The sequence below is a fragment of the Callospermophilus lateralis genome, unplaced genomic scaffold (assembly GCF_048772815.1).
Source record: "Callospermophilus lateralis isolate mCalLat2 unplaced genomic scaffold, mCalLat2.hap1 Scaffold_1199, whole genome shotgun sequence".
Taxonomy (NCBI): domain Eukaryota; kingdom Metazoa; phylum Chordata; class Mammalia; order Rodentia; family Sciuridae; genus Callospermophilus; species Callospermophilus lateralis.
In genome coordinates, this window is record NW_027512309.1 from 129766 (window position 1) to 418123 (window position 288358).

At 38.8% G+C, this 288358-nt stretch overlaps 1 pseudogene; it reads right to left on the reverse strand.

Annotated features, from left to right (window-relative positions):
- Positions 1 to 265092: 265092 nt before the first annotated feature.
- LOC143389879 (putative ribosome biogenesis protein RLP24 pseudogene) lies at positions 265093 to 266487 on the reverse strand (annotated as a pseudogene).
- Positions 266488 to 288358: the final 21871 nt, after the last annotated feature.

A 288358-nucleotide genomic window follows, 5' to 3' on the forward strand; every position in this document is an offset into this window, starting at 1 on the left:
AGGTTCTCAAGATATTCATCCTGGCCCCAGCAACTCAGGAAACTCAGGACAAGGCAACTCTGGGAACTCTGGACACACAGGCAACTCTGGACACATTGAAGAGCCATTTCCTCCTGGCACCCCACTGGAGCCCAAAAGCCAGGTGGATAGCTGACAAGAAGAGGCACCTGGGGTGCAATTGCTGTCACTGCTGTGGCTGCTGTTCCTGCTGATTCTGATTTCATTACTACAGGGGCTTGTAGAGATGTTTAGTATGGGAATCCAACTGGGATTGGCACTGAATGGGGCACAGACATTTTCACATGGGGTTGCAGTGCCTGGAGCTAAGGACCTGGGTGTCCTGGCACATAAAGCAAAGGTGCTGGGGCTGGCATCTGGGCCTCCAAATGTGTTATGCCCTGTGTTCCAGGTGCTACCACCTCTGCCTGATCCTCTCCGTCCAGGGACCATGCCACAGCACCATGCTGTTGGGCTCCCATAACAGGTACAACCTTTGGGGGCAATGGATCTGCGAAGGCTGACCTCTCAGCCTGAGGTAGCCTCTCACGTAGCACTTCACGCTCATCCATTGCCTGTTGAAAGACATTCTAAGTGAAGTGCAGCTGAGTAGTAGCATCATCACTGTCCTCACACAGCCACTGCAGCTCAGAGGCCAAAGCCCAGCAAGCCGCCTCACCCTCCTCCAGTTGGTCCTGCAGCAGACAGGCACGATGCCCCTGCTGCTCCCGCTGCCTTGCCACCACTCGCATGCCCAGGGCAAGGGCACTTCAGGTGCATTCCCTCTTGAGGTCTCGAGGCACCTGAAAGTCCACCACCACAGTGCGAATCCACTCCTCTACCTTGTTCCAGGGACAAGAGTGAAAGCCCATGTAGAACTCGGGGCCACCACTGTTCAGGAGAGCTTCATTATTAATGAATCGGACCACCTCCTTGTGGAGAAAGCCACTGGCATGCTCGCCAAATTCCACTCTCATGGCTCTTGCGGCCTTTATTTCTTAATTTCATGAAAACAAGGTGGATGTCCTCCCCTTGTTTACTTATTCACTTTTCTATTAAAATATTTATTTATTTTAATTTGTTATATGTGATGGCAGAATGCAATTCATTTCATATTAGATGTAGAGAGAACCATTTTTCAAGTCTCTGGTTGTACAAAAAGTATTTTTACACCATTCGTGTCTTCATTTATGTACTTAGGGTAATGATGTCTAACTCATTCCACCATCATTTGTACCCCCATGCCCTCTCCATTCCCCTCCTTTCCCTTTGCCCTATCTAAAGTTCTTCCATTTCTCCCATGCCCTGCTATCATCATTATGAATTAGCATCCTCATGTCAAATAAAGCATTTGGCCTTTGATATTTTTCGATTGGCTTACTTCACTTAGAATTATATTCTCCTACTCCAACCATTTACTTGTAAATGCTATTATTTTATTCTCTTTTAGTTCTGAGTAATATTCCATTGTGCATTTATATAAAAGTTTCACTGTGTATTCATCTACTGAAGGGCATCTGGTTTTGTTCCACAATTTAGCTGTTATAAATTGTGCTGCAATAAACATTGATGTGTCTGTGTTCCTTTCTTAAGCTGTTTTTCAGTCCTTTACATCTAAGCCAAGGAGTGGGATATCATGGTCAAATGGTGGTTATGTTGTAAGTTTCCATGAACTCTCCATACTGACTTCTAGATTGGCTACACCAAATTACAGTCCCACAAGCAATGTGTGAGTGTGCCTTTTCCCCTACATCCTGGACAACTCTTAGTGTTGTTTGTAATCTTGATGGCTGCCATTCTGATGGGAGTGAGAATCTTAGAGTACTTTTGATTAGCATTATATCTCTACCAATGAATGATAGTCTTCGTATAACTAGAAAAAGAAACCACAAATTTCATTTGTAAAAATAAGAGGCCTAGAATAGACAAAGCAATCCTCAGCAAGAAGAATGAAGCAGAAAGCAACACAATACCAGAATTTAAACTATACTATGGATCAATAGTAACAAAAACAGCATTGTGTTGGTACCAAAGGACACATGTGGAACAATAACAAAAAAATACAAGACACAAAAATGAACCCACATCTAGATGATCATATGGTCCTCATCTTTAAGTTTATTGAGGTGAAAGATTTATACGATGAAAACTACAAAACCCTAAAGAGAGAAATAGAAGAAGATCTTAGAAGGTGGAAAAATATACTCTCTTCATGGATAGGCAGAACTAACATCATTAAAATGGCGATATTACCCAAAGTTCTCTATAGGTTCAATGCAATGCCAATCAAAATCCCAACGGCATTTTTTCTAGAAATAGATAAAGCAATCATGAAATTCATATGGAAAAATAAAAGACCCAGAATAGCAAAAGAAACTCTAAGCAGGAAGTGTGAATCAGGCGGTACAGCGATACCAGATTTCAAACTATACTACAGAGCAATAGTAACAAAAACAGCATCGTACCGGTACCAAAACAGGCGGGTGGACCAATGGTACAGAATAGAGGACACAGAGACTAATCCACAAAGTTACAACTATCTTATATTTGATTAAGGGGCTAAAAGCATGCAGTGGAGGAAGGATAGCATCTTCAACAAATGGTGCTGGGAAAACTGGAAATCCATATGCAACAAAATGAAACTGAATCTCCTTCTCTCGCCATGCACAAAAGTTAACTCAAAATGGATCCAGGAGCTTGATATCAAATCAAAGACTCTGTGTCTGATAGAAGAAAATGTTGGCTCTGATCTACATATTGTGGGATCGGTCTCCAAATTTCTTAAGAGGACACCCATAGCACAAGAGTAAATAACAAGAATCAACAAATGGGACTTACTTAAACTAAAAAGATTTTTCTCAGCAAGAGAAACAATAAGAGAGGTAAATAGAAAACCTACATCCTGCGAACTAATTTTCACTCCTCTCACTTCAGATAGAGCCCTAATATCCAGAGTATACAAAGAACTCAAAAAATTAAGCAATAAGATAACAAATAACCCAATCAACAAATGGGCCAAGGACCTGAACAAACACTTCTCAGAGGAGGACATACAATCAATCAACAAGTACATGAAAAAATGCTCACCATCTCTAGCAGTCAGAGAAATGCAAATCAAAACCACCCTAAGATACCATCTCACTCCAGTAAGATTGGCAGCTATTATGAAGTCAAACAACAACAAGTGCTGGCGAGGATGTGGGGAAAAGGGTACACTTGTACATTGCTGGTGGGACTGCAAATTTGTGCAGCCAATTTGGAAAGCAGTATGGAGATTCCTGGGAAAGCTGGGAATGGAACCACCATTTGATCCAGCTATTCCCCTTCTTGGACAATTCCCTAAGACCTTAAAAGAGCGTACTATAGGGACACTGTTACAACAATGTTCATAGCAGCACAATTCACATTAGCTAGACTGTGGAACCAACCCAGATGCCCTTCAATAGATGAATGGATAAAAACATGTGGCATTTATACACAATGGAGTATACTCTGCACTGAATAATGACATGGAATTTGCAGGGAAATGGATAGCACTAGGGCAGATTATGCTAAGTGAAGCTAGCCAATCCCTTCAAATTAAATGCCAAATGTCTTCATTGATATTAGGAGAGCAACTAAGAACAGAATAGAGAGGAAGAGCATGAGAAGAAGATCACAACTAAACATAAACGAGTGGGGGGAGGGAAAGAGAGAGAGAAGGGAAATTGCATGATAAAGGAAGAAGATCCTCATTGTTATACAAAACTACATATATGAGGAAGTGAGGGGAAAAGGGACAAATAAACAAGAGAGAGAAATGAATTACAGTAGATGGGGTAGGGAGAGAAGAAGAGAAGGGAGGGGAGGGGAGAGGAGGGAAGGGGAGGGGAGGGGGGATAGTAGAGGATAGGGAAGGCAGCAGAATATAACATACACTAGTATGGCAGTAGGTGAAAAATGGTTGAGTAACCGGTGTGAATCTGCAATAATATGTATATAGGGTTAAAATGGGAGTTCATAATCGGCTTGAATCAAATGTGTGAAATATGATATATCAAGAGCTTTGTAATGTTTTGAACAACTAATAAAAAAGTAGATTAAATAAAAGAACATGTATTACATGGAACTGTTTTTCATAAGCACTTAAGTGAGTGAATGCACCACAAGGAAGCTATCACAGGTGTGGTGAGCCACTTCTGCAGATTATGGTCGCCATTACAAGATGGCGCTGGCTCCTCTGTGGTCTGTGACAAACAACTCCTTATTTGGGAGAGATGGCGCATGGTTTTTCAACACCCTATGAGAAAGTTCCACGTGGCAGCTTCGCATTGGGGCTTGAGATGCTTTATTAAGGCTGGGAGGGGCATCCGGGGTGAGAAGAAGAAATATCAAGGGCCTGAATAAACTTCTGAAAAAAGATTCCTGAGTTGCGTCTTCCTTGCGGGCAAGGGGTCGCGACAAATGGTGCCGAGACCCGGGAACCAGAACTTTCAGTAGTCAGGGGTGGTGCAACGGTTAGTCCCAGGTAAGTGGGATCCGCGATCAAAGCGGGGATTAGTCCCAGGTAAGTGGGATCCGCGATCAAAGCAGGGCAGCTCCTCTGTAAAGCAAGAGAGAGCGTTACATTTTATTGCAGCTGCACTGTGTACTTTAACTTTTGTTTTTTGTGCGTCTTTTGTTGTGTCATGGGTGTCACATCTTCCAGTTCGCTTCTCCTGTCCTTAGATGGCCTGTTACGTTCCAAGGGCCTAGAAGTGAAACATAGTACTTTACAGAGATTTTTACAGAAGACAGATATTGCTGCACCATGGTTTGCGTTTTCGGGCAGCCTTACTATACCTAGCTGGAATAAGTTAGGCAAAGATCTTGACTTTGCTTATGAGCAAGGCATATTAGAGGGTGGGGTGATACCCCTTTGGAAGAGGGTCCATAGTTGCCTCACAGATGGCAGATGTCAGGAAGCACTTACTAAAGGACAGGAAGTTCTAGAGCAATTACATGAGGAAAAATCGGAGACGGCAGGAAGTGAGGTATTTCAGGAGGATGGAAGTGTGCGAAGTGTGAAACAGGGGAGGAGACAATTGTATCCATATCTCAGTACACTGCGCACAACCCCATATGAAAGTGGGTCAGAGAAAGAGGAGGATGAGGAGGAAGAGCTCGGGAGGGTGTCTCGTCAGCTAGGGAGTTTAGCTATAGGAGAAGGGAACAAAAATAAACAGGGGCTCAAGAAAAATGATCCTCCGGATCCACCGCCGTACAGTGGGGGTCTTTCGGGGAGAGCTTTCCATGCCCAAACATGGAGGGCTGTTAACGCTGAGATGGGTCTTGCTTATCCAGTTTTCCAGGATGACAATAGGGGAAGATTCCATGAGCCCTTAGATTTCAAAATTGTGAAGACCCTGCGGAGTCTGTGCGCACTTATGGGGTGGATGCCGCCTTCACAATAACTCAGGTGGAGAGTCTGTCTAGATACTGTATGACTCCCTCTGATTGGGCTAGCCTAGTTTGGCTTGTGTTTCTCCAGGTAAATATTTGGACTGGAGAGCCTTTGTGCTAGAGAGTGCGGTAGAGCAGGCCGCCCAAAACCATGTGGCGGGACACCCCCATTGGGACAAGGATATGCTTTTGGGACAAGGTAGATTTGCTAATCAATAGACAGGATTCCCTCTTGAGGCATATGATCAAATTAAAAACATTTGCATTCGGGCATGGAAATCACTTCCAAATAGAGGAGAGGTGTCTGGTAATTTGACCAAGATTCTACAAGGCCCTACAGAACCTTTTTCAGATTTTGTAGCAAGGATGGTGGATGCCGCTGGAAAGATTTTTGGGGATCCTTATAGAGCCATGCCCCTTATCAAGCAATTGGTCTTTGAGCAATGCACCAAGGAATGTAAAGCACCAATCACTCCTTACAAAAACAAGGGCATAGAAGCATGGATGAAGTGTGAAGAGAGCTCTTAAGAACCATGGTAGGACCTGGGAATGTGGCTCAAGCTGAAGTGTGCTTGCCTGGCATGCGTGTGGTGCTGGGTTCGATCTCCAGCAACAAATACAAACAAAGATGTTGTGTCTTCTGAAAATTAAAATGAATAAATAAATATTAAAATTCTCTCTTTCTCTCTCTCTCTCTCTCTCTCTCTCTCTCTTTAAAAAAAGAACCATGTTAGTTTTTTCAAAACTATCTTTATTAACTTTATATTTTAACCAAAATTTTTATCTATACATACACACATATACTCTGGAGTCCCTACTGTCTTTCAGATATTTGTTTGGTTTGGTGTGCTTTGGTGCTCGGGGGGTTCTTTCCACTGAGTTATGTCCCCAGTCCTTCTTTTTCTTTTTGAGACAGGTGATATATCACTAATATCTCACTAAGTTGCTTATAGCCTTGCTATGTTGTTAAGGCTGTCTTTCAAATCACAATCCTCCTGATTTGCCTGTCTAGCCTCCAGCGTATTTGCCACCACACCTAGCTCCTTCAGATTATTACAATAACCTTTTCAACAAAGGTTGCCCAGGCTACAGAAAATCTCTTTGACTGATGCATTTTATCCCTGTGGAAAGTTTGTATGAAGTAGCCAATTTAGAACTATTATGTAAAGATTTATTGGAATAATCAGGAATCATTGTTTTTTAAACTCCTTTCTGAACTACTATTTGGTATCATATTTCATAAAAGCACTGGGAAAAGAACGTAAATTCATTTGTTTGAAATCTACAGAGATTTACATAAGCTCAGTCACCTTTCGTTCTGGAGATTGGTACTTCAGGACATAGTAACATAAATAAAATATGTTAAAGTTGAGACATTCAGTACACACATCCACACACACAGACATCCAAACACACACAAAAAAACTTTCTAGGAGCAATTGTTAGTTCTGGGATTATTACTAGTGTATCAGGGACATAGTAACATAAACAAAATATGTTAAATTTGAAACATTCAATACACATATACACACACCCACCAAAAAAAACCCAAAAACTTTTTCTAGGAGGAATTGGTAGTTCTGGCCTTATTACTAGTGTATCAGGGTTGGGGCAGGATTCAGAAAGTGCTAAAATCTCACTCAAGCTAAGAGTAGTTTACTGGATTCCTGCTTATTTCACCTACAATTAAAGCTAGAGTGAACTTCATCTGTCAGCAACAGTAATTGGGAAAATATGCTGGCAGATGTTGTTTTGAGATAAATTGACAGCTTTGATATTTGGGTATTTTTGTGTCTTGGTCACAGCTGATGAAACACTTGTGAAGGCGTTTATGGCTCCTAGATATCACCATTTTTTGTATCATTTCTTTCATACTTCCTTCTTTCTTTTTCTTTTCTTTTTTTTTTTGGTAGGGGAGTTGCTAGAGATTAAACCCAGGGCCTTGTGCATTCAAGGCAAGCCCTCTGAAAACTGAGCTACATCCTCAGCCCCTCTCTCACATTTCTGTTCACTAGAGCTGATGATGGTATTTGGGGATTTTGTCCCAAATGTGGTACATTTCTTAAGACTGGACTAATATCTAGTGTATCTAAATCTCTCTACTCACTCATGATTTTGCCAAAGAGACACTCACAGTAGTTTTTTCCTTAAATGTATCTATAGATGGAGGGAGAGTGTCTCATTTAATATTCTGCTTTATTTTCAACATCATTCCCTCTTAATATTTGCTTTTTATAGTGTTGCTAAGATTGGAACTGACTATCTTGCACATTCTGCACACACACTCTAACAGTGAACTTTGCCACTATGTCCCATTTCTAACTTTTGGTTGGATAGATTCATTCATTAATGTTTAATGTTAGTTTTCATATGGTTAGTTTTACATACACCTTTCTATTGCTCTTAACAATACTATTGATCTACATATAGTTTCAGATTTGATTAATATTATGATTTATTGGTCTGTATTATTGCAATATAGTTTCATAATATACATTAAGAATGTCTCAGTACAATAACTATATTATTTGGTTTTTTAAAAAGGTTTTGGGGTATTTTACATATATATTTTTTTTCTACGATAAATTTATTTTTTTTTTGGTCCCTTCTTTTCTTTAATTTGGTACTTCGAATTAAACTCAGGAAAATTTTTCCACATCCCCAAGCCTATTTTGTATGACATTTAGAAACGGTGTCTCACTGAGTTGCTTAGGGCCTCACTTTTGCTGATGCTGGCTTTGAGCTCACAATACACCTGTCTTAGCCTACCAAGGTACTGGGATTACAACTGTGCACCAACAGGTCCAGCTGTCTTCTTGTATTTAGAGAAAAACATGCTAAAATTTTGATAGTAAAATATTATATATTAAATTGAGTTAAAATAGTTGTCTTTGTAATGATTAGTTTTATTTATGCACATGCTATTTTATGGGCTTTTGTAAATTTTTATTTCGTTTGTGATAAGTTCCACGTATTTTCCTTGAAATTCATTATACGCGTGATGTATTTAACAGATGTAACTTCAATATAATACTTATGTGGTATTTTGTACTCTAATTAAACCAAAAATGTTTCTGGGCTCCAGAAACCATTTTTTCTCAAACTGTATTATTTTTTTTTATTTTTCTGAATCACCTCCTCTTTCCTCCTAGGCCCCAAATTTCCACTGCATTAACAAGTAGAGGTCTAGTCTTATGCTATCACATACTTGTAAACTGTAATGGTACACACATACTATAATTTCCACAGGTCTAAGCAGCTTGGTGAGGAGTATTTCATATGTGTGTGTGTGTGTGTGTGTGTGTGTGTGTGTGTATATATATGTATATAGTTTTCATGATGAAATAACAGCAATTTTTACTCCATCTTTAGTTCATGAGAATTTGTTTTGTGTTCTCATCAATACTGTGTATTCTTTTTGTTGTTGTTGTTTCTTACTGGAAATTTAAATTAGGGGCACACAGAGACTGAGTCACACATAGTTGCTTGGGGCCTTGCTAAGTTTCTGAGGCTGGCCTTAAACTCAGGATTATTTTGCCTTAGACTCACAATCCAATGGGATTAGAGGTATGTGCCATGAGACCTGGTTCTATTTTACTATTATATTGAAATATAAATTACTTCTGAAAATAATATATTCTTGATATTAAGAAAGCATAGAATACCATTTTCCCCACAAATAAACCCCCCCTTTTTTGGAAAAGATGTCAATTTTTTTTTTGGAAAAGATGTCAGTAGTGCCAAATGTATAATTTATTAATGTCTAAATGGCAAGTTCATTATTATTATTATTTTTATTATTATTCTATGTATTAGTTACAAAACTTTATCTCTTCATATTATTATAAGTTATATAGTCTTTTCTATAACTTCATAGCATACATCAGTGTGTATCAAAATAAACTTTGGGGGGGGTTGGGAGGTGAGGGGAGTGATCATAGGGTTAGAAATGATGGTGGAATATGATGTATTTTGTTATATAAAGTACATGTACAAGGAAGTGAATTCATGTAAATATATTTTGTATAAAACCAGAGAAATAAAAAAATTTGCTCTATATGTGTAATAAAAAGTGTAATGCATTCTGTTGTCATAAATAATTTTAAAAGTATTTAAAATTTAAAGATAAATGATGGCATATGTTCTACCTGGAAATAAATACTACTCCTTTTAAAAATTGAACTAAAGGGTCTGTTGGTCAGTTGTAAACTTTAGAAAGTACAAAATGTATCCTGAACATTTGGTAATACATAAACCTAGATATAGCTATTTATAGTGTTTTCAGCAAAATTAAAAAAAAAAACTGTAGAGTTCATTTTTTGCAATGTATACTCATAATTATATGAGATGCATTTTGTACATACACATATATACTACCATTATATATAATTAACAAATGATTACTACATCTCACATTAACTACATTTATTTCAAATTAATTTGTCTTTTGAAAGCACCAATATATGACACTCTTTGATATATACACTTGGTGTGTCTTCAAATTTGTCACTTTTATGTATTATGTTCTTTTCTTTATTCTCCTTTTTATAGAATTTCTTTTTCCAATTATTGAGATTAATGAATTTTAAACAATTCAGTTTAACAGTGCAGTCTGTAGATTTTCTTTTTTAACCTAAGACAGAATGCATCCCAAATAATAGGCTTATTGTTATGTAAATGACTTGAAAAACCTGCATATATAACACCCTGGCCTGACCTTACTCTGGACTATTGATATCTGGGTGGTGGGGATCTGAAAGTGATCCATGGAAAATCAGAACAGGGATGGGACAGGATGTGAAATTGGTGGATATTTAGTATGTAGTAGGGAGTATTCATGAAAAAGTATTGGTGGAACAGGTACGGGTAGAGAAAAAAAGTGCTCTGAAGGAAAGAGGGAAAGATTGACCAGCTCAAGAGTTCAGATTTAAAAATTCTAATGGTGGATCAATGGTAGTATGAGGGTAAAGGGTAGTTTCTTTGGAGGCAGAAATAAGGTAGAAATAAAAGAAGAAGGTAACTCTGGCACGCACCCCAAGAGAAAGAGTCAAATGAACACTACCCTCTATATTCACTATATATATATCAAACTTCTATAACATTAAAGTCAGCCAGCCTCAGCAACTTAGTGAGGCTCTAAGAAAAACAGCAAAACCCTTTTTCTTTATAGAATAATTTATTAAAGGCTGAGAGTGTTTCTTTGTGAAAAAGCATATCTGATTTCAATTTGTCATATGAGAGAGACAGAGAGAGAGAGAGAGAGAGAGAGAGAGAGAGAGAGAGAATCTTGCAAAAATTAAAAAAAAACGTAATCAGTGACACTCTTAGTGTCAAGGATGTAAATAATTTAAAAGTAATAATGAGCTAGTTGAAAATCTCACCTAGGTTATTAACTACTGCTTAGGAAGTTAGTCTACTCTCCAAAATATAAAAGTGAGAGAGGAATTCTTTATTAAACTGTATATAAGAAAATAGAGGACTTTTTACACAGTTCTTAGTTGACAAAGACTGCGTCAATTTTAGTGGGTGATTAGGGTTCTGCCAAGATGATAAATCCTTGAGTTATTTGGAATAATGTGATTTTATCTACTCTTCATAAATGAAGATTGACGTGTAATATAAATCAGGCTTGGCAAAGAAAAAACATTTCAATGAAAATTAAATGTATGAATAAAAACATAAAACAATATTTAACAAAACTTCAACATTCAGAATATTTATGTAATTATGTAATCACGAGTAATGTAAAAACAATGACAACTAAAGAATAAGTGAATTAATAAAAAAACAAATAAATAATGTAATGAATGAATTAATCACATTTAATGAAATTGAAGTTGTCAAAGCCAGCTTGTAGCCATGAAAAAGTGTACAGCTACATAGAAATGCTGTTTTACTACATACTGAGACATACCCTATGAACTATAAATTCCACTCCTAGGTGGGAAGAGTTGAACAAAGAACCATTCACCTGGCTCTCTCACTTGGGAACTGTGCAAAAAATTACCTTTTTCTTTCTCTCAAATTTTATTGCTGCTTCCAAGAACACTACCCTCTATATTCACACTGTCATTGTAGACTTGGAATCTGTGAACCCCTCTACTGTTCAAGATTTTCTTTTTTTTTTTCATTGCTCTTTTTCTCCCTACCCCATATCATCCACCAATACTTATTTTGTATTGCAAAATCTACATACTCACGAATCACCAGTCTTATATCTTTCTATATCCATTTCCTACCTTGTGCATGACCACTTTGAGATCCCCTCCATCAAAACATCAATTGTCCAAAGTGATCAGAATGGGGGTAAAATTTGAAGAATATTAAAAGTCAGTTATACAACAAGATAGCTATAAAAAGTGGGCTTCATTTAAAGGTAAAAATAAAAAGAAAATCTTTAGACTTCACTAGTTCAAATAAAGGATCAAAAATTTATGAGTCTCAATAATTTGAATTATACTTGTGAGTCACTTTTTTGGAGGAAGGAATATAAGGACATTGCTAATGAGTTTAAAGCTCAAACTTTGTTTTTATTAGACAAAGAATAGAAAGATTTAAAAAATATTAAAATAATTGTGATATCATTTTCATAAAAAAAGATATACATATTTATTCACAAATTGCTTTAACATTATAAACAGTTATAAGTGTCAATACATTTCTCTCTGGGTTAGGTCCTATTATTGGAAGAAAATTTTGCCTTAAAATAACCCCATACAGAGGCATTTAATGCAATTAACAGGCCTCTAATAATAATAATAATAATAATAATAATAATAATAATAAGAAGAAGAAGAAGAAGAAGAAGAAGAAGAAGAAGAAGAAGAAGAAGAAGAAGAAGAAGAAGAAGAAGAAGAAGAAGAAGAAGAAGAAGAAGAAGAAGAAGAAGAAGAAGAAGAAGAAGAATTGAGTTGGGGAGGATTTCAGGGTTGTGAAGCATACCTATAATATAAGTAACTTGAAAAAAATCACTGGAGAATTTTAAACACTGTCTGAAGACATATATGTACATATTATTTCTAAAATGTGTTTTTGAGTTATGTAGTGAGGGTGCACAAGTCCAATACACAGTCTTTTTATTTTCTTGAATATTTTTTGTTGTAGATGGACACAGTACCATTAGTAGTTTGTTGGCTTTTTAAAAATATTTTTAGTTTTGGGCGGACACAACATCTTTGTTTGTATGTGGTACTGAGGATCCAACCTGGGCTGCCCACATGCCAGGCGAGTGCACTACCGCTTGAGCCACATCCCCTCTAGGTTGGCTTTTTAATGCGGTGCTGGGTGTTCAACCCAGTACCTCACACATGCTAGGGAAGTTCTCTACCACTGATCCATAACCTTAGTTCCAAAGTCCTTTACTCAATTTTTTTTTTGGGGGGGAGAGTATGCGTGTAGTACAAGGGATTGAATCCATGGCCTTATATCAGAAAAAAAAAGCACTCTACTGACTAAGCTATATTCTCAGCCCTGATCTGTAGTTGGTTAACAATGACAATGGAGCAGCCTGTCATTCAGACTTTGATTTTGTGCCCACTTGGCTCAGGTTGGAGGCAGTGCCTGAAGCCTTGACCAATCAGTCTCTTAGGTGAGAACTGTCCAATCCTCACGCAGCCGGTGATGAGGGGAAGGGCTTCCACAATCTTCTGTTCCCTTGGTGTCTGGAGCTCGCCATTTTTTCAATCTTTTTGTAGGCTACTTCTGTCCTGGATCTGAAGCCCAGGTGTCTGTTCTATGCAGAATCTGAAAACAAACCACAGGGAGAACGATGAGGACCCTGAAAGCCAGGAAATGGTAAGTGTGCCTTGCTACCTTGAGACTGGCTAGGAAGGTGGCTTAAAGCTGACAGGAGTGGCAATGGTGGAAACTGGGAGTTGTGGCTAGTGACTCCTCATGGTCCTCTCCAGAGTCTTGTGACCACAGGGTCACTCTGTGGAAGCTTAGCCTTCACCTCCCTCTGACTAGTCTAGTGAGGCTCAGATTGGCAGTTGAAAACCTTGGCATTTTTTTCCATCATTGTATGGTGTTTTCAGCTACTTTCTGAAGCCCTTTGTGAGCATCCATGTGCCATGAGTCCAGCATGTCCCAGATTGTGTGGAGAAGACTGGAATAATTATCAGGAGAGAACCCCAAATCCATTAGTTGTACTCCTGAATGAGAGAGGCTGCTGATTTAGGGCTTGTTGCTCACGAGGGTTTGTTTGTTTATTTAATTTATTTTTGTGTGTGTAAGTGAGTGTGTGTGTTTTTTTTTGTGTGTGTGTGTGTGTTGATTACTTTTTGGTACCAGAAATTCAACCCGGAGGCATTCATCCACTGATTCCCACCCCCACCCATTTTTTTATATTTTTATTTAGAGACAGGGCCCCTTTGAGTTTCTTAGGGTCTCATTAATTTGATGATGCTGGCTTTTAACTCATTCTCTTCATGAGTCCTAAGATTTTTAAATGTAGTGGAAGCAGTATCTCAAATCCAGAACAACATTCTGAAATGCAGAACTTCAGCTGAGCTCTCCATAGGACTCAGAATAAACCCCTAGTTTTCTAGCTCTCTGTTCACATATCCAAATCTAGGATTCTCTGTTCACAGTGAATAAGTATAAAATAGAATAGATATTATAATGACCATGTAATCAGGATAATGGGCCTCACTCAACAACACCTGGAGTCTAACTGGAAGATATATTAATTGGCACCATCAAGGCCTATTTCAAATGTAAAAGACCTTGAAACCCACTTGTGGGAACACCTTCAACAAATTCCTTTTTGAAGAAAAAAGGATGGGTCACTGAAAGGATGAAAGTGAAACCATATGGTAGTCAGGATGCCTTTTCCAAAGCCTATTGTAAATGCATTTTGCTCCATGTTGTGCCCAAAACCATCAGGAAACTTCTAAGTTGGCACACTAAAATGAGTTTTTTTTTTCTGGTATCATTACTCATACCAAATGATGGGAGTTCTATTTCTTCTTCCTTAAACAGATTTTTGTCTTCAAAATTTATGAGACAAGCACACAGATGCAATCAGCAAACTGAGAAACTTTGGTTCATCTCAAAACTCCATTTTCAGCATTATCAATCATTATTTTCTCATGTTTTATTTCAGATGTATGCATGATTTATAATGTTTTTCTTCAAGAACTGGAGGGAATTTTTTAAAAGATTTTAATTTATCATTCTGAGATTTTCACATGAGAAGAAAGCAAAATAAAATTAGGTGATATTGAAAAGAATGAATATCTCCTAAGTAAGGTTTATGTGTCCCAAATAAAGATTTTTTAAAACTGTAATGGGTCTTCAATTGAGGGTTTATTTATTTATTTGTTAACTTGATAAGACTGTGGATTTGAATAACCAATTACTTTACCAAAGCAATCTTCAAAGAATCCATATTTGTGTCCACTTTTAGTATTGTTAAGAGCAACAGAAAGGACTACCTAAATTCAACCATGGGAAAAATAACATTGGACATGAAGGCATAAAACTGATCAATCTAAAGTTAAAATATTGGACTGGTGGTACAATTCAAGGGTAAAGCATGTGTGCATAGTGTGCACGGTACTGGGTTACAACCTTAGCAACACACACAAAAAAATGCAGATGTTAAGGGGGGAAATGATATTAAAAATAAAGCAAAATGTTAAAATTATGTATCATTCTTCTACCTATATACACAGTTAATAAAAACTAATTATCCCAACCAATTGGGATAATTGCATATTTTTTAACCCAGACCCTGAAAGCTACAAGATGCTGGAATAACATATATCAAGCTATGTAAGATAATTGGTGCCAATCAAGAATCTTGTATCCAGCAAAATTAAGCTTTAGATTTGAAAATGAAATAGAAACCTTCCATGATAAACAAAAGTTGAAAGTATTTATAACTAGACAACTGGTGCTACAAAACATCCTTGGCAAAATATTTCATGAACAGGAAAAGAAAAACAGCAATGAAAATCAACAGAGGGAGGTATGCAGTAAAGGAAAAAACTAATCAAAAAGGAAAATCAAGTCAAGTTAAATAACAAAAATAAGCAATTATGGCTGGAAATACAAACCATGTCTCAATAGTAACCCTAAATGTTAATGGCTCATACTCAACAGCAACAACAACAACAAAAATGTTATGGGTTGCAGATTTGATAAAATAAAAGACCCAACAATATGCTGCCTAAAGGTAACTCATCTGATATGAAAAGACATATACAAACTGAAAGTAATAGGTTTGGAAAAACCATACCACTCACATGGACTGTGTAAGGAAGCAGGGGTTTCAATACTCATATCAAATAAAGTAGACTTCAAGTCAAAGTTAATCAAAATGGATAAAGATTGACATTACATACTGCTCAAAAAATCCTACACCAATATTCCATAGCAATCATAAATATATATGCCCCAAAACTTGGTGCAGCTATAATCATCGAACAAACTCTTTTCAAGTTCAAGAGTCAAATTGACCACAACACAATAATCTTGGTTGACTTTAACAGACCTCTCTCATCACTGGATAGATCTTCCAAACATAAGTTGAATAAAGAAACTATAGAACTCAATCACACAATCAATAACTTAGACTTATCTGACATATACAGAATATTTCAACCTGCCCCAAGTGCATACACTTTCCTCTAGCAGCACATGGATCCTTCTCTAAAATAGACCATACAATGTGCCACAAAGCAACTCTTAGCAAATACAAAATGTTAGAGATACTAGCATGCATTTTATTGGATCATAAAGGTGTGAAATTGGAAATCAACTTCAAAATAAAAAACAAAATTTTCTCCATCACTTGGAGCCTAAACAATATGCTACTTCCAGAAGAAATCAAGGAGGAGATTAAAAAATTCTTAGAAGTAAATGAGAACATAGACACAACATATCAAAATCTCTGGGACACTATGAAAGCAATACTAAAAGGAAAGTTTATTGCATGGACTTTATTTCTTAAAAAAAAAAAAGTCAAAATATATATGACCTCACCCTACATCTCAAAGCCCTAGGAAAAGAAGAACAAATCAGTAGCAAAAGCAAAAGAAGACAAGAAATAATTAAAATTAGAGCTGGAATCAATGAAATCAAAATTAAAGGAACAATTGAAAAATTGACAAAACAAAAAGTTGGTTCTTTGAAAAAATAAATAAAATTGATAGACCCTTAGCCACGCTAATGAAGAGAAGAGAGAGCTCAAATTACCAGCATAAGTGATGAAAAAGGTAATATCACAACTGACACTACAGAAATACAGAGGAATATTAGAAATTATTTTGAAATCTTAAACTCCAATAAAATCGAAGGCATTGAAGGCATTAACAGATTTCTTAAGTCATATGATCTGCCCAGATTGATTCAGGAAGATATAAACAATTTAAACAGACCAATATCAACTGAGAAAATAAAAGACGCCATCAGAGGCTTACAAACCACGAAAAGCCCAGGACCGGATGTTTACACAGGTGAGTTCTACAAGTCCTTTAAAGAAGAACTAATACCAACACTCTTCAATGTATTTCAGGATATAGTAAAATAGGCAGTCATTCCAAACTCATTTTATGACGCCAATATCACCCTGATCCCCAAACCGGGCAAAGACACTTCAAAAAAGAAAACTTTAGACCAATATGTCTAATGAACATAGATGCAGATTTCTCAATAAAATTCTGCCAAATCTAATGAAAAAACATATCAAAAAATTTGTGCACCATGATCATGTGGGATTCATCCCAGGGATGCACGTTTGGTTCAACATACAGAAATCAAAAAGATATAACTCACCACATCAATAGACTTAAAGGTAAAAATCATATGGTCACTTCAATAGACACAGAAAAAGCATTTGACAAAATGCAAGATCCAGTTAAGTTCAAAACACTAGAAAAACTAGGGATAACAGGAACATATCTCAACGTTTTAAAGGCTATCTATGCTAAACTTCAGGCCAACATCATTCTAAACAGACAAAAATTGAATGCATTCCCTCTAAAATCTGGAACAAGACAGGAATGCCCTCTCTCACCATTTCTATTCAACATAGTTCTTGAAACATTGGCCAGAGCAATTAGACAGATGAAAGAAATTAAAGGAATACACATAGAAAAAGAAGAACTTGAATTAGCACTATTTGCTGACAATATGATTCTATACCTAGAAGACCCCCAAACCTCCACCAGAAAATTTCTAGAACTAGTAATTGAATTCCTCAAATAGCAGTATATAAAATCAAAACCCATAAATCAAAGGCATTTCTGTATATCAGTGACAAATCCTCTGAGAAAGAAATGAGGAAAACTACCCCATTCACAATAACTTAAAAAATAAGATAATTGGGAATCAACTTAACAAAAGAGGTGAAAGATCTGTATAATAAAAACTACAGAAGCCTAAAGAGAGAAATCAAAGAAGATCTTAGAAGATGGAAAGATCTACCTTGTTCTTGGTTAGGCAGAATTAATATTATCAAAATGACTATACTACCCAAAGCACTGTACATGTTTAATTCATTTTTCATCAAAATTCCAATGGCATTCCTCATAGAAATAGAAAAAGCAATCATGAAATTCATATGGAAAAATAAGAGACTCAGAATAGCTAAAGTAATCCTTAGCAGGATAAGTGAAGCAGGTGGCATCACTATACCAGACCTTAAACAATACTACAGAGCAATAGTATCAAAAACAGCATGCTATTCACACCAAATCAGACTTGTAGACCAATGATAGAGAATAGAGGACACAGAGAGTAACCCCCCAAATTACAATTATCTTATATTAAAAAAGGTTCCAATAACATGCACTGGAGAAAAGAGAGCATCTTCTAAAATGGTACTAGGAAAACTGGAAACCCATATGCAAAAATATGAAATTAAACCCTTATCTTTTACCTGCACAAGACTAAACTCAAAATGGATCAAGAACCTAGGAATGAAACCTGAAACTCTGTGCCTAATAGAATAAAAAGGTAGGCCCTAACCTTCATCATGTGGGATTAGGCCCAATTTCCTTAACAAGACTCCTATAGCACAAAAATTAAAAGCAAGAATCAATATATAGGATAGAATCAAACCAAAAAGTTTCTTGAAGCAAAAGAAACAATCTGTGAGGTGAACAGAGAGTTTACATCCTGGGACCAAATTATTACCCCTCACACATCAGATGGAGCACTAATCTCTAGGATATATAAAGAACTCAAAAACCTAAGTACAAAAAACAAAACAACAACAACAAAAAACCTCAAAAAACTCAATCCACACATGGGCCAAGGAATTGAAAAAACACTTCTCAGAAGAGGATATACAATCAATTAACAAATATGTTTTAAAAATGCTCATCATCTATAGCAATTAGAGAAATGCAAATCAAAACTACTTTAAGTTTGGGCTGGGGATGTGGCTCAAGCGGTAGCACGCTCGCCTGGCATGCGTGCTGCCTGGATTCGATCCTCAGCACCACAAACAAAAAAAGATGTTGTGTCCACTGAAAACTAATATATATATATATATATATATATATATATATATATATATATATATATATATATATACTCATTCTGTCTCTCTCTCTCTCTCTCTCTCTCTCTCTCTCTCTCTCTCTCTTTCTCCCTCTCTCTAAAAAAAACAAATCTAAGTTATTATCTCACTCCAGTCAGAATGACAGCTATTATGAAGACAAACAACAAAAATGTTGGCGAGGATGTGGAGAAAAATCTACACTCGTACATACCTGGTTGGACTGCAAATTGGTGCAGCCAATATGGAAAGCAGTATGGAGATTATTTGGAAATCTGGGAATGGAACCACCATTTGACTCAGGTATCCCTTCTCCTTGGACTATACCCAAAGGAATTAAAAACAGCATACAACAGGGACACAGCCACATCAATGTTTATAGCAACACAATTCACAATAGCTAAACAGTGGAGCCAACCTAGATGCCCTTCAGTGGATGAAAGGATTTAAAAATGTGGCACATATACACAATAGAATTTTATTCAGCAATAAGAGAGAATAAAATCATGGCATTTGCAGGTAAATGAATGGCGTTGGAGAAGATAATGCTAAGTGAAATTAGCCAATCCACACACACACACAAAAATGCCAAATGTTTTCTCTGATACAAGGAGGCTGACTCATAGTGGGGTAGGGAGGGGGAGCATGGGATGATTAGATGAATTCTACATAGGAAAGAGGAGTGGGAGGTAAAGGGAGGGACAGGGGATTAGAAACGATGGTGGAATGTGATGGACATCATTATTCAAAGTACATGTATGAAGACTTGAATTGGGGGTCAACATACTTTATATGCAACCTGAGATATGAAAAAAATGTGGTATATATGTGGGATAAGAATTGTAATGCAAAAAAACCCCAGAAAGTATTTGTGTTAAGGCATGAATTAGTGTGAACATACTTAATATACAAAGGTATGAAAAATTGTGCTCTATATGTGTAATAAGAATTGGAATACATTCCACTGTTGTATACGTAAATATATAAAATCAATAAAAATTCATATGCCATTCAGTCACTACAGAGCCCTTCCAGGGGCAGAAGTTGCAATTTTTTAAAAAAATTCCTCTCATATATGAAGTATTAGAAGATTGTGCCATGAGAGAGAAACTTAAAAAGTTTTAAAAGTAATGCAAACACAATGCTGCAACACTATTTTTTAAAAGATGGATACTTGATTTTAAATTATTGAACCTGTATTTTATACCTCCTTATTAAAATTTGAGAAGAAGATACAATCATTGAAGAAGATACAATACATTACTAGGCAAACTGTTGAAGTACTGTTTTAAATCTCCCTGTATATAAAATTATCATGAAGGATGTAAAAACCCATAATTTCCTGTTTGTTGTATACATGTAATGAAATTGTAGATAGAAGTGTATTGCATTAAAAAATGAACAAAAACTAGACACTTTTACTATACAAGACTGCTGATGAAGAAATGTGTGTGTGTGTGTGTGTGTGTGTGTGTGTGTGTGTGTGTGTGTGTGTGTGAAGAAGATATCACGGGGACAAATGAGTTGTGTCTTTGAATTAAATGATGTGGGCCACATGACCTCAATGAAAATTTGACAAATTTGATATTCTAAAAAAATTGATAACTGTTCTAATATCTGAGTAGTAAGTTTTTAAAAAGTTATTAACAACATGAAATCATGGACTAATTTTGGTTGTTACAGTCATCATTGTCAACCCAAAAAAATCAGAGGTAAAAATTATGTGTGATCAAAACATCAGTTGACAGACAAACTTAGAGCTTTATTCTATTCAGAGAAGGCAGATGCATTGGAAATCTTTACTTTTTAATTCTGGAGATAATTGTATACCTATCAAAGTTTTTAAAAATATGATTTTTTAATTTCCATTCTGGACAACAGTGGTCAGCAGAATCATCGGTTGTCACCTTCATTTTGACCTCTCCATCACCTTGTCTCACTTGAACCGTTTTAATTTTATGCTCTGCAGTAGTCAATTTTTTGTATTCAGCTAGTTCTCCTTTAATGTGCCAATGCTCTGTCTTTGTGTTCCACATTCTTTTGTTTTGATTTATTTACAATACATGCTGTGCCATTATGATTTTAACTTTGTTGTGTTGGTTGAATAACTTGTAATACTTAAATACTTGAGGTGACAGTGAAAAACCATACCAGTATTTCTTTCAGCTCCATTTCAAATATATTTATTTGATACCAGTATTTCTTTCAGCTCCATTTCAAATATAATTAACCTAAATATTTTGGATGTTTATCAAAGGTCTTTCATGAGGAAAGTAAATTTATGAAATAATAGATGTGTAACATATATGAGTAATGTTGGCTTAGATCAAATTTTGAAAACTTAGTTGGCAAAATATCGAATCACCTGAAAAGAAGCATGAATTTTGAAATCTGAATGCCTTGGTTCTCAGTATTATCATTCTTTTTTCTATATATATATATATATATATATATATATATATATATATATATATATATATTAATTATCAATAGACCTTTATTTATTTATATGAGGTGCTGAGAATCAAACCCAGTGCCTCACATATGCGAGGCGAGTGCTCTACCATTGAGCTACAACCCAACACCATCATTTTTTTTTTTTTTAAATACTTTTAATTGTAAATGGACTCAATGCCTTTATATATTTGGTTTATTGTGTGTGGTGCTTAGAATCAAACCCAGGGCCTCACATGTGTGAGGTAAGTACTCTACTACTTAGCCACATCCCCAGTCCCTGTATTATCATTCTTTATTGAATTTATTTCTTATTAAAGTATATAGATTTTAAGACATTTTTTACAGTATTATGTAACTTTTAGCATGGTTAGATTAGAGTGATGCTCATATGTTACCATAGAGAAGACAATTATATTTTGTCTAGACTTTATTATATCAGTAGTTTTCATGCACTATATATATACAGCAAGCAACCTATTTCCAATGAGAAACATGTCAGTTAATGTATTTAAAGCCATTGTTACAAGTTTGTAATGTATGTTTTCCAACTTATTTTATATGTATGTGATACATTACAAAAAATATTGTTCTTAATTGAAAAAAGGATATAAAATGTAAAACCACAATTTTTCATAAATGAATATTGCCAATTGTTTCCCAGCCCTTTCTTATGTTGGGTGTTTTGACTTGAGATTCAGTTAGCTAATTAATGGATAAATTAATTAAACACTTATGAAATTTAGTTGGGATTTAATTTAGCTTGTAATTTAATTATTTGATTCTTTATTGCATCCATTCACCCACATCAATAATTTTGTGAATGTTATAATACCAATCTAAAAAAACAACCAAAAAAGCAAACTGAGGAGTATGGGAGGAGAGGAGTAATGGTGATAGAAGTTACCAGGTAAAATCTTTGTAATTCATCAAGATCTGCCTCAGGAAGATATTCCTCTTTTAGTGTGTGTGTTGTTAAAATTTGTTTTAACTAGTTAAATATGACAGTAAAATGATATTGACATATCATATTTTTGAATAAGATGGGGTATAATTTCTCATTTTTCTGAGTGTACAGGTTGCAGAATCACATTGGTCATACAGTCATGAATATGCATACAGCTATACTAATGTCTCTTTTATTCAGCTGACCTTCCTTTCCCTCCTTACCTTCCCTTCCCCTCCCATCAGTTCTCTCTTCCCAATCTAATGTGACACACTTCTTTTTTTTCCCTCACATCATCATACATGTATTCTGTATCACGATGAGGGTCTCCTTCCATCTTCCGTGCAATTCCACTTCTCCCTCACTTTCCCCCCCATCTCTCTTCCCAAGTGTGTTTTATTATACATAATGAATTTTAAAAGCAACTGTTACCATTAAATATAATTTAATAGAAAAATTTGACATGAAATACTAATATTAAAATTATTAAACAAAGAACATATAAGTCTGAAAATTCCATATAATATAAACAGTTATGTCATTGGAAATGAAAAACAAGCTCCTGCTCCGAGTCTTACAGGTTAATTTCAGCTGCTCTGCACTGCAGGTATCATCTCTCCTGTGTTCCAGGGCCAAAGTCTCTGCTCTGCCTGGTATCTTATGGCGTCTATAAAACAGAACAAGGTAAAAAAATCACTTGGGATGAGTTGCTGACCACAGAGAGTGGCCAGGACCACAATTGTCCTCAGGAAATGCAAGATGAACTTGGACCCTGATCTCTCCTGGGGTCTGGGCAGGGAGCACTGAGACTGGTATGCTGACTTTAGCTGAGGGTGTTGTCTGTGGGAAGAGTGTCTATGAATGTCCTCAGAAGGAAATTCTCATGGATATTCACCTTCAGATCCTTCAGACGCTGCTTTCCTAAAGAGTGAACATGAGGAAATGGGAAGAGTTCTCTAAGACATCTGGGTGTAAAGGCTGAGTAGCATACATCTGGAATCCTGAAGAGCAGCATCTGTGATGACACAGGGTGGAGCAAGTTCCCTGGCTCCTCCAGCCCTACCCTCTGTAATGCCATTCCTCAGAGAGCTTCCTGCACTGATTTTTACCAAATTGTACCTTCTCTTGCATGGCCATGGTCCCATGCAACTATAGAATCTTCAGTGCTCTAATTGATTCTGATGGATTGCAAAAAAGTGCAACAAAGAAACTTGAGAAAGCAAAGGAGAATATGTGGACTGATATGACCTCTGCTCTCCTTCCCATTCTTTCCAGACTCACATTTCCTCTTCCTAAACTGCTTTATCACCTTTGCTGCATTAAGCCCATATATTGAATCAGGAGAGGGCCCCTGGAAACAATTCATGTTAAGGGACCTACATTCCAATTGCATAATCTTGACCTAGGAAAGGAAGGATACATTCATGCATGCCCAGAGCCAGCAAAGTCAGAACCCAGCTATTCAGTGGTCAGTAAACCAGAACCAGATTGTTTGTGTCTCATGTATCAGGCAACAACTCAGTGTTTCTGATGCTCCCTACAACTCAAACTCAGTATATGGGTATGCAGTATTACTCAGCATGATTCAGTGGTGTTGCTTGTGGTAAAAAAAATGCAGATAAAGACTAAGAATATTAGTGCAGAGAGATTTAACAAACATTGAAGGTCCAAGGACCTCAAAGATCTGGATGAGGAAAGCACCTTTAGAAAAGTCATAAAATGTGGGAAAGATGAAACATGGAAAATCTACAGAGTTTTTACATAAGAAAGAATAATTAAGAGAAACCAATAGAAAATCAATTACTTACACATTTCTTGTCCTTTTGTCCTCCTCCTCATCCTCTGAATCGCTTTCTATGTTTTCTTTGTGGACTATTGCCGTGATGGTCATGATGTGGCCTTAAAAAAAGGAAAGGCAGAGTTAAATTCAAGGTGAGAACTTAAGTTGCTCCTGCTCCTGGTGTTCTAGAATGCACAGTCAAAGCTCTCCATTCTTCCTCTTGTCTGCATTCCTGTCTCCTGGTCTCCATCACCTCACCTCTGCAATGAGAAATAGATCTAGCATCCCAAGAGCTCTTTTCCACCAGTTCACATTCTGCCATTGTAATTGGTAGGGATTCTGTGTCATCCTGTTTTTCCAAGAGACAGCCACAGTCTTCCTGATTTTCTGGACTTAGGCCTCTTAAATACAAGCAAATTCAGATTTTCCCTAGTCCAAGTGCTTGGGAATTAGACAAAGACTGGAGGTTAGAAACATGTTCACGGAGGAACTTCTCCAAACTCTTTTACAGGAGAACACAGTGGCCTGTCCAGGGTGCACAGAAACAATTTTCTTTAAGTTGCCCCCATTTGGGAGTTCATTTTCGACCAGAAATAGACAAAACACAGAAGAGAAAGTGCTGCTCTAAAAAGATAACATTCAGAGGGGAATTGTGACTTCTTACTCACTACTTATCACTAGTGAGAGCTTCAATTACAGGTTTGCAAAGTGCTCTAAGAAAGTATGTCCCACTAGATTCTTTCCCTTGTGGGTCAAACCTAAAGTGCAGATCTTATTTCTTTCATGCACAATGCCAAAAAATAATCAATAAAGAAAGCCAGGCTACTTGATGTTTATTAGAGGCAAATTTAGGACAGAATGGGACTTAACATGGAAGATTGTGTTTACCTTTAAAAGCAAAAGTTGTCTTCTTATGAACAGGATGTCAGAAGGTCTACTAACCCTACTTTTTATGAAAATAATACATATTTCTGTTTTCTCAATTTTATTCCCATTCCTTATTTCCCACGTGAGTAGGTGAACACAAATCTTACCATGAAACCTTTCCCATTTTGTCATACCCCAAGTGCTGTTCCTACCTGCAGGCTCTCCCTCGTCACAGCTTGAATCATAATCTTTGCTCCATGTCCAACCTTTAGAGACACAGACATCATCAACTGAGTTACTTAAGATTGACTCATTCTTTCTTCTACACAACTAAGCTTATGATGGTTGCTAGGGTTGGATGTTTTTTATCCCACACTGGATTGTGTGATTGAGGCTTGGTGCTCAGTATGGCCACATTGAGATTTGTGAAATCTGTGTGAGGAAGGGTCTGCTTGGAGGTGGTGAGGACATTTGACGGTATGAGAGTCAGAAGTAAGAATACAGATTTCTCAAATCCTTGTTAGATCCTGTTATATAAGAAGAGCAAATGAATCAACTGATCCCTGCTGGCTTCGTGTCTTGCCATGTGGTGTCTCTCTACTGCACCTGCATCCCTGCAGACAACACCAATCACGCTATGCAGCTAAGAGGGTATTCACTAAAGAAAAGTGTTTGCTAGTGCCATGCTCTTGTACCTGCAGAACTGTAAGCTAAACACACCGACCTGTATAATTTATTCAGTTTCTAGGTTTCGTTATTGGAAAGAAAAATATAGTGATACTAATATTAATAGTCAGGATCATCTACATCTCTGTTCTGGGTTCTCAGACCCTCTCTGGGTTCTGGGGATTCAGAGGCCTCAAACAGGATGCTGCAAACAATTGCAAACATTCTAATGAGAGTGGAGCTGTAAGGAGTCAAATTTTAACTACTTTCTTCCATCGGGACATTATCCCTTTCTCGTTTAAAAAGACCAAGCTGACATGCAAACTGTGATGCCAACAGTTTCAGGAATATAAACTCAGAGAACATACACTGTGCCATCATCAGAGCAGCGGTCCAGAAGAGAATGGGAATGTCCTCTGCTTTATTCACATGGGTCTACTGGCCACTTTGAAAGTTTCGTATAAAAATTAAAATTAAATTAAAAATACTGTTATTTTGGATGGCCAAGACCAGGAGTTCAAAGATGAAGCAGACAAGAATTTCCTTCCCCCGGGTTTCCGTGGACAGCAGTTTGCTAGCATGTTCTCACTCCTCATACACCTCATTTATAAGTAGACTGTGGAGTCAGTTTGCTAGAATGTTATCACTCCTCATACTCCTCATTTATAAGTAGACTGTGGAGTCAGTTTTCTAGCATGTTCTCACTACTCATACTCCTCATTTATAAGTAGACTGCAGTGTCATGCAAAAGTGAAAAGTGCCAGGAACTATCTGAGGGCCTGAGGAATCGACATAAACAAAGTCAACATTAAGTTCCAGATGGCTCCCCTCAAATTCAAGCACATCCCAACTAGAGCTCATAAGAAATGTGTGTGAAAAGCTTGGACACAATGCTATCTTAACTTCCCTACTGATTCTGGCTGGTCCTGGTGAGATCTCTGGTGGATACCTGGTTCATTGTAGAGCCCCACATGCTGAACAAGTGGGATCTTAGCACAGAGTTGCATTTATCAAATGATGTCGTGGACTAAGATTAAGACACTCTGCACAGGGAGAAGTTCTAGGATGAGAAGGAATGATGACCACAGTGGTTCTACCCTCACAGTGACCAGTCAGTGTCAGTATCCATGTATGTATGAATAGAAGGACATAGACAGTACTTGAGACTGACAGTATGAAGACGTTTCATATATACTGTCATTGTGATATTCTGCAGGCCACACATGGGGCAGCACAGACCCAAACAAGGGATCAGACACCACTGCTGTGCTGAGCTGGACCTTCAATAGAGCCCACCTTTTGCTCTGTAACTAGATGAGCTGCAATTGTGCTGATCAGGCCCCATGAAAACCCATCCAGTTAAAACATGTTTCTACAAAGTAGTGTCTACAAAAAGACACAATAAGGTATTTTTCAGTGTCAGTTGGCACATGCAAAGTAAGCCCTTCCTTAGATAAAGTAATCTCTGGTCTTTGAATCTCCTCTGTCTCAGATGTCCACCATAAGTAAGCATAGTGCATTGGTGGACCTGAGAGTCACTGTTAAGGATTGGCCCTGTCCAGAAACTTGTGCCTAGAATGGGGATTGGAAGATGAATTCTGACACCAAGCACAAAAAAATGTATATGAACTTGAAAATTTTTTATGAGTGAAGTGTTCTGAACAATTACATGCACTGATTAAATCTAGGACCTACTGACACGTGATGTTTGCTATTAAATGAAGTTGCTACTGTTGCAGTGACAGAAATGAAGTGGAGCTTTTTCTTTATAGAGTGTCGTGAAAATTTTCTGGGTTTTGATGGGATATGTTTTGCATGTTAATTGAGCTATTGGTGTGAAATGAACTGCACACATGGAAAGTTTACAGTTTGATCTATTTACACATATACAAAATCATGATCTAATGGAGATGGCTTTTTTTGTTTAAACATGTGGACATTGGCATCTTGGCATGTATATATCTAAAGAAACAGACAAATATGCAAAAACGAACAAAAAGTCACACTCAGAATCATGTTGCAAGAATGCACACAGAGATACATGTAGAAAACTCTCATTGACCTAACCACGTTGCTCAACTCACACAGGTGCTTCAAGGAAATATGCAGAATGGCCATAGATTTATTTTAATCAATTTAGACCACAAACCCCTCAATTCTCATTCTCAAGGAGGTAGTGGAATCACTGAGTCTCTGCACTCAAAAGGAAGGAAGACTCTCTGACCCTTGGCGTCATCTACATTTTGCAACAGGAAGAGAGTGAGGCCAGGATACATACCAATTATGGATCCTCTTGAATCCTCCTGTGAATACAGAAAAAGAGTCACTATGAAGATCAAGCCATGCTCTGACCTGTGTGCACAAGTCTTTTGTTTACTTGGTGACATTCGAATATCCAATGATAATGTGGGCAAATCAAGGGAACAGATAGCAAATGTACTCTCACCAAATGACACAAGCTTTTCTAGGGGATTTGTGTCACAGGTCTATATTAGGTGATAATTAAGGAATTCGATGGCCAGGAGGGAAAACCATAGCCAGGCACAAAGCTTGTTATCATACAGTGTGTAGTTTATACTGTTTCTTGTTAATGTTGCTTTCAGTGAGGTCTCATTTGGCAACAGACACCCCCAATGAGAATCTGCACAGTCAGGAAATTTTGTATGTCATCTCTTGTAATATCATATTACAAGAGAAAGAGAAACTAAAGAGCAACACTAGATTTCAGAGGAAGATGAGCAACCTTACCATGGCTTTTGATGGGGTCTCTCGACTCATGCTTTCTCCAGGAATAAACTCCACCATGTCACCTGGGTGAACTAGGAGGATGCAGAATAATGATTAGTATACTGATTTAAGGCTTATGAATAGTTCAGTACATTTCTTGATATGGACATCAGTGAAAATATACAGCAAAGATAAGAACAAGAATGAGAGATGCCTGCAAATAGAGTGTATCACACCCAGTGTACCGTATCACTGCACAGATGAATATAGGGTTAGAACGACAAAAAGCTATCTTGTTAGAAATTTCTAGCAAAATTGGGGTGCACCGAAACTTAGGGGAAGGATTCTATCATCGAGGACCGGTTACTGAGTCTCAAACGTGAGCCAACAGTGCGACCAGAGATCCAGGCTGACTGATCCGCCGCCCGCCCTGCGGCCTGCCCCGCGGCTACAGACAGTGGGGTGCTGCCGAGAAGCGACCAGCAAGCAGAGAGAAACGGCGCTACGGATTCTGTGGAGTCCTCCCGGCTGTGCCCTCACTGAGCTCTGGGCTGAGTTTGGGGTTTGAGATTGGGGAAGGAAGCAGTCCAGTTCTATCCCCAACAATGGAAAATCCACCAAGGAAGCCAGCGGACACCATCTTGATCAGCTGACTTCACCATCGCCAGGTTCCGACAGATTGCAACAATAAAACAGCATGAACAACCAGACTACATATAACTTATCAAATGCAAATAGATGAATTCTACGAACAGGTCTATATTCCACCTAAGCCCTTAACTACCCCCAAGTACTCCTGTCTATTCTCTTGGTAATATCCGCGTGCATTTGCGTAACACCCCAAAGTAGCTAACATATACTAACCTCCATACAAGCAAATCACCCGACCTTAACATAAAATTCTAAGTCCAAACCTCAGTTCTCTATACGCCATCAAAATCTGAAGGATTTAATAAAACCAATGAATTTACCTTTAATCACAATTAAATCCAACATCTCTAAACATCATCTCCTAACACAAAGGAGAGATAGTGGAACTATAAAAACCAAAACAAATTTAAAGGAGAAAACAGAAACACAGCAGTCAAAGAGAGTTGGAAAGTAACATGAGCACCATGAAAAAACAAGGGAAAAAAAAGAGTACAAACAATGCAGGACAACTTAAATACAATAGAGAAGCTGGAGGCACCAGAAAATTGGATGGAGAAGGAAGTCAAGGCATACCTAATTAAGATGGAATGGAATCTCAGAGAAGAGTTTATACAGCAAGTTCAAACAATGAACGTATATTTTGAAAATGAATTAAATAAGCAAATTCAAATGTCAAAGAACGAGCTCTATCACGAAATAGAGATTTCAAAAAAAAAAAAAAAACAGTAATCCTAGAAATGCAGGAAACGATAAAGCAAATTAAAAATTCAAACGAGAATATTACAAATAGACTAGATCAAGCAGAAGCCAGAACATCAGATAATGAAGACAAAGTTTATCAACTTGAAAAGAATATAGTCAACACAGAAATGATGCTTAAAAGACATGAGCAATCTATCCAAGAGAAATGGGATGTCATAAAAAAACCAAATGTGAGAGTCATTGGGATAGAAGAAGGCATAGAGGTTCAAACCAAAGGAATGAACAATCTATTGAATGAAATAATCCTAGAAAATTAACCAGATGTGAACGATGAAATGGATTGCCAAATCTGGGAAGCCTACAGGACCCCAAACCTTCAAAACCGTAATAGACCAACTCCAAGACACATAATTATGAAGATATTCAACATACAGAAGAAGGAGAGAATATTAAAAGCTACGAGAGAAAGGAGGCATATTACATTCAGGGGTAAACAAATTAGGTTAACGGCTGATATTTCATCACAGACGTCGAAAGCGAGAAGATCCTGGAGCAACGTATTTCAACTGCTAAAAAATAATGGATTCCAACCAAGAATACTGTATCCAGCAAAATTTAGCTTCAGATTTGACAATGAAACTAAAATATTTCATGATAAAAAAAACATGAAAGAGTTCACAGCCATAAAACCAGTACAGCATGGCATCCTTAGCAAAACACTAAAAGAAGAGGAATTGAAAAACAGCACCCCAAACTAACAGTGGGAGGTAACTCAGTAAAGGGAAGGGAAAAAATAAACAAAAAGGAAAAACTAGCCATATTAAAATAAATAAATAAACAAGCATGAGGTTAGTACTAAGCATATGTCAATAGTAACCTTAAACGTTAATGGCTTAAATTCCCCAATTAAGAGACATAGGCTAATAACCTGGATGAAAAAAAAAAACAAATCCAAAAATACGCTGCCTTCAGGAGACTCATCTGATAGGAAAAGACATACACAGACAGAAGGTGAAAGGTTGGGAAAAATCATACCACTCACATGGTGCCCCGAAGCAAGCAGGAGTGGCCATAGTCAAATCGAATAAAATCAAATTCAAACCTAAGTTAATCAAAAAGGTAAAGAAGGAAACTACATACTATTAAAAGGAACCACCCACATACAACATAACAATTATCAATATGTATGCATCAAACAATGGTGCTGTATCATTCATAAATCAAACTCTCCTCAAATTCAATAGTCAAATAGACCACAACAGAATAATTATGGGTGACTTAAACACAAGGCTCTCTCCATTGGACAGATCCTCCAGACAAAAGCTGAATAGAAACTATAGAACTCAATAACCCAATCAATAACATAGACTTAACCAACATATATAGAATATATCAACCATCATCAAGTGGTTACACGTTCTTCTCAGCAGCACAAAAATCCTTCTCAAAGATAGACCATATATTATGCCATAGGACAACATTTAGAAAATATAAAGTTGCGGAGATAATACCATGCATCTTATCTGATTACAGTGGAATGAAACTGGATATCAATGATAAAAGAAGGAAGGAAAAACCATACATCTCATGGAAAATGAACAATAGGTTACTGAATGATAAATGGGTTACAAAAGACATAAAGGAGGAAATCAAAAAATTCTTGGAGATGAATGGAAATACAGACACAACATATTGAAATCTATGGGACACAATGAAAGCAGTTCTAAGAGGGAAATTCATTTCCTGGAGGTCATTTCTCAAAAAATGAAAAAATTAACAAATAATTGAGCTCAAACTTCATCTCAAAGCCCTAGAAAAGGAAGAGCAAAACAACAGCAAATATAGTAGAAGGCAAGAAATAATTAAAATTGGAGCGGAAGTCAACCAAATTGAAACAAACAAAAAAAAACCATTAAAAATTGATAAAACAAAAAGTTGGTTCTTTAAAAAAATAAATATGATTGACAGACCCTTAGCCATTCTAATGAAGAGAAGAAGAGAGAGAGCTCAAATTACTAACATACGAGATGAAAAAGGCAATGTCACAACAGACACGAAGAAAATACAGAAGATAATTAGAAATTATTTTGAAACCCTATATTCCAATAAAATAGAAGACAGCGAAGTTACTGATAAATTTCAAAAGTTTATGATTTGCCCAGATTGAGTCAGGAAGATACACACAATATAAATAGACTAATAACAAAGGAGGAAATTGAAGAAGCCATCACAAGACTACCAACCAAGAAAAGCCCTGGATCAGATGGATATAGAGCAGAGGTTTACAAAACCTTCAAAAAAAAAATAATACCAATACTTTTCAAGTTATTTCCAGAAATAGAAAAAGAAGGAGCTCTTCCAAATTCATTTTATGAGGCCAACATCACCCTGATCCCAAAACCAGACAAAGACACATCAAAGAAAGAAATCTACAGATCAATATCTCTAATGAACTTACATGCAAAAATCCTCAAAAAATTTCTGGCGAATCAAATACAAAAGCATATCAAAAAAATTGTGCACCATAATCAAGTAGAATTGATCCCCGGGATGCAAAGCTGGATCAATAAATAGAAATCAATAAATGTTATTCACCACATCAATAGATTTAACCATTAGAACCACATGATCATATCTATAGATGCAGAAAAAGCATTCAACAAAGTTCAGCATCCCTTTATGTTCAAAACACTAGAAAAACTAGGAATAACAGGAAGTTACATCAACATTGTAAAAGCTGTATATGCTAAGCCTCAGGCTAGCATCATTCTGAATGGAGGAAAACTGAAGGCATTCCCTCTAAAATTTGGAACATGACAGGGATGCCCTCTTTCAACACTTCTATTCAATTTAGTCCTCGAAATACTAACCAGAGAAATTAGACAGACAAAAGAAATTAACGGCACAAAAATAGAAAGAGAAGAACTTAAATTATCACCATATGTGGATGATATGATAACATATCTAACAGACCAAAAAGGTTGTACAAAGAAACTACTAGAGCTAATAAGTGAATTGAGCAAAATGGCAGAATATAAAATCAACACGCATTAATAAAAGGCATTCCTTTATATCAGTGACAAATCTTCTGAAATGGAAATGAGGACAACCACCCCATTCACAATTTTTTCAAAAAATAAAATAAAATACTTGAGAATCAACGTAACAAAAGAGGTGAAAGATTTATACGATGAAAACTACAGAACCCTAAAGAGAGAAATAGAAGAAGACCTTAGAAGGTGGAAAAATATACCCTGTTCATGGAAAGGAAGAACTAACATCATCAAAATGGCGATATTACCCAAAAGTTCTCTATAGGTTTAAAACAATGCCAATCAAACTCCCAATGGCATTTCTTGTAGAAACAGATAAAGTAATCATGAAATTCATATGGAAAAACAAAAGACCCAGAATAGCAAAAGCAATTCTGAGCAGGAAGTGTGAATCAGGAGGTATAGTGATACAAGATTCCAAAGTGTACCACAGAGCAATAGTAACAAAAACAGCATGGTACTGGTTTCAAATCAGGCGGGTGGACCAATAGCCAGATTACAGGACACAGAGACAAATCCACAAAATTATAACTATCTTATATTTGATAAAGGGGACAAAAGCATGCAATGGAGGAAGGATAGCATCTTCAACAAATGGTGGTGGGAAAACTGGAAATACATATGCAACAAAATGAAATTGAATACCTTCCTCTCGCCATGCACAAAAATTAACTCAATGTGGATCAAGAAGCTAGATATCAAATCAGAGACTCTGCGTCTGTTAGAAAAAAAATTGGCTCCCATCTACATATTGTGGGGTCGGGCTCCAAATTCCTTAATAGGACACCCATAGCACAAAAGTTATTAACAAGAATCAACAAATTGAACTTACTTAAAATGAAAAGTTTTTTCTCAGCAAGAGACACAATAAGAGTGGTAAATAGTGAGCCTACATCATGGGAACAAATTTTTACTCCTCACACTTCAGATTGAGCCCTAATATACAGAGTATACAAAGAACTCAAAAAATTAAACAACAAGAAAACAAATTACCCAATCAACAAATGGGCCAAAGACCTGAACAGACACTTCTCAGAGGAGGACATACAATCAATCAACAAGTACATGAAAAATTGCTCATCATCTCTAACATTCAGAGAAATTCAGATCAAAACCACCCTAAGATATGATCTCACTCCTGTAAGATTGGCAGCCATTCTGAAGTCAAACAACAACAAGTGCTGGAGAGGATGTGGGGAAAAGGGTACTCTTGAAAATTGCTGGTGGCATTGCAATCTGGTGCGGCCAATTTGGAAAGCAGTATGGAGATTCCTGGGAAAGCCGGGAATGGAACCACCATTTGACCCAACTATTGCCCTTCTCCGACAATTCCCTGAAGACCTTAAAAGAGCGTACTACAGGGATACTACAACATCGATGTTCATAGCAGCACAATTCAGAATTGCTAGACTGTAGAACCAACCCAGATGCCCTTCAATAGATGAATGGACAAAAAAATGTGCCATTTATACAACATGGAGTATTACACAGCACAAAAAAATGACAATATCATGGAATTTGCAGGGAAATGGATGGCACTAGAGCAGTTTAGGCTTAGTGAAGCTACCCAATCCCTTAAAAACCAATACCAAATGTCTTCTTTGAAATAATGAGAGCAACTAGAAATACAGCAGGGAGGAAGAGCAGGAAGTAAAGAAGAATATTAAACATATACCTGAGTGGGAGGGAAAGGGAGAGAAAAGAGTAATTGCAGGTAATGGAGGAAGACCCTCCTTGTTATTCAAAATTACATATAAGAGGTTGTGAGGGTAATGGAAAAATAAACAAGGAGAGAAATGAATTATAGTAGATGGGGTAGAGAGCGAAGATGGGAGGAGAGGGGAGGGAGGATAGTAGAAGATAAGAAAGGTTGCAGAATACAACAGTTACTAATAGGGCATTATGTAAAAATGTGGATGTGTAACTGATGTGATTCTGCAATCTGTATTTGGGGTAAAATTGGGAGTTCATAACCAACTTGAATCTAATGTATGAAATAGGATATGTCAAGATCTTTGTAATATTTTGAACAACCAATAAAAAAAAAAGATCCTGATGGCTCCCCTCAAAGTCAAGCACTTCCCACATAGAGCTCATGAGAAATGTGTGTGAAAAGCTTGGACACAATGCTATCTTCTTAACGTCCCAACTGATTCTGACTGGTCCTGGTCAGATCCCAGGTGATACCTGGTTCATTGTAGAGCCCCACATGCTGAACAAGTGAGATCTTAGCACATAGTTGTATTTACCAAATGATGTGGTGGACTAAGATGAAGACACTCTGCTCAGAGAGGAGTTCAGGGATGAGAAGGAATGATGACCACAGTTCTTCTACCCTCACAGTGACCAGTGAGTGTCATTATCCATGTATGTATGAACAGAGGGACCCAAACAGCATATGAGACTGACAGTATAAAGACCTATCATATATACTGTCAATGTGATATCCTGCAGACCACAAAAGGACCAGCACAGACCTAAACTAGGGATCAGATACCACTGCTGTGCTGAGCTGGATCTTCACTAGAGCCCAACTTTTGCTCTGTAACTGGATGAATTGAAATTGTGCTGATCTGGCCCCATGAAAACCCATCCAGTTAAAACATGTTTCTACAAAGTAGTGTCTACAAAAAAACACAAAAAAGTAGCTTTCAGGGTCAGTTGGAACATGCAAAGTAAGACCTTCCTTAGTTACAGTAATATCTGGCCTGTGCATCTCCTCTGACACAGATGCCCACCATAAGTGAGCATAGTGCATTGGTGAACCTGAGGGTCACTGTTAAGGATTGGCCCTGTCCAGAAACTTTTGCCTAGAATGGGGATTGGAAGATGAATTCTGACACCTCTCACAAAAAAATGTATATGAAAGTGAAAATTTTTCATGAGTGAAGTGTTGTGAATAATCACATGCACTGATTAAATATAGGACCTACTGACAGGTGAGGTTTGCTATTAAATGAAGTTACTACTGGTGCAGTGACAGGAATGAAGTGGAGCTTTTTCTTTATAGAGTGCCGTGAAATTTTTCTGGGTTTTGATGGGATATGTTTTGCATGTTAATTGAGCTATTGGTGTGAAATGAACTGCACACATGGAAAGTTTACAGTTTGATCTATTTACACATATACAAAATCATGATCTAACGGAGATGGCTTTTTTGTTTAAACATGTGGACATTGGCATCTTGGCATGTATATATCTAAAGAAACAAACAAATGCGCAAAAATGAACAAAAAGTCACACTCAGAATCATGTTGCATGAATGCACACAGAGACACATGTATAAAACTTTCATTGACCTAACCACGTTGCTCAACTCACACAGGTGCTTCAAGGAAATATGCAGAATGACCATAGATATTTTTAAATCAATTTAGACAACAAACCCCTCACTTCTCATTCTCAAAGAAGTAGTGGAATCACTGAGACTCTGCACTCAAAAGGAAGGAAGACTCTCTGACCCTGGGCATCATCTACATTTTCACAGGAAAAGAGTGAGCCCAGGATACATACCAATTATGGATCCTTTTGAATCATCCTGTGAATAGAGAAAAGGAGTCACTATGAAGATCAAGCCATGCTCTGACCTGTGTGCACAAGTCTTTTGTTTACTTGGTGACATTCGAATATCCAATGAGAATGTGGGCAAATCAAGGAAACAGATAGCAAATGTACTCTCACCAAATGACACAAGCTTTTTCTAGGGGATTTGTGTCACAGGTCTATATTAAGTGATAATTAAGGAATTCAATGGCCAGGAGGGAAAACCATAGCCAGGCACAAAGCTTGTTATCATACAGTGTGTAGTTTATAATGTTTCTTGTTAATGTTGCCTTCAGTGAGGTCTCATTTGGCAACAGACACCCCAATGAGAATCTGCACAGTCAGAAATTGTGTATGTCATCTTTTTTAATATCATATTACAAGAGAAAGAGAAACTAAAGAGCAACACTGGATTTCAGAGGAAGATAAGCAACCTTACCATGGATTTTGATGGGGTCCTTCGACTCATGCTTTCTCCAGGAATGAACTCCACCATGTCATTTGGGTGAACTAGGATGATGCAGAATAATGATTAGTATACTAATTTAAGGCTTATGAATAGTTCAGGGCATTTCTTGATATGAACATCAGTGAAAATATACAGCAAAGACAAGAACAAGAATGAGAGATGGCTGCGAATAGAGTGTATCACACCCAGTGTACCGCATCACTGCACAGGTGAATAAAGGGTTAGAACGACAAAAAGCTCTCTTGTTAGGAATTTCCAGCAAAATTGCGGTGCACCGACCTAGGGAAAGGATTCCATCACCGAGGACCGGTTACTGAGTCTCAAACGCAAGCCAACTGTGCCACCAGAGATTCAGGCTGACTGATCCAACACCGGCCCTGCGGCCCGCGCAGCATCTATAGATGGTGGGGTGCCGCCGAGAAGCTACCAGCAAGCAGAGGAAAATGGCGCTACGGATTCTGTGGAGTCCTGCTGGCTGTGCCCTCACTGAGATCTGGGATGAGTTCGGGGTTTGAGATGGGTTAAGGAAGCGGTCAAGTTGTATCCCCCACAACAAAAAGTCCACCAAGGAAGCCAGAGGCCAACATCTTGGAAAGCTGACGTCACCATCGCCAGGTTCCGACAGATTGCAAAAATAAAACAGCATGAACAACCAGACTACCTACAACTTACTACATGCAAATAGATGAATAATACGAATAGGTCTATAGTCCACCTAAGCCCTTTACTACCCCCAAGTACGCCTGTCTATTTTCTTGTTAATATCTGGCTGCATTTGAGTTACCCCCCCCCCAAAGAAGCTAACGTATCCTAACCTCCAAACAATCAAATCACCGGACCTTAACATAAAATTCTAAGTCCAAACCTCTGTTCTCTATATGCCATCAAAATCTGATGGCCTCTAATGAAACCAATGAATTTACATTAAATCACAATTAAATCCAAAATCTCGAAACAGTTTCTCCTAACACAAAGGAGAGATAGTGGAAGTATAAAAACCAGAAAAAAAAAATTAAAGGAGAAAACAGAAACACAGCAGTGAAGCAGAGTTGGAAAGTACCTTGAGCACCATGAAAAAACAAGTGGAAAAAGGAACACAAACAATGCAGGACAACTTAAATACAAAGGAGAACCTAAAGGCACCAGAAAAATGGATGGAGAAAGAAGTCAAGGCACACCTAATTCAGATGGAATGTAATCTTAGAGAAGACATTAGACAGCAAGTTCAAACAATGAACGTATATTTTGAAAACCAATTAATTAAGAAAATTCAAATGTCAAAGAACGCGCTCTATCACGAAATAGAGATTTAGAAAAAAACAAACAGTAATCCTAAAAATGCAAGAAACCCTAAACCAAATTAAAAACTCAAACGAGAATATTACAAATAGACTAGATCAAGTAGAAGCCAAAACATCAGATAATGAAGGCAAAGTTTATCAACTTGAAAAGAATATAGTCAACACAGAAAGGATGCCTAAAAGACATGAGCAATATATCCAAGATATATATGATGTCATAAAAAAACCAAACCTGAGAGTCATTGGAATAGAAGAAGGCATAAAGCATAAAACCAATGGAATGAACAATTTATTGAATGAAATAATCCAAGAAAAATTCCCAGATATTAAAGGTGGAATGGATTGCCAAATCCTGGAAGCCTACAGGACCCCGGACATTCAAAACCATAATAGACCAACTCCAAGACACATAATTATGAAGATATCCAACATAGAGAACAAGGAGAGAATATTAAAAGCTATGAGAGAAAGGAGGCAGATTACATTCAGGGGTAAACCAATTAGGTTAATGGCTGATTTTTCATCACAGATGTTGAAAGCAAGAAGATCCTGGAACAACGTATTTCCAACGATAAAAAATAATGGATTCCAACCAAGAATACTGTATCCAGTATTGATAATGAAATTAAAATATTTCATGATAAATAAAAGTTGAAAGAATTCGCAGACAGAAAACCAGCACTGCACGGCATCTTGAGCAAAACACTACAAGAAGAGGAATTGAAAAACAGCTAGCCAAACTAACAGTGGGAAATAACTCAGTAAAAGAAAGGAAAAAAAATAACCAAAAGAAAATACTACCCATATAAAAATAAATAAATAAACAAGCACGGCGGGTAGTACTAACCATATTTCAATAGTAACCTTAAATGTTAATGGCTTAAATTCCCCAATTAAGAGACATAGGCTAATAACCGGGATTAAAAAACCAAATCCAACAATATGCTGCCTTCAGGAGACTCATCTAATAGGAAAAGACATACACAGACTGAAGGTGAAAGATTGGGAAAAATCATACTACTCACATAGTCCCCCGAAGCAAGCAGGAGTGGCCATACTCAAATCGAATAAAATCAACTTCAAACCTAAGTTAATCAAAAGAGATAAAGGAGGACACTACATACTATTAAAAGGAACCATCCATCAACCAGACATAACAATTATCAATATATATGCACCAAACAATGGTGCTGCAACATTCATAAAACAAACTCTCCTCAAGTTCAAGAGTCAAATAGACCACAACACAATAATTATGGGTGACTTCAACACACCGCTTTCTCCATTTGACAGATCCTCCAGACAAAAGCTGAATAAAGAAACTATAGAACTCAATAAGACAATCAATACCTTAGACTTAAGCTACATATTTAGAATATATCAACCATCACCAAGTGGATACACATTCTTCTCAGCAGCATATGGGTCCTTCTCAAAGATAGACCATATATTATGCCATAGGACAACTAATAGTAAATATAAAGGTGTGGAGATAATACCATGAAACTTATCTGATTACAATGGAATTAAACAGGGTATCAATTATAAAAGAAAGATGGAAAAATCATACATCTTATGGAAAGTGAACAATATGTTACTGAATGATCAATGGGTTACAAAAGACATAAAGGAGTAAATCAAAAAATTTTTGGAGATGAATGGAAATACAGACACAGCATATTGGAATCTATGGGACAAAATGAAAGCAGTTTTAAGAGGGAAATTCATTTCCTGGAGGTCATTCCTCAAAAAATGAAAAAAAAAAAAACAACAAATAAATGAGCTCACACTTCATCTCAAAGCCCTAGAAAAGGAAGAGCAAAACAAAAGCAAATGTAGTAGAAGGCAAGAAATATTTAAAGTCAGAGCAGAAATCAACGAAATTGATAGAAAAAAAACATTAAAAATTGATAAAACAAAAAGTTATTTCTCTGAAAAAATAAATAAGTTCCACAGACCCTTAGCCATGCTAATGAAGAGAAGATGAGAGGGATCTCAAATTACTAACACACGGGATGAATAAGGCAATATCACAATGGACACTACAGAAATACAGAGGATAATTCAAAATTATTTTGAAACCCTATATTCCAATAAAATAGAAGATAGCAAAGATATCGATAAATTTCTTAAGTCATATGATTTGCCCAGATTGAGTCAGGAAGATACACACAATTTAAAAAGACCAATAACAAAGCAGAAAATTGAAGAAGCCATGAAAATACTGCCAACCACGAAATGCCCTGCACGACATGGATATACAGCAGAGTTTTACAAAACGTTCAAAAAAGAATTAATACCAATACTTTTCCAGTTATTTTAAGAAATAGAAAAAGAAGGAGCTCTTCCAAATTCATTGCATGAGGCCAACATCACCTTGATCCCAAAACTAGATAAAGACACTTCAAAGAAAGAAAACTACAGACCAATATCTCTAAAGAACTTAGATGAAAAAATCCTCAAAAAAATTCTTTTGAATCGAATACAAAAGCATATCAAAAAAATTGTGCACCATGATCAAGTAGGATTCCTCCCCGGGATGCAAGGCTGGTTCAATATACAGAAATCAGTAAATGTTATTCACCACATCAATAGATTTAACCATAAGAACCACATGATCATCTCGATAGATGCAGAAAAAGCATTCGACAAAGTTCAGCATCCGTTTATATTCAAAACAATAGAAAAACTAGGGATAACAGGAACTTACCTCAACATTGTAAAAGCTATATATGCTAAGCCTCAGTCTAGCATCATTCTGAATGGAGAAAAACTGAAGGCATTCCCACTAAAATCAGGAACAAGACAGGGATGCCCTCCCTCACCACTTCAATTCAATTTAGTCCGCGAAATACTAGCCAGAGCAATTAGACAAACAAAAGAACTTAAGGGCATAAAAATAGGAAAAGAAGAACTTAAATTATCACCATATGTGGATGATATGATAATATATCTAACAGACCAAAAAGGGTCTACAAAGAAACAACTAGAGCTTATAAGTGAATATAGCAAAGTGGAAGGATATAAAATCAACACGCATAAATCAAAGGCATTCCTGTATAACAGCGACAAATATTCTGAAATGGAAATGAGGACAACAACCCCATTCACAATATCCTCAAAAAAAAAAGTAAATTACTTGGGAACCAATCTAATAAAAGAGGTGAAAGATTAATACAATGAAAACTACAGAACCCTAAAGAGAGAAATAGAAGAAGACCTTAGAAGATGGGAAAATATACCCTATTGATGGATAGGAAGAACTAACATCATCAAAATGGCAATATTACCCCAAGTTCTCTGTAGGTTTAATGCAATGCCAATCAAAATCCCAACAGCATTTCTAGGAGAAATAGATAAAACAATCATGAAATTCATATGGACAAATAAAAGACCCAGAATAGCAAAAGCAATTCTAAGCAGGAAGTGTGAATCAGGAGGCATAGTGATACCAGATTTCAAAGTGTACTACAGAGCAATAGTAACAAAAACAGCATGGTACTGGTACCAAAACAGGCAGGTGGACCAATGGTACAACTTAGAGGACACAGAGACAAATCCACAAAATTACAACTTTCTTATATTTGATAAATGGGATAAAAGCATGCAATGGAGGAAGGATAGCATCTTCAACAAATGGTGCTGGGAAAATTGAAAATCCATATGCAAACAAATAAAAGTTAATCCCTTTCTCTCACCATGCACAAAAGTTAACTCAAAATCGATCCAAGAGCTTCATATCAAATCAGAGACTCTGCGCCTGATAGAAGAAAAAGTTGGTTACAATCTACATATTGTGGGATCGGGCTCCAAATTCCTTAATAGGACACCCATAGCACAGAGTTAATAACTAGGATCAACAAATGGGACTTACTTAAACTAAAAAGTTTTTTCTCAGCAAGAGAAACAATAAGAGAGGTAAATAGGGAGCCTACATCCTGGTAACAAATTTTTACTCCTCACACTTCAGATAGAGCCCTAATATCCAGAGTATACAAAGAACTCAAAAAATTAAACAATAAGATAACAAATAACCCAATCAACCAATGGTCCAAAGACCTGAACAGACACTTCTCAGAGGAGGACTTACAATCAATCAACAAGTATATGAAAAAAATGCTCACCATTTCTAGCAGTCAGAGAAATGCAAATGAAAACCACCCTTAGATACCATCTCACTCCAGTAAGATTAGCAGCCATTATGAAGGCAAACAACAACAAGTGCTGGAGAGGTTGTGGGGAAAAGGGTACTCTTGTACATTGCTGGTGGGACTGCAAATTGGTGCGGCCAATTTGGAAAGCAGTATGGAGATTCTTGGGAAAGCTGGGAATGGAACCACCATTTGACCCAGCTATTGCCCTTCTCGGACTGTTCCCTGAAGACCTTAAAAGAGCATACTACAGGGATACTGCCACAACGATGTTCATAGCAGCACAATTCACAATAGCTAGACTGTGGAACCAACCCAGATGTCCTTCAATAGATGAATGGATACAAAAGTTGCATTTATACACCATGGAGTATTACGCAGCACTAAAAAATGACAAATTCATGGAATTGGCAGGGAAATTGATGGCACTAGAACAGATTATGCTTAGTGAAGCTAGCCAATCCCTTAAGAAAATACCAAATGTCTTCTTTGATATAATGAGAGCAACTAAGAACAGAGCAGGAAGGAAGAGCAGGAAGAAAAGATTAACATTAAACAGATACATGAGGTGTGAGGTAAAGGGAGAGTAAAGAGAAATTGCATGGTCTTTGAGGGAGACCCTCATTGTTATACAAAATTACATATAACAGGTTGTGAGGGGAATGGGAAAATAAACAAGGAGAGAAATGAATTGCAGGAGATGGGTAGAGAGCGAATATGGGAGGGGAGGGGAGGGGGGATAGTAGAGGATAGGAAAGGTTGCAGAATACAACAGTTACTAATAAGGCATTATGTAAAAATGTGGATGTGAAACCAATGTGATTCTGCAATCTGTATTTAGGGTAAAATTGGGAGTTTATAACCAACTTGAATCTAATGTATGAAATAGGATATGTCAAGAGCATTTTAATGTTTTGAACAACCAATAAAAAAAAGGATCCTGATGGCTCTCCTCAAAGTCAAGCACATCCCACCCAGAGCTCATAAGAAATGTGTGTGAAAAGCTTGGACACAATGCTATCTTATTCACTTCCCTACTGATTCTGGCTGGTCCTGTTCAGATCCCAAGTGGATACCTGGTTCATTGTAGAGCCCCACATGCTGAACAAGTGAGATCTTAGCACACAGTTGCAATTATCAAAAGATGTCATGGACTAAGATGAAGACACTCTGCCCAGGAAGGAGTTCAGGGATGAGAAGGAATGATGACGACAGTGGTTTTACCCTCACAGTGACTAGTCAGTGTCAGTATCCATGTATGTATAAATAGAAGGAACCAGAGAGCATTTGGGACTGACATTATGAAGACCTATCATATATAATGTCAATGTGATATCCTGCAGGCCACACAGGGGGCAGCACAGACCTAAACTAGGGATCGGACAACACTGCTGTGCTGAGCTGGATCTACACTACAGCCCACCTTTTGCTGTGTAACTAGATGAGCTGCAATTGTGCTGATCAGGCCCCATGAAAATCCGTCCAGTGAAAACATGTTTCTACAAAGTAGTGTCTACAAAAAAACCCAATAAGGTAGCTTTCAGTGTCAGTTGGAACATGCAAAGTAAGACCTTCCTTAGCTACAGTAATGTCTGGCCTGTGCATCTCCTCTGTCTCAGATGCCCACCACAAGTGAGCATAGTGCATTGGTGGACCTGAGGGCCATTGTTAAGGATTGACCCTGTCCAGAAACCTGAGGCTAGAATGGGGATTGGAAGATGAATTCTGACACCTCTCACAAAAAATGTATATGAACGTGAAAATTTTTCATGAGTAAAGTGTTGTGAACTATCACATGCACTGATTAAATATAGGACATACTGAAAGGTAAAGTTTGCTATTAAATGAAGTTGCTACTGGTGCAGTGACAGGATTGAAATGGAGTTTTTCCTTTATAGAGTGTCATGAAAATTTTCTGGGTTTTCATGGGATAAGTTTTGCATGTTAATTGAGGTATTGGTGTGGAATAAACTGCACATATGGAAGGTTTACAGTTTGATCTATTTACACATATACAAAATCATGATCTAATGGAGATGGCTTTTTTTGTTTAAACATATGGACGTTGGCCTCATGGCATGTATATATCTAGAGAAACAAACAAATGTGCAAAAACGAACACAAATTCACACTCAGAATCATGTTGCGTGAATGCACACAAAGACACATGTATAAAACTCTCATTGACCTAGCAACTTTGCTCCACTCACATAGGTGCTTCAAGGAAATATGCAGAATGGCCATAGATATTTTTTAAATCAATTTAGACCACAAACCCCTCACTTCTCATTCTCAAGGAGGTAGTGGAATCACTGAGACTCTGCACTCAAAATGAAGGAAGACTCTCTGACCCTTGGCATTATCTACATTTTCAAACAGGAAGAGAGTGAGCCCAGGATACATACCAATTATGGATCCTTTTGATTCCTCCTGTGAATACAGAAAAGGAGTCACTATGAACATCAAGCCATGATTTGAGCTGTGTGCACAAGTCTTTTGTTTATTGGTGACATTCAAATATTCAATGAGAATGTGTGCAAATCAAGGGAAGAGATAGCAAATATACACTCACCAAATGACACAAGCTTTTCTAGGGTATTTGTGTCACAGGTCTATATTAGGTGATAATTAAGGAATTTGATGACCAGGATGGAAAATCATATCCAGGCACAAAGCTTGTTATTATACGGTGTGTAGTTTATACTGTTTCTTGTTATATTGCCTTCAGTGAGGTCTCATTTGGCAACAGACACCTTAATGAGAATCTGCACACTCAGGAAATTGTGTATGTCATCTCCAGGAAACCAAATCATATTACAAGAGAAAGAGATACTAAAGATCAACACTTGAATTTCAGAGGAAGATAAGCAACCTTACCATGGCTTCTGATGGGGCCTCTTGATCCATGCTTTCTCCAGGAATGAACTCCACCATGTCATTTGGGTGAGCTAGGAGGATGCAGAATAATGATTAGTATACTGATTTAAGGCTTATGAATAGTTCAGAGCATTTCTTGATATGGACATCAGTGAAAATATACAGCAAATATAAGAACAAGAATGAGTGATGGCCGCAAATAGAGTGCATCACACCCTGTGTAACACATCACTGCACAGGTGAATACAGGGTTAGAACAACAGAAAGCTATCTTGTTAGGAATTTCCAGCTGAATTAGGGTGCACCGAAACCTAGAGGAAGGATTTCCATCACCGAGGACCGGTTACTGAGTCTCAAATGCAAGCCAACGGTGCGACCAGAGATCCAGGCTGACTGATCCGCCGCCTGCCCCGCGGCCCACCCCGTGGCTACAGACGGCGAGGTGCCGCCGAGAAGCGACCAGCAAGCAGAGAGAAACGGCACTACAGATTCTGTGGAGTCCTGCTGGCTGTGCACTCTCTGAGCTCTGGGATGAGTTTGGGGTTTGAGATGAAGGAAGGAAGCGGTCCAGTTCTATCCCGCACAACTTAAAGTCCACCAATGAAGCCAGCGGGCAACATCTTGTAAAACTGACGTCACCATCGCCAGGTTATGACAGATTGCTACAATAAAACAGCATGAACAACCAGACTACATATAACTTACTAAATGCAAGTAGATGAATACTACAAATAGGTGTATAGTCCACCCAAGCCCTTAACTACCCCCAAGTATTCCTGTCTATTCTCTTGTTAATATCCGACTGCATTTGAGTAATCCCCCAAAGAAGCTAACGTATCCGAACCTCCATACAATCAAATCAACCGATCTTTACATAAAATCTTAAGTCCAAACCTTAGTTCTCTATATGCCATCAAAATCTGAAGGCCTTTAATGAAACCAATGAATTTACCTTATATCACAATTAAATCCAACATCTCGAAACATTGTCTCCTAACACAAAGGAGAGATAGTGGAAATATAAAAACCAAAACAAATTTAAAGGAGAAAACAGAAACACAGCAGTCAAACAGAGTTGGGAAGTAACTTGAGCACCATGAAAAAAACAAAGGGAAAAAGGAGCACAAACAATGCAGGACAACTTAAATACAAAGGAGAACCTACAGGCACCAGAAAAATGGACAGAGAAAGAAGTCAAGGCATACCTAACTCAGATGGAATGGAATCTTAGAGAAGACTTTAGACAGCAAGTTCAAACAATGAACGTATATTTTGAAAACGAAGTAAATAAGCAAATTCAAATGTAAAAGAACAAGCTCTATCACGAAATAGAGATTTAGAAAATAAAACAAACAGTAATTTTAGAAATTCAGAAAACCATAAACCAAATTAAAAACCGAAACGAGAATATTAAAAGACAAAAGATTTATATGATCTAAAGAGAAACCAGAGTATAACAAATGAGAATATTACAAATAGACTAGATCAAGTAGAAGCCAGAACATCAGATAATGAAGACAAAGTTTATCAACTTGAAAAGAATATTGTCAACACAGAAAAGATGCTTAGAAGGCATGAGCAATCTATTCAAGAGACATGGGATGTCATAAAAAAACCAACCCTGAGAGTCATTGGAATAAAAGAAGGCATAGAGCATCAAACCAAAGAAATGAACAATTTATTGAATGAAATAATCTTAGGAAACTTCCCAAATATGAAAGGTGGAATGGATTGCCAAGTCCTGGAAGCCTACAGGACCCCAAACATTCAAAGCCATACTAGACCAACTCCAAGACATATAATTATGAAGACATCCAACATACAGAACAAAAAGGGAATATTAAAAGCTACGAGAGAAAGGAGGAAGATTTCTCTCAGGGGTAAACCAATTAGGTTAACGGCTGATTTTTCATCACAGACGTTGAAAGCGAGAAGATCCTGGAACAACGTATTTCCAACGATAAAAAATATTGGATTTCAACCAAGAATACTGTATCCAGCAATATTAAGCTTCAGATTTGACAATGAAATTAAAATATTTCATGATAAATAAATGTTAAAAGAATTCACATCCAGAAAACCAGCACTGCATGGCATCTTGAGCAAAACACTACAAGAAGAGGAATTAAAAAACAGCACCCCAAACTAACAGTGGGAGGTAACTCAGTAAAGGCAAGGAAAAAAAAATAACCAAAAAGGAAAAACTATCCATATTAAAATAAATAAATAAACAAGCATGACCGGTAGTACTAACCATATTTCAATAGTAACCTTAAACGTTAATGGCTTAAATTCCCAAATTAAGAGACATAGGCTAATAACCTGGATTAAAAAAACAAATCCAACAATATGCTGCCTTCAGAAGACTCATCTGATAGGAAAAGACATACACAGAATGAAGGTGAAAGGTTGGGAAAAATCATACCACTCACATGGTCCCCCGAAGCAAGCAGGAGTGGCCATAGTCATATCGAATGAAATCAACTTCAAACCTAAGTTAATCAAAAGGGAAAAAGAAGGACACTACATACTATTAAAAGGTAGCATCCACCAACAAGACATAACAATTATCAATATATATGCACCAAACAATGATGCTGAAACATTCATAAAACAAACTCACCTCAAGTTCAAGAGACAAATAGACCACAACACAATAATTGTGGGTGACTTCAACACACCGCTCTCTCCATTGGACAGATCCTCCAGACAAAAGCTGAATAAAGAAACTACAGAACTTAATAACACAATCAATAACCTAGACTTAACCGACATATATAGAATATATCAACCATCACCAAGTGGATACACGTTCTTCTCAACAGCACATGGATCCTTCTCAAAGATAGACCATATATTATGCCATAGGACAACTATTAGTAAATATAAAGGTGTGAAGATTATACCATGTAACTCATCTGATTGCAGTGGAATGAAACTGGATATCAATGATAAAAGAAGGATGGAAAAATCATACATCTTATGAAAAATGAACAATATGTTACTGAATGATCAATGGGTTACAAAAGACATAAAGGAGTAAATCAAAAAATTCTTGAAGATGTATGGAAATACAGACACAACATATTGGAATCTATGGGACAAAATGAAAGCAGTTTAAAGAGGGAAATTCATTTCCTGGAGGTAATTCCTCAAAAAATGAAAAAACCAACAAATAAATGAGCTCACACTTCATCTCAAAGCCCTAGAAAAGGAAGAGCATAACAACAGCAAATGTAGTAGAAGGCAAGAAATAATTAAAATCAGAGCAGAAATCAATAAAATTGAAACAAAAGAACATTAAAAAATTGATAAAACAAAAAGTTTGTTCTTTGAAAAAATAAATAAGATCGACAGACCCTTAGCCAAGCTAACGAAGAGAAGAACAGAGAGAGCTCAAATTACTAACATACGGGATGAAAAAGGTAATATCACAATGGACACTACAGAAATACAGAAGATAATTAGAAATTATTTTGAAACCTTATATTCCAATAAAATAGAAGATAGCAAAGATATTGATAAATTTCTTAAGTCATATGATTTGCCCAGATTGTCAGGAAGATACACACAATTTAAACAGACCAATAACAAAAGAGGAAATTGAAGAAGCCATCAAAAGACTACCAACCACGAAAAGCCCTGGACGACATGGATATACAGCAGAGTTTTACAAAACCTTCAAAGAAGAATTAATACCAATACTATTCAAGTTTTTTCAAGAAATAGAAAAAGAAGGAGCTCTTCCAAATTCATTCTATGAGGCCAACATCACCCTGATCCCGAAAAAATACAAAGACACTTCAAAAAAAGAAAACTACAAACCAATATCTCTAATGAACTCAGATGCAAAAATCCTCAAAAAAAATTTTGTGAATCGAATACAAAAGCATATCAAAAAAATTTTGCACCATGATCAAGTAGGATTCATCTCCGGGATGCAAGGCTGATTCAATATACAGAAATCAATAAATGTTATTCACCACATCAATAGATTTAACCATAAGAACCACATGATCATCTCAATAGATGCAGAAAAAGCATTCGACAAAGTTCAGCATCCCTTTATGTTGAAAACACTAGAAAAACTAGGGATAACAGGAACTTACCTCAACATTGTAAAAGCTATATATGCTAAGCCTCAGTCTAGCATCATTCTGAATGGAGAAAAACTGAAGGCATTCCCACTAAAATCTGGAACAAGACAGGGATGCCCTCCCTCACCACTTCTCTTCAATTTAGTTCTCGAAATACTAGCCAGAGCAATTAGACAGACAAAAGAAATTAATGGCTAAAAAATAGGAAAAGAAGAACTTAAATTATCACATATTCAGATGATATGATAATATATCTAACAGACCAAAAAGGTTGTACAAAGAAACTACTAGAGCTAATAAGTGAATTTAGCAATTTGGAAGGATATAAAATGAACACTCATAAATCAAAGGCATTCCTGTATATCAGTGACAAATCTTCTGCAATGGAAATGAGGACAACCACTGCATTCACAATATCCTCAATAAAAATAAAATACTTGGGAATCAATCTAACAAAAGAGGTGAAAGATTTATACAATGAATACTACAGAAACCTAAAGAGAGAAATAGAAGAAGACATTAAAAAATGGAAAAACATACCCTGTTCATGGATAGGAAGAACTAACATCATCAAAATGGCGATACTACAAAAAGTTCTCTATACGTTTAATGCAATGCCAATCAAAATCCCAACAGCGTTTCTTGTAAAAATAGATAAAGCAATCATAAAATTCATATGGAAAAATAAAAGACCCAGAATAGCAAAAACAATTCTAAGCAGGAAGTGTGAATCAGGAGGTATAGTGATACCAGATTTCAAACTGTACTGCAGAGCAATAGTAACAAAACCAGAATGTTACTGGTACCATAACAGGCAGGTGGACCAATGGTACAGATTAGAGGACACAGAGACGAATCCACAAAATTACAACTATCTTATATTTGATAAATGGGATAAAAGCATGCAAAGGAGGAGGGATAGCATCTTCAACAAATGGTGCTGGGAAAACTGGAAATCCATATGCAAAAAAATGAAACTGAATCCCTATCTCTCGCCATGCATAAAAGTTAACTCAAAATGGATCAAAGACCTTGATATCAAATCAGAGACTCTGCGCCTTAACGTGAAAAAGTTGGTTACAATCTACATATTGTGGGATTGGGCTCCAAGTTTTTTAATAGGACACCCATAGCACAGAGTTAATAACTAGGATCAACAAATGGGACTTACTTAAACTAAAAAGTTTTTTTTCTCAGCAAGAGAAACAATAAGAGAGGTAAATAGGGAGCCTACATCCTGGTAACAGATTTTTACTCCTCACACTTCAGATAGAGCCCTAATATCCAGAGTATACAAAGAACTCAAAAAATTAAACAATAAGATAACAAATACCCAATCAACAAATGGGTCAAAGACCTGAACAGACACTTCTCAGAGGAGGACAAACAATCAATCAACATGTACATGAAAAAATGCTCACCATTTCTAGCAGTCAGAGAAATGCAAATCAAAACCACCCTAAGATACCATCTCACTCCAGTAAGATTAGCAGCCACGCTGAAAGAAAACAATAACAAGTGCTGGAGAGGTTGTGGGGAAAAGGGTACTCTTGTACATTGCTGGTGGGACTGCAAATTGGTGCGGCCAATTTGGAAAGCAGTATGGAGATTCCTGAGAAAGCTGGGAATGGAACCACCATTTGACCCAGCTATTGCCCTTCTCGGACTGTTCCCTGAGGACCTTAAAAGAGCATACTACAGGGATACTGCCACAACGATACTCATAGCAGCACAATTCACAATAGCTAGACTGTGGAACCAACCCAGATGCCCTTCAATAGATGAAGGGATTAAAAAAAGTGGAATTTATACACAATGGAGTATTATGCAGCACTAAAAATGACAAATTCATGGAATTGGCCGGGAAATGGATGGCATTAGAGCAGATTATGCTAAGTGAAGCTAGCCAATCCCTAAAAAATCAAAGGCCAAATGTCTTCTTTGTTATAATGAGAACAACTATGAACAGAGCAGGGAGGAAGAGCAGGAGGAAAAGATCAACTTTATAGAGAGACATGAGGTAGGAGGGAAAGGGAGAGAAAAGGGAAATTGCATGGAAATGGAAAGAGACCTTCATTGATATACAAAATTACATATAAGATAATTTAAGTTATGAACTCCCATTTTTACCCTGTATACACATTGCAGAATCACATCAGTTACACTTCCGTTGATTTATATATTGCCATACTGGTGTCTGTTGTATTCTGCTGCCTTTCCTATCCTTACTATCCCACTTGAATCAAAGTGTGGAATATGATATATCAAGAACTATGTTATGTTTTGAACAACCAACAATAAAAAAAAAGATAATTTTAGGGGGAAGGGAATAAAATCCAGAGAAATAATTAGATTACAACAGATGGGGTAGAGAGCGAAGATGAGAGGGGAGGGGAGGGAGTATAGTAGAGGATAGGAAAGGTAGCAGAATACAACAGTTACTAATATGGCATTATGTAAAAATGTGGATGTGTAACTGATGTGATTCTGCAATCTGTATTTGGGGTTAAAATGGGAGTTCATAACCCACTTGAATCTAACGCATGAAATAGGATATGTCAAGAGCTTTGTAATATTTTGAATAACCAATAAAAAAGAACAAGAATGAATGGGAAGCACAGCCTTTGGGTTTCCAGTAGATTGGAACCAGGTGTGATATATTTTTTTTGTATTTTTTACCTTTAGGAGTATGTTTTTCTCTAGAGATGACCACTGAGGCCACTTTAAAATATGCAAAATATTTCACATCTCTGTAGGAGATTAGTTATTACTAATATATTGTAATAACCTGGACTGTGTTATATCACTAAGTGATGTACACAGTTCCCTAACCCAAAGCATCACCACCAGGATAATTTCCTGAACTCTTAATGCTTCTTTCACTTACAGAGTGAATAACCTGGATCTTTTGGCTCAGCAACATCTCTGTCTACAGAGAGGGCCTACTAACCAAAACTACATTTGGGTGTCATGAAGTGGGAAAAAATTATATCAAGCAAATCATGCATTAGTGTGGGTTTTTATTTTTAGAAAATTAATGCTTGTTCTGGGCATGTTAGAAGAGAATTTCTGAAGAAGCTCCCATAGCCTCACAAACACATACACAATTATTACACATGGACATGCTCAGAGATACCACCCCATGCTCATTCACATAAATACACACCACACAAAAGACAGCTATTTCAGGATCATGGTAGTGGGCCACAATTCTTCACTGGATTATCACTTTGTCACCATATGCCTATCCTCATTTCCAAACAAAATCTAAATCCAGGATAACTTTTTATATAGAAACCGGAAGGAATGTGTGACCTATCTAAGTACAGAGGTTTTGCTCAGCATGTTAGGGAGTTGAGAATACTTACTTTGCTCATTTGTTGCAGAGGCTACCTGTAGTTACAGAAAAGAAGACAGCGTGAGCAGGAGATCATTTGCACAAGTCTACTGTTGGCTGTGGTGACATTAGATAACTAGATGGGAAACAGCAGTTGGGGCAAAGATCACAAAGTAAGGCAGAGAAGGCACTTGTGAAAATACATGAGCTTTGCATGAGGGATTTCTCAGGTACAATTTGATGACATGCATAAAATTCTTTTTCTCTCAAGGAAAAGTGCCACTGAAGAAAATGCTCACTACAATTATTTGACAATGGTTGTTCTCATATGTGAATGTCATCTTGAATCATTCTCACAGGGAATAGATGTGCAGTTGTAATTCCATCACCTATGAGTCACCTATAATGAACACTGTCATATTTTCATGAAGGAATTTGAATTAAAAGGAAGAAAACAACACTTATATCTAAGAGAAAGAAGGGTCACATTACCTTAACAATGTAATTTTTTTGGTCTTCTGCCACAACGGGTACCACCTCTATTATGACTTGATAGCAATCTAGGGAAATATAGAGTAACTGTCAGTATATTGGTTTGCTGAAGAAACACTCCAGGGGCTTCCTAACTGTGGACATGGGTCTAGAGTGTATGCAGATGGTTGTTTAACACACACAGGCTCAATTAGTGCTGGAACATGATTGTTTCTGAATGGCAAGAGAAGGAGCAGATCAGGAAACAAAAATTCAAAATAGACAAAAAAATGGAAGGAACTACAATAAGAAATTAAATATTCTACTGTTACACTAGAAGGTTTCAGCATTCCTTTATAACACTTGACAGATCCATCAGGAAGTAAAGAAAAAGTATACTTTTGAATCAATCATTTCTGTTATGGGTCAAATTACTTCCACACAAATACATGTTTAAATTCTAAACATGGTTAAGTTAGAACTTAAACCATACCTCCAAATTTTACTGGGTTTTAAATGAGAGTCATTGTGATCTTAGCAATTAAAAGTATCCTCTTTGAACAGGGTGGACCCATTCTCCAAATAGGGCATCTGTTCTCATGAAGATGGGGCACATTCATGAGAGACTAATGCCATGTGATGATGCAAGCAGAGAGGAAAGTGCTGCAGTTGAAAACCAAGCAGATCAAGGATGGCCACCAAACCAGTAACAGTTAAGGATGGGCAAGAAAAATCCTTCCTTAAAGTTTTCAGAAGTAACATGTTTCTGCTAACAGGTCAATGTGGGATTCCTAGGAAATAGAGCTCCAAGATAGTACACTTACATTACTTCAACCCAAGAAAGCTGGTACTTAGTTATGGCAACCCTAGGAATTTACCAAAACCATTATCAATCACATAGATCTATTTGGCATTTGTACAAATACTTCATACGACAGTGAGAGAATAAAATTTGTTTTCAAGTTAACATGAGGTATTCATCAAGATAAGATATATTTTGGCCCAAAACGTTCCTTGGCATGTTGAGAAATTGTTCAAATTTGCTGTCAGGAGAAGAGAAGTTGGCAAATGGAGGAAGGATGCACCCACGACAGTTCTTCAGTGCCAGACTTAGAAGGCAAGAAGACTGCTTCTCAGTGAGAGGGGAACTAAAGGAAGTCACCCAAACTTAATAGTGAATGGAAAAAATTATAGAGGAATATAAAGTCAAAAACTCAAGCAAAAGAAATGATACAAGACAGAAGTAAATTTAAGATAGAGAGAACCTTTATTTCTTGCAGCTCCACAACCTGTAATGCAAACAGTGCGAATAGTCCTTCCTCTCAGGTGTGCAAATAGGGGTTTCACGAAAACTCAATAGTGGACACTCAGGGAGTCTTAGAGAATCAGAAACTTGGCTACATTAAACAAAGACAAAAATGAAAGTACATTAGATCCAAGCTGATGGTGGCAGAAGCAGCAGTAGCAGCAGCAGGATTAGTGGCACTGCTAGATCACCTAAAGAAGGAAATGGACAGAAACAAAATAGAAAGATTCAGTGTGAGAATCCTGAGATCAGAGAGGCAACGTTTTCTTGGCTGAAAAGAGGCTTCTTTGCACTGCACACTGTACATGAAGAAAGATCTGTGATTCATGCTGTCCCCAGAGAGCAAGGCAGGAGCCACCTTGACACAGCCAAGCTGATGCTGCCACTGCAGGAGCCAGGAGCTGGGAGATCTGAGCAGGTAGGCACACATGGACCTGAAAGGCACCTGCCACAGCACCTAGGCTTTGCCTGGCTGAGCTAGAGCAAAAGGCATGGAGAGAATTCTCCCCAGGGGAACTCAAGTCAGAGATGTGCAGGCAAGCTCTGGTCCTTTCCTCCTTGAGTCTGGTGCCTCCCAGGACCAGCTGAAAGGGATTGAGAATTTGAAGGAGCAGGTGTAAAAATGGGCTGCTGGGAATAGATGCCCAGACCATAAGCCCAGGAAACATGTAAAGGTCGCTCCACAGGCAGCAGAGTGGGTGGGGAGAAGCTGACTAGCACACCCATAGTTGGAATTAAGGACAAGATTCAGAAAATCACCTCAATAGATGTAGAAAAGCTCTTGATTAAAAAGGAGAAACAATTCATTTCCAAAATAAAGGAGAAACCTGGAAAAAAAGGAACTTAGTTTCAATATTATAAAAGCCATATATGAGAAATTCAAAGCCAACATCACACTGAACAGAGATAAAAATGAACTGTCTTCTTCAAATATCAAGAACAAGAAAAGAATGTCTACTTTTGCCAATTTTATTCAATATATTTTTCTGAAAAAATGTCAGAACAATCAGGCAAAAGTAGGAAATTAAAAGGATACCATAAGAAAAATTCAAATTGTCCACATTACCTGGTGACATGATTCTATATTTAGAAGGCCCAAAAATTTTCACCAGAAGAATTCTAGAAGTAATAAATTTAGCAATGTAGCAGGATAAAAGATCAACACAAATAAATCAATATTGTCACTATACTCCAACATTGATGGCACTGATTTATAATTCAAGAAAATAATTTTTTTATAATAATGTAAAAAAGCCCCTGAGGATAAATCTACCAAATAGGATGTAAGATCTCTACAACAAAAACTATAGAACACTGAAAAAGAAATGGAAGAAGACCTCAGAAGAGGCAAAATAGTTCTGTGTTCTTGGATAGGCAGAATTAATATTGTCAAAGTGGCCATAACATCGACAATATCCAGGTTCAATGAATTCAATACAATCCCCTTCAAACTACAAATGATATTTCTTACAGTATTGAAAAACTAACCCTGAAATTCATTTGAGATGATGATGATGATAATAATAGTAATAATAATAATTATTATAATATAATATTATATTAATTATTATATTTATTAAATAATAATAATAATAATAATAATTATTATTATTATTATTATTATTATTATTTGGCAAAGCAATTCTGAGCAAGAAAAAGTAAGGTGAAAGCCAGCACAATGACCAATTTTATATTTTACTACAGAGATGAGTAGCAAAAACAGTATCTTATTGAACTGAAAATAGATATGAGGATTCTTGAATTGAATATACCACACAGAGACAACCCACCTGATACTTACATTCACCTGATACTGGACAACAGCACCAAAATACATGTTAAAGAGGACATTATGGTTTAAACAAATGGTGCTGGGGAAACAGGATAAGCATAGAAATACCAGGAAGGATGAGAGAAAGAAGGTACACTGACACAATGTTGGTGGGTTTGTAAATTATTATGACAACTCTGGAAAGCAATGTGCAGATTCCTGACAAGCCCAAGAGTGGAACTCATAGGACTCAGCTATTACGTTCCTCCCTGCTTATTCTATAAAACTACAAGTCAGCCTACTATAGTGATACAATCACTTCAATGTTTCTAGCATTCACCATAAATACATTGTATGATCAACCCAGATGTCCACCAGCAGTTGAAATAATCAAGTGCACAGAATTAAAAGGTAACTGGATCTTTACTTCTGGAGCTATAGCACTGCTGAATGACTCAAAGCACGTAAATTTGTACATGTTAAATAAAAGAAGAATTGGAAATCTGAATCAACTAGAATCCTTATTGCAGAATGGACACAATGACAGGATTTCCACAGTACCTTCGTTGGAATTCTCATTTGGAACAGCACTGTTTGATGGCCAGAGGTCTCCTCTGGACCAAGGCCAGAGGCAACAGCCTGGGAAATGTGATAAAACAGAGTTAGCTGTTGACAATGTGCTGGCAAGAAAACATAGGGTCATCAATAGTAATTCAAATAACAGTTCAACCAGTTTTAATTGATAAGTGATCATTGTAAATATCTGGGGGTATAATTTGAGCTTTGAATTCAAGTATGTATTTATACCCTAATAGCATGCCCAGAAACTTAAATATTTCTTGTATGTTTTTTTTCTGTCATTTTCAACAACAAGAGGTGATAAATAGGTCTGGGACACAAAGATAAATGCTGCATAATATCACTCTTTCGTGGAAACTGAAAAATTGATCATAGAAGGTGAGAGTAGAGTATTAGTTAGCAGAGCAGGGGAGACAATGTTACAATTGAATATTAGAAAAAAAGTTCTGATGTATTTTTGCAGTCAGTTAACAGAGTTAAAAACAGTAAAATCTGTGTCTCGGGATGTGGCTCATTTGGAGAATGCTTGCCTTGCATGTCTGAGGCATGGGGTTTGATTCCCAGCACCACATTTATATAAATAAATAAATAAAGGTCCATGAATAACTAATAAAAAATTTTAAAATAAATGTGTTTAATAAATTTTGAAGGAGGGATGTGAATGTTCTTAGATTTCACACTACTGAGTTTATTTTTCACCTTTGGGGCAGCAAAGCACCTGAGTCAGATTGATCTTTAGGATAACAATGCAATGTGTGTGGTCTACAACCCAACACAATATTGTGTGGTCAAAAAGAATTACTGAGGCGGAATCATAGAAATCAGAGAAAACAGTGACCATAAGCAGAGGCTGTGGTTAAGGGGCTTTTGTTCAAATCCTACCTCAAAAATTAAATACCTGTTCAGTTAAATAAACCCCTTCTCAATTGTTGCAAAAAGTGTGGCATCTGATCCATGTAATGGTATAAGGCTGACAATGATCACATCCATGCATTCTTAAGCGGACTGGTGCTTCATATGGGTGCTAATGTGTCCTGACATTAAATAGTACACTTCATTAAATGTGTGGAAAAATAAGCTCAATCGTTGACAGTGTTTGAACAGAGAGGTGTCAAACAGAGGTCATCCTCCAGAGCAATGGGTAAAGAAAGTCTATTCCTCATTCTTTACAGATGGATATTTGTAAAGCTCATGGAGAATATCTGTGACCTCCTATGACTTCATATCAGCCTAAAGGGATGGGTGGAGCAGAGTCTGTCCACCACAATTTAGAGTTTAGGTGTTTGTAATTTGGAGATTTTATGTTTCTTGCCCAGATTCACAAGAATGATGAGCGGTGGATATGGGACAGGAATGTAGCTATTTACCTGGGACCAGAAATCCCTGAGCACTTGAGTCCTCTAGTGGATATCCTAGAACCAGGAAACCAGAACTCTTCTAAGTTCTTTTTGAATACTCCTTCCTTCAGGCCTCTTTGGCATGAGGTTTCAGTAGCAGACACCATGAGAAATGTTCAAGTTATAACCCCGGGCTCCTGTCTCTTTATTGCAATTACTGACTTAAAAATGATCATTTCATGTAAATGAAGCCTATCTGAAGGTCAAGGTGAAAAGGTTAAGAATGTAAAAATTAAGTTCTGTTTTCCTGGAACCTGAAACTCATTTAGAAGTCGAAAACAACTCCCGGAAATGCCCACTAAATGTATGTTGAAATCTCCCCTGATCATCTGGTTGCTCTACGAAAACAACCCCCCTCCCAGAATCCATGCAATGATTGGCTATGCTGTATGTGAAGTCCCTGCCCTCTCCAAGGAATGTATATAAGCTCTGCTTAAGCTGTTTCCGGGGATCTCTGCTCTAATCAAGTGAGCTCTGAGCCCCAGCATGCTGGACCCCCCAATAAACCCTTTGCTGTTGCATGAGACAGTCTCTTGGTGGTCTCTTCCTGTGACGCTCGCCCGACCTTTACAAAGGGTAGAGTCCACACTTGGAGCCATCCTCCCCCAGGGTCTTCTCACTTCCAGCTGTCTCCAAGTGATCCTTCCTGACGAGCATTTGACCATCTAAATCATCAGAGTTCTCTGGGGCTCACCAACTGTTTCAGAACTTGGGACATTCTAAACCAACTGCCACTTGATGGCTGTGCCAAGAATGAAGTTTCCTTGAGCTTTTCCCTCCTGGATGGCCTGTTAGTGGGGATTAATCAGGGAAACAGATACTCTGGGCTGATGGTTTGATGTTTCCATGTCAGAAGCTGGCCTGCCCCATGTCTGCAGTCTAATATTCTGAGCCATAATCTGAGCAGTCAGACAAGGCCTGGTTGAAATATCATTTCTCCATATGCACCAGCTCTGATCAGGCATATTCCTGCTTTTGGCTTTCCAAGCCTCTTCCTAGACCCTGCATGGCCAGGAGCCAGAGACTTACCTGCCTAGATGGAATCACCACTAACTATAACCTGTGAACCTCAACGAATGAATCCTCCCTGAAACCACTGAGGCCCTCATTTCCTCCATTATCAGACATCCACTCCACTGACCTCAAGGCACTGTCCTTTTTGCCTTCTTCCCAGTAGCCCCCAAACACCTGGGATCCTGTAGTTATCAACCAATTGGAAACGTTTTCTGAAATTTCAGTCCTCTTTTCTTTTACAAAAGTCTTGATTTATACTTCTCTAACATTATTTTTAAATATTCATATACATTGAGATGGGTTTGGTTTCTAATTGCCCTTTCATGGTATATATATCGCCTTACTTAGCATCCATATACTATGTCTCACTTTATTTCTTCATCTCATGAAAGCAAGGTGGGTGTCCTGCTCCTGTAATTCACTTTAAAGGCACACATGTTATTGGCATTAGGAATGGTTCATTAATCTAAATTTAGAAAAACATTTTCAGTAACCAGGTCAATAGAACAAGCAAATATATGAATTGAGTGATAAAACAATATCACCAAATATTTAAATCTCAGGAGAGAAGATTCAGTGTTGAAGTTGAAAAAATCAAGAGGAAAATATATTCAGTAAAAATTAACTGCCCTTTGAAGAAACACACTTAAAAATATCACTGAAAACATACCTTTCCCACAGCAGTTAAGATTTCCCATGGCCAACCAGGAACTCAAAACCTCCCTACTCTTCTCCAACTTTAACTTACACCAACTCACTCACCACACCAACTGAGTGGAAATGGAAGGTAAGATGTGCATTCCACATTACCATGGTGACTGCTCAACATGGAACTTTCATTGTGAGCACATGCCACATTCTGAGCTGCTACTATTAGAAAGTGTATTTTAATGTCCAAGTGTGTTGTTGAATAGTTTGTGTATTGCTTCAAAAACTGAAACCTAGAACTATATATTAATATTTGTTGTTAATAAAAATAAGTTAAATTAGAAAAAAAGGATTTACTCCCAAAATTATTTCATTGATCAAAAAATCATGGGATGAAAGGGATGCATAGCTATAGTTTTGAGAATCAAAGAAGATTCCATTTCTGGTTTGTAATTCTAAACCAACACATGTCTCAATCTTTCTGAACCTCCAAATATTTGTAGATAGAGAAAATTAAAATGTCTTTTTGATTCAGAATGAAAATGTATACAAAGTATTATCTTTTAAGAGTTGAGGAAATTTTCAGGAAGGAGAAATTTTAAGATCAAATCCCCCTTATTTTAAATTTGAAAGCAAAACTATTTTCTATTTAGTAGGATTTAATCCAATCATTTGAATTAATCTTCCTCTTCCATGACTCCTGCTGTGGAATCCATTCTTTTGCTTCTCATCCCAACCTGTCATTTCATACCACAAACACTCATGGTTGAACATGCACATGGTGAGGTCTGTACAAACAATGTATGCAAAGTCTTCACATTGTAAAAGCTATCTATGCTAAACCCAAGGCCAACATTATTACTAAATGAGAAAAGGAGAAAGCATTACCTCTAAGGACAGAAACAAGACAGGGATGCCCTCTTTGAAACTTTAGTCAGAGTAATCAGACAGATGAATGAAATTAAAGTGATTTGCATAGAATAAGAACTCAAATTATCACCCCTTGCTGAGGACATAGTTCTATATTTAGAAGATCCAAAAAATTCCTCCAGAAAGCTTCTAGAACCAATAAATAGATTCAGCAAATTAAGATATAAAATCAATACCCATGAATCAAATGCATTTCTATATATAAGCGATGAATCCACAGCAAGAGAAAGTAGGAAAACCTCCCCATTGACTCTAGCCTCAAATAAATAGAACACTCGGGAATCAATCTAAAAAAAGAGGTGCAAGACCTCTACAATGAAAACTATAGAACACTAAGAAAAAAATTGAAAAAGATCTTAGAAGATGGAAAGATTTCTCATGCTCTTGGATAGGCAGAATTAATATAGCCAAAAATGGCCATACTACCAAAACTTTTACAAAGATTTAATGCAATTCCTATTAAAATCTCAATGACCTTCTTGTTTTTTAATTAAAAACACCAGGCAAAGGCTAATGCTCTCCCACATGGGGTCTTTCCCTTTGGGTCTCTCCTGACCCTCTTTTTGGCTTTGGCTTATGCTTTCCCTCAGGGAAGTCATTCCGTGTGGACCTTCAGGACCTTCTTTTTGCTTGGGGCTTTTTCTATCTCCCAGGTTGCATCTGCATGTAAGGTTCTCAGGATATTCATCCTGGCCCCAGCAACTCAGGCAACACAGGACAAGGCAACTCTGGGAACGCTGGACACACAGGTAACTCTGGACACATTGAAGAGCCATTTCCTCCTGGCACCCCACTGGAGCCCACAAGCCAGGTGGATAGCTGACAAGAGGAGGCACCTGGGGTGCAATTGCTGTCACTGCTGTGGCTGTTGTTCCTGCTGATTCTGATTTCATTACTACAGGGGCTTGTAGAGATGTTTAGTATGGGAATCCGACTGGGACTGGCACTTAATGGGGCACAGACATTTTCACATGGGGTTGCATTGGCTGGAGCCAAGGACCTGGGTGTCCTGGCACATAAAGCAAAGGTGCTGGGGCTGGCATCTGGGCCTCCAAATGTGGTATGCCCTGTGTTCCAGGTGCTACCACTTCTGCCTGCTCCTCTCCTTCCAGGGACCATGCCACAGCACCATGCTGTTGGGCTCCCATAACAGGTACAACCTTTGGGGGCAATGGATCTGCGAAGGCTGACCTCTCAGCCTGAGGTAGCCTCTCACGTAGCACTTCACGCTCATCCATTGCCTGTTGAAAGACAATCTAAGTGAAGTGTAGCTGAGTAGTAGCATCATCACGATTCTCACACAGCCACTGCAGCTCAGAGGCCAAAGCCCAGCAAGCTGCCTCACCCTCCTCCAGTTGGTCCTGCAGCAGACAGGCACGATGCCCCTGCCGCTCCCGCTGCCTTGCCACCACTCGCATGCCCAGGGCAAGGGCACTTCAGGTGCATTCCCTCTTGAGGTCTCGAGGCACCTGAAAGTCCACCACCACAGTGCGAATCCACTCCTCTACCTTGTTCCAGGGACAAGAGCGAAAGGCCATGTAGAACTCGGGGCCACCACTGTTCAGGAGAGCTTCATTATTAATGAATTGGACCACCTCCTTGTGGAGAAAGCCACTGGCATGCTCGCCAAATTCCACTCTGATGGCTCTGGCGGCCTTTATTTCTTAATTTCATGAAAACAAGGTGTATGTCCTCCCCTTGTTTATTTATTCACTTTTTTATTTAAATATTTATTTATTTTAATTTGTTATATGTGATGGCAGAATGCAATTCATTTCATATTAGATGTAGAGAGCACCATTTTTCAAGTCTCTGGTTGTACAAAAAGTATTTTCACACCATTCGTGTCTTCATATATGTACTTAGGGTAATGATGTCTAACTCATTCCACCATCATTTGTACCCCCATGCCCTCTCCATTCCCCTCCTTTCCCTTTGCCCTATCTAAAGTTTTTCCATTTCTCCCATGCCCTGCTATCATCATTATGAATCAGCATCCTCATATCAAATAAAGCATTTGGCCTTTGATATTTTTCGATTGGCTTACTTCACTTAGAATTATATTCTCCTACTCCAACCATTTACTTGTAAATGCTATTATTTTATTCTCTTTTAGTTCTGAGGAATATTCCATTGTGTATATATATAAAAGTTTCTCTGTGTATTCATCTACTGAAGGGCATCTGGTTTTGTTCCACAATTTAGCTATTATAAATTGTGCTGCAATAAACATTAATGTGTCTGTGTTCCTGTAGTAAGCTGTTTTTCAGTCCTTTACATCTAAGCCAAGGAGTGGGATAGCATGGTCAAATGGTGGTTATGTTGTAAGTTTCCATGAACTCTCCATACTGACTTCTAGATTGGCTACACCAAATTACAGTCCCACAAGCAATGTGTGAGTGTGCCTTTTCCCCTACATCCTGGACAACTCTTAGTGTTGTTTGTAATCTTGATGGCTGCCATTCTGATGGGAGTGAGAATCTTAGAGTACTTTTGATTAGCATTATATCTCTACCAATGAATGATAGTCTTCATATAACTAGAAAAAGAAACCACAAATTTCATTTGTAAAAATAAGAGGCCTAGAATAGACAAAGCAATCCTCAGCAAGAAGAATGAAGCAGAAGGCAACACAATACCAGAATTTAAACTATACTATGGATCAATAGTAACAAAAACAGCATGGTGTTGGTACCAAAGGACACATGTGGAACAATAACACAAAAATACAAGACACAAAGATGAACCCACATCTAGATGATCATATGGTCCTCATCTTTAAGTTTATTGAGGTGAAAGATTTATACAATGAAAACTACAAAACCCTAAAGAGAGAAATAGAAGAAGATCTTAGAAGGTGGAAATATATACCCTCTTCATGGATAGGCAGAACTAACATCATAAAAATGGTGATAGTACCCAAATTTCTCTATAGGTTCAATGCAATGCCAATAAAAATCCCAACGATATTTTTTCTAGAAATAGATAAAGCAATCATAAAATTCATATGGAAAAATAAAAGACCCAGAATAGCAAAAGAAACTCTAAGCAGGAAGTGTGAATCAGGCGGTATAGCGATACCAGATTTCAAACTATACTACAGAGCAATAGTAACAAAAACAGCATGGCACTGGTACCAAAACAGGCAGGTGGACCAATGGTACCGAATAGAGGACACAGAGACTAATCCACAAAGTTACAACTATCTTAAATTTGATTAAGGGGCTAAAAGCATGCAGTGGAGGAATGATAGCATCTTCAACAAATGGTACTGGGAAAACTGGAAATCCATATGCAACAAAATGAAACTGAATCTCCTTCTCTCGCCATGTACAAAAGTTAACTCAAAATGGATCAAGGAGCTTGATATCAAATCAGAGACTCTGTGTCTGATAGAAGAAAATGTTGGCTCTGATCTACATATTGTGGGGTCGGTCTCCAAATTTCTTAAGAGAACACCCATAGCACAAAAGTTAATAACAAGAATCAACAAATGGGACTTACTTAAACTAAAAAGATTTTTCTCAGCAAGAGAAACAATAAGAGAGGTAAATAGGAAACCTACATCCTGGGAACTAATTTTCACTCCTCTCACTTCAGATAGAGCCCTAATATCCAGAGTATACAAAGAACTCAAAAAATTAAGCAATAATATAACAAATAACCCAATCAACAAATGGGCCAAGGTCCTGAACAAACACTTCTCAGAGGAGGACATACAATCAATCAACAAGTACATGAAAAAATGCTCACCATCTCTAGCAGTCAGAGAAATGCAAATCAAAACCACCCTAAGATACCATCTCACTCCAGTAAGATTGGCAGCTATTATGAAGTCAAACAACAACAAGTGCTGGCGAGGATGTGGGGAAAAGGGTACACTTGTACATTGCTCGTGGGACTGCAAATTTGTGCAGCCAATTTGGAAAGCAGTATGGAGATTCCTGGGAAAGCTGGGAATGGAACCACCATTTGATCCAGATATTCCCCTTCTTGGACAATCCCCTAAAGACCTTAAAAGAGCGTACTATAGGGACACTGTTACAACAATGTTCATAGCAGCACAATTCACATTAGCTAGACTGTGGAACCAACCCAGATGCCCTTCGATAGATGAATGGATAAAAACATGTGGCATTTATACACAATGGAGTATACTCTGCACTGAATAATGACATGGAATTTGCAGGGAAATGGATGGCACTAGGGCAGATTATGCTAAGTGAAGCTAGCCAATCCCTTCAAAATAAATGCCAAATGTCTTCATTGATATTAGGAGAGCAACTAAGAACAGAATAGATAGGAAGAGCATGAGAAGAAGATCACCACTAAACAGGGACGAGAGGGGGGAGGGAAAGAGAGACAGAAGGGAAATTGCATGATAAAGGAAGGAGACCCTAATTGCTATACAAAACTACATATAAGAGGAAGTGAGGGGAAAAGGGAAAAATAAACAAGAGAGAGAAATGAATTACAGTAGATTGGGTAGGGAGAGAAGAAAGGAAGGGAGGGGAGGGGAGAGGAGGGAAGGGAGGGGATGGGGATAGTAGAGGATACGGAAGGCAGCAGAATATAACATATACTAGTATGGCAGTAGGTAAAAAATGGTTGTGTAACCGGTGTGAATCTGCAATAATATGTATATAGGGTTAAAATGGGAGTTCATAATCGGCTTGAATCAAATGTGTGAAATATGATATGTCAAGAGCTTTGTAATGTTTTGAACAACTAATAAAAAAAGTAAATTAAATAAAAGAACATGTATTACATGGAACTTTTTTTCTCATAAGCACTTAAGTGAATGAATGCACCACAAGGAAGCTATCACAGGCACATTGAGATACTCAGGACTGCAGCTTAAACCAGCTGATGCTCACTGTGGGTGGGGGTCTGCACTTGGGTACAGAATTTGGTTTCTGTTTATACCCAGGGGTGCAGGAGTTGTACAAGACTCACATCCACATTAGAATACCAACAATATCCTCTGGCGAAAAGGTAGACTCTGCCTCACAGCTGAATAAGAATTGCAGAACATGGGGTGACTGGAGGACATCAGTGGCCAGCATACCTTTTCCCTCAGCGACCATGGATAACTTAGTACCACCGGGCAGAAGGTAAGAAAACCAAGGCAGCAACACCTGGCCTTGACTCAGGGGACCAGAGGCCATGGCCTACAATCAGCACCCTTCTGACCCAGGAGGTGGGTGGCAGGAGGCATTAACAGCAGTGGCTCTGTCAATATTCAGAGCCCTGACTGGGCTGCAGCTCCTGGATGGCAGATATGTAGGTATGCAAGGCTTGTCCCCAGCACTGAGCTCTGGCAAATTTGTCTATGGAGCAAACCACCTAATTGCTGTTCTTATTTACTTGTGTGCACAAATCAAGAAAAGCACAGTTAAAATGCACATGCGGTGTGATCTCTTAGCATAATGATCAAAAGAGGAGAACAGCAGGTCTCCTACAAAAAGAGGTTTTTGTAGATGTTAGAATCACCTAGTAATTGCAGGAGACAGGACACAGAAGGACTAGGCTGCAGAGAGAGCCACTGTCTCAATGGGGTCTCAAGAGGCACACACTGGCTGGTCAGTTTGCTTCCTAGTCACTGTGCTTAGAAACATTTGACTAATCCAAGGCTGTGATTACAATTTTAAGAGGAACTGCTCTGGCTGTTAGGGACCATTGTGTCTTTTATTAAAAGCATTGTTCTGGGAGCTTCTGACAGACACTAGGACATTTTAGTGCTTCCCAGAAGGCGGCCACTGCCTCCTCAGACTTGAGCATCTGAACTACCAACTGACCAGAGTTCCAGCCAGGTTGACCCTCACCGTGAAGGTAAGAATCAAACTGCATGTCCAGCAATGGCTCCTGAGTGGACCACAGAAAGACGCAGTTAGGAACACCCTCCAAAAACAAAAGACAACATTTTTCAAAAATATTTTTTACAGCAGAATAACTAATTTACGAAAAGCTACAAAAATCATATTTACCAGGACGCATCTGTTAAATAAAAACATCATGTTAGTGTGCATTTAAGCAGGGCTATGTACAAGGATTCTGGTTCTTGCTCTCCTTAGAACAATAGCCCATGCCCAATGGGGCTCACCCTGGCAGGGCTGCAGGGAGGATAGCAGAGGCAAAACAGACCCTCCACACAGTGGCACCCTGCCCACCCTGTTTCCCCTAAAACTTACCCCAGCATCATGCAATGTTCCTGGCAGCCCCTGGAGGCCGGTGGGAAACAGGGCTCAGACTTCCCAGTCAAGGTGAGCAGCGATGACTCCTTTGAGTAGAGCATCCAAGCAGAAATAGAACTATTTCTGAATGAGAAAAGACAACATGAAAACCAAAAGTGTGACAGGTCTGTGGATACGAAAACAATGTCAAATGAAAATTCTCCCCAATCCACACTGAAACCCACCCAGGAGCCCCCTGTCATGGTGCTGCTAGCCACAATCTGATGGAGCCTGTTAGGAGTTTTTCTTTCATGAACTTTCAGATCAGAAAAGATTAGCACAGCACCCAGTAGCCTCAGGCCTAAGGTTACCACAGAGCTGAGAACCTGGGCGGCACAAGGTCTGCTGTCCCCAAGCCCCAGGCAGCACAGAGTAGGGGCGTGGGCAATAGGAACTGCAGGGCTGAAGGGAGGGGCAGCAGCTCCAGGTCCCTGGAGCCCCAGCACAACGTCTTGACTCCAGCAGCAATGATGGCATCCAAGAGGCCATCCAGCTGTGTCAGTTGGAGAAAACCAGGAAGAAGTCCAGCAACAAGAGCCCAGCTCATCAAGAAGGGGCTGAAAGTTGCCAGCAGCCTGGGTAGCTCACTGAAAAGTGTCTTCCCTGAAGCCCCCAGGAGAACGCCCAGCAAGAGGAACTCAGCAGTCCCCAGTGACAAAGACCTCATCCCAAGGGGCTTGGACTCTTACCACCTCTCCAAGCCACCAAAGGATTCCACAGCTGCTGCACCTCCAGGAAACACCACCACCAGGATCGAGCCTATGGAAGTGACCTTGGCAGGGCAGACACTTCTGCTGAGTTGATGTGCACTGAAGCAATCCGGGGTGTTTCCAAGACCACCCTGGAAGGCAGCAATGGTCCTGCATCTGTGAGCACACGCTTCTGCTCCTCCAGTGTGCCTTCCCACTCTAATGGGAACAGCAGCTCTTTGGATAATTATGACAGCATAGAACAGAAGATCCAGGTGTTTTTGGCTCTGAAGACACAGTCAGGAAGCCTGCTGCTGAACTTGCAGAGATGCCTTCCCACTCCTCCCTGGCCTCTCCTTCCATGTCCACTCACATCATCCCTTAAGGCTCTTTGATCATGTTCAGTAACAGGTGGGGGAGGGGATACTTGGCCCCTTCCCTGGATGAGCATGCACAGCCTCCTTGAGGAGACTCTGCAGAGTGCTCTACAATCTAACTTGCCTCAGAGCCTAAGGTATGATCATGGGCCTGAACTTGCTTAAGTGAAAGGATCCTCTTTGCTTAAGGTATATTTATACACCTACCTTCCAGAGATCACTTCAAAGGTACTTGCACCTCAGCTTTGTTTCTTGTGTGATTTTCAGCCCTACAAAATCTACTCAGGCTGATACCTGAGGCCAGGTTCCTCCAGGACCTTTCTTAGGTGAGTCTTGTTCTATGTCCTGGGCTTCTTTGAATGTCCTGGAGAGACCCAAAGATTCAGCCCTCAGACTCAGGTTACAGTCCAGGGCATAGGATGAACTGTTCTGACTTCCAGTTCAATGCCTGACTCTTAATCTTCTGTCCTGAAGCCCCACCCGAGCCTCTTCTTTGTCTTTTCTGGGCAACTCTATCCTCTGACCTGGAGTAGTACCTCTGCTGCTATTTGTTGATAGAGGAGGCCAAGAGCTTGCCATTTCTTCTAGATGACACCAAAAGCCTCTGTCACCTGAAATAATGTGGACAGGAGTACTGCCTCGCTGTGCCAGCTGCACAGCACAGAGAGGCAGCTTTTGTCCCATGCATGGAGGGACACTGGTGTATTTCCTGTAACTGAGTCTTCGTATGAAAATCTGTCTCTAAGCCTTGTGTTTTAATAGAAAGTGGAGCCTATTGAATAAACTATAGCTATTCTTTAATGTGTCCAGGCTACAGAAACTTTTGTGACACATTTTGGTGCGTTTACCACCTTCACATTTTATGCTGGAATCAAGACTGATGCTTTCCTCTGCTCCAATAAAAATAGTGGAAATGTCATCAGAACAGCTGTTGCTCTGGCACAGCAGTTCAACTGTGTGTATATCACCATCACCATCACCATCACCATCTTCTTCCTCCTCCTCATTATAACCTCTGCTACAACTATTTTACTCCACTGTACACATTTGCAGTGCCTAGAGGAGAATTTCCCCATCATCTCAGTGTGTACTTTTTTCAAATTGGGAACTTCCTTCCCATATCTGAGGGGGAAGTGTTCTCCCACCACACATAAAAGCAACCATTTGTTGATCCAATTTTCCACATTTCTCCAGAGGAAGGTCAAGACTCCAAGAATCATCTCACTCACTGAGATCTAGGTGAGCCTTTTTTCAATTAATGAGGCCCTTTCTGTTATTATATCATTTAATTTGAAAACAAAATTAGAAAGCCATACATGTAGATATAGTTGAGGCCCAAGGATACCCTATTGACAGGATAACTGAGAACATTTCTTTCAAACTAAGAAAATTATGCTAAACATAGGTATTGCTTTTGTTGTAGCAGGATTTGTAAAGGTCATCTAGGGTCGGGGGAGAGCATGAGGCCACGATGGGAGGCACAGCTGGGCACACACTTTATAACGGTGCACACATATACATATATGCACACACTCAGATGAACAGTGATGTTTTTATTATATGCATAGGCTAGAAGAGGGTCCCTATGTCATGAGTAGATGGTTTTATGTTACAGGGACCTGGTCCTAGTTCTAGAGCCATCCCCAGGATGTGTACAAGAAGACCTATAGCCAACTTCTTTGTCTTGTCCACTCTGTGATGAGTGTGTAATTTCTCTAGTTGCCTCACTAGACTTGAGGCTGGTGTGACATCCAGATTCTGGGAGGAGAAACTTACCTATGCAGTAAGTATAAACATGGTTAACACAGCCTTAATAAGTTATGTCCTCTGACCTATTCACTTGGGCCAAGGGGTGGAGAATCACCACCCTTAGAATCCAGGATTTTTGATGAAAAGAACCTTTTTAATTTAGATCCATAGTATTTATTGTTGCTTAATATAAATCATAGTGCTCTGAAGTCTTATTAAGAAAATCAGGCACTAACCAGATAGATTTGGGCCTATTTTTCTGTTAATATACACAGTGTCTCTGGTTCAATTTTTAGGTCCTTGATTCAATTTGGGTTGAGTTTTTTGCATGGTGAGAGAGAGGGGTTTAATTTTATTTTATTGTATATAAATTTCCAATTTTCCCATCATTATTTTTTGAAGAGGATATCGTTTTCTCCAATGTACATTTTTTATGCTTTTTGACAATTATAAGAGAGCTCTAATTATGGGCATTGGTCTCTGTGTTATCTATTCTATACCATTAGTCTACAAGTCTATTTTGTTGCCAATACCATACTGTTTTTTGTTATTATTTATCTGTAGCATAGTTTAAGGTCTAGTATAGAGATGCCACCTAATTCACTCTTCTTGCTAAAAATTGCTTTAGCTATCCTGGGTCTCTTATTTTGTCAGATAAATTTCATGACTGCTTTTTCTATTTCTCTGAGGAATGTCATTGGGATTTTGATTGAGATTACATTAAATCTGTATAGTGCTTCTCGTAGTGTGGTCATTTTGACAATATTAATTCTGCCTATTTAAGAAAAAAATACATCTTTCCATATTCTCATGTCATCTTTTATCTTTTTTCCATAGGGTTCTGTTGATTTCACCGGAGAGATCTTTCAGCTATTGTTAGGTTGATTCCCCAGGATTTTATAATTTTTATACTATTCAAAGTTAGTAGTTTTTCTCATTTCCTTTGCAGAGGATTTTTTATTGATATTCAGAAATGCCTTTGATTTATGGGTGTTGATTTTGTATCCTGCTACTTTACTGACTTCATTTACTAGTTCTAGTATTTTCCTGATGGAATATGTCGAGTCTTTTAGATATAGAATTATATTGTCTGCAAATAGTGCTAATTTGAGTTCTTCCTTACTTATCCATATCCCTTTAATTTATTTTATTTGTCTAATTGGTCTGGCCAGTGTTTCAAGAAATATGTTAAATAGAAGTTGTGGAAACGGGCATCCCTGTCTTTTTCCAGTTTTTAGAGGAAATGCTTCCATTTTCTGCCTTGGTGTCCTAGAATGGTGCTCCCCAATCTTGTGGCTATTGGCCATGTAATTCATCAAATTGACAAACTCAGCTTTTTCTGTCACAGGATCTATATGCCAAAATATCATGTGCTTGAAGCTACTGAATTAGGCAGGATAGACATGGAACATTTCCATAATCGCAAAAATTATTGAATGATGATGCTCTATAAACCACCAGGAGCAAATATTATGGAGAATATGACCTATTTGGAGTTCAAATCTAGTACCTTTCAACAAATACCTTGCTAACTGTGTTCCAATATAAATTTTTTGTTAAAAAGAATAAATAAATAAATAAAATAGAATGGTGTGGATACAGCTATCAGGAGCTACATTTATGAATTCTGTTCTAGAGCATCCAACAGGTTTTACCTGGTCTCTTCCAATCATAGGATTTCAAGCACCTCTCTTGAAGGCCCCCTCCCATTCTGGTAAAGGTCATTGACTCTTATGGTGTCCTTTGTCAGAATCCCTCTTAACTTCTAGGCTAATGAGGAAACTAGCCTATCAATAAACCACTACCCCTGCCACTCCAGATAATTCTTGTGCATGGGAATTCATAGCCATCCTAGGAGTATGAAGCTGCTGTCATTGGTACCACACTTAGAAAGTTAGTAATTTTCTGTTTTTATTACAGGTCCTAGTTTTTATAACAGGTCCTAGTAGAACATGACTCAAGCCCACTTAGTTATAAGCTGGGAATGCTGCTGAAATAAGACAAAAACCACCACCAACAACAACAATAACAATAACATAAAGCCCTCTACATTTATGTGGGGATTTTTCTCTAAAAAAGACCTTGAATTTTTAAAAATTATCACATCTCCATATGGCTTCTGCCCAATAAACCCCTCAATGATAAACAGTGTTATAAAAGAATATTTTCTGAAATATTTTTGAGGAAGTAAAGAGCAACCCACTTGGAAACAGTACAGAATGTGAGCAATTTTTTGCTAGATTATAACATAAAATTATAATGAAGCTGTGGTGAAGACCCTTCACAGACTTCAAGAACAGACAGGAGATTTCCTCCTGCTGACATGGTCTCAAGTCAGAGCTGCACCCAACTTGGAATCTCTTGAGGCAAAGAAGGCCCACAAGGTCATTGAACTAGCTGTTCTGTCACAATGGGGGAATATATATCATAAACTACCTAATAATACATCTAATAAAACTAATAATTACAAAATGCTATCTTTGACATAGTTTAATTAAATTTAATTTTGAATGAAAGTGTTTAATCTTTAATACAACATATTTATCTTATTGCTGATAGATGATATTTTACTACCAGAAAGTGATAACTTAATGATCTCTGTTAAAGAATGCAAGTCCAAGGAGACTTCAAGCATCAATTATTTATAAGCAGACTTGCTGCTGTGTCCCCATGTAAAGGTAGCAAAACTCCTGTCATGAGGTTGATGCACCCCTGCCTCACCTGACCACAATGATCTCATCTGAAAGAGACCAGAAGTATGGCACAACCTTGAACCTAAAGAAATCTTAGAGAGGTAAGGCCACAATAATGTCTTAGAGTCAAGTTCATGGAATACTGCCTTCATAGCATACATTAAGAGTGCCTGAGTGGCAACACACTATCCCATGCTAGGTTGTGTGAACAGCAAACTACTTATCTCTTAGGCAAAACCCTGGGCATGAGGCTATGTGTTAAATTCCCTGCTCTTACTCCATTGCTCACTCCTTGATTGGTCACTGCAGAAATTGCATTGGTTGCTACCTGTAATCTGATAAGCTACTGCCTGAGTATATATACATGGTAACTTCACAATAAAATGAGACCTGCTTCCTGCTTGATGTCCAGAGGTCTTGATTAGTGACTTCACAGACACAGCCTCTTCTACAATTTTTCGTGAAACCCCTTGCTGGACCAGAAAGAGCCCACATAAACATCAGTACATAGCATTTGTCTTTTTTTGTTGTTGTTTTGAAGGTTCAAAAAAAAATTCTTGTAATGTGACTCTCCTGACCTCTAATGAATGTCAGTATGTTTAGCATTTCCATCACCACATGTTCGATATTTGGATATTTACTCACTTTCTCTTTGTACCAGAGAAGGTTATTCTTCCATTAGAAATGACTGGGTGATTTTTGCTTTTCTTTAAGCATTTATTAGGGTGGTGATAATGAAAAGAACTTTTTGTATCCTGCCATTTTCTAAGAATGACAGTTCCTTCATACTATTTTAAGCAGGATTCAGCTTGTCCATGAGTTCCTTTTTTTCTTTTAATCTATGCAGAAGGTTTTACTTTTCTTCACACTGCTTTTCACATCATACCTACAAGTCAACTGATGGAGCTATGCTGAGTAAGAAAAAAAATACCAATAAATTGATGATAGGTAGGCCTACTTACATCTTCTATGGAGGTGTAACAACTGAGTTGTTGCCTCAGATTATTGGGAGAAAATAAATTCAGTGTAAACTCACTAAGCTTGTAATATTTTAGCCTAAATTCACTCTCCACAGAGAATTTTAGGTCCTCCAAGGCATCTATTCACAACAGAATTCTGCAAAGTAACCATGGATCCACTAGCTACAACATAAACCAGGGGATCATCCCAAAATTTATCTGGGACCAAATAAAACCAGTAACTGTTCCTCTTCTGCAGGATTCAACACCCTCACCATGAGAGTCATATTCACTAATGAAAAAAAAATCTAGTACAATTTTCAACTGCATTGACCATATGCAACTTTGCTTTGATTTTGATCAAAGTATTAATATAATCACTAATGAAACATTTTAGCTAAAAAAAATCATGATATACACTTTTAAAAATATTTATTTTCTAAATGTTTATTTTCTAGATGTAGGTGGACACAATATCTCTATTTAATTTATATGTGACACTGAGGTTTTACCCAGTGCCTCACATGTGCTAGTTGATCACTCTACCTCTGAGGAAAAATCCCAGTCTCTCATGATATTCACTTTGATGTCTACGTTTTTGTTTAAAAGAGTGTTTTGATTCTTCCATGTTTTTCTGTGGATAAGCAGTTTACTTATTTTATTTATTCTATTTATTTATTTTCTTTGCACCTGCAATGAAACCCAGGGGCACTTAAACACTGAGCCATATCCCTAGCCCTTTTATCTTTTTTTTTTTTTATTATTTTGAGACAGAATCTCCCTAAATTTCTTAGGACATTTCTGAGTGGCTGAGGCTGGATTTGAATTGTGATCCTCCTGCCTCGGCTTCCCAAGCTTATGGGATTACAGGCATCATTTTCACTATGTTTAAATAATTTGACATTTTATGAATGTTTAAAAAAACGTGCTGAACATTTGGAGTCTTTAGTTGTAGGCAAATTTTTAAATGGGCACAAACACCGGTAGGATTAATTTGTTCTTGTGTTCTGTTCTATATATACAACAATATATGAAATGATTCAAAATTACTAGAAGAAAGTAAATGTGATAAACAAACTGAGAAATGATAAGTATTTGAGGAGGCAAAATGATAATTACACCATTATTATCAATATATGTGTCAAATTACTATATTGTCTGATAAAGATATACTTGTGTCAGACTGGAGTGGTGGCTCAGTGATAAGCACTTTCCTTGCATGTGTAAGGCACTGTGTGCAATCCTCAACACGGCATAAAATAAATAAGGATATAACAATTTTCTACAACTAAACAAAGAAATTAAAAAAGATATATGTGTAAATTAAATTATAAAGTTATGAATAGTTGCACATATATATCAAAGTATTTTCCCCAAGATATGTAGTAATTCAAAAGAAAAATATAGTAACTTTATAGTGGATAGACCCTTTAGACATCAACTTAACTAAGTGATCAAGGTCATCACCACCAGTAATCAAACATGTTGAAGACATGAGCCTCTTGATATGGTGAGCTGAGAAGGAGCCACCACCATTTCTGTGGTATTGCCAAAACTGCAGAGCCTCCCTCTGATCTAGAGAAAACACAAGGAAACCCACAGTTCTACAAAACACTTGTTCCTCAGTGCTGTCAAGATCATGAAAGATGAGTATAGACTGAGGGAATGTCACCAATGTTAAGGTCTGTAAACAAGTCAGGATGGCGCCTGGCATTTTGCCAGAGGGAGTGGTTTGTGAGGTGGCGCCAGCGAGCCATTAAGTGTGGAGATTTCTTATTGGTTGACTGCTGTATCTAGTTTATGTTAATTAAGATAAGCTGTGTGGAATGTATATATACCCCTCCTGTCCTACAATAAATGGCTCCGACTCCTGCTGTATCAATCTACACAAATTGTTGGTCACCCCCTGGTTATTTTGCTGCAGCCAGAATGTGGCAACCAATTGATCAGGGACACAAAAGAGAAATAACAACTAAATGCAGTGTGGGGTCCAGAATGGGGTGATGGAATAAGGAAAGGATCTTGGTAGAAAAATGGGAAATTCCAATAAGAGCTATTTTGTTTTGTTTTAGGTACTGGGGGTCTAACTCAGGACTGCTTTACCATTGAGCTACATCCCCAGCCCTTTTTTATTTTCATTTTTTTTTTTAATTTTGAGACTGTGTCTCATTAAATTGCTTAGGGCCTTGTTAATTTGCTGAGGCAGGCCTCGAATTCTCTATCCTCCTGTCTCAGCCTCCTGAGCTGCTGGGATTACAGACATGCACCACTGTACCCAGCATCCAATAAGATGTGAAGTTCAGGTGATAGTACTGAACTAAGGATAAGTTCTCAGGCTTGATCATTTACTAGGGTTATGTAAGATGTGAATATTAGGGAAGGCTAGGTGAGGGGTGTACTGAAGCTATCTGTTCTATTTTTGGCAACTTTTCTGTAAATCTAAAATTAGGTCAAAATTAAAGTTTAAAAAAGTTGCCACATTGAAAATTTAGGGCAGATGCCTGGAAGGCCTCATGGGAAATTTCACTGCTCTGCCTGTCTTTGGATTTGAGATTGGGAGACTTCCTGTCCTCAGAGCATTAAAGCACCCACAAAGATTTATTCAGTCATTCTGGCCTATGGTTGGCCAAATGGCTTATACCTTTCTAACAGACAGGCCCCCCTCCTCCTCTGCAGTATGGAGCCCTGAGCCCCCCACCCCACCTTGGGATTCTCATCCTGGCTGGCGGAGGCTGCGAGGTGAGGCTGCAGCAGTCTGGGGAAGGCTTGGCAGGTGAGTGAGAGGGTGCTCCAGAGGGAGGGAGGCTCAGACAGTGGTTAGCTGCAGAGTGGGGCTATGCAGAGGCGAGGGGGAAAGGGAGGGGGGCTCTCCTTCTCAAGGGGCCCTTTCATGTTGAAATTAGCCGTCATGAATGCTAGGGGACCAGGAGCCCAGGCGTGGGAAATGTGAGAGCCCCCTTATGTCCCCTCAGGTGACAGTGCCGTCTGTGGCTCCCAGCCGGCCAGCCAGGATGCATTAGGAGAAGTGTCGGTGTGCACCTGGGGCGGGGGAGGGTCCCATCAAGACATTGACCCACTCAGGGAATGGAGATTTGACGAAGGGAGTTCTAGACTCTCCTGGTGCTGGAGGGGAGGGTGGACTGGGCACCCTGTGGGCTTCAGGATTAAGGGTTGGGCAATTGGCAAGAATCCAAGAGAAAGCTCTGGTCCCAACCCTCTCCAATGCCCTGAGTAGCCTGCTTCTCACCAGCTCTGAAGGTGCAGACCCTGCTGACAAACCTCCAGGGACAAGGAGCTCACTCTATCCTGGGAGAGCGTAGGGTCCAGGCATTGGTTCCACCTCTGGATTCAGTTTTCATTCCCAGCCAGGAAATCTGAGACATTGGACAGGGGAGGCTGTGGCCCCATCTTCCCTGGTACACTCTCACCCCAAAAGTGACCCCTGCTGTCCGGACAACCCTGGAGGCAGAGGACCATGCTGGCTAGCTGTGCATGGATTGTGCTGGGTGGCCTACCAGCCCCCTCCCCACCCCGCATTCTGTGTTGCTCTCCGCTGGACCCCAAAGTCCTCTTCAAATGTACTGCCACAGGAGGGAGGTGGGTGAGGCCAACATCTGGACCAAGGGGACATCGTTGGCCCTCACAGCTGGAGCTATCAGCAGCCAATGTTTACCCAGACATTATTTGCCTTTGTAAGTGCCTGGCCCCCAACATGCCCCCCCCCCTAGGAGAGGGTCCTGAGCCTCCTCCCCACGACTGGGCAGGGACGGACCCGAGAGTGCCGTGGCTGGCTGGAGTTCAGATCCTCCCAGCAGCTTCAGCTGCCTGAGAGAGGAAAGGGCTAGCCAGCTGGGCTGTCCGTGCCGAGGTGTGGGCACGAGTCGGACAAGGCCATGGAGAAAGTGTGAGTGGACCCTGGACACAGCGTGGTGCAGAGAGAAGGGGCAGACCCCTGGAATGTTCCAGAACCTTGCTGGCTGATCTTGGGTCAGTCTGTTCCTCTGTATCCTGTGACACCATATGGGAAGATTTTCTTGCCACCTGATTGAAAATAGTCTCTGTTTTAGTCAGCTTTTTTGCTGCACGATGGAAGGAACCAACCAGAACAATTGTAGAGAGGAAAAAGTTGCCTTGGGGGCTCAGGGTTTTAGAGGTCTCAATGCACAGACAGCAGGCTCCATTCCTCAACGTTTGAGGTGAGCTGAACCTTATGGCGGAAGAGTGTGGTGGAGGGAAGGGGCTCACATGATGATCAGGAAGCAGAGGGAGGCTCCACTTGCCAAATACAAATATATATCCCAAATAATTGGCCCATGACCCTGCTCCCCAGCCACACCCCACCAATTCAGTCACCACTCAGTCAATCACTATCAGGGGATTAATTAACTGAGGGGTTAAGACTCTCACAACCCCATCATTTGTCCTCTGAACCCTCTTGCATTGTCTCACAGCTAAGTTTTTGGGGACCCCTCACATCCAAACCAGAACAGCCTCCTGCCACACCTATCCCCTCCCGTGCCTGTTTGCCCTTTGTAGCATATGTTTCAACATGCACCCCTCTGCCGGAGCACGACCACCAGGAGGGCAGGCAGGACCTCACTTTACTGTCACTTCTCCCTGGCATCCAACCAAGCTTCCACAGCTCTTCCCTAGCTTGCCCCTCTCATTCCATCTGCTTCAAGTGACATTGTGGATTGGGGTCAGAGAAGGACAGACCATGTTCTGTGGTGGCAGGCTCTGGCCAGAGGAGTTTTCTCCTGGAGCACAGCGAGTCCCAGGTGGGCACTAGGGTGGGAAAGACTATTATGCCTTCATAATAATAGAGTATGCATTCACATGAGGAACCAGATTCAGAGATGTTCACTAACTTACCTAAGGTCACACAGCCCCAAAGTTACAGAACCAAGATATGAGCGCTGGTTCAAGGTTTCCTCTTTACTCTGCTGCCTTCTGTAAAAGGTGTTCAAAGTTCTCATTTAATTTCCCAGGACACTTGTGTCCCACACTCCATTGTATCTATACATTCTTTCTATATCATTGCATCCTCAACCCCAACCTTGTTGATGAGCACAGAAGACAACATGAGCCTGATTTCACAGATAGAGAGGAGCCTGTAGTCACACAGCCAGTAAATGGCAACATCTGATCTAAGCTCAGGTCAGCCTCATGTTGGCACATTGTCCTTAACCTTCTACCAGGCTGGGACTAAGCTTTCAGGTCTCATTGGTTGGCATGGGGCTCCTGACCTCCCAGCCTGCATTAACACACCATGCTAGAAGCTTCCCAGGGACCTCACCCTGGACAGAACCTGCTCCATTTACCCCATCCACAGGGTCATTTCAAAAACCCCTGTTGGCCCTCCAGTGAAGAGGCAAAGGGTGTCCAGGCTGCCAGGGCCCAGGAAACAAGGTAAACCTTAGGCTACTACAGAGCACCTACAAAATACTCAGACTCAAGGCAGCTGCAACTTGACTCTTGCTGAAAGCCAAGCATCAACCCTAAGAATATTTACTGCATCTGTGCAATATTCCTGACATTCCATGAAATCATTTTCTTTTTTTATTTTGTGGAATTGGGGATCAAACCCACAGGTGCCTTTATCACTGAGCCTTATAACCCTGGCCCTTTTTACTTTTTTATTTTTATTTTTTATTTTGAGGATCTCACTAAGTTGCCCAACCTCACCTGAAGGTTTTGACCCTCCTACCTCAGCCTCTTGATTCACTGGGATTACCAGGAATGTGTTTTTTTGAATCTGAAATACGTTTATGAAAAAATATGAATTAGTCCAGTGCTTGCTATGTGGGATATAGTCACTGCATACAATCTATGGGAATCTTTATAGAGTCTTGAAAGAGGGGCTACAGATATCACCCCCATTTTGCAAATAGGTAGAGTGAGACTCAGAAGAGCCAAGCCACATGTCCAGGATCTCCAAGGTAGCAAGTGGCAGGGCAGGGAATAGAACCCAGGTTTTCCCAACAAAAAGTCTATGTCCTTCAGGACTATAATCCCAGCAGCTTTGGAGGCTAAGGCAGCACGATTGCAAGTTCAAAGCCAGACTCAGCAACTTAGCAAGATGCTAATCAACTTAGCAAGACCCTATCTCTAAATAAAATATAAGAAGAGCTAGGAATGTGGCTCAATGATTGAGTGCCCCTGAGTCTAATCCCCAGTTCTTAAGCCATGTGCTGTCTGTCCCTTCCTATGAGCAGAGGGCCCTGCACTTCAGCCTCACCTCCTCAGACATGCTTTTAGGAGCACATCCTACTTCCCCATGTCTTTACATCCTCACTTGACAAGTGGGAGGAACCCTGGGGAGGCTCCTAAGCAGGCCTCCGTCTATGGGGGTGGACCCAGGATGTCCACCCTTGTCACACCAAGTTCAACCAACAGGTCCCACTCACTGTCCTCCAAAGCAAAGGCAGTCTGTGTAGAAAGGAGTCCCCTTCATGATGGTCCCTCAGAGCTCCCAGGGGCTGCCTGGTGGCACCTAGGAGGGGGCTGGGGGGCTGTCCCTCCCTCTGGGTATTTGGGAGCCGGTGCCCAGGAAGCCTCCAGAGGATGATGATGTGGAACTGGAGCCACTGGCCCTTCCCTGTACATGATGAGCAGGGAGTGTGTTGATGGATATGCTGACTTCACTATCGCGCAACCATTACCATCTAGAATTTGGCAGCCTTCTGGGTGAGGAGGGGAGGGGAGGAAATTTACTAACTTCCTCATGTGTGTAGTGGCATCCTTTACTCTTGAATAAAGCCCAGGGACCTGATTCACTCCTGGAGCCCTGAGGATAGAGGCACCGCACTCCCTGGGTCTCTCCCTCCCGTCCACCCTCCTCCTGCAGAGGTCTTGCCCTTGGCCAGGGCTGCCCCCCCACTTCTGTGGGTGCCAGGATGATGGGAAACCAGCTGTCTACCTTCCCCACGACTCCACACTTCCCCATCTCATGGTCATGTTCAGGGAGCAAGAAATGGACATCTTGGTGTGGTAGGGGTGAGGTGCAGGCGCCTCTAGGCCATGAGGGAAGAGAACCCAGAGGGCTTCCTGGAGAGGGAGGCTAGGGGTCCTTGCTAAGGGGCGAGTTGGGGGCGGGGAACAGCCTGGACAAAGGCTGAGAGGTGGGGCCACCAGCAGATGTGAGGGGCTGGGCGGGTGGAGAGGAAGGGGAGGGACGGGTGGATGCTTCTAGAACAGGCCTCCCCGAGTGGCAGCCCCTGTCCTCTCTACCCACGCCCACTGATAAGGCCTGGGTAAGGGCGACGGGGCGAGGAGAAATGCCCAAGGCTCACTCATTGCCCAGGGCCCTGGCAGGGAAACCAGCTAGGAGGGCAGGACAGCAGGTTCCCCCCGAGCACTGGGGGCAGGAGGGGCTGGAGAGGGTGACATTCTCCCTCGAGGCCGCCCATGGCCTGCTCCCCCAGCGCTCAGGGGACAAAGGACAGCTGTTCAAACACTTATCAGGGAGTGGGGCTCCATGAGGTGGGGTTCTGGGAGGTGGGGAGGCCACCGTCACTGGGTGCGCTACGCCCCGTGGGTTTGGCCTGTGCTGGACGGGCACCTGCTGGGAGTGTGGGACGTGGGGCAGAACGAGGGTCTGTCCACCTGTGTGCACGTAAGTGGGCTCCTGAGTAAGACAGAACGGGTGTGGGGGGTGGCGGTGCATGCATCATGGGGTGGGTGCACATGGTCTGCGCATGTGCAGGTGAACTGACCCTGCCAGTCCCTTCTGCTCGGGCAGTGATGCTGGTGCAGGGGTGTGACATCCACGCTAGTGAGCGTGCGCTGGCCCACACACATGCATGTGTGTGTGCGTGCTGCACTAGGAGGACAGTGTGAGAGGCCGATAAGGTGGAGGCCCGAGGCTGGCTTCAGTCCTGGAGCCCACGAATCCCCAGGGCATTGTCGCTTTCAGTGCCCAGCGAGTCCCCAGGCCCAGCACCTTTTCCCCTCACCTTGGAGAGGGTGTAGAGGTGGCTCCAGGTCCTCCCTAGAATGGTCTCCGTGGACATCCGTCACATGCCTCTGCACCCCACCCCGGGCTGCGCTCACTCCAGAGGTGCAGGTGATGGTGGGGGCAGGTGGCAGTGGTGCCGGCACGAGGCAGGTCCGTGTGTGTCCCTGAGCCACAGCTTGGCTGGAAAGTTGAGGAGACCTGGTCCCTGGTCTCCTTTGGCCAGATCCCCTGCCTGCCCTCCCAGGACAGTCCCCCAGAGCCACCAGAGCCCGGCCAGTGGGGAACCTGATTTAGGAGTCAGGGCACTCCAGGCTCAAGGCCCTGCCCCCCACTCGCCCCTTCCCACCTCGACCTCCTGTTTGGTGAAGGGGACACCGAGCTGCAGCCCTTGGGCGACAGAGGAGCCTGAGCCCTCCAGGTTGAGCGGAGATTTAAGGGACTGGTGTGGCTTCTCTCTCCTCCTCTCTCTGGGTCTCTCCAGCCAGTCGTGCCCCCACTGCTCACACACTTTTTAAAATGTCAATAGACTGTCACTCACTTTTCTTGTTATACTTCTTAAAATGAGCGTTTCCTCTAGTCGATGGAGGGAGGTGACACTGGAGTCACGGGCTTGGCTTTATTCCTGTCGAGAGGAGATGGACTGTGGAGAGCTCAGCTTTCAAAGGAACTATTTTATTTATAAGGATTTTCCTAATGTCATGAATGTGCCAGGCCTGGCTTCTTTGTGCCCACTCTGGAGAGAAGGGGGGACTGAGCATGGCCCAGGTGGGGTGGCATTCTTTACCCCGAAGCCCAGAATCCTAGAGGAAGTGACCTTCAGCAGTGTAATGCAACAGTTTCTTTTTTTTAAATTAATTTTTATTGTTGGGTGTTCAAAACATTACATAGTTCTTGATATATCATATTTCACAGTTTGATTCAAGTAGGTTATGAACTCCCATTTTTACCCCGTATACAGATTGCAGAATCACATCAGTTGCACATCCATTGATTTACATATTGCCATACTAGTGTTTGTTTTGTTCTGCTGCCTTTCCTATCCTCTACTATCCCCCCTCCCCCCTCCCCTGCCCTCTTCTCTCTCTACCCCCTCTAGTGTAATTCATTTCTCCCCCTTATATTTTTGTCCCCTTTCCCCTCACTTCCTCTTGTATGTAATTTTGTATAACCCTGAGGGTCTTCTTCCATTTCCATGCAATTACCTTTCTCTCTCCCTTTCCCTCTCACCTCTCATCCCTGTTTAATGTTAATCTTCTTCTCATGCTCTTCGTTTCTACTCTGTTCTTAGTTACTCTCATTATATCAAAGAAGACATTTGGCATTTGTTTTTAAGGGATTGGCTAGCTTCACTTAGCATAATCTGCTCTAATGCCATCCATTTCCCTGCAAATTCTATGATTTTTGTCATTTTTTAATGCAGAGTAATACTCCATTGTGTATAAATGCCACATTTTTTTTTATCCATTCGTCTATTGAAGGACATATATGTTGGTTCCACAGTCTTTCTATTGTGAATTGTGCTGCTATGAACATGGATGTAGCAGTGTTCCTATAGTATGCTCTTTTTAGGTCTTTAGGGAATAGACCGAGTAGGGGAATAGCTGGGTCAAATGGTGGTTCCATTCTGAGCTTTCCTAGAAATCTCCATACTGCTTTCCAAATTGGCCGCACCAATTTTCAGTCCAAGTGCAGTACAAGTGAACCCTTTCCCCCACATCCTCGCCAGCACTTGTTGTTGTTTGACTTCCTAATGGCTGCCAATCTTACTGGAGTGAGATGGTATCTTAGGGTGGTTTTGATTCGCATTTCTCTGACTGCTAGAGATGGTGAGCATTTTTTCATGTACTTGTTGATTGATTGTATGTCCTCATCTGAGAAATGTCTGTTCAGGTCCTTGGCTCATTTGTTGATTGGGGTATTTGTTATCTTATAGTCTAATTTTTTAAGTTATTTGTATATTCTAGATATTAGGTCTCTGTCTGAAGTGTGAGGAGTAAAAATGTGTTACCAGGACGTAGTCTCCCTATTTAACTCTCTTATTGTTTCTTTTGCTTAGAAAAAAACTTTTTAGTTTGAGTAAGTCCCATTTGTTGATTCTACTTATTAACTCTTGTGCTATGGGTGTCCTATTGAGGAATTTGGAGCCGGACCCCATAGTATGTAGATGATAGCCAACTTTTTCTTCTTTCAGACGCCATGTCTCTGATTTGATATCAAGTTCCTTGATCCACATTAAGTTAACTTTTGCGCATGGTGAGAGAAAGGGATTCAATTTCATTTTGTTGTATATGGATTTCCAGTTTTCCCAGCACCATTTGTTGAAGATGCTATCCTTCCTCCATTGCATGCTTTTAGCGCCTTTATCAAATATAAGATAGTTGTAATTTTGTGGATTGGTTTCTGTGTCCTCTATTCTGTACCATTGGTCCACCCGCCTGTTTTGGTACCAGTACCATGCTGTTTTTGTTACTATTGCTCTGTAGTATACTTTGAAGTCTGGTATAGCTATACTGCCTGATTCACACTTCCTGCTTAGCATTGTTTTTGCTATTCTGGGTGTTTTATTTTTCCATATGAGTTTCATGATTGCTTTCTCTATTTCTACCAGAAATGCCGTTGGGATTTTGATTGGCATTGCATTAAACCTATAGAGAACTTTTGGTAATATAACCATTTTGATGATGTTAGTTTTACCTATCCATGAACAGGGTATATCTTTCCATCTTCTACGATCTTCTTCTATTTCTCTCTTTAGGGTTCTGTAGTTTTCATTGTATAAGTCTTTCACCTCTTTTGTTAGGTTGATTCCCAAGTAGTTTATTTTTTTTTTTTGAGGATATTCTGAATTGAGTGGTTGTCCTCATTTCCATTTCAGATGATTTGTCATTGATATACAGGAATGCCTTTGATTTATGCGTATTGATTTTATATCCTGCCACTTTGTTGAATTCATTGATTAGCTCTAATAGTTTCTTTGTCGGCCCTTTTGGGTCTGCTAGGTATAGAATCATGTCATCTGCAAATAGTGATAATTTAAGTTCTTCTTTTCCTATTTTTATGCCTTTAATTTCTTTCGTCTAATTGCTATGGCCGGTGATTCAAGAAATATGTTGAACACAAGTGGTGAGATAGGGCATCCCTGTCTTGTTCCAGATTTTAGAGGGAATGCCTTCAGTTTTTCTCCATTCAGAATGATGCTAGCCTGAGGCTTAGCATATATTTCTTTTACAATATTGAGGTATGTTCCTGTTATCCCTAGTTTTTCTAGAGTTTTGAACATAAAGGAATGCTGTACTTTGTCGAATGCTTTTTCCGCATCTATCGAGATGATCATATGGTTCTTATTTTTAAGCCTATTGATGTGGTGAATAACATTTATTGATTTCCATATATTGAACCAACCTTGCATCCCAGGGATAAATCCTACCTGATCATGGTGCACAATTTTGTTGATATGTTTTTGTATCCAATTCACCAGAATTTTATTGAGAATTTTTGCATCTAGGTTCATTAGAGATATTGGTCGGTAGTTTTCTTTCTTTGAAGTGTCTTTGTCTGGTTTAGGAATCAGGGTGATGTTGGCCTGGTAGAATGAATTTGGAAGTTCTCCCTCTTTTTCTATTTCCTGAAATAGCTTGAAAAGTATTGGTATTAGTTCCTCTTTAAAGGTTTTGTAAAACTCTGCTGTATACCCATCCGGTCCTGGGCTTTTTTTAGTTGGTAGTCTTTTGATGGTTTCTTCTATTTCCTCTATTGATATTGGTCTGTTTAGGTTGTCAATATCCTCCTGACTCGATCGGGGCAGATCATATGACTTAAGAAATTTATGGATGCCTTCACTATCTTCTTTTTTATTGGAGTATAAGGATTCAAAATAATTTCTGATAATCGTCTGTATTTCTGAAGTGTCTGTTGTGATATTGCCTTTTTCATCCCGTATGCTAGTAATTTGAGTTCTCTCTCTTCTGCTCTTCGTTAGCGTGGCTAAGGGTCTGTCGATTCCATTTATTTTTTCAAAGAACCAACTTTTAGTTTTGTCAATTTTTTCAATTGTATCTTTTGGTTTGATTTCATTAATTTCAGCTCTGATTTTAATTATTTCTTGCCTTCTACTTCTTTTGCTGTTGTTTTGCTCTTCTTTTTCTAGGATTTTGAGATGAAGTATTAGATCATTTATTTGTTGGTTTTTTCTTTTTTTACGAAATGAACTCCAAGTAATAAATTTTCCTCTTAGAACTGCTTTCAATGTGTCCCATAGATTCCGTTATGTTGTGTCTGTGTTTTCATTTATCTCTAAGAATTTTTTAATTTTCTCCTTGATGTCTTCTGTAACCTATTGATCATTCAGTAACCTATTGTTCATTCTCCAAGTGATGCATGATTTTTCCTTCCTTATTTTATCGTTGATTTTCAATTTCATTCCATTATGATCAGATAAGATGCATGGTATTATCTCTACACCTTTATATTGTCTAAGAGTTGCCCTGTGACATAATATATGATCTATTTTGGGAAGGATCCATGTGCTGCTGAGAAAAAAGTGTAACTGCTTGATGTTGGGTGGTATATTCTATATATGTCAATTAAGTCTAGGTTATTAATTATATTATTGAGTTCTATAGTTTCCTTATTCAACTGTTGTTTGGAAGATCTGTCCAGTGGTGAGAGAGGTGTGTTGAAGTCTCCCATGATTATTGTATGGTGGTCTATTTGACTCTTGAACTTGAGAAGAGTTTGTTTGATGAACATAGCTGCACCCTTGTTTGGGGCATATATATTTATGATTGTCATGTCTTGTTGGTGTATGGTTCCCTTGAGCAGTATGTAGTGTCCCTCTTTAATACTTTTGATTAACTTTGGCTTGAAATCTATTTTATTTGATATGAGTATGGACACTCCTGCTTGTTTCCGAAGTCCATATGAGTGATATGATTTTTCCCAACCTTTCACCTTCAGTCTACTTATCTTTTCCTATCAAATGCGTCTCCTGAAGGCAGCATATTGTTGCATCTTGTTTTGTGATCCATTCGACTAGCCTGTGTCTCTTAATTGGTGAGTTTAAGCCATTAACATTTAGGGTTATTATTGAGATATAAGTTGTTCTTCCAGCCATATTTCTTTATTTATGTTACTAAACATGGTTTGTTTTCCTCTTTGATTATCCCCCCCCCTTTACTGTACTACCTCCTGCTGTTGGTTTTCATTGATATTTTCCATTTTCTCTTCCTGTGATATTTTGCCGAGGATGTTTTGAAGAGATGGTTTTCTAGCTGCAAATTCTTTTAACTTTTGTTTATCATGGAAGGTTTTAATTTCATCTTCCATCCTGAAGCTTAATTTCGCTGGATGCACAATTCTTGGTTAGAACCCATTTTCTTTCATTGTCTGAAATATGTTATTCCAGGATCTTCTAGCTTTCAGAGTCTATGTTGAAAGGTCAGCTGTTATCCTGATTGGTTTACCCCTAAATGTAATCTGCTTCCTTTCTCTTGTAGCTTTTGAAATTCTCTCCTCATTCTGTATGTTGGGCATCTTAATTATAATGTGTCGAAGTGTGGATCTCTTATGATTTTGCACATTCGGCGTCCTGTAGGCTTCTAGGATTTGGGATTCTGTCTCATTCTTTAAGTCTGGGAAGTTTTCTCCTATTATTTCATTGAATAGATTGCACATTCCTTTGGTTTGGACCTCTATACCTTCCTGTATCCCAATGACTCTTAAGTTTGGTCTTTTTATGTTATCCCATATTTCTTGAATGATCTGCTCATGGTTTCATAACAGTTTTGCTGAGCTGTCAATGTTCTTCTCCAATTGAAATACGTTGTCTTCATTGTCTGATGTTCTATCTTCTAAGTGTTCTACTCTGCTGATAGTATTCTCAATTGAGTTTTTAAGTTGGTTTATTGCTTCCTGCAATTCTAAGATTTCTGTTTGTTTGTTTTTTATAACCTCTATCTCCCTGTATAATTGATTTTTTGCTTCATGGATTTGTTTATGTAATTCATCGTCGAAGTGGTCGAAGTGGTCTTTCCTTGTCTGATTTTGCTGTCTAATGTCTTCCTTGAGACTCCAGATCATCTGAAGCATGTATATACTGAATTCTTTATCTGACATTCCATCTGCTGCAGATATTACCTCTTCTAAAGTTGAGTTGACCTGCATTGCTAGTGGTCCTTTCTTTCTTTGTCTTTTCATACTGATCGCGTTTCTTTCTGCTTGGTGAAACTGTTGTGTTATTGATTTTTCCCCCTATATATTTATATTGCTGGCTTTGGCGGTTGTTCTGCCCCTCCTCCAATTGGGGCAATATGCCTACCACACCAGCAGGCCGCTGGGCCTGTACTTTCGGAGGGCCTGTTCTTTCAGTGGTCACAGGTCTGCCTACCTTGCAGGCGCGAGCAGTGGCTCTGTCCCTCCGCAGGCCGCTAGGCCTGTTCTGTCTGTTGGTTACAGGTCTGTCAACCTAGCAGGCACTAGAGGCGACTCTACCCCTTCCCCAATCGGGGGTATGGCGGGCCACTGGGCATGTTCTGCTGGTAGGTTAATACAACAGTTCCTAATTGCACACTGCTGGTGGTGGGGAGCTCACTCCCGACCAAGATGGCCAACCTCAGGTACAGTCTCCAACCCCTTTTTTACCCTCACGGGCCCTGATTCTGTTCTCCTAAGTGAGGGAGGAAATCTCTACAGAGTCCCTTTTAGGGTCCTCCTAGGGATTCCTTCCCGCTTTGAAATACCCCCCTTAGTCCTTTGAATCTCTCTTCATCCCATCACCATCTTACTGAGTCTACAAAATATACCCAGAATTCTCTTCCCTAAGATCAGGAAGAGCAATTGAGACTTCTGTGGGTTACCAAGACCAGTGTCTCCCAAGGTCACTTCTGAAATGTCTTCATTCTAGTCACACTTATAAGGATCTTATGTTCAAATGAACGTTGCAAGTGCTGGGTTAAAGAAATATTAGAAACTTCTTTTGCAGAAGGACTTATCAGGGCCTTATATGACTCATGTACCTGAGACTCTCCAAACCAGATACAGGAGGTTGAGTTTGGGTGCATCTGGACTTGTCATAAAGTCATGCTAGAAGGGACACGTAAACTGCTCTAGAAGCAGACCTGGGTGAGAATTCTAACTTTGCCATGTATTACCTTCGGGACCTGGAAATGCCTTTACCACTCTGACCTTCAGACTCTTCATCTGTCATGTGAAAGATCTTCATCTCTGTGCCTTGCTTGTTCGACAGGTGGAGCACAAGGGAAAGAAGTCAATCATCTAGTGCAGCTATCCCCAGGAATATCCTGGCTCAGGCCAGCCTCAACTCCCCACACAGCCTCAAATGTACCAAGCCCACTGCTGCCTCAGGTCCTTTACACATGCTAAAAATCCACTTTCCAGCTATATCCATATGATGCATGGTAGTGGCTCAACAAACAATGCATAAACTGCTGTGAGATGGAGGCCCTTGATGTCTTTTTCTGCTGGCCACCATCCTGCTCATGCCCATAGTCTGATGAGGCCTGAAATCTTTTCTGTCTTACCCTGAGTCTAGAGCAAGCAGGGCCTCCCATGCATGCACTTGAATATCACCATGAAGGCAGTCTCCAGGATCTCCCGGGCAGGAAGGATGTCAGCTGGGAGCCACTGGGCCATGACCAGGCCCTGCCCCAGGCCCTTGGACCCTGCTCTGGGTCACCTCTACAATGGTGTCCCCTCTGCTGGCTCCCTGTGCTGGCCGCTGACTTAATAAATCTCGGACAATTGGCCACCAGCTTGTTTTCTTAAAATGAGGTCACCTGTAAGGATGTCTGACATGACGTGGCCCCGCCTCCTCACAGCAGTGGGGACATTGCAGCTCAGGTAAGTGAACATTCTCTTAAACCAAAAGCCTGGGAGGGGGCTCTCTTCTCCCCCAGGCTGAGTGGGCCTCTCAGGACCAGGTGAGGCGCCCCCGAGGGGGGGCACTGTCTGTGTCACAGAAGGCTCCACTCACCCAAGTCACCTCCTGCCATAGGTGGATCATATGTCTGATGTTCTCCTCCCACTTACTGCATCTTTGGTTTGAGGGGTCTGGATTAAAAAAAAAAATGGCCCGGGTTTAAAACCCCTCTGGGCCTCTCTTGAGCTGTGTGATCATGGGTAAGTTAATAAATCTCTCTGTGCCTCAGTTTCTTTCTTAAATGGAGATACTGGTGTGTCTCCTGGGGTTTTTTGATGCAGAGCAGTCCCTAGCTCATAGGAGGTGCTGCATCAACGTGGCTGCAATGACTATTAAGGCCATTTTTGGATGTTGTGGGTGGAGTGGGGTTGGGAACTTCAGTGAGGATCAGTGTGAACTCTTCTCTGTTAATTCATTTTCTTTTTTGTGGGAGGTACGGTGTCAGGGGCTAGAAGGAAATTCTCCTTCAAAGAATAGCCTGACATTTACAAGAAACAGCCCCCTGGGTGACATCCTTCCTGGGAGACATCCTGCAGCTACCTATCTCCCTGAAACATCCTGTGGCTATCAGGAACATCAGACATCTTGCACCTGCCAGTTTTACCACCCACATCCAGCAATTGCTGATTAGAGAGCTTCCCCATCCCCAGCATATAAATACCCCTGTGTGAACAATAAAAGTTTGCAGCTTGATCAGAACTCCTGTCTTGCTTTCATCCTTCGTGTCTCTTGTCCCTTCATTCCTCCCCACCTAGGTTCACCACCCACGTTGATGTGTCCTGTAGGTCAGAACATTTGGCGCCCAAAGATTGGGGCTGGAGCCTTTGACTGAGAAGGAACACCATCCTCCAGGGACACTTGGCCAAGTGGAGCTCGCGATCCCCTTGGCAGACACGACCGAGAGACAGATCCAGGAGGAGAGTGGGGACGATGCACAGTGACTGACCCAAAATGGGACAAGCAGTTTTGTCACATGATTTGTTGTTGTCAGACCTCAAGGAGGCCCTCAAGACACGGGTGGCATGTGTTAAGAAAAAGGACTTAAAATTATTCTTTTCATACATAAAAGAATTGTGTCCGTGGTTTTCCCTTGAAGCGACCATTGATGGTAAAAGATGGCTTAGAGTAGGAGACTGTTTAAAAGATTATTATGAATCCTTTGGCCCAGAAAAGGTGCCTGTTCCCACCTTTTCTTACTGGAACTTAATTAATGAAATTCTTAAAAGTTTACCCTTTGATAATGGTACCTTAAAACGTGTCAGGATTGGGGAAGAGGCTATGCAAAAGACCTCTCGTCTCTCTCGTCCCCCCTCGGCATGTCCTTCAGTTAGTATAGACATAGATCCTTCTCAGTCTCCCTAGGACCCTGGGAACTTTCCTGAACCCCCTCAAAATCCCACGCTAATGAATAAGGCTCCAACAGCTACCAACCGCCTTTATCCAGTTTTAAATCCCGGAGACACATTGACCCCTGGGGAGGAGGCTACCTTGGAGAAGGAAGCAGCTCGCTACCATTCAGAAGACCCGCCACCTCTCAGGACCCTGCCACAGCCTATAGGACTTAAACATGCACCTCCCTCCTATATCCCTCCTGCCTTTTGTGCTCTGGCCCTTTAGGGGCCAACTGCCCCATCAGATATTTTTTCTCCACTTACCTTGCCTAACCTGGCTCCCTTGCGCAAGACTCTCCAACAGAGATGGGAACACATCCAACTTCTAAAAGAATCAAGATCTCTTGACTCTGAGCTCCGCTCGTTAGCCTTAGGCACAGAGTCAACACAAGCTGGCCCAAGGCAGTCTAATACAAAGGTTAAGCCGCACCATTGGCCTATTCTCACCTTCCCAGTCACCCACAGTCAGATAGATAAGCCCACCCAGGCTGAGGACAAAGAGGAGGATCAAGTGGAGGAAACGGATCTAGGGTTCATAGTTTGTCCCTGGTGAGCAGATTTCTCTCTCTCTGCTTCCTCATTGCAATATGCTGAGCTGCTTTCCGACTCCCTACACTTCCCCCACTATGTTCTGCCTCACGTTGGCCCCAGAGCTATGCAGTTGGTGGTCAGTGGAGTGAGACCTGAAACTATGAGCTACATAAACTTGTCCTGCTCTAATTGTTGTTAGATTTTTTTGGTCACAGTGATGTAAAAGGCAACTAAAAACACAGACTAATTTATCCAGCAGGGAATATTAAAGGCAGTACAGCATTTGAGATATGGCCTGGGTATTTCTAGCTGCTTTCAGCCTTTTATACCATGGGGATCAGGAGCAAAAGGCAGGGTAGAAAGATTTAAAATACTTGCAGGTTTTCCAGAAAAGAAAACTTTGTAATGTTGGGGCCAAAAATGGTGTGGTTGGTAAAGAGATTAGTTCCATTACACAGAAGCCACCTTTAGGCATCTCAGGACTGGGAAGGACACCACCCTTATCAGGCTCAATGACTTGTGGAAAGATTATCAGGGTGCCCTGCGTGCAAAAGGCAGCCTCAGAATCCTATGTCCAGATTCATTTTGCTGTGTAACTAACATCATATGGGCTGACAGAGGCCATGGTCTAGGTGGGTCTGGCTACTGTCCTCATTTTCCGCTGACCTTGTTATTGTCCATGTGATGCTGGTTATCAGGCGTATAGAGTGAAGAGTTGAGGGGTTGTGAAGGTTTGCATTCATACTTCAGAGGAAACGCTGGTGACCAGGATGTGCATATCACATTCAGAGTGCAACCCAGTAACCCCAGAAACAGTGATTTATCAAACTATGAGAGTGGAGCCAGTGTTGTGGTGGAGGTTAGCAGTGGCAGGCCTATGAACACCTGCTCAGGTAAGTGAAAGTCAGTGAGCACAGAAGCTCTAGGGAGTGGTCCCACATCAGACCAAGCTGGAGGGGTAAGGATGCTCAAGTTCTAGGGCACCCATATTACACCATCAGGTGCCCGAGTTTCACACCTGGAGCACTAGACTTAATGGATCACTAGACTTAACGCGTGCCCTGCTGTGCTTTTTCAGTCTTCTCCTTACTGCTGTCCTCTTCTTCCCTTTGGGGTTAGTTGTGTTTCCCCTGCGTAGATGTATCTTTGAAATGTATTAACATTTTTTTGATGATTAATGAGGATTGCAGCCAATGCAGCTACAAAAGGTTTGATTCTTCTGCTTTGCTTCCATGCATGAAAGTCAGTAACTGAAGAGGCAGAGAGGTGGGAGAGGAAAAGGCTTCATTGGCAACAATTCAGCATTTCAGAGATGAATGGCTAGCTCCTGGTTTCATCTTGCTTAGTACTGCTGAGGGAAAGCATATACAGTGTGTTATGTGGAATTGTTCTCGCAGTCTTGGGCAGGTGGACACAAGCACAGTTTACTAGTGTTCACAGACTGTCATTTAGAGGGGTCTGGAGTCATGGCTCAGTGGTAGAGAGCTTGCCTGGCATGTGTGAGGCATAGTGGTCAATTCTTAGAACCATATAAATCAATAAATATTGATAGACAACTAAAAATAGATGTCACTATGGAGCTGGGGATGTGGCTCAAGTGGTAGCGCACTCGCCTGGCATGTGTGCAGTGCTAGGTTTGATCCTCAGCACCACATAAAAATAAAGATGTTGTGTCTGCCCAACACTAATAAATAAATATTAGAAAATTCTCTCTCTCTCTCTCTCTCTCTCTCTCTCTCTCTCTCTCTCTCTCTCTCTTTAAAAAACTGTTATTTAAAGAAGTTGGGATTCTGTGGGTTATATCTGGGTCCAGTGGACCCTGACACATCCCAGACCTGTGAATCTAAGATAATGTGATTTTTTATATGCTTGCAATTCTGAAGGTGTGTGTGTCTGGCTTCCCTCCTAGTCAGTGTCTTCTGTACACTTCTGCCAATACCTTTTAATTTGGACATTTCCTGTGACATAGTAAGGTGGAGTGCCCAGTGCAAGGGCCCTTTTAACTGACTTTCGTGCTTTTAACTGACTCTATGGTTAGTCATTAAGATAGGGTTGAGGGTGTGGGGAGAAAAGAAAGCTATACTCATGAATTAAAAGAAGAGAATGGCAGAAAAAAAAAAAAACGTTCAATTCAGGCTTCAGCGTCACTATGTTCCCTTGAGTCTCAGAAGAGACTTTGGGCAAAAACTATTGAGAATGCACTGTTGATATTTGTGGACTCTTGGAGTCCAAATGCTTGTTTATTTATTTATTTTTAATTATTTATTGCTGTGAGACAGACATGAGCTTTTGGGGACAAGGGATAGATGTTCTGGCATTAACATTTGGTGTTCCTCAAAGGCTCACCTCTTAAACATCTGGTTCCCAGCTGAAGTCATTATTGTGAGGTGTTGGAAGCTTGTGGAAATTGGGGCCCATTTGATGAAAATTACCTCATTGAGGATGTGCCACTGATGGGGTACTGGGACCCTAATGTACTTCTGTCTCTGTCTCTCTCTGCCTCCTAGCAGCCATGAGGTGGTCAGTTTTCCTATGCCATACTCTCTTGGCCAGATGTTCTGCTTTGCTATAGGTCCAGAGGTAAGAGGGCCAAGTGACCATGGACTCTAATCTCTGAAACCATAAGCCAAAATAAATCTCTGCTCCTTTGAATGTGGTGATCTCAGGTATATTATCACAGGTTTGGAAAGTGATTAGGACAGCTGCTGTCCAAAATATAAGAGGCCCCAGACCTTCCTCTAACCAGATTCACCTCTTCTGTCTGAATGTAACACAGAAAAGCTGACAATTTACTCACTAATTTTTTGACAAACAAACATGCCAGTAATATCTTCAGATTATAATTTGGACATATAAGGATGCCAAATGCCTCTTGTGTGAGAACACTGCAGACCCCTTTCAGAAATTGGAGCTGATGTGGCTTAGGGGGGAGCCCAGGTGAACAAGTCAAGCCCTGGCATTGGAACACATATTGCACAATGGTCTGGCTTTCTAGCTAGAAGATATCCATCTCGGCTGATGGTGGATACTCAAAAGAATCTGTTTGGGGTGATTCTCTCTTTTAGAAGCCCCTTAAATGTCCCAGAATACCTTCATCTCCCGAAGCATTATCTGAGAGTACTCTCTTATTATTTGAAGAGTTTTCTCTATATTGAGGAGTTATTGAGTGGCTGGCAAATACCTTTCAGTTTTATAGGAGGGAATGTGCTCTTTCCTTTGCACTTTTATATTTTCTTACATTTTCAACAGCAAGGTATGTGCCTGAAATCTGCATCTTCACCCCTCTACCTCTGTGTGCAAGGCCCACAAGATAATATCCTTGAACTGGGTGTGTCAGTGTTCATATTATGTATGTAATGTTCTGTATGTGTGTGTGTGTGTGTTTGTTTGTGTGTGTGTGTGTGTGTGTGAGAGAGAGAGAGAGAAAGAGAGAGAGAGACAGAGAGAGAGAGAGAGAGAGAGAGAGAGAGAGAGAGAGAGAGAGAGAGAAAACACAAGAACTTGTTTCTCTAGCACCAGGACTTTGTGCTTTTATGTGTTTCATGTGTATAGGTATGGAAAGGATATGAAACAAGACACCATAAATTCTCCTGTGTGGGACTGTTTGGTTGTCGTGTGTAAATATTTTCTGAGTGATTTCTTTGGTCATTGTTGGCTGAGTACCTTTCTGGCAGGACATGTGTTTAGGGTTTTAGTGGTGCATCTGTAGGTGTTGTTCGCATTGTGGACTATTGTGAATGCATTTGAGAGGAGTTAGGATGTTGTCTTACTATTATGTGTTGAATCTGTGCATTTTCAGATTTTAGAATGTATGTGTATGTTCATGATGTCTAGGTCAGAATTCAGGGACATAATCTTTGGTGTTCAGAGATTTGGAGAGAATGGAATCATGGGGTATGTTGGGGTGTTTAGAATTATGTATATGTGGCACATAGATGTGTATGGATTCTGTTGACAATGTCTCAAGTGGACTGCTGTGTATTTTCTTGTTTAGGGCTTTGAGGTGATCATGTTATTTTTAGGAATGGAGGGGTGTCATTTGTGAGTATGTAGGAGGAGTTAGCAGTGTCTGTACGTCTGAGATTTGTTGTTGAACTTCATTTTCTGAGGCATTCTGTGTATGTGCATGTTTGCAACATAGAGGTGATTGTAAATGTTTTCATTTGAGAATACAAATTGTTGTCATGTTAATAAGTAATTTGTTTGCTCCATTCAGTTACTGAGGGAGTGTTTGTGTGATTGCTTTATGGGTGATACTGATTGATGTGTGGTCTGAAGATGAGTGTATCTGAAGCACACCAGATACTCTCAACCAAAAGACCCTTGCCATAATTAAGCTTATTCTCTTGTAAATCAGCAGCAAGTATGCAAAGGTTACTGTGGTTGGTAGCTTCCTCTTTTTTGTAAATGCCAGATTTTTTTTTTTTTTTTTTGGTAAATACGTGTGAAACCTCTGTCTGGCCTAGAGAATGGAATGAAAAACACTTGTCAAGTGAATCTTCAAGTCCTTTTCCCGCATGGGACATAAAAGTCAAAATATTTTGAAATTATCTGTCCCTAGAATGTTTCAGGGATGAGCCACACTCTGAACTGATTGGCAACATCCAATAAACCTGCTTTCTGAAAATTCCTGTGGTATCCAGCCTCTTCAGTCCTACTTCATATCTATTTTAAGTGTTTCATCTAGGCGACTGGAATATGTGTGAGACTTTGTAAGGAAGGTGATTGATTGGAATTGTTTGGATTTTGCTGTGTATTTTTATTAATTTGGGCATGAGGAACTCTGGATTTAGAGTCAGGCATCTGGAAGATAGGAAGTTTATGCTATTGAGGATTTTCAGAGCTCCACAGTGTTGTGTGCTGTTAACTGAGTACATCAGAAAGAATGAGCATTTTTGTACATTAATAGTGAGTTCTGTGCCCTTTAATAGTGAGAGAGTGGCTGCATGTACTTTGGGTCTGTGGGAGTACTGTGGGTTTGTAGTTCAGATGGACACGTTTGTTCCCAGACTTGTATAATCTAGGACTGTGCATGTATTTAGGAAGTGTGATGGCTGAGTATTCATTCTCAAATAGTAGATGGGTAGTGTGTGTTTCCACTGAGAAAATATAGAAGTTATATTTATATGGGAATACAAGTTAGGAGGATTAGGTACTGACAGTGTATATGGGTTATTATGACATGGTGGGACTTGTGAATAATTATTAAGAAGAGTGTTTGAATGGAGTATTTTGGTGAATACTTTTTGATATTCACAAAATATTGATTTTTTAATTTAATTTTATTTTTTGTTTAGGGAAGGGTGTGACATTAGAGTGCAGGGTAAAATATGTGTATTAAGGCAACACATGTGTTATGTATGTATTTGGGAAATGACAATGAGTAGATTGTAGGTGACATCATTGTTGTGTACATTTGGAGAGGGTTGAGAAACTTTATGTGTTTTTTGGAGTTGGTGTTTGCGAATCAAGTGATTCTGGGAATATGGACTCATGTTTATGTGTGTATGTGGGTGGTTGTACCTGTGTCATTTAGGGTTAAGAATGTTACATTTTTGTAATCAGGGTATTTCTGGTTCCACTCAATCTTAGGGAAGTTCAAAGAGATTTTTATCCACACATGCCACCCAGCCACAGAGACCTGTGAACACCTCTTGCTGAGGCACATACATGGAAAGATGCACACTCATTAAAACCCCTTTCACCACAGATATCATTAAAACACCTCACATTTAGAAACAGGTGCATGACCCACAACTCACTGCCATTCCAACAAAAACACAGATGCATAAATCACTTTTATCCCTGCTTTCCCCGAATACACACACCACCACTTCCTTTCTAAAAAAATATATACATACCCACAAATACACCTGCCTGTTATCACCCAGGTACTGACGGACATGCAATTATAATGTATACTTTCCAAATGCAGGCTTATACATTCCTATATACTCTACACTTGCTGAAGGCATGCACATGATATAAACAAACACTGAGTATGCATGCACACAGAAATACAACATACAACGCCCCTACACACACACACACACACACACACACACACACACACAATAAACCCTATTTGTTACCAGAAGTCACATAAAAAAAACCATAAGTACTCTGGAAAATCTCACACAGAAATACAATATACACAACACCTTGCTTCTGTCTCTTCTTGCTTTACACAGAATTTAAAGTACACTGCAGAGCAGATAGGCTTAACTGAACTTTCCAACAAAAAGCAAAAGACGACAAATTCTTCACAACAGTACCAACAACATTCTCCAGAATAGACAACAGATTAAGTCATAAAACAAACCTTAACAAATTTTAAAAGCTAAAAATCATTTGAAATAACTTTTTTTTTCTGAACACAATGTAATAAAACTGGAAACCTACAACAGGTGGAACTTCAGAAACATCCTGCATGTCTGCGATTATAACAAAAAGCTCTCAAATAGCAGAGTCAATGACAAACAGAATGGAAATTTATAAAGATTCTTGAGAAAAATGATAGAAACACAAAATAAAAAACCCTATATCATAGAGCAGAGGCAATTTTAAGATTAGATCATTACATACCTATATCAAAAAAGAAAACAACCAAGACTTCCTCTTCAAGGAGGTAGAAAATCAAGAACATGCCTGACCCAAAGCTAGTAGAAGAAAAAATAATAACATCAGAGAAGAGGTAAATAAAATATAGATTAAATATTATTTTAAAAATATCAACAACAGAAAGAATTTATTTACTTACTTACTTACTTACTTACTTACTTACTTACTTATCCCTAGGATTGAACTCAGAAGCAACCACTCACTGAGAGATGTCTCCAGACCTAGTTTGTTTTTTATTGAGAGTCAGGGTACCATAGAGTGGCTCACTGCCTTACTTTTGCTGAGACTGTCTTTGAACTTGCCTTCCTCTTGCCCCTCCTTGAGGATCTAAACTGTTCATGTCAATGGTTAAGAGTACAGCTTTGCCATTGAACTCACTTAAGCAGTGGGAAGATCATGATGCTGTATAATATGAGCATTCCCAGACGTGATACCTACGGACATCTTTGCATTGGCTTTGTCCACAGAAAGCATGAGACTCACCTTTCAGGACTCTGTTTGGTGCATGCTTTGGCTTCTTCGCTTTTTTGGTGGAGGTTTTCTGTTGGAGACTAAACCCAGAACATCATGCATGCTCGGCAAGTGCTTCCCCATGGAGCTGTGCCCCCAGCCCAACTTGGCCTTTCTTGGTGATCAGAGAAAGTGTCTGTTGAACTCTATTTTTAGTGACTTACTGGGAAACTTCATGTCCTCTGATTCTACCTCTTCTGCAGATCCAGTTGAAGGCAAAGGTGCTGTGGCGAGCCATCCCCCTTTTCATCTTCTTAGTCTGCTGTCAGGTCAATCCGGTCTCCTGTGCTGTTGTTGGCGCAAGGGGGAGAGGGGGGAACCATGTGCCACTCCTTTGGTTTCTACTTGTTTCCAGATCCTTTGTTTGGTGTTATGGCCTCAGATTCTGTGGACCCTTTCTACTGGATGTGAGGGATTCTGGCCTCCAACAGAGGGAGGCTCAGACTCACTGTGCCTCTTTTCTGCTGGACCAGCACCATTTAGTTGAACTACAGCCTTTCTGTGGAGCTCAGAGAATGGGCAGCTCTGTGGCCTGGAAACTCTGCATGTGCCACGTCCAATAGCCTGATCAACGGTGCATTCAGCCTGGGAAACACCATCTTCTTTAGAGTTGGGTTTGAATGCAATACAAAACCTGGAACAGCAAGATAAGTCTCTGCTTGAGAATTTCTGAAAACTTAAAAAAACTAGAGTGTTTGAAATCCCTGAAATGAGATGGTGAGTAGACATAGAACACTCTCTAGAACTCTCTAGTGGTTTCTCAGCTGCATCTTTTTCATATCTACAGGTGAAATATATGGATCAAAACCACGAGTGACAGTGGAGGGTCAAATCTAACCAGTCACCTGTGGGTCTAGAAATGATTTTCTTGTGTATGTTGATGGTGCATTTGATGGACACGGTTTAAAAATGGGGTTCCAAAAAGGTTCCAGTCACTCAGAATCAGAGCTCATCTGAACATGATGGAAAGGGAAGGTTGATTCCCAACTAGATCCAAATGTGCCAGCCCCATTTGCAGAGTCAGGAAATGATTGGAATGTTCTCCAGTTTTATGAACTGATGAAGGACGGGCCTCTCTGTCCTCTGTCCATCCAGAATGGATCTGTCCATGGGGATGGGAATGTAGCAGGCTCTTGAGGGGTACATGACTTTTCAAACAGAATGACATGGTGTCCGGTGAGCTTGACAGAGGGACTCAGTTGTGTTCTTATCTTTGGTTTTGGGGGGTTATGCTATAATTGCTGCCAGCAACCTGAAGCCCATCCAATGTGGAAAAGGGGTCACATTCAATTCTGTAGGTTCATTTTATTAAATAATGTCTTGCTTTCTTGAGCTCACAGGGGCTTTGTGGCTGCCCATTTCCTTAGGCACACTCATGGAGCTCGGTATCTCTGCAATGGTCACCTTGGGCCTCATCATGCAGCTCTTGGCTTGCACCAAGATGATTGAAGTGGGTGACACCCCAAAAGACCAAGCCCACTTCAACGTGAGCCCAGAACTTTAAGAAAGATCATGGGTAAATTTCTGGTGTCTAGTTGAGAATTTGAATTGGCTCTAAAATTGGGGGCATGAAAAGAGCCCAGTTTGGCCTGTGTGCTTTGCCTGCCGACCCTGTAGGTGCTCCATGGCCTGTTAGTGAGAGAGCACTTCTGGGAGGTGCTGGGTATGGGGGAAGGCCAGGCAGGGCAGGGGAGGGCAGGAATGCCCCAGAGGATGGACTTGAAGGATCAGTGCATGGAGGTCACCCCTTCACCAGCCATGATTTCCATACCTCACGAAGGAGGTGACATCTACTTCAGAGCTGTCATAAGAATTCAATCAAAGCCAGATGCTGTGGAGTATGCCTCTAATTACAGCAGCTTTGGAGGCTGAGGCAGAAGGATCACTATTTGGAGGTCAACCTCAGCAACTTAGTGAGGCCCTAAGCACCTCAGTGAGACCCTGTTTCTAAATAAAATAATAAATGGCTGGGGATGAGACTCAGAGGTGAAGCACGTCTGCTCAGTCCTCAGTATAAAAAAAAAAGAGGATTAAATTAAATAATCACTCTCACCGTGCCTAACACATGGTAGTTATTTAGCAAGTGCTATTTTTCTTCTGTATTTAAAAGGATTTAATGAGCAAAAAGGTGATCCTCTCAGTCCAGCTCTGCTGTTGATTAGATTGTTTGATGTGGAAGAAATTTAGATAATAGTTCTGGAGTCTCAGTTTCTACATGCTGTTAAACTAGGTTAAGAGTATTAGCTGTATCAAATGATAGGCAGCCCCAATAATGGGGTCCAGCCTCAGAGTCAGCCAAGCCTAGCCTCTGTTAACTGGAATGTGCTATTTAGAAAACAATATTTACAATTTTCTACTCTGCCATCTTCCATACAGCATGTCTTAGAAATCTTAAGTTAGTAGGTTAAATAATTCAGTGAGAAATCCATCTAACTTAAATTGTGAGTTTCAGACACAAATCAAGATTGTAGAATATATTTATGTATTAATGCATTAATCATTAATGAATTAAGTAATGCATTATTAAATATTTAATGCATTTATTATTCAATGCCTTAAATTAATGCATTATCCTTCTAAGGCACTAATAAGTGGTTTTCTTTTTTAAATTTTTATTTTTGACATTTTATAATGTACTTGGCTTAGTGCAGTGGTGTGCACCTCTAATTCCAGCAGTTCGGGCCGTTGATCCTGGAGGATTGTGAGTCAAAGCCAACCTCAGCAACAGCGAAGCCCTAAGCAGCTCAGTGAGACTCTGTCTCTAAATAAAACCAAAATAGGGCTGGGGATGAGGTTCTGTGGTTGAGTGACCCTGAGTACAATCCCTAGTACCAAAATCAAAACAAACAAACAAAAAATTTGCATTATTTTTCTAAAGCCCAAATTGGGTGTTTTTTCTCTTTCTCTCTTTGTTTTTAATATTTTTTTTTGCAGACCTGAAAATGGAACTCAGTGCCTCTACCACTGAGCTACAGCCTCAGAAGTTTTCTCCTTACCGTTGACAAATTTTTAAAAATGTTTTCCATATTAAGAATTCAAGATCATTTTTTAAAAAAAACAATTTAGGATGACTGGTCTGAAGTTTAGTAAAGCACTTGCCTATGGGCAGTGTCAGTATTTGTCATCTATATTCCTGCCACACTCTGCTCAAGATTTTCTTAGGACCCTAGTGTTTGGCATGATTGTCACCATCGGCCAGTCCATTAGGGATGTGATGATAGGCATGGACAGGGACCCCCTCAAAGCTGGGTTCTGGGATCTGCCTTCTGATCACCACTCAGGGGAACCCCCACTCTCACCCTGCTTCCTGAGTGACCCTGTTGTCCCTCTTCCTCCTCTGCAGTACTCAGCCAGACCTGGGGCCATGCCAGGCTCAGGGCTAGGCTCAAGGCTAAACACTGGCCTGAGCAGGGTAAGGCCCCGGGTTAGAGGCTGGTCACCGCCCAAAAAGAAATCATTCAAATAAAGACACTGCACCCATCTACAATGAGAAATATTGAAATCAATAAAGGCCTGCTGTCCACCTGCAAACCCCAAAACAATTAAGAAACAAAAAAAAATATTGGGGCTGGGGCTCAGTGGCAGAGGTTCACCTGGCATGTACAAGGCCTTGGGCTCGATCCTCAGCACCCCATAAAAATAAAAAAAAGATGTTGTGTCCACCTCCAACTAAAAAATAGATTTAAAAAAAATAATAGAGAATTGAAAGACCCTGGCTTTGGCTTCTGAATTCCCATGAGGCAGATTGAGAAGGGTCTCTTACTTGGCCCTCATAGCAGAGAGCCCTGTCATTGAAGATGGAAGGAACCAGGGCACTGGGGCCAGTAACACAGAGTTCACTTTTATTAATTAATTTATTTTAATTCTGCAGTTCTTTGTGGCAGGCTTGATCGTCCTCCTTCTGGATGAATTTCATTACAAAGGGAACGGCCTGGGCTATGGCTTTTCCCTCTCCATCTCAAGCAACATATGTGAAACCATCCTGGGGAAGGCCTTCAACCCCACCACCATCAACACCGACCAAGGTAAGGGCCCTGCCTCCCGTTGGGCACATATGCAGGAAGTTTTCATGTATGTAGAGTATTCCTCTGGGGGAAAATAACTGTTTCTTCTGAATTTTCAGTGTGCAAATGTTTAAAATTATAGCTGAGTGCAGAAGCTCAAGCCTGTCATCCCAGCAGCTCAGGAGGCCGAGGCAGGAGGATCACAAGCTGGAGGCCAGCCTCAGCAACTTAGTGAGGCCCTGTCTCTAAATAAAATATAAAAGGAGCTGGGGACAGGGCTCAGGGGTTAAGTGGTCCTGGGTTAAATCCCTAGTACCAAATAATAATAATAATAATAATAATAATAATAATAATAATTATTATTATTATTATTATCATTATTATTATTATTATTATTATAACAATAACAACAACAACACTTACAATCAAAATGATATCTACACTTTCATGTCTTATAAGAATATTTCAAGGACAGTTAGCATGCCACAGAGTAATCCTGCCTCAAATTTTTTAGCAGGAACCTGCACTGCAAGGATAAAGAAGTGATGATTTTAGTCAGTTGTCTTCTGGTGGACATTTCAGTTCTTTCTCAGTCACAGTTAGCATCAAAGTGAATATCTTTGGGCAATCACCTGCATATATTTTAGCAGTTGTTCTTAGCCAATAAGATTCTAAATATGAAATTTCTACACCAGACCACTTGTTCAGGCAAGGAGCAGTTAGTTCGATGATTACAAGTTCAAGGACAGCCTTGGCAAAGAAGTGAGACCCTGTCTCAAAACAGTCATAGGTAGAATGACTGTTCCTGGGTTCAACCCACAGTACTGCCAGTTTGGGGAGGAAGGCACTGGGGATTGAACTCAGGGACAGTTAACCCCTGAGCCTCGTCCCCAACGCTCTTTTGTATTTTATTCAGAGACAGGGTCTCGCTGAGTTGCTTAGAGCCCCAATTTGGCTGACGTTAGCCTCCAATTTGCCATCCTCCTGCCTTAGCCTCCAGAGCCACTGGGATTGCAGGCATGCACCATGACACCTGGCTTACAAATCTTAATAAAATAAAAATTGAAAAACATGTGAGACTTCTTAGAAGAGGGAAATTGACTTTTTTTTCTTTTCTTTTTCTTTTGGCCTCTGATCCCTGAATCTGTTTTTTGCTGGGAAGTCTCTCATGGAAAATATTTGTGTGCATTTTTTGTGTTTTTTTGGAATTGACTGTGGAGCTGGTTCTTGGCTTTCAGTGCCATGACATCAAATTGAGGAAACTGCAGATGAGTCCCTGCAGGGTGCCTGAGAGATCCCATGGGAAAGACTGGACCCCAGGTAGGAGTGTCGGCGACACTTACAGAAGAGTAGGCAAAGGTGACACGAGACTCTTCCTAGAATTTCAGAAAATCTAAGGTGAATTGAGGATCTGGGGGCAAAGCAGCTTGTCCCCAGCTCTGGATGTGGTGGTGAAATCTGGGTAGGAGTTAAGGAGTCTGCCAAGACCTCCTGGCTTTGGCGGGGGGCTGCCTTCAAAAAGAGTGGGAGCAGTGGTGACCACAGGAAACCAGTCAGTGAAGGCTTGGGCCATGACAGCCAGCCAGAGGACCACTTTGCTCTGGAGCAGGATGGTGAGTGAGGGAACAGTTTTGAAGGAATAATTTCCTGTCCCTTGGAGACAGGCTGAGAAAATGGCTGGCAAGGTGGCACAGCCATTCAGCCTGAGTCAGCCAGTGTGACATCAGAGTGAGGGCCTTAGGACTTAGGGAGAGATGAAAGCCACAGACAACTGAGACATGGAGGTGGCTGCCTTGGCCACCTCTGGTACCTCGTTGGGGCAGAGATCTTACCTGGGGAGCTTTGAGTGGTGCTGTAAGGAGCCAAAATGGTGGAGCCACGGGGACAGCCCCAGGACGGGCAAGAGGATGGTGGAGCAGGCTCAGGTAGCTTTCAGCTGAAAGGCTTTCCTGTTAGCAGGAGTGCCACCACGGCTCAGCTTGTGACCTGTAAAGTGGAGTGTGGAAGGGCCCCTAGAGTGGAGAGTGCAGTTGGTCCTTCTTCCCTGAGGTTTGGGGCAGTCCAGGCTGGGAGGGAGGTGGACAGTACAGATGTCACATGGCTCTTGCCCCCTGTGACACTAGTGCATAAAACAACCCATTTCCTAGAGATCAGAGGGTAGTGATTTGCAAGAAATGACCATGTTAAACATTCAGAAAGCTTCTAAGGCCCACACCCTGCCATTGATGTCACCCACCTTTCATTCCAGACATTTGTCAGTAAGGTGCTGTTAAGCACTAGGCACTTCTGTGGGTGCTAATAATACAAAGGGATAGAACGTAAGGTGTGAGAGCGTCAGTGTCATCCCAGGGCCCCGGGGTAAGAATAGAGCAGAGAAGGAAGATGGGGTGACTGGGGAAGAGTGATACAGGTCCATCTAGAGAACCTGGCGGGTGCAAAGTCCCTGGGGCAGATATGAGTTGGTGTGTTTGAGGGTCCACTTATGGCTCAGTGGAGCAAGTGCAGGGAGTTCAGAGAGGTCATTGGTGGCAAGAGGAGTCAGGACAAGTCCCTACTCTCTCCCCCTGAGATTGCTGAACTTCCTCCTTTACTAAATGCTCAAGGTTTCATGTCTCCAGATTTTTTACAATAGGGACATCAGCGGTTGTCCTACACAGCCACAGGCGGCAGGGAGAGGGTCTGTAAGAAGACCACCACGGGTATGCCAGGGGGCCAGGGAAAGCTAGGACAGCGTTTCTGTCACAGATATCCTGTCCACGTGGTCTACAGGACAAATGGCCCATCTGAGTGGCCATCCAGAAGGTGACACGAGTCCTGCTGTGCCAACTCTGGGGTGACAGGAAAATGCAGTCCCAGGGAGAGACTGGGACATCTGAGTCCCCAGCTATTAGCCACTCTGCCCACAGATGCCACGTTTAGTGAAGCACCGATCTGGGCCGCAGGGGCCATGGTGACAGCGTTTCCCACTGTGTTCTTGTTCTAAAGTCAGTCTCATGCCATTTCTGAAGTGCTCAGACCTTGGTGCCCTGTGCTGCAGTGTCCCTGGCTGGTCTGTTGCCTTTTCCTCAGGCCAGGCCCCTTTCTGCTTGTTGCTGAGGCTGAGGTAGGAGGATATCAACTTGGAGGCCAGCCTCAGCAACAGCAAGGCCTCAGCAACTCAGTGAGATTCTGTCAGTGAATGAAATACAAATAGGCTGGGAGTGGGGCTCAGTGGCTGAGGGCCCCTGGGTTCCATCTTTGGTGCCAAAAAAATCCAGATTGTGACCCTGTGACTGTTGGTGCATGAGTCTCCTGGCTGGTTTTGTTCTCCTGCCTCTGCTTTGGCCAGGAGGAGGCCCAATACCCAGCGGAGTCCAGCCCTTTGTTCTTCCCTTTACGTTTGTGTCCTCCTCTGCCAACAGGCATGGAATTGGAGGTTGCCATCTTGTACTGTTCCATCTCTGGGCCATGAACACAGACAAAGTCCAAGCCCTTAGAGAGGTTTTCTCGCACCAGAATCTCCTCTACCTCATGAATCTCATTGCCTCCATCTTTGTCTTTGCTGTAATCATCCATTTCCAGGTATGTCCAGCATGAGCACAAGAAGTCTGCAGTTTTTTTTTATTTTTTGGTACCAGGAATGGAACCGAGGGACATTGAACTCCTGAGCCCCATCCCCAGCCTTTGTTATATTTCATTTAGAGACAGACTCTCACTGAGTTTCTGAGGCTGGCCTCCAATTTGCAGTCCTCCTGCCTCAGCCTCCAGAGCTGTTGGTGATGACAGGCCTGTTCCACTGTCTCTGGCTTCAGTATAATTGTTTGTTTGTTTTTTGTTCTGTTTAGAAATGAATAATATTTCCAGACCAGATTTTCTTTCCAGTATATACATGTAGGAAACTGGGTAAAATATTGAAAATACAATGTCTGTTTTTTAGACACCAAAAACAGGCATAGCAGATGAGTGAAACCACAAGCAATAAGTGCAGACTGGTGAAGTGACCTATAACTATATTTTTAAAATTGTTCTTAATAAGTGCAGTTTGATAAAGTGCTGTTTCCATAAGTTTTAACTTATGGGTAAAGGGGAAGTAAGAATAATCAAAGTATACCAGTGTAAGAAAAACTTGAAGTCTGGCACCTGGGAGCAGACTGTGTGGGAATCTTCATGTTATGACACAAAAGAATCCCCCACTTTCCCTTCTCCCTCTCACTCACTTAACCTCACCAGAAACCACAAAGATGCTTAGAATAAAATGTTTCAATTCAATAGTCACACTATACGAATACAAAAATAACTCAAAATTCAACTGAACACAGAATCTTGTGTGCAAAGTTATGGGGATCTGAAACATTATATAAAATGTTAGGTTAAAGATGATTCTGTGTTGTTTTTTTTTTTTTTTTTTTGTTTGTGTGTGTGCTCTGTTTTGTTCTAAGGGTGTGGCTATTCCTTGGTCACCTGAACTCAGCAAAGACACTGTTTTTTTGATGAAGTATCAGTGGCTGACCTACATGAAATACAGAAAAATATTAAAAAAATTTAAAACGCCTAACTATGAAAAAATGTATTGCTGCTTTCTCCCTGCATATTTTTCTTTTTAAAGTATTTTTTAAAGTTTTTGATTTTTTTTTAATCTTGAAAAATAGTGAAAAATTCTGGCAGAATTTACAACCAACTGCATAAGGGTCTGGGAAGCTGACAGGCTGGATCAGGGCTGGGAGGAGCAGACAGAAAGGGATCTTTCCCTTTGTTACTGGAGGCCAACTATAACCAAAAAGAGACAAATATCAATAAGTGTGTGTAAACCAGGAATTGATACAGATTATCAAGTTAGTATCAGTTATAAAAAATTCATATAATCAAGAAAATAGAGAAATCATAAACAGGATTAGAAAAAAAATAGGTGTAAATTTTATTTTTAACAATTTATTGATGATACATAAAAAATAAAGATGAATTTTATATTTTCACTTTAAATGGACGGCAGAGAGATATGTAAGTCATATAGTAGTTCAAAAACCCTACTTAAGTTACAAAAGCATAATCAATTGATAGCTTCTACTTATTTTACTCTCTATCTTCCTTGGCATTTCCCCTGAGGTCACACTTGTAGAGTGTGACCAATCACTAAGCAAAAAACTAACCAAGAAGTTAGTCACTGAACCTACACTCTTTCTCAGAAAACCCTAATCAATTTCAGAGCAAAGGTGTGAAAAAACAACTTTTCATTTCCTTCTTTGGGAAAAGGTCCCTTTGGCAAATCAGATAGAAAAGTAAATTGGCCAAACTCTATCAAAATATTACTAGAAATGAATATGAGTTATCTTCATTTAGAAGTAAACTGAAATAAAATAACACCATTGTACAGCATCTTTAAGGGTTAGCCTTTAAAAAAATGAAAAAAAACACAACTCTTTCTAAAGAGCAGAATACTTGGCAGCACACTTCATCCACACTTTCATGTAGAAAAAGAAGTTACCTCAGGAAAGAAGGTACATAAACTAATAGGAAGAAATCAAGACTTGGTCAAGGGTCTAGAAGGAACTTTTGATGACTATAAAATTTGGGGGGTACAGTAATAAGGATGCATCTCTGAGAGAGTCAATGCATTGTAAATATCATGGGATTTCATGCTATCACATACCAAAGCACATACATCATGGACATTGTACAAGACAACCAAGTTGACAACTGGACTTGGCTAGTTGTTTTTATCCAGCCTCGGATGCTGCACAGGATGAATGAGGACTGAGTACCATAATGGTTTCCATCACCACATTTTATCTATCAAATTCCTCTTCCAAATATCCACCAGCTAGGAGGAAAGGTCTATCTCTAGGTTTTTGTTAGAGCATAATTCTTTTCATCATTCTCTCATAATAAATTAACAAGTGGACCTCAGAAATAATTTTAACCAGAAAAACCCAAACATTTTTTTTTACATTTTGCTTTTACAGATAATAAATGCTAAGCAAGCATCACTAATAAAGTATCAATAGATCATGCCTAAAATTGAATCAGACCACATTTAACAAAAATAAAGACATTACTATTGGTCTATGACCATGGTATCCACTGTATTGTCATCTACAAAAGAAACAAAAATCTACTGGCATGGTAGGATATTGGAAAAGGTGATGGTGTTTCTAACAATTGTTAAATATCACATCATTATATCAGGTTGTGCTACCAAGAGATAGACTACATAGATCCAGGAACCAGTGTGTCAAAGTTGAAGAGTCTTCACTCATGATCACTTTGATAAATTCGCAATTATATTTTCTTACACCATTCCTCTGCATCCTCCAGTTTTAGAAATTCTACTTATTTAAGAGGACACTTTTCCAACAGGATGTCAAACAAGATTCCAAATAAATTTTAAACTTCACCTGAGAACTCTAAATTCTATGTACTAAGAAAACACAAAGGAACAGAAGAAATTACAATCCTAGCTAGGTCACTTCACTCTCCTTACCAGAAGGACATTTATTCCATGTTGCAATAAAGACAAAAATCAGATGATTCAATCTGAAAACAGATGATCCTATTTTCTACTTTTTAGTACTCACTTGCCCTACAGGAATGGTTAAAAAAAACAGTGTTGTAGTTGTTTCTTGAGAAAATTATGGTGAGCAGGCTCAAATAATTTGGGGAAGAGTAAGAGTTTCACTCACTCAGCTAAGTTATAAAGATCAAAAGAAGTATTTTTAAGGGATTTAAAACGAACAGCAGAAGAGACATAAGATGACCATTAATTTGACATTCAATTTACACAGGTGTCAAAACTGCAATTAATTGCACTGTTTTTCCTTTTTATAAGTTTTCTTCAGGAATAGAGGCTTATTAGTACCATAAACTAAGTACAGAACTTAGACTGAAAAGTGAATTTTTGTGGTGTCACTATAGGGAACTGTTATTTTATGGCACCTTTAGGACTGAAGGATTCATTTCCCAGACAATTGTTGAAAGTGGTCTTTTCAAAATACTTTCATCAGTAGAAGAGAGTTTTTCTGGCGATGACCATTCAAGGCTTCCTACACTAAAGACTGTTTGAGACTCAGGTAAATCACAGTCCATGTCTCATGTAGAAATAAATATGAGAGTGCAAGACAGCTCCAAAATTTCACTTTGAGTAAGCAGAAGCCTCCTTTGAGATAAGGCTGCAAAACCAAATTCTGTGATGCTTCCTTCCCTTTATTTCCATTCTGCTGATCTGAAGCACACTCACTTATGGACTTCCAAGATGCCTAGTCATGGTCTTAATCTACCTCCTGGGGAGACCTAATTAGAACTCAAATGCATCCTTCATCTGCTTCCAGACTTTCTGTTTTCCAAAAGTTCTTTGAAGTCTTTTGTCACTGGAGATCACCTCCTCTTTTGATGTAGATGTTTATCTCATTTTATGTTTCTCATTGACTGTTATTTTAATTCATTGTGGGTAAAATAGACTTGTATATGTGAAGATCCAGATCTCTAGGTAAAATAGTTAGCTGAGTTTATAGGCTTATAATATACACAGTCAAAAATGTTTGTTACATTTTAATATGAAATTAGATCCATGATTAAAATTGAAGAAAATAAAATACTTTATAAGGATGTAATTCTGCACTACAAAGTTATCATTGTTTTTCACAAAGGATAAGAATTTTGGAAGATAACATGGCACCAAGAAAAAGAATCACTATTTTTTTTATATATAGTTGTGCTTGAAAGAGAATAATAATGTCACCATAAATTGATGATATAATATAAAACAAAAACCTTTGTGACCAAGTTCTGTTTATTTTAGACAAAATATATTTGAAGCAAAAATTCAAAATCCATGAATCTCCTCAAAATACTATAAAGATACAGTGAATAGCATTTCTTTACAAATCATGTAATTTTTGTGATATTATGTAAATTTTCTAGACGTAGATGTAGAAGCTAAATACATTAATATTCTTTCTCAAGGCACATTTATTTTGAAGCATATTTCCTTAAATCTACAAATACAATTAAATTTTATTTATCATACACAGATCAGTACATCAAAAATGACCAAATACCTGAAAAGAATTCCTTTGGCATATTTCTATCTTTTAAACAATAAGGTCTAATATATCTTCTACCTTTTCAGTGACACATAATTTTTAAATTTTAAGTAAACTTCTCCTTTAGGATCAAAATGCACATTCAGCATCCTGTAGGCTTCTAGGATTTGGGATTCTGTCTCATTCTTCAAGTCTGGGAAGTTTTCTCATATTATTTCATTGAATAGATTGCTCATTCCTTTGGTTTGGAGCTCTATACCTTCCTGTATCCAATGACTCTTAAGTTTGGTCTCTTAATGTTATCCCATTTTTCTTGGATGTTCTGCTCATGGTTTCTTAACAATCTTGCTGAGCTGTCTATGTTCTTTTCAAGTTGAAATACTTTGTCTTCATTGTCTGATGTTCTATCTTCTAAGTATTCTACTCTGCTGGTAGTATTCTCAATTGAGTTTTTAAGTTGGTTTATTGCTTCTTGCATTTCTAGGATTTCTGTTTGTTTGTTTTTTATAACCTCTATCTCCCTGTATAGTTGATCTTTTGCTGCCTGGATTTGTTTGTGTAATTCATTGTCGAAGTGATCTTTCATTGTCTGATTTTGCTGTCTAATGTCTTCCTTGAGACTCCAGATCAACTGAAGCATGTATATCCTGATTTCTTTATCTGACATTCCATCTGCTGCAGCTGTTACCTCTTCTAAAGTTGAGTTGACCTGCATTGCTTTTGGTCCTTTCTTCCCTTGTCTTTTCATATTGCTTGCGTTTCTTTCTGCTTGGTGAAACTGTTGAGTTTTTGAAAAATTTTTCCCCCTATATATTTATATTGCTCTTGTATGGTTGAAAAGTCTCCCTTGCAGGGTTGGGTGGCGGTCTGCCTACCTTGCAGGCGAGGGCGGCAGCTCAGCTCTGCCCCTACTCCAATTGGGGTGACGTGACTACCGCTCCAGTGGGCCGCTGGGCCTGTCTCGGGCATGGGTGAAAGCTCTGTTCTGCCCCTACTCCAAGTGGGGTGACGTGTGTATCACGCTGGCAGGCCACCGGGCCTGATCCGCTGGTCAGTTGCAGGTCTGCCTGCCTTGCAGACGCGGGTGGCTGCTCTTCTCTGCCCCTCCTCCAATTGGTGTGACTTATCTACCACACCCGCGGACTGCTGGGCCTGTTCCGGGCACAGGCGAAGGTTCTGCTCTGCTCCTACTCCAATTGCGGTGACGTGCCTACCACCCCGGCCGGCCTCTGGGCCTGTTCCACCGGTCAGTCGCAAGTCTGCCTACCTTGCAGGAACGGGTGGCGGCTCTGCTCTGCCCCTACTCCAAATTGGGTGACATGACAGGTGACCAAAGCAACGGGTGAGTCCTGACTGGTCCTCACAAGCCCCGTCTCAGTCATGTTGCCACTGCCTATGAAGGCTCAGTTGGTATTTACCTCCACAGTATTCAGCAGGACCCGGACTGAGAAACAGTTTCCACAGGTTCTTTAGCCCTGGGCCAGAGCAGTTCCGGGAGCCGGAATTCGGCCGTTCTGTGCTCAGTGCCTATTCTGATAGGAGCAGGCTCCAAGAAGCAGTTTCCGTGGGTTAATTTGCACTGAGCCTGAGTAAATTGTCTGCTAGCCGCAGGCAAATGGCAGCCTGAAATTACCTGTTCTATGGCTGAAGAGGATGCGATCAGTCGAAAATAGGGATGGTGACGTCAGCTCTCCTATATGGTGTCCGCTGGTTTCCTCTGTGGTCTGACGGTGTGGAGAACCAAATTTGACTGCTTCCTTCCCCATCTCAAACCCAGAATTAAGCACTTAGTACGGTGATTACACAGCTGGCAGAAGCCCATGGAAACTGCAGCACTATATCTTTACGTTGCTATCTCAAATCCCAGTGCATGCCACAGACTTTAGCTGCGGGGCGATTTGCTGAATAAGCAGTGTGACCCTCCCTGCGGACAAATCTCTCATTTTTGAGCCCCTGTAGCTGATTCTCCTGCGATGGAAATCCTTCCTCTAGGTTTAGGAAGACCCCAATTTTGCTGGAAATGCCTAACAAGATAGCTTTTAGCCTTTCTAACTCATCATTCTCAAGGGACAATGACGTGGTACACAGGGGTAATGCACTCCCTTCGCTGCCATCTTCTATTCTGTCAAGTATTAATATTGTGATATCTCTTGTAGTTTTATTGCCTGGAGTAGCTGATTTTTTTTAACTGGATCTGTAGTTCTTTGTATGTATTTTTAATATGATTTTTAAAAAGTGGTTTATAGACTTGTGTACATTTTCTAAGTGATATCACCCTTCTTTCTCAGTTATTTTTGCATGGATCAGGAGTCAATAAGTCCTTACTGTTCTTGTTTTATCTTCTTGACATAATACAAACGCCCTTATAAGCAATGTTTCTCTTGAAACTGAAATTGCAACCAATTCATCACCTCTTCATGTGTTCCAAATGGTAACAAGACATCTGCATTGGTAGCAAATCATAATTGATTATATAAATTTAATTTAGAGTAACATGTTTACATAAACTTTGTGAGAATAGCCAAGCTTTCTGTGTTTATTAGTTTCTCCTACAATAACAGTAAGGGTGGTGATTTTTGCATAGGAAGAAAAACTCTGATATTCAATCATTTTTTTGGGTGATAATATACAACTAAATTTTTAACATGTTGTAATTTTCTCACAGGATAACAAAGAAGAAATAAATTTATAGCCTGCACTTTATTGAAGGTAATAGCTTTTCTACAAAAGGTAAAACATTTCATTTTGTTCTTATTTTCTTAAAATAGCATAAACTAATTCTGAGAAAGTACTTAAGCACTTTATTTATTTATATACATTTTTGGATGTTGATGGGTCTTTATTTTGTTTATTTTGTTTACATGCAGTGCTCAGATGAAACCCTGTGCCTCAAACATGCTAAGCAAGTGTTCTACCACTGAGTCACAATCCCAGATCCAGGCACAAACACAGGTCTTTCAGCTCTTTCTTGATGTGTAGAATTTCTCACCCATGCCCCTGCTGTCTTGATCTAAATATCCATACATTTACTTCAAACTGATACAGTGATTTGATGCACATAGAGAATACCATTTACTGCAACAAAGCAGCATGGTTTATAACTTAAATGAATTTTAACTATTCAAGCTAATTAGAGTCATAAAGTTATAAGAATAGGGTGTTATAATCCACTGGTATATTAACCTATTTAAGATGGTTGGGCTTTTTATACAAAAAATCCTGAAGTAGTCCTGAAGAATATTTGGATTGAAACAGGTGAGAAATATTGGTTGAGGCCCACTGCTATTTTGTGTTTCACTAATATTAATGCAGAGATCATTAGGAGCAGCACACTAGCTGAGCTGAATAAAGATAGCCAATTTCAAAGAAAATCACATTTTATATAATACAGGACCTTTTAGATCACATCAGGTTAAGTCTTTTGGAAAGCAAATGTGTAAGCCATGCAGTTCACAAGACATGACATGGATCATCCACATTCCGCATGACTTGTGAGGCCTCTGTTTGGCAGCAGAAGACCCTCAACACTGGTTCCCAAAAAAGAGATTCCTTTAGTCCAATATTGGGATTAGAAAATTGTAGTAAACTATGGTGAAAGCAATTTTGAAGACTGATGCCTTCTGTTTGTTTCCAGAAAAAAGAGTAAGGAAAATATAAGTTAAAAAGTCCTTTTCCATGAAATCCTATTTGTTTTGCTTTGTGAGCATACCCTATAGAAGAAAATAGAATTCTGACTGTGAGGGGAAATCTGGACCTCCAGTGATTGTTATAGAAGAATAGGAAATGTTGACACCAAGGGTATGCTATTAAATACTTAGCATAGGACTGCCTACTTCTTTGAGAGAAGGCTCTGTGGTAAATAGAAAATGCTGGTAAAATCTTTTCTTTTGGTTTCATGAAGCCTAGAGTTTTATTTGATGTTTGAGATCCACTGTGCTTTGAAATATAATCTTCTTAGCATCCCTGCCATAGGTTTTTATGAAAGGTGATTTAGCGTACTGTGATGGGCTAACATCCATTTCTTCTTTTTATGGGAAACATTTTTAACTAAAAAAAATAAAAATGGCCAATACTCTTTAATAGGGAATTTTATTCATCATTGAGTGGAGGCTTTCTTAAAATGCTTTTATTCAAACACATCTTTTTTTTTTAGAGAGAGAGAGAGAGAGATTTAATATTTATTTTTTTAGTTTTTGGTGGATATATCTTTATTCGTACATGGTGCTGAGGATCAAACTCAGGGCCGTGCACATGCCAGGTGAGCACACTACTGCTTGAGACATATCCCCAGCCCCCTCAAACACACCTTTTATTTAAAATATAGAAATGACTGGCTTTACAAAGCCAGTTATGTAAAAAAAAATTCAGACACTTTAAAATAAACAGATCACTCACATTATATTTTCTACAAAAATATTTTATTTACCATTAAATTTAGAAAAATATGAAAGAGTCAAATTATTTCACATACATATAAAAGTTAACCTTAGATAAAACATATATAAATTTATACATAGTGTTCTATAGTGCATATACACATACATATTCTAAAATATATATTAGATTTCATGGACTTGGAGAAATATTTCAGGAATTATCTAGTATTGATATTGTTTAATAAACTTTCATGAATAAGTAATTACAAAATCGTGTCTAAACTTGTGAGAAATAGTTTCATATGTTATCTTTATCCCAAGAAAGTAAGTTTTCAGAGATTTATCAGAGGATAAATAATCTGTCATTCCTCACTGTCTTATCATGCATTCACTCCTTTTCTTATTTTTAGCGTGGATTCTCTAGTACATTAAGACTTCTTTCTTCATTTGTATATTTAGTTTTCCACTTCTACCTATTTTGTTTTACTTTCATAATCACTCTTTGTATTCTGTCTTTCTGTATCTCAAAGAATAGATTTAAATGAGACAATATATTATTTTTTAATAAATGAATATATTTTAGTTGCTTAAAAAGTATTTGCTTTTTTTCATAATATGTTACAGTTATTCTTGAGTATTACAAACTCCACAATGGAATATATACAACATTTCAACATATATAAACATGCTTTTTTATTTTTGTATTTAAATATTTGATTTCCTCTGAATTTGCTCACAATCTTTTATGACATAATTTTTAGATTTTATTCTAATTTATTATAAAAGACAGTAGAATGCATTGTAATTCATACTACCCAAATAGAGTACAATTTTTCATATCTCTTGTACACAACAGAGTCACACCATTCATGTCTTCATACATGTACTTAGGATAATGACATCCATCTCATTCCATCACTTTCCTATCCCCATGCTCCCTTTCTTCCCCTTCCGCCACGCTGCCTTATCTATAGTTTTTTCTGTTCCTCCCATGCTTCTCCCTCATTTCCATTACGTATCAGAAATTTTATGTCACAGAAAACATTCAGCATTTGGTTTGGGGGGATTAGCTTACTTCACTTAGCATAATATTCTTCAGCTCCATCCATTTACTTGCATATGCCATGATTTCATTCTCTTAAATGATGAGCATTATCCCATTTTGTATAAAAAGAACATTTTCTTCATGAATTCATATTCTGAAGGGCATCACAGAATACTAAAAGAATGCAGCTACAACAATGTTTATACTACCACAATTTAAAAAATGATTTTAACTATCAGATTATAAATGCTTTTTCTAAAAATCTGATATAAAGGTATAAAAACTCTACACGGTTTCTATTGAACATTGTGGATGTTGAAGGTGTTGAATATTTTCTTATATATTTATCATCAGAAATACTATTATTTCTACTAATAGATTGTTCCTAAAATGAAAATATTAAATGGAGAAGCCAATAAAGTAATATCCTTGCCCCATAATGTATTAGGTGTAAGACTTTGTAAATATTATAGTATTTTTTAGATGTAAAACCTTAACTAGATTTCATTTGAATCTTAGCTTTTCGCACTTAGTAACTTTATAAACTATGATATATCACTTAACTCGGGGATTCTCAGTTTGCTTATCTGTCAATCATTAATAATTGCTCTCAGATTTTTGTGGAAAATTTGAACATGCCCAACATTGTTTTCTTTTTCTTTTTTAAAAATATTTATTTATTTATTTATTTTTTAAAGAGAGAGAGAGAATTTTAATTTTATTTTATTTATTTATTCATTTAATAATTTTTTAGTTTTTGGTGGACACAACATCTTTCTTTGTATGTGGTGCTGAGAATCAAACCCAGGCCACACACACTCCAGGCGAGCGCACTACCTCTTGAGCCACATCCCCAGCCCTGTTTTTTTTTTTACTTATATGTTATGAAAGAAATTTTCAGAGTTCTCTAAAGTAAAGTAGCCCTGAAAATAAGCAAGCGCTCTATACAATGTAGACATGCAGTGGTCATAACTTTTGAGATCAGAACTACATGAAGCTTGGTTTTGTATACTCCATCATTTCAAGTTTTGTAAACAAGGGATAAGACAATGTTTCTATACCATGAAGAATACCTCATAGCAGGACAGTTACACACTGCTGTCACTTATCCCCATGAAGTCCTAATATCACATCCACTTATCCCGTCCACCACATTTGCAAAAAACATCTCATTACATCAAAACTGGTATATGAGATGTAACCTCACTAAAAGTCTCACCAAGCACAAAAAATTTGAACACCATACATGGGAGGGAGGAAGCCAGGACCAGATCAAACAGAAACTGCTTGCATTAAGACCTGTAGCCACCTTGGTGATGTAGCTGAACACAAAGAAAAATCAAAGCATGAGTATTGGGGTTTATAGATAAGTGTGCAAAAAGCTTATTTTTTCTAAGGCAAGGAAGCAATGTAAACCATAATTGTAACTATACACTTATAAATCACAATTTTAAACAAAAGAACAGAAAAACAGGCAGAAGTATCAAATTAAAGAACAGGATAGAGTTTTTAAGTCATAACAGAAGACTTGACAATCCTTACCAAAGGGGTGAAGATGTACAGAAATTTTCTTTTATGAAGGTCATTTGTGGAAGGAGTGAGTTTTTCGTTTCTGAAGAAAATTTTGGCAGAAAGTATAGAATAAGAGAAGGAATAGCAAAAGCACAAAAGTCACAGAAGGAAGCTAGAGTCTAGTAAGATGTTCAGTTAAAGGTTTGGGGATATAACTCAGTTGGTAGAGTGCTGGCCTCACATTCACAAGGCCCTGGGTTTAATCCCCAGTACCAAAAAGAAGTTCAGTTACAAATTTTTATTGTGTTTATCATGATGTCATTTAGAACTATTATTAGTATTATTATTTAAATCAGGAATTTAACCCACAGGTGCTAAACTACTGAGCCAAACCCCAGCTCTTTCTATTCTTTTTTCTTTCTTTCTATATTTATTTTTTTTGAGAATTAATGTGGCAGAATTTCTGAGACTGGCTTTGAGCTTCCAATTCTCATGCCTTAGTCTCTAGCGCCAACCAAGATTACAGGCATTCACCACCATGCCCAGCTTGGAATTTTTTAAAGTTATTTTATTTTTATATATCAGGACTTCATCTGACAATGATTGTATTTTCTTTTGCTAATGTTTTGAATAGAATCTGTACCTTATACCACAAATAACCTAAAAACTCACTCTTTATGTAAATATGATATCGTCTTAGCGTGAGTGGAATGACTCTACAGTTCTTTAAGTGACTCCCTAAGTATCATCAAGCATAATGTCAAATCTTTGCTATTGTTCCATAAGAAATTTGGAAAAGAATGTGGCACATTAAATGTATATTCTAATAAAATTAAAAAGCCTTGAAAAATATGTCCCAGATACTTGTGCTTTAATCCATTATGAGTAATGTTTTAGACTGTATAGTTGAAAAAATAAATGTTGTTTAGAACTTCACATCTCAGTGATTTATTTAATCAATGTTTATTTCCCACACTAAAAGGTCTAAAGTGAACAAAATCTAATGATCAGGCAGGTATACTGTGTGACTTACATCTGAGATAGTTTTCAGAACTCTGGGGTTCCTGCATTTCATGGGTTTTATGAATCATTTTTCCTCTACAATTTGTTAGTATCACAAGAGTACGTGTTTCCATCAAAAATATCCACCTTAGTCTCCCAGACTTTAGAAATCTTCACTTTGTGATGGTGTGCTTTGGGAGAGGCATTAGCTTTCAGAATCAGTTTCAGCCTTCAGCACACTTCTTTGTGCTACTTGCCATCTTGAAGTATTTTTTCAAGCAAAAAGTATGCTTAGAGAGTTATTTTGTGTATGGGGATAAACTTGAATTTTTATTTAACTTGCCTCTTGCCTGATTCATGTCTCTTAACCAGTGATGAATTTCTATTAATAATTTTACATGTATAATAAATGTAAAGGCATATTTGATAGGATAAAATTATAAGTAAAAATAGAATGAGCCATTTTGCCTTCATTAGGATTGCCAAATGAGAAAGAAATTTAATGTATTTTAAATATTTTTAATTTAACATTATTGTACTTAAAATATTATAGCAATACCTTTAAAACTGTTTCTTTATCTTAAAATATATGATTGAAACTTAATAACTTAAAGATTATTTTTTCAAACCTGAACTCAATGAATCACATCTCACCAGGTGCAAAACTCAAAAATGAAGGCAGAGAATTTGTATATTAAGAACAAGATTAAATTAAAAAAATAGATGGCTATTATAAAATCTGAAAGATAATGTTGAAAAGATCCTTCAGAATGAAAACAGAAGATTAGACAAGGAGATTAAATTTTCCTAACATGATTCTAAAATGAGAGAAATGAGATATGGAAAAGTGGAGATAGAACATGAAAAAATAAAATTCCCTACTGCTGAGTGGGAATGTGAATCTTTAAAGAGTTTTAAGTGTTTCCACAAAGTAAAAAGTGATCATGAATAAAGGTGCCAAACCCACAGTTGTCCCTGTGTTACCACCAGTCTCCCTGTCTAAAGACACAGGAGAAGTTGTTTCATGTTTTTTGAGATAAGGTTTAAAACTAAACATACAAGCCAGTCAACCTTTCTTTAAACTATGAGCTAAACATAAAGACCATGGTGTCAACACAGACTTTATATCCTGTGATATTACTGTGTCTGTGTTTTAAACAATTTCATCTGTTGCTTTATGAATTTTTAAAAATGACCGAATTCTGTAATGGAGTCCTTTGTAAATTACCTGATAAATGTTGAATAAGAAAAAGTTATCTACCATATCTAGAAAGGCATTAAAATTAATTAATCTATAGAACTAGAAGTAAAAGTGTCCCAGAAATGAATGTAAATTTGCTAGTTTACATTTAACTTCTGGATTCTTACCATGTATCCATTAAATTATAAGATTTGAAGAAAGATATTTTAAGACAGTTTGTACTAGTTATTTGTCTTGGCTAAGGGAAGTCAGACCTCTTAAGACCAACTCCATTCCTCTTTGATATACCCCTAAATGCTGTGTGGTCCTGCACTGGCTTTGGCCTTGTTTTTCAGTTCCTACTCTTCTGTAGCACTTTTTGTTCTGACATTATTTAAATAGTGCTCTCATTCTGGGTGGTTCTACACATTCTGTATTATTAGCAACAAGCACAGGGTAATCATTAATTATTGAAGAAATACGAAGGCAAATTACTTCTAAAAAATAGATACAGAGAGCTAATTATTTTCTTTAACTTTTTTAAGACCTAAATATGGTTACTCAAAATCTTGGTCTTCATTTTTATTTTGATGTCACACTGGAAAGACATGAGAGAGACACATGGACAGACACAGGGGATGTATAAAATTTTCTGAGGTTAAACCTTGTTGTGCACACCCATTTCTCATGTATTTGTTTAAAATTCTGACTTCTTTTCTCTAATATATAAAATCATTAAGATTTGGTAAATTAGAATGCTTATTAGTTTTGAATTTACATCAAAATTAATTGATATTTTCTTGCCAAGAATTTATTTATTTCATGATCCTCAGAATTTTGAGGCTTACTTAATATTCTTATCATCTTTCTCTTATGCTTGCATTACTCAGAGACAGAATTGCTGTATTCTTTCATATGTATTTCTTAAGAGCAAAACTTCAGAGTATTTGTTTGGGTATCAAAGGTATTTTAAATTAATCTCATGGTAAAACAATTCTAAATACTCCTTTCTATGTTTTTACATTTTCAAATTGAGGTTTTCTTCAGAGCATATTTTACTGAATATTTGTGTTTCACAATAACAGACTCAGAAATTTCAGTCAATAAACGCCATTTATTTACTGATATATGTACAATTTGGATTTTTAATTTTGTGCAGCTACAATCATATTTGATAATAATATTTATGATGCTTTCATCAACAAAAGTATATTACAAAAATAGATGTATTTCACTATACCTTAATAAAAATGGACATGTACATGTATCACTATTTAAAAGTTTATTTTCATCTCTGGGTATATTTTACCAATATTATTATAAAATAAATCATATGACATTTATTAATTTATGTTTATTTGTTTGTACCATATTTATTTATTATGTTATTGTTGTATACATATTACTGGTTAACACATTCTTTTTTTTTAAAGAGAGAGAGAATTTTAATATTTATTTTTTAGTTTTCAGCAGACACACATCTTTGTGTGTATGTGGTGCTGAGGATCGAACCTGGGCTGCATGCATGCCAGGCAAGTGCGCTACTGCTTGAGCCACATCCCCAGTCCCAGGTTAATACATTCTTAAAAAGAAAATGCTATTTAATAACCATAGTAATGGAATATTAAAGAGCTTTTTAAACTACTCTTTTAATACATATTTTCTTTTATCTTTCTAAAACCTTCTAGAATGTGTAAATTTATAAATATACACATTAAGGAACAAGAGATCCTATGGCAATAAGTAATATATCAAAGAATCAAAACCTGATAAATTCAGTGCTAGAATTAACAGTTTTCCTGAATTGCAGGTCAACAATGTCTCTAATGCAGATAGTAAGCAAAACATTAAAATAACTAAATAACTGTAATTGAAATGATTCAGCAAACTATTTGGCATGACCATATATGGCCTCAATTTTAATCAAATATATATTAGATTTATTTATAATATACCGGTTAATTTATTCCTTTACGATCACTATGTCTTCTTTGAGAAATGACCTCTAGTAAACAGCCTCATTTGGCCTCAGGATGTGTGTACAGTAAGAAAAAAAGTCTCAAGAGTTCTATTATATTCATAATATATTCACATATTCCCAAGGCCTTTCACATACTGGTCAGTCATAGACAGCAAGCAATTTGAAAGTTCATGAAGTTTTGCAATATAACATTGTTATCCTTCCAATCCATTTCTAAGAATTCTGTGTGATTTATTGAAAACATCAAGGAAAATGAATATGTCTTTTTAAACCCAGAACTTGAAATGACACTGGACTCAAGAGATCAAGTTTATGAAGACAGGAGTTATGTGTTATGGCTTCTGTTTATCTGCAGAAGAGCTGTCAAGGTGAAAGGGGTTGTGTGAGAATGGCCTTAGTCCTGAGCCTAAGCAACTCCTGTAATGCCAGATTCATGAGACCCCAATAGACCTCCAGGAGGTGAATCTGATGCAGTCACACAAGAGTGTTTGTTGTAAGCTCAAGCCTGGGCTCACAACCATTTCAGATATAGTGGTCCCAAAGAGTGAGTCTTGACCCTTAATTCATTGAGGATTAATAGATTTTGTGGGATATTGTATGCATCACAACATCACACAGTCAATCATTTCACATCACAGAAAAGTCAAACAACAACTCTTAACATTGATTAGCACATTCATTGGCAGAAACAAGTTGTGTAAGGGTGATTGGTTAGTTCAAGTTGTGGATACATTTGAACTGATTCGTTTAGGCCATGAGAGGTTGCAAGAGTGTATATGATAAACTTGCCTAATCATGTTACCAATCAAAAAAACTACTGGGAAGGTCACCTGGTGTTTCAGGTATTTTCTGTGTCTCATGATTTCTGTGGTAGCTAGGGGGTTGCTATGGGTCCTAACCTAGTGTAACTGAGTCAGGATCACTTGGCATGGAAGATCTCTCCAGTTACTTACAGACAAACAACTCAGCAGGGTTGGTATATGCCTAGGAGCACTCTGAGTTTTTCCAAGGACAAGGGTAACTCCCCCCTTTGGACAGGCTTTGCTCTGAGGTGGCTGGTTTCTCAAAAATGGAGTCACATTAGTTTCTCACTCGATTTAAAAAACTCCATTTTGAAACCTGAGGTCATTAATAGAGGTCAATTTTCACCAGGCACACCCACAGAGCCCTCTAATATGGCCTCAGACAAATTACTTGCCCTCACCCTGGTAAGCTGAATAAAGCCTCTGGCAGGCTTTCCTCTCCTGATAAGAGTGAAAGGTGAGGATATCAGAATGGAGACCACCAGACCAGATATTTCTGACCTCAGATGTCTACATTTTTAAGATAAGTTACAAATTGGCTCCATGGTAACAGATGGCAGAGGGAGGAAGAAAAAGAAGAAGAAGTTCTCCTCTTCTCAAGTGTTGTCATTGAAGGGTTAACTTGCCCAGAACAGTGTAAGAAAAAGCTGCTTTTATGTGAACTTCTGCAGACTGTAAACTTCTGAGCCCCTCTACTTACATGCTGGGTATAAAACTCTGAAACTCCCTGAACTTGGAGGGATTGATTGATAACAGCAAAAGCTGTGCTTTCTGAACCTGGATGCAGCCAAATGAAACTGCTTCTTTCTATCTTCAGTGCCTTGCTTCATTTGTCCCTACAACAAACTGGGACACAGCACTGGAGAGAGACCTGTCACATGTGCTGAGTCAGGTTTTGCAAGAGAAAACACCAACTGGGCTGCTATCCCATACATCTTTCCCACTTAGAGAAGCAATCTGACTCTGATTATCACCCCCAAACCTCTCCTCACAACAAGAGGCCTTTATATATAAGGGTCTGCTGACTGTCCCATGTCAGTCACATGTTATTTGGAAGCCAAAGACAGATCCACATGGCTCCACCACAGATGTTTTATCAGACACCTGCACTCCACTGCTCCAAGGCCAGTTCCCAGCAGGCTCCAACTCAATTGCATCTCTGTTCTACACCATTTTCATGAATTCCAGTCAATAAAGAAACTATCTGGTTCAGTCATGATGAGCAACAGGAGATCGGATGGATCTCCAGTTCAGAAATTCCTGGTCATGAGAATTTCAAATATTTCACTGTATTGGTCTAAACATCATTCAAGGATGAAGTAGGTGGCACTGTGGGTCTCAAATCTTTCGGAAACCATTAGGGGTGAGAAAACTCCATTCAAAGAATAATAGATATGAGAGAGAGAGAGAGAGAGAGAGAGAGAGAGAGAGAGAGAGAGAGAGAGAGAGAAATATATATATATATATTAAATACATGTAAAAGGAGCAATATATATGCAAATTCAAATTCTTAATGGAACATATATCATTCAAAGATCACAAAAATATTTATTTGACTTTACATAGGGTTATGTATAAACTTGTTCAAATATGGAGCTCACCATTGGTTGAACTTTCAGTTCCCCTGGGGTTTGGTGGGAGTGATCTGTTCATGGAATTTGTATTTGCCAAAGTCAGAATACTCACATGGATGTACCTGTGATAGCAGGAAGGGCAATCTATATGTATATAACAATACATGTTCTGACCCAGCCTACAGAGAAAGGGAATCCATAAGTTATATATTTGTTAAATTTGACGATACATGGAGAAGTATTAGAATGAAAATGTGACTAGTGATATAACACATATCGTTGATAAAGCAAAAGGAAATAAAAATACACAATTCCTCCTGTGAACTTTCTGCATTTCTCTATTTTAGGTTTGCTTTTATGCATATGTTAGGATTAGTACTCAGAGTCTAGTTGGGTATGGGTTAGGGTCAGAGATTCAATACTTCAAAGGGAAAATATTAAAATCAATCCAATGTGTATATGAACATGTGCTACACAAGATCACCTCCCACTGTCATCCAGAACAATGCCTTGACATTACCATCACCCCAAGTTATACACAATTAGAAGGAGAAGAAGAAGAATATCTGTGAATACATACTGGAATGGAAAATGCTCAGCAGTTCACAACCTTGTAGGTGGCAGAGGAGATTACAGTGACTGAGCCTTTAATCTCTCCTACTCTTGGTTGTGCCCTTCCAAAACGTGATCTCATGTAGTATTTTACTGAGTCTCTGGAAACAAAGAATTGAGAAACAGAATGCATTAGTGGAAAGCTTTCCAGCACTCATCCTGGTGAATATATGAATAGACTGCTGCTTGCTTTGCAGATGGGCAAGACCAACTATGTTCCTAAGTTCCTGTATTTTTCCTGAATTTTGGCCACTCTCCAGATGGGGCTTGTGGTTTTGTGTCCAAGATATGTACCAGCTCCAAGCTCTGTGAAATGGCCATTTCCTGGATTGTTGAAAGGAATGTCAAGCATCTTAGAAAACTCAGAAATCAGTGTGACCGGTAAGGGTCTCAGTGGAGAAACCCTGCTTGGCTAGATAGCAACTCAAGTAGCATCATCAGGAGCTGTCAGTGCCATAGTGTACATCTTGTGCAGAAGTCTGTCCCCCAGCTGTGTTCTTACCTATTGTTCAATTCCCCTGCATGTCAGGAAGGTCTTTGCCTCAGGCCACACCTTTGTGAAGCCTCAAGAAAACAGTTTCAAAATGGAAATTAAGGGGCCTCACCTGTGGCTTTTTGGTAAAGTTCTTTATGAAGGGATGTGTCTGAATCAACCTCTTGGCACTGGGTGAGGCTGTGGCTTAGATTCTCAGCACCCCTTGAAACTAAATAAAGATCCCATATGTCCATCCAAAACTAAAATTACTGAAAAGAACAGTAATTTTGGATTAAGTCTTTCACCTATTTCTGGTAAGGCTCCTGACCTCCATTTAGTTCGAAAAGGGATTTATTGGTCAAATGAGGTGTTCCAAGCCCTGAAGTAGCTAGCATATAAGTGGTTGTGTTTTCTGCCTTGGACTTGAATAGCTGGGATAACAGGTATACACCAAATCATTACACATAAAAAATCTACCCCCAGCAGTCAGTAGGCTTCTAATTTGAGAAGTAGGGCAGTATTAAACAAATTCTTCTACTTAATCTCATCTAAAATTAGTCAAGTTCCCAATGAAGCTACAGAAACAAAATTTCTATCAACATTCTCTATTGATAGAAATTTTTATTTGCCAAAGTCAGTTGTAGTCATATCCTATGGAGTGATAGTCATGTCCTATCACTAACTTTAGCATCCCAGATCTGGTCTCTTTATTTGTCAAAGCCAGCTCCCCAGTTTCTTCTCTGCCTCAAGGCATCCCATTCCCATGGGTGAGCCCACTGCCCCTTATCTAAGGCAGTGTACTCTCACTTCAGTAACTCCTCATGCTCTGTCTAGTGAGTGTCTCCTTCAATTATCTGTTCACAAAAAGAACCTTGAACTACAAACCTTGTCATTGCATCCATCTTGCAAGAAAATCTTTCATGATTAGCAGTTGAAAACAACTAGAAATAGAAGAAAGAAAAACAGCTGGATGATATCGTGTATACCTGTGATCCCAGCTATTCAAAGTCCAAGTCAGAAAACACATAAGTTCTAAACCACCCTGAACCCCTTGACCAGATTCTGTCTCAACATCTTTAAAAGGGTCAGGATTTAGTTCTGTTGTTGGGAGTATGCATGTCTAGCATATGTGAGACCATGAATGCAATTCTTGATACTGAAAAAAATGAAAAATGCAAACAACAACAAAATAAAGATCACACATGAGAAAATACCTTCTAATACATTAACTAATCAAAAAACCAAAATATTTTCTTCCCAAAATGGAAAGAAGACAATTTTACATGCTTTCACTTGTTCTTTTTAACATATTAGAAATCCTGGTCAGATCAATCTGACACATTGCACAATGGTCTGGCTTTCCAGCTAGAAGACATCCATCTGGGCTGATGGTGGATACTCAAAAGAATCTATTTGGGGTGATTCTCTCTTTTAGAAACCCCTTAAATGTCTCAGAGTACCTTCATCTCCAGATGCATTATCTGAGAGTACTCTCTTATTATTTGAAGAGTTTTCTCTATATTGAGGAGTTATTGAGTGGCTCGCATGTACCTTTCAGTTTTATAGGAGGGAATGTGCTCTCTCCTTTGCACTTTTATATTTTCTTACATTTTCAACAGCAAGGTATGTGCCTGAAATCTGCATCTTCACCCCTCTACCTCTCTGTGCAGGGCCCACAAGATAAATCCTTGAACTGGGTGTTTCAGTGTTCAGATTATGTATGTAATGTTCTGTATGTGTGTGTGTGTGATTGTTTGTTTGTGTGTGTGTGTGTGTGTGTGTGTGTGTGTGACAGAGAGAGAGAGAGAGAGAGAGAGAGACAGAGAGATACAGAGAGAGAGAGAGACAGAGAGAGAGAAAGAACACAAGAACTTGTCCCTCTAGCACCAGGACTTTGTGCTTTCATGTGTTTCATGTGTATAGGTATGGAAAGCATATGAAGCAAGACACAATAATTTCTCCTGTGTGAGACTGTTTGGTTGTCGTGTGTAAATATTTTCTGAGTGATTTCTTTGGTCATTGTTGGCTGAGTACCTTTCTGGCAGGACATGTGTTTAGGGTTTTAGTGGTTCATCTGTAGGTGTTGTTTGCATTGTGGACTATTGTGAATGCATTTGAGAGGAGTTAGGATGTTGTCTTACTATTATGTGTTGGATCTGTGCATTTTCAGATTTTAGAATGTATGTGTATGTTCATGATGTCTAGGTCAGAAATTAGGGACATAATCTTTGGTGTTCAGAGATTTGGAGAGAATGGAATCATGGGGAATGTTGGGGTGTTTGGAATTATGTATATGTGGCACATAGATGTGTATAGATTCTGTTGATAATGTCTCAAGTGGACTGCTGTGTATTTTCTTGTTTAGGGCTTTGAGATGACCATGTTATCCTTGGGAATGGAGGGGTGTCTTTTATGAGTATGTAGGAGGAGTTAGCAGTGTCTGTACATCTGAGATTTGTTGTTGAACTTCATATTCTTAGGCATTCTGTGTATGTGCATGTTTGCAACATAGAGGTGATTGTAAATGTTTTCATTTGAGAATACAAATTGTTGTCATGTTAATAAGTAATTTGTTTGCTCCATTCAGTTACTGAGGGAGTGTTTGTGTGATTGCTTTTTGGGTGATACTGATTGATGTGTGGTCTGAAGATATGTGTATCTGAAGCACACCAGATACTCTCAACCAAAAGACCCTTGCTATAATTAAGCTTCTTCTCTTGTCAGATCAGCAGCAAGTATGCAAAGATTACTGTGGTTGGTAGCTTCTTCTTTCTTGTAAATGCCAGATTTTTTTTTTTTTTTGGTAAATACGTGTGAAACCTCTGTCTGGCCTAGAGAATGGAATGAAAAACACTTGTCAAGTGAATCTTCAAGCCCTTTTCCCCCATGGGACATAAATTCAAAATATTTTGAAATTATCTGTCCCTAGAATGTTTCAGGCATGAGCCACACTCTGGACAGGTTAGCAACAGCCAATAAACATGTTTTCTGAAAATTCCTGTGGTATCCAGCCTCTTCAGTCCTACTTTATGTCTATTTTAAGTGTTTCTTGGAGGCGACTGGAATATGTGTGAGAGTTTGTAAGTAAGTTTTTTGATTGGAATTGTTTGGGTTTTGCTGTGCATTTGTTTTAATTTGGGCATGAGGAACTCTGGGTTTACAGTCAGTCATCTGGAAGATAGGAAGTTTATGCTATTGAAGATTTTCAGAGCTCCACAGTGTTGTGTGCTGTTAACTGAGTATATCAGAAAGAATGAGCAGTTTTGTACATTAATAGTGAGTTCTGTGCCCTTTAATAGTGAGAGACTGGCTGCATGTACTTTGGGTCTTTGGGAGTACTGTGGATTTGTAGATTCAGATGGACACGTGTGTTCCCAGACTTGTATAATCTAGGACTGTGAATGTATTTAGGAAGTATGATGGCTGAGTATTCATTCTCAAACAGTAGATGGGTAGTGTGTGTTTCCACTGAGATAATATAGAAGTTATATTTATATGGGAATACAAGTTAGGAGTATTGGCAGAAGTGTACAGAAGACACTGACTAGGAGGGAAATCAGACACACACACCTTCAGAATTCCAAGCATATAAAAAATCACATTATCTTAGATTCACAGGTCTGGGATGTGTCAGGGTCAACTGGACCCAGATATAACCCATAAAATCCAAACTTCTTTAAATAACAGTTTTTTAAGAGAGAGAGAGAGAGAGAGAGAGAGAGAGAGAGAGAGAGAGAGAGAGAATTTTCTAATATTTATATATTAGTGTTTGGCAGACACAACATCTTTATTTTTATGTGGTGCTGAGGATCAAACCTAGCACTGTATACATGCCAGGCGAGTGCGCTACCACTTGAGCCACATCCCCAGCTCCTTAGTGACATCTATTTTTAGTTGTCTATCAATATTTATTGATTTATATATGGTTCTAAGAATTGACCCCTGTGCCTCACACATGCCAGGCAAGCTCTCTACCACTGAACAATGACTCCAGACCCCTCTGAAGGACAGTCTGTCAACACTAGTAACCTGTGCTTGTGTCCACCTGCCCAAGACTGCGAGAAAAATTCCACATTACACACTGTATACACTTTCACTCAGCAGTACTAAGCAAGATAAAACCAGGAGCTAGCCATTCATCTCTGAAATGCTGAATTGTTGCCAAAGAAGCCTTTTCCTCTCCCACCTCTCTGCCTCTTCAGGTACTGACTTTCATGAGTGGAAGCAAAGATGCAGAATCAAACCTTTTGTAGCTGCATTGGCTGCAATCCTCATTAATAATCAAAAAAAGTTAACATATTTCAAAGATACATCTACGCAGGGGAAACACAACTAAGCCCAAAGGGAAGAAGAGGACAGCAGTAAAGAGAAGACTGAAAAAGCACAGCAGGGCACACGTTAAGTCTAGTGCTCCATTAAGTCTAGTGCTCCAGGTGTGAAACTAGGGCACCTGATGGTGTAATATGGGTGCCCTAGAACTTGAGCATCTTTACCCCTCCAGCTTGGTCTGATGTGGGACCACTCCCTAGAGCTTCTGTGCTCACTGACTTTCACTTACCTGAGCAGGTGTTCATAGGCCTGCCACTGCTAACCTCCACAACAACACTGGCTCCACTCTCATAGTTTGATAAATCACTGTTTCTGGGGTTACTGGGTTGCACTCTGAATGTGATATGGACATCCTGGTAACCAGCGTTTCCTCTGAAGTATGAATGCAAACCTTCACAACCCCTCAACTCTTCACTCTGTAAGCCTGATAACCAGCATCACATGGACAATAACAAGGTCAGCTGAGAATGAAGACAGTAGCCAGACCCACCTAGACCATGGCCTCTGTGAGCCCATATGATGTTAGTTACACAGCAAAATGAATCTGGACATAGGATTCTGAGGCTGCCTTTTGCACGCAGGGCACCCTGATAATCTCTCCACAAGTCATTGAGCCTGCTAAGGGTGGTGTCCTTCCCATTCCTGAGATGCCGAAAGGTGACTTCTGTGTAATGGAACTAATCTCTTTACCAACCACACCATCCTTGGCCCCAACATTACAAAGTTTTCATTTCTGGAAAACCTGCAAGTATTTTAAATCTTTCTACCCTGGCTTTTGCTCCTGATCCCCATGGTATATCAGGCTGAAAGCAGATAAATATACCCAGGCCATATCTCAAATGCTGTACTGCCTTTAATATTAACTGCTGGATAAATTAATCTGTGATTTAGTTGCCTTTTACATCACTGTGACCAAAAAAATCTAACAACAACAATTAGAGCAGGACAAGTTTATGTAACTCATAGTTTCAGGTCTCACTCCACTGACCACCAACTGCATAGCTCTGGGGCCAAGGTGAGGCAGATCATAGTGGGGGAAGTGTAGGGAGTGGGAAAGCAGCTCACCATATGGCAATGAAGAAGCAGAGAGAGAACTCTGCTCACCAGGGACAAACTATGAATCCTGGATCTGTTTCCTCCACTTGATCCTCCTCTTTGTCCTCAGCCTGGGCGGGCTTATCTATCTGCCTGTGGATGACTGGGAAGGCGAGAACAGGCCGATGGTGCGGCTTCACCTGTGTATTAGACCACCTTGGGCCAGCTTGGGTTGACTCTGTGCCTAAGGCTAATGAGCGGAGCTCAGAGTCAAGGGATATTAATTCTTTTAAAAGTTGGATCTGTTCCCATCTATGTTGGAGAGACTTGTGCAAGGGAGCCAGGTTAGGCAAGGGAAGTGGAGAAAAAATATCTGATGGGGCAGTTGGCCCCTGATGGGCCAGAGCACAAAAGGCAGGAGGGATATAGGAGGGAGGTGGATGGGTAAGTCCTATAGGCTGTGGCAGAGGGCCTCCTTGAGGCCTGACAAAAACAAATCATGTGACGAAACTGCTTGTCCCATGGTGGGTCACTCACTGTGCGTTGTCCCCACTCTCCTCCTGGATCTGTTTCTGGGTCTTGTTTGCAAGGCGATCGCGAGCTCCGCTTGGCCAAGTCTCCCCCGAGGACGGCGTTCCTTCTCAGTCAAAGGCTCGAGCCCCAATCTTTGGGCGCCAAATGTTCTGACCTGCAGAACACATCAACGTGGGCGGTGAACCTAGGTGGGGAGGAATGAAGGGACAAGAGACACAAAGGATGACAGCAAGACAGGAGTTCTGATCAAGCTGCAAACTTTTATTTTTCACACAGGGGTATTTATATGCTGGGGATGGGGAAGCTCTCTAAACAGCAATTGCTGGATGTGGGTGGTAAAACTGCCAGCTGCAAGATGTCTGATGATCCTGATAACCACAGGATGTTCCAGGGAGATAGGTAGCTGCAGGATGTCTCCCAGGCAGGATGTCTCCCAGGGGGCTGTTTCTTGTAAATGTCAGGCTATTCTTTGAAGGAGAATTTTCTTCTAGCCCCTGACACTGTACCTCCCACAAAAAAGAAAATGAATTAACAGAGAAGAGTTCACACTGATCCTTCCTGAATTCCCCACCCCACTCCACCCACAACATCCAAAAATGGCCTTAATAGTCATTGCAGCCACGTTGATGCAGCACCTCCTATGTGCTAGGGACTGCTCTGCATAAAAAAAACCCCAGGAGACACACCAGTGTCTCCATTTAAGAAAGAAACTGAGGCAAAGAGAGATTTATTAACTTACCAATGATCACACAGCTCAAAAGAGGTCCATAGGGGTTTTAAACCCGGGCCATTTGGTTTTACTCCTGACTCCTCATACCAAAGATGCAGTAAGTGGGAGGAGAACATCAGACATATGATCCACCTATGGCAGGAGGAGACTTGGGTGAGTGGAGCCTTCTGTGACACAGACAGTGTCCCCTCACGGGGGATGCCTCACCTGGTCCTGAGAGGCCCACTCAGCCTGGGGGAGAAGAGAGCCCCCTGCCAGCCTTTTGGTTTAAGACAATGTTCACTTACCTGAGCTGCAATGTCTCCACTGCTCTGAGGAGGTGGGGCCACGTCCTGTCAGAGATCCTTAAATGTGACCTCATTTTAAGGAAACAAGCCTGTGGCCAATTGTCCGAGATTGATTAAGTCAGGGGCCAGCACAGGCAGCCAGCAGAAGGGACACCATTGAAGAGATGAGCCAGAGCAGGGTCCAGGGGCCTGGGGCACGGCCTGGGCATGGCCCAGTGGCTCCCAGCTGACATCCTCCCTGCCCGGGAGATCCTGGAAACTGCCTTCATGGTGATTTTCAGGTGCATGCGTGGGAGGCCCTGCTTGCTCCAGCCTCAGGGTAGGACAGGGAAGATTTCAGGCCTCATCAGATTATGGGCATGAGCAGGATAGTGGCCAGCAGGGGAAGACATCAAGGGCCTCCATCTCACAGCAGTTTATGCATTGTTTGTTGAGCCCCTACCATGCATCATATGGATGTACCTGGAAAGTGGATTTTTAGCATGTGTAAAAGACCTGAGGCAGCAGTGGGCTTGGTACATTTGAGGCTGTGTGGGGAGTTGAGGATGGCCTGAGCCAGGATGTGCCTGGGGATAGCTGCACCAGATGAGGCAGTTTGGGAACTGATTGACTTCTTCCTCTTGTGCTCCACCTGTTGAACAAGCAAGGCACAGAGATGAAGATCTTTCACATGACAGATGAAGAGTCTGAAGGTCAGAGTGGTAAAGGCATTTTCAGGTCCCAAAGGTAACACATGGCAGAGTTGGATTTCTCACCCAGATCTGACTCTAGAGCAGTTTATGTGTCCCTTCTAGCATGACTTTCTGACAAGTCCAGATGCACCCAAACTCAACCTCCTGTATCTGGTTTGGAGAGTCTCAGGTACATGAGTCATATAAGCCCTGATAAGTCCTTCTGCAAAGGAAGTTTCTAATATTTCTTTAACCCAGCACTTGCAACGTTCATTTGAACATAAGATCCTTATAAATGTGACTAGAATGAAGACATTTCAGAAGTGACCTTGGGAGACACTGGTCTTGGTAACCCACAGTAGTCTCAATTGGTCTTCCTGATCTTGGGGAAGAGAATTCTGGGTATATTTTGGAGACTCAGTAAGATGGTGAAGGGATGGAGAGAGATTCAAAAGACTAATGGGGGTATTTCAGAGCGGGAAGGGATCCCTAGAAGGACCCTAAGTGGGACTCTGGAGAGATTTCCTCCCTCGCTTCAGAGAACAGTACCAGGGCCCGTGAGGGTAGGAAAGGGGTTGGAGACTGTACCTGAGGTGGGCCATCTTGGTCGGGAGTTAGCTCCCCACCACCAGCAGTGTGCAATTAGAAACTGTTGCATTACACTGCTGAAGGTCACTTCCTCTAGGATTCTGGGCTTCGGGGTAAAGAAAGCCACCCCACCTGGGCCATGCTCAGTCCCCCCTTCTCTCCAGAGTGGGCACAAAGAAGCCAGGCATGGCACATTCATGACATTAGGAAAATCCTTATAAATAAAATAGTTACTATGAAAGCTGATGAGCTCTCCACAGTCCATCTCCTCTCAACAGGAATAATGCCAAGCCCGTGACTCCAGTGTCACCTCCCGCCATCGACTAGAGGAAACCCTCATTTTAAGAAGTATAACAAGAAAAGTGAGTGACAGTCTATTGACATTTTAAAAAGTGTGTGAGCAGTGGGGACATGACTGGCTGGAGAGACCCAGAGACAGGAGGAGAGAGGAGCCACACCAGTCCCTTCCATCTCCGCTCAACCTGGAGGGCTCAGGCACCTCTGTCGCCCAAGGGCTGAAGCTCGGTGTTTTCTTCACCAAGAAGGAGGCCGAGGTGGGAAGGGGTGGGAGCGGGCCAGGGCCATGAGCCTGGGGTGCCCCAACTCCTAGGTCAGGGTCCCCCCTGGCGGGGCTCTGGTGGCTCTGGGGGACTGTCCTGGAAGGGCAGGCAGGGAATCTGGCCAATGGAGACCAGGAATCAGGTCCCCTCAGCTTTCCAGCCAGGCTGTGGCTCAGGGACACACACGGACCTGCCTCGTGCCGGCACCACTGCCACCTGCCCTCACCGTCACCTGCACCTCTGGAGTGAGCGCAGTCCGGAGTGGGGTGCAGAGGCATGGGACGGATGTTCACGGAGACTGTTCTAGGGAGGACCTGGGGTCACCTCTATGCCCTCTTCAAGGTGAGGGGCGAAGGTATTGGGCCTGAGGACTTGCTGGGCACCGACAGGGACAATGCCCTGGGGATTCGTGGGCTCCAGGACTAAAGCCAGCCTCGGGCCTCCACCATGTCGGCCTGTCACACTGCGCTTCTAGTGCAGCACGCATACACACATGCATGCGTGTGGGCCAGCGCATGCACACTAGCGTGGATGTCACACCCCTGCACCAGCATCACTGCCCGAGCAGAAGTGACCGGCAGGGTCGGTCCACCTGCACATGCGCAGACCATGTGCACCCACCCCATGATGCATGCACCGACCCCCCCACGCCCGTTCTGTCTTACTCATGAGCCGACTTACGTGCACACAGGGGGACAGACCCTCGTTCTGCCCTGCGTCCCCCACTCCCAGCAGATGCCCGTCCAGCACAGGCCAAACACACGGGGCGTAGCGCACCCAGTCACGGTGGCCTCCCCACCTCCCATCACCCAACCTCGTGGTGCCCCACTCCCTGATCAGTGTTTGAACAGCTGTCCTGTGTCTCCTGAGTGCTGGGGGAGCAGGCCACGGATGGCCTCAAGGGAGAATGTCACCCTCTCCAGCCCCTCCTGCCCCAAGCCCGCCTTTGTCAACCAGGACAGCGCTCGGGGGGACCCTGCTGTGCTGCCCTCCTAGCTGGCTTCCCCGCCAGGGCCCTGGGCAATGAATGAGCCTCGGGCATCCCTCCTGACCCCATTGTCCTTGCCCAGGCCTTATCAGTGGGTGCGGGTAGAGAGGACAGGGGCTGCCACTGGGGGAGGCCTGTTCTAGAAGCATCCACCCATCCCTCCCCTTCCTCTCCACCCGCCCAGCCCCTCACATCCGCTGGTGGCCCCACCTCTCAGCCATTGCCCAGGCTGTTCCCTGCCCCGAAGACGTCCCTTAGCAAGGACCCCTAACCTCCCTCTCCAGGAAGCCCTCTGGGTTCCCTTCCCTCTTGGCCTCGAGGCACCTGCACCTCACCCCTCCCACACCAAGATGTCCATTTCTTGCTCCCTGTACATGACCATGGGATGGGGAAGCGTGGAGTTGTGGGGAAGGTGGACAGCTGGGTTCCCATCATCCTGGCACCCCCAGAAGTGGGGAGGGAGCCCTGGCCAAGGGCAAGACCTCTGCAGTAGGAGGGTGGACGGGAGGGAGAAACCCAGGGAGTGCGGTGCCTCTATTCTCGGGCCTCCAAGAGTGAATCAGGTCCCTGGCCTTTATTCAAGAGTAAAGGATGCCACCACACACATGAGGAAGTTAGTAAATTCCCTCCCCTATCACTCCCCACCCAGAAGTCTGCCAACTTCTAGATGGTAATGGTGTGTGGGATAGTGAAATCAGCATATACATCAACACACTCCCTGCTCATCATGTACAGGGAAGGGCCAGTGGCTCCAGTTCCACATCAACATCCTCTGGAGGCTCCCTGGACACCAGCTCCCAAATACCCAGAGGGAGGGACATCCCCCCAGTCCCCTCCTAGCCGCCACCAGGCAGCCCCCAGGAGCTCTGAGGGACCATCATGAAGGGGACTCCTTACTACACAGACTGCCTTTGATTTGGGGGACAGTGAGTGGGACCTGTTGGTTGAACTTGGTGTGACAAGGGTGGGCATCCTGGGTCCACCCCCATAGCCGGAGGCCTGCTTAGGAGCCTCCCCAGTGTTCCTCCCACTTGTCAAGTGAGCATGTCCAGACATGGGGAAGTAGGATGTGCTCCTAAAAGCATGTCTGAGGAGGTGAGGCTAAAGTGCAGGGCCCTCTGCTCATAGGAAGGGACAGACAGCACATGGCTTAAGAACTGGGGATTAGACTCAGGGGCACTCAATCATTGAGCCACATTCCTGCTCTTCTTATATTTTATTTAGAGATAGGGTCTGGCTAAGTTGCTTAGCATCTTGCTAAGTTGCTGAGGCTGGCTTTGAACTTGCAATCGTACTGCCTTAGCCTCCAAAGCTGCTGGGATTATAGGCCTGAAGGACATAGCCTTTTTGTTGGGAAAACCTGGGTTCTATTCCCTGCCCTGCCACTTGCTACCTTGGAGATCCTGGACATGTGGCTTGGCTCTTCTGAGTCTCACTCTACCTATCTGCAAAATGGGGGTGATATCTGTAGCCCCTCTTTCAAGACTGTGTAAAGATTCACATGGATTTTATGTGGTGACTATATCCCACATAGCAAGCACTGGACTAATGCATGCCTTTTCATAAAAGTATTTCAGATTAAAAAACACACATTCCTGGTAATCCCAGAGAATCAGGAGGCTGAGGTAGGAGGATCAAAAGATTCAGGTGAGCTTGGGCAATTTAGTGAGATCCTCAAAATAAAAAATAAAAATAAAAAAGTAAAAAGGGCCAGGGTTATAAGGCCCAGTGATAAAGACACCTGTGGGTTTGATCCCCAATTCCACAAAATAAAAAAAAAATGATTTCATGAAATGCCAGGCATATTGCAGAGATGCAGTAAATATTCTTTAGATTGATGCTTGGCTTTCAGCAAGAGTCAAGTTGCAGCTGCCTTTAGTCTGAGTATTTTGTAGGTGCTCCGTGGTAGCCTAAGGTTTACCTTGTTTCCTGGGCCCTGGCAGCCTGGACACCCTTTGCCTCTTCACTGGAGGGCCAACAGGGGTTTTTGAAATGACCCTGTGGATGGGGTAAAGGGAGCAGGTTCTGTCCAGGGTGAGGTCCCTGGGAAGCTTTTAGCACAGTGTGTTAATGCAGGCTGGGAGGTCAGGAGCCCCATGCCAGCCAATGAGACCTGAAAGCTTAGTCCCAGCCTGGAAGAAGGCTAAGGACAATGTGCCAACATGAGGCTGACCTGAGCTTAGTTCAGATGTTGCCATTTACTGCTGCGTGGCTACAGGCTTCTCTCTGGTCTGTGAAATCGGGCTCATGTTGTCTTCTGTGCTCATCAACCAGGTTGGGGTTGAGGGTGCAATGATATAGAAAGAATGTATAGATACAATGGAGTGTGGGACACAAGTGTCCTGGGAAATCAAATGAGAACTTCGAACATCTTTTACAGAAGGCAGCAGAGTAAAGAGGAAACCTTGAACAGGGGCTCAAATCTTGGTTCTGTAACATTGGGGCTGTGTGACCTTAGGTAAGTTACAGAACATCTCTGAATCTGGTGACTCATGTGAATGCGTACTCTATTATCATGAAGGCATAATACTCTTTCCCACGCTATTGCCCACCTGGGACTCGCTGTGCTCCAGGAGAAAACTTCTCTGGCCAGAGCCTGCCACCACAGAACATGGTCTGTCCTTCTCTGACCCCAATCCACAATGTCACTTGAAGCAGATTGAATGAGAGGGGCAAGCTAGGGAAGAGCTGTGGAAGCTTGGTTGGATGCCAGGGAGCAGTGACAGTAAAGTGAGGTCCTGCCTGCCCTCCTGGTGGTCGTGCTCCAGCAGAGGGTGCATGTTGGAACATACGCTAGAAAGAGCAAACAGGCACGGGAGGGGATAGGTGTGGCAGGAGGCTGTTCTGGTTTGGATGTGAGGGGTCCCCAAAAAACTTAGCTGTGAGACAATGCAAGAGGTTTTGAAGGACAAGTGATGGGGTTGTAAGAGTCTTAACCCCTCAGTGAATTAATCCCCTGATAGTGATTGACTGAGTGGTGACTGAAGTGGTGGGGTGTGGCTGGGGAGGAGGGTCATGGGCCAATTATTTGGGATATATATTTGTATTTGGCAAGTGGAGCCTCCCTCTGCTTCCTGATCATCATGTGAGCCCCTTTCCTCTACCACACTCTTCCGCCATGAGGTTCAGCTCACCTCAAACCTTGAGGAATGGAGCCTGCTGTCTGTGCATTGAGACCTCTAAAACCCTGAGCCCCCAAGGCAACTTTTCCCTCTCTATAATTGTTCTGGTTGGGTCCTTCCATAGTGCAGCAAAAAAGCTGACTAAAACAGAGACTATTTTCAATCAGGTGGCAAGGAAATCTTCCCATTTGGTGGCACAGGATACAGAGGAACAGACTGACCCAAGGTCAGCCAGCAAGGTTCTGAAATATTCCAGAGGTCTGGCCCTCCTCTCTGCTCCACGCTGTGTCCAGGGTCCACTCACACTTTCTCCATGGCCTTGTCCTACTCGTGCCCACACCTCTGAAGGGACAGCCCAGCTGGCTAGCCCTTTCTTCTCTCAGGCAGCCGAAGCTACTGGGAGGATCTGAACTCCAGCCAGCCACGGCGCTCTCGGTTCTGTCCCTGCCCAGTCGTGGGGAGGAGGCTCAGGACCCTGTCCTCAGGGGGGGGCATGTTGGGGGCCAGGAACTTACAAAGGCAAATAATGTCTGGGTAAACATTGGCTGCTGATAGCTCCAGCTGTGGGTGCCAATGATGTCCCCTTGGTCCAGATGTTGGTCTCACCCACCTCCCTCCTGTGGCAGTACATTTGAGGAGAACCTTGTAGGCCAGCGGAGAGCAACACAGAATGCGGGGTGGGGAGGGGGCTGGCAGGGCTACCCAGCACAATCCATGCACAGCTAGCCAGCATAGTCCTCCACCTCCAGGGTTGTCCGGACAGCAGGGGTCACTCCTGGGCTGAGAGTGTACCAGGGAAGATGGGGCCACAGCCTCCCCTGTCCAATGTCCCAGATTTCCTGGCTGGGAATGAAAACTGAATCCAGAGGTGGAACCAATGCCAGGACCCTATGCTCTCCCAGGATAGAGTGAGCTTCTTGTCCCTGGAGGTTTGTCAGCAGGGTCTGCACCTTCAGAGCTGGTGAGAAGCAGGCTACTCAGGGCATTGGAGAGGGTTGGGACTAGAGCCTTCTCTTGGATTCTTTTTTTTTTTTTTTGCTAAGCATATATTTCTCTTTAATTAACTATATTTCCTAATAAAGTAGTATGTGTAAAGAAAGTTATTTTCTTCCAAGTAAAAATACCTCATATTTTTTAGTATATTTAAATAATATATAGGCACACACTAAAAATGTTTTTATTTTATGTACAAATGGGCAGATGTTATACTCATAAATTCTATATTCCATAACAATTAAAACCTGTTTTTAAAAAGAAAGAAAACTCCGCAACAAATTATAAGACACTAGGATTTCTTTGCTTCTACATCAGGGGAGGGGGGAGGGAGCTTGCTCTACCAGGAATCACAAATTAGAACTGAGTATTCTCTAAAACAGAAATAATATAGTGCCATTTCAAATAAAGATTAGTCAGCTCTCCTCACAAACACTCACAACTACCTGCCAACAACAGGTAAACCAGGTCAAAACAGCTTAGCATAACTAGGCTTCATGGTATTTGGCCATTATGCTCATTTAGGCTAATAAATCAAAACAGAAAATACTAAAATAAATGATTTTGAGATTGCCATACATTTTGAGATTGTTGTATCCTCCCTTCTATAACATAATAAAAGGAACATTTTACTGCAAAGAAAATTTGATTTTACCTATCACTGGCCATAAATATTTGTAATTACTTATTACATAAATGCTGCCTAGTGCCATTATCCAAAAGGCATGACCATTGTGTCCACAATCCACTTGTGCATTTATAAAGAAAATTTTCATGATTTACATAAGCATGTCTATCAATGAAGACATTACAATGAGGTGCAATCTAACATCCATAATCTGATGCTTTGCAGATAGCAATGTAGAACAGTATTTGTAATCACCTTTCACTTCAGTGACCTTATATAAAAATTAATTATTTAGAATTAAATTCTAAGTCTCCAAAGGAGATTTTCAAATGTACACATAGAAATGATTATAGAGTAAGATTTTTAAGAAACATCCTCCATGTCCACATCCTGTTGTAACTGCTGTACCATTTTTTCTTCCAGCTGCTTTCCTTTGCCTGCAAGAGGGGCTCTGATAAGATGGATGTTTTGCTTGACTTCTTTAATGTCCTGAACTTTCTGTAGCTCTTTATTTTTCTTCAATCTGTTCATTATAAATTTAGCTTGGCGTTTCTGTTTGATCTCTTCAACTCTCTTCATTGCATCAATAGTTTTATTCCATAGTTCTTGCTGGTATTGGACAGGTTCATTTCTACGTTTTTCAAATTCAAATGAGTTATCCACTGTAAGCTCTTTGCCAGCTGCTTTCGGAATGCTTTAGTCCACCTGACCTTGCGAGGATTAAGCTTCTTTTTAAAGTTCTTATGACATTTGGATTTACAGAATCTGAATACCTTGCAATCATTGTGGACGAACAACATGCCGTGGCCGGGGTAGATGGGCCCTGAACAGAAATAACACTTCTCGATATGCATGTTGAGGCCGCGTGGGTCCCCACCGACCTTCTCTTGGTTTCTTGCCAATTGCCCCACCCCTGATCCTGAAGCCAACAGGGTGCCCAGTCCACCCTCCCCTCCAGCACCAGGAGAGTCTAGAACTTGCTTCTTCAAATCTCCCTTCCCTGAGTGGGTCAATGTCTTGATGGGACCCTCCCCCACCCCAGGTGCACACCGACACTTCTCCTAATGCATCCTGGCTGGCCGGCTGGGAGCCACAGACGACATGTCACATGAGGGGACATAAGGGGGCTCTCACATTTCCCACGCCTGGGCTCCTGGGCCCCCAGCATTCATGACGGCTGATTTCAACATGAAAGGGCCCCTTGAGAAGGAGAGCCCCCCTCCCTTTTCCCCTCGCCTCCGCTAAGCCCCACTCTACAGCTAAACACTGTCTGAGCCTCCCTCCCTCTGGAGCACCCTCTCACTCACCTGCCAAGCCTTCCCCAGACTGCTGCAGCCTCACCTCGCAGCCTCTGCCAGCCAGGATGAGAATCCCAACGTGGGGTGGGGGGCTCAGGGCTCCATACTGCAGAGGAGAAAGGGGGGTCAGTCTGTCCTAAAGGTATAAGCCATTTCGCCAACCATAGGCCAGAATGACTGAATAAATCTCCGTGGGTGCTTTAATGCTCTGAGGACAGGAGGTCTCCCAATCTCAAATCCAAAGACAGGCAGAGCAGTGAAATTTCCCATGAGGCCTTCCAGGCATCTGCCCTAAATTTTCGAAGTGGCATTTTTTTAAACCTTTTATTTTGACCTAATTTTAGATTTACAGAAAAGTTGCCAAAAATAGAACAGATAGCTTCAGTACACCCCTCACCTAGCCTTCCCTAATATTCACATCTTACATAACCCTAGTAAATGATCAAGCCTGAGAACTTATCCTTAGTTCAGTACAATCACCTGAACTTCACATCTTATTGGATGCTGGGTACAGTGGTGCATGTCTGTAATCCCAGCAGCTCAGGAGGCTGAGACAGGAGGATAGGGAATTCGAGGCCTGCCTCAGCAAATTAACAAGGCCCTAAGCAATTTAATGAGACCCAGTCTCAAAATTTAAAAAAAATGAAAATTAAAAAGGGCTGTGGATGTAGCTCAATGGTAAAGCAGTCCTGAGTTAGATCCCCAGTACCTAAAACAAAACAAAACAACTCTTATTGGAATTTCCCGTTTTTCTACTAAGATCTTTTCCTGCTTCCATCACCCCATTCTGGACACCACACTGCATTTAGTTGTTATTTTTCTTTTGTGTCCCTGATCAATTGGTTGCCGCAGTAAGGCTGCAGCAAAATAACCAGTGCGTGACGAACAACTTGTGTAGATTGATACAGCAGGAGTGGGAGCCATTTATTGTAGGACAGGAGGGGTATATATACATTCCACACAGATTATCTTAATTAACATAAACTAGATACAGCAGTCAACGAATCACAGTTAATGGCTTGCTGGCACCACCTCACAAACCACTCCCTCTGGCAAAATGCCAGGCGCCATCCTGACTTGTTTACAGATCTTAACATTGGTGACATTCCCTCAGTCTATACTCATCTTTCATGATCTTGACAGCACTGAGGAGTAAGTGTTTTGTAGAACTGTGGGTTACCTTGTGTTTTCTCAAGATCAGAGGGAGGCTCTGCAGTTTTGGCAATACCACAGAAATGGTGCTCGCTCCTTCTCAGCTCACCATATCAAGAGGCTCATGTCTCCAACATGTTTGATTACTGGTGGTGATGACCTTGATCACTTAGTTAAGCTGGTGTCTAAAGGGTCTATCCACTATAAAGTTACTATATTTTTCTTTTGAATTAATACATATCTTGGGGAAAATACTTTGATATATATGTGCAACTATTCATAACTTTATAATTTAATTTTCACATATATCTTTTTTAATTTCTTTGTTTAGTTGTAGATAATTGTTATACCTTTATTTATTTTATGTGGTGCTGAGGATTGCACACAGTGCCTTACACATGCAAGGAAAGTGCTTATCACTGAGTCACCACTCCAGTCTGACACAAGTATATCTTTATCATACAATATAGTAATTTGACACATATATTGATAATAATGGTGTAATTATCATTTTGCCTCCTCAAATACTTATCATTTCTCATTTTGTTTATCACATTTATTTTCTTCTAGTAATTTTGAATCATATCATATATTGTTGTATATATAGAATAGAACACAAGAACTAGTTAATCCTACCAGTGTTTGTGCCCATTTCAAAATTTGCCTACAACTAAAGATTCCAAATGTTCGGCACGTTTTTTTAAATATTCATAAAATGTCAAATTATTTGAACATAATGAAAATGATGCCTGTAATACCATAAGCTTGGGAGGCTGAGGCAGGAGGATCATAATTCAAATCCAGCCTCAGCCACTCAGAAATGTCCTAAGAAAATTAGGAAGATTCTGTCTCAAAATAAAAAAGATAAAAGGGCTATTGATGTGGCTCAGTGATTAAGTGTCCCTGGTTTTCATTACAGGTGCAAAGAAAATAAATAAGTAGAATAAATAAAATAAGTAAACTGCTTATCCACAGAAAATCTTGGAAGAATCAAAACACTCTTTTAAACAAAAACGTAGACATCAAAGTGTATATCACGAGAGACTGGGATTTTGCCTCAGAGGTAGAGTGAGCAACTAGCACATGTGAGGCACTGGGTTAAAACCTCAGTGTCACATATAAATTAAATAAAGATATTGTGTCCACCTACATCTAGAAAATAAACATTTAGAAAATAAATACTTTTAAAAGTGTATGTCATTATTTTTTTCAGTTAAAATGTTTCATTAGTGATTAAATAAATACTTTGATCAAAATCAAACCAAAGTTGCATATGGTCAATGCAGTTGAAAATTGTACTAGATTTTTTTTTTCATTAGTGAATATGACTCTCATGGTGAGGGTGTTGAATCCTGCAGAAGAGGAACAGTTACAGGTTTGGTTCGGTCTCAAATAAATTATGGGATGATCCCCTGGTTTATGTTGTAGCTAGTGCATCCATGGTTACTTTGCAAAATCCTGTGGTGAATAGATGCCTTGGAGGACATAAAATTCTCTGTGGAGAGTGAATTTAGGCTAATATATTACAAGCTTAGTGAGTTTAAACTGAATTTATTTTCTCCCAATAATCTGAGGCAACAACTCAGTTGTTACAACCTCCATGGAAGATGTAGGCAGGCCTACCTAATATCAATTTATTGGTATTTTTTTCTCACTCAGCATAGCTCCATCAGTTGACTTGTAGGTATGATGTGAAAAGCAGCATGAAGAAAAGTAAAACCTTCTGCATAGATTAAAAGAAAAAAAAGGGACTCATGGACAAGCTGAATCCTGCTTAAAATAGTATGAAGGAACTGTCATTCGTAGAAAATGGCAGGATACAGAAAGTTCTTTTCATTATCTCCACCCTAATAAATGCTTAAAAAAAAGAAAAGATCACCCAGTCATTTCTAATGGAAGAATAACCTTCTCTGGAACAAAGACTAAGTGAGTAAATATCCAAATATCGATGATGTGGTGATGGAAATGCAAACATACTGACATTCATTAGAGGTCAGGAGAGTTACATTACAAGGATTTTTTTTGATCCTTCAAAAAAAGACAAATGCTGTGTACTGATGTTTATGTGGGCTCTTTCTCGTCCAGCAAGGGGTTTCACGGAAAATTGTAGAAGAGACTGTGTCTGTGAAGTCACTAATAAAGACCTCTGGACATCAAGCAGGAAACAGGTCCCATTTTATTGTGAAGTTACCATGTATATATACTCAGGCAGTAGCTTAGCAGATTACAGGCAGCCACCAATGCAATTTCTGCAGTGACCAATCAAGGAGTGAGCAATGGAGCAAGAGCAGGGAATTCAACACATAGCCTCATGCGCAGGGCTGTGCCAAAGGGGTAAGTATTTTGCTCTTCACAAGACCTAGCATGGGATAGTGTGTTGCCACCCAGGCACTCTTAATGTATGCCATGAAGGCAGTGTTCCATGAACTTGACTCTAAGACATCATTGTGGCCTCGCCTCTCTAAGATTTTTTGAGGTTCAAAGTTTTGCCATACTTCTGGTCTCTTTCAGATGAGATCATTGTGGTCAGGTGATATAGGGGTGCATCCACCTCATTACAGGAGTTTTGCTACCTTTACATGGGGACACAGCACCAAGTCTGCTTATAAATATTTGATGCTTGAAGTCTCCTTGGACTTGCATTCTTTAACAGAGATCATTAAGTTATCACTTTCTGGCAGTAAAATCTCATCTATCAGCAATAAGATAAATATGGTGTACTAAAGATTAAACACTTTCATTCAAAATTAAATTTAATCAAACTATGTTAAAGATAGCATTTTGTAATTATTAGTTTTATTAGATGTATTATTTGGTAATTTATGGTATATATTCCCCCCTTGTGACAGAACAGCTAGTTCAATGACCTTTTGGGCCTTCTTTGCCTCAAGAGAATCCAAGTTATGTGCAGCTCTGACTTGAGAGCATGTCAGCAGGAGGAAATCTCCTGTCTGTTCTTGAGGTCTGTGAAGGGTCTTTGCCACAGCTTCAGTAGAATTTTATGTTATAATCGAGCAAAAAAGTGCTCACATTCTGTACTGTTCCCAAGTGGGTTGTTCTTTACTTCCTCAAAAAATATTTCTGAAAATATTCTTTTAAAAAACTGTTTATCATTGAGGGGTTTATTGGCAGAAGCCATATGGAGATGTGATAATTTTTAAAAATTCAAGGTCTTTTTTAGAGAAAAATCCCCACATAAATGTAGAGGGCTTTATGTTATTGTTATTGTTGTTGGTGGTGGTGGTTTGTGTCTTATTTCAGCAGCATCCCCAGCTTATAACTAAGTGGGCTTGAGTCATGTTCTACTAGGACCTGTTATGAAAACACCCCTATGTCCCAGATGTTGGAGTCTGCTGGAGCAGTGTTTTTCTAACTGTGGTACCAATGCCAGCAGCTTCATACTCATAGGATGGCTATGAATTCCCATGCACAAGAATTATCTGGAGTGGCCGGGGTAGTGGTTTCTTGATTGGCTAGTTTCCTCGTTAGCCTAGAAGGTAAGAGGGATTCTGAAAAATGACACCATAAGAGTCAAAGGCCTTTACCAGAATGGGAGTGGGCCTTCCAGGGAGGTGCTTGAAATCCTGTGATTGGAAGAGGCCAGGTAAAACCTGGTGGATGCTCTAAAACAGAATTCATTAATGTAGCACCTGATAGCTGTATCCACACCACTCTATTTTATTTATTTCTTTATTTATTCTTTTTTAACAAAAAATTTATATTGGAACACAGTTAGCAAGGTATTTGTTGAAAGGTACTAGATTTGAACTCTCAATAGGTCATATTATCCATAATATTTGCTCCTGGTGATTTATAGAACATCATCATTCAATAATTTTCACGATTATGGAAATGTTCCGTGTCTATCGTGCCTAATTCAGTAGCTTCAAGCACATGATATTTTGGCATATAGATCCTGTGACAAAAAAGCTGAGTTTGTCAATTTGATGGATTACATGGACAATGGCCACAAGATTGGGGAGCACCGTTCTAGGACACCAAGGCAGAAAATGGAAGCATTTCCTCTAAAAACTGGAAAAAGACAGGGATGCCCGTTTCCACAACTTTTATTTAACATAATTCTTGAAACACTGGCCAGACCAATTAGACAAATAAAATTAATTAAAGTCATATGGATAAGTAAGGAAGAACTCAAATTAGCACTATTTGCTGACAATATAATTCTATACCTAAAAGACTCGACACATTCCATCAGAAAACTGCTAGAACTAGTAAATGAAGTCAGTAAAGTAGCAGGATACAAAATCAACACCCATAAATCAAAGGCATTTTTGAATATCAATAAAAAATCTTCTGCAAAGAAAATGAGAAAAACTACTAACTTTGAATAGTATAAAAATTATAAAATCCTTTGGAATCAACATAACAATAGCTGAAAGATCTCTACAATGAAATCTACAGAACCCTATGGAAAAAAGATCAAAGATGACATGAGAATATGGAAAGATCTATTTTTTCTTGAATAGGCAGAGTTAATATTGTCAAAATGACCACACTACCAAAAGCACTATACAGATTTAATGTAATTTCAATCAAAATCCCAATGACATTCCTCAGAGAAATAGAAAAAGCAGTCATGAAATTTATCTGACAAAATAAGAGACCCAGGATAGCTAAAGCAATTTTTAGCAAGAAGAGTGAATTAGGTGGCATCTCTATACTAGACCTTAAACTATGCTACAGATCAATAATAACAAAAAACAGTATGGTATTGGCAACAAGATGGACTTGTAGACTAATGGTATAGAATAGATAACACAGAGACCAATGCCCATAATTAGAGCTCTCTTATATTTGACAAAAAGCATAAAAAAATGTACATTGGAGAAAACGATATCCTCTTCAAAAAATAATGATGGGAAAATTGGAAATTTATATACAATAAAATAAAATTAAACCCCTATCTCTCACCATGCAAAATACTCAACCCAAATTGAATCAAGGACCTAAATATTGAACCAGAGACATTGTGTATATTAACAGAAAAATAGGCCCAAATCTATCTGGTTAGTGCCTGACTTTCTTAATAAGACTTCAGAGCACTATGATTTATATTAAGCAACAATAAATACTATGGATCTAAATTAAAAAGGTTCTTTTCATCAAAAGAAACAATTGGTTAAGTAAATAGGGAGCCTACTAATGGGGAACAAATTCTTACCACATGCACATCAGATATAGAACTAAGTTATAGAATATATAAAGAACTCAAAAATCTGCAAACCAAAACAACAATAACCCAATCAACATATGAGCCAAATAACTGAACAGACAATTCTCAAAAGATGATATGCAATCAATTGACACACATATAAAAAATTGCTCAACATGTCTAGCAATTTGATAAATGCAAATCAAAACTACTCTGATTTCATCTTACTCCAGTCATTTAAGAAAAAAAACAACAATAATTGTTGGTGAGGGTGTGGTAAAAGGCACACTCATACAATGCTGGTGGGACTTCAAATTGGTGCAGCCAATCTGGAAAGCAGTGTGGAGATTCCTTGAAAAAACTGGAATGGAACCATTTGACAGAGCAATCCCACTCCTTGTTCTTACACAAAAGACTTAAAAACAGCATACTACAGGGACACTGTCACATCAATATTTATAGCAGCACATTTCACAATAGCTAAACTGTGTAGCCATAATAGATGCCCTTCAGTAGATAAATGGAAAAAGATGTAGTATATGTACACAATGGAATATTACTCGCCATTAAAGGGAAAAAAATTATGACTTTTGCAGAAAAAATTGATGGAGCTGAAGAATATAATGCTAAGTAAAATTTACAAATCACCCTAAAACAAACACCAAATGATTTCTCAGTAAGGATGCTGATTCATAGCATTATGTGTTAGGGAACAGAATGGAAAGATTACATTAACTTCAGATAAGGAAAAGGATAAAAGGGGAGAGAAGGGAAGGAAGGGGGCATGGAGGTAAAAAGGACAGTGGAATGTAATTGTTATCATTACCCTAAGAACATGTATGAAGCGACACAAGATATAAATCTACTTTGTGTACAACCAGAGATATGAAAAATTGTGTTCAATACATGTAATAAATGAAGGAAGTTGAGTTGATATTCTACTTTTGCTAAAATTTAGAAGATGCAGAACATGAAGTGGATAATGATAGGTGCTTAGTCCATGTTGACTGGGTGACAGATGAGGTAATGGGTTTGTTTTGCTTAAGAGTTCAGCTTATTGCAATAAGAATGTATGCATGCTGAGAGGCTGGCACAGTATCATTCTGAGAATATGTGTTTTGCTAGTTTGAAAAAAAGGGGAAAAAGAGGTTATATAGAGCATAAGGCAAGCATAAATACATGTAACATGAATTGTAATGCATTATGTTATCATATTTAAAAAATAATTTAAAAAATGAATACATAAAAAAATAATAACATAGATATTAGGTCATTAAGTGGTGTCATAAATTAAGCAATCCCCAACATCTTATTAATACATAAAGGTATACTGAAAAATTTAATAATTCATTTTAAAAGAAAATTAAAACACTACCTTCAAAATAATAACATTTGACAGAAGTAGATTTTGGTGGTTGACCTTTTGTTTTGCATTGATAATATGACTGACTTTGAACATTCAAGTGTTGTATAGTGATAGCACTGAGCCTTTACAGGTACTTTCTGTTTATTAAGAAGTTATTGATAGTGAGTGGGGGATAGGTAGAAACTATGGTGTTTGCAGTGAACTGGTCTTGATGGATGGCACCCCTACTATCTCAAGGCAGACTGTAATTAAAGAATGATGGAAGATTCATAAAGGGAGGTGTGATTAGTGTAGAAATATGCACTGGCATTTATACCATAGAAGGTGTACTATTGGTTTGCAGGTGGAGTCAAGAGAGAGCCAGTTAACTAAGGGCAATATGGAAAAGTACAGGTACCGAGGCTAGCAATTTTTAGGTGGCTTGGTCTTCTACAGAAAAACCTCCCCTCCACACAGGAACATAGGCCAATTCCCTTTGCCTAGTTCCCTACACAGAGGTCTGGTTTGTTTCCTGCTCTGAGAAACCTAACACATATACTTGCCTTGTGCTATATATAGCCTCTTTTTTTTCCATTTCTGCAAACTAGCAAAGCACATATTCTCAGAGTGATACTAAGCCAGTCTCTCAGCACCCACATATACTTATTTCAATAAGCTGAACTCTATAGCAAACTCTACACATTACCTCATCTGCCACCTAGTCAACATGGACCCAAGCACCTCTCATTATCCCCTTTATTTTCTGCATCTTCTAAATTATAACAAAGTGGGAAATCAACTCAACTTCACAATGGCAAACAGAAATTTGATGGTTCTCCTATAGCACATCCCTGAAAACACAGGGTGTAGAGACTCTTTTCATTCTTTCTCCTGTCAAATCCAAAGAGCATTATATTATCTCTATACCCTCATCCCCTCCAAATAAAACCAAGGCCTAAAAATCTCAAGACATAGAGGACGCTAAATAGGCTTTCTGTCAAAAATAATGAGGAAATGAATAAATAAATTAGAAAAACCAGTATGACATGCTACCAGTTTACTGCTCACCACAACTGCTTTCAAGAGAAAACATTCTAAGATTTTGAAGTAATGGTGAAGATGGTGTTTGTAGCTCTGCAGAGAGCACAGGTCCATAACTGAGAAGCTCAGTGTGGCCATTGGTTTCTCAAAAACACAAGGTTTGGAGTGTCCAATTTATTTTAACAGAGTTTTTGTCTTTTTTTTTTTTGTTAAATCTAATGTGGATTGCTTTGCAACATAAGAAAATGTTAAAGGGTAACTCTTACATTTGTAATGAGTAGTTGTCAACGAAGTGAAAGTTTGCTTTAATAGCTAAAATTTTCTAATAGCTTCATTTAGGTACACTTAGATTTATGCACACACATTTATCCTACGTATGAGTATGTTTTGATATAAGTATACCCTATGGATCAATTTCCACATTCTCAGAAATATTTCTTCTTCTGCTGTTTTTGTACCTTAAATTTATATCATCAAGAACTTAGATAAATCAAACTACTCAATACCGTTTTTGGTGTCTAACTTATTTCATTTAGTGTAATTATTTTGATACTTACCCATTTCTGAGTGTTTCATTAGTGTCATTAAGTCCTCACTTGTTTGAATTCAATATTTTTTATCCAAATGCTTCAAATGAGAATATTCAAAGAGATTTAGATATAATAACTTTATTTTAAGAGTCAGAGAGACAGAAATATCTTGTGGATGGCATTGGAATTTTCAAAAATTTATAATTTTCGATAGTTTTTATACATGGTGTGAAGGTAATTTCATAAAATAATTTAATGCACCTGTGTTTTGACTGTGACCACGTCACATAGGTATGTTGTAGAATTTTCCACATGCAGCATCATGTCACCTCTCATACCTCTCATAATAATTCAAATTTCTGAGAATTTTTTATTTTTAGATTTGCAATGCTTATCTTTTAGAACAAGGTTTATCATTTAACTTTCATTAGCATTTGGATCATTTACAATTGATGTCTGCTCTGTAATTTACAAGTTGCTCTGTATGAAATAATGATCTAATATTTCAGTTATAAAATTTTTGTGAAATATTTCAGTCTTAATTTATGTATTCATTTAAATTTTAAAGTATATGTTCAGATGTTTTACTTGAAATGCTCCAAGATGTAATTCATGAGCTCTTTACCCTGGCCTAATATCTATGTTTATATCTAACCCTTGTTTGATGTTGTAAATCTTGACATGCTCACCTGATAATGTTCTAGGTCTATATTGAAAATGATGTCTGGGTGCAGTGACCATCACCCAGTGCTTTAATTAATTCTGCTGTGAAAAATTGGGAAATCCACCTGAAATTGCCAATTCAGTTATTTTTTTTTCATTTAAAGGCTTTTCTGAAAAACAACAACAACAACAACACAAAAACTAACAAACAAACAAACAAAAAACTCTTGCAACCATAGTTGCTCATACTTAATATGTTAAAATGTGAATGAAATAATGTATTTGAACTTGGTAAATGTATTAAAATTTTAAAACAATAAAATTAATTATTATTATTCAACTATCAATAAAATTATTCACTCTGCTCTAATAATAATATTAGAGCATATCAAAATTCCTAATAAAATTTAATAATAATTTTTAATTTTATGGATTTGTTTAAAATGTGACTATTAGTTTTGGATGCTCAGTCCCCTACAGTAAAACAATTATAATTTCTACAGTAAAAATTCACAAGTCACGGATATCTAAATGGTGATATCATTGTACCGTTTTGAAATGGGGATTGCCATGATATATTTATCATTCTTTGTGACATAATCGCTGTCTCATGTCATTACATGATTAAAAGTCTAACAAAAAGAGATTTAAAAAAGTTGAGACATGTCCAGATTATTGGTTAGAAATGAAAAAACTTGGTACCTAAAATAAATAAATAAATAAATAAATTGTCTTCAGTGAATCATTGAAATGTCTGAATTTCATGACAGTTCTTATCCTTCTGTTCAGAGAATAGTAACCCTAATTATTTCACAGATAAATCTGTTCCTTACAGGACCAAATACAGCTCACCCATGACATATGATCATAAAGTGTTTCTTCCATTCAATTTGTCACGAAAATGTTATAATTTATGAAGTGGCAAAAAGAGGTATATAATATCAAGACATATATGTGTGCATATCTATGAGGCTTGCATGGAGGATATCCCTGTTAGTTTCAAATTTTTTTTGCAGTTTTTTTTTTATCTAGGAAAAGTTTAGTTAAGAAACATCCAAGTGATAGCACAAGCAGCTCAATAGAAAGTGTCTAGTCTGCTGAGAAGTCTTGATCTAGTTTTGAGAGACATTTGCAAGTTTCATAACTTTAATATAAAACCTGTTTTTAGATATCTGGTTGCTTGTGTGTGGCATCTGAAAATGAAATGTATGTATTAACTAAATGATTTTTAAAAATATAAATATATTTTGTTGTTTTCATTTGCATGATAGTTAGTTTACCATTTGGAGAATTTATGGATTGAACACAGGGACACTTTACCACCGGGTCACATCCCCAAAATTTTATTTATTTATTTATTTTAATTTTCAGAAAGGGTTATCACAAAGTTGCGTGGGGTTTTGCTACGTTTCTAAGCCTGTTTTTTTTTTTTTTTAATTCTCCTCTTCCCTTTGCCTCTCAAGCCGGTGGTATGACAGGCATGCTCCTGGGATTTTAGCAATTTTTTTGGGGGGGGGGTGGGTCATAGAGATTAGACTCAGAGTCACATTCTGAGCACTATTTTGTATTCCATTTATGACAGTTTCAATGAGTTGCACAGTGTCTTGCCATTGCTGATACTTGCTTTGAACTTGTGATCCTCCTGTTTTAGCTCCAAAGCCACTGAGATTGCAGTCATGCACCACCATGACTACCCAGTTTACCAATTTTTTAAAACAAATACTACCTTAAAATGTTTTTTCCAATGTAGAATTTATTATTTATATTTTAATCTTGGCACAACCACCAAAAATTCATGACTCTTAAGAATAGTATATAATTACATAGTAAAAAGTTATTTTTTAAGCTAACAAAAAGTATATACACTGATTGAAATATATCCTCTACTTTTGTAAGACAAAGAATCATAATTCTGACAGAACTCTGGAATTTTTTTGTGCTGGTCTAAGTGTAAACCAAAACTCTCCTGAGAAGTCAGTGTTATTAAATATTTGTTAATAAATAAATAGTCTCATTTTCTTTTGATTTGTGTCATGGAGTTTTTTTATAGAGAATTTTATTTATTTATATGTAGTGCAAAAAGTCAAACCCATTTCCTCACATATGCTACGTGAGTGATATTCCTCTAACCCACAACCCCAGCCCCTTCATGGAATTGTTTATAAAAGACGTAAAGTTAAAATATTATTGTCTGAGTAAAGATCAGTCAGTAATTTTTAACATTTATTATTTAGTTGTAGGTGGACAAAATACATTTATTTATTTATTTATTTATTTATTTTTGTATGGAGCTCAACATTAAACTGCATTCCTCATACATGCTAGTTGAGTGCTCTTTCTCTGAGCCAAAACCCCAAATCCAAGTACAGTTAAAGTAACCTTTAGCCCTCTGATTTCTGGTATAAAGAATATAAGAAATGGCATAATCTAAATTTTGTCATTCTGTAGTCAAGAAATGAGGGACTCAGAGAAATAACTGTATTATTTTGAGTTGCATATCACATTAGTGGAAGATTAAGTTCAAATACAAATAAATAATAGGACCAAAAATAAAACAGCATTCTTTCTATAAATTAATTATGTTCTCTTCCATATGATTCTAGCTAGAAGATGTGACTTTAATCAGCATCTTACCTTTTTGTACATCTGAAAAAAGTACTATCTAGTCTCTATGCACACAAATAATCTTTTACATTAGGATTCAATGAAAAATTATGTTTTATAAGCACTTTTACAGAGGAGTATTCATCACCCTTCTTTGATTCATTCTCATGCTTTATAGGTATTACTGTCAAAGGTTTCCTTACCATGAGGTTGTTTAGATACTTGTGAGGCATCAATTTCATGGGTGTCTCTTACCCCTATAAAATTATGTGCCAGATTTATCTGGAAAGTTCTCAAAAATCAATTTCTCAAAGTAAAAATGTATTTTTATTCTATTGTTTCTCTCATTATTTTTTTCTTATCTTTCTTGAAATATGCTTATTTTTCTCCATAAGATAGTGCTGGTGCTACCTTAATTCACAATTTATTATTTATCCAAAGATAAATGTCAGTATGTTTTAACTTTTTTTATAGATTTTTTTTCTTCACATTTTATACCATTTATAGATATCTGTTGAACACTTTTCAAGTTCTTCATGAGCACGAACACCAAGGAGTCAAAATGAGAAACTGTGTATTAAGGACTATCTAATTAAAGATCTTGGATCTGCCAACAATGGTGTCAAAATGTGAAAAGGAGAATATCTAAAACTGCTGAGTCCAGCAATGAACAGCATGAGAGGATAGCAGGCATGTGATGTCAAAGAAAAAAGCAGGTAAGAATCTTGTGAAACTAACAAGGTAGGAGAGGCAGAAGGATCATAATTTGAAACTCAGCCTCAGCAAAAGGGAGGCGCTAAGCAACTCACTGAAAGCCTATATCTAAATAAAATGCAAATGAAGGTGGCAATGTTGCTCAGGAGTTCAGTGCCCTTGAGTTCAATACCATATAATAATAATAATAACAACAACAACAATAATATAATATTCAAAATAAACTAATATCCAGTAATGGCCATTATTGTGTCAGTGGTGTCAAATTCTTGATCTTTGATAGACAAATAAAATTTCATGCATGCTTTGGTAAATCTGAGATATAACAGTCATACAAAAATTATATGAGATCTTGTAATGTATAGTATGTGTATAAAAATGCCTCATTAAAAGACAGGCATATACTCTAAGAAATGCACTCAAAATGGCTTTGCCATTGTTGCAAATATCATACTGTATACTGACATTTAGATTGTATACTACTACAATCTTAGGCTATATATTGTAGCTGTTGTTGTATATAAATTCCATCACTGACTAAAAGATCACTATGCAACACATTATTGTATGTTATAAACTTAGAGAGATCAGTGTACCAAAAAGAGAATTTTAAATGTTTTTTAGTTGTTAGTGGACACAATATCATTTTTTTATTATTATTATTTTATTTTAATGTGGTGCTGAGTATCAAACCCAATGCCTCTCATGTACTAACTGAGCACCCTACTATTGAGCCATAATCCTATCCCTAAAACAGAATCTTTTAAAAAAATCTTTACAATTAGAAAATGAAAAATAAAAGTTTCCACTGCTGAGGAGTAGAAAATTGCCATCCTTTCTAAATAAAGTTTCATATCTATGGGGTATCTGTGTCACACACACACACACACACACACACACACACACACACACAAAGTGATTTTAAGTCTTTCAAAGATAGTCAATATGTAATTATAAAACATTCAATAGTTACTATAAGAAAAAGTAAGTTTTATTGTGAATGTGTTGGTATTGCTCATAGTATCAACTGCTTAAGAAGTTATGACAAAACCAATCCCCCAAAAACAAATGCTGAATGTTTTCTTTAATACAAAGAGACTGATTCATAGTGGTGTAGGGAGGGACATGAGAGGGATAGACAAACTTTAGATAGGGTAGCAGGGTAGGGGAGAAGAGAGGTGGCAGAGGGTTTGCAATTATGGTGGAATCTGATGAAAACCATTCTCTAAAGTACATTTATGAAGACACAAATTGATGTGAATATATTTTGTATACAGCAAGAAACATAAAGCATGTGCCCTACATGTGTAATAAAAATTATAATGCATTCCACTGCCTCATATAAATAATAACAACAATAATAATAATAATAAAAGAAATTTCACAGAGATGATTAACAACTTATTGAGACTCTGTCTCATATAATATTAAGACTAGAGTCTAGTTTTAAATGGAAAGGCACCCTTGATTTCAGTCATAAGAAGCACACAGCAATGGGAAACTTATTTCTGTTCAAAGTTGCACAAAACAAAATGTTAAACAAATTAATAAATTGGGCATTAAAATAATCAATAAATGAAGTTATACCATTAAATGGTACAAAGTAACAGGTAAGATAAATTGCCTGATGCATGAATAAATACATTCAGGAAGAAAAAGACAAGGACATCATGAGAAGAACAGTCAAATAACTTTAATATTCTCTTTATACAGGTGATATCTAAGGGTTCAGTACTCATAAAAAATAAAATATAACCAAATACATAAAATTAAACAGTATTCATGAAGATGTGGAGGGAAAAGTTCTCATGAACTACAGATTAATTATAAGTGGCTATCTTTTTGTAAAAAAATGTGTGCCTATTGAAGGACATGACACTTCCCCACCAGTAACATTAACTTATAAATATGACTGCTCTTAAAAACCATAATAATATATAAAATAAGAGCTGCATGGTCCATACAGTTGAAATCTGTAAGGTGAAAGAAAATATAATGTGCACATAAGAAACGTAAAAATAAAAAAGTGTGAGTAAAGTGGTTTCTACTGTCAAGACACATTTTTTGCCACACTACATTCAGCCTAACAAACAGTAAAAAACACCACATCAGTATTATATAAAGGTAACATTTTGATACTACTTCATACATTGCATATACATTTTAAAGGGAAATATGCAGAGTTTACTGGTAAATAAAACTTGAATTGGGACATTAAAAAAACCAATTACACACATGTGTTAAGATACTACACATCACTACAAAGAAAACAATTTTCCTTGAATGAAATCTGTAACATTTTCATCAATATTTTAGCATGTAGGACTGGGGTTATGGTAGAGTGCTTACCTAGCACATGTGAGGCACTGGGTTCAATCATCAGCATCACCTAAAAGTAAATAGATAAAATAAAGTTATTATGATTACAACTAAGAAAAAAAAAACATTAACAAAGAAATTTCAGCATGCTTCTCTATTAAAAGAAAGAGACTGAAAAAAAATTACATGGAATGAAAAGTATTTATGAAATACCTCCAAAACCTATGCTTCAGAGGATCAAATGAACTATTAGTATCATTAAGAGAAACTGATGTATATAATGAATGTATAATACAATACTGAAATCCAAGGAGTCATAGTATGAACCAAACACAAAGATGAATCCATATACATGTAATTTCTTTTATTTTTAAGATAAATAAAATGGTCTAAGCCTATCCGTATCAAAAATAAGGCTAAAAGTAAATGGATAATACAATACAATCTAAAGTTAGATAGGTCACATTTTCCTGAGCGTTTGTTTGCAGAATCTGTAAGGTACTGGGTTCAAAATCATCACAAAGAGCAGATATTAAGGAGAGATCAAGTTAGAAGTTGTTTTAGTTGCCTTTTTCAACAATGTGACTAACAAATTGACCAGAGAAATTGTAGAGGAATAAACGTTTATTTACAGGCTTCGGGTTTCAAAAGTCTTAGCCTATAGAATACTGCTCCATTTCTCAGGGCTCAAGGTGAGGCAGAACATTATGGCAAAAGGGTGTGGTAGAGGGAATCAACTGACATAGTGATAACAGTAAAGAGACAGATTCATTTTGGGGAGAATATACAAATTTAGATTCCAAAGCTCTATCCCCAATTCTCACTTTTTTCAGCCACACACTATCAATTCAGTTACCACATAGTTAATTCATTCAGGGATTAATTCACTGAGGACTTTAAAGCTATGACCCAATCATTTCTTCTCCAAACCTTCCTGCATTGTTTCACATATGAGCTTTTGGGGAACACGTCACAGCTGGACCATAACAGAAATATAGCAAAATAGAAGGCTTTTAACCCACCCTTTCTTTACTAATATATTAATACACATTTACTCATGTTATGTGTGTTACTTTCACAAAGTCATAAATGAGTTATGAGATTTACATACATTGGACAAGTGAAAGAATATCTACAATCAAATGAGTATAAAAAGCTAGGGTACACATGGGCATTTGAGTTGTTTACTGAAGTGCCACATATTTGAGAAATATCCCTACAAGTTTGAAGGCACCTTAAGTGAGGGGAGATTGAGATAATATATAAACTGACTTTAAAATTTTCTGTAATTTTTATCTTAACTTATCCACTGGTTAAAGAAGGAGTGAAATGTAAGTGTGAAAATTACAAAGTGGTTTTCTTCTATGACCAAGTTTGTCTTTTGATTTGTTTCACAACCTGAAGTCAGGGCAGAAAAATTACATCTCAAAGGTGTCAGTTAGTCCCAAAAAGAGATTTACCAGTGGTTTTACTAACTTCTCTTGTTGGAAGAATTACTTCACTCTTGATTCAATAAAGGGTACAAAAGGGGAAAATTAATCAATCTACTGATAGACTCAGTAAGATTTGAGCACTTTCTGAGACCTGACCTACCCTTGTTTACACCACTAATAATTCCAGGCCTAAGAGTAGGTTTTCAGAATAAGTTTCTCCATGCACTGAATGTCTAACATTAGCAACTTCTGTTCAAGGGAGTGTATCTTAAACTTTCAATTGCTAAAAGCAATAGAGACGAGCATGGGCAAATCTTGATATATTTCAAGCCATTGGATTTGCATTGTTTGTAACACTTCCAAAGACAAAAATTTTCAGCAGTAGTGTTAACAAAGTTTACAAATCGCAGATTCTTGTTTTATTTCATCACAGAAAATATTTACAGGACACTCTTCCTCTGGCTACTTGAAATCCAGGGATATAACACACTTGCATCAGTAATTTAAAGTATCAGTAAAATAAAAAAATATCCTGCACTTTGTGCAGTGTTGTCAGAATGCCTATGCTTAAAATCTCAAAGACTGAGGATAGAGTTCTGGCTTAGTTGTAGAGTGCTTGCACAGCACATCAGCGGCACTATATTTAAGAATCAGTACCACATAAAAATGAATAAATAAAATAAAAGTAATTTGTCTATCTATGACTAACAAAATGTAAATAAAATATTAAGAACTAAAATATAAAAATTTGAAAGATAATAGGTACTCCAGAGCATGCAAGCATCATATAAAAAGACTCAGTTGAAAAAAATATTGGTGAGAATATCAATTGAATAAAGCTATTTTTGAAAATGGTATTAAGGTTCTTCAGAAAGTTAAAATAAAAAAAGGCTTATGTTCCACTAGATGTTATTCTGGGTATGAATCTAAAAAAATACTGGAGTTATTACATCATAGAACCACTGCATGTCTATTTTCATTATAGTATTATTTACAGAACCTGGTAAAAAAAACTGAAGTACTTTTTTTAGATAAATGGTAGGTTGGTAATGGTGCCACATGCCTGTATTTTTAGTAGCTTGGGAGGGTGAGGCAGGAAAATTATGAACTTAGAGCGAGTCTTAGTAACTTCTTCAAGAGACACTAACAAAATCAGTGAGACCTTGTCTCTAAATAAAATATAAATATAGGGCTGGCGATGTAGCTCAATGGTACACTAGCTCTGGATTCAACACACAATACCATTTTCAAACAAACAAATAAAGAAAGAAATGAATAGGACCAACATACTGACCCCATTCTTTTTTTTCTATGAAGCAATTTACTTGCATCCTTTCTGGCTTAGCTGGACAGGATATGTCACATTCCTTAACAAACTGTTATCTGCAGGAGAAATGCAGTTTCAAAATAATGTTTATAAGAGCATCCTATGTTACTCTAAACAGGAGAATTTTGTGCCTGTGCTAAAGTCCAGATTCTGAAAATCAGAGAAACAAGGGTAATTCTTAATAACCAAAAAATCTGCAACAATTTTGCTTATGAGTTAATTTAGAAATGGTGAGCATGAATCTAATTAACCTAAAGTTGTCATAGCAGTGAATACTTGAGAGTTTTATGTTATTCGAACTATCAGTACAAAATCAAGAACTGTACCTGGGAAGGACCCTTTGGAATCTCTGTTTAGATCTCCAAGAAAACTGGAATGCAAGAGAGCCTGCAAGAGAGACATGTTCTCTTTTCAGACAAAAAATTCTCTCTCTTTAGAGTGTCATCTTTTTCCTCTTTCACATCACTTCTAATAAACTAATTGATTGCTACTCTGACCGATAAGTTTGAGAACTTTATGTCTTCATTGAAAAAAAAAATCTGCATTTTAAGGGGCATGGTCTTCACAGTACCTAGTTTCCCAGAGGGTCCCAGCCCTGTATAACTAAAAGATCATTGACATCTGAAGGGCTCTCAGAGACTTTCTTGAGTGCCTTAACTTCATACTTTATACTGCTATCTAGAAGAAAAAATAAGAACGATATTCACTAGAAACTTCAACAGACTTTAGGTATGATATGTCTTCACAATTTTATCAGGCAGTTATGAAACCCCCATTTAACACAATATGGGACGTTAGAATGAGGATGCATCACACAGGAACGTAATAAAAGAAAAAATTTAAATCAGACATTTTGATAAAGTGAATGTGCCTGGGAAGACAGAGGGAGGAGACAGACATTGTTTTTATTTTTTAAATTTTCAAGTTACTTGTCTTCTTTTCTCTCATGTAAAATGCTCACAAAGAGAAAACAAAATCTTTAAACTGCAATGAAGTTCTTTTCAAAGAAATTAGAAATACTGCATTCATTTGGAATGTTGAATAGAAAAAATAAAATAGTTGACAATGCAGAGAGGGAATGCTGGCATTAAATATGTGAACAGAACCGAGTGCAGTGGTGCACACTGAAATCAATCCCAGTATTTTGTCAGGCTGAAGCAGGAGGATCATGAGTTCAATTCCAGCTTCAGTGAACATCAGGTGCTAAGAAACTTAGTGAGACTCTTTCTTTAAATAAAATATAAAATAGGGATGGGGATTTGGCTCAGGGTTCAAATGTGCCGATAAGTTATACAATGACTTAATATCCAGTGATACATAACTATTCCAATACTATAGACTGGGTGCCAAGATTCAATCACAAGGTTCACAGAAGTCATATGAAGTCATATGGTGACTTAAGATAGTGTGTGTGGTGAAGTGTTCCTGAACCCACTGACACAGTCACACTCCGGGTTGCTGGGGCAGAGCAGAACCATATGGAATCTGGAACCATAAGGAATGTTAAGTGCTTTGTTTATGATACTCATGATATAAATAAAAGGGTATACATCAATCAATAATAAAAGTATGTGTTACTTGAGATTGCAGGAAAACTCCCAGAATGAGACTAAGGGTACAATTAAGACATGCCCTGAGATGTGTTTCAATATCTCTGAGGACACAAAATAGTTTTATTTCTCAAGAAGTTTATGGGGAAAAGATTTCAAATCAAGTTTCCTGAGAAAAAATTAACAATTTACTCTAAGCCCCCAATCCTAAAGTCACACTTTTGTGACATATATTCCTCCAACTAACATACTCTCTTACTTTACACAGGAATTCATGATGAAAATAGGAAACAAGTGCTGGAGATGTCGTTCAAGTGGTAGCGCGCTCACCTGGCATGCGTGCGGCCTGGGTTCGGTTCACAGCACCACATACAAATAAAGATGTTGTGTCCACTGAAAACTAAAAAATAAATGAAAAAAAAGAAAATAGGAAAAAAATAGTTAATAAAAATGACAAATGGTTTGAGGTGCAGAGCCTGCCTTTTAATTAAAGATCACAAAGACATGAGGATTGGTATACTTTGAACATTGATCAAAGAAACTCTTTTAAGAAAGTGGTTAAATAGGTCATATGAACAAAGGAAATTTGTTGGAAATTAAAAACAAAATAATGTAAAATTAATATAGATATATTTTTGAGACAGTTCAGAGTAGTAGGCTTCTAAAAAATAGGCTTTCACTGTTTTAGTGTTATTTATTGGAACTTTAAGAGTAAGAAAGCTTACCAATAATTAGAAGTATATTTTAAATTTAAAGGTCAATGGAGTAATTATAGGTATGATATAAAGTTAAAAGATAATAATAGGTCAAGAGACAGGTAGTCAAGTTTTGTATTCGAGCCCCTAGAGACTGAGGTGAAAATGTAAAAGACTAATCATGATTGGCAAAGTTACAGGAAAAATTTTATATAATGTGCTTAATATCTTTGATAATTAACATATGTTTGACAAGATTGTAACTCTTGAAAGTTATGTAAACCAAAGAAGTTTTGATGCCATACATTAACTACCAAAAGGAAAAAAACCTGTAAAACAAACAGACAAAAAAATAATAAAGGCCCTCTACGGGCAGCAGATCCTTCTGAAGGCTGCTCATAACTTGAAACCATCATCCTGTCTCCTTTTATTTCATGGACGCTACTTATCCTTCAGCACCAGACACCACTCGTCCCTCAGGATCCCTTGATATTTACTGGGGCTTGACATTGGCAATAGTGATTTACTTTTTCTTCATTTAAATCTAAAGTTGACTCTGTTGATGGGATGTATTAAGTTATGAAAATAATATATATACACACAGAGACATAAATGCCTGTGATTTGTGCTAATATTCTCATAGTACCCCATACCAAAAGAAAAAAAAAAGACAAAATCCTATGATTAGTCTCCAATCATAATTATTATTTAGTTACTTATACTCTAGGGTCTGGGATACTGACAGATCTAGAGACCTGGCCCACTCCACCTCTTTTTATTTATTTATGTTAATACTAGAAACTTTACCATTTTTCTGTGTCTCCTAATGTATAAAGGAGTGGGGATATTACTGCCTCAGGGAATTAATAATGAGTTGAAATCTCAAGCTGTTTTCTCATAAGACCAGAGAACATGAATATTAAAGAAAATTTAAAGTAATTGTAATATTTTTTTATAAAATATACACATATGTATTCATGAATTGATTTATCCTTATATACATGACAAATGTACTTCTCTCAGTGCTGGATCCATGTATTTGGAGGAAACTCTGCCATGAAATAATTTGGTCCTGAGCACTTAGTGCAATTCACAGCAAATTAAAAAAAATAAAGCCATCACAGGAGAATATGAGACCCTGTCCCAACACTCTATCTCTGTGTCTATCCATCCATGAATGCATTCATCTGTTGTCATGGGGCTCTGTAGTGAGTACCTCTTGATCTGATCCCCATTGTTTTTTTTTCCTACTGGGAATTAAACTCAGGGGCACATGACCACTGAGCCACATCCGCAGCCCTATTTGTATTATATTTAGAGACAGTGTCTCCCTGAGTTTTTTAATGCTTTATTATTGCTTAGGCTGGCTTTGAATTCACAATCCTCCTTCCCCAGCCTGTCAAGCTGCTGGGATTACAGTCATGCACCACAGCACATGGTTGATCCCCAGTCCTTTATCAACAAAAAGAGCAACCAAGAACCAGTCTTTGTGACTTTGTTTCTGGTCTGAATGCATTTTACTGTCACTCAAACAGTAAACCTACTAGCCTCAGTTTGGGGGAAGTGCCTGAAGCCCTTTCCAATCTCTCTCTTAGGTGAGAACGGTCCAATCAACACAGAGCCAGTGATGATGGGTGGGCTTTCACATTCTCCTGTCCTTGTGTTTCTGGAGCCTGCCATTCTTTGAATCCATTTCTATGTTTTCTGTTGTAGATATGGAGCTCCAGGCTTCTGTGCTACACAGGAGCTGAAAAAAACTACAGCAGAGACACTAAGCATACTGAAAGCCAGGAAATGGCAAGTGTGTGTTCTTATTTTGAGACTGGGTAGGGAGGCTGTTTGAAGCCACTGAGACTGGCAATGTCAGGAACTAAAATTTGTGGCCAGGAACTCATCATAATTGTTTTCAGTGTCTGGTGGTGTTAGACCAGGACACAAAAAAAGACCACTGACCCCAATTAAAATCAAATTAAATCAAGCTTATTATTTCAACCAGCCAGGCTCCCTCTCCCACCCAAAACTGCAGGAACAAGACAGACCCGAAACTTTCCTGCATCCCAGCATTATAGCCCAGAAAGTTACAAAAAGGGAGGTTACAGATAACAAAACTCTGAGGAGCATAACACTAATGGTAGTTTACATTATTGCTGACCCCAACATCAGAATTTAGGAAGGTCATTAGAGCCTCAGAGGAGGTCATTATCTGGCCAGGGAAGGCCAGGATTTGTGAGGCATCAATAAAGTTTCAGAGAGGGCTGCAATCTGGTCAGAGAGCCAGGCATGGGTGAGTTCAAGGCACAGGCAGGCATTCCAAGCAGGTTCAGAATTTGCAGTACTTTATTGTAAAGCTGAAATTATCTTTTCATGGCTTTGTGGCAAGATGGCTCCCAATTTTAAGAAAAAATCAGGTTGGGTCTATCACTCCCCCCCCCCTTTTTATGTATTCCTTTCAAATATTTGATAGGGTAGGGGAAGAGCACTGAGAGAATTTAAATTCCTCAGGTAACAGTCTCCAACATTTTTTGAACTCACCCAATACTGGTCTCCCTGATTTGATCAGACTTAATTAATTACTTATATTGACAGTCTATTTATTTTTGGCTCCATTGTTGTAAGAACGGGGCATCACTTGTTTTGGCTTCTTCTGAGCTGAGAGAGGGTGATGTGAGGAGGCACGCCATGAGGGACATGAGTTTCCTTTTAGAAGTCAGTTCGGTTTGAAGACTGGTTGGGGAAGAACAGGTTGTAAAGTATCTGGGGATGGGTGCTTCTATGAGAGAAAAAAAGACCATGAGTACTGAATAAATGTTGCAGCAACTGGAGCATGTCACTGTACAGAAATTCCCTCACAAGGCTTCAACATTTTAAAACTTAATCTTAAACATCCAACCAATAAATCTTAACACCCTTATATTAAGAGTACTGGGCTTTAATGTGTATAACTTTACAATTATTTATCTATTTTATTAAATGGGATCTGTATTATCCTATCTGTCTTTTAGGTGACGGCTTATTATCTTAATTTAATCCATGTTGTGTTCTTAATGCAAAATTTCTGTAAAATACTAACAGGGAATCTTTAGACCACTTATAAGGAAATTACAAAATAAAATTAACAAGAGTGAAAATATTTAGTTCATTTAATAGCTACCCTGAATTTTGGCTGAGGTATACATTATATCCCCTGTTTGAGATCCTAGTAGTCTTGACAGATAAAAAAAAAACTTTTGAACATAACTTTAAAGGGACTAAAATCTGGCCTACTGCTTTTGTAGTCATTCTCACATATAGTAAGATGGAACACAGAAACCTTAACTCAGGTAAGGCCCAGCTCTTTATAAATCGTAAGTGTTCCAGTTCTAAAGCTGATATTTGCTTTTTAAATATCAATTTACAAAGTTTACATAAATTGTTTGAGGTCACATGAACATTAGCTAACATCATATGATATCACATTTAAAACATGAATTAAAGAAAGGCTTAAAGAAAGGTTAAAAAAGTTTTTAAACTTTACATAGTTTAGGCTCTCATTAACTTAAAAATACATGTAAATTGTTCCCCAATGTAAAAAGTAACATAAAACTTTACATATCTTGTTGATAACAAGTAAATAAATCCCCAATATATTTTTTTTACCATACAACTTCAGAACACTAGCTTGATATATGCTCTTTTAACGTTTCTTCCTTACAGAGTTGTATACCTGGAAGATATGAGCACATTAATAGCATCACAATTACATTGATGTTTTTATATTAACCAAGTTTAGCTTTTAAAAAATGACAGTACGATGCTCTAAAATAACAATTTTTATTTAACCAGTTGTTTCATTTTTATGGTTGCTTGCTTTAGAAAATAAAAAAACTTAATAAACACAATGTAATGGGTAAACTTATGTTTTAAGAAATTTTTGTCTCTTTAACACATGACTGATTGTAAAAACAAACTCATACAGACTATAGTAAATTAATCAGATATGTAAAAAAGTACTTATGAATGAGTAAATCCATATGAAATTTACTTTACTTATTTTACCAAAATATTAGACAATTGAGTTGAACCGTGCTAGCCATTTTTTGTTGTTGTTGAAGGAAAAATCCTAGAACCAAGGCATATTAGACATTTTATAGACATTAATATTTTATGAGTTTTTTGAACACCTAGAAAAACATGTAAGCTTAAATTTAAAGACATTTATTTTATCTGTTTATTCAATTTAAATTGAACCATTTAAATCACATGATTTAAATCTTTGGATCAACTTTTTAAACTTTGTTTTTATGAGCGCTTCTTATATATGTTAATTTGTATATCATATATATGATATATAGACATATGTATAAATATAGACATACAACACATAACACAAGTGTGCACACATAACAATAATAAAGGCCTTGTAGCTTTTCACAGGTGAAATCTCCATTGCAACGTTTCAAAAACTCCACAGTTGGTCAAAGATAGAACTGATCAGAAAAACATTAACCTATGTCTGTAGGATCAAAATCATGAGCTCAAAAAAATACAGAATCTAAGAAGAAAAAAAAAGAATCCTAGAAAAAATGACTGGCCAGTATTTAGTAAATACCATACAATTTACCTTTTTTTGTTAAGGCCTCAGATCAGTCTCATACTGAGCTTGCAGGCTTCTTTCATTTGCATTTCAACATAAGTCCTGGCTGAGGTCTGGAAGGAAAAACTGCTATTCTGAGCAGACACCTCAGGCCTAAGGCATTTTAACCATAAGTCATAATTTTCAGGTTCGGATGTTGAAAATAATGATACAAGTTTAAGATACAATTCACAAAATTTTATATCTTTACATCTTGTTTTGTCAACAGATTCCATACTATGATTTACTATCCTTTTCCAAATTAATGCACTGGTACACAGTGACATTTTCCCAGGCTATTCAATTCAAAATTGTTGAAAAAAACTGAATGATTGGAAGTAACTTGTCAACTTGGAAGTAGAGTTATTTAGTTTTCCATTCTAAGTATTTAAGTTCTCTGGCATAAATTATCTGAAATCATAAACTAAACAATTACCTAATCCCAACTGTTAACTGCAAGATTGTGCAATGCTTCAAAAACCCATTCAGATACCAGATTGTTACAATTAAACATCATCTTTTAGACACACATTCAGCAAAGATCATTCCCACGAAACAATTTATGATGTTTTTTTTTTTTTTCCTGCAAGAAAGTATACAAGTTGATGCTTTCTGTAGATGCCCCAGTAGACAAGGCCACATTTTGGATATTCTTTGCACTATTACAGAATGCTGGTAATGCCTTCTTTTTCTGAGGGAAAAACCATTTTCTCTTTCTGTAATTTTTTTTTCTTTTTACATATGATTGATACCATGTCATGGTTACAAAAGAAAATATCAGTGTCCTACCCTTAATAAATCCATGGCTTGGTGAGAGTCCAATGCTGAAACCAACAGTTTCTTCCCAGTACAATGATCACCAAGGACACAATGCATTTTGGTAGTTTGTGTCTCCCCCTATAAATTGATCTTTGTAATCTAAGTCCTTATACCTATGGGCTGAGAGATTTAAATATTTTTATTTATATTAATGTTTAGTTTTAATAGTGATAACATCATTTATTTTTTAGTTAGTGGTTTATCTATTTATTGAATTTTAGAAAGACCTGAGAACAAGAACCCTATAAAAAGAATTCCTGGAACATCCCAAATATTTAAGATAAATGCCTTAGAATGTAAAGCATCTGTATAATTATTCAGCATACAGTAATAAATATAAGATCACATCAGGTCCCATACATGCAGAATACCCACAAGAAACAAGGAACCACAGGCTCTGATGTGACAATATATGGTTGAACATTGCCAAGCAAGATCTTCTGGGGCTGAGGTGTATGTCATAGAGAACACTCAGCAGGCAGATGGTAAAAATGGAGAAGCCCCCTCTCCAAACCTGTGAAAGTAGATTATTAATTTATATTTGATGTCATCTCCAAAATTCTGAGACAAAAACATCTGTAAGTATAAACCCCATAATTATCAGCATCCCTAGATATGTTACGGCCAAGATACCAATGGGAAAGTTCTTGGGTTAGATCTTGTGCTAGAAAAGGCACGTGAAGTTGCAGAAGAAAATTATGTTGTTAGCTGAGATCTCAAGATGAACTCAGAGGAAATGTTTCTTATACTAATAAAATAATATATTTTGTTGATCTTTATTTTCAAATTCCAGATTAATAGTATATATCTTAAGAGAAAATGAAGCAGAAGCCCTTATTTCAAATAGTGTCATCTTTATCAATCTCAGCCTATCCTATTACTAGGGATATATGTGGATTCACCCAACACACATTTTTCCCACTTCAATTATAAACTCTCTCTAATATTCTCCAGGTGCCATTCGAATATTATTACCAAATCATGTCTGGATTGTGTAAAAGTAGCTGTGCTCCCACTGTACATAGCCTTTCTTATAGATTGAGAATTACCATATATTCTCAAAATATTTCTTGATATTATCTTCTTTTGAGATTTTCTGAGGTAGAGTGTTAAGTTGTTTTCATCTTTCTCTTCTTGATTAAGCAGTAGGAATATATTGAAAACTCTACAATTTTCAATGAATTGAAATGGAATGATTGTGCAAAAGTAAAGAATTGCTACCTTCTCAAAAAATGAATCTCGATGTAGTAGGTGTGCACATAGATGTATTTTTTAGATCTATCTTTTGACCATTTATTATCAGACTTAATGCCTTTAATATATCATCTAAGATGACACTGAGGAGCATATCCTCTAAGATGATTTTTTAATTTGTATTTGTAGTCTTTTATTGAGTTCAAGTGTTATGTTGGTGCTAAATCTGATCATCTTGTATTACATATATGGAGTCTTATTACATATATTCTAGAGCTATTGTGTATGAAAGAAGAACAAGGATCAAATATGGATGTGTTTCTGAAATAAAAAGTACTCAGGAGAAATGCTGGCCATTACCTTTTAATTATGTACTTCATCATCTATGTGATTTAATAGATTTAAAACTTTTCTTTTCATAATGGCTACATAAGTTGTGGATTCAAATTATTTTCATGATATTAAAATTTTCTAGCAATATGTGTAGAAAGCTCTTTGACAGTATTTAAGGCCTGTCTTTGAATCCCCAATGTAGCTATCCACCTTGCATATATGCTATTAGCATGACCAGAAAAACTATCTTAAGTGACCAAAGTCCAGCTATTGACTATCAGTAGAAATATATCATTATTGTTTTCTCCTTAGTCATCTGGAATAAAGGTGTAATTAAAGTCACAGTTCAGATAGACTCAAAGTCATTCCATTGTAAGGTTTTTAAATTAAAGGACAAGAATTTGACCCAAGCCTAAAAGACAAACTTCCATAAGAGTCCCAAGATTGATCTGCTTGAAGTAAGCGATGCATTTCTCCAGTAAAGAAACCATGCATAAAATTGATATAAAAATTTGATGTTAATCTGATGGAATATTTTTTTTAAAACAAGGCATGTTGGATTTTAAGTCAAGTGCCTGAAATTGTAAGTATGTATTTTAGCTTTTTTTCCTGCCACATATTAAAAACTACCAGTCATCAGGGCTAAGATTGTGGTTCAGTGGTAGAATGCTTGCCCAGCACATGTGATGAACTGTGTTCAATCCTCAACACCACATAAAAATAAAATAATAAAATAAAGTGTAAACAAGTTTTGAAAATAAATAGCAGTCATGAGAAATCCATGTAAATAAGTCTAAATCATTCCATGACTCTTTAGACCTTGCAGATCTGAAAGACATGACAGTAAGGGAAACCAAACAGTGAAACATTCATGAACATAGGATACCATTTAAAAATCTGAGGTAATGTAGATATTTGGCTAAAACATCAAAGAATCTACTTCTGTTTATTTTTATTTTTACCTGGAATCTACTCTTTGTACTTGGATATGAAACCCATTATTATAACTCGGCATGTGTACATAGTGTGTAATTATCAGATCAGGGTAATTTTCATCTCATTAAAATTAGTATTCTGTGTTTGAAACTTTCTAAGTTCTGGCTATTTTGATTTATTTAAGTAGTTATTATACAATGTAATCACCTTATTGTGCTCTAAAACCTAAGAGTTACTTTCTGGACTTAATTGTTTTTGCACTCCCTACACAAAATCAGTCAGTTTCTCATTCTTATCATAAATCCGGGAAGTGTTTCTGTTCTCAGTTTCTGCGTGATTAACTTTTCAGCTTCAACACATAAATGCCACATGCAGTATTTGTGGGAAAATAAATGCCACTTCTAAGAAAAATAAAATATTATTCTCAATTAGTAATTAGGGAAATTGGCATAAAATTCTGCATTCACTCATTCAGTGTTTAGAACTTGTCTACAATAATAAATATGGAAAAAAGAATAAAATATATAAATCAAATGTCCATATGTGTTTAACATTTTATGGGTCATATTTGGTCACTGGGAACAAGTGTTGTGACATCTATTTTTATAAAAATGACATATTCTAATTCTTATAACTTTATTTATAATAAGTGAATATATTATACGTATGTTTTTATATTGTAAGTTTCAATAGATCCATATTACCATGGAATAGATAACTTTAAAAATTGTATAAGAGTTGGCTCAGTGGTGCAGGCCTGACATCCCAGTGGAAAAAATATTTTAAGAAAAAAATATTTTAAAAAATGGGGATGTATCTCAGTGTGTAACCACCAAAATGCACTCACCCTCTACCCCTTCTCCACCTGAGATGCCCATCACAACACATGAAAGAACAGTATCTCAGTCTGCCACCTATCCAGAAGTTCTCCTTTCACAGCCCATCCGAACCCATTCCTCACTTAATGCCCATCTTTTTATGCCACCCTGTGAGTATCCATTGGGCCTGCACTAAGGCACACCAGCACAACTGGTTGCTAAGGTCCAGGTGGCAGGTATCCCTCATTCATTCCACTGGGACCTTATATTTTTTTTAAAATGGGTTGCTAATAATTCAAAATGACAAGTTTATGGCTGATATTACAGCTCAGTAGTAAACAAATTTCACATATGCCTGTCTCTGTGTTCAACTCCAGCACCTAAAAAAACACAGGTAGGCCTAATGGCACATGCCTATAATCCCAGTGACTATAGAGGCTGTGGCAGGAGGCTCAAAAGTCTAAGGACAGTTTCAGCAATCTAGTAAAGCCCTAAAAATCTGTCTCTATAATTTAAAAAGGTTTGGGGATGGTTATTCAGTGATTAAGCAATCATAGATTCAGTCCCCACAACCAAATACAAAAAAAAAAAAAAACCCAAAGTAAAAGTGAAAAACAACTGTATTCCCCAATATCCTTTGCAGGTAGGGGTCTCTGTGATTTTGTGCTGGCCAATGAGATAATATTGAAAGCAACTGGGACTCTAGCTCTTTGTTTTTTTTTTCCTTTTTCTTTTTCCCCTGATTGCTGTATTAAATGGATGGCACAATGAAAAACAGGAAGGGCCCTGGGGCATGATGGAATAGCTGGATAGCCATAGCAGCCCAGACTACAAATCACTGGGCTTTTTGATTTTCAAATAAAAGGAAATATTTTTCAGTATTTGATGGGTTTACCTTTCTAGTATTGGAAAGACGAATGCATTGATTTTCCTCCTTGTTCTGCTTTCTGTTCATTGTCTTCAGGTTCAGGAACAATGTAGGTCAAGAAAACCAGCCATCTTTGTCACCAATTGTTTTTCAGGTCTCTGAGGATAGAAGGAAAGTACAACACAGAACCTCTATAGTACCTAATCTGAGCCATTAGGACAGAGTTAGGCCTGAGTCATCTCCAGGGTCCCTCATCTGCTGCAGAATGTTCCCAGAGAGTGAGTATCTTTTCTCTTGATGCCAACACTGAAGTCCAAAATCTCAGGGCTCCCATGGTTCTCCTGAGAACTATTCCACAACAGGCTGACACTGGTCCCAATCTCCATTCCTGCACTGATGGGCCATTGGGAAAGTGAGTTTAAGCAAGCTTTACTGTCCCCAATTTTCAAGTGTGTCTTCTCCAAAAAAAAATAAAACTTGAAACTAAATGAGCACTGAAGGAAGAAGTCAGGTTCCAAGGACTGAAGAATACCCTGCCACCAGAGAAACCTAGATTTTAAAAAAAAATCCAATTTAAGTGAGGTGGCAGGTAAATTATAGACCTTGACATAAAGCAATAGCCTTACAGCAAAATGTCAGGTGTGGGCATGGAAGTATGTATGAAAGACTGACTTTTCACAGCCTCCACAACAGGTAAACATGAATGCTAAATTTGTAACACATAACATAAGAAAAAGGAACCACATTTTTTTCTTACTTGCCTATTTTTCTTTCTTTATTCTTTTTTCTTTTTCTTTTTTTCTTTTTCTTTCTTTTTTCCTTTTTCTTTCTTACTTTTTTTTTTGTACAAGGGTTTCAAACTAGGGGACCATAACGACTGAGCCTCATCCTCAGATTTTTTAATGTTATTTTTTAACTTTTGAGAAACATTGTTAATCACAATATTGAGGTATTCTTATATCAAACAAGCCATACTACAAAGGTTCCAGAGCTAGAGAGAAAATCCTGCAATCCCAGAGTGTTCAATATGTCTGTGGAAGATGAGCCACATGGACACAATGTAGAAGATCAAATGGGTGGACTGGGCATGGCTCTGCAGAACAGTGCAGGTAAGAGGCCAGATGCTGGGTGGAGCCTATGAAAAAAAAAGTGGAGAGGACATAGTGGGGCTTAGTTGTTTGGCAGGGCTGGTGAGGCAGAGTCAGGCTGAGTGAGTGGATCAAAACCCATAAGAACAGTGGATGGGGAGAAGACAGGGGAAGCACGGGGGAATCAGCATCCCACCGGGGACCCCTTAGGTGAGCACAGCCTAGGAACCAGGAGATGCAGTGATGAAGGAGCAGAGGGCATGGTGTGTGCATCCACAGGAAGCAAAGGGAGTCAGGAGAGGCATCCAGTAATTGTGTCAGAAGTCACTGTTGACCCAGTGGGGAAGAAGGGTCTTAGGGCTCTGAGATAGATATGTGACCTGAGGGTCTGCTCCACAAGGGGCCTCAGTTAACCCTCTTACACACTGAAGCAATGGAGGGAGGCTGAAAATGCCACAGCACAGCCTTTTTTTGTTCCTCCCTCTCATGGGATGCAGTGCACTTTCCATTAATTTTTTCTGTTCTTCCAGGTCCAGGACATTACCTAAATCTGTTCTCTAGACAAATATATTTGTAATAAACTCTTCAAAAACTTTTGGCAAAAATATCCGTGGAGAGCACTGTTTGGCTCACAGGAGCAAATAGGTAACGGCAGAATATGAGCCAGCAGGACCAGAAACTGATTTATAGAGAAAGATACTTTCCAAGAACCTCTCATGTTATCCTGACTCGGTGCCAAAAAATTATCCCCAGGTCCTACCCTGAAATCCTGAACTGAGGTCTCAAACTGGTAACAAGAGAAGCACACCTAGCTCCAGGTTTTTGTTGGTTGGTTGTTCAGGCTTAAAATTTGCTTGGGGTCTGGGGCTGTGGCTCCGCAGTGGAGCGATCGCCTAGCACGTACAAGGCCCTGGGATTGATCTTCAGCACCACATATGAATAAATAAATAAATAAATAAATAAATAAATAAATAAGTAAATAAGATAAAGGTATTGTTTCCAACTACCACTAAAAAATAAATATTTAAAAAATTTGCTTGGAATTAGAACGCAATTCTTTTTTTATATTTATTTTTTAGTTTTAGGTGGACACAATATCTTTATTTCATATTCATGTGGTGCTGAGGATTGAACCCAGTGCCTCACACATACTAGGTGAGCCCTCTACCACTCAGCCATGACGCCAGCCCTAGAACGTAATTCTTAAGATTCAGGAAAGTTTGCACAAAAACTCAGGTTTCTAATTGTCCTTCAAAGTCACCAGGAGATCTGGTAGCCCCAGACTGAGTTCTTACACAGCAAGGATCGCTGGCACTGTCCTGCCAGTTTCCACAACTCTGGAGTGCAGCCGAGTCCTCTTTGGCCCTTTTGTGTCTGGCCCTGGAGGCCTTGAGTGTTGCTAACACACTAAGGGTTAGATGAGCTGGGGCAGCAGGCAGGAGTCAGCATGGAACTTCTGGTCCAGCCCTGCTTCCTGCTTGCTGTGTGATTTGGCTCTATTCACACCACCTCTCTGTGCTTCAGTTTCCCTATCTGTCTGGAGGCCAATAGACTAGATCAGTGGTTTCCCACTTTAAGCCAAGGCAAGGCTGAGAGGTGGGCTGCCTTGTCTCCCTTCTCTCCTTTCTGAATTAGGCCTGGGCATCAGATTTTGCTTAGGTGACTCCCTGTTTATCCAGGGTTGGAAAACTCCCAGGTAAGTACTTGTGTTAACCCCATAGCCAGGGCCTTGAGGTGTATTACAACAGAAAAGGGACAATACCTTTTTTATTTTTATTTCTTTCTTGGTAGTGGGGATTGAACCCAGGGTGCTTTTCTGCTGAATTTTATTCACAGCCTCCACCTCCTTTATGTTTGAGACAAGGTCTTCTAAGTTGCTGAGGCAGGCCTCAAACTGGTGATCTTCCTGCCTCAGTTTTCTGAGCTGCTGGAAAAACAGGCATGCGCCAAGGCTTCTGGAACCATAATGTGTTTATAGATAGGAATGATGGAATTTGATGAGCAGCATTATTCTCCTACAAAGAGAGGCTCTTCTCCCCTGTTTTACAGACGAAGAAAGTGAAGTTTTGAGAGGCTGAGTAACTAGCCAGAGGTCACACAGCTACAAGTGGCCAAGAGCCCATGTTTGTGTCATTGCAGACAGTGAGGCCCTAACTACTTTTTCTGTCCTTAATGCCTGGGAGGAGGTGGGTGTAGAGAGGTGTCCTGCAGCAAAGGGGAGGCCAGTGTCCTGGGAGACCCTGCCACCTCTTGCACTGGCCCTCCTTGCAGGCCATCGGCACACACAGGGGAGTCCCCCTCAGGCTCTGTGGTCAGGACCAGGCTTCCCTCCCCCAGGGCTTACCCAGGCTGGGCTCCTGGGCTCAAGGTGATCAGGAGATCTGGCAGCCCTGGACTGAGTTCTTGCACAGCAAGGGTCAGTGCTAAACCAGCCTCTACCTCAGAGCAAAGACTGTTGAAGGAAGGGGGCTTGACTCTTGTCCTTGGAAAGACACACAGAGCACTCCTAGGCTCATAACCAAACTGCTGAGTTGTTTATCTACAAATAACAGGAGACATCTGCTGGGCCTGGTGTCTGTGACTCAGTCAGGCTAGGTGGGGATCCATAGCAACCCCTTAGCAGCCACCAATCAGCATGAAGCAGGGAAAATTCCTGGGATTCCAAAGGACCCTTAGAGTAGTTTATGGTGGTTGATAACATTTTGGGAAACCATACAATTCAGCATACACTACCCTTGTGGCCTAAGCCAGTCTGTTCAATGAATACCCATCTTGTACTAATTAATCACGCTTACCCAACTTGTTCCCACCAGTGAATGTGCTAATCATGTTTTACAGTTGTTTATGATTTTCCCAAGATGTGTGATGATTTGCTAAGAGATGCTATGATGTATGTGGGGTTCCTGCCTTCCAAAAGAGTTATAAAACTGCTAACCCTGGGCTCAGGGCCTCTAAGCCACCAGTTGCTCTATCTGTGGAGGACTGAGCTAGATTGCAATAAACATCTCTTTGGTGCTTACATCGATCTTGGTCTCTGGTCGTCTTTTGGGGGTCCCATATTTGAGCATAACAGTCTCTCCTGGAACCCATGGGAAAAGAAGGCACCATTCCAGTTCTCTAGGACTGTAGTTTTATAGCACAAAAGGTTGCAAAAGGGGGTTGTCTTGAGAACTTACACAAATAACAGGATTTTCATAAGCATAATACAAATGCAGGTAGTAGGTTAATGGTCTAAATGGTTCATCACTTAGGGAGTAAATTTAGATAACAACATCAGAATTTATGATGCACCACTAAAGTTTCAGAGTGAGTTGTTATTTGGTCAGGGAAAGCCAGAATTTAAGAGTCATCACTAAAGTTTCAGCAAGGGTTGTTATCTCATCAGGGAAAACCAGACATGGATGAGTTCAAGGCACTGGAAGGCATTTCAAGCAAGGTTACAAATCAAGGTAATTTATAATGAAGCAGAAATTAAATTTTCATGCCTTTGTGATGAGATGGCTTCCAGTCTTAAATGAAAATTAGGCTGGATTTTTCACTTGCTATAGCCATAGCTTTTAAAGTATATGTTTCATATTTTAAAAGTATGAGCATTAAATTATTAATATTGATTACTACTAATTTTTTAAAAGACAGAATAAAATAGGAAATTAGATATTTGTTATTAAATGCATAAAAATTTTGATTAATATATTGATAATATGAACATGGAAAATTTTGTCAATGATAAGAAGACATTTAATATAAGGGCTTCAATATTATAAGTCCTCATGTTCAATGGGTCATCCTTCAATGATTTTTTTATTTTTTAGGTCATTTTGAATTACACTTCTTCAAATGTTTGTGAAGCTTATAAATTTAACATTTTGTATTCTGTAAAGTAGAAAAATGGCAGATTTGAGCTTCTGTCAGGATTTTAAACTTCTAAGCCATGTGGGGCATCTTAGCACTTATTTTTCATATTTGCACACAGTCCAATTCTATAGAGGAATGAGTTGGAGACATAGTATACTGTCCTGAGAAAAGAGAAACATAGTCTACTATCCTGAGAAAAGAGAAATTGCCTTAGGCTATTTCTAAAGCTTTCAACTTTTCTAACTTTTCAGAATTTCTGGTGATTTAAAAAAATTTATTTTAACAAATGAATAGTTTGAAATTAATTATGTATCTTTCCTGCATTATTTTTCACTTTCATTGATTTTTTTTAAAAGAAGTAACAGTACAGAATTCCAAAAGTCTTCCATGTATATTTAAAGTTATGATTCCAATGATCAAGATAGAAAGCAGGAGCAAAACATCATCTAGTTTGGTGGTTCTGTCTCAAACTAGAGAGTTACTTATTTCTACCATTATTCACTAGGTTCCTGAGGTTCCAGAAATCACCAACCAACACAGAGAAATGACTTTTTAGTTTGTTTCTCACAACCAATTCAAGCTAACGTACACTAGTAGCACTATAGTTTCAGATCAAAGTGTGTTTCTAAATAATAAAATATGCACATATAAACATATAAATAAATATAAAATAAAATATAATATTAAATAGATTTTTTTTCCTCGATAATCATTTTGTAAATATTTCCCTTTAGACACAGTTCTGGAAACAAAGTGTCATAAATAAGACATAAATCCTACATTGCTACAAGAGTAATTAAGGCACATACTAAGAGCTTGGTATAAAACATAGAGACAAAAATAACTAGAGAACACCATAGAGAATTATACCTAAGTGCTAAGCAGCAAATTCATAGTCTTTAAGTACATGAAGAGACAAGTTATCATAGCAAATTTTATAACTCAGTTGCTGCTAATATACAGAGATAGAGATATTTATTAAGAGATGGTTTTATGCAGATTTTTGGTTTAAAAAGGGAAAGATCAAATAATGTAGGTGATTCAAACATGAGCAATAATATTTTTCTGCATTCAGTACCATTTTTGCAGATATATTAATTATAATTAGTTCCAACCAGTAAAATGTAGAAATAGTGTAAAGATAATTCACTATGAGTAAAACTACTTAAAAAGAGAATCAAAACTTCCATTTTTATTCAAATGTTTATTCCTGACAAAAAGACAGCTTCTTTGAACCATTTCTGTAGATATGATTTTTTGTAATAAATATTTTGGTGACTTTTTTTGCATATTACTTAATATATTCATGCTTCACATTTTCTCTTTTGTACTATTTTACTACCTATATTCTGAAAGAAATAAAATTTCTACCTCCTAAACTCTCTTGATATTTGAGAGATCTTTTATATCATTTCTATAATGAATACTGTGCTTTCAGTAAGGAATGACTATTCTATTGCACCTGGCTCATTAACAGGAGTTTTGTTGTGTTCTTTGGTTTTATTTACAGTAAAGTTAATACAAAAGGTTAATGTTAAACCAAAACACAAAGTAAAGAGCACCAACTCCAATTTTAAATCAAATTAAATCAAGATTGTATTGTGTAGACAAAAGCTGGCCAGGACTGTCTCTTACAAGACCCCATGCTAGAGATCATCCCCCTGATCTTCAGGAAAATATTTTTACAGCACAAAAAGTTACAAAGGAGGTGGGTGCTAAGGTACCTACAGCTAACAAGATTTTGAAAATCATAATATAAAGGCAGATAGCAGGTTAAGGATCTACATGGCTAACATTTCAAGGGAGGGAATAAATTCAGCTCCAGACTTAGAATTTATGTGCTGCCACTGAGATTTAGAGAGAATTGTTATTGGGTCAGTGGGAGCCAGAATTTATGAGGCACCAGTAAGGTTTTAGAGAGGGTCGCTATCTGGTAAGGGATAGCCAGGCATAGGTGAATTCAAAACACCGGTAGAAATTGCAAGCAAGTTTAAAACATCAAAATATTGTCAGGACAAAGAGAAATTTTTGTTTTCTTACAGAAAACAGAAATAAACTTTTTACCTCTGAAAGCTCTAAGAGAAGATTTTATTTTATGTATTTTCTCATATCTAATGGCTTTTGGTATTCCTTTGTTTGTGAGCATAAATGCGTCTCTTCTGTGTTCACGGGGCTTCCAAACCAAACAATATAGGTAAGCCCTTCTCATAGGGAAGATGTTTCTAACATAGCAAGTAACTACCTTTTAACCCACAGGGTTTGAAAACCATATTATATGATATGAAAGACCCTCCATATGCTTGTTCTTCCAACCATTGTTGGCAAAGACTTACAAAAGTCAATTCATTGCACAGAATGAGTGAGGTGGGTCTCTGCTCTGCAGTCCAGAACAGGAGGTATAAGAGCCCCCAAAGGGAGTTTAGACAGGGCTTTACATGACATAGCTGACAAAATCCTAAAAACAAGAGAAAACATAAATTCAGAGAGAACCATACGCACATAATCTCATTTGACAGAATCAAATTTATTAGAGGAACAGAGGACCGAGGCAAATCTAAAGGGATTTAACTATATTTTCTTTTTCTAAATTGCTATTAATGTCTCCCACAATTATAGAGTTCTGGATCTCCTCAGTTATTACTTTATAATTACTTTCAACCTACAATGCATGAGGCATACTGAATTTACCCTACTCATGTACTTATCACTTATTTTTTATAGAAATGCATATGAATATGAATATATTTTTCCCACATTTCCAAGATTCAACCCTGAAAATTTCTGTGACATCACTTTCCTGAAATGCATTTTCATTACTTCTTGTCAGTTCATCTAAGTATTCCATATCATGTGTTGGAAAACCCTAAGGCCCTTCTTATTTGACTATTTATAAACTATAATTAAAGGTCAACCTCAATACCTCCACAGAACTTAGGTCTCATTCACCTTTCTCATTCATAGTGCTTTATTTTTAAGTAGGTAGCAGAAATTTTATTTTGAAGAAGAGTAATGATTTAAAGCCATTCAGTGTACTTTAGAGGATCCCAAAAACCTATGGTTGTGGTTCTTAAACAACCTTACCACTGAAAGACCTGGATCAAACTCCAGGTTGGACACTGATACTATGCTTCCAATGGAAATGGTTTCTTGGTTATGAATATTGTCTTTTTCTTTCCCCTATAGTCTTGGAAATGTGTAGATTGTGTGAAGTTTTAGAATCACTATTTTCAACACACTTAGCATGGACCCATTTGGTAATAGAAGACATCTATATTCTGAAAAAAAAGACCCTTCACCAAGGCCTAAAGAAGTGATAAAATAGTCTCTGGAAAAAAATAACAGTCATCCATTAGATTATTTTTTAAAAAATACTAAGAATAAGTTTAGTTAGTAATGCATTACTGTACTAGGAAAAGTGATATAAATGCAATTTCAATTTTTAAAGTTGTTTCTGATTACTACAAAGAGAGTATAAAAAGCTGGTTACATGGGCTGGAGTTGTGTCTCAGTGGTACACTACTTTGCTAGCATGTGCAAAAGCAATGAGTTTGATTCTCAGCAATACATATAAATATTTTTTGGTTTTATTTTTTAAATACATGACAGCAGAATGCATCGTAATTCTTATTACACATATAGAACAATTTTTCATACCTCTGTTTGTATATAAAGTATGTTCACATCAATTCCTGTCTTCATATTTGTACTTTATTTTTTAAAGAGAGAGCGAGAGAGAGAGAGAGAGAGAGAGAGAGAGAGAGAGAGAGAGAGAGAGAATTTTATTTTAATATTTTTATTTTTTAGTGCTCGGCGGACACAACACCTTTGTTTGTATGTGGTGCTGAGGATCAAACCCCTGCCGCACGCATGCCAGGTGAGTTCACTACCACTTGAGCCACATCCCCAGCCCCATACGTGTACTTTAGATAATAATGTCTATCACATTCCACAATCCTTGCTAATCTTTACTCAACACGCTTACACTGGCTACTTCACGTAAACTGCCTCAGGGATTTAATGCAGTAATCAAAAAATTTTCTGCAGCCTATGCAGTTCTATTGGAATGGCTATTATCAAAATCTAAAATTGTCATGCATGGTGGAATATGCCTGAAATTCTAGAAGCTATGGAAAATGACACAGGTGAATTGTTAGTTCAAAGACAGCCTCATTAACATAACAAGGCTACAATCAACTTAATGAGAGCCTGTCTCAAAATATAACATAAAAAAGAATGTGGATGTATCTCAGTGATATGCAACTCTGGGTTCAATATTCAGAACCAAACCATTCAAAACTAAGCAAATATCTCATAATTAATAGGGATTCCACGGTACACAAATATGTAAAAATGTTGGTGACATTTTTAAATACATTTAATAAATATATTTTAAATAAATTTAATAAATATCTTTATAAAAGGTTTAAGATTCTTTAAAAGCCCTAAACAAAAATGCACACAATCCACTAGTAATAATTTGGGGTAGAAGTGCAAGGTCGTACATGCCTGTACTCCCAGGGGCTTAGGAGAATAAGAGGTAGAAAACTAGGGGTTTATTCTCAAGTTAAAGACCAGCCTCAAGAGCTTGGCAACGTCCTTAGAAACCCAGTGAAACCCTCTCTCAAAAATCAATCAATAAATAAAAGTGTTGGAGGCTGGGTATGTAGCACACTGGTAAAATTCCCTGGGGTTAATCTCCATTATTTAAATAAATAAAAAATATAAATAATAATTCTTGGTAAAAAAAAATGCCATACAATCCGCTAATAATAACTCTGGGTATATATGTAAAAAATTTGGAATACTTTTGCTAAATATATTGCCACACATCTGTTTTTATTGTAACTTTATTCACAGTATCTAATAAAAGGAAACAAATGAAGTACCTCTTAGATAGAAAGTATATCAGAAAACGCCTTCCAGCTGCAAAGCATCCAATTAGTCCATCCCTTCAGAAGCTACATACTTAAAATTCAAACTGGTCCCTAGAAAAGACTCAGGTAGTGGTGTTTTCTAAATACTCCAAAAAATTTGGAATCTCTGAGAACCTTGTTTCAGATATTCTAAAACTCAGAACTAGGTCATATGGGAAGTCAGAATGAGAACACAACACACAGTAAATTCTTTAATGGGGAATCTTAACTCAGACATTGTCATAACCAAAAGCAGTGTTGGAGATAAAAAATAGGATCTGTTTCACTATTATGTATTCAAATCAAATATATATTAGAAAAAAGTTAAGGCTACTGGTTAAAATCTACCTATAACAGGTATTAAAAATGTAGCAGGGGCTTGGTGTGTGGGTGCAAGCCTGTAATCCCAGTTGCTGAAGAGGCTGAGGAAGAGTTATCAAAAGTTCAAAACCAGCGTTAGCAGAATCGAGGTGCTAAAAAAACTCAGTGAGATCCTCTCACAAGATAAAGTAAAAAACAAAACAAAACCAAAATCCTGGGGATTTCTCTTAGTAGTGAAGTGTTCGTGAGTTCAATCTCCAATATCCCCAATAAAAAATGTTCCAGGGGGCTAGGGCTGGAGCTCAGGGGAGCTCTTGTCTGACACATCTGAGACACTGGAATTAATTCTCAGCTCCACATATAAGTAAATAAAACATAAGGTCTATCAACACCTTTATATATATAGTACCAAGATATTTACATGGACTGTGATCTAATTTGCCTGTACTTTAGCCCTTAAGATTGAAGTTGGCAAGGCATAATGGTGCATGCCTGTAATATCAGCTGTTCACAAGACTGAGAAATAAAATTAATGAATTCAAAACCAGTCTCATCAATGGTGAGGCACTAAGCAACTCAGTGCAACCCTGTCTCTAAGTAAAATTCAAAATAGGGGTAGGAATGTGGCTCAGCGGTAGAGTGCTCCTGACTTCAATCCCTGGTCTCTCCCCCCAAAAAAATGGGACTGAGTAAATAGTTCAGCTTGTAGAGTGCTTGCCTTCTAAGTATGAGGCCTGGGGTCAATCCTCAGTACAGAGAGTGAGTGACAGAGAGAGAGAGAGAGAGAGAGAGAGAGAGAGAGAGAGAGAGAGAGAGGGAGAGAGGGAGAAAGAGATTGAACTTGCATGTAATTTAAATTCAAGTTAGTCCCACTTCTATTTTTTCCTGCCACACCAGAATAAAAACGTTTGTTTAAATGTTTGGAATGTTTCTGTGGGTTATTTATTAATTTATTAATTAATTTATTATTTACTTATTTTTATTTGGTGCTGAGGATCGAACCCAGGACCTTGCATGTGATAGGTGAGTGCTCTATCACTGAGCCACAACCCCAGCATTTTCTGCGGGTTATTTTAATGAAATGGTCTGACCATAAATAAGTAAATAAACAAATTAATTAATAAATAAATACACCCTCAATTGATGACCCATTACAGTTTTTAAAAAAAAATTAAATGGGACACATAAACCGCATTTAGGAGAGATTCACTCTTTTTAATGTCACCTGATATTATTCTGCTTTTTTCTCATGTGAAAATCTCAGAATGATAAATTAAAATCTTTTAAAAATGCCCTCCAGTTCTTGAAGAAAAACACTATAAATGATGCATACATTTGAAATAAAACATGGGGAAATAATGATTAATAATGCTGAAAGTGGAGTTTTTAGATAAACCAAAATTTCTCAGTTTTCCATGAATCTGGGTGCTTGTTTCATAAATTTTGAAGAAAAAAAATTATTTAAGCAAGAAGAAATAGAATGCCCACCATGTTGTATAAGGATTGATATCAGAAAAAAAAATCATTTTTGTGTGCCATCTTAGAAGTTTACTGATGGTTTTGGGAAGAACATGGAGCATAATGCATTTAGAATAGGCTTTGGAAAAGGCATTCTGACTACCATATGGGTTCACTTTTATTCTTTATGTGACCCATCCTTTTTCCTTCAAATTCAATAAGGAATCACTCCTGGGACAAAGGACTTTGTAGAAGGTGTTCCCACAAGTGGGATTCAAGGTCTTTTACTTTTGAAATAAGCCTAAATGGTGCTCATTAACATCTTTCAGTTAGCCACCAGGTGTCTTTGAGTGAGGCCCATTATCTGCATTACATGGTCATTATTAAACTTATTCTCTGTGAACAGAGAACCCTAGTTTTGGATATGTGAACAGAGAGCTAGAAAACTAGGGGTTTATTCTGAGACCTATGGAGAGATAATCTGAAGTTCTGGATTTCAGGGTTTTGTTCTGGATTTGAGATACTGCTTCTGCTACATTTAAAAATCTCAGGACTCATGAAGAGAATAAGTTAAAAGCAAGCGTCATCAAATGTCTGAGGCCCTAAGAACTTCAAAGTCACCCTGTTTCTAAATAAAAATATTAAAAAATGGTGGGAATGTTAATCAGTGGATGAACACCTCTGGGTTGAATTTCTGGTACCAAAAAGAAAACAACAAACAAACACGCACACACACAAAAAAAATAATAAACAAACAAACAAACAAACAAACCCTCATGAGTAACAAGCCCTAAAATCAGCAGCTTCTCTCATGCTTGAATACAAAAAATGGAGTTGTGATTTTCTCCTGGTAATTATCTCAGTCTTTATTATGCAATCTGGAGACATGCTGGAATCATGGGACATGGAAGCCCACAAAGGGCTTTAGAAAAAAGCTGGAAATATCTTACGATTATGGGACAAAATGCCCAGGTTTTCAACTGCTGATCTAAGCCTCACTAGACTAGTCAGAGGGAGGTGAAGGCTAAGCTTCCACAGAGTGACCTTGTGGTCACAAGACTCTGGAGAGGACCATGAGGAGTCACTAGCCACAACTCCCAGTTTCCACCATTGCCACTCCTGTCAGCTTTAAGCAACCTTCCTACCCAGTATCAAGATAACAAGGCACACTTACCATTTCCTGGCTCTCAGGGTTCTCAGTGTTCTCCCTGTGATTTGTTTTCAGTTTCTGCATAGCACAGACACCTGGGCTTGGATCCAGGACAGAAGCCTGCAAAAAGATTGAAAAAATGGTGGGCTCCAGACACCAAGGGAAAAGAAGATTGTGGAAGCCCTCCCCCTCATCACCGGCTGCATGAGGGTTGGACAGTTCTCACCTAAGAGACTGATTGATCAAGGCTTCATGCCCTGCCTCCAACCTGAGCCACGTGGGCACAGAATCAAAAGGTGAATGACAGGCTGCTCCATTGTCACTGTTAAAAGACTATAGATCAGGGCTGAGATTATAGCTTAGTCAGTAGAGTTCTTGTTTTGCTGATAAAAGGCCATGGATTCAATCCCTTGCACTACACAAACACACTCTCCCACCCCCCCAAAAAAATAAGTAAAGGACTTTGGGGACTAGGGTTATGGATCAGAGGTAAAGCATTTCTCTAGCATGCGTGAGGTACTGGGTTGAACACAAAGCACTGCATTAAAAAGCCACCCAAGAGGGGATGTGGTTCAAGTGGTACAGCACTCCCTGGCATGTGGGCGGCCCAGTTTTGATTCTCAGCACCCCATGTTGTGTCTGCCAAAAACTAAAAGTAAATATTAAAAAAAAAGCCAACAAACAAACTACTAATGACATTTGACAAGAATGAATGAGAACCAAATCTAGATGAATACTCTGACCTCCAACTCTATATTCATTTGTCAATAAGCAAGAAGGTAAACTTCTCTGTGTCTAATCACTAAAAAAAGGGGATTGTGATCATTTTCTTCAGTGGGAAGTGATTAAAAATCATTATTTTGTGTAAAGTTTTTTAAATGTGAAAAATCTATTTTGGATATGTATAATGATTTTGGACATGTATAAAATGATTGCATAACTAACAATAATTTGTAATTTTATTATATAGTAGTTAATAAGAACCTCAGAGATGCTATAACTATAAAGAACAGTCATTCTTTTCTTTTAATGAAAAAACATAACCATAGTTTGAACTTATAGTTATTATGAAGCTAGTCATAAATAAAATTCTTTCTCCATTCAGTATTACTATTGCAACAATATTTGTTGGTTTATTTTACCACATTATGGTGTTTCTTTTTTTTTCTTTCTTTCTTTTCTCTTTTTTTATTGGTTGTTCAAAAGAATAAAAAGCTCTTGACATATCATATTTCATGCATTAGTCTCAAGTGGGTTATGAACTCCCATTTTTAGCCCAAATACAGATTGCAGAATCACATTGGTTACACATCCACATTTTTACATAATGCCATTAGTAACTATTGTATTCTGCTACCTTTCCTATCCTCTACTACCCCCCTCCCCTCTTCTCTCTCTACCCCATCTACTGTAATTAATTTCTCTCCTTGTTTTTTTTTTCCCATTCCCCTCACAACCTCTTATATGTAATTTTGTAAAACAATGAGGGTCTCCTTCCATTTGCATGCAATTTTCCTTTTCTCTCCCTTTCCCTCCCACCTCATGTCTCTGTTTAATATTAATCTTTTCCGCCTGCTCTTCCTCCCTGCTCTGTTCTTAGTTGTTCTCATTATATCAAAGAAGACATTTGCATTGGATTTTTAGGGATTGGCTAGCTTCACTTAGCATAATCTGCTCTAATCACATCCATTTCTCTGCAAATTTCATGATTTTGTCATTTTTTAGAGCTGCGTAATACGCCACTGTGTATAAATGCCACATTTTTTTTATCCATTCATCTATTGAAGGGCATCTGGGTTGGTTCCACAGTCCAGGTATTGTGAATTGTGCTGCTATGAACATTGATGTGGCAGTATCCCTGTAGTACACTCTTTTAAGGTCTTCAGGGAATAGTCCAAGAAGGGCAATAGCTGGGTGAAATGGTGATTTGACCCAGATTTTTTCAATCAAAAATTCTGAAGTATAAATTATCTACTATGACTGTTTAGCCTAAAGCAAGATACTCATTGAATACAGTATAAAAAGAAAGCCATAATTTTGTCAGAAAAATAACACTTGTAAATTCAGGTATTATCTATAGTTACTGGCTTGGTTAGGTTTCTAATGTTACTATCTATAGAAACCAATCAATTGAACAAAAGTTTCAGGCAATTAATACCTGAGTAAAATAGTGCTTTTGTTTATGTAGTAATACTAAGTTTATATATCTTTCTTTTCTAACAAGCTGAACATAGCATCAAAACCCCAATCTCTCAATATACAGGAATTTAACCAAGACTTTTTACTGAACAACCAATTTATTCAGTTAAGTGAGTTTAGTGATTGCTGTCTGAGCCAAAATGTTTTTTCTCTGCATGCAAATCTGGGTCAGCTTCATGTAACATAAGGTCAAAGGATTTTAGGAATCCTCAAAGTTCAGCACTGCAGAGAAACAGCATGAATAATTTTCCTTCAAAAATGTTAAAAACTGATGGTACCAATCTACCATTGGATTTATTGAAAATCACAATGTTTTACCCAGGAGACATCTAATTTTCTGCACCACAACTCACTTTATAAGGCTCCAGTGTAAATTCATTGCAGAATGTATTTCTAGGTAAATAAATAATTTGACCCATGTATGGAATTTTTGAATAGATGCCAATTAAACAGGAGAGAAGAGCTGAAAAAATAAATTGTCATTTTAATTTTAAAGTAGTTGATCTTGAGCTATTACCATTGACAGTAATTATAGAGTCGGGCCATTTCTCTATTGAGGGCTCTTAATTTGTGAAAATAGTATCATACTATCAGCACAGTAGAAAACACTTCTTTTGAATTCTCTAAGGCAAAAAAAATGTATTATTTTCTCAAGTTTCTGTGAGTGAATAATTGTTTCAAAAAAAATTTCTACTCTAAAATAGTACTATTATATAGTCTTGCTCAATCCACTGTTTTCTCAATAGACTGAAAACCATTACACATTTTTAGCAGACTTACTTCAAAATTCCTTTGGTGGTATTCCTGAAAAATATGAATACTGAGACCTTTTACTTCCTACAGGGACATCCTCTTCCATCATCTTATAATCCTAATAAAGGGTGAAAAGAAGTTGCTTGTTTTTCAAGTTTTACATACCTATATATGTTTGTATACAATTATATATAAAATTCTTTAAAGTAATTTATATATATATATATATATATATATATAAATATATATATATTTATATATATATATATATATATTTATATATATATATATATATATATATATATATATATAAATATATATATATTTATATATATATATATATATATTTATATATATATATATATATATATATATATATATATATATATATATACATACATACATATATATACATACCCACACATTGCCTACATAAAAATTCTTTAAGGATAATATGTTTAATATACCTGGAGAATTTAACTGCAATGTTGTCTCTTGTACATGAAATCATGTAGCTGGTTTCAGTGGTACATGCCAGACTCTTGGGTGCTGAGACAGGATGATTGTGATTTCAAAGCCAGCCTCAGATATTTATCGAGTCCCTCAGCAACTCAACTCAGTGAGATCCTGTTTCTAAATAAAATACAAAAAAGGGCTGAGTATGTGGATCAGTGGTTAAGCATCACTGGGTCCAATCCTTTTAACCAAAAAATAAATAAATAAATAAATAAATAAGGAATGCATTCCTGCAATCATGTAGGCATGCATAATGCATAAGTACATGGATTCAAGTTTAAACAAAAATAAACATGGTAAAATTTTACTAAACTCCAATGGTTGGTAAAAAAAAAATTAAAGAAACTAAGTGTTAAAATACTTAGATATTTACTGGAATACCATGAACTGTTATCAATTATGTTGTAAACATTGACAACCTGAACATTTAATAAACTATAATGTTATCAGAAAAAAAATATTTTTTAAAGATTACAGTTAACATTATCACTTGCTATATAATAACAGGGAGGCATCATTTAATCTTAATGCCTTCACATTTTAGGATCTAAGTTTTAGATAGAAGAAGACCATCACTAGTCTTTGGCTATGTGGGCCTACAGATACCTAATGTTAAAAAATCTACAGAATTTACAGTTATTGAATGAATTAATTTGGGAGTACTATGACTATGGGTAATTAATTTTTTCTTTTATTTACCTTTTTTATAGACTTCACAGGATGTTCTACTTTTGTAATAAGAATATTCCCTTTCAAAAAAATTTTAATACAATTAAATGTAAGTTAAGACTTGGAATGGATTTAGTTTTTAGTAATCAAAAAAAAAAAAACTTCGGGGCTCAGAAGGGAATATAGTACATGCGTTGAAAGTTTGCATTTTAGAGTTATGCTTTTCTGAGTCTGAATTCTATCTCTGCCTCTCCTACTTAACAAGGAACACAGCTCTCTAGACAATGGTGTTGTAAACCTCAAATACAATAGTGCTTGCAAGGTATTTGACACTCATAGTGAGTTTCAAAGGATAGTTGCTTTTATTATTACCATAAAATCTAATTTTAATAAAATGAACAACCTACAAACTATTAGACATTTCACACTTTGTACTCTTTTTGACAATAAAATATTTCTAAACCTTTAATTCATACTTGGACCTGGGCAAATACTCACTCAATTTATAATGTATTTTCCACTTAACATATTATTCTAGGGTAGTGAAAAAGGCAACCAGTTCTCATGTCAACGACAAACATGTCTTCCTGGAAGTCATCTTTGATACTGGAAACTTGAAACTACTCATTCCTTTAAATAAGAAACACAACCCTCCATTTGAAATACAAGTTATATGATACTCACAAACATATGGACAAAAGTGTTAGGGAATAATTGGTTGTGGTTGTTTTTCCTTTTCTGTGAAGGTGAGGATTAAACCCAAGGTCTTACAATTGCTAGGCAAGTGCTCTACAACTGAGATATACTCCCAGTCCCAAATATATGTATTGCATACAATCTCTTTAAAAAATATGTTATGTACGTCATTAGTAACAAAATATGCTTATTACAAGATGAATTTTTTTTTCAGTGTAGAAATTAGAAATTTATTAAAGGACGGCAGAAAAGACTTCTCCCAGAGGAAGAAGGGGACCCAAAAGGTGGGAATCTGTGGAAGGGCTGTTCTTTTCCCTTTTTATAGTTTTGGTGATGGAATATAGGTTGAAGGGGTTAGGACACATGTGGGCCCAATTATCACCTTTTGGGATGGGCTTATCATTTCTCTAGGATGGGCTGTCTCCAAATCTGTTGGAGGCTGATTCCTGAGATCCATTAACATTTCTTTGAGGTGGACTTTGGTCTAGGGCCTTTTCAGGACTTCATTAACATTCCATGAATTGTCCTGCGTTTTCCCTGAGTCATTCCCAGCATGGCCTTCATTTTAGATTTCACTCGATATTAGACCCGATTTACCTAACTACACTGACTACCTAACTTTAAATCTGGCTTCATTCCCCACTCTAATTTGGGAACTCCTTACTGCTGTAAGCAAGGGGGGCGAAGAAAATCTTTCTGGCTTCTTCAGGCTGAAAAGGGATGGTGTGGGGCAAGCAGTTTGGAATCTCCCTTTAAAAATCGGGTCTATGGAGTGGGTCGATGATAGAATTCTGATTGAGAAGTAATAGACTGGAAGGCCATTTGAGTGATGGGTGGTCTATAAAAGAAACAAGAATTCATTACTACTGGAACCAGATTGATGCTGCAATAAATCCCATAGCACAGGAATATGCCAATGAGTATGATGGCAAAGACAAAGACTAACAATGTTTTCCACCAGGAAGTACCAAGAACCAGGAGCTAAGATATTGTTTCCATGACAAAGTTGCTGAGGACATGGCTTCCATCTGAGCATGTAAATCTTTAAGGATATTCGTCACATTGCCTGAATTGTCAGGGGTGTAAACACAACATTTAACTTTTAGGGTTACAGATGTTTTTTTCCTTAAGATACAGTTTAATAACTTAATGTCATGTGAGCTTGCAAAATCCTTTTACTAGTATGACCTCTGTGTCTAATAGAGAAATATTTAATTCTGTTACTTAGGGCTGGATAACCATACAAGCAAACATTAAGCCTACCTGCGTAGGTTAAAAATAAAGGCCTTGAACTAAAAACTACTCTATCAGTTTCTTTTGATAGTTATCAGGCATTCCTGTCTGAGAATCTCTTTTGAAGCCTCCTGTTTACTTATTTATGGAAGTTACATTTAACTATTATTTTATTTAAAATGCCCAGGAATCGCTGTGTTCTGGCTTTGACTGTCTTTGCTAAGTGTTTAAGATGAAGCAAGTCAAACTGACTTTTGTTTCTATCTATTGTTAACAGTCAGCTGAGTTTCCTTGGGAGTCCTCGGGAACTTGCAGCAGCTTCTCAGATCTGCTAGTGCCATTTGTGCTAGGATGGGTCCAGGCCTTGCTTGACCATGTGGCTTCCCTTGGAAGCATCAGGGATGTCTCAATTTTCTGATGACCCTCTTCTTCACAGCAAATCCACTGATTGGCTTTCTGTCCTCCACTGGTCTCATTAATCTCCTTGATCGGGAGGTTATGTGGCCTAGAGTTGCAAAGCTCTTTGGAAAAGTCCCCTATCCCCTGACTCAGACTGACTCAGAGGGCAAGAGCCAAATTTTTTATTTTAAAACTTAATCTTTTCTTAGTTCAATATTTATTTCCAGATAATCATATGAATAAATAAATCATGTATGCTAATTTTACAATATGCAATGTAAATAAATTGAATCATCTTCCAGAATAATTAAGATAAAATCCCTTTGCATAATAGCAATTTTTACCATCCAAATATCTAAAATAATGGCTTTCTTCATTTTCATACCTCTTAGTTTTCAAGTAAGCTCATGTGTTTTAAAATAATACTTAACCTTACTGATTGAATATAAGTCAAGGAAAAGTAGGATCTTTTAATTTGGCAATAGTAAGAAAACATTTGAAATTTAAAGGAAATTAAGCTTTCAAAAGTATTTCTTCAAAATTTCCCAAAATCAATATTGCATAAGGTAAAATTTTTATCTTTCTGTTTTCCAAAAAATACTAGTTCATCCTTAGTTACATTATATCCTAAAACAAAATCCTGATTCAATCAAATATATATTTTTATCTTTAAGGGTTCTAAAATCGTAAGATATTTCTTAATGTTCATATAACTGGAAATATAATAATTATGCTTAAACATTTTCACTTTAGATTCTAGATTATAATATCTTGTATTTTCTAAAACTCTCCTAGTATTTGAATTTCTACATTTATCTCAGTTTTCAAATACACATATTAATTAGTAATTCATACTTTAATATGTAGCATGTTATAATGAATTAAATGCTTAAAAATTACAAGACAATGATAGCGAGGGTATTTTAAATGTTCTAAAGATTAGTATCCCCCATTTATATTGCTTTGCTACATAATTTTAAAAATGGAATTGCAGACTCAATATAGCAGAGTGAATCTGTGCTACCTCATCATGCACAGATTTTTCTAGCTTCATAAATGACATTATGATCTTGGATTTGGATTTCACCTTTCTGTGTGCTAAAGAACTACATCTTGGGTTAACTGAATCTATTTCACAAGACTGTTGGAAAAAAAAATTTCAAAGTGGCTTTATAGAAATATACTAGACAAATTTAAGATATAATCTATTAGAACTTAATTTTCTTTATTTCACAATGTTACATTACTGGAACTCATATGCCAAAATGCCCCACGACAATTGATACAAATCCACTGAGAATATTACATTCAGAGAACTGTAATTACTGGTTAGTAATTCAATTTTCCTAAGAGGCAAATACTGGATCACTTGCTCTCCCAGAAAAGAGAAAGGAAAAAAAAAGTTTTAAATGAAACTTGAATATGTAACTTGGACATTTTACAAAGTAGTTCATATTTTTTTAGTTGTAATTTCTTCATGGATATGAACTTGATCTTCAGAGATAATATCCGTTATAAGCTCATCACATTTATTTCTTTCCTAAAACATACAAAAACAGAATCACTTAAATATTTAAATTCTTATTTTTTTTTTTACTATTAGAAATATGTCACTACAAAGAAGCACAAATTAAGCTGCATACCCTTATGTACATATTATATCAATATGAAAAAGCATTTATTTTTCTCTTGCAAATTTATTATGTAAAGCCTAAAACAAAACAGCATTAAAATATTTTTTTACAATAACTCAGGACCTTTTCTTAAGTGTATTCTTAAGTTCTTAAAAATTTCTTAAATCATTATTTATCTTTAAAGATTTGTGAATATACTTAGCTATAATTAGAGAAGAATTTAATTTTGCTATATAAAGTTTATGGAAATAATATCATCTAATGAGAAGGCTGAAATATTTTAATCTCTGTTTGACTTTTGTTGTGTGTTTTCTGCATCTGCAATGGTAAATGTAACTCAATAGTTCTTGGTTTATAAGCTAGCCATAAATTTGTAAAATTGGAGAGACCATTAAGTGTATTTCATACAAAAAAATAGTTTTAGATCCCTACATATTCTGAACCCTTTATCATGTAGTTTTTGTACTTTGGACTTTTCAGATATTTTCTATTCCATATGATTGTTCAGTCAAATGTGAAACTTCTTTGAAATTCAAGGTATTACATTATTTCTTCTATATAAAATATTTTCTTTAGAAAATTTTATATACCCTTATCAAGTCTGAAACCAAGGTTGTAATTTTAAAATGGGAATGAATACTTTATGTTGAATTTATTATCCCACAAAAATAAGAATGCATAAATATCATGTTAAAACAATCATGTATAAACCTTCTATAAAGGCAAATCTTAATGTGTCTATTCATTGGGAGCACACTCTCTCTCTTATAAGAAACAATAGAGCAAATGCAGAGATTTTCCTATACAAATGGAGACATGCCTGATTGAACTGTGAGGAATTCTCAGGAGATGTCTTCCTAAAATATCATCTGTCAAGAAACTTTAGCTTTAAAGACTGGAATTGAAAGATCTCAGGCCCACCCGTGAGGAACTCATGTTTACATAGATCTGTGCCTGACAGTTGGCTGGGTGTAAGAGCCAGAATTCAAGATAGGCTCAAAGAGGAGCAGATTCATATTTCTGAAATCTCCTCTCTCCTTGACAGAAAAATATTTAACTGTAACTTGATATTGTCTATAATGTCATTTCCATATACCTTTTGAAAAAGATACCACCAGGAAACAACTAAACATTCTATGATACATTTCTCTGTTTTTTTGCAACAAGGTGAATTCACCTTCCCATGGCTTTCTCAAGATCATAAATAAGAAGCACTGCATGAGAACTCACAAAGAAAGCAAAGTAAACTAAGGACAAGATGAATTTCCTGTCTATTTTCTTCATGGTGGTAATTACTTAAAATATAATAATGGAATTTTTTAGTTTCATCTTTAAGTATTGAAATTGATGAAAAGAATTTGACAACACATAAAAATATGTAAGCTAGTATGTGACTAGAGATTGCCATGTAAACTAAATGAAATGATTAAATGTAAAAATGAAAATGTAACAGGACTTATATAGTCTTTGTGTTTTAACAAATTACAATTTTCATTTTGGGTATATGTGGATATTATTGTACGTGTACCTTAAAAACACATTAATTTTCTGAGGGCAGACCATTAATTTGGTCCAATTCACTCTTTGCATGAATTGTAAACTCTCTATTATTCAATCTTCCCTCAGTCTGATAGCTGTGAACTCCCAGGTTATCATGAGTATGGCTAAGATGCACTGTGCAGTGCTCATTCAACAATTTGCTGCTGTGGTGCTTGAGTTCCTGTGGTTCTTGATGCCTGAGGTAGTTTTTATTCTTTTGCCCAGCTTGCATTCTATACTTTCATCAAAGTTTTAGAGATGTATCTCAATGCCATCTAGAAAATATCTATTTTCTTAGTAATGGACCCCAACAACACATTGCAGTAATACGTTAAATTTATAAATCCTTCAAAGCCTATAGTAAGTCTTTCTAAGAAGGACTGGAGATTTGTAAACTCACAGAAACGCAATAATGTAATATTGATTTTTGTTAATGATATGCTCATACTGATTACAAATTTCATAGTGTTATAATTTAATATGACATGTAGTAACAATACAGTTACATAGAAAATGACAAGTAAATCAGTACTATGTATAACTATTTCTAATTTACATGGCAAGTTTGAGGCTAAATTCATTTAAATTTTCATTTGTCTAGCCAATAGATAACCAAATTATTTTTTCAAGCTTTGTGTGTATGTGTGATGTGTGTATGTGTGTGTGAGTGTATATATATATATATATATATATATATATATATATATATATATATATATATATAATTCAAAATATTTCTATATGCTTTCACACTCTAAATAATATTACATAATATTATTGTGGTAATATTTGCTTACTAATGAATAATTAACAACACATATGATTTATATCAGAATATATTCTTGAAAATGTTCTGTAAATTATTTTAGCTGGATAATTTAAGTGTATAAGCAAAGCTGAAATTTAAAATTTAAATTCCAGGTAAGATTATGATACAGTAATTAAAAAAAATACTATGTTAACAAAAAATATAAAATGGCCCAGGGATTTTTAATGATTTGTGTGCAGACCTTTGTAGTTAACCTCAGAAACACAAATCTGAGCTAGATGTTTTTAAATAGGAGATGATTATTAACCAACTTAAAAGTCTAATGGAAATTTGTTCTTAATTGTCTATTATTTAAAAGCAGTGCTCTTTATAGTTTGAATCTGGTGCTACCAGAATCATTAGACTAGGAAAAATACTAACAAGCATAAGCTTCTTCTAACCTATAGATATTTTCTGACATGTTGCTCACCATCTCTAGCAGTCAGAGAAATGCAAAGCAAAACCATCCTAAGATTGGCAGCCATTAGGAAGTCAAACAACAACAGGTGCTGGCGAGCATGTGGGGAAAAGGGTACTCTTGTACATTGCTGGTGGGACTGCAAATTGGTGTGGCCAATTTGGAAAGCAGTATGGAGATTCCTGGGAAAGCTGGGAATGGAATCACCATTTGACCCAGCTATTGCCCTTCTAGGACTATTCCCTGAAGACCTTAAAAGAGCGTACTACAGGGATACTGCCACATCGATGTTCATAGCAGCACAATTCACAATAGCTAGACTGTGGAACCAACCCAGATGCCCTTCAATAGATGAATGGATAAAAAAAATGTGGCATTTATACACAATGGAGTATTATGCAGCACTAAAAAATGACAAAATCATGAAATTTGCAGGGAAATGGATGGCATTAGAGCAGATTATGCTAAGTGAAGCTAGCCAATCCCAAAAAAACAAATGCCAAATGTCTTCTTTGATATAATGAGAACAAATAAGAACAGAGCAGGGAGGAAGAGAAGGAGGAAAAGATTAACATTAAACAGACACATGAGGTGGGAGGGAAAGGGAGAGAAAAGGGAAATTGCATGCAAATGCAAGGAGACGCTCATTGTTAACAAAATTACACATAAGAGGTTGTGAGGAAAATGGGAAAAAACTTATTCTAACCTATAGATATTTTATGACATGTTGCTCGTATAAACATGGTGGTGGTTACTTATTGCCTGAGGATCAGAAAAAATTGGCAAGCACTTTACATTAACTGTTATTATTATTTGCAAAAAGTCAAATACAAATGTCAATACACACACATATATTCTGTGATAAAATTTCTTTGATCTTACATTTTTTTAAATTTTTTTTATAATGACATTTATTTTAACATCTTCTATAAATCAGGCAACTGTAAGAACCACTTACCCCCTCACACGTATGAAAACACTTGCCTGTTAACTGCTAAATACCTGGCAGTTAGAATGTACCTCATTAATTTAATGAGCTCAAAAATAACCGTTGCAAGAAATAACTGGTGGGGCTGTGGTATTCAGTGATAGGGTTTTAATTCTCATCACCACATTAAAGGAAATAAATAAAAGAAAGGTATTGTGCACATCTATATCTAAAAATATTTTTAAAAAATAACTGATGATTACATTATAACACTACTTTTCAACTTTATTTTGTTCAACAACCTGAGTTAGCATGCCCTTATCAACCTCCTTGCCTATATAAATATAGTGTTTCACAGTTAAACTTTCACTTCTCACATGAAGTTCCCTTTCAGAAAAAAAATCCATCCTATTCCCTGGTTCCTACACTCACTGACTTTTTTTTTTCTTCAATAAATCTAAAATTACTGCCAATATAAGTTTTAGAAAGCCACAAGAACCCTGAGAACTGAAATTGTAGCAGTCTTGAACTCACACAGTTAGCATGAAAACCAAAGAAGGCACTGACCTCCTGGTGGACTCCCCAGAAGCACCCAGTTAGGAAAAATGAGCTCTGCTTGACATCACTGACCATCCAGTGTTCCTAGCTAAGTTCTTGAAACCTTCTATTCCATGCCTTTTCCTTCAGTTCTAAAGCAAACATTCAAAACTTGAATAAACTAAAATTTACCTCAGCAAAATGATTCAATAACTTCCATGATATAAAATGTTTTCTTCTTTAACTAAAGTCATCAATATTAGAAAATGGGAGGGAGAGTATAGTGTGCATAACAGAATGAAGACAAATAGAACGAATGTGTTCTCTCTATATTTTATTTGATTTTTTTTTAAAAAATGGTTTTATCAATACTCAGATCTGTCCTGAAGATTTGCAAGCTCACTTTGCCACTGAGATAGCCCTAGTCCACAGAGAAGGAAAACTGTCTAATAATTTAAGATGAATGTCATAGATGCAGTATAAATCATACCATCATTTTCATTTTAATTCAGGACAAAAGTAATATTTATTTTCTCTGTGTCCCATAGATGCAATGCTCTTGCAATTATTAAGTTCCTTAGATGATTATATAATTCCTCAGAGTCTTATTTCTACATGGGAAAACTAATTATTGCATAAATGTCAATTATTTGAGAATTAATTTATAAGAGTTGTGCAAGATTGGAGAATATAACAATTGAGATTTTTTAGGTTTTATTTTATTTCTGATTTATATAATATGATGTTTAAGCACTTGTATACATTGTATAATCATAGATTCACGGTAAACAACAAATCCTTCTTAAATATTTATCATTTCTTAAAGGTAGAACCTTCAGAATTCTCCCTTCAATTCTTTATAAATTATTGCTAAGTCACTCTACTTTACAATAAAACTCCAGAAATTATTCCTTCTAAATTTAAAACTATTCCCATTGACAACTTTCCTACCCCTTCTAAATCTTGCCTAACCACTGTTCTACTCTCAACTTTTAGGAGATCAACAGGTTTAGAGTTTATTGTTTTTCACTGAGTCTTTTTATTCAAAGTAATGCTTTTACATTTTATTTGAAATAGAGATAATAGATAATAAATCTTGAGAGCTTCTGAATTAGATCATTTAAATAAACAACTCATTTTAAAAACCTAAAAAATGGGTAACATACAAATAATCTTAGAGCAGATATTACTTTAGATGTGGATACAAATGTGCATGTCCAAGTGTGTACACATGTTCATGTACACAGTAAAAAAAAGAATTGCAGGGGCTGGGGTTGTGGCCAGTGGTAGTATGCTTGCCTAGCACATATGAGGCACATATGTAGTCAAAACAGCATTCAGGCTCCTTCCTGGTTACTTTCAATTGTATTCTATAGAACTTGGAACCAATGGGATTATCTAAAGCTGAAATGTATAATTTAAAAGAAAAATATGGAGAATTCACAGCCTGTTTAGGGAAGGAGTGATAAAAAGCACATTTATGAAAGAAGGGTAGAGTGGAAAAACCACTTTCTAAATGGCATGTGCTCAATAGTAAGACAATTGGGAAAAAGCCTAATTTCTTGAACACTGAGCCACATCTGCAGCCCTATTTTTTTATTTTATTTAAAGACAAGGTCTCACTGAGTTGCTTAGCACTTTTTTCTTTTTTAAAAATATATTCTTTAGTTTTAGGTGGACATAATATCTTTATTTTTTTATGGTGATGAGGATGGAATCCTGTTCCTCACATGTGCTAGGTGAGTGCTCTATTACTTTAGCCACAACCCCAACCCTTAGCTCCTCGCTTTTGCAGAGGCCAATTTTGAACTCACAATACTTCTGCCTCAGCCTCCCAAGCATCTGGGATTTCACGTGGGCATCACCGTGCCTGGCTTTATCTTATGTTTGAGGTGAGGTCTTGCTTATGTTGACCAGGTTGGCTTCCAACTCCTGGGCTCCAGTGATTCTCATTGTCACAGCATCCTGTACAGCGGGGACAGCGGGGACTACAAGGTCATGCCACCATGACTGGCTTCTTATTTTTTAAACAAAGCTGTTCCGGAGCTGGGTCTGGGGCTCAGTGGTAGAGCTGCTTGCTTAGCTTGCATGAGGCACTGGATTCGATCCTCAGCAGCACATAAAAATAAGTAAAATAAACATTAAAAAAATACAACAACATGATTTAAAATAGACAAACAAGCAAGATTGTTCTGATTTCCCAATTTAACAGATGAAGCCATGGAGGCTGGGGCTGGGTAACTTGCTGTAGCAGATGCTGTGGGTGCTCCACACATGACCCCCACCTATCCTGCTCAAGGCTCTGACGGTGCAGGGGGTATAGAGAGCCGAGCCATGTTATTGGTAAAGGCTGGGACACATACATTGGCAGAGGCTAAGCCACTTTCATAAGTTTCCCCACTTGTCCTGGGGAATCTGTGTCTTGCATCATGACAGATGAGCCATGTCTTGCAGGCATGGTAGACTGTGTGTGGACAGTCAAGGGGGTGGGACTGGAATGAGGGTGAGCAGGAGAAAATAAGGTCCCTGTGGCCCCCAGTTTTCCCACTGTCATTACTGGGTTTGAGAAGCCTAAGCCATCCTGTGTCACAGAATCAGTGCCCCAGGCCTAGCACCCCACTTGCCATCCCAAGCAATCCTCCCTGGGAAATTTCTTGTGGGGTGTGCCGGATGGGTTTTTTGTTTTGTTTTATTTTGGTTTGGGGTTTGGTTTGGTTTTTCAAACACAAAGCAACTAAAACAAACACATAGCAATTAAAACCTCCAAGTGAGGGCAGCCACTGTCCTCGGGCAGAGGGTGGAGCAGAGTTGGCCCCTGGGAAGCTTGACCTGTTGTTTCTCATTGGAACACGCTGGTGGCCAGTGGACTTGTCTGTGTTTCGAGTGTCAACAAAAACAAGTTGACTTACAAAGTTCTAAAGTCCCAGATGTGGTGTCGCACACCCGCAATCCCAGTGACTTGGAAGGCTGAAACTGGGGGATCGCAAGTTCCAGGCTTGCCTGGACAACTCAGTGAGGCCCTGTCTCAAAAACAGTAGGGGCCACAGTAGGGAGGCTGAGATGGGAGGATTCCAAGTTCAAAACCAGCCTCAGCCTCGGGGAGGTGCTAAGCAGTCAGTGAGTCTCTGTCTCTAAATAAAATACAAAATATTGCTGGGGAGGTGGCTCAGTGGTGGAGTGCCCCTGAGTTCAATCCCCTCCCAAAATAACAGAAGGGGCTGAGGGTGTGGCTATGTGGTCAAGTGCTTCTCAAGCAGGTGTGGCCCTGGGTTCACATCCAGTACCAAAAAAGAAAGAGGGAAGAGAGAGAGAGAAAGGAAGGAAGGAGGCAGAGAGGAAGGGAGGGAAAAAGAAAGTCCTGAAGTGGTGCTGAATGAACGGGTTTGGAATTGTTACCAACACAGACCATAGCGCGGTGCAGTGACAGGAGGAAGATGTCTGTGTCTGTCACACATGTGGTCGAACACGCAATTGCCTATTACCAGGCATCAGAAACTAGAATGGCAGTGGCCTCTGGGAAAGGCAGGAGGGTGGCTGAGGGTTGTTTTTAATTTTGTCCCATAAGCATTCATGAGCAGTCAGTGTTTTTAAAAGTGTGTGTGTGTCCTCATTACAACCCTCTGCCCCATCCCCAGGGTGCCCATATTCCCTTGAGGACAGGGTATTGTGGTGCTCCATCTCGACCCCCTCTCTCCAACCTGTCCCTGCTGGGTGGTGGGGCCCTGGAGAAATTCTTGGCCTTTCTGGACTCCCATTTCCCTGTGGTACAAGGTGAGACTGGACCAGGTTTCCCCCAAGACCCCTCCCATCCCAATATCCCATTTGCTGTGACTTGGTAAACCCAATCCAGGGCCCAAAGCTGGTCTGATGTGCAAAAAACCTCTCCACCCAACCCACCCCACGACCCCGACCTAGGCCGCTGAAGCCTCCCAAGATGTTGGGACAGCACATCCAAACAGCAGCAGTGCTTGGGCAGGTTTCCCCGCCTCCAGGCAGCCTCTGCCCCGCCTCTGCTACCAGCACCCTGACTGTGCCCTAAGACCCAACTGTTCCCTGTGCGGACCTTGAGGGACTCTCCCTTTTAACCCAGGATAGTGCATATGCTTCCCCAAGCCCTTGTTCTGCAGCCCAGGGACACAGCGACACCAGGACAAGGGCCTCTCCCCACAATGGGGTTTCCTGGATGGTGGTCCATTCCTTGGTCCCCTAGGGTCTGGAGCCACCCAAGCCCTAGTCCTCCTCTCATTCATCCCAGCAGCTCTCCCCGGGCAGGAAATCCCTCTTGGGCCTATGTTGTCACCTCTGTCATGTGCACCCTGAATCCTGATGGACAGGAGAGCGCCCTGTTACTAAGACAGCCGCTAAGACCAAGCACATCTCCACACACATCCCACCAAGGAGCCACTTGGGAAGGGTGATCTCAGCAGGCCCGAGAGCCTACCACCCTCCACTCTGCCCTGGAGAGTCAGGCCCAGGCCCCACCTGGAGGAAGAAAGCAATCTCTTCCTTCCTGGAGGGCTGTGGGGCTCACTGAGAACACACTTTTTTTCCCTGGAGCCCAGAGCACTCAGGAAGCAGCCAGTGCAGGAAGGGCAGCCTGCGCCCAAGGACTGGCTAGAGGCTGCCAGGAGTTCCTGGCTGGTTCCAGGCTTCCCCAGCCATTGGGAACCCAGGCCTGGGATGGACGAGGCCTTGGAAACAGTCACAAGCCCAGCCCTCAGCACCTGAGGACATTGGCCAGAGCCTATTACATTAACCTTTACAGATATCTCCTGTAAATGGGAGGATTCAGCCCCTTTCCTGAGAGGAGCTGCAGAAGGGATGAGCTGCAGGGGGAGCCTGGCAGAGGAGGTTACACTTGCCCTTTCCATCAAAGGGACACAGACTAGGAGTGGGAATGGACAGGCATTGTCCTTTCTCAGATGGGAGAACCAAGACTCAGACAGGACACGCTGGGTCCTGAGAACTACGAGAACCCCCATTTTTCAGGTTCCTCGTAACAACCACAGCAGTTGTCTGGGCTGCAAAATGTGGCTTGTGGAGCTCGGTGAGCAATTATTACACCTTCAAAGAACCACAAGGGTTTTTTGACTCGATGGGCGTCACGTGCATCTCCCTATCCCATCCTAAGCCAGCACACAGGACCACTGACCCTTGCTGTGCAAGAACGCAGTCCAGGGCTGCCAGACCTCCTGATAACCTGGAGCCCAGGAGCCCAGCCCGGGTCAGCCCTGGGGGAGGGAAGCCTGGTCCTGAGCACACAGCCAGAGGGGGATTTCCCTGTGTGTGCCGATGGCCTGCAAGGAGGGCTAGTGCAAGAGGAGGCAGGGTCTCCCAGGACACTGGCCTCCCCTTTGCTGCAGGGCACCTCTCTACACCCACCTCCTCCCAAGCCACCTAAGGGACAGAAAAAGTAGTTAGGGCCTCACTGTCTGCAATGACACAAACATGGGCTCTTGGCCACTTGTAGCTGTGTGACCTCTGGCTAGTTACTCAGCCTCTCAAAACTTCACTTTCTTCATCTGTAAAACAGGGGAGGAGAGCCTCTCTTTGTAGGAGAATAATGCTGCTCATCAAATTCCATCATTCCTATCTATAAACACATTATGGTTCCAGAAGCCTTGGCGGATGCCTGTAATCCCAGCACCTCAGGAAACTGAGGCAGGAAGATCACCAGTTTGAGGCCTGCCTCAGCAACTTAGAAGACCTTGTCTCAAACATAAAGGAGGTGGAGGCTGTGAAAAAAATTCAGCAGAGAAGCACCCTGGGTTCAATCCCCACTACCACAAAAGAAATAAAAAATAAAAAACGTATTGTCTCTTTTCTGTTGTAATACACCTCAAGGCCCTGGCTATGGGGTTAACACAAGTAGTTACCCAGGAATTTTGAACCCTGGATAAACAGGGAGTCACCTAAGCAAAATCTGATGCCCAGGCCTAATTCAGAAAGGAGAGAAGGGAGACAAGGCAGCCCACCTCTCAGCCTTGCCTTGGCTTAAAGTGGGAAACCACTGATCTAGTCTATTGGCCTCCAGACAGATAGGGAAACTGAAGCACAGAGAGGTGGTGTGACTGGAGCGAAGTCACACAGCAAGCAGGAAGCAGGGCTGGACCAGAAGTTCCATGCTGACTCCTGCCTGCTGCCCCAGCCCATCTAACCCTTAGTGTGTTAGCAACACTCAAAGCCTCCAGGGCCAGACACCAAAGGGGCAAAGAGGACTCGGCTGCACTCCAGAGTTGTGGAAACTGGCAGGACAGTGCCAGCGATCCTTGCTGTGTAAGAACTCAGTCTGGGGCTGCCAGATCTCCTGGTGACTTTGAAGGACAGTTAGAAACCTGAGTTTTTGTGCAAACTTTCCTGAATCTTAAGAATTACGTTGTAGGGCTGGCGTCGTGGCTGAGTGGTAGAGGGCTCACCTAGTATGTGTGAGGCACTGGGTTCGATCCTCAGCACCACATAAATATAAAATAAAGATATTGTGTCCACCTAAAACTAAAAAATAAATATAAAAAAAGAATTGCGTTCTAATTCCAAGCAAATTTTTTAAATATTTATTTTTTAGTGGTAGTTGGACACAATACATTTATTTTATTTATTTATTTATTTATTTATTTATTTATTTATTTATTTATTTATTTTTATGTGGTGCTGAAGATCAATCCCAACGCCTTGTACGTGTTGGCGATCGCTCTACCCTGGAGCCACAGCCTCAGACCCCAAGCAAATTTTAAACCTGAACAACCAACCAACAAAAACCTGGAGCTAGGTGCGCTTCTCTGGTTACCAGTTTGGGACCTCAGTTCAGGATTTCAGGGTAGGACCTGGGGATAATTTTTTGGCACCGAGTCAGGATAACATGAGAGGTTCTTGGAAAGTATCTTTCTCTATCAATCAGTGTCTGGTCCTGGTGGCTCATATTCCTCCGTTACCTATTTGCTCCTGTGAGCCAAAAAGTGCTCTCCCCGGATATTCTTGCCAAAAGGTTTTTAAGAGTTTATTACAAATATCGTTGTCTAGAGAACAGATTTTGGTACTGTCCTGGACCTGGAAGAACAGAAAAAATTAATGGAAAGTGCACTGCATCCCATGAGAGGGAGGAACAAAAAAGGCTGTGCTGTGGCATCTTCAGCCTCCCTCCATTGCTTCAGTGTGTAAACGGGTAAACTGAGGCCCCTTGTGGAGCAGACCCTCAGGTCACATATCTATCTCAGAGCCCTAAGACCCTTCTTCCCCACTGGGTCAACAGTGACTTCTGACAGAATTACTGGATGCCTCTCCTGACTCCCTTTGCTTCCTGTGGATGCACACACCATGCCCTCTGCTCCTTCATCACTGCATCTCCTGGTTCCTAGGCTGTGCTCACCTAAGGGGTCCCGGGTGGGATGCTGCTTCCCCCGTGCTTCCCCTGTCTTCTCACCATCCACTGTTCTTATGGGTTGGGATCCACTCACTCAGCCTGACTCTGCCTCACCAGCTCTGCCAAACAACTAAACCCCACTATGTCCTCTCCACTTTTTTTCATAGGCTACACCCAGCATCTGGCCTCTTACCTGCACTGTTCTGCAGAACCATGCCCACTCCACCCATTTGATCTTATACATTGTGTCCATGTGGCTCATCTTCCACAGACATATTGAACACTCTGGGATTGCAGGATTTTCTCACTAGCTCTGGAACCTTTGTAGTATTGCTTGTTTGATATAAGAATACCTCAATATTTTGATTAACAATGTTTCTCAAAAGTTAAAAAATAACATTAAAAAAATCTGAGGATGAGGCTCAGTGGTTATGTTCCCCTAGTTTGAAACCCTTGTACAAAAAAAGAAAGAAAGAAAGAAAGTAAAAGAGAAAAAGAAAGAAAAAGGAAAAAGAAAAAGAAAAAAAAGAATAAAGAAAGAAAAATAGGCAAGTAAGAAAAAAATGTGGTTCCTTTTTCTTATGTTATGTGTTACAAATTTAGCATTCATGTTTACCTGTTGTGGAGGCTGTGAAAAGTCAGTCTTTCATTCATACTTCCATGCCCACACCTGACATTTTGCTGTAAGGCTATTGCTTTATGTCAAGGTCTATAATTTACCTGCCACCTCACTTAAATTGGAAAGTTTTTTCAAATCCTTGGTTTCTCTGTTGGCAGGGCTCTTCTTCAGTCCTTGGAACCTGACTTTTTCCTTCAGTGCTCATTTAGTTTCAAGTTTTTTCTTTGGAGAAGACACACTTGAAAATTGGGGACAGTAAAGCTTGCTTAAACTCACTTTCCCAATGGCCCATCAGTGCAGGAATGGAGATTGGGACCAGTGTCAGCCTGTTGTGGAATAGTTCTCAGGAGAACCATGGGAGCCCTGAGATTTTTGACTTCAGTGTTGGCGTCAAGAGGAAAGATACGCTCTGTGAACATTCTGCAGCAGATGAGGGACCCTGGAGATGACTCAGGCCTAACTCTGTCCCAATGGCTCAGATTAGGTACTATAGAGGTTCTGTGTTGTACTTTTCTTCCATCCCCAGAGACCTGAAAAACAATTGGTGACAAAGATGGCTGGTTTTCTTGACCTACATTGTTCCTGAACCTGAAGACAATGAACAGTAAGCAGAACAAGGTGGAAAATCAAGGCATCTGTCTTTCCAATACTAGAAAAGTAAACCCATCTAATACTGAAAAATATTTCCTTTTATTTGAAAATCAAAAAGCCCAGTGATTGGTAGTCTGGGCTGCTATGGCTATCCAGCTATTCCATCATGCCCCAGGGCCCTTCCTGTTTTTCATTGTGCCATCCATTTAATACAGCAATCAGGGGAAAAAGAAAAAGGAAAAAAACCAAAGAGCTAGAGTCCCAGCTGCTTCCAATGTTATCTCATTGGCCAGCACAAAATCACAGAGACCCCTACCTGCAAAGAATATTGGGGAATACAGTTGTTTTTCACTTTTACTTTGGGTTTGTTTTTGTATTTGGTTGTGGGGACTGAATCTATGATTGCTTAATCACTCTATAACCATCCCCAACCCTTTTTAAATTTTAGAGACAGATTTTTAGGGCTTTACTAGATTGCTGAAACTGTCCTTAGACCTGTGAGCCTCCTGCCTCAGCCTCTATAGTCACTGGAATTATAGGCATGTGCCATTAGGCCTGCCTGTGTTTTATTAGGTGCTGGAGTGGGAACACAGAGCAAGGCACATGTGAAATTTGTTTACTACTGAGCTGTAATTTCAGCCATAAACTTGTCATTTTGAATTATTAGCAACCCATTTAAAAAAAATAAGGTCCCAGTGGAATGAATGAGGGATACCTGCCACCTGGACCTTAGCAACCAGTTGTGCTGGTGGGGCTTAGTGCAGGCCCAATGCATACTCACAGGGTGGCATAAAAAGATGGGCATCAAGTGAGGAATGGGTTTGGATGGCCTGTGAAAGGAGAACTGCTGGATAGGTGGCAGACTGAGATACTGTTCTTTCATGTGTTGTGATGGGCATCTCAGATGGAGAAGGGGTAGAGGGTGAGTGCATTTGGGTAGTTAAACACTGTGCTACATCCCCATATTTTAAAATATTTTTTTCTTAAAATATTTTTTCCACTGGGATGTCAGGCCTGCACCACTGAGCCAACTCTTATACAATTTTTAAAGTTATTTATTCCATTGTAATATTGATCTATTGAAACTTACAATATAAAAACATACTTATAATATATTCACTTATTATAAATAAAGTTATAAGAATTAGAATATGTCATTTTTATAAAAATAGATGTCACAACACTTGTTCCCAGTGACCAAATATGACCCATAAAATGTTAAACACATATGGACATTTGATTTATATATTTTATTCTTTTTTCCCTATTTATTATTGTAGACAAGTTCTAAACACTGAATGAGTGAATGCAGAGTTTTATGCCAATTTCCCTAATTACTAATTGAGAATAATATTTTATTTTTCCTAGATGTGGCATTTATTTTCCCACAAATACTGCATGTGGCATTTATGTGTTGAAGCTGAAAAGTTAATCACACAGAAACTGAGAACAGAAACACTTCCCGGATTTATGATAAGAATGAGAAACTGACTGATTGTGTGTAGGGAGTGCAAAAAACAATTAATTCCAGAAAGTAACTCTTAGGTTTTAGAGCACAATAAGGTGATTACATTGTATAATAACTATTTAAATAAATCTAAATAGCCAGAACTTAGAAAGTTTCAAACACAGAATAATAATTTTAATGAGATGAAATTTACCCTGATCTGATAATTACACACTATGTACACATGCCGAGTTATAATAATGGGTCTCATATCCAAGTACAAAGAGTAGATTCCAGGTAAAAATAAAAATAAATAGAAGTAAATTCTTTGATGTTTTAGCCAAATATCTACATTACCTCAGATTTTTAAATGGTATCCTATGTTCATGAATGTTTCACTGTTTTGGTTTCCCTTACTGTCATGTCTTTTAGATCTGCAAGGTCTAAAGAGTCATGGAATGATTTAGACTTATTTACATGGATTTCTCATGACTGTTATTTATTTTCAAAACTTGTTTACACTTTATTTTATTATTTTATTTTTATGTGGTGTTGAGCATTGAACACAGTTCATCACATGTGCTAGGCAAGCATTCTACCACTGAACCACAATCTTAGCCCTGATGACTGGTATTTTTTAATATGTGGCTGGAAAAAAGCTAAAATACATACCTACTATTTCAGGTACTTGACTTAAAATCCAACATGCCTTGTATAAAAAAAATATTGCGTCAGATTAACATCAATTTTTTTTGTATCAATTTTATGCATGGTTTCTTTACTGGAGAAACGCATTGCTTACTTCAAGCAGATGAATATTGGGACTCTTATGAAAGTTTGTCTTGTAGGCTTGGGTCAAATTCTTGTCCTTTAATTTAAAAACCTTACAATGGAATGACTTTGAGTCTATCTGAACTGTGACTTTAATTACACCTTTATTCCAGATGACTAAGGAGAAAACAATAATAATATATTTCTACTGATATTCAATAGCTGGACTTTGGTCACTTAAGATAGTTTTTCGGGTCATGATAATAGAATATATGCAAGGTGGATAGCTACATTGGGGATTCAAAGACAGGCCTTAAATACTGTCAAAGAGCTTTCTACACATATTGCTAGAAAATTTTAATATCATGAAAATAATTTGAATCCACAACTTATGTAGCCATTATGAAAAGAAAAGTTTTAAATCTATTAAATCACATAGATGATAAAGTACATAATTAAAAGGTAATGGCCAGCATTTCTACTGAGTACTTTTTATTTCAGAAACACATCCATATTTGATCCTTGTTCTTCTTTCATACACAATAGCTCTAGAATATATGTAATAAGACTCCATATATGTAATATAAGATGATCAGATTTAGCACCAACATAACACTTGAACTCAATAAAAGACTACAAATACAAATTAAAAAATCATCTTAGAGCATATGCTTCTCAGTGTCAACTTCGATGATATACTAAAGACATTAAGTCTGATAATAAATGGTCAAAAGATAGATCTAAAAATACATCTATGTGCACACCTACTACATTGAGATTCATTTTTTGAGAAGGTAGCAATTCTTTACTTTTGTACAATCATTCCATTTCAATTCATTGAAAATTGTAGAGTTTTCAATATATTCCTACTGCTTAATCAAGAAGAGAAAGATGAAATAAACTTAACACTCTACCTCAGAAAATCTCAAAAGAAGATAATATCAAGAAATATTTTGAGAATATATGGTAATTCTGAATCTATAAGAAAGGCTATGTACAGTGGGAGCACAGCTACTATTACACAATCCAGACATGATTTGGTAATAATATTCGAATGGCACCTGGAGAATATTAGAGAGATTTTATAATTGAAGTGGGAAAAATGTGTGTTGGGTGAATCCACATATATCCCTAGTAATAGGATAGGCTGAGAATGATAAAGATGACACTATTTGAAATAAGGGCTTCTGCTTCATTTTCTCTTAAGATATATACTATTAACATGGAATTTGAAAATAAAGATCAACAAAATATATTATTTTATTAGTATAAGAAACATTTCCTCTGAAGTTCATCTTGAGATCTCAGCTAACACCATAATTTTCTTCTGCAACTTCACGTGCCTTTTCTAGCACAAGATCTAACCCAAGAACTTTACCATTGGTATCTTGGCCGTAACATATCTAGGGATGCTGATAATTATGGGGTTTATACTTACAGATGTTTTTGTCTCAGAATTTTGGAGATGACATCAAATATAAATTAATAATCTACTTTCACAGGTTTGGAGAGGGGGCTTCTCCATTTTTACCATCTGCCTGCTGAGTGTTCTCTATGACATACACCTCAGCCCCAGAAGCTCTTGCTTGGCAACGTTCAACCATATATTGTCACATCAGAGCCTGTGGTTCCTTGTTTCTTGTGGGTATTCTGCATGTATGTGATCTGATGTGACCTTATATTTATTACTGTATGCTGAATAATCATACAGATGCATTACTTTCTAAGGCATTTATTTTAAATATTTGGGATGTTCCAGGAATTCTTTTTATAAGGTTCATGTCCTCAGGTCTTTCTAAAATTCAATAAATAAAAAAAACCTCTAACTAAAAAATAAATGATGTTACCACTATTAAAATGTGAACATTAATGTAAATAAACAATATTTAAATCTCTCAGCCCATAGGTATAAGGACTTAGATTACAAAGATCAATTTTTTGGGAGACACAAACTACCAAAATGCATTGTGTCCTTGGTGATCATTGTACTGGGAAGAAACTATTGGTTTCAGCATTGGACTCTCACCAAGCCATGGATTTATTAAGGGTAGGACACTGATGTTTTCTTCTGTAACCATGACATGGTATCAATCATATGTAAAAAGAAAAAAAATTACAGAAAGAGAAAATGGTTCCCACATAAAAAGAAGGCATTACCAGCATTCTGTAATAGTGCAAAGAATATCCAAAATGTGGCCTCTGTCTACTATGGCATCTACAGAAAGCATGAACTTGTATACTTTCTGACAGAAAAAAAAAATGTTCTAACCTTCCAAAGAATTGGGCTTTATTACTTGAAATTATAAAAAGTAGCTATTGATAAAGCAATATTTCTTGCAGGACTGAACATTAAATGTACATTTGGAAGAATATAAAATAGATTCCCAGAGCTATTCAATACAAAAATATTGTTAATTCATAAAGCTCAGGAATAGCCCAAATGTCCATCATTTGTTTAGTTCCAACTTTGGTCTATCTACATCATGGAAAGGTAAGATTTTTGCATATGTGGGGTGTTTTCCAGGTTGTTTCATTGAGTAATAAATAAGGGGCAGACAGGATATACAGGAGCACTCCCTTTTGGGTAAGAAAGAAATTTACCTAATAACTTATTATTGTTATTGACTCCTACCAGACCAAGAAACAGTAAGAATATATACTAAAAACAATTAAAACAGATGTTCATGAAGGGCAATGGGAAAAGGTTAGTGGGGATGGAATAGAGTTGAGTCTTTAACATGGGTTTATATTTGAACCACATAAGCAACAACCATGTTGAAAACATAGAATTAAATCAATAACAAATATCAAGCCCAAAAGGTAAGAGTCTGACAACCCAATCATGAACCACACTATCCACACTATTCGGTGACTAATATCTTTTTGTTTTTCTTTTTTTTTAAAGAGAGAGAGAGAGAGAGAGAGAGAGAGAGAGAGAGAGAGAGAGAGAACTTTGAAACAAAATATATATATATTGTTTTCAGGGGACACAACATCTTTATTTTATTTTTATGTGGTTCTGAGGATAGAACCCAGTGCCCAGCACTTGCCAGATGAGCATGATACCACTTGAGCCAGATCCCCAGCCCCTAATTAGTTTCCTAAGCTTGCCTGATTTCCAGGATCTTTTTCTCCAATGTGAACAATAGTTTACCTAAATTTTTTACCACATGCTTGTTGCAATGTAATATTTACTGATCAGTAATTAGCCATAAAGGATCCCAGGATTCATATGCAATGTTTAGTGTCAGTGCAGCAAGGGACAACATGGGTTTTATGCTTTCTCCATTAGACTGCAGTTTACAATGGAAGGGGCCACTTCTTATCTTGAGTGAGCAGCCTGGTGAATACACAGATACTACTATTAATATGCACTGAAGAAATCTTTGAAAGTTTATTGCCAGGAACACATAGAGGACTTGACAGTTACTTCCGGGTCCAGATTTCCGAAGCTTGGCTATACACACTTGGGGCAAAATGACCAGTCCTACACCCTGTGTGAATATGTATTGTAATATTGTGGTAGTTTATCATAAGCCTAGGCAGAAAAATGTTGGGTCTTGAAGGTTATTCAGTCATGTGGGTAGAGCTATGGAATGGGATTAATGTCCTTTATTAAAAGAGAGCTGCAAAGAAACTTCTCAGTTTATCCTGTGAGGACACACATGGTGCACTTCCTTACTCTCATCAAGCTGCTATAATAATTTATGGTAGACTGGGTGGTTTATAAGCCACAGACACTCATTTTTCACATTGTATAAGATCAAGGCACAAGGCTATTCAATGCTTGTTGAGAAAATTTATAATGGGTAGAAGCTCCTGGCTGTGTCATAATGTGGTGGAAGAAGCCAGCTAGCCTGTATCACGTGTTCATTAGAGCATTAATTCCACTGATGAAGTCTTCAGCCTCAGAAACTCAACACCTCTCCAAAGACTCACCTTCTAATACCATCACCTTATTGGAGAGAAGTTCAACCAAGATACTCAAAGGGACACAAACCTTCATATTACAGCTTTCTATAAAAAAGCAGGATCACAATAGTCAATAAATCTGTTGGAAAGTTGATCTTAGAAATCTGAGCTTTCAGAAGTCCACAAAAAAAATTTTGTTTTTGCTTGTAATGTATGTAGTTTCTAAAACTCCCTTAGAGCAGTCCAATACGACTAAAGTATATTTCAAATGATGATATTGTCTTCTCAATTGTTCCTCCATTATGAACAGTTCTCTGATTTTTACACAGGTTATCAACTCTCTGGGCATCTCTCTCTCTGTATGTGCCTATGTACATGCACATACAACAGAAAGGAGTTTGGGGCTTTCTGCAAAGCCCAATCCTCATATTCTGCATTTCTACATGTCAAATTTGAAAACCACCCACTTGGCCCCATCCCTGCAAGGCAGGCCCAGTCCTCCTGTGGTGTTACTCTCTGAGCTACCTCTTTATGGTTGGAGTGAAGCCTGCTTCTACCCTGTACTCTGGACTCTGCTCTCTCCTCCTCAGTCCTTGCCTCTACCCTGGTTAGAGCCAGGCCTTCTATTGCACCTGTACCTCCTTTTACTGCTCTATAACCTGATCATTATGTGCCAATGCTTTACCATGATCATTTGTGCATTTCTTGCCCTCTGTTCCCACAGCTACAATGAAGCTGCCATTTGCTAGCTGTGTGACCTAAATCAAATTAACTCGACACAGCTGAGCATCTTTGTTCTGCAACATGAGTGTAAACATGGCTTCTGCTCATGGAGTTCTTATTGCCAGTGAAAAGGGCAGGGATAAAAGTCTCAAAAACAATAGTCCAGTACATGGTCATCAAGGGCTCCTGATGTCATTAAATGTTACCACTACTAGCTGTCAATCTCATTTCAAAACTTGGGAACATGAATCCCTGAAAAGTAAAAAAAATAATAATTATAATTAAGTTCACCTGGCCAGTGGGACCAGTTCTGCTCTGACTCTAGATTCTCTGTCCCAACCAGAGCTCAGGGCCAGGATGAATCCAAAGGTGCCACATGAATAGAGGACTAATGTAAACCTGGTGACGGCAGTTTCATGAATGGACAAAAGGGAAAGAATTGTGGGAAGGAACCATATCCTATATCTGACACCTGGAGAATCAGGAGATTTTACCTTCACATTGATTTCCTTCTCTTGAGAACAAAATTGTACTGAAAACAGACCCCTGAAACAGGTTAGTCATCAATGCAGACAATAAAGGACACCCTGAAAGTTACCAGGCTGTTTGGTGCATGTACAAGCAGTAAGAGCCACAGATCGGAAGACCTCAAATGGTTCACGTGAGACCTCATTATTCGTGCATCTTCATTCCCTGGCTCACACAATGGCAGGCTGAGCTTGGAAACTCAAGGTTCTGTGTGCTGGCAGGTGACATACCCAAAAAATAGCATCTATACATCTTTTCACAAGTTTCCTCATTCTACTCAGCCATAAACAAGAGAGGAATTATATCATTTGTGGGAGATGGAGGAACCTGGAGCACATCAAATTAAATTAAATAAATCAGATGCAGAAAGTCAATTTTCAAGTGCATTCTCTGATATGTGAAAGGTAAAAAGAAAAATGGAGTGAAAAAAGAAGTGGATCTCGAAAAAATTGGAGAGAGAATAGTTGAGTTTAGATTAATGGAAGAGAGGATAAGAGAGATGATTCAGGCACTGAGAAATGAGACTGATCAATGATGTTATGCCCATACATGTATATGTCACAAATGAATATACTAATAAATTAATATAATGTCCTAATATAAATGACATTTTTGGCACCTGTGACTGAAATTCAACATGCTTCACCAATGAGCAACATTTCCTTCACCACTCCTTTTATGTATTTTTTTTGAAATAGGTTTCTGCTAAGTTGTTCAAGTCTTTGCCAACAGACAAAAAGCTGGGTGCCCACTTTTTGTCTTTGTAAAAATACAAAGGTCTGTTATCCCCCTGGCTTATGGAGCATTCACTAGGCAACAAGTGCCAACTATTTATGACTTCATTTAATTCTCATCACAGTCTTGAGAAGCAAGTGGCATCATCCCCATCTTTAACATAAATAAATAAAAGTTGGGAGAAATTAAAGATCTATTCAAGCTGAGTGAGGTGGCACATGTCTGCAATAGCAGCAGATTAGGATGCTGAGGCAGAAAGATTATGAGTTCAAAGCCAACCCCAGCAAAACTGAGGTGCTAAGCAACTCAGTGAGACACTGTCTGTAAATAAAATACAAAATAGGACTGGGGATGTGACTCAGTGGTTATGAGTCCCTGAGTTTAATCCCAAGTACCAAAGGAAAAGAAATCTATTCAAGTCTTAAAAATATATAAAAGCCAGAATACAAATATATGATATGTACTCAAGTCCTTGGTCCATGAACATTTATTTTATACTAATCATAACATCTAGGAACCTCCCTGAAAGCTTAATAAATCCAATGCTTGAGAGTACTCCCCAGAGATTTTTGTTTCACTGATTGGTGCTAAAGTCCAGGAATCAGGATAATTGACTCTAATGCTCACAATTAGGAATGGAATCACTTTTCTATTAAAAATCAGGGAAAAACAGACAAAGAGATTGGATTCACCTGCTCAATATTGTGTGTCAAGTCGACAGGAAAACCAGGGTATGTGTATATACTTCTGTAGCTCTCCAAAGAGCTCTCTGTGGCTCCAAACAAAAAAAGACTCCACAAAGCTGGAGGCGGAACACAAGCCAAACCCTCTGCCACAACTCACCCCACAATACTCCAATTCTCCTAGACAATAAGTGTGCATATAGGAGACAATTCCAGATGGTACCTTGGTGATCAATGGGCGACATGCAAAGAAATAGGGCTCAACCAACTTTAGCAAAGGCAGAGGTGTGGCTGGGCCAGGATGGGGACTAGTCTAGAGGATAAACTTTTCCAGGGCACATGAAGTCCAGGGCTTCCTCCTCCCCAAATGAGCCTTGCCTTATCACACATATGCTTGTTCAACTATTTATGCCCTTCTCCTATTTTATATTTCTCTTGCACATGGCTTTGGAAGTCTTATGCTTTGGCATTTCTTATATTTTTTAATGCATCTTTCAAACTACCACAAAATCAACCATGAGGAATATTACCTGTACAGGTTACAGTTTTATTTTATTACCATATAGCTCAAGTTTCCAAATCTCTCTGAAATACAATTTTTTTAGTTTTTATGATAATTTTATTATCCCTTTACATATTGACAATGGTTGTGATAAAGCAGTATTCTCTGATTTCAACACTTGGAATATCAGTGACCTGCTTAAACTGATTGCACTTTCTTTTGATTCTCCATCATAAGCCTCCATTTTATTTTTTTACAGTATATATAACTTTATATATAGTACAGACAAGCCCAAGCTAATATTACATGTTTTTTCCAGAGAAAGGGCAGGTACATCCATTAGTGAGTATGAGGGCTCATCACAGCTTCCTTAGTTTGGCCTTCCAGCATGGGCTCTTACTCAGCTCAATGTTCAATCATCCTGTGATCTTCTCAGCATGTGGCCTTCAGCTTATCTTCTTCTTTTAAAATTTTAGATTAATTTTAATATTTTACACAGACCTTGAATCACAAAAATGCCAGTTTGAAAATGGTGGCATACATAAACAACACTACCCAGAAATCTGTGCTTCATGTGGGAACAAGCTAGGGAAGAGGACCCTATCACACATGATAGAGAGAGGACCCTCAGAGCCATAGTGGAACCATTGGAGGATACAGAAATCCCTCACCTCAAAGTTGAGGCATTGTAAATTGTTTAATGGGTCTGAACTAATGGTATCATACAATCAGAACAATAGCAACTGTGATTGGTACATGATTCCAATTGAGATGCCTTTCCAAATATGTCCAGAAAAATGTTTGGAGATTAGCTATCCCAGGACTGGTGTTATCCACCAAAAAGAAAGTAAAATTAAGAGACAGCTGACATGTTACACTGGGAAAGCCACAGTTCTGTGTTTTCCAGGGGGATGTTTGTCATCTTTCTATAGACATTAAAATTATAGGCCTGCAGAGAAAGAACTTAAAGATGTCTTTCCTTAAAACATGCAACTCTTGAGGCTATTACCTGCACCACATTCTTCCTGGCATCATCCATCTGGGTAAGTGCCTCTGCATTCTTAGATTCAGAAGTAGTGTGCAGTTGGGTCATGGAAAGGCTGTGGAAGAAGGGAATTTTATCATATTGCTGAGGTTTCTTGTAGATGCAGAAGAGAGACTTCAGCTCCAACAGTTCAACACAGCCCAGAAAACTTTGTTCCGTATGATACATTGAGGATATTTTCTTCTAACAATGTTTGCTTCTTTAATTCATATCCTCCTAAAATGAGTCATTTTTTAAATAGGGAGTGATGATTAATTTTAGTTTCTCTTTTGTTCTAAGTTTAATGCGTTCTACTGATACAACTTACATATAGAATGTCATCTAGAGATTTTAAACATTACTTATTTGTATACATATTATAAAAGAAGACATGAGTTGTAACTTGATATTTTATAAACATTTATTTTTTCTACATGTGGATCTGAGGATTGAACCCAGGACCTCACACATGCTAGGCTCACACCACTGAGCCATATCGCCATTTGTAATTTAGCATTTTTATTTATAAACTGGCTTCTGTAATATTAATAAATAAAATAGCACTACTATTGATGTGAATTCTATAATTTGAGTAATTATAAGTTTTTAAACTTTTAGAAGGAAATGAGATTCTATGTTCAAGACTTCATTTCATAGAGGGCAATATCACAATGTCAGAAACTACATATATTTCTTATAAAGTCTTTGGATCCAATTTAACTCAAAGAATTAAAAATTTCCTGACCCTGTACTCTCTCAGGAAATGACAAATGAGAGGATCATAATAAAAGGGTTTGGAAGCACACTGAAAATTTTTGAAAATCAAATGAACATACTAGTAATTTTCTAATCCTGGATTAAAAATACACAGGAACATAATTTCCAAGTTTAGAGGAGGAATATTGGTGTTGATTAGTTCTTTATGTATTAGTTTTATGTGTGTATATATATGTGCCTATATACACACATATGTCTTTTCCAATTTCTATTATAATGGAACTGTCTGACTCTAACGTTTTTTAAAGGAACATTTAGGTCAGTGGAATCTCATCCTACCCTGTCACTGTATTTCAATTTCTGATGTTTTCACAAACTCAGGTTATTTTTTAGTTTTTTTTTTACTTGTTTGCTTGGTTCTTTACATGAACAAGTAATTGTGAACCTGTCTCCTTCTCTGGTCACTGAAACACAAAGAACAAGATGACACAGAAAAGCCAAAGTTGTGGGGAAGAAAAGCAAGACTTGAATTTTACATAACTACATCAATCAGAGAGACAGACTGCCCTTTAGGAATCCATGGGTTTCCCAGTAATGAAAGCTTGGCATCTGTGAAGAAGCACTCTCTGGCTTTTTATTTCTTTACTTTAAGATTAAACAGATGTTAACTTTATGAACCATATAAATTTATTGACCATCAACTATGTGAAAAATTTAAGGCTAAACTCTTGGATGAAGAGTTCTTTAAGCCACTGTGCATTTTCTAGCTTTCATGGTAATTGCTCTCTAATTTAGAAACTGTGAATAACAAGAATTTCTAGACAATTCTATAATTAGAAAGAGACATATAATTTCAAACTACTCATATAAGCATATATTACATTAATACATCTGAATAAATGAAGCATGTGAGATCACAAAACAAAAACATGGGCCTAAAACTCCCCACACAGTTATGAAAAGTGCTGTAATGACAAAGCAAAATAATTGTCTTTTGGCTCCAAAGCATGAGGTTTCAAAGTCCTGTAGCTAATAAATGTCTATACCTTCTTTATTTCAAATTTATTGCTGTGCATGCATTATCACAATTTGTTTGAAGGATCATGTGTTGATCTAGTGTTTCATTTCAAACAACTCTCTTAGAACTACCGAGAATTTTTTTTCTAATATCCATCACTAATAGTATTAGTACCATAGTTATATGTGATTTTTGAGCCTAAAGGAGAAGTTTACTTAAAATTTAAAATTTATGTGTCACTGAAAAGGTAGAACATATACTATATTAAAGCTGACTTTATTGTCTATGAAATAGAAATATCAAAGGAATTATTTTCAGGTATTTGGTCATTTTTGATGTACTGATCTGTGTATAATAAATAAAATTTAATTATATTTGCAGATTTATGGAACTATGCTTCAAATTAAATGTTCCTTGAGAAAGAATATTAGTGTTTTTAGCTTCTATATCTATGTCTAGAAAATTTACATAATATCATTAAAATTATATGTTTCTTGTAGAAATGCTATTCACTGTATTGTATTTGGAGGAGATTAATGGATTTGGTATTTTTGCTTCAAATATGTTTTGTAAAAAAAAACAGAACATGGTTATAAAGCTTTTTTTATATTATATTATCAATTTATGGTGACGTTTTTATTCTCTTTCAAGCACAACTATATATAAAAAATAGTGATTCTTTTTTTTGGTGTCATGTTATCTTCCAAAATTCTTATCCTTTGTGAAACAAAATGATAATTTTGTAGTGCAGAATTATATCCTTATAAAGCCTATTTTATTTCCTCCAATTTTAATCATGGATCTAAATTCATATTAAAATGTATTGAACAGTTTTGACTGTGTATTATAAACCCATAATCTAAGCTAACTATTTTACTTAGAGACCTGGATCTTCAAATATACAATTCTATTTTACCCACAATGAATTAAAGTAACAGTAAAATAGAAGCATAAAATGAGATAAACATTCACAATGAAAAGAAGAGGTGATCTCCAGTGACAAAAAACTTCAAAGAACTTCTGGAAAACAGAAAGTATTGAATCAGATGAAGGATGCATTTGAGTTCTAATTAGGGCTCCAAAGGAGGGAGATTAAGACCATGACTAGGCATCTTGGAAGTCTCTAAGGTAGGGTGCTTCAGATCAGCACAATGGAAATAAAGGGAAGGAAGCTTGTTTGGGTGCACAGAATCTGGGTTTGCAGTCTTATCTCAAAGGAGGCTTCTGCTTACTCCAAGTGAAATTTTGGAGTTGTCTTGCACTCTCATATTGGGTCCTACTTGAGACATAGAGTGTGATTTACTTGAGTCTCAAACAGTCTTGAGTGTAGGAAGCCTTGAATGGTCATAGCCAGAAAAACTCTCTTCTACTGATGAAAATATTTTGAAAAGACCACTTTCAGCAATTGTCTGGGAAATGAATCCTTCTGTCCTTATGGTGCCATAAAGCACAGTTTCCTATAGTGACACCACAAAAATTCGCTTTTCAGTCAAAGTTCTGTACTTAGTTTATGGTACTGGTGAGAGTCTGTTCCTGAAAAAAAAAAAACTTATAAAAAGGAAAACAGGACAATTAATTACAGTTTTGACAGCTGTGTAGACTGAATGTCAAATTAATGTCATCTTGTGTTTTTTTTGCTCTTTTTTTTAAATCCCCTAAATAGACTTCTTTTGGTCTCTACAACTTAGCTGATTGAGTGAAACTCATACATATGCCCAAATCATTTGAGCCTCTTGAACATGATTTTCTCAAGACACAACTACTTCACTGGTCTTTTTACAATTCCTGTATGGAAAGTGAGTACTAAAAACAAGAGAATTGGATCATCTGTTTTCAAATTGAATCATCTGAGTTTTTATCTCCATTGCAACATGGAATCAATGTCCTTCTGATAAGGAGAGTGAATTGACCTAGCTAGGATTGTACTTTCCCCTCTTGTTTTCTGGTTTTTTTTTTTTTTTTTTTTTTTAGTACATAGAATTTTGAGTCCTCAGGTGGAGTTTAAATTTTAGTTCGAATCTTGTTAGACATCCTGTTGGAAAAGTGTCCTCTTAAATAATTAGGATTTCTAAAACTGGAGGATGCAGAGGCATGATGTAAGAAAATGTAATTGCCAAGTGGGTTAATGGGAGTGATAGAGAGTGAAGACTCTTCAACTTTGACAGTCTACCTCCTGGATCTATGTAGTATACCTCTTTTATAGCACAAACTGATATAATGTTATGTAATATAAGAAGTATAAGCACCATCATCACCTGTTCCAGAATTCTACCAGTCCAGTACCTTTTTATTTATGTTTTTTTGTAGGTGAAAATACAGTGAATAACATGGTCATAGACCCTTATAATACCTTTGTTTTTGTTAACTGTGGTCTCATTCACTTTTATGCATGGTCCCTTGGCACTTTATTAATGGTGCGTGCTTAGGATTTATTGTCCCTAAAAGCAAAATGTAAAAAAAAAAAAAAAAAAAAAAGTTTGGGTTTTTCTGGTTACAATTATTTTTTTTTTATTTTATTTTTTTTTTAATTTTTATTGTAGGTTGTTCAAAACATTACATAGTTCTTGATATAACATATTTCACACTTTGATTCAAGTGGGATTTGAGCTCCCATTTTTACCCCATATACACATTGCAGAATCACATCAGTTGCAGAACCATTGATTTACATATTGCCATTCTGGTGTCTGTTGTATTCTGCTGCCTTTCCTATCCTCTACTATCCCCCCTCCCGCCTCCCCTACAAAATTATTTCTTCATTAAAAGAAGTCTACTTGTTAATTTATGATGAGAGAATGATGAAAAGAATGATGTTGTCACAAGAACCTAGAAATAGACCTCTCTTCCTAACTGGCTGGATATTTGTAAGAAGTATTTGATAGATAAAATTCAGTGACTGAAAAACACTATGGTACTCAGTCCTCATTCATCCTGTGCATCATCAGAGGCTGGATAAAAACAACTAGCCAAGTCAAGCTGTCAACTTGGTTGTCTTGTGCAATGTCCATGATATATTTGCTTTGGTATTTGATAGCATGAAATCTCATGATATTTACACTGCATTATCTCTTTCAGAAATCCATCCTGATTACTGTACCCCCAGAATTTTATAGTCTTCAAAAGTTTCTTCTAGACTCTTGAAAAGTCTTAATTTCTTCCTATAAGTTTATGTACCTTCTTAGCTGAGGTAACTTTTTTGACAGTGTAATTAAGGATGAAGTGTGCTGCCAAGTATTCCTCTCTTTAGAAAGAGCTTTTTTCACTTTTCATTTTTCAAGGCTAACCCTGAAAGATTCTGTACAATGATGCTATTTTATTTCCATTTACGTCTAAATGAAGCTAACTCATATTTATTTCTAGTAACATTTTGTTAAAAGATGGCCAATTTCTCCTTCTATATGATTCATAAAGGGACCTTTTCCCAAAGAAGGGAATGAATAGGTGTTGTATCAATTCTTTGCTCTGAAATTTATTGGGGTTTTCTGAGAAAAGTGTAACTTCGTGACTATCTTCTTGATTAGTTATTTGCTTAGTTATTGGTCACACTCTACAAGTGTGACCCTAGGTGAAATGCAAAGGATGATAAAGAGTAAAATAAGTAGAAGCTATACATTTATTATGCTTTTGTAACTGAAGAAAGTTTTGTGAAGTACTTTATGACTTGCATAACTCTACCTTCCATTTAAAGTCAAAAGATAAAATTCATCTTTATTTTTTATGTTTCACAAATAAACTTCTAAAAATAAAATTTACACCTATTTTTACTAATTCTGTTCATGATTTTTCCATTTTCTTGATTATATGAAATTTTCATAACTCATACTAACTTGATAATCTGTGTCATTTCCTGGTTTACAAACAATTATTGATTTTTGTCTCTTTTTAGTTATAGTTGGCCTCCAGTGACTAAGAGGAAGACTCCTTCCTGTCTTCTCCTCCCAGCCAGGCTCCAGCCTCTCAGCTTCCCAGATCCTCATGCAATTGGTTGTAAATTCTCCCAGAAGTTGTTTTACTGTCTAATTTTCAGAACTAAAAATAAAAAATAAAATAAAAACTTAAAAAATAGTTAAAATGCAAAATGTGGAGGGAGAAAGCAGCACATATTTTTTTGTAATTATCCTTTTTTAAAATTTGAAAATATTTTTCTTTTTTTAATGTGGGTCAGCCACTGATATTTCATCAAAATATAACAGTTTCTTTGTTGAGTTCACGTAACCAAGGAATAGCCACACCCTCAAAACAAAATAAAACACACACATACAAAAAAAAAGAAAAAAAAACAGAATCATCTTTAACCTAACGTTTTATAAAATGTCTCAGATCCTCGTAACTTGTACACAACCTCTGTGTTCAGTTGAATTGTAACTGCTTTTTGTATTTGAAGAGAGTGTGACTACTGAACTTGAAACCTTTCATTCTGAGTGTCTTGGTGGTTTCTGGTGAGATTAAGTAGGTGACAGGGTGAAGAGAAAGTGGGGAGTTCATTTCTATTATAACATGAATTTTCCCCCACAGTCTACTGTCAGCTGCCAGACCTCAAGTTTTTCTTACACTGGTATACTTTAATTATTCACACTTCCCCTTTACCAATTATTTTTAACAGCAGTTTATCAAACTACACTTATTAAGAACAATTTTAAAAATAAAGTTATAGTTCACCTCACCAGTCTACACTTATTGCTTATGGTTTCACTCACCTGCTATGCCTGTTTTTAGTGTCTGAAAAACATAGATATTATTTTCAATATTTTATCCAGTTTCTTACATGTATATACAGGAAAGAAAATCTGGTCTGAAAATATTCCATTTTGATTGAATGCTATATTCAAGAAAATAATATTTAAACATGCTAAATATATCTACAGAATTTCTCAAGTAGCTATGCTTAAACCAAATAGAATATCCTTTAAAGAAAAACTATGGTCAGCTTCAATAAAGCAAGAATAGAACCCAAGTATTTATCATTAATGATGGATTATAGATGATACATACAGAATAACCACAAGATTTAAAGGACAAATTGTATTCAACATGGTATTCTAAACTGAAGCAGACTGTCAATTAATGATAAATAATAATAGAATTTCATTAATGATAAAATTCTAAAAAAGCAAATTTCTGTGCCTCATTTCAAAGAGAGTTACTCAATATAGAAGAAAAATAAAACAAAAGGAGCACAGTTTGTGGACAGAAATAGTGGTTCTAACTACAGAGCTCAAGAAAGTTATGCTGATTTTCAGTAGACCTTGAAAATAGTTTTGTTAGCTTACTTCAGTCCTACCTTTAAAATGATGCTTTAATAGAAATACTAGCAAGTGAGTAATCAAGTGATTGAATACAGCAAAAGTTAGAAAATTCTAGTGATATATTTTTCATACCACACACACACAAAAATGAGTATTGAAAAATACAGGAAAAACAAAGTGATAAAAAAGAAAGCAAAAACCCACTAAACAAATAATGGAAAGTCAAGTTCTGCATATGAAACAGAGTAAAATGTGCACTTTTTGTAACATTTGATGGGATAGAAGAAAGTAGTATTGATTGTTCTTGATGGTAAGAACATCCCTCCATGAGCAGCATTCATGTCCTGATATTGGATGTTAGAAAGGCTAATAAATTAGAGAAAGAAAGCTTTCTTACTTCTTGTGTGTGTTTTGTGATGAAATCTATTTTAAAGTCAAATTTGTGAAAATGATTACTGGTTTTTAACCTTCAAAAATTTTCTGTAAAGAAAGAATGCAACACATAATTATTTTTAAAAGGGAATAACTAACTGATGAAGCATGAACACAGGTACTTGTAACTATTGAAAAATAGAGTGGGGTGTGGTGGTGTGTACAGATGCTGATACTCAGAAATAATAAAGTTTCCAATGTAGATTAAGCAAGAAATCACAGAATGCATATCATTCTGATTTCATAAATGATAATCAATTAAACACTAAAGCCTTTTAATATTTGATTCATTAGTCCTGAAAAGAGAGAAGTGGCCCCATAAGCTAAATTGGTTTTTCTTCCTCTCTCATTGCTATTGGAAAAAATAATGGGAACACCTAATACATTGTGAAGGGTCTTCTATGTATATATTTCAAGATTATGGTCAATATCAATCAACTAGTAGTATGTATGGCTAAATTTATTGCCTTTTAGAACTTTACATAGTTGCAGATAGAGTGGAGGATGCTGATTTGGGTCTAAATGTTAGAAACTATTGTTTTATATGGTACTGGGGATTGAAACCAGGGGTGCTTTATCATTCATATATATTCACAATTCTTCAATATTTTATTTTGAGAACTGGTCTGTCTTAGTAACCAAGGGTGGTCTTGAAGTTGTGATCCTTCAAGGCCTCAGCCTCTATGATTTTTCAGATTACAGGTATGTACCACCACATCAGGCCAGGACACTACCTATTAATTTTTACATGCATCTAATAATCAAAACTATTTTAAATATTCCTGCCTTTTCTTTTATTTAAAATATTGAATACTAACTTTCTGACATTGCTGGAGAGCATCTGCCTTTTCCCTCACTCCCACTCTGCTTGAGGCACACACAGAAAGAAACCAGAAAAACTGGTTTCAAAATATAACAGAATCCACTCTACAGCCATTCATATCTAAACAGAACAAAAAACAAACAAACAATTATACTGAAGCCAGAGACAGTGGCATAGGCCTGTCATCACCAACAGCTCTGGAGGCTGAGGCAGGAGGACTGCAAATTGGAGGCCAGCCTCAGAAACTCAGTGAGAGTCTGTCTCTAAATATAATATAAAAAAGGCTGGGGATGGGGCTCAGGAGTTCAATGTCCCTGGGTTCCATTCCTGGTACCAAAAAATAAAAAAAAAATGCAGACTTCTTGTGCTCATGCTGGACATACCTGGAAATGGATGATTACAGCAAAGACAAAGATGGAGGCAATGAGATTCCTGAGGTAGAGGTGATTCTGGTGGGAGAAAACCTCTCTAAGGGCTGGGACTTTGTCTGTGTTCGTGACCCAGAGATGGAACAGTGCAAGATGGCAACCTGCAATTCCATGCCTGTTGGCAGAGGAGGACACAAACGTGAAGGGAAGAAAAAAGGGCTGGACTCCGCTGGGTCTTGGGCCTCCTCCTGGCCAAAGCAGAGGCAGGAGAACAGAATCAGCCAGGAGACTCAGCCAGGAGACTCATGGCACCAACAGTCACAGGGTCACGATCTGGATTTTTTGGCACCAAGGATGGAACCCAGGGGCCCTCAGCCACTGAGCCCCACTCCCAGCCTATTTGTATTTCATTCACTGACAGCATCTCACTGAGTTGCTGAGGTCTTGCTGTTGCTGAGGCTGACCTCCAAGTTGATATCCTCCTACCTCAGCATCAGCAACAGTCGGAAAGGGGCCTGGCCTGAGGAAAAGGCACCAGACCAGCCAGGGACACTGCAGCACAGGGCACCAAGGTCTGAGCACTTCAGAAATGGCATGAGACTGACTTTAGAACAAGATCACAGTGGGAAACGCTGTCACCATGGCCCCTGCGGCCCAGGTCAGTTCTTCACTAAACGTGGCATCTGTGGGCAGAGTGGCTAATAGCTGGGGACTCAGATGTCCCAGTCTCTCCCTGGGACTGCATTTTTCAGTCACCCCAGAGTTGGAACCACAGGACTCGTGTCACCTTCTGGATGGCCCCTCAGATGGGCCATTTGTCCTGTAGACCACATGGACAGGATATCTGTGACAGAAACGCTGTCCTAGCTTTTCCTGGCCCCCTGGCATACCCGTGGTGGTCTTCTGACAGCCCCTCTCCCTGCCGCCTCTGGCTGTGTAGGACAATGCTGATGTCCCTTTGGTAAAGAATCTGGAGGCATGAAACCTTGAGCATTTTGTAAAGGAGGAATTTCAGCAATCCCAGGAGGAGAGAGTAGGGACTTGTCCTGGCTCCTCTTGCCACCAATGACCTCTCTGAACTCCCCGCATTTGCTCAGCTGAGCCACAAGTTGACCCTCAAACACACCAACTCATCTCTGCCCCAGGGCCTTTGCACCCGCCAGCTTCTCTAAATGGACCTATAACACTCTTCCCCTGTCACCCCATCTTCCTTCTCTGCTCTATTCTGACCCCGGGGCCCTGGGATGACACTGACGCTCACATACCTTACGTTCTATCCCTTTGTATTATTAGCACCCACAGAAGTGCCTAGTGCTTAACAGCACCTTACTGACAAATGTCTGGAATGAAAGGTGGGTGACATCAATGGCAGGGTGTGGGCCTTAGAAGCTTTCTGAATGTTTAACATGGTCATTTCTTGCAAATCACTACCCTCTGATCTCTAGAAAATGGGTTGTTTCATGCACTAGTGTCACAGGGGGCAAGAGCCATGTGACATCTGTACTGTCCACCTCCCTCCCAGCCTGGACTGTCCCCTACCTCAGGGAAGAAGGACCAACTGCACTCTCCACTATAGGGGCCCTTCCACACCCCACTTTCCAGGTCACAAGCTGAGCCGTGGTGGCACTCCTGGTAACAGGAAAGCCTTCCAGCTGAAAGCTACCTGTGCCTGCTCCACCCTCCTCTTGCCCGTTATGGGGTGTCCCCGTGGCTCCACCATTTTGGCTCCTACAGCACCACTCAAAGCCCCCCAGGTAAGATCTCTGCCCCAACCAGGTCCCAGAAGTGGCCAAGGCAGCCACCTCCATGTCTCAGTTGTCTGTGGCCTTCATCTCTCCCTAAGTCCTAAGGCCCTCACTCTGATGTCACACTGTCTGGCTCAGGCTGGATGGCTGTGCCACCGTGCCAGCCATTTTCTCAGCCTGTCTCCCAGGGACAGCAAATCATTCCTTCAAAAACTGTCCCCTCACTCACCATCCTGCTCCAGAGCAAAGTGATCCTCTGGCTGGCTGCCACGACCCAAGCCTTCGCTGACTAGTCCCCTGTGGTCACCACTGCTCCTACTCTTTTTGAAGGCAGCCCCCCACCAAAACCAGGAGGTCTTGGCAGACTCCTTAACTCCTACCCAGATTTCACCACCACATCCACAGCTGGGGCCCAGCTGCTTTGCCTGCAGATCCTCAATTCACCTTTGATTTTCTGAAATTCTAGGAAGAGTCTGGTGTCACCTTTGCCTACTCTTCTGTAAGTGTCGCCGATACTCCTACCTGAGGTCCAGTCTTTCCCATGGGATCTCTCAGGCACCCTGCAGGGACTCATCTGCAGTTTTCTCAATTTGATGTCATGGCACTGAAAGCCAAGGACCAGCTCCACAGTCAATTCCAAGAAAACACAAAAAATGCACACAAATATTTTCCATGAGACTTCCCAGCAAAAAACAGATTCAGGGATCAGAGGCCAAAATAAAAAGAAAAGAAAAAAAAAGTCAGATTCCCTCTTCTAAGAAGTCTCACATGTTCTTCAATTTTTATTTTATTAAGATTTGTAAGCCAGGTGTCATGGTGCATGCCTGTAATCCCAGTGGCTCTGGAGGCTAAGTCAGGAGGATTGCAAATTGGAGGCTACGTCAGCCAAATTGGGGCTCTAAGCAACTCAGAGAGACCCTGTCTCTGAATAAAATAGAAAAGAGGGTTGGGGACGGGGCTCAGGGGTTAACTGTCCCTGAGTTCAATCCCCAGCGCCTTCCTCCCCAAACTGGCAATACTGTGGGTTGAACCCAGGAACAGTATTCTACCCATGACTGTTTTGAGACAGGGTCACACTTATTTGCTAAGGCTGTCCTTGAACTTGTAATCATCAAACTAACTGCTCCTTGCCTGAACAAGTGGTTTGGTGTAGAAATTTTATGTTTAGAATCTTATTCGCTAAGAACAACTGCTAAAATATGTGCAGATGATTGCCCAAGGATATTTACTTCGATGCTAACTGTGACTGAGAAAGAACTGAAATGTCCACCAGAAGACAATAGACTAAAATCAACACTTCTTTATCTTTTCAGTGCAGATTCCTGCTAAGAAATTTGAGGCAGGATTACTCTGTGGCATGCTAACTGTCCTTGAAATATTCTTATAAGACATGAGAGTTTAGATATCATTTTGATTTTAAGTGTTGTTGTTGTTATTGTTATAATAATAATAATAATAATAATAATAATTATTATTATTATTATTATTATTATTATTATTATTATTTGGTACTATAGATTTAACCCAGGACCACTTAACCCCTGAGCCCTGTCCCCAGCTACTTTTATATTTTATTTAGAGACAGGGCCTCACTAAGTTGCTGAGGCTGGCCTCCAGCTTGTGATCCTCCTGCCTCGGCCTCCTGAGCTGCTGGGATGACAGGCTTGAGCTTCTGCACTCAGCTATAATTTTAAACATTTGCACACTGAAAATTCAGAAGAAATGATTCTGAAACACTTATTTTCCCCCAGAGGAATACTCTGCATACATGAAAACTTCCAGCAGATGTGCCCAACCGGAGGCAGGGCCCTTACCTTGGTCGGTGTTGATGGTGGTGGGGTTGAAGGCCTTCCCCAGGATGGTTTCACAAATGTTGCTTGAGATGGAGAGGGAAAAGCCAGAGCACATGCCGTGCCCTTTATAATGAAGCTCATCCAAAAGGAAGACGATCAAGCATGCCACAAAGAACTGCAGAATTAAAATAAATTAATTAATAAAAGTGAACTCTGTGTTACTGGCCCCAATGCCCTGTTTCCTTCCAACTTCAATGACAGGGCTCTCTGCTGTGAGGGCCAAATAAGAGACCCTTCTCAATCTGCCTCATGGGAATTCAGAAGCCAAAGCCAGGGTCTTTCAATTTTCTATTTTTTTTAAATCTATTTTTTAGTTGGAGGTGGACACAACATCTTTTTTTTATTTTTATGGGGTGCTGAGGATCGAGCCCAAGGCCTTGTACATGCCAGGTGAACCTCTGCCACTGAGTCCCAGCCCCAATATTTTTTTTTTTGTTTCTTAATTGTTTTTGGGTTTGCAGGTGGACAGCAGACCTTTATTGATTTCAATATTTCTCGTTGTAGATGGGCGCAGTGTCTTTATTTGATTGATTTCTTTTTGGGCAGTGACCAGCCTCCAACCCGGGGCCTTACCCTGCTCAGGCCAGTGTTTAGCCTTGAGCCCAGCCCTGAGCCTGGCCTGGCCCCAGGTCTGGCTGAGTACTGCTGAGGAGGAAGAGGGACAACAGGGTCACTCAGGAAGCGTGGTGAGAGTGGGGGTTCACCTGAGTGGTCATCAGAAGGCAGATCCCAGAACCCATCTTTGAGGGGGTCCCTGTCCATGCCTGTCATCACATCCATAATGGACTGGCCGATGGCGACAATCATGCCAAACACTAGGGTCCTAAGAAAATCTTGAGCAGAGTGTGGCAGAAATTCAGATGACAAATACTGACACTGCCCACGGAAACCTTGGTGAGGAGTGTCCAACTGTCACACGTCAAAGCGCATGAGAACTCAGAGGCTTTCTAGTGAAAGCACCTTTCATCTTTTTTGTCGCTTTTGGGATTGAACCTAGGGCCTTTCGGACGGTAGGCATGTACTTTACTAAACTTCAGACCAGTCATCCTAAATCTTTTTTTTAAAAAAAAATGATCTTGAATTCTTAATATGGAAAAACAGTTTTAAAAAATTGTCAAGGGTAAGGAGAAAACTTCTGGGGCTGTAGCTCAGTGGTAGAGGCACTGAGTTCCATTTTCAGGTCTGCAAAAAAAATATTAAAAACAAAGAGAGAAAGAGAAAAAAACACCCAATTTGGGCTTTAGAAAAATAATGCAAATTTTTTGTTTGTTTGTTTTGATTTTTGTACTGGGGATTGTACTCAGGGTCACTCAACCACAGAACCTCATCCCCAGCCCTATTTTGGTTTTATTTAGAGACAGCATCTCACTGAGCTGCTTAGGGCCTCGCTGTTGCTGAGGTTGGCTTTGACTCACAATCCTCCAGGATCAACCTCCCAAACTGCTGGAATTAGAGGTGCGCACCACTGCACTATGCCAAGTATATTTTAAAATGTCAAAAATAAAAATTAAAAAAAGAAAACCACTTATTAGTGCTTTAGAAGGATAATGCATTAATTTAAGGCATTGAATAATAAATGCATTACATAATATTTAATAATGCATTACTTAATTCATTAATGATTAATGCATTAATACATAAATATATTCTACAATCTTGATTTGTGTCTGAAACTCACAATTTAAGTTGGATGGATTTCTCACTTAATTATTTAACCTACTAACTTAAGATCTCTAAGACATGCTGTATGGAAGATGGCAGAGTAGAAAATTGTAAATATTGTTTTCTAAATAGCACATTCCAGTTAACAGAGGCTAGGCTTGGCTTACTCTGAGGCTGGACCCCATTATTGGGGCTGCCTATCATTTGATACAGCCAATACTCTTAACCTAGTTTAACAGCATGTAGAAACTGAGACTCCAGAACTATTATCTAAATTTCTTCCACATCAAAAAATCTAATCAACAGCAGAGCTGGACTGAGAGGATCACCTTTTTGCTCATTAAATCCTTTTAAATACAGAAGAAAAATAGCACTTGCTAAATAACTACCATGTGTTAGGCACTGTGAGAGTGATTATTTAATTTAATCCTCTTTTTTTTTTTTTTTATAATGAGGACTGAGCAGACGTGCTTCACCTCTGAGTCTCATCCCCAGCCATTTTTTATTTTATTTAGAAACAGGGTCTCACTGAGGTGCTTAGGGCCTCACTAAGTTGCTGAGGTTGACCTCCAAATAGTGATCCTTCTGCCTCAGCCTCCAAAGCTGCTGTAATTAGAGGCATACTCCACACCATCTGGCTTTGATTGAATTCTTATGACAGCTATGAAGTAGATGTCACCTCCTTCGTGAGGTATGGAAATCATGGCTGGTGAAGGGGTGACCTCCATGCACTGATCCTTCATGTCCATCCTCTGGGGCATTCCTGCCCTCCCCTGCCCTGCCTGGCCTTCCCCCATACCCAGCACCTCCCAGAAGTGCTCTCTCACTAACAGGCCATGGAGCACCTACAGGGTCGGCAGGCAAAGCACACAGGCCAAACTGGGCTGTTTTAATGCCCCCAATTTTAGAGCCAATTCAAATTCTCAATTAGACACCAGAAATGTACCCATGATCTTTCTTAAACTTCTGGGCTCCCGTTGAAGAGGGCTTGGTATTTTGGGGTGTCACCCACTTCAATCATCTTGGTGCAAGCCAAGAGCTGCATGATGAGGCCCAATGTGACCATTGCAGAGATACCGAGCTCCATGAGTGTGCTTAAGGTAATGGGCAGCCACAAAGCCCCTGTAAGCTCAAGAAAACAAGACATTATTTAATAAAATGAACCTACAGAATTGAATGTGACCCCTTTTCCACATTGGATGGGCTTCATGTTGCTGGCAGCAATTATAGCATTACCCCCCAAAACCAAAGATAAGAACACAACTCAGTCCCTCTGTCGAGCCCACCAGACCCCATGTCATTCTGTTTGGAAAGTCACGTACCCCTCAAGAGCCTGCTGCATTCCCATCCCCATGGACAGATCCATTCTGGCTGGACAGAGAGGCCCGTCCTTCATCAGTTCATAAAACTGGAGAACATTCCAATCATTTCCTGAGTCTGCAGATGGGGCTGGCACATTTGGATCTAGTTGGGAATCAACCTTCCCTTTCCATCATGTTCATATGAGCTCTGATTCTGAGTGACTGGAACCTCTTTGGAACCCCATTTTTAAACTGTGTTCATCAAATGCACCATCAACATACACAAGAAAATCATTTCTAGACCCACAGGTGACTGGTTAGATTTGACCCTCCACTGTCACTCGTGGTTTTGATCCATATATTTCACCTGTAGATATGAAAAAGATGCAGCTGAGAAACCAATAGAGAGTTCTAGAGAGTGTTCTATGTGGACTCACCATCTCATTTCAGGGATTTCAAACACTCTAGTTTTTTTAAGTTTTCAGAAATTCTCAAGCAGAGACTTATCTTGCTCTTCCAGGTTTTGTATTGCATTCAAACCCAACTCTAAAGAAGATGGTGTTTCCCAGGCTGAATGCACCGTTGATCAGGCTATTTGACGTGGCACATGCAGACTTTCCAGGCCACAGAGCTGCCCATTCTCTGAGCTCCACAGGAAGGCTGTAGTTCAACTAAATGTTGCTGGTCCAGCAGAAAAGAGGCACAGTGAGTCTAAGCCTCCCTCTGTTGGAGGCCAGAATCCCTCACATCCAGTAGAAAGGGTCCACAGAATCTGAGGCCATAATACCAAACAAAGGATCTGGAAACAAGTAGAAACCAAAGGAGTGGCACATGGTTCCCCCCTCTCCCCCTTGCCCCAACAACAGCACAGGAGACCAGATTGACCTGACAGCAGACTAAGAAGATGAAAAGGGGGATGGCTCGCCACAGCACCTTTGCCTTCAACTGGATCTGCAGAAGAGGTAGAATCAGAGGACATAAAGTTTCCCAGTAAGTCATTAAAAATAGAGTCCAACAGACACTTTCTCTGATCACCAAGAATGGCCAAGGTGGGCTGGGGGCACAGCTCCATGGGGAAGCACTTGCCGAGCATGCATGATGTTCTGGGTTTAGTCTCCAACAGACAACTTCCACCAAAAAAGCAAAGAAGCCAAACCATGCACCAAGCAGAGTCCTGCAAGGTGAGTCTCATGCTTTCTGTGCACAAAGCCAATGCGAAGATGTCTGTAGGTATCACGTCTGGGAATGCTCATATTATACAGCATCATGATCTTCCCACTGCTTAAGTGAGTTCAATGGCAAAGCTGTACTCTTAACCATTGACATGAACAGTTTAGATGCTCAAGGAAGGGCAAGAGGAATGCAAGTTCAAAGACAGCCTCAGCAAAAGTAAGGCAGTGAGCCACTCTATGGGACCCTGTCTCTCAATAAAAAACAAACTAGGTCTGGAGACATCTCTCAGTGAGCGGTTGCTTCTGAGCTCAATCCTTGGGATAAGTAAGTAAGTATGTAAGTAAGTAAGTACATAAGTAAATATATTCTTTCTGTTGTTGATATTTTTAAAATAATATTTAATCTTTATTTTATTCACCTCTTCTCTGATGTTTAGTATTTTTTCTTCTACTAGCTTTGGGTCAGGCATGTTCTTGATTTTCTACCTCCTTGAAGAGGAAGTCTTGGTTGTTTTCTTTTTTGATGTAGGTATGTACTGATCCAATCATCTTAAAATTGCCTCTGCTCTATGATATAGGGTTTTTTGTTTTGCGTTTCTATCATCATTTTTCTCAAGAATCTTTAAAAATTTCCATTCTATTTGTCATTGACTCTGCTATTTGAGAGCTTTTTGTTATAATTACAGACATGCAGGATGTTTCTGAAGTTCCGCCTGTTGTAGGTTTCCAGTTTTATTACATTGTGTTCAGAAAAAAAGTTATTTCAAATGATTTTTAGCTTTTAAAATTTGTTAAGGTTTGTTTTATGACTTAATCTGTTGTCTATTCTGAAGAATGTTGTTGGTACTGTTGTGAAGAATTTGTCTTCTTTTGGTTTTTGTTGGAAAGTTCAGTTAAGCCTATCTGCTCTGCAGTGTACTTTAAATTTTGTGTAAAGCAAGAAGAGACAGAAGCAAGGTATTGTGTATATTGTATTTCTGATGAGAGGTTCAAGTCTGTGAGATTTTCCAGAGTACTTACGGTTTTGTTTATGTGACTTCTGGTAACAAATAGGGTTTATTTGTGTGTGTGTGTGTGTGTGTGTGTGTGTATGTGTGTGTGTGTGTGTGCGCGTGTGTGTGTGTGTAGGGGGGTTGTATGTTGTATTTATGTGTGCATGCGTACTCAGTGTTTGGTTATATCATGTGCATGAGTTCAGGAAGTGTAGAGTATATAGGAATGTATAAGCCTGCATTTGAAAAGTATACATTATAATTGCATGTCCGTCAGTACCTGGGTGATAACAGGCAGGTGTATTTGTGGGTATGTATATATTTTTTTAGAAAGGAAGTGGTGGTGTGTGTATTCGGGGAAAGCAGGTATTAAGGTGATTTATGCATCTGTGTTTTTGTTGGAATGGCAGTGAGTTGTGGGTCATGCACCTGTTTCTAAATGTGAGGTGTTTTAATGATATCTGTGGTGAAAGGGGTTTTAATGAGTGTGCATCTTTCCATGTATGTGCCTCAGCAAGAGGTGTTCACGTCTCTGTGGCTGGGTGGCATATGTGCATAAAAATCTCTTTGAACTTCCCCAAGATTGAGTGGAACCAGAAATACCCTGATTACAAAAATGTAACATTCTTAACCCTAAATGACACAGGTACAACCACCCACATACACACATAACCATTCAAGCTAATTAGAGTCATATAGCTATAAGAATAGGGCATTGTAATCCACTGGTATATTAACCTATTTAAGATGGTTGGGCTTTTTATACAAAATATCCTGAAGTAGTCCTGAAGAATATTTGTATTGAAACAGGTGAGAAATATTGGTTGAGGCCCACTGCTATTTTGTGTTTCACTAATATTAATGCAGAGACCATTAGGAGCAGCAAACTAGCTGAGCTGAATAAAGATAGCCAATTTCAAAGAAAATCATATTTTATATAATACAGGACCTTTTAGATCACATCAGGTTAACTCTTTTGGAAAGCACATGTGTAAGCCATGCAGTTCACAAGACATGACATGGATCATCCACATTCCGCATGGCTTGTGAGACCTCTGTTTGGCAGCAGAAGACCCTCAACACTGGCTCCCACAAAAGAGATTCCTGCAGTCCAATATTGGGATTAGAAAATTGTAGTAAACTATGGTGAAAGCAATTTTGAAGACAGATGCCTTCTCTTTGTTTCCAGAAAAAAGAGTAATGAAAATATAAGTTTAAAAGTCCTTTCCCATGAAATCCTATTTGTTTTGCTTTGTGAGCATACCCTATAGAAGAAAATAGAATTCTGACTGTGAGAGGAAATCTGGACCTCCAGTGATTGTTATAGAAGAATAGGAAATGTTGACACCAAGGGTATGCTATTAAATACTTAGCATAGGACTGCCTACTTCTTTGAGAGAAGGCTCTGTGGTAAATAGAAAATGCTGGTAAAATCTTTTCTTTTGGTTTCATGAAGCCTAGAGTTTCATTTGATGTTTGAGATCCACTGTGCTTTGAAATATAATCTTCTTAGCATCCCTGCCATAGGTTTTTATGAAAGGTGATTTAGCGTACTGTGGTGGGCTAACATCCATTTCTTCTTTTTATGGGAAACATTTTTTACTAAAAAAAATAAAAATGGTCAATACTCTTTAATAGGGAATTTTATTCATCATTGAGTGGAGGCTTTCTTAAAATGCTTTTATTCAAACACATCTTTTTTTTAGAGAGAGAGACAGAGAGAGAGAGAGACAGAGAGAGATTTTTAATATTTTTTTTTAGTTTTTGGTGGATACATCTTTATTTGTACATGGTGCTGAGGATCGAACTCAGGGCCGTGCACATGCCAGGTGAGCACACTACTGCTTGAGACATATCCCCAGCCCCCTCAAACACACCTTTTATTTAAAATATAAAAATGACTGGCTTTACAAAGCCAGTTATGTAAAAAAAAATTCAGACACTTTAAAATAAACATATCACTCACATTATATTTTCTACAAAAATATTTTATTTACCATTAAATTTAGAAAAATATAAAAGAATCAAATTATTTCACATACATATAAAAGTTAACCTTAGATAAAACATATATAAATTTATACATAGTGTTCTATAGTGCACATAAACATACATATTCTAAAATATATATTAGATTTCATCGACTTGGAGAAAAATTTCAGGAAGTATCTAGTATTGATATTGTTTAATAAACTTTCATGAATAAGTAATTACAAAATCGTGTCTAAACTTGTGAGAAATAGTTTCATATGTTATCTTTATCTCAAGAAAGTAAGTTTTCAGAGATTTATCAGAGGATACATAATCTGTCATTCCTCACTGTCTTATCATGCATTCACTAGTTTTCTTATTTTTAGCATGGATTCTCTAGTGCATTAAGACTTCTTTCTTCATTTGTATATTTAGTTTTCCACTTCTACCTATTTTGTTTTACTTTCATAATCACTCTTTGTATTCTGTCTTTCTGTATCTCAAAGAATAGATTTAAATGAGACAATATATTATTTTTTAATAAATGAATATATTTTAGTTGCTTAAAAAGTATTTGCTTTTTTTTCATAATATGTTACAGTTATTCTTGAGTATTACAAACTCCACAATGGAATATATACAACATTTCAACATATATAAACATGCTTTTTTATTTTTGTATTTAAATATTTGATTTCCTCTGAATTTGCTCACAATCTTTTATGACATAATTTTTAGATTTTAATCTAATTTATTATAAAAGACAGTAGAATGCATTGTAATTCATATTATCCAAATAGAGGACAATTTTTCATATCTCTTGTACACAACAGAGTCACACCATTCATGTCTTCATACATGTACTTAGGATAATGACATCCATCTCATTCCATCACTTTCCTATCCCCATGCTCCCTTTCTTCCCCTTCCTCCACGCTGCCTTATCTATAGTTTTTTCTGTTCCTCCAATGCTTCTCCATCCTTTCCATTACGTATCAGAAATTTTATGTCACAGAAAACATTCAGCATTTGGTTTTGGGGGATTAGCTTACTTCACTTAGCATAATATTCTTCAGCTCCATTCATTTACTTGCATATGCCATGATTTCATTCTCTTAAATGATGAGCATTATCCCATTTTGTATAAAAAGGACATTTTCTTCATGAATTCATATTCTATTGAACATTGTGGATGTTGAAGGTGTTGAATATTTTCTTATATATTTATCATCAAAAACACTATTATTTCTACTAATAGAATGTTTCTAAAATGAAAATATTGAATGGAGAAGCCAATAAAGTAATAGCCTTGCCTCATAATGTATTAGGTTTAAGAATTTGTAAATATTATAGTATTTTTTAGGTGTAAAACCTTAACTAGATTTTATTTGAATCTTAGCTTTTCGCACTTAGTAACTTTATAAACTATGATATATCACTTAACTCGGGGATTCTCAGTTTGCTTATCTGTCAATCATTAATAATTGCTCTCAGATTTTCTGGGAAATTTGAACATGCCCAACATTGTTTTCTTTTTTTCTTTTTTAAAAATATTTATTTATTTATTTATTTTTTAAAGAGAGAGAGAGAATTTTAATTTTAATTTTTAAATTTTTTTTATTTTTTTTTTTTTTTTAGTTTTTGGTGGACACAACATCTTTCTTTGTATGTGGTGCTGAGAATCAAACCCAGGCCACACACACTCCAGGCAAGTGCACTACCTCTTGAGCCACATCCCCAGCCCTGTTTTTTTTTTTACTTATATGTTATGAAAGAAATTTTCAGAGTTCTTTAAAGTAAAGTAGCCCTGAAAAAAAGCAAGCGCTCTTTACAATGTAGACATGCAGTGGTCATAACTTTTGAGATCAGAACTACATGAAGCTTGGTTTTGTATACTCCATCATTTCAAGTTTTGTAAACAAGGGATAAGACAATGTTTCTATACCATGAAGAAGACCTCATAGCAGTACAGGTACACACTGCAGTCACTTATCCCCATGAAGTCCCAATATCACATCCACTTATCACATCCAGCACATTTGCAAAAAACATCTCATTACATCAAAACTGGTATATGAAATGTAACCTCACTAAAAGTCTCACAAGTACAAAAAAATTTGGACACCATACATGGGAGGGAGGAAGCCAGGATCAGATCAAACAGAAACTGCTTGCATTAAGACCTGTAGCCACCTTGGTGATGTAGCTGAACACAAAGAAATATCAAAGCATGAGTATTGGGTTTTATAGATAAGTGTGCAAAAAGCTTATTTTTTCTAAGGCAAGGAAGCAATGTAAACCATAATTGTAACTACACACTTATAAATCACAATTTTAAACAAAAGGACAGAAAAACAGGCAGAAGAATCAAATTAAAGAACAGGATAGAGTTTTTAACTCATAACAGAAGACTTGACAATCCTTACCAAAGGGGTGATGATGTCCAGAAATTTTCCTTTATGAAGGTCATTTGTGGAAGGAGTGAGTTTTTCGTTTCTGAAGAAAATTTTGGCAGAAAGTATAGAATAAGAGAAGGAATAGCAAAAGCACAAAAGTCACAGAAGGAAGCTAGAGTCTAGTAAGATGTTCAGTTTAAGGGTTGGGGATATAACTCAGTTGGTAGAGTGCTGGCCTCACATTCACAGGGCCCTGGGTTTAATCCCCAGTACCAAAAAGAAGTTCAGTTACAAATTTTTATTGTGTTTATCATGATGTCATTTAGAACTATTATTAGTATTATTATTTAAATCAGGAATTGAACCCACAGGTGCTAAACTACTGAGCCAAACCCCAGCTCTTTCTTTTCTTTTTTCTTTCTTTCTTTTTTTTTTGACTTAATCTTGCAGAATTTCTGAGACTGGCTTTGAGCTTGCAATTCTCATGTCTTAGTCTCTAGAGCCAACCAAGATTACAGGCATTCACCACCATGCCCAACTTGGAATTTTTTAAACTTATTTTATTTTTATATATCAGGACTTCATCTGACAATGATTGTATTTTCTTTTGCTAATGTTTTGAATACAATCTGTACCTTATACCACAAATAACCTAAAAACTCACTCTTTATGTAAATATGATATTGTCTTAGCGTGAGTGGAATGACTCTACAGTTCTTTAAGTGACTCCCTAAGTATCATCAAGCATAATGTCAAATCTTTGATATTGTTCCATAAGAAATTTGTAAAAGAATGTGGCACATTAAATGTATATTCTAATAAAATTAAAAAGCCTTGAAAAATATGTCCCAGATACTTGTGCTTTAATCCATTATGAGTAATGTTTTAGACTGTAAAGTTGAAAAAATAAATGTTGTTTAGTTCCCCACATCTCAGTCATTTATTTAATCAATGTTTATTTCCCACTGTAAAAGGTCTAAAGTGAACAAAATCTAATGGTCAGGCAGGTATACTGTGTGGCTTACATCTGAGATAGTTTTCAGAACTCTGGGGTTCCTGCATTTCATGGGTTTTATGAATCATTTTTCCTCTACAATTTGTTAGTATCACAAGAGTACGTGTTTCCATAAAAAATATCCACCTTAGTCTCCCAGACTTTAGAAATCTTCACTTTGTGATGGTGTGCTGTGGGAGAGGCATTAGCTTTCAGAATCAGTTTCAGCCTTCAGCACACTTGTTTGTGCTACTTGCCATCTTGAAGTATTTTTTCAAGCAAAAAGTATGCTTAGAGAGTTATTTTGCGTATGGATATAAACTTGAATTTTAACTTGCCTCTTGGCTGATTCATGTCTCTTAACCTGTGATAAATTTCTATTAATAATTTTACATGAATAATAAATGTAAAGGCATATTTAATAGGATAAAATTATAAGTAAAAATAGAATGAGCCATTTTGCCTTCATTAGGATTGCCAAATGAGAAAGAAATTTAATGTATTTTAAATATTTGTAATTTAACATTATTATACTTAAAATATTATAGCAATACCTTTAAAATGTTTCTTTATCTTAAAATATATGATTGAAACTTAATAACTTAAAGATTATTTTTTCAAACCTGAACTCAATGAATCACATCTCACCAGGTGCAAAACTCAAAAATGAAGGCAGAGAATTTGTATATTAAGAACAAGATTAATTTTTTTAAAAAAAAATAGATGGCTATTATAAAATCTGAAAGATAATGTTGAAAAGATCCTTCAGAATGAAAACAGAAGATTAGACAAGGAGATTATTTTTTCCTAACATAATTCTAAAATTAGAGAAATGAGATATGGAAAAGGGGAGACAGAACATGAAAAAATAAAATTCCCTACTGCTGAGTGAGAATGTGAATCTTCAAAGAGTTTTAAGTCTTTCCACAAAGTAAAAAGTGATCATGAATAAAGGTGCCAAACCCACAGTTGTCTCTGTGTTACCACCAGTCTCCCTGTCTAAAGACACAGGAGAAGTTGTTTCATGTTTTTTGAGATAAGGTTTAAAACTAAACATACAAGCCAGTCAACCTTTCTTTAAACTATGAGCTAAACATAAAGACCATGGTGTCAACACAGACTTTATATCCTGTGATATTACTGTGTCTGTGTTTTAAACAATTTCATCTGTTGCTTTATGAATTTTTAAAAATGACTGAATTCTGTAATGGAGTCCTTTGTAAATTACCTGATAAATGTTGAATAAGAAAAAGTTATCTACCATATCTAGAAAGGCATTAAAATTAATTAATCTATAGAACTAGAAGTAAAAGTGTCCCAGAAATGAATGTAAATTTGCTAGTTTACATTTAACTTCTGGATTCTTACCATGTATCCATTAAATTATAAGATTCGAAGAAAGATATTTTAAGACAGTTTGTACTAGTTATTTGTCTTGGCTAAGGGAAGTCAGACCTCTTAAGACCAACTCCTTTCCTCTTTGATATACCCCTAAATGCTGTGTGGTCCTGCACTGTCTTTGGCCTTGTTTTTCAGTTCCTACTGTTCTGTAGCACTTTTTGTTCTGACATTATTTAAACAGTGCTCTCATTCTGGGTGGTTCTACACATTCTGTATTATCAGCAACAAGCACAGGGTAATCATTAATTATTGAAGAAATACGAAGGCAAATTACTTCTAAAAAATAGATAAAGAGAGCTAATTATTTTCTTTAACTTTTTTAAGACCTAAATATGGTTACTCAAAAACTTGTTCTTCATTTTTTTTGATGTCACACTGGAAAGACATAAGAGAGACACATAGACAGACACAGGGGATGTATAAAATTTTCTGAGGTTAAACTTTGTTGTGCACACCCATTTCTCATGTATTTGCTTAAAATTCTGACTTCTCATCTCTAATATATTTATCTCTAATATATCATTAAGATTTGGTAAATTAGAATGCTTATTAGTTTTGACTTTACATCAAAATTGATTGATATTTTCTTGCCAAGAATTTATTTATTTCATGATCCTCAGATTTTTTAGGCTTACTTAATATTCTTATCATCTTTCTCTTATGCTTGCATTACTCAGAGACAGAATTGCTGTATTCTTTCATATGTATTTCTTAAAAGCAAAAACTTCAGAGTATTTGTTTGGGTATCAAAGGTATTTTAAATTAATCTCATGGAAAAACAACTCTAAATACTCCTTTCTATGTTTTACATTTTCAAATTGAGGTTTTCTTCAGAGCATATTTTACTGAATATTTGTGTTTCACAATAACAGACTCAGAAATTTCAGTCACTTAAAGGCATTTATTTACTGATATATGTACAATTTGGATTTTTAATTTTGTGCAGCTACAATCATATTTGATAATAATATTTTTGATGCTTTCATGAACAAAAGTATATTACAAAAATAGATGTATTTCACTATACCTTAATAAAAATGGACATATATATGTATCATTATTTAAATGTTTATTTTCACCTCTGGGTATATTTTACCAATATTATTATAAAATAAATCATATAACATTTATTAATTTATGTTTATTTGTTTGTACCATATTTATTTATTATGTTATTGTTGTATACATATTGCTGGTTAATACATTCTGTTTTTTTAAAGAGAGAGAGAGAACATTTTAATATTTATTTTTTAGTTTTCGGCGGACACAACATCTTTGTTTGTATGTTGTGCTGAGGATCGAACCTGGGCTGCATGCATGCCAGGCAAATGCGCTACTGCTTGAGCCACATCCCCAGCCCCAGGTTAATACATTTTTAAAAAGGAAATGCTATTTAATAACCATAGCAATGGTATATTAAAGAGCTTTTTAAACTACTCTTTTAATACATATTTTCTTTTATCTTTCTAAAACCTTCTAGAATGTGTAAATTTATAAATATACACATTGAGAAACAAGAGATCCTATGGCAATAAGTAATATATCAAAGTGTCAAAACCTGATAAATTCAGTGCTAGAATTAACAGTTTTCCTGAATTTCAGGTCAACGATGTCTCTAATGTAGACAGTAAGCAAAACATTAAAATAACTAAATAACTGCAATTGAAATGATTCAGCAAACTATTTGGCATGGCCATATATGTCATCAATTTTAATCAAATATATATTAGATTTATTTATAATATATAGGTTAATCTATTCCTTTATGATCACTATCTCTTCTTTGAGAAATGACCTCTAGTAAACAGCCTCATTTGGCCTCAGGATGTGTGTACAGTAAGAAAAAAAGTCTCAAGAGTTCTATTATATTCATAATATATTCACATATTCCCAAGGCCTTTCACATACTGGTCAGTCACACACAGCAAGCAATTTGAAAGTTCATGAAGTTTTGTAATATAACATTGTTATCCTTCCAAGCCATTTCTAAGAATTCTGTGTGACTTATTGAAAACATCAAGGAAAATGAATATGTCTTTTTAAACCCAGAACTTGAAATGACACTGGACTCAAGAGATCAAGTTTATGAAGACAGGAGTTATGTGTTATGGCTTCTGTTTATCTGCAGAAGAGCTGTCAAGGTGAAAGGGGTTGTGTGAGAATGGCCTTAGGCCTGAGCCTAAGCAACTCCTCTAATGCCAGATTCATGGGACCCCAATAGACCTCCAGGAGCTGAATCTGATGCAGTCACACAAGAGTGTTTATTGTAAGCTCAAGCCTGGACTCACAACCATTTCAGATACAGTGGTCCCAAAGAGTGAGTCTTGACCCTTAATTCATTGAGGATTAATAGATTTTGTGGGATATTGTATGCATCACAACATCACACAGTCAATCATTTCACATCACAGAAAAGTCAAACAACAACTCTTAACATTGATTAGCACATTCATTGGCAGAAACAAGTTGTGTAAGGGTGATTGGTTAGTTCAAGTTGTGGATACATTTGAACCGATTGGTTTAGGCCAGGAGAGGTTGCAAGAGTGTATATGATAAACTTGCCTAATCATGTTACCAATCAACAAAACTACTGGGAAGGTCACCTGGTGTTTCAGGTATTTTCTGTGTCTCATAATTTTTGTGGTAGCTAGGGGGTTGCTGTGGGTCCTAACCTAGTGTAACTGAGTCAGGATCACTTGGCATGGAGGATCTCTCCAGTTATTTACAGACAAACAACTCAGCAGGGTTGGTATATGCCTAGGAGCACTCTGAGTTTTTCCATGGACAAGGGTAATTCCCCCCTTTGGACAGGCTTTGCTCTGAGGTGGCTGGTTTCTCAAAAAGGGAGTCACATCAGTTTCTCACTCCATTTAAATAACTCCATTTTGAAACCTGAGGTCATTAATAGAGGTCACTTTTTACCAGGTACACCCACAGAGCCCTCTAATATGGCCTCAGAAAAATTACTTGCCCTCACCCTGATAAGCTTAATAAAGCCTCTGGCAGGCTTTCCTCTCCTCATAAGGGTGAAAGGTGATAATATCAGGATGGAGACCACCAGACCAGATATTTCTGACCTCAGGGTAAATGAGAAATCTGGTGGCACCTGATAATTACAAGGTGTGGTAAAAAATAAAAAATAAAAACAAAATTTAGTATAAAAAAATAGAGCTAAAAACAGGGATTTAGCCAGCCTAAACGAGTATGTACTCCAGCCAAAGAGCCTGATGAGGACCTACACTGACATCCCATCTCTTGCCATCATTTTCCTATTCTCTGTGTGATCCTCACTGCTCTCAAACTCTACCGCCTTGTCTGGACCTTTGTGAGAGCTGCAACTTCTCCCTGTGACCCTCTCCTCAACTGGTCGTCCACTCCCCACCAGAAAAAGCCTGTTTTGGTTTAGGACTTGATCACTGCTGTCTGAGTGAGTGTGAATCTGCAGGACATAAAGCCTAAGGCTTGAGAGTTTTGAACTTAGCATTCAGAGGAAATGTCTGTCACTAGCCTGTCATGATTAAATCTGTTTTGCAATGTTCAGAATTAATCTAATATTGTTTTCTGGGAATTAATTAATCTAGAATTGCTTGGTGTTATTTGATTATCTCCACTGCAGGGCCTATCATTAAGGATTGTTGTTTTCTTCATTAGGAACCTATAGAGTAAAGTTGTAATAAGAATTTGAGTGAATAAAGAATTGAAAGGGGCAGAAATGCATAGACATTCTTTATTTCTCCCCTTGACTGCAATGTCACAAATTTGCTCCCTGGCAAAATGTTGTTATTATTTTTAAAGTATTAAATTATGGAATTCTTATCACTAAAGATTATTATTATCTTCAATTCTAAATGTTGACTTTACTTTTGGCATTATCTCTGTCCTTTGACTGTTATTGTTACGGCTATTTACTGGTAATGAGGCCTTGCTTTCCCAATGCTGAAGTATAACGCCAGAGAAGCACATCAAGGCAAGTTTAGAGTGGAAAGTTGAAGCCTTATTAAAGGACAACAGAAAAGACTTCTCCCTGAAGGAAGAGGGGACCCAATGAAGTGGTACTCCTTTCTCCACAGAAAAGTCCACTTCACCATGGCTGATTTGGGGACTGTTAGCCAAAGAGTCTCTGCAAAAGAGTTCAATGTAGATAAACTTTCTATTTTTGTGTTGCCCTGTTTACTTGGCCACTGGCCAAGGTGCTGGACAGATCCTTACTATTTTCACAAATATATCCAATATAGTACTTTGAAGAAATTGCAAACAAGGCCTCTGGCCTTGAGCTAGGCTTCACAGAGATGTCTACATTTTTAAGATAAGTTACAAATTGGCTCCATGGTAACAGCTGGCAGAGGGAGGAAGAAAGGGAAGAAGAAGTTCTCCTCTTCTCAAGTATTGTCATTGAAGGGTTAACTTGCCCAGAACAGTGTAAGAAAAAGCTGCTTTTATGTGAACTTATGCAGGCTGTAAACTTCTGAGCCCCTCTACTTACATGCTGGGTATAAAACTCTGAAACTCCCTGAACTTGGAGGGATTGATTGATAACAACAAAAGCTGTGCTTTCTGAACTTGGATGCAGCCAAATGAAACTGTTTCTTTCTATCTTCAGTGCCTTTCTTCATTTGTCCCTACAACAAACTGGGACACAGCACTGGAGGGAGTACTGTCACATGTGATGAATCAGGTTTTGCAAGAGAAAACACCAACTGGGCTGCTATCCCGTACATCTTTCCCACTTAGAGTAGCAATCTGACTCTGAATATCACCCCCAAACCTCTCCCCACAACAAGAGGCCTTTACATATAAGGTCTACTGACTGTCCATTGTCAGTCACATGTTATTTGGAAGCCAATGACAGATCCACATGGCTCCACCACAGATGTTTTATCAGACACCTGCACTCCACTGCTCCAAGGCCAGTTCCCAGCAGGCTCCAACTCAATTGCATCTCTGTTCTACACCATTTTCATGAATTCCAGTCAATAAAGAAACTATCTGGTTCAGTCATGATGAGCAACAGGAGATCGGATGGATCTCCAGTTCAGAAATTCCTGGTCATGAGAATTTCAAATATTTCACTGTATTGGTCTAGACATCATTCAAGGATGAAGTAGGTGGCACAGTGGGTCTCAATTCTTTCAGGAACCATTAGGTGTGAGAAAACTCCATTCAAAGAATAATATATATGAGAGAAAGAGAGAGAGAGAGAGAGAGAGAGAGAGAGAGAGAGAGAGAGAGAAATATATATATTAAATACATGTAAAAGGAGCAATAGATATGCAAATTCAAATTCTTAATGGAACATATATCATTCAAAGATCACAAAAATATTTATTTGACTTTACATAGGGTTATGTATAAACTTGTTCAAATATGGAGCTCACCATTGGTTGAACTTTCAGTTCCCCTGGGGTTTGGTGGGAGTGATCTGTTCATGGAATTTGTATTTGCCAAAGTCAGAATACTCACATGGATGTACCTGTGATAGCATGAAGGGCAATCTATATGTATATAACAATACATGTTCTGACCCAACCTGCAGAGAAAGGGAATCCATAAGTTATATATTTGTTACATTTGACGATCCATGGAGAAGTATAAGAATAAAAATGTGACTAGTGATATAACACATACCCTTGATAAAGCAAAAGGAAAATCAAAATACACAATTTCTCCTATGAACTTTCTGCATTTCTCTATTTTAGGTTTGCTTTTATGCATATGTTAGGATTATTACTCAGAGTCTAGTAGGGTATGGGTTAGGGTCAGAGATTCAATACTTCAAAGGGAAAAAATTAAAATCAATCCAATGTGTATATGAACATGTGCTACACAAGATCACCTCCCACTGTCATCCAGAACAATGCCTTGACATTACCATCACCCCAAGTTATACACAATTAGAGGGAGAAGAAGAAGAATATCTGTGAATACATACTGGAATGGAAAATGCTCAGCAGTTCACAACCTTGTAGGTGGCAGAGGAGATTACAGTGACTGAGCCTTTAATCTCTCCTACTCTTTGTTGCACCCTTCCAAAACCTGATCTCAGGTAGTATTTTACTGAGTCTCTGGAAACAAAGAATTGAGAAACAGAATGCATTAGTGGAAAGCTTTCCAGCACTCATCCTGGTGAATATATGAATAGACTGCTGCTTGCTTTGCAGATGGGCAAGACCTACTATGTTCCTAAGTTCCTGTATTTTTCGTGAATTTTTCCCCAATCTCCAGAAGGGGCTTGTGATTTTGTGTCCAAGATATGTACCAGCTCCAAGCTCTGTGAAATGGCCATTTCCTGGATTGTTGAAAGGAAGGTCAAGCATCTTAGAAAACTCAGAAATCAGTGTGACCGGTAAGGGTCTCAGTGGAGAAACCCTGCTTGGCTAGATAGCAACTCAAGTAGCATCATCAGGAGCTGTCAGTGCCATAGTGTACATCTTGTACAGAAGTCTGTCCCCCGGCTGTGTTCTTACCTATTGTTCAATTCCCCTGCATGTCAGGAAGGTCTTTGCCTCAGGCCACACCTTTGTGAAGCCTCAAGAAAACAGTTTCAAAATGGAAATTAAGGGACCTCACCTGTGGCTTTTTGGTAAAGTGCTTTGTGAAGGGATGTGTCTGAATCAACCTCTTGGCACTGGGTGAGGCTGTGGCTTAGATTCTTAGCACCCCATGAAACTAAATAAAGATCCCATATGTCCATCCAAAACTAAAATTACAGAAAAGAACAGTAATTTTGGATTAAGTCTTTCACCTATTTCTGGTAAGGCTCCTGACCTCCATTTAGTTCGAAAAGGGATTTATTGGTCAAATGAGGTGTTCCAAGCCCTGAAGTAGCTAGCATATAAGTGGTTGTGTTTTCTGCCTTGGACTTTGAATAGCTGGGATAACAGGTATACACCATATCATTACACATAAAGAATCAACCCCCAGCAGTCAGTAGGCTTCTAATTTGAGAAGTAGGGCAGTATTAAACAAATTCTTCTACTTAATCTCATCTAAAATTAGTCAAGTTCCCAATGAAGCTACAGAAACAAAATTTCTATCAACATTCTCTATTGATAGAAATTTTTATTTGCCAAAGTCAGTTGTAGTCATATCCTATGGAGTGATAGTCATATCCTATCACTAACTTTAGCATCCCAGATCTGGTCTCTTTATTTGTCAAAGCCAGCTCCCCAGTTCCTTCTCTGCCTCAAGGCGTCCCATTCCCATGGGTGAGCCCACTGCCCCTTGTCTAAGGCAGTGTACTCTCACTTCAGTAACTCCTCATGCTCTGTCTACTGAGTGTCTCCTTCAATTACCTGTTCACAAAAAGAACCTTGAACTACAAACCTTGTCATTGCATTCATCTTGCAAGAAAATCTTTCATGATTAGAAGTTGAAAACAACTAGAAATAGAAGAAAGAAAAACAGCTGGATGATATAGTGTATACCTGTGATCCCAGCTATTCAAAGTCCAAGTCAGAAAACACATAAGTTCTAAACCACCCTGAACCCCTTGACCAGATTCTGTCTCAACATTTTTAAAAGGGTCAGGATTTAATTCTGTTGTTGGGAGTATGCATGTCTAGCATATGTGAGACCATGAAAGCAATTCTTGATACTGAAAAAACTAAAAAATGCAAACAACAACAAAATAAAGATCACACATGAGAAATTATCTTCTAATACATTAACTAATCAAAAAAACAAAATATTTTCTTCCCACAAAATATTTTCTTTCCACTAATGCATTCTGTTTCTCAATTCTTCGTTTCCAGAGACTCAGTAAAATACTACCTGATGGAAATGGAAAGAAAACAATTTTACATGCTTTCACTTGTTCTTTTTAACATATTAGAAATCCTGGTCAGATCAATCTGCAAGAAGTACAGGCAGAGGGCATGCCAAATGGAAAGGTAGAAGTATAAAAACCTCTGTTTATCAGTGAGATAAAGTTATATCTGGAGAATCTCAAGATTCCAAGAAAATAATCACCACAATGAATAAATTCAGCAAAGGTGCCAATACAAAAACCTCACACACACAAACTGTGTTTATATACACTAATAATAAGTATTTATATATATGGAAAGAAAATCAAGAAAACAATTTCATCTGACAAGTAAAATAAAATGTAATACTACACCCAATGTATTACTACCCAATCAAGTAGATCAAACGTGAAGACATTAAAACAAGCAATGAAACTTAGAATAACAACAAAAATTGAAAGATATTAAATGATCATGGGCAGGAACACTTAAACTTGTTAACATATCAACACTATCCAAAGAAATCTACAGTTTCTGTTCCATCCCTAAAAAAATTCCTAACTTCTTTTTTTCATGAATACCATTTTTATTTCATGTTTTTATTTACTCATTCGTTTTACATGAGAGTAGAGAATATTTTGATGTAGTCATAAAAACATGAAATGGATCTTATTCTAATTAGGATCCCAGGCTTTTTGTACGTGATGCAGAAATTATTCATTGCAAAAATTTAAAATTCCATCCTAAAATGATAGGGAATGTGAAAACAACCAACTTCAGGAACATTTTGAACAAGAACAAAATTGGTAGTCTAACCTGTCATAATTTCAAAACTCCATGCTATAAATTTACCAGTCATACAAATACATAATATAGAAATGTTGATTAATAAAACAGGGTAAGAAATTCAGAAATGAAAGAAAATAAGTTCTCAAGTGATTTCTGTCAATAGCATTCCATGGAAATTGACAGTATTTTCCACAAATACTGTTGAGAAGACTGAAATGATAGCAACACATGAAACAAGGAAGTTGGGCCCTGATCTGACACCATAGACTTAAATTAACTCAACATAAATAGGGGACCTAAATGTAAGATCTGAAATATAAAACTCATAACACACAATAGAAAAAGCCCATGACAAGGGATTTTGACAGAGACTTTTTGAACAGCACATCAAAAGCACAGGCACCAAGAAGAAGAAACAAACTGAACTACATCAACCCGAAAACTTTGATTCATCCATGGACACATTCATTAGTGAAAAGATGACTCACTAAATGCAAGAAAGCATTTGAAAATTATATTTGTGATTAGAATTTAAGATCTCTGATATAAAGAGCCCTTATACCTCAATAAGAAGAAAACAGCAAATCAATATTAAAATGGGAAAAGGACTTGCACAGATATTTCTCCAAAGAAGATATGCAAATGGCTTAGAAGCACATGGGAAGATGTTCAATATCAATACTAAGTGGAGAAATCAAAATCAAAATCAAAATCAAAATGAGATCCAGCTTCAAACACATGATGAAACAGAAAGAAACAGAAAACAGAAAAATCCCTGATAGGCTCCCATTCTACAGTTCAGGAACAAAGAGGCACATCCACCCACCACCACAACTAAAACAGAAAACACCAGTGCTGCTGAGAATGTGATGGAGTCAGAACCTTAGTGGGTTAGAATGCAAAGTAGTGCAGGCTCTATGGGAAACTGATTGGTGGTTCCCCATATTATCAAAAGGATCATTCAAATGACCCTTCAATTCTACTTCTTTTGAAGAGATATTTATATGCTTGTAATTACTACAGGGTTATTTATTATACTCAAGGGTACATTGAGGAAGAATCTTTTTTATTTTTAGCTGTGCATTATAGTTATACAAAAGCATGGAATATAGTTTGTTCCAAGTCAGTCTCGAGAACTTGCCCTTTCCCTCCCTTCCTCCCTGACCCAGTTTCCTTTCTTCTTCTATACTGGTCTTCCATCCATGTATTTATAATTTTCTTAACTCGTGCTTTACAGATATACATAAAGATAAAACTCACTGTGGTCTCTTCATATATGTATATAGGATAGTATGGTCAATTTCATTCTACAATTTTGCCTTTTTCCTATCCCAAGGAAGAATTTTTTTTTTTTTTACATGTAGCACATGATGAAGTATTATTTGGTCTAAAAAACAAAGAAAATCCTGACCGATAGTAGAGTAGGGATGGACCTTGAGAATACATACTGTATGATCCTACTTATATGAAGTACAGTACACAGAATAATTAAAATAATACAGAAAGGAGAATGGTGACTTCTTAGAGCATGAGGGAAATTGATGATTACTGTCTAACAAATGAGCTTCAATTTTGCAAGATGAGAAAAGTTTTGTGGCTGCATGCTGGTTTCCAAAAATGGAAAAAATAAGTGTAATGAACACCACTGATGTGCCTTCCCAAATAGCTGACATGGCAAAACTTTGCTGTGAATATTTGAAAATGTATATAAAATTAAACTCATTTGGCTTATTTCCACACACAAAAAAAAAACCAAGTAAATTCTCCACTAGTAGAAACTTATTAAAAGGAAGTTCTCTATGAGTAGAAATGTGAAAGGATCATTCAGGTTGAAAGGATGAATCACTCACTTGGTCATGCAAAGAAAAAAAGAGTACAATGAGGGTAGCTCCACAGGAAAATTTAAAATAAGTATCATTGTACAATCAGTTCTTAACTCCTCTCCTAATCTGACTGAGGTGCAGTGGTGTAATAATTATAGAGCTTGTAATGTTGCCAGAGATGCACACCATGAGGCCATTCATGTGCACATATGGGCCTAGGACACCACCAAGCTGGGAGGGCCAGTGGAGACTTTTGCTTAGGGTCTCTGTCTTTGTCTTGGCAGAGGGAAAAATGCAAGGGAGGATGCAACATGTGGACAAACAAACAACTCTCTCAACAATTGTCCTTGGATCTGTGAAACTCATGGAAGTTTTCTTCCAGAGTCAGTCCCTTTGAATCACAATGGCAATACCTTACATCTTGGAGGAAAAGGTCCCCCCACCACTCCTGAGGGACCATCCCTGATCATTTCCCATCCACCAGCCCAGGATCCAAGAGACACATCCACCCACCACCACAACTAATGTAGACAGATGTCAGATAAGAATGAGAATGCAGAAATCACTGTTGGAGCTCCAGATCAACAGGAACAAGCATCAGTGCTCTTGGGAAAGGCTTGCCATAACCAATGTGTTTCTGCCATCCCTTACGGCCACAAATGCACCCATGCAACCCAGCCACAGAGATCTGTGAACACCTCTTGCTGAGGCGCATACATGTAAAAATGCACACTCATTAAAACCCCTTCCACCACAGATATGATTAAAACACCTCACATTTAGAAACAGGTGCATGACCCACAACTCACTGCCATCCCAACAAAAACACAGATGCATAAATCACCTTTATCCCTGCTTTCCCCGAATACACACACCACCACTTCCTTTCTAAAAAAATATACTCATACTCACAAATACACATGCCTGTTATCACCCAGGTACTGACAGACATGTAATTATAATGCATACTTTTCCAAATGCAGGCTTATACATTCCTATATACTCTACACTTCCTGAAAGCATGCACATGATATAACCAAACACATGCACACAGAAATACAACATACAACCCCCCTACACACACACACACACACACACACACACACACACACACACACTAAACCCTATTTGTTACCAGAAGTCACATAAACAAAACCCTAAGTACTCTGGAAATTCTCACAGACATGATCCTCTCATCAGAAATACAATATACACAAAAATCTCTTTGAACTTCCCCAAGATTGAGTGGAACCAGAAATACCCTGATTACAAAAATGTAACATTCTTAACCCTAAATGACACATGTACAACCACCCACATACACACATAAACATGAGTCCATATTCCCAGAATCACTTGATACGCAAACACCAACTCTGAAAAACACAAAGTTTCCCAACCCTCTCCAAATGTACACAACAATGATGTCACCTTCAATCTACTCATTGTCATTTCCCAAATACATACATAACACATGTGTTGCCTTAATACACATATTTTACCCAGCACTCTAATGTCACACCCTTCCCTAAACAAAAAATAAAATAAAATTAAAAAATCAATATTTTGTGAATATCAAAAAGTATTCACCAAAATACTCCATTCAAACACTCTTCTTAATAATTATTCACAAGTCCCACCATGTCATAATAACCCATATACACTGTCAGTACCCAATACTCCTAACTTGTATTCCCATATAAATATAACTTCTATATTATCTCAGTGGAAACACACACTACCCATCTACTGTTTGAGAATGAATACTCAGCCATCATACTTCCTAAATACATTCATAGTCCTAGATTATACAAGTCTGGGAACACACGTGTCCATCTGAATCTACAAATCCACAGTACTCACAAAGACCCAAAGTACATGCAGCCAGTCTCTCACTATTAAAGGGCACAGAACTCACTATTAATGTACAAAACTGCTCATTCTTTCTGATATACTCAGTTAAGAGCACACAACACTGTGGAGCTCTGAAAATCCTCAATAGCATAAACATCCTATCTTTCAGATGCCTGACTGTAAACCCAGAGTTCCTCATGCCCAAATTAAAACAAATGCACAGCAAAACCAAAACAATTCCAATCAAAAACCTTACTTACAAACTCTCACAGATATTCCAATCGCCTCCAAGAAACACTTAAAATAGACATGAAGTAGGACTGAAGAGGCTGGATACCACAGGAATTTTCAGAAAGCAGGTTTATTGGCTGGTGCCAACCAGTCCAGAGTGTGGCTCATGCCTGAAACATTCTAGGGACAGATAATTTCAAAATATTTTGAATTTATGTCCCATGGGGGAAAAGGGCTTGAAGATTCACTTGACAAGTGTTTTTCATTCCATTCTCTAGGCCAGACAGAGGTTTCACACGTATTTACCAAAAACAAAACAAAACAAAACAAAAATCTGGCATTTACAAGAAAGAGGAAGCTACCAACCACAGTAATCTTTGCATACTTGCTGCTGATCTGACAAGAGAAGAAGCTTAATTATGGCAAGGGTCTTTTGGTTGAGAGTATCTGGTGTGCTTCAGATACACATATCTTCAGACCACACATCAATCAGTATCACCCAAAAAGCAATCACACAAACACTCCCTCAGTAACTGAACGGAGCAAACAAATTACTTATTAACAGGACAACAATTTGTATTCTCAAAAGAAAACATTTACAATCACCTCTATGTTGCAGACATGCACATACACAGAATGCCTCAGAATATGAAGTTCAACAACAAATCTCAGATTACAGACACTGCTAACTCCTCCTACATACTCATAAAAGACACCCCTCCATTCCCAAGAATAACATGATCATCTCAAAGCCCTAAACAAGAAAATACGCAGCAGTCCACTTGGGACATTATCAACAGAATCTATACACATCTATGTGCCACATATACATAATTCCAAACACCCCAACATACCCCATGATTCCATTCTCTCCAAATCTCTGAACACCAAAGATTATGTCCCAAAATTCTGACCTAGACATCATGAACATACACATACATTCTAAAATCTGAAAATGCACAGATCCAACACATAATAGTAAGACAACATCCTAACTCCTCTCAAATGCATTCACAATAGTCCACAATGCAAACAACACCTACAGATGCACCACTGAAACCCTAAACACATGTCCTGCCGGAAAGGTACTCAGCCAACAATGACCAAAGAAATCACTCAGAAAATATTTACACACGACAACCAAACAGTCCCACACAGGAGAAATTATTGTGTCTTGCTTCATATGCTTTCCATACCTATACACATGAAACACATGAAAGCACAAAGTCCTGGTGCTAGAGGGACAAGTTCTTGTGTTCTTCTCTCTCTCTCTGTCTCTCTCTCTGTCTCTCTCTCTCTCTGTCTCTCTCTCTCTCTCTCTCTCTCTCTCTCTCTCTCGTCACACACACACACACACACAAACAAACACACACACACATACAGAACATTACATAAATAATCTGAACACTGAAACACCCAGTTCAAGGATTTATCTTGTGGGCCCTGCACACAGAGGTAGAGGGGTGAAGATGCAGATTCAGGCACATACCTTGCTGTTGAAAATGTAAGAAAATATAAAAGTGCAAAGGAAAGAGCACATTCCCTCCTATAAAGCAGAAAGGTACTTGCCAGCCACTCAATAACTCCTCAATATAGAGAAAACTCTTCAAATAATAAGAGAGTACTCTCAGATAATGCTTCTGGAGATGAAGGTACTCTGAGACATTTAAGGGGTTTCTAAAAGAGAGAATCACCCCAAATAGATTCTTTTGAGTATCCACCATCAGCCCAGATGAATGTCTTCTAGCTGGAAAGCCAGACCACTGTGAAATATGTTTTCCAATGACAGGGCTGGGCTTGTTCACCTGGGCTACCCCAAAGCCACATCAGCTCCAATTTCTGAATGGGGTCTGCAGTGTTCTCACACAAGAGACCTATGGCATCATTACATGCCCAAATTATAACCTGAAGATATTACTGGCATGTTTGTTTGTCAAAAAATTAGTGAGTAAATTGTCAGCCTTTCTGTGTTACATTCAGACAGAAGAGGTGTATCTGGTTAGAGGAAGGTATGGGGCCTCTTATATTTTGGACAGCAGCTGTCCTAATCACTTTCCAAACCTGTGATAATATACCTGAGATCACCACATTCAAAGGAGCAGAGATTTATTTTGGCTTATGGTTTCAGAGATTAGAGTCCATGGTCACTTGGCCCTCTTACCTCTGGACCTATAGCAAAGCAGAACATCTGGCCTAGAGTGTATGGAATAGGAAAACTGACCACCTCATGGCTGCTGGGAGGCAGAGAGAGACAGAGACAGAAGTGCATTAGGGTCCCAGTACCCCATCAGTGGCACATCCTCAATGAGGTAATTTTCATCAAATGGGCCCCAATTTCCACAAGCTTCCAATACCTCCCAATAATGACTTCAGGTTGGAACCATATGTTTAAGAGGTGAGCTTTTGAGAAACACCAAATGTTAATGCCAGAATATCTATCCCTTGTCCCCAAAAGTTCATGTCTGTCTCACAGCAATAAATAATTAAAAATAAATAAATAAACAAGCATTTGGACTCCAAGAGTCCACAAATATCAACAGTGCATTCTCAATAGTTTTTGCCCAAAGTCTCTTCTGAGACTCGAGGGAACACAGTGACACTGAACCCTGAATTGAACGTGTTTTTTTTTTCTGCCATTCTCTTCTTTTTAATTCATGAGTATAGCTTTCTTTTCTCCCCACACCCTCAACCCTATCTTAATGACTAACCATAGAGTCAGTTAAAAGCACGAAACTCAGTTAAAAGGGCCCTTGCACTGGGCACTTCACCTTACTATGTCACAGGAAATGTCCAAATTAAAAGGTATTGGCAGAAGTGAACAGAAGACATTGACTAGGAGGGAAACCAGACACACACACCTTCAGAATTGCAAGCATATAAAAAATCACATTATCTTAGATTCACAGGTCTGGGATGTGTCAGGGTCCACTGGACCCTGATATAACCCACAGAATCCCAACTTCTCTAAATAACAGTTTTTTAAGAGAGAGAGAGAGAGAGAGAGAGAGAGAGAGAGAGAGAGAGAGAGAGAGAGAGAGAGAATTTTCTAATATTTATTTATTAGTGTTGGGCAGACACAACATCTTTATTTTTATGTGGTGCTGACGATCAAACCTAGCACTGCACACATGCCAGGCGAGTGTGCTACCACTTGAGCCACATCACCAGCTCCTTAGTGACATCTATTTTTTGTTGTCTATCAATATTTATTGATTTATATATGGTTCTAAGAATTGACCCCTGTGCCTCACACATGCCAGGCAAGTTCTCTACCACTGAGCAATGACTCCAGACCCCTCTGAAAGACAGTCTATCAACACTAGTAACCTGTGCTCGTGTCCACCTGCCCAAGACTGCGAGAACAATTCCACATTACACACTGTATACACTTTCACTCAGCAGTACTAAGCAAGATGAAACCAGGAGCTAGCCATTCATCTCTGAAATGCTGAATTGTTGCCAATAAAGCCTTTTCCTCTCCCACCTCTCTGCCTCTTCAGTTACTGACTTTCATGAGTGGAAGCAAAGCAGCAGAATCAAACCTTTTGTAGCTGCATTGGCTGCAATCCTCATTAATAATAAAAAAAAGTTAACACATTTCAAAGATACATCTACGCAGGGGAAACACAACTAACCCCAAAGGGAAGAAGAAGACAGCAGTAAGGAGAAGACTGAAAAAGCACAGCAGGGCACACGTTAAGTATAGTGCTCCATTAAGTCTAGTGCTCCAGGTGTGAAACTAGGGCACCTGATGGTGTAATATGGGTGCCCTAGAACTTGAGCATCCTTACCCCTTCAGCTTGGTCTGATGTGGGACCACTCCCTAGAGCTTCTGTGCTCACTGACTTTCACTTACCTGAGCAGGTGTTCATAGGCCTGCCACTGCTAAACTCCACCACAACACTGGCTCCACTCTTATAGTTTGATAAATCACTGTTTCTGGGGTTACTGGGTTGCACTCTGAATGTGATATGCACATCCTGGTCACCAGCGTTTCCTCTGAAGCATGAATGCAAACCCCTTCACAACCCCTCAACTCTTCACTCTGTAAGCCTGATAACCAGCATCACATGGACAATAACAAGGTCAGCTGAGAATGAAGACAGTAGCCAGACCCACCTAGACCATGGCCTCTGTGAGCCCATATGATGTTAGTTACACAGCAAAATGAATCTGGACATAAAATTCTGAGGCTGCCTTTTGCACGCAGGGCACCCTGATAATATCTCCACAAGTCATTGAGCCTGCTAAGGGTGGTGTCCTTCCCATTCCTGAGATGCCGGAAGGTGGCTTCTGTGTAATGGAACTAATCACTTTACCAACCACACCATCCTTGGCCCCAACATTACAAAGTTTTCATTTCTGGAAAACCTGCAAGTATTTTAAATCTTTCTACCCTGGCTTTTGCTCCTGATCCCCATGGTATATCAGGCTGAAAGCAGATAAATATACCCAGGCCATATCTCAAATGCTGTACTGCCTTTAATATTCCCTGCTGGATAAATTAGTCTGTGTTTTAGTTGCCTTTTACATCACTGTGACCAAAAAAATCTAACAACAACAATTAGAGCAGGACAAGTTTATGTAGCTCATAGTTTCAGGTCTCACTCCACTGACCACCAACTGCATAGCTCTGGGGCCAAGGTGAGGCAGAACATACTGGGGGAAGTGTAGGGAGTGGGAAAGCAGCTCAGCATATGCCAATGAAGAAGCAGAGAGAGAACTCTGCTCACCAGGGACAAACTATGAACCCTGGATCCGTTTCCTCCACTTGATCCTCCTCTTTGTCCTCAGCCTGGGTGGGCTTATCTATCTGCCTGTGGTTGACTGGGAAGGCGAGAATAGGCCGATGGTGTGGCTTAACCTTTGTATTAGACCGCCTTGGGCCAGCTTGGGTTGACTCTGTGCCTAAGGCTAATGAGTGGAGCTCAGAGTCAAGGGATCTTAATTCTTTTAAAAGTTGGATCTGTTCCCATCTATGTTGGAGAGACTTGTGCAAGGGAGCCAGGTTAGGCAAGGGAAGTGGAGAAAAAATATCTGATGGGGCAGTTGGCCCCTGATGGGCCAGAGCACAAAAGGCAGGAGGGATATAGGAGGGAGGTGGATGGGTAAGTCCTATAGGCTGTGGCAGGGTCCTGAGAGGTGGCGGGTCTTCTGAATGGTAGCGAGCTGCTTCCTTCTCCAAGGTAGCCTCTTCCCCAGGTGTCAATGTGTCTCTGGGATTTAAAACTGGATAAAGGCGGTTGGTAGCTGTTGGAGCCTTATTCATTAGGGTGGGATTTTGAGTGCATCCAGGAAGGTTCCCAGGGTCCTGGGGAGACTGAGAAGGATCTATGTCTATACTAACTGAAGGGCATGCCTAGGGGAGAGGAGAGGAATGAGAGGTCTTTTGCATAGCCTCTTCCCCAATCCTGTCAAGTTTTAAGGTACCATTGTCAAAGGGTGAACTTTTAAGAATTTCATTAAGTTCCAGTAAGAAAAGGTGGGAACAGGCACCTTTTCTTGGTCAAAGGATTCATAATAATCTTTTAAACAGTCTCCTACTCTAAGCCATCTTTTACCATCAATGGTCCCTTCAAGGGGAAACCACGGACACAATTCTCCTATGTGTGAAAAGAATAATTTTAAGTCCTTTTTCTTAACACGTGCCACTCGTGTCTTGAGGGCCTCCTTGAGGCCTGACAAAAACAAATCATGTGACAAAACTGCTTGTCCCATGGTGGGTCACTCACTGTGCGTCGTCCCCACTCTCCTCCTGGATCTGTTTCTGGGTCTTGTTTGCCAAGGCGATCGCGAGCTCCGCTTGGCCAAGTCTCCCCCGAGGACGGCGTTCCTTCTCAGTCAAAGGCTCGAGCCCCAATCTTTGGGCGCCAAATGTTCTGACCAGCAGGACACATCAACGTGGGCGGTGAACCTAGGTGGGGAGGAATGAAGGGACAAGAGACAGGAAGGATGACAGCAAGACAGGAGTTCTGATCAAGCTGCAAACTTTTATTTTTCACACAGGGGTATTTATATGCTGGGGATGGGGAAGCTCTCTAAAGAGCAATTGCTAGATGTGGGTGGTAAAACTGACAGCTGCAAGATGTCTGCTGATCCTGATAACCACAGGATGTTCCAGGGGGATAGGTAGCTGCAGGATGTGTCCCAGGCAGGATGTCTCCCAGGGCACTGTTTCTTGTAAATGTCAGGCTATTCTTTGAAGGAGAATTTCCTTCTAGCCCCGGACACTGTACCTCCCACAAAAAAGAAAATGAATTAACAGACAAGAGTTCACACTGATCCTTCCTAAATTCCCCACCCCACTCCATCCACACATCCAAAAATGGCCTTAATAGTCATTGCAGCCACGTTGATGCAGCACCTCCTATGTGCTAGGGACTACTCTGCTAAAAAAAAAAAAAAAAAAAAAAAACAGAAGACACACCAGTGTCTCCATTTAAGAAAAAAACTGAGGCAAAGAGAGATTTATTAACTTACCAATGATCACACAGCTCAAAAGAGGCCCATAGGGGTTTTAAACCCGGGCCATTTGGTTTTACTCCAGGCCCCTCAGACCAAAGATGCAGTAAGTGGGAGGAGAACATCAGACATATGATCCACCTATGGCAGGAGGAGACTAGGGTGAGTGGAGCGTTCTGTGACACAGACAGTGTCCCCTCTCGGGGGATGCCTCACCTTGTCCTGAGAGGCCCACTCAGCCTGGGGGAGAAGAGAGCCCCCTGCCAGCCTTTTGGTTTAAGAGAATGTTCACTTACCTGAGGTGCAATGTCTCCACTGCTCTGAGGAGGTGGGGCCACGTCCTGTCAGAGATCCTTAAAGGTGACCTCATTTTAAGGAAACAAGCCTGTGGCCAATTGTCCGAGATTGATTAAGTCAGGGGCCAGCACAGGCAGCCAGCAGAGGGGACACCATTGAAGATATGAGCCGGAGCACGGTCCAGGGGCCTGGGGCACGGCCTGGGCACGGCCCAGTGGCTCCCAGCTGACATCCTCCCTGCCCGGGAGATCCTGGAAACTGCCTTCATGGTGATTTTCAGGTGCATGCGTGGGAGGTCCTGCTTGCTCCAGCCTCAGGGTAGGACAGGGAAGATTTCAGGCCTCATCAGATTATGGGAATGAGCAGGATGGTGGCCAGCAGGGGAAGACATCAAGGGCCTCCATCTCACAGCAGTTTATGCATTGTTTGTTGAGCCCCTAGGATGCATCATATGGATGTAGATGGAAAGTGGATTTTTAGCATGTGTAAAGGACCTGAGGCAGCAGTGGGCTTGGTACATTTGAGGCTGTGTGGGGAGTTGAGGATGGCCTGAGCCAGGATGTGCCTGGGGATAGCTGCACCAGATGAGGCAGTTTGGGAACTGATTGACTTCTTTCCCTTGTGCTCCACCTTTCCAACAAGCAAGGCACAGAGATGAAGATCTTTCACATGACAGATGAAGAGTCTGAAGGTCAGAGTGGTAAAGGCATTTTCAGGTCCCGAAGGTAACACATGGCGGAGTTGGAATTCTCACCCAGATCTGCCTCTAGAGCAGTTTATGTGTCCCTTCTAGCATGACTTTCTGACAAGTCCAGACGCACCCAAACTCAACCTCCTGTATCTGGTTTGGAGAGTCTCAGGTACATGAGTCATATAAGGCCCTGATAAGTCCTTCTGCAAAGGAAGTTTCTAATATTTCTTTAACCCAGCACTTGCAACGTTCATTTGAACATAAGATCCTTATAAATGTGACTAGAATGAAGACATTTCAGAAGTGACCTTGGGAGACACTGGTCTTGGTAACCCACAGAAGTCTCAATTGGTCTTCCTGATCTTGGGGAAGAGAATTCTGGGTATATTTTGGAGACTCAGTAAGATGGTGAAGGGATGGAGAGAGATTCAAAGGACTAATGGGGGTATTTCAGAGCGGGAAGGGATCCCTAGGAGGACCCTAAGTGGGACTCTGGAGATATTTCCTCCCTCGCTTCAGAGAACAGTACCAGGGCCCATGAGGGTAGGATAGGAGTTGGAGACTGTACCTGAGGTGGGCCATCTTGGTCGGGAGTGAGCTCCCCACCACCAGCAGTGTGCAATTAGAAACTGTTGCATTACACTGCTGAAGGTCACTTCCTCTAGGATTCTGGGCTTCGGGGTAAAGAAAGCTACCCCACCTGGGCCATGCTCAGTTCCCCCCTTCTCTCCAGAGTGGGCACAAAGAAGCCAGGCATGGCACATTCATGACATTAGGAAAATCCTTATAAATAAAATAGTTACTATGAAAGCTGATGAGCTCTCCACAGTCCATCTCCTCTCAACAGGAATAATGCCAAGCCCGTGACTCCAGTGTCACCTCCTGCCATCGACTAGAGGAAACCCTCATTTTAAGAAGTATAACAAGAAAAGTGAGTGACAGTCTATTGACATTTTAAAAAGTGTGTGAGCAGTGGGGGCATGACTGGCTGGAGACACCCAGAGACAGGAGGAGAGACGAGCCACACCAGTCCCTTCCATCTCCGCTCACCTCTGTCGCCCAATTGCTGAAGCTCGGTGTTTTCTTCACCAAGAAGGAGGTCGAGGTGGGAAGGGGTGGGTGCGGGCCAGGGCCTTGAGCCTGCTTTGCCCCAACTCCTAGGTCAGGGTCCCCCCTGGAGAAGCTCTGGTGGCTCTGGCGGACTGTCCTGGAAGGGAAGGCAGGGAATCTGGCCAATGGAGACCAGGGATCAGGTCCCCTCAGCTTTCCATCCAGGCTGCGGCTCAGGGACACACACGGACCTGCCTCGTGGCGGCACCACTGCCACCTGCCCCCACCAACACCTGCACCTCTGGAGTGAGCGCAGCCCGGGGTGGGGTGCAGAGGCATGGGATGGATGTCCACTGAGACCGTTCTAGGGAGGTCATGGGGCCACCTCTACTCCCTTTCCAAGGTGAGGGGCGAAGGTGATCGGCCTGGGGACTCGCTGGGCACCGACAGGGACAATGCCCTGGGGATTCGTGGGCTCCAGGACTAAAGCCAGCCTCGGGCCTCCACTGTGTCGGCCTGTCACACTGCGCTCCTAGTGCAGCACATATACACACATGCATGCGTGTGGGCCAGCGCACGCTCACTAGCGTGGATGTCACACCCTTGCACCAGCATCACTGCCCAAGCAGAAGGGACTGGCAGGGTCGGTCCACCTGCACATGCACAGACCATGCGCACCCACCCCATGATGCATGCACCGATCCCCCCACGCCCGTTCTGTCTTACTCATGAGCCCACTTACGTGCACACAGGGGGACAGACCCTCGTTCTGTCCTGCGTCCCACACTCCCAGCAGGTGCCCGTCCAGCACAGGCCAAACACACGGGGCATAGCGCACCCAGTCACGGTGGCCTCCCCACCTCCCAGCACCCAACCTCGTGGTGCCCCACTCCCTGATCAGTGTTTGAACAGCTGTCCTGTGTCTCCTGAGTGCTGGGGGAGCAGGCCACGGATGGCCTCAAGGGAGAATGTCACCCTCTCCAGCCCCTCCTGCCCCCAGCCCGCCTTTGTCAACCAGGACAGCGCTCAGGGGGACCCTGCTGTGCTGCCCTCCTAGCTGGCTTCCCCGCCAGGGCCCTGGGCAATGAATGAGCCTCGGGCATCCCTCCTGACCCCATTGTCCTTGCCCACGCCTTATCAGTGGGCACGGGTAGAGAGGACAGGGGCTGCCACTCGGGGAGGCCTGTTCTAGAAGCATCTACCCATCCCTCCCCTTCCTCTCCACCCGCCCAGCCCCTCACATCCGCTGGTGGCCCCACCACTCAGCCATTGTCCAGGCTGTTCCCCGCCCCCAACTCGCCCCTTAGCAAGGACCCCTAACCTCCCTCTCCAGGAAGCCCTCTGGGTTCCCTTCCCTCTTGGCCTCGAGGCGCCTGCACCTCACCCCTCCCACACCAAGATGTCCATTTCTTGCTCCCTGTACATGACCATGGGATGGGGAAGCGTGGAGTTGTGGGGAAGGTGGACAGCTGGGTTCCCATCATCCTGGCACCCCCAGAAGTGGGGGGGGAGCCCTGGCCAAGGGCAAGACCTCTGCAGTAGGAGGGTGGACGGGAGGGAGAAACCCAGGGAGTGCGGTGCCTCTATTCTCGGGCCTCCAGGAGTGAATCAGGTCCCTGGCCTTTATTCAAGAGTAAAGGATGCCACCACACACATGAGGAAGTTAGTAAATTCCCTCCCCTATCACTCCCCACCCAGAGGTCTGCCAACTTCTAGATGGTAATGGTGTGTGGGATAGTGAAATCAGCATATCCATCAACACACTCCCTGCTCATCATGTACAGGGAAGGGCCAGTGGCTCCAGTTCCACATCAACAGCCTCTGGAGGCTCCCTGGGCACCGGCTCCCAAATACCCAGAGGGAGGGACATCCCCCCAGTCCCCTCCTAGCTGCCACTAGGCAGCCCCCAGGAGCTCTGAGGGACCATCATGAAGGGGACTCCTTACTACACAGACTGCCTTTGATTTGGGGGACAGTGAGTGGGACCTGTTGGTTGAACTTGGTGTGACAAGGGTGGGCATCCTGGGTCCACCCCCATAGCCGGAGGCCTGCTTAGGAGCCTCCCCAGTGTTCCTCCCACTTGTCAAGTGAGCATGTCCAGACATGGGGAAGTAGGATGTGCTCCTAAAAGCATGTCTGAGGAGGTGAGGCTAAAGTGCAGGGCCCTCTGCTCATAGGAAGGGACAGACAGCACATGGCTTAAGAACTGGGGATTAGACTCAGGGGCACTCAATCATTGAGCCACATTCCTAGCTCTTCTTATATTTTATTTAGAGATAGGGTCTGGCTAAGTTGCTTAGCATCTTGCTAAGTTGCTGAGGCTGGCTTTGAACGTGCAATCGTACTGCCTTAGCCTCCAAAGCTGCTGGGATTATAGGCCTGAAGGACATAGCCTTTTTGTTGGGAAAACCTGGGTTCTATTCCCTGCCCTGCCACTTGCTACCTTGGAGATCCTGGACATGTGGCTTGGCTCTTCTGAGTCTCACTCTACCTATCTGCAAAATGGGGGTAATATCTGTAGCCCCTCTTTCAAGACTCTGTAAAGATTCACATGGATTTTATGTGGTGACTATATCCCACATGGCAAGCACTGGACTAATGCATGCCTTTTCATAAAAGTATTTCAGATTCAAAAACACACATTCCTGGTAATCCCAGTGAATCAGGAGGCTGAGGTAGCAGGAACAAAAGCTTCAGGTGAGCTTGGGCAACTTAGTGAGATCCTCAAAATAAAAAATAAAAATAAAAAAGTAAAAAGGGCCAGGGTTATAAGGCTCAGTGATAAAGACACCTGTGGGTTTGATCCCCAATTCCACAAAATAAAAAAAATGATTTCATGAAATGTCAGGCATATTGCAGAGATGCAGTAAATATTCTTTAGATTGATGCTTGGCTTTCAGCAAGAGTCAAGTTGCAGCTGCCTTTAGTCTGAGTATTTTGTAGGTGCTCCGTGGTAGCCTAAGGTTTACCATGTTTCCTGGGCCCTGGCAGCCTGGACACCCTTTGCCTCTTCACTGGAGGGTCACCAGGGGTTTTTGAAATGACCCTGTGGATGGGGTAAAGGGAGCAGGTTCTGTCCAGGGTGAGGTCCCTGGGAAGCTTTTAGCACGGGTGTGTTAATGCAGGCTGGGAGGTCAGGAGCCCCATGCCAGCCAATGAGACCTGAAAGCTTAGTCCCAGCCTGGAAGAAGGCTAAGGGCAATGTGCCAACATGAGGCTGACCTGAGCTTAGTTCAGATGTTGCCATTTACTGGCTGCGTGGCTACAGGCTTCTCTCTGGTCTGTGAAATCGGGCTCATGTTGTCTTCTGTGCTCATCAACCAGGTTGGGGTTGAGGGTGCAATGATATAGAAAGAATGTATAGATACAATGGAGTGTGGGACACAAGTGTCCTGGGAAATCAAATGAGAACTTCGAACATCATTTACAGAAGGCAGCAGAGTAAAGAGGAAACCTTGAACAGGGCCTCAAATCTTGGTTCTGTAACTTTGGGGCTGTGTGACCTTAGGTAATTTACAGAAGTTACAGAACATCTCTGAATCCTCATGAATTCCTCATGTGAATGCGTACTCTATTATCATGAAGGCATAATACTCTTTCCCACGCTATTGCCCACCTGGGACTCGCTGTGCTCCAGGAGAAAACTTCTCTGGCCAGAGCCTGCCACCACAGAACATGGTCTGTCCTTCTCTGACCCCAATCCACAATGTCACTTGAAGCAGATGGAATGAGAGGGGCAAGCTAGGGACGAGCTGTGGAAGCTTGGTTGGATGCCAGGGAGCAGTGACAGTAAAGTGAGGTCCTGCCTGCCCTCCTGGTGGTCGGGCTCTGGCAGAGGGGTGCATGTTGGAACATACGCTAGAAAGAGCAAACAGGCACGGGAGAGGATAGGTGTGGCAGGAGGCTGTTCTGGTTTGGATGTGAGGGGTCCCCAAAAAACTTAGCTGTGAGACAATGCAAGAGGGTTCGAAGGACAAGTGATGGGGTTGTAAGAGTCTTAACCCCTCAGTGAATTAATCCCCTGATAGTGATTGACTGAGTGGTGACTGAAGTGGTGGGGTGTGGCTGGGGAGGAGGGTCATGGGCCAATTATTTGGGATATATATTTGTATTTGGCAAGTGGAGCCTCCCTCTGCTTCCTGATCATCATGTGAGCCCCTTCCCTCTACCACACTCTTCCGCCATGAGGTTCAGCTCACCTCAAACCTTGAGGAATGGAGCCTGCTGTCTGTGCATTGAGACCTCTAAAACCCTGAGCCCCAAATGCAACTTTTTCCTCTCTATAATTCTTCTGGTTGGGTCCTTCCATAGTGCAGCAAAAAAGCTGACTAAAACAGAGACTATTTTCAATCAGGTGGCAAGGAAATCTTCCCATTTGGTGGCACAGGATACAGAGGAACAGACTGACCCAAGGTCAGCCAGCAAGGTTCTGAAATATTCCAGAGGTCTGGCCCTCCTCTCTGCTCCACGCTGTGTCCAGGGTCCACTCACACTTTCTCCATGGCCTTGTTCTACTCGTGCCCACACCTCTGAAGGGACAGCCCAGCTGGCTAGCCCTTTCTTCTCTCAGGCAGCCGAAGCTGATGGGAGGATCTGAACTCCAGCCAGCCACGGCGCTCTCGGGTCCGTCCCTGCCCAGTCGTGGGGAGGAGGCTCAGGACCCTCTCCTCAGGGGGGGCATGTTGGGGGCCAGGAACTTACAAAGGCAAATAATGTCTGGGTAAACATTGGCTGCTGATAGCTCCAGCTGTGGGTGCCAATGATGTCCCCTTGGTCCAGATGTTGGCCTCACCCACCTCCCTCCTGTGGCAGTACATTTGAGGAGAACCTTGTAGGCCAGCGGAGAGCAACACAGAATGCGGGGTGGGGAGGGGGCTGGCAGGGCCACCCAGCACAATCCATGCACAGCTAGCCAGCATAGTCCTCCACCTCCAGGGTTGTCCGGACAGCAGGGGTCACTCCTGGGCTGAGAGTGTACCAGGGAAGATGGGGCCACAGCCTCCCCTGTCCAATGTCCCAGATTTCCTGGCTGGGAATGAAAACTGAATCCAGAGGTGGAACCAATGCCAGGACCCTATGCTCTCCCAGGATAGAGTGAGCTTCTTGTCCCTGGAGGTTTGTCAGCAGGGTCTGCACCTTCAGAGCTGGCGAGAAGCAGGCTACTCAGGGCATTGGAGAGGGTTGGGACTAGAGCCTTCTCTTGGATTCTTTTTTTTTTTTTTTTGCTAAGCATAAATTTCTCTTTAATTAACTATATTTCCTAATAAAGTAGTATGTGTAAAGAAAGTTATTTTCTTCCAAGTAAAAATACCTCATATTTTTTAGTATATTTAAATAATATATAGGCACACACTAAAAATGTTTTTATTTTATGTACAAATGGGCAGATGTTATACTCATAAATTCTATATTCCATAACAATTAAGAACCTGTTTTTAAAAAGAAAGAAAACTCCGCAACAAATTTTAAGACACTAGGATTTCTTTGCTTCTACATCAGGGGAGGGGGGAGGGAGCTTGCTCTACCAGGAATCACAAATTAGAACTGAGTATTCTCTAAAGCAGAAATAATATAGTGCCATTTCAAATAAAGATTAGTCAGCTCTCCTCACAAACACTCACAACTACCTGCCAACAACAGGTAAACCAGGTCAAAACAGCTTAGCATAACTAGGCTTCATGGTATTTGGCCATTATGCTCCTTTAGGCTAATAAATCAAAACAGAAAATACTAAAATAAATGATTTTGAGATTGCCATACATTTTGAGATTGTTGTATCCTCCCTTCTATAACATAATAAAGGGAACATTTTACTGCAAAGAAAATTTGATTTTACCTATCACTGGCCATAAATTTTTGTAATTACTTATTAAATAAATGCTGCCTATTGCCATTATCCAAAAGGCATGACCATTCTGTCCACAATCCACTTGTGCATTTATAAAGAGAATTTTCATGATTTACATAAGCATGTCTATCAATGAAGACATTACAATGAGGTGCAATCTAACATCCATAATCTGATGCTTTGCAGATAGCAATGTAGAACAGTATTTGTAATCACCTTTCACTTCAGTGACCTTATATAAAAATTAATTATTTAGAATTAAATTCTAAGTCTCCAAAGGAGATTTTCAAATGTACACATAGAAATGATTATAGAGTAAGATTTTTAAGAAACATCCTCCATGTCCACATCCTGTTGTAACTGCTGTACCATTTTTTCTTCCAGCTGCTTTCCTTTGCCTGCAAGAGGGGCTCTGATAAGATGGATGTTTTGCTTGACTTCTTTAATGTCCTGAACTTTCTGTAGCTCTTTATTTTTCTTCAATCTGTTCACTATAAATTTAGCTTGGCGTTTCTGTTTGATCTCTTCAACTCTCTTCATTGCATCAATAGTTTTATTCCATAGTTCTTGCTGGTATTGGACAGGTACATTTCTACGTTTTTCAAATTCAAATGAGTTATCCACTGTAAGCTCTTTGCCAGCTGCTTTCCAGAATGCTTTAGTCCACCTGAACTTGCGAGGATTACGCTTCTTTTTAAAGTTCTTATGACATTTGGATTTACAGAATCTGAATACCTTGCAATCATTGCGGACGAACATCATGCCGTGGCCGGGGTAGATGGGCCCTGAACAGAAATAACACTTCTCCATACGCATGTTGAGGCCGCGTGGGTCCCCACTGACCTTCTCTTGGATTCTTGTCAATTGCCCCACCCCTGATCCTGAAGCCAACAGGGTGCCCAGTCCACCCTCCCCTCCAGCACCAGGAGAGTCTAGAACTTGCTTCTTCAAATCTCCCTTCCCTGAGTGGGTCAATGTCTTGATGGGACCCTCCCCCGCCCCAGGTGCACACCGACACTTCTCCTAATGCATCCTGGCTGGCCGGCTGGGAGCCACAGACGACATGTCACATGAGGGGACATAAGGGGGCTCTCACATTTCCCACGCCTGGGCTCCTGGGCCAACAGCATTCATGATGGCTGATTTCAACATGAAAGGGCCCCTTGAGAAGGAGAGCCTCCCTCCCTTTTCCCCTCGCCTCTGCTAAGCCCCACTCTACAGCTAAACACTGTCTGAGCCTCCCTCCCTCTGGAGCACCCTCTCACTCACCTGCCAAGCCTTCCCCAGACTGCTGCAGCCTCACCTCGCAGCCTCTGCCAGCCAGGATGAGAATCCCAACGTGGGGTGGGGGGCTCAGGGCTCCATACTGCAGAGGAGAAAGGGGGGTCAGTCTGACCTAAAGGTATAAGCCATTTGGCCAACCATAGGCCAGAATGACTGAATAAATCTCCGTGGGTGCTTTAATGCTCTGAGGACAGGAGGTCTCCCAATCTCAAATCCAAAGACAGGCAGAGCAGTGAAATTTCCCATGAGGCCTTCCAGGCATCTGCCCTAAATTTTCGAAGTGGCATTTTTTTAAACCTTTTATTTTGACCTAATTTTAGATTTACAGAAAAGTTGCCAAAAATAGAACAGATAGCTTCAGTACACCCCTCACCTAGCCTTCCCTAATATTCACATCTTACATAACCCTAGTAAATGATCAAGCCTGAGAACTTATCCTTAGTTCAGTACAATCACCTGAACTTCACATCTTATTGGATGCTGGGTACAGTGGTGCATGTCTGTATTCCCAGCAGCTCAGGAGGCTGAGACAGGAGGATAGGGAATTCGAGGCCTGCCTCAGCAAATTAACAAGGCCCTAAGCAATTTAATGAGACCCAGTCTCAAAATTTTAAAAAAAATGAAAATAAAAAAGGGCTGTGGATGTAGCTCAATGGTAAAGCAGTCCTGAGTTAGATCCCCAGTACCTAAAACAAAACAAAACAACTCTTATTGGAATTTCCCGTTTTTCTACTAAGATCTTTTCCTGCTTCCATCACCCCATTGTGGACACCACACTGCATTTAGTTGTTATTTTTCTTTTGTGTCCCTGATCAATTGGTTGCCGCAGTACTGCTGCAGCAAAATAACCAGGGGATGACGAACAACTTGTGTAGATTGATACAGCAGGAGTGGGAGCCATTTATTGTAGGACAGGAGGGGTATATATACATTCCACACAGATTATCTTAATTAACATATACTAGATACAGCAGTCAACGAATCACAGTTAATGGCTTGCTGGTACCATCTCACAAACCACTCCCTCTGGCAAAATGCCAGGCGCCATCCTGACTTGTTTACAGACCTTAACATTGGTGACATTCCCTCAGTCTATACTCATCTTTCATGATCTTGACAGCACTGAGGAATAAGTGTTTTGTAGAACTGTGGGTTTCCTTGTGTTTTCTCAAGATCAGAGGGAGGCTCTGCAGTTTTGGCAATACCACAGAAATGGTGGTGGTTCCTTCTCAGCTCACCATATCAAGAGGCTCATGTCTCCAACATGTTTGATTACTGGTGGTGATGACCTTGATCACTTAGTTAAGTTGATGTCTAAAGGGTCTATCCACTATAAAGTTACTATATTTTTCTTTTGAATTAATACATATCTTGGGGAAAATACTTTGATATATATGTGCAACTATTCATAACTTTATAATTTAATTTACACATATATCTTTTTTAATTTCTTTGTTTAGTTGTAGATAATTGTTATACCTTTATTTATTTTATGTGTTGCTGAGGATTGCACACAGTGCCTTACACATGCAAGGAAAGTGCTTATCACTGAGTCACCACTCCAGTCTGACACAAGTATATCTTTATCATACAATATAGTAATTTGACACATATATTGATAATAATGGTGTAATTATCATTTTGCCTCCTCAAATACTTATCATTTCTCATTTTGTTGATCACATTTATTTTCTTCTAGTAATTTTGAATCATATCATATATTGTTGTATATATAGAATAGAACACAAGAACTACTTAATCCTACCAGTGTTTGTGCCCATTTCAAAATTTGCCTACATCTAAAGATTCCAAATGTTCGGCACGTTTTTTTAAATATTCATAAAATGTCAAATTATTTAAACATAATGAAAATGATGCCTGTAATCCCATAAGCTTGGGAGGCTGAGGCAGGAGGATCATAATTCAAATCCAGCCTCAGCCACTCAGAAATGTCCTAAGAAAATTAGGAAGATTCTGTCTCAAAATAAAATAGATAAAAGGGCTATTGATGTGGCTCAGTGATTAAGTGTCGCTGGGTTTCATTACAGGTGCAAAGAAAATAAATAAGTAGAATAAATAAAATAAGTAAACTGCTTATCCACAGAAAAACTTGGAAGAATCAAAACACTCTTTTAAACAAAAACGTAGACATCAAAGTGTATATCACGAGAGACTGGGATTTTGCCTCAGAGGTAGAGTGAGCAACTAGCACATGTGAGGCACTGGGTTAAAACCTCAGTGTCACATATAAATTAAATAAAGATATTGTGTCCACCTACATCTAGAAAATAAACATTTAGAAAATAAATACTTTTAAAAGTGTATATCATTATTTTTTTCAGTTAAAATGTTTCATTAGTGATTAAATAAATACTTTGATCAAAATCAAACCAAAGTTGCATATGGTCAATGCAGTTGAAAATTGTACTAGATTTTTTTTTCATTAGTGAATATGACTCTCATGGTGAGGGTGTTGAATCCTGCAGAAGAGCAACAGTTACTGGTTTGGTTTGGTCTCAAATAAATTATGGGATGATCCCCTGGTTTATGTTGTAGCTAGTGCATCCATGGTTACTTTGCAAAATTCTGTGGTGAATAGATGCCTTGGAGGACCTAAAATTCTCTGTGGAGAGTGAATTTAGGCTAAAATATTACAAGCTTAGTGAGTTTAAACTGAATTTATTTTCTCCCAATAATCTGAGGCAACAACTCAGTTGTTACAACCTCCATGGAAGATGTAGGCAGGCCTACCTAATATCAATTTATTGGTATTTTTTTCTCACTCAGCATAGCTCCATCAGTTGACTTGTAGGTATGATGTGAAAAGCAGCATGAAGAAAAGTAAAACCTTCTGCATAGATTAAAAGAAAAAAAAGGGACTCATGGACAAGCTGAATCCTGCTTAAAATAGTATGAAGGAACTGTCATTCGTAGAAAATGGCAGGATACAGAAAGTTCTTTTCATTATCTCCAACCTAATAAATGCTTAAGAAAAAGAAAAGATCACCCAGTCATTTCTAATGGAAGAATAACCTTCTCTGGAACAAAGACTAAGTGAGTAAATATCCAAATATCGATGATGTGGTGATGGAAATGCAAACATACTGACATTCATTAGAGGTCAGGAGAGTTACATTACAAGGATTTTTTTTGATTCTTCAAAAAAAGACAAATGCTGTGTACTGATGTTTATGTGGGCTCTTTCTCGTCCAGCAAGGGGTTTCACGGAAAATTGTAGAAGAGACTGTGTCTGTGAAGTCACTAATAAAGACCTCTGGACATCAAGCAGGAAACAGGTCCCATTTTATTGTGAAGTTACTATGTATATATACTCAGGCAGTAGCTTAGCAGATTACAGGCAGCCACCAATGCAATTTCTGCAGTGACCAATCAAGGAGTGAGCAATGGAGCAAGAGCAGGGAATTCAACACATAGCCTCATGCGCAGGGCTGTGCCAAAGGGGTAAGTATTTTGCTCTTCACAAGACCTAGCATGGGATAGTGTGTTGCCACCCAGGCACTCTTAATGTATGCCATGAAGGCAGTATTCCATGAACTTGACTCTAAGACATCATTGTGGCCTCGCCTCTCTAAGATTTTTTGAGGTTCAAAGTTTTGCCATACTTCTGGTCTCTTTCAGATGAGATCATTGTGGTCAGGTGATATAGGGGTGCATCCACCTCATTACAGGAGTTTTGCTACCTTTACATGGGGACACAGCACCAAGTCTGCTTATAAATAATTGATGCTTGAAGTCTCCTTGGACTTGCATTGTTTAACAGAGATCATTAAGTTATCACTTTCTGGCAGTAAAATCTCATCTATCAGCAATAAGATAAATATGGTGTACTAAAGATTAAACACTTTCATTCAAAATTAAATTTAATCAAACTATGTTAAAGATAGCATTTTGTAATTATTAGTTTTATTAGATGTATTATTTGGTAATTTATGGTATATATTCCCCCATTGTGACAGAACAGCTAGTTCAATGACCTTTTGGGCCTTCTTTGCCTCAAGAGAATCCAAGTTATGTGCAGCTCTGACTTGAGAGCATGTCAGCAGGAGGAAATCTCCTGTCTGTTCTTGAGGTCTGTGAAGGGTCTTTGCCACAGCTTCAGTAGAATTTTATGTTATAATCGAGCAAAAAAGTGCTCACATTCTGTACTGTTCCCAAGTGGGTTGTTCTTTACTTCCTCAAAAAATATTTCTGAAAATATTCTTTTAAAAAACTGTTTATCATTGAGGGGTTTATTGGCAGAAGCCATATGGAGATGTGATAATTTTTAAAAATTCAAGGTCTTTTTTAGAGAAAAATCCCCACATAAATGTAGAGGGCTTTATGTTATTGTTATTGTTGTTGGTGGTGGTGGTTTGTGTCTTATTTCAGCAGCATCCCCAGCTTATAACTAAGTGGGCTTGAGTCATGTTCTACTAGGACCTGTTATGAAAACACCCCTATGTCCCAGATGTTGGAGTCTGCTGGAGCAGTGTTTTTCTAACTGTGGTACCAATGCCAGCAGCTTCATACTCATAGGATGGCTATGAATTCCCATGCACAAGAATTATCTGGAGTGGCCGGGGTAGTGGTTTCTTGATTGGCTAGTTTCCTCGTTAGCCTAGAAGGTAAGAGGGATTCTGAAAAATGACACCATAAGAGTCAAAGGCCTTTACCAGAATGGGAGGGGGCCTTCCAGGGAGGTGCTTGAAATCCTGTGATTGGAAGAGGCCAGGTAAAACCTGGTGGATGCTCTAAAACAGAATTCATTAATGTAGCACCTGATAGCTGTATCCACACCACTCTATTTTATTTATTTCTTTATTTATTCTTTTTTAACAAAAAATTTATATTGGAACACAGTTAGCAAGGTATTTGTTGAAAGGTACTAGATTTGAACTCTCAATAGGTCATATTATCCATAATATTTGCTCCTGGTGATTTATAGAACATCATCATTCAATAATTTTCACGATTATGGAAATGTTCTGTGTCGATCGTGCCTAATTCAGTAGCTTCAAGCACATGATATTTTGGCATATAGATCCTGTGACAAAAAAGCTGAGTTTGTCAATTTGATGGATTACATGGACAATGGCCACAAGATTGGGGAGCACCATTCTAGGACACCAAGGCAGAAAGTGGAAGCATTTCCTCTAAAAACTGGAATAAGACAGGGATGCCCATTTCCACAACTTCTATTTAACATAATTCTTGAAACACTGGCCAGACCAATTAGACAAATAAAATTAATTAAAGTCATATGGATAAGTAAGGAAGAACTCAAATTAGCACTATTTGATGACAATATAATTCTATACCTAAAAGACTCGACACATTCCACCAGAAAAGTGCTAGAACTAGTAAATGAAGTCAGTAAAGTACCAGGATACAATATCAACACCCATAAATCAAAGGCATTTTTGAATATCAATAAAAAATCTTCTGCAAAGAAAATGAGAAAAACTACTAACTTTGAATAGTATAAAAATTATAAAATCCTTGGGAATCAACATAACAATAGCTGAAAGAACTCTACAATGAAATCTACAGAACCCTATGGAAAAAAGATCAAAGATGACATGAGAATATGGAAAGATCTATTTTTTCTTGAATAGGCAGAGTTAATATTGTCAAAATGACCACACTACCAAAAGCACTATACAGATTTAATGTAATTTCAATCAAAATCCCAATGACATTCCTCAGAGAAATAGAAAAAGCAGTCATGAAATTTATCTGACAAAATAAGAGACCCAGGATAGCTAAATCAATTTTTAGCAAGAAGAGTGAATTAGGTGGCATCTCTATACTAGACCTTAAACTATGCTACAGATCAATAATAACAAAAAACAGTATGGTATTGGCAACAAGATAGACTTGTAGACTAATGGTATAGAATAGATAACACAGAGACCAATGCCCATAATTAGAGCTCTCTTATATTTGACAAAAAGCATAAAAAAAATGTACATTGGAGAAAACGATATCCTCTTCAAAAAATAATGATGGGAAAATTGGAAATTTATATACAATAAAATAAAATTAAACCCCTATCTCTCACCATGCAAAATACTCAACCCAAATTGAATCAAGGACCTAAATATTGAACCAGAGACATTGTGTATATTAACAGAAAAATAGGCCCAAATCTATCTGGTTAGTGCCTGACTTTCTTAATAAGACTTCAGAGCACTATGATTTATATTAAGCAACAATAAATACTATGGATCTAAATTAAAAAGGTTCTTTTCATCAAAAGAAACAATTGGTTAAGTAAATAGGGAGCCTACTAATGGGGAACAAATTCTTACCACATGCACATCAGATATAGAACTAAGTTATAGAATATATAAAGAACTCAAAAATCTGCAAACCAAAACAACAATAACCCAATCAACATATGAGCCAAATAACTGAACAGACAATTCTCAAAAGATGATATGCAATCAATTGACACACATATAAAAAATTGCTCAACATGTCTAGCAATTTGATAAATGCAAATCAAAACTACTCTGATTTCATCTTACTCCAGTCATTTAAGAAAAAAAACAACAATAATTGTTGGTGAGGGTGTGGTAAAAGGCACACTCATACAATGCTGGTGGGACTTCAAATTGGTGCAGCCAATCTGGAAAGCAGTGTGGAGATTCCTTGAAAAAACTGGAATGGAACCATTTGACAGAGCAATCCCACTCCTTGTTCTTACACAAAAGACTTAAAAACAGCATACTACAGGGACACTGTCACATCAATATTTATAGCAGCACATTTCACAATAGCTAAACTGTGTAGCCATAATAGATGCCCTTCAGTAGATAAATGGAAAAAGATGTAGTATATGTACACAATGGAATATTACTCGCCATTAAAGGGAAAAAAATTATGACTTTTGCAGAAAAAATTGATGGAGCTGAAGAATATAATGCTAAGTAAAATTTACAAATCACCCTAAAACAAACACCAAATGATTTCTCAGTAAGGATGCTAATTCATAGCATTATGTGTTAGGGAACAGAATGGAAAGATTACATTAACTTCAGATAAGGAAAAGGATAAAAGGGGAGAGAAGGGAAGGAAGGGGGCATGGAGGTAAAAAGGACAGTGGAATGTAATTGTTATCATTACCCTAAGAACATGTATGAAGCGACACAAGATATAAATCTACTTTGTGTACAACCAGAGATATGAAAAATTGTGTTCAATACATGTAATAAATGAAGGAAGTTGAGTTGATATTCTACTTTTGCTAAAATTTAGAAGATGCAGAACATGAAGTGGATAATGATAGGTGCTTAGTCCATGTTGACTGGGTGACAGATGAGGTAATGGGTTTGTTTTGCTTAAGAGTTCAGCTTATTGCAATAAGAATGTATGCATGCTGAGAGGCTGGCACAGTATCATTCTGAGAATATGTGTTTTGCTAGTTTGAAAAAAAGGGGAAAAAGAGGTTATATAGAGCATAAGGCAAGCATAAATACATGTAACATGAATTGTAATGCATTATGTTATCATATTTAAAAAATAATTTAAAAAATGAATACATAAAAAAATAATAACATAGATATTAGGTCATTAAGTGGTGTCATAAATTAAGCAATCCCCAACATCTTATTAATACATAAAGGTATACTGAAAAATTTAATAATTCATTTAAAAAAAAATTAAAACACTACCTTCAAAGATAATAACATTTGACAGAAGTAGATTTTGGTGGTTGACCTTTTGTTTTGCATTGATAATATGACTGACTTTGAACATTCAAGTGTTGTATAGTGATAGCACTGAGCCTTTACAGGTACTCTCTGTTTGTTAAGAAGTTATTGATAGTGAGTGGGGGATAGGTAGAAACTATGGTGTTTGCAGTGAACTGGTCTTGATGGATGGCACCCCTACTATCTCAGGGCAGACTGTAATTAAAGAATGATGGAAGATTCATAAAGGGAGGTGTGATTAGTGTAGGAATATGCACTGGCATTTATACCATAGAAGGTGTAGTATTGGTTTGCAGGTGGAGTCAAGAGAGAGCCAGTTAACTAAGGGCAATATGGAAAAGTACAGGTACCGAGGCTAGCAATTTTTAGGTGGCTTGGTCTTCTACAGAAAAACCTCCCCAGTTGTAACTTTGTGGATTAGTCTCTGTGTCCTCTATTCTGTACCATTGGTCCACCCGCCTGTTTTGGTACAAGTACGATGCTGTTTTTGTTACTATTGCTCTGTAGTATAGTTTGAAAGGTGGTATCGCTATACCACCTGATTCACACTTCCTGCTTAGAGTTTCTTTTGCTATTCTGGGTCTTTTATTTTTCCATATGAATTTCATGATTGCTTTATCTATTTCTAGAAAAAATGCCGTTGGGATTTTGATTGGCATTGCATTGAACATATAGAGAACTTTGGGTAATATCGCCATTTTGATGATGTTAGTTCTGCCTATCCATGAAGAGGGTATATTTTTCCACCTTCTAAGATCTTCTTCTATTTCTCTCTTTAGGGTTTTGTAGTTTTCATTGTATAAATCTTTCACCTCAATAAACTTAAAGATGAGGACCATATGATCATCTAGATGTGGGTTCATTTTTGTGTCTTGTATTTTTTTGTTATTGTTCCACATGTGTCCTTTGGTACCAACACAATGCTGTTTTTGTTACGATTGATCCATAGTATAGTTTAAATTCTGGTATTGTGTTGCCTTCTGCTTCATTCTTCTTGCTGAGGATTGTTTTGTCTATTCTAGGCCTCTTATTTTTACAAATGAAATTTGTGGTTTGTTTTTCTAGTTATATGAAGACTATCATTCATTGGTAGAGATATAATGCTAATCAAAAGTACTCTAAGATTCTCACTCCCATCAGAATGGCAGCCATCAAGATTACAAACAACACTAAGAGTTGTCCAGGATGTAGGGGAAAAGGCACACTCACACATTGCTTGTGGGACTGTAATTTGGTGTAGCCAATCTAGAAGTCAGTATGGAGAGTTCATGGAAACTTACAACATAACCACCATTTGACCATGATATCCCACTCCTTGGCTTAGATGTAAAGGACTGAAAAACAGCTTACTACAGGAACACAGACACATCAATGTTTATTGCAGCACAATTTATAATAGCTAAATTGTGGAACAAAACCAGATGCCCTTCAGTAGATGAATACACAGTGAAACTTTTATATATATGCACAATGGAATATTACTCAGAACTAAAAGAGAATAAAATAATAGCATTTACAAGTAAATGGTTGGAGTAGGAGAATATAATTCTAAGTGAAGTAAGCCAATCGAAAAATATCAAAGGCCAAATGCTTTATTTGACATGAGGATGCTAATTCATAATGATGATAGCAGGGCATGGGAGAAATGGAAGAACTTTAGGTAGGGCAAAGGGAAAGGAGGGGAATGGAGAGGGCATGGGGGTACAAATGATGGTGGAATGAGTTAGACATCATTACCCTAAGTACATATATGAAGACACGAATGGTGTAAAAATACTTTTTGTACAACCAGAGACTTGAAAAATAGTGCTCTCTACATCTAATATGAAATGAATTGCATTCTGCCATCACATATAACAAATTAAAATAAATAAATATTTTAATAGAAAAGTGAATAAGTAAACAAGGGGAGGACATCCACCTTGTTTTCATGAAATTATGAAATAAAGGCCGCAAGAGCCATAAGAGTGGAATTTGGCGAGAATGCCAGTGGCTTTCTCCACAAGGAGGTGGTCCGATTCATTAATAATGAAGCTCTCCTGAACAGTGGTGGCCCCGAGTTCTACATGGACTTTCGCTCTTGTGCCTGGAACAAGGTAGAGGAGTGGATTCGCACTGTGGTGGTGGACTTTCAGGTGCCTCGAGACCTCAAGAGGAAATGCACCTGAAGTGCCCTTGCCCTGGGCATGCGAGTGGTGGCAAGGCAGCGGGAGCAGCAGGGGCATCGTGCCTGTCTGCTGCAGGACCAACTGGAGGAGGGTGAGGCGGCTTGCTGGGCTTTGGCCTCTGAGCTGCAGTGGCTGTGTGAGGACAGTGATGATGCTACTACTCAGCTGCACTTCACTTAGATTGTCTTTCAACAGGCAATGGATGAGTGTGAAGTGCTACGTGAGAGGCTACCTCAGGCTGAGAGGTCAGCCTTCGCAGATCCATTGCCCCCAAAGGTTGTACCTGTTATGGGAGCCCAACAGCATGGTGCTGTGGCATGATCCCTGGAAGGAGAGGATCAGGCAGAGGTGGTAGCACCTGGAACACAGGGCATACCACATTTGGAGGCCCAGATGCCAGCCCCAGCTCCTTTGCTTTATGTGCCAGGACACCCAGGTCCTTAGCTCCAGGCACTGCAACCCCATGTGAAAATGTCTGTGCCCCATTCAGTGCCAATGCCAGTTGGATTCCCATACTAAACATCTCTACAAGCCCCTGTAGTAAAGAAATCAGAATCAGCAGGAACAACAGCCACAGCAGTGACAGCAATTGCACCCCAGGTGCCTCCTCTTGTCAGCTATCCACCTGGCTTGTGGGCTCCAGTGGGGTGCCAGGAGGAAATGGCTCTTCAATGTGTCCAGAGTTACCTGTGTGTCCAGAGTTCCCAAAGTTGCCTTGTCCTGAGTTGCCTGAGTTGCTGGGGCCAGGATGAATATCCTGAGAACCTTCCATGCAGGTGCAAGCTGGGAGATAGAAAAAGCCCCAAGCAAAAAGAAGGTCCTGAAGGTCCACATGGAATGACTTCCCTGAGGGAAAGCATAAGCCAAAGCCAAAAAGAGGGTCAGGAGAGACCCAAAGGGAAATACCCCATGTGGCAGAGCATTAGCCTTTGCCTGGTGTTTTTAATTAAAAAACAAGAATGTCATTGGGATTTTAATAGGAATTGCATTAAATCTTTGTAAACGTTTTGGTAGGATGGACATTTTTGGCTATATTAATTCTGCCTATCCAAGAGCATGAGAAATCTTTCCATCTTCTAAGATCTTTTTCAATTTTCTTTCTTAATGTTCTATAGTTTTCATTGTAGAGGTCTTGCACCTCTTTTTTTAGATTAATTCCCAAGTGTTCTATTTATTTGAGGCTAGAGTCAATGGGGAGGTTTTCCTACTTTCTCTTTGCTGTGGATTCATCGCTTATATATAGAAATGCATTTGATTCATGGGTATTGATTTTATATCCTAATTTGCTGAATGTATTTATTGGTTCTAGAAGCTTTCTGGAGGAATATTTTGGATCTTCTAAATATAGAACTATGTCTTCAGCAAGGGGTGATAATTTGAGTTCTTATTCTATGCAAATCACTTTAATTTCATTCATCTGTCTGATTACTCTGACTAGAGTTTCAAAGAGGGAATCCCTGTCTTGTTTCTGTCCTTAGAGGGAATGCTTTCTCCTTTTCTCATTTAGTAATAATGTTGGCCTTGGGTTTAGCATAGGTAGCTTTCACAATGTGAAGACTTTGCATACATTGTTTGTATAGACCTCACCATGTGCATGTTGAACCATGAGTGTTTGTGGTATGAGATGACAGGTTAGGATGAGAAGCAAAAGAATGGATTCCACAGCAGCAGTCATGGAAGAGGAAGATTAATTCAAATGATTGGATTAAATCCTACTAAATAGAAAATAGTTTTGTTTTCAAATTTAAAATAAGGGGGATATGATCTTAAAATTTCTCCTTCCTGAAAATTTCCTCAACCCTTAAAAGATAATACTTTGTATACATTTTCATTCTGAATCAAAAAGACATTTTAATTTTCTCTATCTACAAATGTTTGGAGGTTCAGAAAGATTGAGACATGTGTTGGTTTAGAATTACAAACCAGAAATGGAATCTTCTTTGATTCTCAAAACTATAGCTATGCATCCCTTTCATCCCATGATTTTTTGATCAATGAAATAATTTTGGGAGTAAATCCTTTTTTTCTAATTTAACTTATTTTTATTAACAACAAATATTAATATATAGTTCTAGGTTTCAGTTTTTGAAGCAATACACAAACTATTCAACAACACACTTGGACATGAAAATACACTTTCTAAGAGTAGCAGCTCAGAATGTGGCATGTGCTCACAATGAAAGTTCCATGTTGACCAGTCACCATGGTAATGTGGAATGCACATCTTACCTTCCATTTCCACTCAGTTGGTGTGGTGAGTGAGTTGGTGTAAGTTAAAGTTGGAGAAGAGTAGAGAGGTTTTGAGTTCCTGGTTGGCCATGGGAAATCTTAACTGCTGTGGGAAAGGTATGTTGTCAGTGATATTTTTAAGTGTGTTTCTTCAAAGGGCAGTTAATGTTTGCTGAATATATTTTCCTCTTGATTTTTTCATCTTCAACACTGAATCTTCTCTCCTGAGATTTAAATATTTGGTGATATTGTTTTATCACTCAATTCATATATTTGCTTGTTCTATTGACCTGGTTACTGAAAATGTTTTTCTAAATTTAGATAAATGAACCATTCCTAATGCCAATAACGTGTGTGCCTTTAAAGTGAATTACAGGAGCAGGACACCCACCTTGCTTTCATGAAATGAAAAAATAAAGTGAGACATAGTATATGGATGCTAAGTAAGGCGATATATATACCATGAAAGGGCAATTAGAAACCAAACCCATCTCAATGTATATGAATATTTAAAAATAATGTTAGAGAAGTCTAAATCAAGACTTTTGTAAAAGAAAAGAGGACTGAAATTTCAGAAAACGTTTCCAATTGGTTGATAACTACCGGATCCCAGGTGTTTGGGGGCTACTGGGAAGAAGGCAAAAAGGACAGTGCCTTGAGGTCAGTGGAGTGGATGTCTGATAATGGAGGAAATGAGGGCCTCAGTGGAATTATGGAGGATTTATTCGTTGAGGTTCACAGGTTATAGTTAGTGGTGGTTCCATCTAGGCAGGTAAGTCTCTGGCCCCTGGCCATGCAGGGTCTAGGGAGAGGCTTGGAAATCCAGGAGCAGGAATATGCCTGATCAGAGCTGGTGCATATGGAGAAATGATATTTCAACCAGGCCTTGTCTGACTGCTCAGATAATGGCTCAGAATATTAGACTGCAGACATGGGGCAGGCCAGCTTCTGACAATGAAACATCAAACCATCAGCCCAGAGTATCTGTTTCCCTGATTAATCCCCACTAACAGGCCATCCAGGAGGGAGAAGCTCAAGGAAACTTCATTCTTGGCACAGCCATCAAGTGGCAGTTGGTTTAGAATGTCCCAAGTTCTGAAACAGTTGTTGAGCCCCAGAGAACTCTGATGATTTAGATGGTCAACTGCTCGTCAGGAAGGATCACTTGGAGACAGCTGGAAGTGAGAAGACCCTGGGGGAGGATGGCTCCAAGTGTGGACTCTACCCTTTGTGAAGGTCGGGCGAGCGTCGGAGGAAGAGACCACCAAGAGACTGTCTCATGCAACAGCAAAGGGTTTATTGGGGGGTCCATAATGCTGGGGCTCAGAGCTCACTTGAATAGAGCAGAGAGCCCCGGAAACAGCTTAAGCAGAGCTTATATACATTCCTTGGAGAGGGCATTGACTTCACATACAGCATAGCCAATCATTGCATGGATTCTGGGAGGGGGGTTGTTTTTGTAGAGCAACCAGATGATCACGGGAGATTTCAACATACATTTAGTGGGCATTTCCGGGAGTTGTTTTCAACTTCTACATGAGTTTCAGGTTCTAGGAAAACAGAACTCAATTCTTACATTCTTAACCTTTTCACCTTGACCTTCAGATAGGCTTCATTTACATGAAATGATCATTTTTAAGTCAGTAATTGCAATGAAGAGACAGGAGCCCGGGGTTATAACTTGAACATTTCTCATGGTGTCTGCTACTGAAACCTCATGCCAAAGAGGCCTGAAAGAAGGAGTATTCAAAAAGCACTGAGAAGAGTTCTGGTTTCCTGGTTCTAAGATATCCACTAGAGGACTCAGTGCTCAGGGATTTCTGGTCCCAGGTAAATAGCTACATTCCTGTCCCATTTCCACCGCTCATCATTCTTGTGAATCTGGGCAAAACACATAAAATCTCCAAATTACAAATACCTAAACTCTAAATTGTGGTGGACAGACTCTGCTTCACCCATCCCTTTAGGCTGATATGGAGTCATAGGAGGTCACAGATATTCTCCATGAGCTTTACAAATATCCATCTGTAAAGAATGAGGAATAGAGTTTCTTTACCCATTGCTCTGGAGGATGACCTCTGTTTGACACCTCTCTGTTCAAACACTGTCAACGATTGAACTTATTTTTCCACACATTTAATGAAGTGTACTATTTAATGTCAGGACACATTAGCACCCATATGAAGCACCAGTCCGCTTAAGAATGCATGGATGTGATCATTGTCAGCCTTATACCATTACGTGGATCAGATGCCACACTTTTTGCAACAATTGAGAAGGGGTTTATTTAACTGAACAGGTATTTAATTTTTGAGGTAGGATTTGAACGAAAGCCACATAACCACAGCCTCTGCTTATGGTCACTGTTTTCTCTGATTTCTATGATTCCGCCTCAGTAATTCTTTTTGACCACACAATATTGTGTTGGGTTGTAGACCTCACACATTGCATTGTTATCCTAAAGATCAATCTGACTCAGGTGCTTTGCTGCCCCAATGGTGAAAAATAAACTCAGTAGTGTGAAATCTAATAACATTCACATCCCTCCTTCAAAATTTATTAAACATCGATTTTGTTATTTTTAAAAATTTTTATTAGTTATTCATGGACCTTTATTTATTTATTTATATAAATGTGGTGCTGGGAATCAAACCCCATGCCTCAGACATGCAAGGCTAGCATTCTCCAAATGAGCCACATCTCAAGACCCAGATTTTACTGTTTTTAACTCTGTTAACAGACTGCAAAAATACATCAGAACTTTTTTTCTAATATTCAATTGTAGCATTGTCTCCCCTGCTCTGCTAACTAATTCTCTACTCTCACCTTCTATGATCAATTTTTCAGTTTCCACGAAAGAGTGATTTTATGCAGCATTTATCTTTGCGTCCCAGACCTATTTCTGATAAGATAATTATCACCTCTTGTTGTTGAAAATGACAGAAAAAAAAAACCATACAAGAAATATTTAAGTTTCTGGGCATGCTATTAGTGTATAAATACATACTTGAATTCAAAGCTCAAGTTATACCCCCAGATATTTACAATGATCAGTTATCAATTAAAACTGGTTGAACTGTTATTTGAATTACTATTGATGACCCTATGTTTTCTTGCCAGCACGTTGTCAACAGCTAACTCTGTTTTATCACATTTCCCAGGCTGTTGCCTCTGGCCTTGGTCCAGAGGTGACCTCTGGCCACCAAACAGTGCTGTTCCAAATGAGAATTCCAACGAAGGTACTGTGGAAATCCTGTCATTGTGTCCATTCTGCAATAAGGATTCTAGTTGATTCAGATTTCCAATTCTTCTTTTATTTAACATGTACAAATTTACGTGCTTTGAGTCATTCAGCAGTGCTATAGCTCTAGAAGTAAAGATCCAGTTACCTTTTAATTCTGTGCACTTGATTATTTCAACTGCTGGTGGACATCTGGGTTGATCATACAATGTATTTATGGTGAATGCTAGAAACATTGAAGTGATTGTATCACTATAGTATGCTGACTTATAGTTTTATAGAATAAGCAGGGAGGAATGTAATAGCTGAGTCCTATGAGTTCCACTCTTGGGCTTGTCAGGAATCTGCACATTGCTTTCTAGAGTTGTCATAATAATTTACAAACCCACCAACATTGTGTCAGTGTACCTTCTTTCTCTCATCCTTCCTGGTATTTCTATGCTTATCCAGTTTCCACAGCACCATTTGTTTAAACCATAATGTCCTCTTTAACATGTATATTGGTGCTGTTGTCCAGTATCAGGTGAATGTAAGTATCAGGTAGGTTTTCTCTGTGTGGTATATTCAATTCAAGAATCTTCATATCTATTTTCAGTTCAATAAGATACTGTTTTTGCTACTCATCTCTGTAGTAAAATATAAAATTGGTCATTGTGCTGGCTTTCACCTTAATTTTTCATGCTCAGAATTGCTTTGCAAAATAATAATAATAATAATAATAATAATAATAATAATAGTATTTATAAATATTATTATTTAATAAATATAATAATTAATATAATATTATATTATAATAATTATTATTATTACTATTATTATCATCATCATCATCTCAAATGAATTTCAGCGTTAGTTTTTCAATACTGTAAGGAATATCATTTGTAGTTTGAAGGGGATTGTATAGAATTCATTGAACCTGGATATTGTTGATATTATGGCCACTTTGACAATATTAATTCTGCCTATCAAAGAACACAGAACTATTTTGCCCCTTCTGAGGTCTTCTTCCATTTCTTTTTCAGTGTTCTATAGTTTTTGTTGTAGAGATCTTACATCCTATTTGGTAGATTTATCCTCAGGGGCTTTTTTACATTATTATAAAAGAAATTATTTTCTTGAATTCTAAATCAGTGCCATCAATGTTGGAGTATAGTGACAATATTGATTTATTTGTGTTGATCTTTTATCCTGCTACATTGCTAAATTTATTACTTCTAGAATTCTTCTGGTGAAAATTTTTGGGCCTTCTAAATATAGAATCATGTCACCAGGTAATGTGGACAATTTGAATTTTTCTTATGGTATCCTATTAATTTCCTACATTTGCCTGATTGTTCTGACATTTTTTCAGAAAAATATATTGAATAAAATTGGCAAAAGTAGACATTCTTTTCTTGTTCTTGATATTTGAAGAAGACAGTTTATTTTTATCTCTGTTCAGTGTGATGTTGTCTTTGAATGTCTCATATATGGCTTTTATAATATTGAAACTAAGTTCCTTTTTTTCCAGGTCTCTCCTTTATTTTGGAAATGAATTGTTTCTCCTTTTTTATCAAGAGCTTTTCTACATCTATTGCGGTGATATTCTGAATCTTGTCCTTAATTCCAACTATGGATGTGCTAGTCAGCTTCTCCCCACACACTCTGCTGCCTGTGGAGCGACCTTTACATGCTTCCTGGGCTTATGGTCTGGGCATCTATTCCCAGCAGCCCATTTTTACACCTGCTCCTTCAAATTCTCAATCCCTTTCAGCTGGTCCTGGGAGGCACCAGACTCAAGGAGGAAAGGACCAGAGCTTTCCTGCACATCTCTGACTTGAGTTCCCCTGGGGAGAATTCTCTCCATGCCTTTTGCTCTAGCTCAGCCAGGCAAAACCTAGGTGCTGTGGCAGGTGCCTTTCAGGTCCATGTGTGCCTACCTGCTCAGATCTCCCAGCTCCTGGCTCCTGCAGTGGCAGCATCAGCTTGGCTGTGTCAAGGTGGCTCCTGCCTTGCTCTCTGGGGACAGCATGAATCACAGATCTTTCTTCATTTACAGTGTGCAGTGCAAAGAAGCCTCTTTTCAGCCAAGAAAACGTTGCCTCTCTGATCTCAGGATTTTCACACTGAATCTTTCTATTTTGTTTCTGTCCATTTCCTTCTTTAGGTGATCTAGCAGTGCCACTAATCCTGCTGCTGCTACTGCTGCTTCTGCCACCATCAGCTTGGATCTAATGTACTTTCTTTTTTGTCTTTGTTTAATGTAGCCAAGTTTCTGATTCTCTAAGACTCCCTGAGTGTCCACTATTGAGTTTTCGTGAAACCCCTCTTTTGCACACCTGAGAGGAAGGACTATTCACACTGTTTGCATTACAGGTTGTGGAGCTGCAAGAAATAAAGGTTCTCTCTATCTTAAATTTGCTTCTGTCTTGTATTATTTCTTTTGCTTGAGTTTTTGACTTTATATTCCTCTATAATTTTTTCCATTCACTATTAAGTTTGGGTGACTTCCTTTAGTTCCCCTCTCACTGAGAAGCAGTCTTCTTGCCTTCTAAGTCTGGCACTGAAGAACTGTCGTGGGTGCATCCTTCCTCCATTTGCCAACTTCTCTTCTCCTGACAGCAAATTTGCACAATTTCTCAACATGCCAAGGAACGTTTTGGGCCAAAATATATTTTATCTTGATGAATACCTCATGTTAACTTGAAAACAAATTTTATTCTCTCACTGTCGTATGAAGTATTTGTACAAATGCCAAATAGATCTATGTGATTGATAATGGTTTTGGTAAATTCCTAGGGTTGCCATAACTAAGTACCAGCTTTCTTGGGTTGAAGTAATGTAAGTGTACTATCTTAGAGCTCTATTTCCTAGGAATCCCACATTGACCTGTTAGCAGAAACATGTTACTTCTGAAAACTTTAAGGAAGGATTTTTCCTGCCCATTCTTAACTGTTACTGGTTTGGTGGCCATCCTTGATCTGCTTGGTTTTCAACTGCAGCACTTTCCTCTCTGCTTGCATCATCACATGGCATTAGTCTCTCATGAATGTGCCCCATCTTCATGAGAACAGATGCCCTATTTGGAGAATGGGTCCACCCTGTTCAAAGAGTATACTTTTAATTGCTAAGATCACAATGACTCTCATTTAAAACCCAGTAAAATTTGGAGGTACGGTTTAAGTTCTAACTTAACCATGTTTAGAATTTAAACATGTATTTGTGTGGAAGTAATTTGACCCATTACAGAAATGATTGATTCAAAAGTATACTTTTTCTTTACTTCCTGATGGATCTGTCAAGTGTTATAAAGAAATGCTGAAACCTTCTAGTGTAACAGTAGAATATTTAATTTCTCATTGTAGTTCCTTCCATTTTTTGTCTATTTTGAATTTTTGTTTCCTGATCTGCTCCTTCTCTTGCCATTCAGAAACAATCATGTTCCAGCACTACTTGAGCCTGTGTGTGTTAAACAACCGTCTCCATACACTCTAGACCCATGTCCACAGTTAAGAAGCCCCTGGAGTGTTTCTTCAGCAAACCAATATACTGACAGTTACTCTATATTTCCCTAGATTGCTATCAAGTTTTAATAGAGGTGGTACCCATTGTGGCAGAAGACCAAAAAAATTACATTGCTAAGGTAATGTGACCCTTCTTTGTCTTAGATATAAGTGTTGTTTTCTTCCTTTTAATTCAAATTCCTTCATGAAAATATGACAGTGTTCATTATAGGTGACTCACAGGTGATGGAATTACAACTGCACATCTATTCCCTGTGAGAATGATTCAAGATGACATTCACATATGAGAACAACCATTGTCAAATAATTGTAGTGAGGATTTTCTTCAGTGGCTCTTCTGCTTGATAGAAAAAGAATTTTTTGCATGTCATCAAATTGTACCTGAGAAATCCCTCATGCAAAGCTCATGTATTTTCACAAGTGCCTTCTCTGCCTTACTTTGTGATCTTTGCCCCAACTGCTGTTTCCCATCTAGTTATCTAATGTCATCACAGACAACTGTAGACTTGTGCAAATGATCTCCTGCTCACGCTGTCTTCCTTTCTGTAACTACAGGTAGCCTCTGCAACAAATGAGCTAAGTAAGTATTCTCAACTCCCTAACGTGCTGAGCAAAACCTCTGTACTTAGATAGGTCACACATTCCTTCCTGTTTCTATGTAAAAAGTTATCCTGGATTTAGATTTTGTTTGGAAATGAGGATAGGCATATGGTGACAAAGTGATAATCCAGTGAAGAATTGTGGCCCACTACCATGATCCTGAAATAGCTGTCTTTTGTGTGGTGTGCATTTATGTGAATGAGCATGGGGTGGTATCTCTGAGCATGTCCATGTGTAATAATTGTGTATGTGTTTGTGAGGCTATGGGAGCTTCTTCAGAAATTCTCTTCTAACATGCCCAGAACAAGCATCCATTTTCTAAAAATAAAAACCCACACTAATGCATGATTTGCTTGATATAATTTTTTCCCACTTCATGACACCCAAATGTAGTTTTGGTTAGTAGGCCCTCTCTGTAGACAGAGATGTTGCTGAGCCAAAAGATCCAGGTTCTTCACTCTGTAAGTGAAAGAAGCATTAAGAGTTCAGGAAATTTTCCTGATGGTGATGCTTTGGGTTAGGGAACTGTGTACATCACGTAGTGATATAACACAATCCAGGTTATTACAATATATTAGTAACAACTAATCTCCTACAGAGATGTGAAATATTTTGCATATTTTAAAGTGGCCTCAGTGGTCATCTCTAGAGAAAAACATACTCCTAAAGGTACAAAATACAAAAAAAATATATCACACCTGGTTCCAATCTACTGGAAACCCAAAGCTGTGCTTCCCATTCATTCTTGTTCTTTTTTATTGGTTAATCAAAATATTACAAAGCTCTTGACATATCCTATTTCATACATTAGATTCAAGTGGGTTATGAACTCCCATTTTAACCCCAAATACAGATTGCAGAATCACATCAGTTACACATCCATATTTTTACATTATGCCATATTAGTAACTGTTGTATTCTGCTACCTTTCCTATCCTCTACTATCCTCCCTCCCCTCCCCTCTCATCTTCTCTCTCTACCCCATCTGTTGTAATTTAATTCTTTCTCTGGATTTTTTTCCCTTCCCCCTAAAATTATCTTTTATTTTATTGTTGGTTGTTCAAAACATTACATAGTTCTTGATATATCATATTCCACACTTTGATTCAAGTGGGATAGTAAGGATAGGAAAGGCAGCAGAATACAACAGACACCAGAATGACAATATATAAATCAACAGAAGTGTAACTGATGTGATTCTGCAATCTGTGTACGGGGTAAAAATGGGAGTTCATAATTTAAATTATCTTATATGTAATTTTGTATATCAATGAAGATCTCTTTCCATTTCCATGCAATTTCCCTTTTCTCTCCCTTTCCCTCCCACCTCATGTCTCTGTATAAAGTTGATCTTTTCCTCCTGCTCTTCCTGCCTGCTCTGTTCATAGTTGTTCTCATTATAACAAAGAAGACATTTGGCCTTTGATTTTTTAGGGATTGGCTAGCTTCACTTAGCATAATCTGCTCTAATGCCATCCATTTCCCGGCCAATTCCATGAATTTGTCATTTTTAGTGCTGCATAATACTCCATTGTGTATAAATCTCACTTTTTTTAATCCATTCATCTATTGAAGGGCATCTGGGTTGGTTCCACAGTCTAGCTATTGTGAATTGTGCTGCTATGAGCATCGTTGTGGCAGTATCCCTGTAGTATGCTCTTTTAAGGTCCTCAGGGAACAGTCCGAGAAGGGCAATAGCTGGGTCAAATGGTGTTCCATTCCCAGCTTTCTCAGGAATCTCCATACTGCTTTCCAAATTGGCCGCACCAATTTGCAGTCCTACGAGCAATGTACAAGAGTACCCTTTTCCCCACAACCTCTCCAGCACTTGTTGTTGTTTGCATTCAGAGTGGCTGCTCATCTTACTGGAGTGAGATGGTATCTTAGGGTGGTTTTGATTTGCATTTCTCTGAATGTTAGAGATGGTGAGCATTTTTTCATGTACATGTTGATTG